This window comes from Hyperolius riggenbachi, chromosome 8 (assembly GCF_040937935.1).
Source record: "Hyperolius riggenbachi isolate aHypRig1 chromosome 8, aHypRig1.pri, whole genome shotgun sequence".
Taxonomy (NCBI): Eukaryota; Metazoa; Chordata; class Amphibia; order Anura; family Hyperoliidae; genus Hyperolius; species Hyperolius riggenbachi.
The window spans coordinates 61,396,063-61,684,420 of NC_090653.1; the positions used below are offsets into that span (position 1 = coordinate 61,396,063).

At 46.5% G+C, this 288,358-nt stretch overlaps 2 protein-coding genes and 1 long non-coding RNA gene across 4 annotated transcripts; 1 reads left to right on the forward strand and 2 right to left on the reverse strand.

Moving 5' to 3' along the window:
* Positions 1-44,966: 44,966 nt before the first annotated feature.
* Positions 44,967-122,078, reverse strand: SAMD4B (sterile alpha motif domain containing 4B). 2 transcript variants are annotated; one of them, XM_068250474.1, is made up of 13 exons: positions 122,001-122,078; positions 106,866-107,201; positions 87,169-87,636; positions 77,960-78,199; positions 69,823-69,932; positions 66,248-66,334; positions 63,869-64,169; positions 63,700-63,785; positions 59,459-59,559; positions 56,978-57,176; positions 56,004-56,127; positions 54,178-54,261; positions 44,967-50,368 (listed from the first exon to the last, which is right to left on the reverse strand). In XM_068250474.1, exons 2-13 carry the CDS (start codon positions 107,059-107,061, stop codon positions 50,340-50,342), a joined length of 2,025 nt encoding a protein of 674 aa, XP_068106575.1. In that variant the 5' UTR covers positions 107,062-107,201; positions 122,001-122,078; the 3' UTR covers positions 44,967-50,339. The 2 variants fall into 2 exon arrangements, with proteins under 2 accessions (XP_068106575.1, XP_068106574.1); XM_068250473.1 differs by having other exon boundaries at positions 59,435-59,559.
* A 4,519-nt stretch (positions 122,079-126,597) lies between these two features.
* On the forward strand, positions 126,598-155,415 carry GMFG (glia maturation factor gamma). The gene is made up of 7 exons (XM_068250475.1): positions 126,598-126,679; positions 138,618-138,714; positions 138,845-138,894; positions 139,098-139,147; positions 141,427-141,509; positions 149,601-149,674; positions 154,751-155,415. Exons 1-7 carry the CDS (start codon positions 126,677-126,679, stop codon positions 154,820-154,822), a joined length of 429 nt encoding a protein of 142 aa, XP_068106576.1. The 5' UTR covers positions 126,598-126,676; the 3' UTR covers positions 154,823-155,415.
* LOC137528843 (uncharacterized) lies at positions 151,692-222,983 on the reverse strand. The gene is made up of 3 exons (XR_011023482.1): positions 222,834-222,983; positions 154,575-154,912; positions 151,692-152,075 (listed from the first exon to the last, which is right to left on the reverse strand). It is a non-coding gene; the product is annotated as an uncharacterized lncRNA (long non-coding RNA).
* Positions 222,984-288,358: the final 65,375 nt, after the last annotated feature.

A 288,358-nucleotide genomic window follows, 5' to 3' on the forward strand; every position in this document is an offset into this window, starting at 1 on the left:
ACCACCAGCCAGGCCAGCATCACCACCAGCCAGGCCAGCATCACCACCAGCCCAGCCAGCATCACCACCAGCCAGGCCTCAGCATCACCACCAGCCAGGCCTCAGCATCACCACCAGCCAGGCCTCAGCATCACCACCAGCCCGGCCAGCATCCCCACCAGCCAGGCCTCAGCATCACCACCAGCCAGGCCTCAGCATCACCACCAGCCAAGCCAGCATCACCACCAGCCAGGCCAGCATCACCACCAGCCAGGCCTCAGCATCACCACCAGCCCGGCCAGCATCCCCACCAGCCAGGCCTCAGCATCACCACCAGCCAGGCCTCAGCATCACCACCAGCCCGGCCAGCATCCCCACCAGGCAGACCTCAGCATCACCACCAGCCCGGCCACAGCCAGAGTCGGCCGGCCTTTGGGGGAGAGGGAGATCAAGCGGGGCGATTACCCCAGGCCCCACACCTGAAGGGGGCACCGCAGTCATTCCCACTGTGCTCGCACTGAGAGCCTTTCTTCCTGGTTGGCTCATGCTCAGGTGCTGACCCAGTGGCACAAACATGCTTTATTGCATGCCCACGGATGACAGCGCCCTGCACATTGACATCATGATTTACTTCATGCGCATAGCATAGGGGGTCAGTAGGAGGGTGGGTATAAAGGATTAGTGGGAGGGTTGGTGTAGGGGATCAGAAGGAGGGTAAGTATAGGGGATCTGTGAGAGGTTGGATGTAGGGGATCAGTGGGAGGGTGGTTTTAGGGGATAAGTGGAAGGGCGGATGTAGGGGATAAGTGGGAGGGTGGTTGTAGGGGATCAACGGGTAGGTGGGTGTAGGGAATTAGTGGAAGGGTGGGTGTAGGGGGTCAGTAGGAGGGTGGGTGTAGGGGATCAGTAGGAGGGTGGGTGTAGGGGATCAGTAGGAGGGTGGGAGTAGGGGGTCAGTGGAAGATTGGGTGTAGGTACGGTGACCAGACGTCCCGCTTTACCCGGGATGCGTCCCGCCTCTGGGGTCCGCTGTCCCAGGGTGCCTTGCGTCCCGGGAAACGTCCCGCTTTGAGCAGCGGGACGTCCTGGCCTCGGGACTCTGGCCACCGTAATTGCAACTGGCAGCGGCGGCTATTAGGCGTCACGCCAGTTCGCAGCCCGCAGCCCCGCTCCAGCCTGCATAGTGTTCGGCAGGCGAGCAGAGCAGGAGCTGCGCGCCAGAGGCCGGCCGCGTTAGGGGACTTCTGTCAGGTGAGTAAATTATTTTTTTGCAGGTGTTATGCTGCACACATTGCGGTATTTCCTGCTGAAATGTTGCCCTCCACATTGCATTTATTTTCTGCTAAAATGTTGCCCACATTGCGTTATTTACTGCTGAAATGTTGCCCACTTTGCGTTTATTTACTGCTGAAATGTTGCCCACATTGCGTTTATTTACTGCTGAAATGTTGCCCACATTGCGTTTATTTACTGCTGAAATGTTGCACACATTGCGTTTATTTTCTGGTGAAATGGTGCCCACATTGCGTTTATTTTCTGGTGAAATGTTGCCCACATTGCGTTATTTCCTGCTGACATGTTGCCCACATTGCGTTATTTACTGCTAAAATGTTGCACACATTGCGTTTATTTTCTGGTGAGATGTTGCCCACATTGCGTTATTTCCTGCTGACATGTTGCCCACATTGCATTTATTTACTGCTGAAATGTTGCACACATTGCGTTTATTTACTGCTGAAATGTTGCCCACATTGCATTTATTTACTACTGAAATGCTGCCCACATTGCGTTTATTTTCTGGTGTCTGGGGAAACTGTTGCTGCATTTATTATTTAACAGTCATAGTTGGCTATATTTGCTGCTTTGGGGTTACGGTATACTAATAAATAGCATCACACAGTTTCTGCACACCCATGATGCGAATCCTCGTTTCACCACATCATGGTGGAAACACTGCTTTCTTATGCCTCGCTGTTACATCATTAGCTCCGCCCACACAATGTCATGGCCACGACCAAATTTTTTTGGCACGGCGCAAACGCCCCAATTTCCAGTGCGCAAAACGCACCCCCAGCCTTTTTTTTGCTGTGGCCCCCTCCCCCAGGTTGAACCCAGAAAAATCTGGTCACTCTAGTGTATGGGGTCAGTAGGAGGGTGGGTGTAGAGGATCAGTGGAAGGATGGGTCTAGGGGTTTAGTGGGAGGGTGGGTGTAAGGGATCAGCTGGAGGGTGGGTGTAGGGGATTAGTGGGAGGGTGGGTGTAAGGAATCAGTGGGAGGGGTGGGTATAGGAGATTAGTGAAAAGATGGGTCTAGGGGTTTAGTGGGAGGGTGGGTGTAAGGGTTTAGTTTTAGGGTGGGTGTAAGGGATTAGTGGAAGGGTGAGTGTAGGGGATTAGTGTGAGGGTGGGTACAGGGGATCTGTTTAGGGTGGGTGTAGGGGATCAGTTTAGGGGAATAGTGGGAGAGGGATGGTGCTGTAACCTTGCCCTAATGCTGGGGATACACGGTACGTTTATTTTTATCAATCGAGCCGCTGATAGCTCGATTGATAATTTCCGACATGTCCGATACCCTGCCGGACTGTTTCCGCGCTCGATACCGGCGGGCAGGACAATAGAATAAACAAAGCGGAAGATAAGAAGCCGCTCGCAGGGACGAGCGGGAATCGATCCGGGCGGGCGGGGACGCGCCGTAATCGAGCCAGCGGCTCAATACACGGTACAGAAACGCACTGTGTATTCCCAGCATTAGGCTCTGTTTAGTCTCACAGACATAATCTGGCTGTCTGGCTGCTACATGTGAAGTCATTTTGTTTCCAAACAATACAGTGAAAGGCGAAACTGTATTCTCTCCCTGAAATTGACACTATCTACAGGGCGATCTGTGGTGCTGCAGGAGTTTCTGTGATTGGATAACACACAGTACTGCAGGTGCACAGAGTGTACAGTACACGTTGCAGGTACAGTGTGCTCTATTACACACAGCTCCCCGCCCACCGGGTATTTTTATCACTTGGAGATAGTTGAGTCATAATAACAATAATAATTATCCGCACAAAAGTCAAGCATGCTGCTGAATCAGTTCATTATAGGACAGGACTGACAGGCACTGCAGAGCACTTCCTGCCTGTATGAGAAGCTCATATTTTCCCTGGGGAAATACCGGGAGCCGGGAAGCTGAACAGATCAAGTGCTGACCTGAACCACTGCTAAGGTAATGAGCCAACGCCGGGGCTAGGGGGGGTTGCGTTAGCGTACTTATACACAGATTTTCTTAAAACGAAGCACCTTATCATACTGCTGTATATGGGTAGGATGGAAGCACCCAATGTGTGTTCTATTTTAGTGTTTTAAAATATAAATAAAAAAAAATATAACAAAAAGAGAGGTAATCACTCAGCTCTCCAGAACATATAGACAGACACCAGTTCAACTGGAAAAAAGTTTTTATTCACGGCTCACGGCTCACTCAGATCAATACAAAATGCATTGATAGGATAGGGGATAGAGTGTAGAGGTGCTTCTAACATTACTACTGCATTAGAGGCACCTACACTCTATCCCCTATGCTATCAAGGCATTTTGTATTGATCTGAGGAAGCGGACCATGACCCGTGAAACGCGTTGTCAGATTGCTTTTTGAGTAAAAACTTTTTTCCAGTTGAACTGGTGTCTATATCTTCTGGAGAGCTCAGCAATTACCTTTCACTTTATTATATTTTTTAATTTGGATTTGTGTTTTAAAACACTAAAATAGAACACACATTGGTTGCCTCCATCCTACCCACTACCAGTCAGACCTGCTTTGGAGGTAATAACTTTGCAGCTTTTCTGGAAAGCCTATCGTACTGCAGGAGAGCGACCGTCCAGTATCCAGCAGGACCTGGAGTACCGAGCAGGGACGGCTAATTCCCTGCAGGCCTATACGGTGGTTGCAGGAACTGCACCCCACCTTTGTATCAGTGATGATCGTAATGAGCTAAATACAATGATGTGAAATTACGCGTACATTTTCGCATTTACGCCTATACGTAATTACGAATTGTTAATTAAATTCTTTTTATAAGCATTCATAATTACCCATGAATTTCCGCGTCATTTACGCGTCATTATGTGCCGTGAATAGTAGAGCCCCCATACATGCTACTGCTACCAAAATTACTACATATGCTGAGGAGGATAGTGGGTACAAGTAAAAAGAAAATAATTTTTCAAAAAGACTTTATAGTTTTTGAGAAAATTGATTTTAGAAATGCAAAGAAAAATGGTTTTTAAACTCTTTTTTTAAAGTCGGCATGAAATTATGCGTAAATTACATGTAAATTAATGCGTAATTATGATTGCTTACAATTGCATATAAAATTAATTACGCTTTTCCTTGAAATTTCACATCACGATTTTTATGTAAGGTAAGGTATGACTCTACACTGTGCTCTGCACTTACCACAGTTGGGACTGGGCCCTTTTAGCCCCCTCAACAATGGCGAGGGTCACACAGACTATTGTTTTGCCCCTGATTGCCTGATATTTTATAGGTCACCCTTCAGGGCCGGTTGCTGCCTGAGGCAAACTTGTGAGGATTCCTCCCCCCCCCCCCCCCCCCGAATTGGAATGACCCAACAATTTGCACCGCATGTTATAGCTGCGTTGAGCCTCCCAAAAACACCCTCAGTATAGGTAGATAGGAAGGTATAGGTGCCCCCTGTGTTGGTAGCTAGCTACAGTTGCCCCCAGTATAGGTTAGTCAGGTACTCGCTTCACTTCCTGTTTCTGCCTGGTGCTTTCCCCAGACTTCTGCCGCCTGAGGAAGTCGCCTCACTTGGCATCATGGGCAGACCGGGCCTGGTCACCTTATGTTGCTAAAACAGCTCTGACTGGTCAAGGTATGGACACCAATAAACAACAAGTGTCAGCGGCAAGGCAGAAGGCGACCGCAGCCGAGAAGGACAATGTCCAAAAGTCCACACAAGCAATGAATATATAAAGTCAGCGCAGGTCTATAGTAATACAGCTTTCGGCATTTTCTGGTATACAGGATCTTCAAACAAAAAGGTAAAGAAGCAAAGCTTACCAGATTCCAACAACCCACATTATAAGGTTGTAAACGAGTTTGATAGATGGTCCGCAGAACTTTCAAATGGTGTCGTTTCACCAGCGATGTTGCACACCACAGATTCCTCCGGAATATATTAGATATCCTGAGGTCGCAGAGACTCGCCAAAGAGGAGTCCAGTAGGATAGTGACATGAAAGAGATGTACGGCACATCTAAGTGTAAACTGTCTTTATTACATAACAAGTAAAACAATTGTGGGTTGTTGGAATCTGGTAAGCTTTGCTTCTTTACCTTTTTGTTCGAAGATCCTGTATACCAGAAAATGACGAAAGCTGTATTACTATAGTCCTGCGCTGACTTTATATATTCATTGCAAGGTATGGACACCACTAGACCTCTGATGGTGACATTAGCACCTGGTAAGGCTGGGGTCCCACTAGAGATGGTCATCATTGATGTGCTAATAATTGTGAGTTGATGCAAACGTTATGTAGATTTTATGGAAATTTAGGCAGTTTGTGATTGGACAAATCAAACTCCTCAGCTACTTCATTTGATTGGTCCAATTTCAAGAGGCATACATTTGCATACGTTTAACATACAATTTGTCAGTTGGCATGCACTCAAACTTATTAGCATCTCAGTGACTATTTCTAGTTCAACAGACAGCTGTTGAAGATTATGGTTACTCAACTGCCTTCTGATCACCTGCCTGCAAATTGAACACATGTTTAAAGCACCACTATCGCCAAAAACTTACATCATCATGGATTTTCTACCACAATTTCTAGCCTCTGAAGAAGGGGCTAACAGAGTGATGCTCCATGGAGCCACACAAAGTGAGCTGGGCGAGTAGTAGAACAATAAGCTGGCCTGCACTTGGCCAAGATGATCTGCCTGTTCAGATCTCTCTCCAACGCATGAGGGGGAGTATGATTCGGGGGGCGCTGCACACATGTACATCTCAGCAGAGGCAAAGTGATTGGGCCTGGCCAAGTAACATCTAACGTGTGTACAAGGCTTAAAGGGAACGCGTAAGAATGTACTTGTTAATGTCTTGTTAGTGACTGTTAGGACACAGGATGGGTTGGGCTGCAGGGGGCTGGTAGATGCCCCAGGTAAGTGAAACTCATGGTTTTTTTTAGAATTAAGGTTCCCTTTAAGTAAAGAGATGGGCCACAGAATTTCTAAAGATACTCAAACAGATTAACATCTGGGGAATTTGGAGCCAAAGTCAACAACACCTTAAACACTTTGTCATGTTCCTCAACCATTCCTAAACAATTTTTGAGGTGAGGTGCGTATTATCCTGCTGAATGAGGCCAAGGCCATCAGAAAAATACCCTTGACATGAAGAGACATACAGTATGTAGTGCACAACAATCCTTAGGTCAGTAGCATTTGTCAAGACATCAGCCACATGAATGGAGGAACCAAGGCATCTCATCAGAACGTTGCCTAGGTTGTCAACGGCCATGGCCATGCCAGTGTTTAGAATGGACTGAGAAATGGAGAAACGTGTTTTGTTTGTCGAACCACACCTTTCCTGATTCAGTCCCATCAATTCATTTGAGCTGTGCCAAAAATGTGTGAGGACCTCGACCCTTGAACGCTGAAGTTCCACATCCCTGGCCTAGAGCATCACATAGCTTCTACTGACCTGCCTCATAATCCATCCTGCTGCTATGTTGGCCACAGGTAAATAATGCACATGGCTCTGAGCCATCAACATGATCTACTCTAGAAGCAATCATGATTCATCTGACCAGGTCACCTGCTTCTGCTCATGCATAATTTAGTGAGGTAAGCACTTACTTTTCTGAAGAAGTGGGGCTATGTAATCCACGAAAGATGCTAATTTTCTGTCAAATTCATAAGTAATATTATATTAGCCTATCAATCCAGGGCATAAGTTCATCTTAGGGCCAGTGCACACCAAAACGCACTAGCATAATCGCAAATGCTCAGCGCTTTTTGAAGTGATTTTCCTAGGCGATTCTAGGCATGTGCCTAGCGATTTTCTAATCATGCCTAGCGATTTTTGGACCATTTTGGTGTAGTGTTTTTTTACTTTTTGTTATGGTAGAGCTGGAAATAAACAGCTTCTGTAACAAAAATGCTTGAAAAATCGCTCTGTTCTAGCGCTTTTCAAAGCAATTTTCCACATTCTGCAGGACCCGCGTTTGCATTCGGGAGAAAATCACATCGCTCCCATCAAATATATTAGCCAAATGCTTTTCAAAGCGCTAGCGTTTTTAAAAGTGCTCAGAAGCGCTCTTGGTGTGCACCAGCCTTTAGTGTCTTTTTAGCAGGGCGTAATTTTATCTTTTCACATTTAGTTTGTTTTTTGTTCTACTGGCTGTCTCCTTTGTATCGTCTTTTATTTTACTGTTCGAAGAATGTTCTTCTAATGCTTTCCACCTCCCTGGTTGTAGATGTGTCTGTGCGAAGCAGGCAATTTGGGCGCCCGCTAGTGCCGTAAATTTAGGCACCGCTGTAGCTGCCTATAGAAGTATCGGCTTTAAGGGGTAATATGGGTGCCTACTATTTCTCTGGCACAGTGGGCGCCCAAATTATGCCTCAATGCCGATATTCCTATAGCGGCAACGCCAGAGAAATTACGTTGTTTATTTTTCTTGCAACAGGGTTGGCGGCAGGGACAGATCTAGGGGGGAGCAGGCGGGTCTCTTGCCCCAGGCGCAGTTTGTTGAATTCTTAAAAAGGCGGCAAAATTTGGATGGGGAATTGCAATTTAGGTGCCAAAACCTGACCTTTAGGTGCCAAAACCTGACCTTTAGGCGCCGTTTTGGTGCCAAAACCTGACCTTTAGGCGCCAAAATCTGACCTTTAGGCGCCATTTTGGTGCCAAAACCTGACCTTTAGGCGCCAAAACCTGACCTTGCCCCAGGCACAACTTTGTCTAAATCCGTCCCTGGTTCGCGGTGATTAACGGCCAGGGGTTAAGGTCAACCATGGGAGGGAATAGGGGGGGGGGGAGTTATGGTCAGGCATCAGTTAGGGTGTTGGAGGGGGGGGGGGGGAGAAGTTGTGCAGGGTTAGGCATCAGGTAGGAAATTTGTCCATCTAGTCCAGTGATGACTGACCTTGGCACACCAGCTGTGACAACACTACAAATCCCATCATGCCTCTGCCTCCCCGAGTTATGCTCAGAGCTGTCAGAGTATTGCAATGCCTCATGGAACTTGTAGTTCCACCACAGCTCTAGTCATATGCCTGACCTCTCCCCACTAGGGAAGGTCAATGAGATGCAAATCATTTCGAGCTGCTGCTAATGTTATGCAAGTTTATGGAGTTAGTAAATTATGTTGCTGAATCTGATTGGTCCATCTCCAAGCTGCAGGAATGACAGTACAGATGTAAACACAGCCCGCACAGCACGGCTGTGATTTAAGGGGGATAGCAGAGCACAGGGGGGCTTAGGGGGGATCTGGATAGCAACAGAGGCTGGGCTGTATAGGCAGACCCAGCCTCCGTATGTGGATAGCATTGTCAGAACCCCACCTCGGGTTCTCTTTAAATTCCCCATAGTTTCAATAGGCAATAAAATGTATAGCCTGGGCTGCACATGTAGCATGCTTTCTGCTGTATAGTGTAGGGGGGCTGCACATGGAAGATGATGTCTGCTGTACAGGGTAGGGGGCTGCACATGGAAGATGCTTTCTGTTGTACAGGGCAGGGGGGCTGCACATGGAGGATGCTTTCTGTTGTACCGGTTAGGGGGGCTGCACATGGAAGATGCTTTCTGCTGTACAGGGCAGGGGGGCTGCACATGGAAGATGCTTTCTGCTGTACAGGGTGGGGGGCTGCACATGGAGGATGCTTTCTGCTGTACAGGGTAGGGGGGCTGCACATGGAGGATACTTTCTGCTGTACAGGGTAGGTGGGCTGCACATGGAGGATGCTTTCTGCTGTACAGGGTAGGGGGGCTGCACATGGAGGATACTTTCTGCTGTAGAGGGTAGGGGGGCTGCACATGGAGGATGCTTTCTGCTGTACAGGGTAGGGGGGCTGCACATGGAAGATGCTTTCTGCTGTACAGGGTAGGGGGCTGCACATGGAGGATACTTTCTGCTGTACAGGGTGGGGGGGCTGCACATGGAGGATACTTTCTGCTGTACAGGGTAGGGGGGCTGCACATGGAGGATGCTTTCTGCTGTATAGGGTAGGGGGGCTGCACATGGAGGATACTTTCTGCTGTACAGGGTAGGGGGCTGCACATGGAGGATGCTTTCTGCTGTACAGGGTAGGGGGGGGGGGCTGCACATGGAAGATGCTTTCTGCTGTACAGGGTAGGGGGCTGCACATGGAGGATACTTTCTGCTGTACAGGGTGGGGGCTGCACATGGAGGGATGCTTTCTGCTGTACAGGGCAGGGGGCTGCACATGGAGGATGCTTTCTGCTGTAGAGGGTAGGGGGGCTGCACATGGAAGATGCTTTCTGCTGTATAGGGTAGGGGGGCTGCACATGGAGGATACTTTCTGCTGTACAGGGTAGGGGGGCTGCACATGGAGGGATGCTTGCTGCTGTATAGGGTAGGGGGACTGCACATGGAGGATGCTTTCTGCTGTACAGGGTAGGGGGGGCTGCACATGGAAGATGCTTTCTGCTGTACAGGGTAGGGGGCTGCACATGGAGGATACTTTCTGCTGTACAGGGTGGGGGGCTGCACATGGAGGGATGCTTTCTGCTGTATAGGGAAGGGGGGCTGCACATGGGAGGATGCTTTCTGCTGTACAGGGTAGGGGGGCAGAGCCGGGACAAGGTCCTTCAGCACACAAGGCTGAGACAGCAAAGTGCGCCCCTCCATCCCTCCCACCCCTCCACCCCAACTGTCACACACTGATTGCTATTAGACTAAGAGGCACCCTAGGGCCCCCAAAATCCCCAACACCTTAATCTCTAGTTATCTGGCTTGCAGTCACTGCTATGTATGCCCTTTTATTATTTCTTTGTGCTTCAAACACAATTGGGAATGACAGCAGAATGAATTGTGCGCCCCCTCCTACACTTCGCCCTGAGGCTGGAGCCTCTTCAGCCTCTGCCTCGGCCCTGTAGGGAAGCTGCACATGGAGGATACTTTCTGTTGTACAGGGCAGGGGGGCTGCACATGGAGGATGCTTTCTGCTGTAGAGGGCTGGGGGGCTGCACATGGAGGATGCTTTCTGCTGTACAGGGTAGGGGGGCTGCACATGGAAAATACTTTCTGTTGTACAGGGCAGGGGGGCTGCACATGGAGGGATGCTTTTTGCTGTACAGGGTAGGGGGGCTGCACATGGAGGATGCTTTCTGCTGTACAGGGCAGGGGGCTGCACATGGAGGATGCTTTCTGCTGTACAGGGTAGGGGGGCTGCACATGGAGGATGCTTTTTGCTGTACAGGGCAGGGGGCTGCACATGGAGGATGCTTTCTGCTGTACAGGGTAGGGGGGCTGCACATGGAGGATGCTTTCTGCTGTACAGGGTAGGGAGGCTGCACATGGAGGATACTTTCTGCTGTAGAGGGTAGGGGGGCTGCACATGGAGGATGCTTTCTGCTGTACAGGGTAGGGGGGCTGCACATGGAAGATACTTTCTGCTGTACAGGGTAGGGGGGCTGCACATGGAGGATGCTTTCTGCTGTACAGGGTAGGGGGCTGCACATGGAGGATGCTTTCTGCTGTACAGGGTAGGGGGGCTGCACATGGAAGATATTTTCTGCTGTAGAGGGCAGGGGGGCTGCACATGGAGGATGCTTTCTCCTGTTCAGGGTAGGGAGGCTGCATGTGGAGGATACTTTCTGCTGTACAAGGGTAGGGCGGCTGCACATGGAGGATGCTTTCTGCTCAACAGGTAGGGGGGCTGCACATGGAAGATGCTTTCTGCTGTACAGGGTAGGGGGGTTGCACATGGAGGATACTTTCTGCTGTACAGGGCAGGGGGGCTGCACATGGAGGATACTTTCTGCTGTACAGGGCAGGGGGGTTGCACAAGGATGATGCTTTCTGCTGTACAGTGTAGGGGGGTTGCACATGGAGGATACTTTCTGCTGTACAGGGTAGGGGGGTTGAACATGGAGGATACTTTCTGCTGTACAGGGCAGGGGGGCTGCACATGGAGGATACTTTCTGCTGTACAGGGCAGGGGGGCTGCACATGGAGGATACTTTCTGCTGTAGAGGGCAGGGGGGCTGCACATGGAGGATACTTTCTGCTGTACAGGGTAGGGGGGTTGCACATGGAGGATGCTTTCTGCTGTACAGGACGGGGGGTTGCACAAGGATGATGCTTTCTGCTGTACAGTGTAAATACGTGTAAAATTAAGATTGACTCTAGTGCTGCAAAGTGTTATCTGATATCTCATAACCAAATCATCCTTGGACCTGCGGCACGGTTGCAGAAATTTTTTTTGCTTTCATTTTCCTCTGCATCCAAGTTCTTCTGCCTAAGCTGTGTAATTGTAGATGAAGATCTGTTGGATCCCTCTGGGAGGTGTGGAATAAGCACATAGCACCATCCCTGAAAATTACGCAAGGCAGAATCTAGAATAACAGGTTGGCAATTGAATGGATGACTCTGATCAGTGTCTGGGAGATGAATACATACTTGGAATAAAATTTCTGAAGAACAAATTGTTCTTATTGACTATTCCAACCACAGCAATGTGATACTGCTTTATTCTCTATGCAGTGATCAGTGTCCTCCCCAGAAATTATTTCTAGCCGGGTGGCATGAAATAGTAGCCGGGTGCGACAATATGAGAAAATGCAGGGCAGGTGCTACTTTGCGCAACTCGGTTCACAGCATAGGAGGAGGTGAGCTGATAACAGCCGGGTGCTTACCAAAACTAGTTGGGTGGAGCACCTGGCTAAAAGAGCTTGGGTAGAACACTGAGTGATTGGTCATTAATATAAGAATCTGAAAGGCTGACATGAGTACAACAGATTTTGCAATTATCTTGTCCTTACTTGTGCATCTGATTTTATTGCAGGTTTCCCTAATAGACAATGAAGAGAATTTGGACAGAAACTGAGTCCTGATTGCAGAGACTAAAGACCTCAGGTTGCCATGGCTCCGCCAGCATCCAACCAATATGGGGAGAAGGAAAATGAGCAAAATGGCTTCTACCCATGCTCAGTGATCCACCCCAAGTGCACGGAAATAACAGACCTTTGGGAGGTGACCACGTTGCCTTGTTACTGGGGAGATCTGAACAAGCACCAAGCTGAACTTTTGTTGCAAGGACATCCTGATGGTACTTTCCTCCTCAGAAACTCATCCCAGGATGGCTGTGCATTTGCAGTCACATTCCGCAGACGAGGGCGTACACGCCATGCCCGTGTTCAGTACAGGTCTCAGTATTTCAGCTTTCCTTGGGGGAGCTTCCACTCTTCTTCAATTGCCAGCCTACTGGAGCATTACAATGACCCCAAAGCTTGTACATTCTTTGAACCACTTCTGGCTACACCTCTAAATCGTGCAGCGGCCCTCAGCCTACAAGAGCTTTGCCGGGCCTCTGTCAATGCTGCCATACCCTATGAGACTGTCAATCAACTGCCACTGCCTAAAGGCATAAAGGACTACCTTTTGGACTACCACTATAAGGATATACTTGCAGGCAGTGAAGAAGACTTTTGATAACCACCAGAAAACAAACAGAATTTCTCAACTCCGACTCGTTACTTGATCCTTTTCAATCTGGCTTTAAATCTACACATTTAACTGAAACAGCACTCTCAAAGGTGGCCAATGACCTCTTTAGAGCTAGGTCACAAGGCAACTTTTCTCACCTCCTTTTGGGGTTTTCTGAGGTTTTTGCTATTACCACCCTCTACCGCTTTTCACTCATTACCTCTTTCCAAGACTTTTCTAGTACTGCCTCCACTCCTGAAATCCCCTCCCTCATTCCATTAGACTCATGTTTGAATTCACTTTCCTATCTCTCTAAAGGCTCGTTTCCACTCGAGCGAATCTGCATGCGTTTCCTGCATGCAGATTCGCTCAACCAATACAAGTGGATGGCGCCGTTTCCACTTGTCAGGAATTCTGTGCGGCTCACTCTGCAGAAAAAATCTGCACAGCAGAGCCGTCAGAATTCGCACGCCTCACACCCGCACGCGAATCGTCGGTAATGTAACTAAATAGGAAAACCGCAAGCTCTTTAATCTTGCGGTTTTCCCGGCGTTTCCGCGTGCGATTTCGTCTAAAAACCCATGTCAATGCTTGCCGGCATTGACATGGTTAAAATCGCGTCGTTAAAACCGCGGGCGATTCCGCGTGAAAATCCGCATGGAAACGTCAACGAATCCGCAACCGCGTGCGGATTCGTTGACGCGGTTTCCGCGAGCAAATCGCGCCGCTCAAGTGGAAGCGTACCCTTAACCATCTTTAAAGGGAACCTAAACTGAGAGAGGTATGAATGTTTCCTTTTAAACAATACCAGTTGCCTGGCTTCCTGCTGATCTCTTTGGTTGTAGAAGTGGCTGAATCCCACACCTGAAACAATCATGCAGCTAATCCAGTCTGACTTTAGTCAGAGCACCTGCTCTGCATGCTTGTTCAGGGGCTGTGGCTAAAAGTATTAGAGACACAGAATCAGCAGGAGAGTCAGGAAACTGGTATTATTTTAAAAGGAAAAATCCATATCCTTCTCAGTTTAGGTTCCCTTTAATTGGCCACATTTCCATTTCCCTTACCTGTTTAATATGTTCTCCAACCTCATAGATTGTAAACTGGATTCAGCAGGTTTGTCATCTCATCCTCCTTTATCATAGTTTGTATTTGATTTGTATTGGTTATCTGTACCCTCATATTTATTGTACATTGTGTGATATGTAATAATCAAATTGTGTGATATGTATTGATCAACAAGATATTTCTTTGATCTTCACAGGATTGATCTTAAGATAACCTTTCTTTCTAGATGTGCTGAAAAAGTCGTGATGCTGCCTATTCAGGAGGTGTTCTGTGAAATGAATGGGCGGTCCTTTTCACTGGCCTTTAATGATGTATATCGCCAGGCGGAGACCAGTGGTGTATCTACAATTCATGTGGGCCCCCTAGTGAAACTCCCCCCTGCCCCATGTTCCCACCCCTTCTCTTGCCTCTACTTGGTGCCCTTCATGGCCTTGGGGCCCATCTCACAAGAGTCATAAAACAAGTACAGCCATCATAATCCCATAACAAGTGTAGCCATGAAACCACCTGATCTGAAGTGTAGTCCATCCACTGTTGTATTCGAGGAAAGGCAGATTAAAAGTTGGGACTCCACACAGCTGCTCCCCTCTAGTTATGCCCTTGCAGCCAGTCTTTGAAAAATAGCATTCATCAGGAGGGATTCGTGGAGAATTCCCCCAAAATACAAATTTCCCACACTAAGGGAAGCAGAAGAAACTCTGCTAATTTATAAAAAAATATTAAATAATAATGTGAGTTCCATGCAAACTATTTTGTAATTTAACCAGTTGACTACTAAGGGTTTTTTCCCCTTAGGGACTAGAGCAGTTTTCATATTTCAGCGCTCCTCGAAAATAGTAACTTTATCACTACTTATCACACTGAAATCTATATCTTATTTTCGCCATTAATTAGGTTTTCTTAACCTCCCTGGCGGTAAGCCCGAGCTGAGCTCGGGCTATGCCGCGCAGGGGGAGATCTCAGCCCCTGGTGGGGCGATTTGTGCGCTGTAAATTGCTGTGCGCGCAGCCAGCACTTTGCTAGCCGCGCGCACAGCTTGATCGCCGCCGCTCTGCGGCGATCGGCCGCACGCAGCGGCTGAAGAGGGGCCCCCCCCCCCGCCAGAGCCCTGCGCTGCCCGGACCAATGAGTTCCGGGCAGCGCTATGGGCTGGATCGGGTGTGCCTGACGTCAGGACGTCGGCTGACGTCCATGACGTCATCCCGATCGTCGCCATGGCGACAGGAGAAGCCAAACAGGGGAACGCGTTATATACGCGTTTCCCTGTTTGCTATAGATGCCGGCGACGATCGGACTAGAGGGCCACATGCGCCCTCTAGTGGTGTTTCATGTAGCTACCACTCTGGTAGCTTTACATGAAACAAAAAAAAAAAAATTTAAAAAAAAAAGGATTTTTTTAAATTAGAAAAAAAAAAATTAACCGCCAAGGAGGTTAAGGTGGTATGTTTTGCTAAGAATTATTTTATTCTAAATGCATTTTAACGGTAATAAGAAAAAAATTTCTCAGTTTTCAGCCATTATAGTTTTAAAACTTTCTACTGTGGATAAAACCTACACATTTTATCTGCCCATTTGTCCCGGTTATTATAACATTTAAAACATGTCCCTAGTAAAATGTATAATGATAATATTTTATTTTGGAAATAAAGGTGCATTTTTAAGTTTTGCATCCATAGCTAATTACAAGCCCTTATTTACAAAAAATAACAGTAATATAACCTCATGACATACATATTAAAAAAGTTGAGTCCCTATGCTAACTGTTTGTTTTTTTTTAAAGTCACTTTTTCTATACACAAAGGTTTTATTTTGGCAACTATGGGAGAATGGGGGAGGTAAGGGGATTAACTAATGGTGGATTTATTTATTTTTATTTAATGTATGTAGGTGTATTTAATGACAGAACACATGAAATGTGTGATTTTACTTTCATTTTGTCAATGACCACCAGCATCTTATTGATGCCGGTGATCATTGATCACAGACATTTTGATCGGTGAATGAGAACTGTGTTCCCATTCACTGATCAGTGTACCAACAGATGGCGACAAAAACGTGCGCGGGAGTGCTTACGGACGTGTGTAGGGTGATCACGTGAGTTACGTATATCTACGCCCACGGCCGGATTTACAATAAGGCACTGTAGGCACGTGCCTACAGGCTCCTGATGATAGAAAGGCGGGACACTCTGTTCCTCGAATGCTTCCCTCCTGCCTTATCTATGTAACTTAATACTGCAGGTACCTCTGGCTACCTAATACTAAGAGGCACCTGTAGCTACCTATGATGGGTAAGGGAAGTAAGGGAGAAGTGATAGATGGGACAACCAGCACACTTGTGGTGTGGTACAGCGAGGGTTTGTAGATTCATGAAGGGCGGAGTCTAGGGTGCCAGGACATCTGTGCCTATAGGCTGCTGTAATGTAAATCCGGGCCTGTCTACGCCCCTGGGATGATAAGTGAAGTCCAGTGAGGCGTAGATATACTGTCCATGGGATGGAAACTAGTTAAAGAAAAAAAGCAATAATAAAGCAGTGCCAAAACAAAATGAGTGAGATACCTATGGATCCCATAGAGCACAGGGGTTGGACTCCGGTCTTTGAGGGGAATGGTCAAGCCAGTGTTTAGGATGGACTGATAAATGGAGAAAAGTGTTCTGCTTGATGAACCACACCTTCCCTGATTCAGTCCTATCAATTAATTTAAGCCGTGCCAAAAATGTGTGAAGACCTGGGCCCTCAGGGACTGGAGTTTTTTTTATCCCTGCCAGAGCCTCCCATGTGCTTGCTCTCTGCTCTTATTCCATTGCTGTCCCCTGGTGAGGTTCTGCGCCTTCGGGACTCCTCAGTTGTCTTTAGAAGTACTCATGTCAATGAGTACTTCCAAAGACGGGTGCATCCGTACTGTGCATGTGCAAGCCTGGACTTGTAGGTGCACAGTATGGATCCTCCCGAGTATTTCCAAACATTGGCCTAGGAGGGCCGAAGACGTACTGCACCAAGCTGGTAGAAGAGCTTTACCGGGGATGGCGCAGGAATGATGGGATGGTGTGAGAACCGGGAAGGCACTATTGAATCCAGAGCCTTCCCTCTCCATTGGTGAGAATCTTACTCATTTTTTTCTTTTTAGCTCACTTTAGTATTGCTTTTTAATGACCTTTCCATGGAAAAACCCAATCAACTATGATTTGCTAAACTTGTCAGGAAGAGTTCTCTGTGAAGGTTCTTATGCATCCAGGCCACGATACATGCAATGGTGGAAAAAGATAGCTGCAATTTAACAACTTCGCATGCCCTAGATCTAGAATACATTTTCACTTTTGAAGTAAATTAGTAAAAATTAGGAACTTCTCCTCAGCTTTTCCCTGAGAGAGGTTTTCTCCTAGGAGAACCATCTTCGCTGACTGGAAAAGCCTGATGGATCATGATGAATTGCTTGTGGGCATGGCATAATCTGATGATCACTGAGGTATTTTTTTTTTGGTAACCCCTCAGAAGGAAGAGATTCTGCTCTGCTTGAGCTGCCCACCTACTCCCATGCAGAAGGGATAGAAACACTAAGATAAAGTGCCATCGTCATGGTGTAGACACCATCCACAATTTATTGTAAAGAGTTCAGAAATGGGCAATAACATAATTTAAATAGCACAGCAGGTCACGCCTGACCCATTTCTTTACCTTGTTAAGTTGTTATTTACAAAGGAAGAGGGAAGGATGCAACGTTTAATCTTGAACTTACAGGGAACTCAAGGTGAGAGGGCTATGGAGGCTGCCATATTTCGTTCCTTTTGCCCAGCAGTCCTCCTGATCCTCTGCCTTCAACACTTTTAGCCATAGACCCTGAACAAGCATGCAGCAGATCAGGTCAGCTGACTCAGCCATTACTGGATTAGCCATATGCTTGTTCCAGGGTTTTGACTCAGACACTACTTATGCCAGAAGATCAACAGGGCTGCCAGGCAACTGGCATTGTTTACAAGGAAATAAATATGGCAGCCTCCATATCACTCTCACCTCAGGTTCTGTTTAATCAATGTATTGAACAAGTATGTTGGTAAATGAATGGGGAATATGAAAGTCTGCTGTATTGATGCAGAGATGTTTCAAGATATGATCAATAAGTAAAATATATGTACAGATATGATATGATTTAGAATATGAACATATCTGTTATGTTTTATTTTTGGTGGTCTGTATGTTTTAAATATCTAAGTGATGTATATGGGCAGAGAAAGTCTGGGAACTGTATTGGGCCTGTTTATTAGTTTGTGTGTAAATAACTGTTTGTTTCTGTCTGGAACATGTTTCTTCCAACTGTCATTTTGCAGTTCTGATTTTGAAAATAAAATAAAATAAAAACAAAAACATGACTGTTTGTTATGAGCCACAAGCACAAATATTTCCCACACAGGAGGCCATGAGCTGCAGAAGAGCTATACTGGAGTAAATGAAGACTGGTGCCCACCGATGCTGTTAGCAACAACACACGACTAGAGGTGATACCAACTGTCCAATGGGAGCAGCTTAGACAAGCAGGAAGGGGCGGTTGCAAAATAACTGGGGCCTGAGGGAGGGTTCACACCTGGGTCCACGAAAACTGTTGTAACCTGTCTGTTGGACAGCTGAGCTCTTGCTCCTGACCATGTGATCATTGGGAGCCAATCACAGTGAACACAGCTCAGTTTTTAAGAAAAAGTCTCAGGTCCTTAATTAAGGGAACCTGTAAAATTATTTAAAATAAACAAACAGTGTACTTGCAGATGAACATTACATACCTCACCGTCAATTCCTCAGAAAAGCTCAGTAATTTCTTCTAACAATGATTCCATCCAGTCCTGACAAGATTTTATCAGAAGTGAAATATAGCAGTTGCTGTCGGTTATGAAAGGACAACTGATGTGCAAGGAAATGAGGGCGATATTACAGTTTAAGGGCAAGCGCACACCAAAAACCGCTAGCGAATCTGCAAACGCCAGCAGGTTTTTGAAGAGGTTTTTCAGAGCGATTCTAGGCATGTTTAGAGAGATTTTCAAAACGTGCCTAGTGTTTTATATAGCAGATTTTATATTTTGTTACAGTAAAGCTGTAACTGAACAGCTTCTGTAACAAAACCGCTAGAAAAATTGCTCTAATCTAACACTGTTCAGAGCGGTTTTCCACTTTCCTATACTTTACATTGAGGCAGAACCGCCTCAAAAATCTAAAAAATGCTGCAGGACCCGAGTTCGCGTTTGGGGAAAAAACAAACAGCTCTGGTGTGCATCATCCCATTCACTTTTATTAGCCAAGCAGTTTTCACCCCACAAGTGTTTTAAAAAATGCTCTAAACCACTCTGGTGCGCACCAGCCCTAACAGTGTGCTGACCAGGAAGCTGTTACAGGGCGATGGCCATTTTAAAAATAGAAAACAGAGTTCCATTGATCACAGAAGACAAAACAGGAAACAGGAGAGGAGAAAGATGGAGGAGTATGACGCGTGTATGTTTATTTTGTTGTTTCATTTTCAGTTCAGGTTTGCTTTAAGGGGTCAGAGACATCAGGATAAATTCATATGTATAAGTAATTAAAGGGATAAGTTGGCAACAATGCCTGAGTGATATTATAAAGCACACCTATTTCCCCTTTGCTGTCCTTGGGGAAGGTGGGTGGGATTAATGTCACTTAGGAGGAGGAGACTGGTGTCGCCAGATGGTTGGATAGCTGCTGAATTACTGGAGAGGATACCCCCGCAATATTAACAAGAACAAGTCTTGGCGATGGTGGGCTGGTGGCTAGGAACAGATTGTAGATACTAGTGCTGCTCAAATCCAGATCCGGGAGATACCCGGATAGTTGCTATCCGGATATCTCCCAGTAAACCTGTGCGGGGTGGGGGGGTCAATCTTGCCTGTCTGACGTCTTCTTTGTCCGTCCCTCAGCGCCATGCGCTCCACGCGCGTCACGTGATTACAAACTTTTCCTCCTTCAACCCGGAAGCAGGAAGTGTTTGTAATCACGTGACCGCCGTTTGGACCGCATCGTGGGAGGCGCCGAGGGACGGACCAAAGAAGACGTCAGACAGGCAAGCTTGATCCCCCCCGCCCGGGTTTACTGGGAGATATCAGGATAGAAGTATCCTGATGTCTCCCGGATCCGGATTTGAGCAGCACTGGTAGATACCTTCTCAGTTCCTGTGGCCACTCGTTGTTTACAACTTTTGTGGTCGCTACAGGGTCTCTTTAAGCTTCCTATGTGTTTAATCATAGTGTTTATGTATGCTAACTCTTCCCAGTCTGTTCTGTTGTTCTTTAACATTTTACTATATATTTTTAAATGTAAGGGCTCTTTCACATTAGGGCAGACTTTGTGCGTTAACGCAAACGGAAGCCGTTTGCGTTAACCAAGGTAAGATGAAAGTCCATAGACTTTCATTTTACCTTTCACACTCGACGCTGCGTTTCGATGCGTTGCGGTTCTGACGCACCCGGGCGCAGTTTTTCCTCCAACGCACCCGCGAGCCGGCGTTTTCCGTCGGGTTTAATTACCAGCTACCGCCGCTGATTGCGTCGCACCGCAGATACCCGACGACACGCCGCAGGCAGACAACGCGTGCAGGAGAACGGCTCCTGTTCGCGTTGTCTGATGTGAAAGAGCCCTCAAGGACCACAGTCTTTTCACCCCTTAAGGACCAGAGCCCTTTTTTTCCATTCAGACCACTGCAGCTTTAACGGTTTATTACTCGGTCATACAATCTACTATCTAAATGAATTTTACCTCCTTTTCTTGTCACTAATACAGCTTTCTTTTGGTGCGATTTGATTGCTGCTGCGAATACCTTGGGGTGTCTTTTTTCTTTAATGGGGTCACTTGTGGGGTTCCTATACTGCCCTGGCATTTTAGGGGCCCAAAACCGTGAATAGTCTGGAAACCAAATGCCTCAAAATGACTGTTCAGGAGTATAAGCATCTGCAAATTTTGATGACAGGTGGTCTATGAGGGGCCGAATTTTGAGGAACCGGTCATAAGCAGAGTGGCCTCTTAGATGACAGGTTGTATTGGCACTGAAGTGCAGGAAGCGCAGGATACTCTCAAACTGTGACCTGGACATGGCAGCAGAGAACATGGGCATGTGATTGATGGGTGTCTCAGGGGGTGATTAAAGGGGAAAATAGATGCAATCAATGCACTGGGGAGGTGATCGGAAGGGGGTCTGAAGGGGATCTGAGGGTTTGGCCGAGTGATCAGGAGCCCACACGGGGCAAATTTGGGCCTGATCTGATGGGTAGGTGTGCTAGGGGGTAACAGGTGGTGACAGGAGGTGATTGATGGGTGTCTCAAGGTGTGATTAGAGGGGGAAATAGATGCAAGCAATGCACTGGCGAGGTGATCAGGGCTGGGGTCTGAGGGCGTTCTGAGGGTGTGGGCGGGTGATCGGGTGCCCAAGATTAGGGTCTGATCTGATGGGTAGCAGTGACAGGTGGTGACAGGGTGATTGACAGGTGATTACAGGGGAGAATAGATGTATACAGTACACGGGGGTGGGGGTCTGAGGTCATTCTGAGGGTGTGGGCAGGTGATTGGGTGCCCTAGGGGCAGGTTAGGGTCTGATCTGATGGGAGCAGGGACAGGTGGTGGTGGTGGTGGTGGGGGGGGGGTTGTTCATGAGCCCCCAGGGGGCAGTTTAGGAACTAATCATAAAAATAGTGTTGTCAGACAGTGACAGGGAGTGATTGATGGGTGATTAGGGGGTTGATTGGGTGTAAACAGGGGTCTGAGGGGTGGGCAGAGGGGGGGGGGGTCTGAGGGGTGCTGTGGGCAATCAGAGGGAAGGGGGGAGGCAGATCAGTGTGCTTGGGTAAGTACCTGGGTGGCTGCAGCCTGCCCTGGTGGTCCCTCGATCACTGGGACCACCAGGGCAGGAGACAGCCTGTATAATACACTTTGTATCCATTACAAAGTGTATTATACACTTTACATGCGGCGATCTTGCAGCTAATAACCAGCCGGCGCTTCCGAACAACCGGCGGCAGGTGGGCGGAGCCAGTCACCTGCGGCTGATCGCATCACGCGATCGCCGCATAACCACGCCTGCAGCCGATGGGCATATTGCGGTCGTTTAGGCCCAGTCATTGCCACCGCCCATCGGCTGTGGGCGGTCGGCAAGTGGTTAAAAGGAACCCGAGCTAAGAGGAATATGGACACCTAAAGTGAGAGTGATATCGAGGCTGCCATATCTAGTTCCTGTTAAACAATACCAGTTACCTGGCAGTCCTCCTGATCCTGTATTTCTAAAGGTGCCCATACATTTACACAATTTCCCTCCGATAGACAGCCGATTCGATCACTGTGATCGAATCTGCTGTGAAATTGATGCGCTAACGCTGACCGAACGACTGATCAATTTCAGACGGAAATCGATCACGTCGATCTGTCCACGCGGAAAATGTCACTCGATCTCCGACGGGTCGGGAGTGCATCGATAGCAGCATTCGAATGTCCGACGACCGACGCTAGCGGCAAAACATTACCTGTTCCGCCGGTGCATGTCCTTGCTGTCCCTTCTCCGTGTTGGCTTCACTTACTTCCTGTCGGGGGGAGATTAAACAGTAGAGCGCCCTTTACTGTTTAAACTTCCCCCTACAGGAAGTGAAGCTGAAGCCCAGAGCGGAGTAGAGACAGCGGAGACCGGGGGACTCGCGCCAGCCAGATCAGGTAATGTATGCGGCGGCAGCTCCACAGATTGTGAAATCGGTTTCATAGTGAAATCGATTCAAAATCTGTTTGCAGTGTAGGCAGCCAATAGATCCCTCTTTGATCAGATACGATCACAGAGGGATCTATCTGCTGGTCGATCTGGTGGCAATCGACTAGTGTATGGCAGCCTTAATACTTGTAGCCATAGACCCTGCACAAGCATGCAGCAGTTCAGGTACTCTGACTTAGTGGATTAGTCATATGCTTGTTCCATGGTTTTGACTCAGACACTACTTATGCCAGAAGATCAACAAGGCTGCCAGGCAACTGGCATTGTTTACAAAGAAATGAATATGGCAGCCTCCATATCCCTCCCTCCTAGGGTTCCCTTTAAATACAAATTGGTGGCGAGTGATAAAATCTTGAGAAATGCCAATAAAAGCTGATCTGTTCTGTGCACGGCGATTACCGTTGATGGTTCATGTTAAAGAACACGATGAGAGGTGAGATTAGAATGTCAGGAGGATTGCTCACAGATGAGTGAGGGATGATTGCAGTTCCGTAACACCTCATTAATATGCAGCCAGGACATTCTGTTACATAACATGGGAGGGCTCCGCAGCACATAAATATTTATGTTCCTAGTGAGCGGCCCATAACCTGGGTGTGACATACACAGAGGATGAGCCCAGCCACGTGTCTCTGTATGTTCTGTGAATAATGTCCTGCCTCGGGCCCGCCCCGCTGGCGTTGGCGTGTACTCACTCGCACAAGTCCCCATCCCACTTTCCTGCTCCAATGTCCCCGATTTTGCCTTATATACAGCTCTATACAAACACATGTATTTACCTAACGGGAATCTGAAGTGAAAATAAACTTATGACAATGAATTGAATGTGTAGTACTGCCAAGAAATAGAACATTAGCAGCACAGATATGAGTCTTATATTGTTTCCAGTGCAGGAAGAGTTAAAGTGAACCTCCGGACTAAAAATCTACTCAGCAGAACTGAAAAGGCTTGGTGTTTCTTTAACAGTTTCACAGCATCAGAACTTTGTTTTTCTTACCAAAGCATTTTTAGCTGCATTTTTAGCTAAGCTCCACCCATCAAAGAAAACTGCTGGGCGGTTTTTCCCTGATGCTGTGCAAAGCATGATGGGATTTCCTATATTGTTATTCACGTTGCCTAGCAACTGGGAGGGGTGCTCAAACTGTGTCTCATGCTCCCTGTCACCTCCTTTCAACCAAAAAGATGGCTTCCCTCATGAAATCAAACATTTACCTGTTCTTTTAAAACAGTGTGGGTAAGAGAATATATTACCTATCTATTTTAATTAACATAACTAATGTAACTTAATGACAGTATGTTTGTTTAGGCTGGAGTTCCTCATTAAGAAACTTCAGTTATCTATGCAAAAGAGCTTCTCTGAGCTCTCTGACGCATCTTTGGTTGGAGACAGTCCTATTTTCAGAAGCACTTATACAAAGAAACAGTGAGAGGCAGCGTCAGATAAGGTTTTACTGCAGGGAAGTTCAAAGGGTCATTATCTTCGCTCTGTTTTATAGTTTAAAATACAGAGTGTGGTTTGTAATTGCAAATAAGACAAATTGATGAAGTTATATATATATATATATATATATATATATATATATATATATATATATATATATATATATATAAAAAAAGCTGTATAACTGAAAATAAAAATGACTGTTTTCTTTGCTACTAATGTTCCATTCATTATCTGTACTACACCTGCAATTCATTATATCATAAGTTGTTTTTGTTTTGCTTCAGTGTCACTAACAGAAGAGCCAAATGATATGTTACATAGCTAGTTTGGTTAAAAAAAAAAAGACATTCGTCCAAGTTCAACTAGAAAAAAAACACCATCCTGAACCCGCTCATTTTCAGGGGATTCAGGGGAAGGCAAAAAGCCTTACAAGGTCTGGGCCAATTAGCCTTAAAGTGAATGTTTACCGATTCTAAAAACAAAAAGTCGGATACTCACCTAAGGAGAGGGAAGGCTCGGTCCTAATGAGCCTTCCCTCTCCCGGTGCCCGGTCCCGCGCAGGATCCCCCGTGGCAGTATTCGACCAGTTCGATCAAATACTGCCACTTCCGCATGCCGAAGGGAGCTTTCGGAAGCCTTCGGGAGCACTCGGGCTCCCGATGACGCGGCCGCTCCATACTACGCATGCGCGAGCGCCCTCTATGACGCGCTCGCGCGTACGTAGTATGGAGCGGCCCGTCTTTGGAAGCCTGAGTGCTCCCGAAGCCTTCCGAAGTCCCTGCGGCAGGCGGACGCGAACGGGGGAGCCAGCGCAGCACCGAGGGCACCGGGAGAGGAGAGGGAAGGCTCATTAGGACCGAGCCTTCCCTCTCCTTAGGTGAGTATCCGACTTTTTGTTTTTAGAAACGGTACCCATTGGCTTTAAAAAGGGAAAAATTCCTTCCTGCCTCCAGATGGCAGTCAGATAATCTCTAGAACTCTCCCAGGAATTACCTAGTAATTATACGCATGGATGCCCTTCAATGCAAGGAAAGCATCCAAGCCCTCTTTGATTGCAGATATACGGTAGTTTGCCATAACTACTTTCAAAGGTAAGATATTCCAGAGGACCCCTTTCGAAATAGATGGCAAATACTTTTTTCCTCCACCCGCAAATCATGTTCTCTTGTCCGTTGTACAACCCTAAGGACAAAAAGTTAAAATGCCAAGCTTTTGTATTGCCCTCTGATGTATTTATAGATATTAATCAGATCTCCTCTCAGTCACCTTTTTTCCAAGCTAAATAAGTCCAGTTTGTCCAACCTTTCTTGGTAAGTGAGATCTTCCATCCCTCTGATTAATTTAGTTGACAGCCCTTGCCGCATCCGTGGGGCGCTCTAGGGTGAATTTTTGCAGGGGGGCCCAGTGATTTCTAGTTATGCCCCTGTTTAGTTGCCCAATCTTAGTCCCCTTTCTAGAAGGTCAATGTCCTTTCTATGGTGTGATGCCCAAAACTGTATCCCACATTCCAGATGTGGCCTCACAAGGGATTTATACAGGGAGGGAGGGAGCATGTTCACTTCTGAATGATTGCATCGATCTCCAAACTCTTATGAAGTCTAAAATCACCTCTTTTGTTAGTACAACACTGGGGTACCTTCATGCCAGGCAGGCCATGTGCTCACATCCGTGCATCTCTCAGAAGCTGTGATGCCACCATCCATATACATAGGGATCCATGCGATTCAGAACAGACTTTGCTGGTTTCACAAATATAGGTAGAGGGAAAGCACTCAAGGTTTAGGGCTCATTCACACTTGCTAAACGCAAAACGCTAGCGCTTTTGCTAGCGTTTTGCTCAGGCAATTTTTTGCATTAACGCAAAAAAATTGCCACACTTGGCGAAAAATCACGTGAAAATGGTGCAGGATACATGTTTGCATTCAGCGATTTGCATTAATCACCGGCGATCAACGCAAATCGCACAAGTGAGAACGGCACATAGGGTATTATTGCACTAGAGCTTTAAAAAGCAATAGCGCTTGAGCGTTTTGCAGAAATCGCCAGCAAAACGCTCTAGTGTGAATGGGCCCTAAGAGCCTGTGGGAAACCTTTCTATAAGTGTCTCGCTATCCGTGTAGGATGTATTGACATGGATCCCAGAGTAAGGGCTGCTTCACACCAAAAGCGCTTATGAATTCTTTTAAAAGCGCCAGCATTTCAAAAAGTGCTGGGCTAATGCACTAGTATGCACTAGTTCACACCACGGTGATGCAATTTCTTGCCAAACTGTAAAATTGCTTTAAAATCGCTGAACAGAGCCATTTTCAAAGCGTTTTTGCCAAAAACTGTTAATTTCCAGGTCAAAGTGTACTTCCTTTTTTTGTCACAAGAACTATAAAATCACTAAACACATACGCTCCAAAATCGATAGCCATGAATAGAAAATACCTAGCAGGGCCGGGCCGAGACAGAGGCGAGAGAGGCTCCAGCCTCAGGGCGCAGTGTAGGAGGGGGCGCACAACTCATTCAGCTATCATTCCCCAATTGTGTTTGAAGAAGAGAAATAATAAAAGAGAATACATGGAAGTGACTGCAAGGCACATAACTAGAGATTAAAGTGTTGGGGGCCCTAGGGTGCCTCTTAATCTAATAGCAATCAGTGTGTGACGGCAGGAGTGTGAGGGATGGAGGAGCGCAATTTGGTGTCTCAGCCTTGGGTGCTAGAGGACCTTGTCCCGGGTCTGATCCCTAGGCACATTCTGGGAATCACTACTGAAAACTGCTACTAAAAGCGTTAAAGGGAGTCTGAAGCGAAATAAAAAAACAAACCAAAAATCAGATGCCTACTTCACATTCCCCTCGTTACAGTGCTGGCTCCCCTGTTTAAATCCCCCGCCGGAGGCTTCGGGAAGAGTTCAGGAACCCAAGTGCTCTCGAGGACAGGCGGTTTCGTACTCAGTCTGCGGGAGAGTGTGTGCTTGCGCATGCACAGTACAGAGCTGCCAGTCTTCAGAAGCACTCAGGCTCCTGAAGACTTCCGAAGTTTCCCACAGAGGCAGAGCGCAGTCCCATACCTGTGAGTTGGAGACTGCTAATGGGGGAGCCAGTGCTGGAATGAGGGGACCAGGAGAGGAACAGAAAGGCTGTATAGGACCCAGAGCCTTCCCTCTCCTTAGGAGAGTATCTGTTTTTGTTTTTTTGACTCACTTTAAGAGTTTGCAATTACACTTAGCGATTTTTGGTGTGAACTAGTCCTGAGTGTGGCCACGGGCTTCAGGAGACAAGACCAGACGCAGCCCTGAAACTGCAAGTTGGAGGGAGACGGGAAAGCCTCTGGAGATAAGTATCTAACTACTGCGCAGGCGTCCCATGCTCATTCACAGACAGAAGCCGCAAACTTGCCTCAGAAGAAGTTCCAACGGAGCGAAACAGCCGTCTGGCATAAGCAGTGCGCTGCACCCACATCTCGATCACCTGACGGGTATCTATGTGTAGGCATGCACTTTGACCTGACATTTGAATAAAACCTTTCCAGCAGTGGCAACGCCCTCTTTCTTGAACAGAAGCCACAAACTTCCAGGGGGTTCTAGCATCCAGCGGTGGTCCAGAAGAGGACATGGGGAACCCCTGGAGGATCCAGAGCTTTTCGTCTAGCGAGCTAAATATCTGTTTTTTGTCCTTTGAAAATGTACAGGTTTGCTTTAAAAGGAAATAAATATGGCAGCCTCCATATCTCTCTCACTTCAGGTGTCCTTTAACAGCGTCCCTTTAAAACGTTTTAGAAGAAGAAGACAGAAATAAGAGGAGCAGACAGTTTCTGCACTGACTGTACCTGCTGGGCAGGAAGGAAGAACTTCTTTTACGTATGGCTTGTGGTTTGGGTAAATTTGGGCTGGGTCACCCACAGGTATCTTATTATATAACCTAAATTTAGGTCACTCTGGCTAAAGTGGGTCAGAGAATGGCTGTGTGAGCGGCCAGACGGCATTGATCTTTCCAAAGTCAACCAACTGCGGTCAGCGTTTCCACCTAAGGCTTTACTCATCCAAACAATAGTTACGAAGATTGTACTTTGCAAATACCAGCTGTCATCTTCTCCAGTGATAGTAGTGAAAGACAGCTACTCTTCAATTATTCAGTCTAATGCCTGGTACACACCATGCAATTTTCACTTCAAATCGTACCTGAGCGAGAGCCAATCAATATTCAGATCAGACATCGATTGAATATAGAAGAAAGCTAGGGTACACACCAGGGCATAACTACACTGGTGGGGGCAGCTAGGGGGTGTCCAGTCTTTGGCAGCACAGTGGCGTAGTGGTTAGCACTCTCGTCTTGCAGCGCTGGGTCCCTGGTTCGAATCCCAGCCTGGTCAACATCTGCAAGGAGTTTGTATGTTCTCCCCGTGTCTGCATGGTTTTCCTCCGGGCACTCCGGTTTCCTCCCACACACCAAAAACATACAGATAAGTTAATTGGCTTCCTCCTAAATTGGCCCTAGATTACGATACATACAGACATAGGACATAGGCATAGGCGCTGAACAGAGCCATTTTCAAAGCGTTTTTGCCAAAAACTTAATTTCCAGGTCAAAGTGTACTTCCTTTTTTTTTGTCACAAGATCTATAAAATCACTAAACGCATACGCTCCAAAATCGATAGCCATGAATAGAAATCCCTAAGCACATTCTGAGAATCACTACTGAAAACTGCTACTAAAAGCGTTAAAGGGAGTCTGAAGTGAAATAAAAAACAAACAAAAAACAGATGCCTACTTACTTCACATCCCCCTCGTTACAGTGCTGGCTCCCCCACCCATTTAAATAAGAGGAGCAGACAGGCTGTTTCTGCACTTACTGTACCTGCTGGGCAGGAAGGAAGAACTTATTTTTACGTATGGCTTGTGGTTTGGGTAAATTTGGGCTGGGTCATCCACAGGTATTTTATTATATAACCTAAATTTAGGTCACTCAAGCTAAGTGGGTCAGAGAATGGCTGTGTGAGCGGCCAGACGGCATTGATCTTTCCAAAGTCAACCAACTGCGGTCAGCGTTTCCACCCAAGACTTTACTCATCCAAACAATAGCTACGAAGTAACTAATAGTTAGGGATTAGATCGTGAGCTCCTCTGAGGGAGTTAGTAACTAGACAATATATATTCTGTACAGCGCTGCGGAATGTGTCGCCGCTGTATAAATACTAAATAATAATATAATGTAGCCCAACAGCCAGGGCTGGTTCTAGTCTTCTGGCCGCTTGAAGCAATACATTGTGAGGCGATAATTCCCAACCTGTCTGATCTGCTTCCGATTAACCACCCTGGCGTTCTGATTAAATCGCCAGGGTGGCTGCGGGAGGGTTTTTTTTAAATAAAAAAAAAACTATTTCATGCAGCCAACTGAAAGTTGGCTGCATGAAAGCCCACTAGAGGGCGCTCCGGAGGCGATCTTCCGATCGCCTCCGGCGCCCAGAATAAACAAGGAAGGCCGCAATGAGCGGCCTTCCTTGTTTTGCTTATATCGTCGCCATAGCGACGAGCGGAGTGACGTCATCGACGTCAGCCGACGTCCTGACGTCAGCCGCCTCCGATCCAGCCCTTAGCGCTGGCCGGAACTTTTTGTTCCGGCTACGCTGGGCTCAGGCGGCTGGGGGGACCCTCTTTCGCCGCTGCTCGCGGCGGATCGCCGCAGAGCGGCGGCGATCAGGCAGCACACGCGGCTGGCAAAGTGCCGGCTGCGTGTGCTGCACTTTATTTGATAAAAATCGGCCCAGCAGGGCCTGAGCGGCAGCCTCCGGCGGTGTTGGACGAGCTGAGCTCGTCCAGACCGCTCAGGTGGTTAAAGAGAGGTCAATTTTGATCTTGGGATGGCTTGCTGGGATATAGCTGTGTATTTTTCACCTCACTTCTCTTGATTGAAAGTAGGATCTGAGGTGAAAAAAATTGCATGGTGTGTAACAAGCCCAATGAGCAACGAGCCATGATGCACTTAAAGTGTACCCAAGGCGACATGATGAATAAGCAGGTGTATGTACTGTGTGTGTGTGAATGACAAAGGCTATGACATTGTGGGAATAACCGAGACATGGATGGATGAAAGTCATGACTGGATAGCCAATTTAAAAGGATACAATGTGTTCAGGAGGGATAGAACAGGGAAAAAAGGTGGAGGGGTTTGTCTCTTTGTTAAGAATTCTTTTACAGCTGTCCTCAACGATGAGATGGAGGAAGATTGCGAAGATGTGGAGTCCGTTTGGGTAAATATTCATGGTGGAAATAAAAGTTGCCAATTGCTTATTGGGGTATGCTACAGACCACCTCATATTAATGAAGCTGCAGAACTGCAATTACTACAGCAAATTGAAAAAGCGGCAAGTAAAAATGAGGTCATAGTTATGGGCGACTTCAACTTTCCAGACATTGACTGGGGTATTGAGGCTACCCATTCTGGTAAAAGCAGCAGATTTCTGGCAGCACTACAGGACAATTACTTGACTCAAATGGTAACGGAACCAACTAGGGGGAATGCGTTACTGGATCTGATCATTTCGAATAGACCAGATAATGTATCAAATGTGCAGGTTCAAGAACATTTGGGAAATAGTGATCACAACATGATAACGTTTGATCTGGTGACTGATAGGCCACGGGGCAGCGGGACCACTAAAACTATGAATTTTAGAAAAGCAAAGTTCAATCAAATTAGGCAGGCACTAAGTTTGGTGAACTGGGATAATGTACTACAAGGGGAGGACACTGAAGGGAAATGGCAAGCTTTTAAACGTATTCTCAATCAATATTGTAGTATGTATATCCCATATGGAAACAAAATGTCTAGGAATAAAAAAAGGCCTCTATGGATGAATAGAAAGGTTAGAGATAAAATGAAGAGGAAAAAGAATGCCTATAAGGTCCTAAAACAGGAGGGGTCCGAGGCTGCACTCAGCAATTACAAGGAGTGCAATAAAAATTGTAAAAAAGAAATTAGGCTAGCAAAGATCGAAGCTGAAAATCAAATCGCTAGGGATATCAAATCTAACCCAAAAAAGTTTTACAAGTACATCAACTCTAAAAAAAGAAAGGTTGACTGTATAGGACTCCTAAAGGATGAAGGTGGAAACTCAATGGTGGATGACCAAGGTAAGGCAGAGTTATTAAATGCTTTCTTTGCTTCTGTCTTTACAAAGGAAACAGCACTGTTGCAAATTACAGAGGCGGAAGAGTCTCAATCTTCTAACTGTAATATTAAATACTTAACGCAGGAAGAAGTAAAGGCAAGACTAAATAAATTAAAAATAGACAAGGCACCTGGCCCGGATGGCATGCATCCTCGGGTCCTAAGGGAATTAAGTTCAGTTATAGATAAACCCCTTTATCTTATCTTTTGTGACTCTCTTGTAACTGGCAGAGTCCCAGTGGATTGGCGTACAGCCCACGTTTTCCCATTATTTAAGAAGGGCAAAAAATCAGATCCAGGAAATTATAGACCTGTAAGCTTAACATCAGTTGTATGCAAACTATTTGAGGGGTTACTAAGAGATACTATACATGACTTCATAGTAGAAAATAATCTTATTTCTCAGCATCAACATGGGTTTACTAAAGACAGGTCCTGTTTGACTAACATGCTCAGCTTTTATGAGGTAGTGAATGCTAATATGGATATTGGGAATGCTGTAGATGTGATATACTTAGACTTTGCTAAGGCCTTCGACACTGTTCCCCACAAAAGTCTGGTGCAAAAGATGAGGATGCAAGGACTGGGGAAGAGTCTGTGTGCTTGGATAGGGAACTGGCTAATGGACAGAAAACAAAGAGTTGTGGTCAATGGATCATACTCAAAATGGGAGACTGTTAGCAGTGGGGTCCCACAGGGGTCTGTACTGGGTCCAGTGCTCTTCAATTTATTTATTAATGACCTAGTGGATACAGTAGTGAGCAATGTTGCTATTTTTGCAGATGATACAAAATTGTGCAGAATCATCAACTCTAAGGAAGATAGTGTTATATTGCAACAGGATCTGGATAGGATGGCTATATGGGCACATACATGGCAGATGAAATTCAATGTTGACAAATGTAAAGTCATGCATTTTGGTCGTACCAATGGTCTAACACCATACAAAATAAATGGGATACAGTTGGGGACATCAAACTTGGAGAAGGACTTAGGAGTACTCATCGACAACAAGTTAAATAATCGTACTCAATGCCAAGCCGCTGCAGCTAAAGCTAACAAAATTTTGGGATGCATTAAAAGGGAAATAAAAACTCGAGATGCTAGCATAATATTGCCCCTGTTTAACTCTCTAGTAAGGCCACATCTGGAATATGGAATTCAGTTCTGGGCACCACATTACAAAAAAGATATTGCAGTTTTAGAGCAGGTGCAGAGACGAGCAACAAAATTGATACGTGGGATGGAAGGTCTCACTTACCAAGAAAGGTTAGATAAACTGGGTTTATTTAGTCTAGAGAAAAGACGCCTTAGAGGAGATCTAATTAACATGTATAAATACATCAGAGGGCAATATAATAGCTTGGCGGATGAGCTTTTTGTCCCTAGGCCTTCTCAAAGGACTAGAGGACATGATCTGCGCATGGAGGAAAAACGTTTTAGCCATTTATTTAGGAAAGGGTTCTTTACAGTAAGAGTGATTAAGATGTGGAATGCATTGCCACAGGAAGTCGTTATGGCAAACTCTATACCTGCATTTAAAGGGGGCTTAGATGCTTTCCTTGCGTTGAATGACATCCATGGCTACAATTACTAGGTAATGCCAATGATGTTGATCCAGGGATTTTATCTGATTGCCATCTGGAGTCGGGAAGGAATTTTTACCTTGTAAGGGTTTTTTCGCCTTCCTCTGGATCAACAGGGATATGTGAGGGAGCAGGCTGGAGTTGTACTTTGTACTGGTTGAACTCGATGGACGTATGTCTTTTTTCAACCAAAGTAACTATGTAACTATGTAACTATGTACAGTACAAATCATTAATAACCAGGCTGTTTTACTTATTTTATTTTGCTGCCTGAAAGAGTTAATTCCTATGCTACGTACACACATGCGACAATGATCGTTCGTTGAGAACGACGAACGAACTTTTAATTGATGAAAGAACGACCTAAGTAAAGTTAGTTTTAAAAGGTGTGTAACGATCTGATCGTTAGAACGAACGTTACATCACATAAAGCAACTATTGCGCCTGCGCATAAAAATGAGAAGTTTCACGGAGAAATAGTGAAATGCGCATGTCAAGCCTAATACGAACGACCGTTTCCAACGATGTACTACTTTTGCAAACGATCGTCGTTGGTTAAAATCCGCCGAGACAGAACTTTCTTTTGTAGCGATTTGGCTCGTTCGTCGTTTACCTTCATAGTCGGTGGTTCGTTTTTTGTAACGATCGTCGTTGGTAAAGATCGGGGAACGATCATTACAAACGACTATAGTCGCATGTGTGTACGCACCTCTAGGCATGGAAGTGGCAGCTTCTATCTTGTCGGTACCTTGTGGGGAATAAAGTAAACATCACTAATAAAAATGCAAATTACACCAGAGAGAAAATGTGTGCATCAATCAAGTGAACCTGACAAATCTGGCTTTGCAAATGTGGCCTATTGGCTAATCACGAGACATTGCTCATGCAAATATGCATTTGCTTTCGCATGTCAAAATATGCAGGGTCAAAAACCAACACCGCAAAGCAGTCGCCCTGCGGGAATTAGTTCATGCTACATTAGCACTATCCAGGGGCGCCACGAGGAGGCTTCCCAATGCCCCCATACAACCGGGGGGCCGCGGGGGTCCCAGGCTCTCTCACTGCCTGGAGCCCACACAGTGCACCCCCCAGCCTCCCCCTCCGGGGTGCCACTGTGTGGGCTCCAGGCAGTGAGAGAGCCTGGGACCCCCGTGGCCCCCCGGTTGTATGGGGGCATTGGGAAGCCTCCTCGTGGCGCCCCTGGATAGTGCTAATGTAGCATGAACTAATTCCCGCAGGGCGACTGCTTTGCGGTGTTGGTTTTTGACCCTGCATATTTTGGCATGCGAAAGCAAATGCATATTTGCATGAGCAATGTCTCGTGATTAGCCAATAGGCCACATTTGCAAAGCCAGATTTGTCAGGTTCACTTGGTTGATGCACACATTTTCTCTCTGGTGTAATTTGCAAAACATCACTAATAAGCAGATTACTGCCATAAAAGTTTTCCTGGCAGAATACAACTTCCGAAAGCAGAGGTAGATAGAAAAAGGTCAATGGCTTATGTATTTTATCTCTGGGACACTTAACAGCCTGCCACTGAGCAGAGACAACAAAACATTCTATCTACTTTGTAAATGATTAAATATAAAACAAAACCATGGGATATCTACAAAAAAGTCATGTTTAGGAGTAGGAGGATAAATACACTTGTTTATCGCATCAGTTTATTTTCACCTTTGGTTCACTAAGCCTGTGACCACAAGACACAAACATGTCACTCTGCTGAGTATCCCCAGCACCTAATAGTGGGAGTGGTGCACGCAGGCAGGCATTCAGTATAATCACCAAGTAACAACTACAAGAATTCTGGGTCACTCCCACCAGGCCTGTAAATATATCTGTCTCTGTCATTAAAAAGAAAGAATATTTACACCTCTGCAAACGTATGATTTAACAAAGTCATCTGATCTTATTAACGTTCCTGTGTACACCCATAATGTCCCTACCCTCCACTATTATCAATACTGAAACAGTACATCCACTGCAAGGAGTAAACATGACAGTAGAATTGCCAAGGAGGCTGCCCTGTACCGCTCACCGGTGGCATAGCAATAGGGGATGCAGAGGTTGTGATCGCACCTGGCCTATATGGGCCCTCCATCCATATCATTAGCTTTTCATTGGTGCTGTGCAGGTAATGAGCACCTCTATATGTACATTGCATAGTGCAGAACGTCCCGTGCCCGGTATTGGGCCAATCCCCTGCCCCTGAATGATGTTTAAATTCATTCCCGCCTGCCCTTATAAGCCACAAGTGCACGCGGCTGAATCCATGCAAAGCACACCCACAACTGCTGGCCAGCCCCTCCATGCTGCGTCTTTCACGGTAGCGCGCCCCCCAGCTGCTGTGAAGAGGCAGAAGCAGGATGCGGTGATGTATATCGCCGTTACCAGGGGAACCACTGTCCTGCTTCCTGCCTCTACACAACAGCCGGGGACGCGCCCCTATACTGGGGCAACTATACTCCCTACACTGGGGGCAACTATACTAGCTATACTGGGGCAACTATACTATCTATTCTCCTTATACTGGGGCTGCTGCACCGACAACCCTAAGCTGCCCCCCCGCTGGAAACCTTCTGCGCACAACACATTCACCCACCTAATGATCCCCCCTCCCCCCACGAAGAAAAATTTGGTCTAGATAGCGGTCCCCAGGCTGAAGAAGGTTGGGGACCCCTGGCATAGTGGTTACCCTTGCCTACGCCGTTACGGATGGATCCACCAGACCCGCAGCACCCTATTTTCTGGCATGTAATTCGAGAATCTGCTATTGCCGGTGGGCAAATTACCTTGTTTTTCTCTAATTTGAGCTCCGGTAATCGCCCGCGGCCAAATTAGTCAGCAAGCGCCACTATAGCCGTAATTCTCATTACATTACGGCTTGTGGTTTGGGTGAATTTGGGCTGGGTTGTCCACAGGTATTTTATTACCTAACCTTAATTTAGGTCACTCTGACTAAGTGGGTCAGAGTTCGGCTGTGTGAGCGGCCAGACTGCATTGATCTTTCCAAAATCAACCATTTCCACCCAAGGCTTTAGGCCCCATTCACACTTAGGATTAGAATACACTAGCAAAATCGCTAGCGTTTTGCGAAAGGGATTTTTTTCAAGTTTTTTGTCTTTTTTACTGGACACTTTCACAATTTTTTTAAACAATCGTGATTACTGTTTTTATAACATCTCAATTGCGATTGCTCTAAAATCATGAAAAAGGTGCTGCATGCTCCCCCGGGCCACCCATGAGGCAGGGTGTGGCAGGTTCCTCTGGCGGTGGAAGGGGGCGCCGAGCTGGAGGGGTAGCAGCCAGGAAGGGGTGGGGGGGGGGGGGTCGGACCTCTCCCTCACCTGGGTCACCCTGTCCACTCTCCCTCCTCCAGCTACGAGCGCAGCATCTCCTAGTGTGTCAGGCAGCGAGCGGATGAAGTAATTACTCACCTCTTCCTTCCGCGTTCCAGTGTGCATACCGCCGCCCGTCGCTTCCTGCAATGCCACCCATCCGCGAGGCATTGCAGGAATCGACGAGCGGTGGTACTCACGCTGGAACGCGGAAGGAAAAGGAGATTACTTCAGCCACCCGCTGCCTGATACACTGGGAGACGCTGCGCTCATACCTGGAAGCGGTTCCCTCCAGGCTACCTATACTGCGTAAATGGGCCCTAACTCATCCAAACAAAATTTAGGAAGATTGTACTTTGCAAATACAAGTCATCTTTTCCAGTGTCCCTGTACTGAATCAATAGTGAGACAGTACATGTACTACAATGTAGGGCCCCCAGCACCTTAGTTACGCCACTGCCTTTCACACCACAATGCCAAATTCACATACAGTATCTCATATAAGTGAGTAAACCTCACACATTTTTATAAATATGTTATTATAACTTTTCACAGAACAACACTGTACAGCTTGTATAACAGTGTAAATTTGTTGTCCCATCAAAACAGCAGCCATTAAAGTCAGTGGGAATCTAGAAGAAAAACAAACAGATACTTACCTAAGGCAAGGTAAGGCTCGGTCTCCTATAGAGCCTTTCCGCTCCTTTCACAGTTCTCTTGTTACAGCGCTGTCACCTTGCTAGAATACCCCGTCGCGGGTGGCTTTAGCACAAGCGGCTCTGTACTGCGCATATGCAGTATGAAGTGGCCCGTCTTCGGGAGCACTTAGGCTCCCGAAGACTTCTGAAGCCTCCCGCAGCGGCAGAGAGCGGTCTCCGACCCATCAGTCATGGACTGCTAGGGCTCTTTCACACTAGGAGCTCATCCGGGCAATTTGACGGATCGTTCCTAGGATGCGGTTAGAGAGGTAACATGAAAGTCTATTGATGCTACCTTTCACATTTGACAAAGCGTTCCAGGGCGCTACGTTGTAACGCATCTGAGAGCTTTGGATAGTCCAGCCGTGGCGTTTTCTAGTCGGGTGTATTAGAACTACCGCCACTAATCAGTGTCGCACCGCAACTTCCTGACATCACGCCACAGGTCATAGTTGCACGTGTTTGGTAAGGTGAAAGAGCCTTGACGGGGAGCCAACACTGGAACACTAACCATACAAGGAATGGGAAGGCTCTATAGGACTCATAGTGAAACAAAAAGATTGTCCACTGCTCACACCACACACTTGTTTCAGAACCAGGGAGCTGCATTCTGATCCCCAAAGGGTGCAAAGTCACCTGCAAAGAATAAGGAAGGCCGGGTCTCCACCTGGATTTGCAGTTTTAGCTTAATTTATTTTGCTTTTAATTGACTTGCCTCTAATTTTATAAATGCTCAAATAGTTCCACTATTGCATGAAGGCACTTCGGCTTGGGACCCGATAATGATTTTGCAGTGCTTGCCGATCGGCAAAGCGCTACACCAGTGGAACTCTATAGGGCAACAAATGTGCAGAAAAACAGCTTCCGGGCACTGGTTGCAATCGAAAACAGCACCTTTATTTCATCCTCAGTCAGAGATTAAAATGCAGATGTTTCACAGAGTCAAGCTCTGCTTCTTCTTAAACATCTGATGAAATAAAGGTGTTTTCAATTGCATCCGGTGCCCAGAAGCTGTTTTACACCAGTTTGGCGTTTACACCAGTGGAACTCTATAGGGGTTGGTTCCACTCGCAGAATTGTGTTTGAAAAGCACCGCATGCAGTATATTAGGAGGGATCCCGGAGCAATCACATCAATGGCTGCCGCGCCAAACTGCGATTGCTCCAGGAATCAGCACTTTTCGGTGAATTCGAAGTTCCAAAGCAGTGCCAGCGGGTCCATGGCCTTCCTGTACGACCCATCTGCAGAATATACACGAATACACGTCAACTGCAACTAGAACATTGATCCTGTTTCACCCCCATTAGCATAGCCATGCTCCACCCCCACAACAAATTCAGCCACCCTCCGCTGCTGTAGTGATCATAACAGGGAAGCACAATGGAATAAGATATAGTTACAGTGGGTTGCAAAAGTATTCGGCCCCCTTGAAGTTTTCCACATTTTGTCACATTACTGCCACAAACCTGAATCAATTGTATTGAAATTCCACGTGAAAGACCAATACAAAGTGGGGTACACTGAGAAGTGGAACGAAAATCATACATGATTCCAAAGATTTTTTAAAAATAACTGCAAAGTGGGGTGTGGGTAATTATTCAGCCCCCTTTGGTCTTAGTGCTGTCAGTTGCCTATAGACATTGCCTGATGAGTGCTAATGACTAAATAGAGTGCACCTGTGTGTAATGTCAGTACAAATACAGCTGCTCTATGAAGGCCTCAGAGGTTGTCTAAGAGAATATTGGGAGCAACAACACCGTGAAGTCCAATGAACACACCAGACAGGTCAGGGATAAAGTTATTGAGAAATTTAAACCAGGCATAGGCTACAAAAAAGATTTCCAAAGCCTTGAACATCCCAAGGAGCCCTGTTCAAGCGATCATTCAGAAATGGAAGGAGTATGGCACAACTGTACACCTACCAAGACAAGGCGTCCACCTAAACTTACAGGCCGAACAAGGAGAGCGCTGATCAGAAATGCAGTCAAGAGGCCCATGGTGACTCTGGACGAGCTGCAGAGATCTACAGCTCAGGTGGGGGACTCTGTCCATAGGACAACTATTAGTCGTGCACTGTACAAAGTTGGCCTTTATGGAAGAGTGGCAAGAAGAAAGCCATTGTTAACAGAAAAGCATAAGAAGTCCCGTTTGCAGTTTGCCACAAGCCATGTGGGGGACACAGCAAACGTGGAAGAAAGTGCTCTGGTCAGATGAGATCAAAATAGAACTTTTTGGCCAAAATGCAAAACGCTATGTGTGGTGGAAAACTAACACTGCACATCACTCTGAACACACCATCCCCACTGTCAATTATGGTGGTGACAGCATCATGCTCTGGGTGTTCTTCTCTTCAGCAGGGACCGGGAAGCTGGTCAGAGTTGATGGGAAGATGGATGGAGCCAAATACAGGGCAATCTTGGAAGAAAACCTCTTGGAGCCTGCAAAAGACTTGAGACTGTGGCGGAGGTTCACCTTCCAGCAGGACAACGACCCTAAACATAAAGCCAGGGCAACAAAGGAATGGCTTAAAACAAAACATATCAATGTGTTAGAATGGCCCAGTCAAAGTCCAGATCTAAATCCAATCGAGAATCTGTGGCAAGATCTGAAAACTGCTGTTAACAAACGCTATCCATCTAATCTGACTGAGCTGGAGCTGTTTTGCAAAGAAGAATGGGCAAGGATTTCAGTCTCTAGATGTGCAAAGCTGGTAGAGACATACCCTAAAAGACTGGCAGCTGTAATTGCAGCAAAACGTGGTTCTACAAGGTGGGGGCTGAATAATTGCGCACACCCCACTTTGCTGTTATTTACTTTATAACAATGTTTGGAATCATACGATTTTTGTTCCACTTCTCACATGTACACCACTTTGTATTGGTCTTTCACGTGGAATTCCAATAAAATTGATTCATGTTTGTGGCAGTGATATGACAAAATGTGGAAAACTTCAAGGGGGCCAAATACTTTTGCAAGCCACTGTATATAGGGGAGGGAGGGGGTGACTAGACATTGAGGTTGGCCTGTGACATGGTCCCAGAATTTTGGCCCACTTTGTATTTGAGTTTGAATTGAAATTGTATTTGAGTTTGAAACCCCTGATCTAACTAGTCACTAGATTTACATTTTAAAGTAAACTCGAGGTGAAAGCTGCAACATAAAGCAGATACCTACAAAGAGAGATGCTCCTGGCTCCTACCACCACTGACTTGCCTAAACAGGACCTTCTGAACTCTTTCCTTACCCCTTTCTTTGCATTGCTTGCTATTGTAAGTACTTCACAAACTCACACCAAAGTCAGGAATCAAAAGAAGGCATGAGAAATGACTAGTGCATCCTGGTGGAGAGTCTGGATAGTGCTGGCTTATCAACCTTTACAACCCAAACAAGCAAGGGGGAAAATGCCAGAAAATATTGATCTAGTTCTGTATTACATGCTTCTCATATTACAGTAACCACTTTATAGACTCATTTAAGTCCAGCTCCAGGCAAAAATTTGCAAATTGTATACATGCAGCTCGAAATTAGTCAGGAAGGGAAATTCACTGGCCTATTACTAACCGGCATAGTTTCCAAGCTGACAGGAATTTGTAGCACATCTTGGACTGTCTCGTCTTCTCCAGCTACAATCTCTCTTGGTTGTGTATTGCGGTCAGTGTTCCCATCTAGGCAGAGCTGGGACAAGGTCCTCCAGCACCCAAGGCTGAGACACCAAAGTGCGCCCCTCCATCCCTCCCACCCCAGCCGTCACACACTGATTGCTATTACACTAAGAGGCGCCACAGGGCCCACAACCTCCCCAACACCTTAATATCTAGTTATCTGGCTTGCAGTCACTGCCATGTATCCCCTTTTCTTATTTATTTCTGCTTTAAACACAATTAGGAATGACAGCTGAATGAATTCTGCGCCCCCTCCTACACTGCGCCCTGAGGCTGGAGCCTCTCCAGCCTATGCCTCGGCCCGGCCCTGCATCTAGGAGAGTTCTCCTCAGTTCATCCACAGCTTTAGTAGGAATCCATGTAGTCCAAGAGGTGAATATGAAAAAGAGCGCTGGGGAGATTTGGGCACAGGGTGAAGCTGCTAGTAGAAGAACAGCAATACTGCCGGTATTCTACTGTTGGGTGCTGGATAATTACAATAAGGGAATAGAAGTCATTTTGCCGATATTCTATGATCGCTTCACCCAACCTTCCTCTCATACTAATCTACTGCTATTAAGCCAAACACTAAGCCCCCCCCCCCCCCCCCATCTTTTACTACATATAACCTACTGCTAACCTCTCTTGCCTACTCTTAGCACTAATCTACCGCTACCCAAGCTTAACATTCTCCCCCACCTACTCCTAAACTATCACTTAGCCTAACACTAACCCCTATACCTACTCGTAATGCTCCCCTACCTTCTAACACTAACCTACTCCTAACATATCAACACTCGGTGACTAACCCCACCGCCCTAAAACTTCAGCTATAACCAAGCACACAAATTATCCACTGGGTGCAGCTATAGCCGCAATTAGTATTGTGGTCTATGTAGTGCCCAAGTTTCCAAATGGCTGACAGGTACCCAAATATCCCATACTGGTCCAAAAGACAAACTCCAAGTAAAACTGGTCAGATATTCAACTTATTCCCGTCCTACATAACTCTTGTATTTTCTGCAGTTTCCACGTCTGTCAGATATTTACCTACTTTCTGGCAGGACAGGGAGGGTAAGAAATTCTCCCAGAGGAAAACAGCAATACTGCTTCCAAAAAAAGTTAATCACTTATTTCTAAACCACTTAACGGGGACCTGAACTCTTGCACAGGACACAAGGAAGACATAGAGAAATACACCCTGAGTGTATTTAGAGAGAAGAGCCTGTCTAATTCCCCCCTCATCTTCAAGTAATCACAAATGTAATTTGATCTCTCAGCTGCATCAGCACAGAAATGTAGCAGTTCTCGGCAGACACAGCCAATATGCAAACACAGGATGTTAACACATTCTCTGCTTCCATGAAAGCAGGAAGTAGGCACTGTAGATTTATTGCAGGATTTGTATCAGCTGTAACAAAATGTTTTTTCTTTAACAGGTTATTATGCTATTGCTTCTCTTTTAGATTAGAGAGGAAGTTCTGAGCTCAGTTCAGCTTTAAAATTAAATAAAAATCCTGGATTGAAGCTTAAAAAGAGGTAAAGGGAGGAGCTTATCAGAAATACTTATTACTCCACCCTCTCATGAGTAAATCATTGAAAGCTGGATTTTGCCATTACACAATCAAATAAAATGAAGCAAATTAATTGAACTCCACTTCCTCTTCAGCAGAGATTGGTCAATGAGATGCAAAAAATTCAGGCTCACATGCAGCTTGGAATTGAGCCAATCACGTGCACTTCCTGTCAGCTTTGATTGGTCCAATTTCAAGCTGCATACAAAGCCCTAATTATTTGCATTTCAAGTAAATACATCCCCCTCAGAGAACTTCTCATAACTGTGAGCCAGACACAAGGAACTAATCAGCGGCTGCTTGGAAGGACAAATCATCAGACACAAAGAAGAAGACGTACGCAGTCCTGTTATTTTAGATTTTCTTTTAATAATTTTGTACTCATGGTTACCAGCCATAGTCATAACAAAAGTTATTCATAATAAAATGTATCTAAAATAACAATTTTTTGTTTTCTATCAGAAAAGGAGCCGTGTTTCTATGTTAGAAATAAATAGTTAGCGCTATTTTGAAAATACTTTGGAGAAGGTGGCCACGAGGCAGTCTCGGCAGGCTTTTGCCCCGCCTCCTGACCCTCACGCGCCGCGTGTAGGCACAGGGGCAGCAGAGTCCGCCGCTGACAGAGGAGGCAGGGGGGCGGCTTTCATGGACAGCGGGTAACAGGGATAACGCTCGTGGGGGAGAAGCTGACCAAATAAAAAGGAGGTCCTCTAATTCATAAAAGGCTGACCTTGTCAGAGACTACATTTCATTAGTGTGAATAAAACAGAAAAATGTCCTCATCATAGAGTCAATGTTTTACCAAACAGGATAAAAAAAAAAAAATACAACCCTCATTTGCCTTGGGGGCCTCTCCTTGCAAGTCCTCCCCACCCAAATCACTCAGCTGTTCCCGGAGAAACTGAAACACAACACTAAAAAGATATAATGGTGCCTACAGAGAATGTGCAGATCTTCCAGCAGGGGGCAATGCAGGTTAAATCTGGAAGCAAGTGCCAGTTTATATTCTGTGAAAAGGGCATCTCAGAACTTTCCCCACATCTTCCAGCAGGGGGCAATGCAGGTAAACTCTGGAAGTAAGTGCCAGTTTATGTTCTGTGAAAAGGGCATCTCAGAACTTTCCCCCATACCTGCTCAAACCTCCCCCAATGACAGATTCTACAAGCTGTAGACAAAATAGCTGAATACATATCCCCAGCAGAGCTTCTGAAGGAGCAACGCCTGAAGATCCCAACAGGCTACGTCATTGTGACATCATTTCCTGTGCCCTTACAGCAAGAGGCTCAGGCTATAAGCCTAGGTTGCCCCGTGCTTGTAAGTTTTATCGGTTGTGGTACTTACTGGGTGCTTAAAAGGTCTTAAATACGAGCCACAGTCTATGTGACATTGTTTATTTCACCTTACAAAATAACCAGCAATTATGTATGTCACCACTAGAATATAAATACTGTACTGTTAACTATATGGCAATACTAATACTAGTACATGCACTAGAATGTGGTCGTAAACTATAAATGACGGGTCGGCAGAGAATCGGTTAAAAAAAAGTGTTCCAATGATGCTAAAAAAGGACAGCGATCATCGTCCATGCAGCCCGATCTGTCCTGGCGGATCGGTTCAGGCGATAATCACTATTAGTCGTCCGTAGCAAACAATAAACCATCAATACATTCAACGTACTTTTGTGTGGCAAATTCGCACTTCTAGGCCCTCATAGTTACACTTCCGGTAACAATCTGATTGGGAGATCGGCGCCCTGCCTTTGCTGAATTCAAATGTGCACCAAAGTTATTCGCTTGTCGCCAAGAGGCTGGGATCCCTCGTTTTCCGATGACTGCAGTCTACAGTGTGTGCATGGAGTGTAACAGTAACCTAGCTGCACTGTGTGCTGATCCCGGTTTCAGTCATCTACATCTTGCTGTCTGCACTGCTTTATTCCTGTACAGACCAATGGTTCGTCAATTCTTCCTTACTAGCGGATAGCCTATGCTCCATGTGTGCAGAAGTGTGAATGAGATCTGCACAGATGATAAGGAGGGCAGACAGAAACATTAAAGTAGACAGATGAGAAAAAAAAACGAACATGTTAGCCATTGATTATTAAAACCGGTATCAGCAGACCATGCAGCTAGATTACGGTCAGTTTAAGCAAAGCACCATCTTAAAGTGAACCCGAGGTAAGAGTGATAAGGAGGCTGCCATATTTATTTCCTTTTAAACAATACCGGTTGCCTGGCAGTCCTCCTGATCCTGTGTCTGAACAAGCATATGCAGATCAGGTACCCTGACTCAGCTTTTCCTGAAATTGGCTGTATGCTTGTTCCAGGGTTTTGACTCAGATACTACTTATACCAGTAGATCAACAGGGCTGCCAGGCAACTGGCATTGTTTGCAAGAAATTAAATATGGCAGCCTCCAAATCCCTCTTACCTCAGGTTCCCTTTAAGCACAATGGTGTGTGTATAAGTACACAAACACTTCACATGAAACCTGACATGAGTAGACTACGGAGGCTGCCATCTTTATTTCCCTTAAAACATATGGCAGTTGCATGGCTGTCCTGCTGATCCCCTGACCTCAGCACTGTCAGAGTCGCATACCTTCAGCAGGCATACAGCCAGTGGAGTGAGAACACAATCTACAATCTCATTCTGGATGAGTGATGACAGAAGGATCCCAGACAGAGATCAGCCCTAATAGCAAGGAGCATGCCTGCTTTACTTGGCTAAGTGAGGGAAAGTGAATAATCTCATGAGTTTTACATAAAACATGTAACTCAAGTGTTTTGGTATGCAATACTTAAAGGTTATCCGAGCTGCAAAAAAAAAAAAAAAAAAGCCTTAGCAACTGGCCCCGGTAAGTCGTCCAGTTGGCGCAGTCCAGCTGTGTGCGCTCCCCTGCCTGGGTGCATAATGCAACTGTGCAGCACTATTGCGCCGGTGCAGAATGCTCCCACCCATGGGATCGCGATGGAGAACTTTCTGGGCCATTTACGGAGGCTGCAGGCAGCAGAGTAAAGCTGAGATGGGGCAAAATAAAACATACATGCTTGACGCTCCCTCAGGCATGTATGTTTTATTTTGCCCCATCTCAGCTTTACTTTTTAAGCATTACTTCCAGCCTTTAGAAGTCCACCTGGTACAGCGCTGCAGTTTCGCTGCCCTCCAGGGTGCCAGTGTCCCCTCCATAAGATTGCCGACCCCAGCTGGATTGCGGGCTTCTGCGCACGTGCGCCTCTCGTGATCCTGTGGCTGGGAACCTCTGTGCTTGCGCAGTCCACGTGTTTGTGAACCGCACAACACTCCTGGCCATGGCAGCGATATCACGAGACGCGCCAGGCACACTCGCGCATGGGCAGAAACCCGTGACCACAGCTCTGCTTGCTGATCTAACCGAGGAGACCACAGCATCCTAGAGGGCGGCGGAACTTCAGCGCTGGAGCAAATAAGACTTCTAAGGCTGGAAGAAGCGCTGGGTAAGTAAAGCTTAACTTTTTATTTTCAGCTCTTATATCTTTTAAGTCTGGTTAAACTAGCTTAAAAAGTGGCTATGATCAATAATGCGACCAGAATTATTGATTTTTTTTTTAGCTCTGTTTTACAATAGTGGCATGTCACTTCCCTTCCCTGACTTTTTGCTAGCCTGTACTTCACTCAGTGGGTTCAATTCATTAAACTGTGATAACGGATATCACGGTCACGCTAGCGGCTTGGGCGTGTTATAACGCTCGTAACGGTCCCTGGGAACAATCTGCGCATGTGCAGTAGTAGTGCGCAGGTGCAGAACGCTCCAAGGGACGCGAGCGCGACGTGGGAGCGCGCCTGGCCGGGCTTTTAGGCTGAATTGCTGGGGACCGAAGCCACCCAGGGAGACTGCGAGGGATGAGCTATACTAATGGGAGCTTAAGGAAGCCCCAGGTGAGTATAGAACCTGAGACGCTTCTCATCTCAGGTTCCCTTTAAATTGCATATACATGCATATGTATAAAATGTACATTTGTTCCTGAGTAAACCTGAAACTTTTGTTGTTGTCACTAATAACAAATTATACAAATCTGACAGGTTTTAGACTAGTCCATCTCTTCATGAGGGATTTCCAAGGCTTTCTTTAGTTCCAAAAGCACTTACTAAAAAGCAGTTCCTCAGTTTAACTGTCAACATAGTGTGCACGTGAGTAGGGAGGCTGGCCAGCATTTTTCTATAGATCCTTTCCATGCAGTACTTTTATAAAAAAAAATTAAATTAAGGAAACACTGAGAATCCCCCACGAGGGGATGGAGTAGTCCAAAACCGGTCAGATTTTTACTGTCTACTGTAAGTGACAGCAACATAGCAAATTGGTTGTTGGATAAGCACTCTTACCACGTCATTCAGCAATGCTTGTCTCATACTTATGACTTCAGTATTCTGTGGAATGCACGTCTGCACAAAGCAGTGAAGTCACAACACCAGATCTGCATGCTCGCTCTGTGTCTGTGGCACAGGATCAGCACCACTGCAAGGCAGCTGACACTGGTAAAGGACCGCTACTGAGAACTCCATAACATTTCAGTAAATGGGCTGTCACTTCCTATGCCCTTTTGCATTAAAACATACGGCATCAAACGGCAGTGAATGAGTCCGAACTGAAGAAACATTGAACCCATCACAGCAATCCTTTAAAAGGAGAATAAAGTGGTCAGCCTCCGCATCCGTCTTACAGGTTTCCATCAATATGGGGGTCACATGCTTAAGCCCACAGAGAACAACCTTCCTTTTTGAACACCAAAGTATTGTCTGCAAATTCTAGATTTTACTGTGGGCGCCTGCCACTGGCAGCGTGCTTCCTGTAGGGGGCACCCTTCTCATAACACACACTTTTTTTTTTTTTTGTAACAGAAGGAGCCTTGCGTGAGGGCCGGGCTTCTGGGCTGTACAGCTCAGCCATACTCCCTCAAAGTAAACATGAGATGGGGACTACCAGTCGGCACAGTCTGGCCACAGGCGCTCCCGCCACCAGGAGCATTCTGCACAGTAGTAATGCGCAGGCGCAAAAAGCTCCCGGCGGAGGAAGTATGCATGCAGCCGGGCATGTCTGCTGGCCCCAGACCGGAGGACTTTCCGGGGCTAATTGCAGAAGAAAGAGGAGGTGGCAGAGAATGGAGAGGGAGCGGAAAAACCTGGAGGGGGCTGGAGGAAGCCCCAGGTATGTATACTTTCTTTCTGAATTCCCCATCTCAGGTTTACTTTAACTAGTGTCAGCTATTTAGGGAAATCCCAAAGTTCATTCTTCAGACACAGGCATAGAAAATCAGCGTCCAGCCACATCCCCCATCTGCTGAGCGCTCCAGTGCTGACAGCGTATTGACCTGAACCGATCCATACACAAGAGAGGCCAATGAAACATTGCCCTTCCATCCTGATGCAATGCAATGACCTAAAAGCAATGGTTCTACTCAGAGATGCAAGTCACCGGGGCAAGCACGGCAGCATCATAGAGCCCAATGCAAGAGTGAAGCCCAGTAGTGCCAGTGCTTGGGCTATTCATTATACTGACTGAATTAGCCCTGCGTTCGGCTAATCAATAGCTATATGTAGGTGCCCCATTCAATCATTAAAACCAACAGCCAAGAGATGTCACGCAAACCATGCATGGGGGACAATTGATCGTAAGTGTCAGTTAGGTCTTATTTTAGGAGGGTTAGTGTTAGGAACAAAGCTAAATAAATGTAGGTTATAATTTGCACTCAGGGTTAGGGATGCTTAACAAGGACTAACAGCAGAGCCCCTTGTAGTCCAACTGGTCGCTCAGATAACATCCAGCCCCGCCTGATAAATGCCCCAACTGGCCACTGCCCATGTGCTGTCCCAGCCGTTCACACCCTCCATTCACGGTCACATGGCCAGGAACGCTCTGTGCACGCGCAGTTCACTAAGACTAATCAGATCAGCGATCTGAAAGCACGCCTTGCTACGATCGTGCAACAGTGGAGCGGATGGAATCGGAGTGACCAGATGCACTATAGGGGGTGAGGTGTCCATCTCAAGTTTCCTTCGGGGGTGGGGGGGTTGGGTTAGAGTTGGGAACGGGTTTACATACATTGTACGGGTTAGGGTTGGACCATTTACATTAGTAGAAAGGGTTAACGCTGGGGGGGGGGGTGGTGGGGGTAGAGGTTAGGGTGGAGAGGGGTATGACTTGCAAGCAGTTGAATAATGGGGGAACAGCATCAAAAACGGACAAAAGTACCGCTGTAAAGCTGATGGAAAATCGGCAATATGCCGTTACTGATACTATACAACAAGCACCCCCGGCACACACATTACTTTGTGTACGAATCAATCATACACCAAGTTCAGTGGCTGCCCGCTTGGATGCAATCGGTTTATGATTTGCACCCAGCACAGCCACTGCTTATATACAATAATCCCACAACACTTTGCCATCGCAGACTTGAGATTTTTAACCCTCAATTACAGAGGTGTGGAGGTCTGCTTTTTAAAGTACAACTGAAGTGAGGAGAAAAAAAAAAAAAAGTCAGATACTTACCTATGGTTACAGACTACCCAGCCAGCTCATGGTGACCTACAACTCATAGGAGTGTGTAATGGGGATACAAAGGACCAAAAGCCCTCTTACTAAAATGTTAAAACAAAAGTTTGCCTTCTTAAAACAGAAGGAATGTGCGATAATTCAGGTTGGAGGGAGCATATAATGGTCTCCCACGATGCATCACTGCTGAATATGCAAATCATCCTTTGTTGTCCCTTCAAGTTAGTCACACCTCAAGAACTGCTGGAATGCAACGATATGTCAGCTTGTTAATTGTACAGAGCCACACTAATCCAATATGTACACAGATAATTTGCATATCCAGCAGTGATGCATCGTAGGAGACATCATATGCTCACCCCAACCTGAATTATTGAAAATTCCTTCTGTTTTAAGAAGGCAAACTTTTGTTATACTTACCTATGACGAGGGAAGGCTCTGGATCCTACTGAGCCGTCACCTCGTTCAAGCGCTGTCACCACTGTTAGGCCCCGTTCACATCACAAACGCGGATGGCCACGCATGCGGAACGCAACGCATGCGAACGCATGCCATACGCGTTTGTGTGCGTTGCTGATCCCATCACTGAAAAGTGAATGGGACAGCCACGCGTTTTTACAAAAAATGCGTGCAGCATGCGTTTCCGGACCTCACAGGTCCGGAACGCATGCAGTGTGAACATCAGACAGTGCACTCTATGCACTGTCTGATGTCGTGCGTGTCGACCACCTGCACGCGTTTCCAAAACGCGGCTGGAAACGCGTGCAGTGTGAACGGGGCCTAACAGCTATTCAACCAACAGGTGAGCCCTCAAAAGGCTTCACCGACTTCTGCCGAAGCCATCCAGGAGCGGCATTAACTTCATTGGGTGGCAGCACTAGAATGAGGGGACAGAGAAGGCTCAATATGATCCAGAACCTTACCTCTCCATAGGCAAGTAGACTTTTTCCTCACTACAGATTTGTTTTAATGAGTAGACAGATTCTCCATCACGGATAGCTTGGTGTGGCTCGTCAGACTCTTTAACTCAACCGCCTTTGAGACAAAGTTACCCAGACACTAATTTAAGAAAGGGGAAGAGACATTAGAAAGATGGTCATCCAGGTAATTTTGATGCCCCATAATTCAGTGCTGTCCTTGTTGTGACAAAACATTCCCGTACATAAGCCCTGAAGAGGGGGGAATGTACGTTCTACCTTCTGGGTACCTTCATAAGTAACTGCGTGAGCATCTCTGTGCCCACCGGTGCCGCCATCCATGCTGCGCCGTCCCCCCTTCTCCTCTGTAAGCCGGCAGACTGGTGACTGCGCGGAGCAGCATCCTGTCTGAGAGGTGCCAGTCCTTGTAGTGGGAACAGCTACTGTTCCTTAGCTTAGTGTGTTTGCCCAACGGGAGGGGAGGTCCTTCTCTGGAGCGCCTGGCTCCACAATAAAAACTTCAAACCTTTGCCCGTCAAGCTTTTTGCTTTTGTCCTGGCGGAGGGCGTTCCTTCCTGCTCACCACCAACCATGGCTCCGTGCCACTGTGGCCCTTCCAAGTGCATGGCGGGTGAAGCTGCAAGCACCAGCAAAGACGTTTCACTAAGCTCCCCGTCTTACATGTCTTGGTATTCGGGTATAGACAGGAAAACAAAAAAACAAAACAAAAATAAGCTCCTTCCTCAACATGAACGCTTAACGGTGCTTTGTGTACTCGGCTATTACACCAAAGTTAAAAATAAAAAAGTTATGATAGCTGAAACGAGTATTAGAACGCAGTGGGTAGATGATGTAGTGACGGCCTCGGGGGAATATTGGTGGGGGAAAGCGTCGTCACTTCCCTGGCCAAGGTCATGGGAAGGGATAGAAAATGGAGTCCCTTGGGGAGAAGTCTTTTTTTTTTCCTTTAACAAGCACACGGTCAGATGGTCGATGTCTTGTCCGTCCCCTCTGGAGGAAAAAAACAAAAACAAAAAAAAAATATTTTACACAAAACATAAGAGGACTGCTTACAGAATACAAATGAGCTCTGGATGTTCTTGGGATTCTGTTTACTGCTAGCTAGAAAGCAATGATGTACATTGAGAAATAACTGTCTGCCCTGCAGGTTAAAGTGGATCCGAGATGAACATTAACCGGTTCAGCACCGCAGTCCGAAAATCTCATGCATCCGAGCAACGTTCACCTCCCATTCATTCGCCTATAACTTTATTGCTACTTATCACAATGAATTGATCTATACCTTGTTTTTTCCGCCACTAATTAGGCTTTCTTTGGGTAGTACATTTTGCTAAGAATTATTTTTTTCTAAATCTATTTTACAGGAAGATTAAGAAAGAAATGAAAAAAATTCATTATTTCTCAGTTTTTGGCCATTATAGTTTGAAATTAATATACGCTACCGTAATTAAAACTCATGTATTTTATTTGCCCATCTGTCCCGGTTATTACACCGTTTAAACGATGTCCCTATCACAATTTATGGTGCCGATATTTCATTTAGAAATAAAGGTGCATTTTTTCAATTTGCGTCCATCACTATTTATAAGCTTATAATTTTAAATATAATAACATATTCTCTTGACATGCATATTTAAAAAGTTCAGACCCTTGGGTAACTATTTATGTTGTTTTTGTTTTTTTTTAATTGTATTTTTTTTTTTTTTTAAAAGTGTATGTGGGTAATTTTTGGTGTGGGAGGGAAACTGCTAATTTTAAATGTAAAACAATATTTTTTTTTAGATTAAAAATGTATGTTGGTGCAGTTTACTATTTGGCCACAAGATAACCACAGTGAAAAAAGTCCTGGATGCGAACGATCTCGCATCCAGGAACTAAAATGTTATAAATAATAAGTTTCCTGGGGGCAGAAATACCGCACTCTCAGGAGAGAAAGCGTCAGAATTTCTGCGGGGAAGTTAGATCGGTGAATGGGAATTATATTCCCATTAACTGATCGGGGGGCTAGCAGCAGGGGCCCGCCCAATTGCGCGCACCACCCAGCGGCAGCAGCGCCTATCTGGACGAGGAGCCTCGTCCAGATAGGCCGAACTGGTTAAAGCTGGCCATACACTGGCCCGATTTCCCGCCGATTGACAGCAGATTCGATCACTGGCAAATCGATCAGTGTATGGCTACCTTTACTCATTGCATAATTGTGTTCCTTTCCTATTGTTTATACAGCATTCCTCAAGCCAAATACTTTTTTGTTTTTGTTTTAATACTCGAATTCCCTATAAACTAAACAAGCCACGCCCACAGGTTTTCAGAGAGCCAAGGCACTTTCAGACAGTAGCAAGGGCTCATGGGAGCTCAGTCTGGGCAGGAGGAGGGGGAGGTATTACTAGCCAAAGATTTCAGAGGCAGAGGGGAGGAGGAGGGGGGGGGGGGATTAGGTTTTTTGCTCAAGATACAGATAAGCCTGCCTCTGTGTAATGTTTACAAACAACATGGCTGCTGTCATTGTATCACAGGAAGAAATAATCATATATTCTATAATGCTGGATACACACCATGCGTTTTCGCGTTCGATGCGGCCGTCGATTCGCGTCGATTCGATTATTTCCGAACATTTCCGAACGAATTTCGATGATTTTTAGGTCGAATGCCATGTAAAGTATGGCAAATCGACCTAACGATCCATCGAAGCTTGAATCGGACATGTCGGAAATAATCGAATCGACGCGTATCGACGGCCGCATCGAACGCGAAAACGCATGGTGTGTATCCAGCAATAAAGCTGTTTGCAGCTAGATTTGCTGTCTAAACTTTAGATAAGATATATAGACAAGTTACTTGTTATAGTTAGTTTTTCATCTCGGATCCGCTTTAAATGTGGCCTTTATTGACATTTATCGATTTGGCAGCCGTTAGACTGTCAGATTCGATAATTATAATCGATTCGGATGAAAATTGGTGCCGCCAAGAGCCCGATCGGTCTGAAGTTGGTCGCATGTATCGATCAGACATGCTGCAAGTCATGTCATGATGGTTGATCGGGTGCAGGCAGTAACAGTAAGCAATATCGGGACCAGTGACGAAACCCCCGCCGCTGCTTCAGTCCATAATCTGCATACACGCGCCCCATGTGGTTGCCGGAGTAACGTGGGCGCATGTGACATCACACATGCACCCATGTATATGCCGCAACCACATAGGGCACGTGTGTGCGGATTGCAGATGGAGCCAGTGGCGGACACGGACAGGTAAAATATACTGCATCGGGCATATGGTGTGGGAGTAGTGCGAGGTTGTGGATGCAGGACCACAAGACCGATTCCCAAGAGATTTCAAGGTGAAATCTTTCGGGAATCGGCCTGAGGCGTATGGGCAGCCGACAGATCTCTTACTAATCAGATTCGACCTGAGCCAGATCGGTCTCTTAGTCAAATCTGCCCATCATCGCTCGATGGATGAGCATCTATCTTAACACCTTCTTTTTTTTTTTTTTTTTTTTTGCAAAGTGGAGTGTATGTTCAATAAATGTTATTTCTGATATAAATAATGAATCCCCGTCTGTCTAAGTTTTGAGGGAGGCAAGTCCACCGTTTCCCCCTTTTTAAACGGTTTTTAGATGCTTTTATCCTATTTTGGCGCCTCTGTTCAAAGAAGTTTTCAACAATCCATCCTAACAGACTCATAAACACATATAGCTGCGCAGCACCCCATCCCCTGCTGCATTGACTGCTGGAGCTGTATTTGGAAATAGCAAATAGCAGAGGGCAGGGTGGAAATGATGCAACACCCTCCCGTCATGTGTCACACACTTCAACACTACTTCCAGTGTAAATTATTATTGCTGCAAGGATTGGCGGGTGGTAGGGTTAAAGTAAACCTGGGACAAACAAAAGGATTATACTTACCTGGGGCTTCCCTCCAGTCCCCTGTAGTCTGTGGGCTCTCTTGGTGTCTGTCTGGTCCCGGCTGTTCTCACGCCATCAGCCCCGCTAGTCGTTGGCTACTGCACATGTGCAGCCCTAGCGGTATTTCTCCTTTGTCACACTCATGGCCGTGAGTGTTCTGCACTGTTAGTTAAGGCTTGTAACTGCACAGGATGCTCACTGTCACAACAGCATGACCAAGGAAGCAGCAGTCCCTGACTAGCTCAGTCCAGGAGTTTACTGGGGCTGACTGCGGCAGAAAGGAAGGAACCAGATGGACACCGAGGGAGTATGTACCTGATGGGCGGACCAGATTAAAAGGCAAACAGGAAGCACGGCGAGTGTGCAAGTACTGACCAGCACACTGCCACTTCATGCAAAGCAGATCCATGTACCTGCAAGCAGATAAAGGTACCTGCACTCACATTTCCCAGCTACTGAATGGCTATCGCTTTTACATGATGCAGAATACCCAATGACAGCATAGAGCGCTCCCAGTCAGGGCCGGGCCGAGGCATAGGCTGGAGAGGCTCCAGCCTCAGGGCGCAGTGTAGGAGGGGGCGCACAATTCATTCAGTTGTCATTCCTAATTGTGTATGAAGCAGAAAGAAATAAGAAAAGGGGATACATAGCAGTGACTGCAAGCCAGATAACTAGATATTAAGGTGTTGGGGAGGTTGTGGGCCCTGTGGCCCTCTTAGTCTAATACAATCAGTGTGTGACGGCTGGGGTGGGAGGGATGGAGGGGGCGCACTTTGGTGTCTCAGCCTTGGGTGCCTCAAGACCTTGTCCCTGCTCTGCTCCCAGTTTATACTTTACATAAACCTGCCAGTGAACACTGCACACTTCTCAGGGCTGAGCCCTAGCATCCTGTCTTACCCTCCAATGCATGCTCGGTCATACTCAGGCACAAGGACTCCAGGCGCGGGTTAATCTCCAAGTCTGCCCCAGGAACCTGGCAGTCTGTGCAAAGAAAGAGACAACTTTATTCACGGCTAAATACAGCTTTTATATTGGCAAACAGACATTACAGCTATTCCTCACTGGTATGAATAATTGTGATAAAGCAAATCTGATACTGCTGCTTTGACTGTAGAGGACAGAATTTGGTCCCTGGAAGGGACATTTCACCGACTATAAAAAATGATTGAAAAGCGATTTATCACTAGTATCTCGTTCCATAGTTATTTGGGTTGAAAAAAGACATGTCTATCGAGTTCAACCAGAAAATAAAGCACACCAGCCTGCCCCCTCACATATGATATCCCTGTTGATTGTTTTGGAGTGTGATTGCAAATTCCCCTAATCGCAATCGCTCAAGTGTCCGCTTCAAACTTCTTTTGGCAAAGAGCATTTTGGAATCACTGACGATCCAAAAACACCACCAAAACGCTCAAGTGGGTCCCAGGCCTAACCGTCATCATCGTCATGATTGGCTCACAGTGATCACAGGGTGAAATCGGCTCCTGACTGGCTCATGGCGCTCTGCTGTCATGACAGCAGGGTGAGTGAGCTGCAGTGGCGGGAGAGTGACGTGATCAGCAGGAACGTGTGTCGCGCTAATTGAAATCTATGCCCTGGCAGGGATAACAGGTCCCAAACAATACGCTGATTTCAATTAGCCTGGTCCGGAAGCGGTTAATATCACCTCCTCATCTGGGTCTCATCTGTTTGTAAATAGCTTTCGCCAACAGTCCTTTTGGACTCCCACCCTGACATGATTTATTTAGTGTATTGCCACAGGAATGTCCTAACTTTTATCCCTGATATCACAAACATGCTCCAGGACATGATCTTTCATTCTCCGTTCAGTCTTACAAGTATATTTAATTCCACACAAGCAGGTCAACATGTCTACCACATACTCAGTCTCACATCAAAGATTTGATCTTATACCGCTTTACATATCTGCTATCCCAGAATTCATCTGTTCTATGGACATAAATGATATTGAACAATCGCCACATCTATGTATGCCCAGAGGCGGAGGCATTCTAGACAACCATAGTTTCAGGTGCTCATGGGCCAATTATAATGCAAAGTGGGGAAACCACTTGAGGGACAAAATTTTATGACACAGCAGGTAGGGGTCTTATGGAGCATACCAACTTGAATGAACATAGTGTAGACTATGTGCAGTTCCAAGAGTGTTATTAAAGTGAACCAAAAGTGAATTTTTTTTTTTTGCCCGTTTACTTACCTGGGGCTTCTTCCATCCCCCTGAAGTCCTCCTGCTCCCTCACTGTGACTCCACGCTCAGCTGTTCCTCCACTGCGCCCCTCTGTAATCCACTATACTTGTGTGGCCGCGCACCCTCTATCACGCTTCTGCAGCCAGGAGCATTCGTCGCATACACAGTAGCAATTTTTGCCATCTACGGGAGAGCGTTGGAGGAGGCACGCAGAACGGTGTCGCGCATCCAGCGTTGGAGGGGCACACTGGAGGAACGGCGGAGTGCAGGATGACGGCCAGGGACCAGGAAGACTTCAGGGGGCTGGAAGAAGCACTAGGTAAGTAAATGGGCATTTTTTCACTTTAAGTTTCCCTTAAACAGCTGCCTGACCTGTGTTTCATGCCCAAAGATCGCTTCCTCAGAGGCAAATAAATGTACAATCAGATCCCAATGACCAAAGGTCCAAGGAATTCTCAAGCACGGCTCATAACTAACAGAGGTCTTCCTCAATCCCGCGTATAGGAACACTTACCGGGAGGAAACTTGAGAATGCTCTGCGGAGAGGTGTGCACTGGCAGTGAGTGGGTGCGCTGCACGGAGCTGTGACTCTGGCACGGCATGCTGTTACTGCCACCTGGATTGGCAAACCATAAATTCTGGAGGAAAATAAAAAGGAATCTTTTAGGCTGAAGCTTCTTAAAGTGGTATTATGCTCAAATTTAATCTATGGTCTAAAGCAGGCTTTCTCAACAAGGGTTCCCTGGAACCCCAGGGTTCCTTGATGACTCTGCAGGGGTTCCTTGGCATTTTACCCCATCATGGGGGAAATATACTAGAGCACACTATAATAGGTGGTACTGTAACAAGAAGCACTAAATTGGGGGGTCAGGAGACAGTATAATGAGTGGCAGTGTAATAGGAGATAGTGAAATTAGCAGCCTAACCTACTTAAAGACCACGCCTCCAGAAAAATAAATGTAGGGGTTCCTCGAGACCAAAAAATTGTTTGCAGGGGTTCCTTGAGATCCAAAAGTTATTTACAGGGTTCCTCCAAGGTAAAAAGGTTGAGAAAGGCTGGTCTAAAGCATTAAACACAGCATAAAATTTACATCTGAAAGCATCTGACTATTTTTAAAAAGGGACTGGAAGGCCTTGGTACCTCATTTAGCTGCTAAATGATAAGCTTGCCATTGCTGACCAGCATTATGAGATTGTTTTGGAAGTGTAGTAAACAAGGTTGAATAGCTCCTGCTCTATCCAGTGGGAGGAAGTGGAGAACCTTCTCTCCTTTATTTGCTCACTAATCACTTAATTAGGAGGCAATCTGATAATTGTTCCTGCAGCCTGCAATATCAGTGAGGCGTAAATATGCATTGAAATGACAGTAGTCTACTTGCGTTTCACATTCATTTTTTTTTACTGTGTTTATTGCATTAAAGCAAACATTTTATTTTGAGCGTCGTACCATTTTAAACACTGGTGCCAAATGACACTGATCCAACCTACCTGCCGACCCTGGCTCCCGGTGCTTGGGCTGGTAAGTGAATGTCGGGGAGAGACCCCTCCAATTGATCCGGGACTCATCACACCAATCCTCGTAGGTGGCACGGCCCTGGGAGGCAACTGAAATGGGCGCTGACCCCTTCGTGTTATGGAGGCACCCACAGATCCAGCTATGGGGAGGGAATTTGATGCAAATGCCCAGCTGTGGAGGAGAAAAGAGCCATATTATTCCATATACTGAGGAGTGCAGCTACCCCCTCTGAGCAGGCACACCTTCCCAGAGTGCGGACACCCAACTGCCACCAAAGAGAGCAAAGCTTAGAAGCCAGGCTGCTAGGCCGGAGCATCTGTACTCGCTAAAGGAAATATTCACCTTACGTAAAGAGAGCTTAAAGGGTGGAGCTAAAAGGACAACTATTGTATTATATTCATTTATTTTTTTTAAGCTGTAAAACTTCAAATATACACAAATACATACATAAATGTACATTCCTCCCAGAGTAAAATACACTATAAATTACTTTTTTCCTAGGTAACAGTAAATTATAGTAGGTTGTGAAAATCTGACAGATCTGTCAGGTTTTGGATTAGTCCATCTCCTCATGAGGGATTCTCAGTTATTTACAAAAGCACCATATTTTCCGCCGTGTAATATGCTACGGAATATAAGACGCACCCAGGTTTAGAGGGAAGGACCAGGAGGAAAAAAATACACTAAACCTGGTGCATCCATATTTCAGGAGTGTCTTGTAAATGTTCTACCCACATTATTTGGTCCTCCTGTGTCCCCTGTGTGACCCCCTCTGTCCCCCCAGTGTCTTGCCCCCACCCCCCAATGTGTCATCTGCTCCCCTGTGTATAATTAGCAGTGTCAAGAGCATGTCTGACCTAACCCATGGCTACCTCAGTGATCGCAGACCTCTCTTCTACTGAACTGCTCCCCTAGTGTCGGCTCCTGCTGATGATGCCATCACTAGGAGGGACGTGCCGGAGACAAGAGGTCTGCCGAGGGAGCCATGGTGAGACATGCTGCCGGCACTGCTAGAGCAGGGGGCAAGTTGAGACATGGGGGGTTTGGAAAGTGGAGATACAGGGGGAAGAGTGGAGACACAGAGGGAGACAATGCAGGGAGTCCCATCGTGCCGGGTCAGCGGTTCGTAAGTTGGGATTCCCTGTATTCTCTATATTAAACGCAGGGACTTTTTCTCTTCATTTTTTGGGGACAAAAACTGAGTCTTGTATGGCGGAAAATACGGTACTTACTGAACTGCAGTTGCTCAGTTCAACTACTAAAATATTGTGCAAAACAGGTAGGGAAGCCGACTGACATCTTTGTATAAATTCTTTCCAGGGAGTGCTGCAAATGTACATTATATTTGTATGTAATTTAAATTTAGCAATTTTTTGCAATAGTGGTCCTTTCAGCATGGGGATGACAGTTAGGGGTAGGCATTAGGCAGAAAAGATGATAAAGTTATGGCTAATTAGCTTAACAAGAAAAAATGTTACATTTGGGCAAAAGATAGGGGAGAGGTGTGGAGTAGGCTAGGTAAGTGGGTTGGTTGATGAAATGTCCCAAGAAGCGCACCTATAATTAAGCTACCAGGATATTTGGGTGCAGGGTAAAGCCGAAGAACGGCTAACCCTGCTCCTACAAAAGTCCCGGCAGCGTTGATTACTCTTCTCCCTCCAGGTCCCCATGGACAGTGGGAATATACGTAATACAGTTGCCAGCTATTGCTGGTGGCCGAAATATGCTGTTTTTATAGTAATTTGGGCTCCATCTTTTGACAGTGCCCAAAGCTCTAGCTGTAATTCCTATTATGGCCTAGGGTGGCACTGAACTCTCCGGCGCTGCTTTTAATTGCTTTGCCCGGGAGATCCCTAAAAGCAGGCACTGGTCCAACCTTCCATAGTCGATACCCACACCAAAAGGGCTTAGTGCCCAGATAATGTGTGCCAAAAAGAACCGCTCGCTATACAGCCACATGGGGCAGCAACTTTTCTTTCTTAGTACCCATACCATATATGTACAGCAAATACCCCAAACATAAGGCCATGTCTCCCAATGCAGACTAATTCTGCATTACATATAAAGGGTAGACAAAATGTATCCTCAAAAAGGACCCCCCCCCCCCCGTTTAGAAAAACTCAGTTATTAGCTGTACTGGAATTATTTTTAGACATACAGCACAGACCTCTCTGTATTCATAAGAAAGGAAATCTTTGTAGCAGTGCAGAGCAAATAAAACTTTTTCAACCTGGATCATACTGCCACCTTGTGGTAAAGCTTCATGTGACAGGTTGGCAGATGACGCTGTGTACCGTGTCCTGGTGATCTTCTACAGCTCGCAGCGTAACCAACTCAGCTGCGCCCGTTATGCCACGTGCTGTGCATAAAAGGCTTAGCTCACTACCCGAACAGCCGATGCTCCACACGCCCCACCACGCACAGCCCACCTGCACCCTTTCTGTTGTCTGTACCCCTGCATTTCCAGTAATGCCTTGCGGGGAAATGTCCGGAGCAGTTTCAGGACCTGCTGCTTCCAGGAGAGGAGCCTCTTCTTCTGCGTCTCTGTAAATGCCTGCAAGGAGAGAGCACAGGGCGAGGTCAGCTGCAAAGCCGGAGCAGACAGGAAACTTTATTACATCACCTAAACAAAAAATATAATATAAATGTCAATACCAGAGTCTGAGGTTCAATTCTAAAGGTAGCCAAACATCTAGTGATGATGGGCAGATTCAACCAAGAGACAGATCTCTCTCTGATGGAATCTGATTAGAGAGGCAAAGTCCCGATCAATTTCATTCTGAACTCCATCTGGAATCTCCCTTGTGCCGTTGCATCGCTGGCCCGACACGGACCCCCTAATTTCCAATAGGTCGCCCGGTGCCCATTGCAGTATACATTCCCTGCCCGTGGCCGGCGTACACGTGGGTGCTTGTGTGACGTTACACATGCGCCCACATTACTCCGACATCTACGCTGCATAGTCGATTGGGCATGCACTTGGCGGCACCAATTTTTATCCGTTTTGATAATTATCGAAAAGGATGGTTCATCGGCTGCCAAGTCACTAGATGTAAGGGCACCTTTAGCAGTGTTCTCCCCAGAATTTTTTTCCAGCCGGGTGGCGTGAAAAAGTAGCCGGGTGGGTTGCAACCAGGGGAAAGCAGGGCTGGCAACTCTGCTTACAGCATAGGACATCCCTGTACCTCCTATCACGTCCTCTGCAACCCCTATTATGGCCCATGCATTCCTGCACCCCCTATCACATCACATTCATCCCTGCACCCCCTATCACGTCCCATGCATTACTGCACTCCCTATCACCATGCGTCCCTTCACCCCCATTACTCTCACCTAATACTTTACTGCAGCTCCACCTCCCAATAGACAACTCAAACAATACTATTACCTTATAACATAGGTTATTGCACTCTCAGACACATTTCATGCAATACTGTACCACTATCACACATTTCACATATTACTGCACTTCAGTATGCTCCCTTACATCACCCGCCACACTCCACATGATTGCACCGACCTACAGCTTATTAGTGATCACATCCCATCACCCTTCTTACAGCACATACATTGCAGCATTACTACAACCATTCTATTTATAAATACACAACCATTCTATGATTCTTACACCCTGCAGTATAGGGTACCCCTCTGCCCTGATCCAGTATGCTTGCACTTTAACACCGCTTCCTCCCCTTAACCATACCTCCCAACTTTTTGAGATAAGGAAGAGGGACACTTAAGCCATGCCCCTGCCACACCCCCATCACAACCCTATTCATGCATACCATAAAGATTTCATAAGAAAAATACGTTGTTTTATAATTCAAACCACTCTTGTCCTTTTTATCCTGGTTCATTTTCCTTCATGTTTCTCATGTTTCATAGTAACATTTTACTATTTTAACATTATCAATTTAAAGGATGGGAATAAATTTTACAGTCAAACACATTTTTAGTCGAGATATTTATATATATATATATATATATATATATATATATATATATATATATATATATATATATATATATATATATATATATATATATATATATATATATATATATATATATATATATATATATATATTTACATATATATATATTTACATAGAGAGAGGGACAGGGGGGACAGGGCTCCCAAAGAGGAACAGGTGGGAGCTATTTCCCAATGTCACCCCCTCCCCCTGCTCACCCCATTGGCAGCCGCGAGGATGAGCTGAATGGCCTCCTTGAAGTAGTAGCGCTTGTCCACAGCAACCTGTCCTGCCGCTCTGCTGGAACGTTGTGACCCACTTCCTCAGCCCGCTGATGCCCGGCTTCTGATCGCAGTACGGCTTCATGCTGAGTATCTTCACAGCCATGATCGGCTGCGAGGAGAATACACGTGCTGCAGGCAGCCCAGGGGAGCCACTGGCCAGGCCACTGTACGGACGGGAGGGTGGGTGTACTGAAGGGGACCGGAGGATGTGCTCCCTAGTTCCGGTTGCGCTTCCTGCCTGTAGAGTTCTGTCCGATCTTCAGATCGCTGCCGCAGGGATATGGGAGAGAAGTGATGTGCAGTAATGCGCTATATGATGCAGCGCAGCCGGAACTAGGGAGCCACATCCTCCGGTCCCCTCCAGTACTCTCACCCACCCTCCCGTCCGTACAGTGGCCTGGCCAGTGGCTCCCCTGGGCTGACTGCAGCACGTGTATACTCCTCGCAGCCGATCATGGCTGTGAAGATACTCAGCGTGAAGCCGTACTGCGATCAGAAGCCGGGCATCAGCGGGCTGAGGAAGTGGGTCACAACGTTCCAGCAGAGCGGCAGGACAGGGTGCTGTGGACAAGCGCTGCTACTTCAAGGAGGCTGCCGCTGCTCTTAAGATATGACAACTCTACAGGCGCCAGGAGGGCAGCGCAGCCGGAACTAGGGATTGCAATTCAGAGGGAGACCCGCTCTATGCGAGCAGACGGCAGCGTACATAAGCATGTGATGCGGGCGGGCCTTGGAGCACCCGGGCGGGGTTTCAAAACAGCCGGGCGGCCCGCCCACTTAATAGGTCCTGGGGAGAACACTGCTTTAGGCTATCTTTCCAGTATAGTGTGACATTTTTGCCTGCAAAAAAATCGTATTCGATTTTTCTGATTGGTGAAAATTTGCACTGTATGTGAATCGTACGTGTTGTCCCAAAAAAATGATACAGGACCTTAGATTTTTTTCCCGCGTACGAAAATTTGCATTGAATGGAAACCATCCCATTCACTACCATTAGCTGCTAAATCAATGAGAATTTTCTGAGAGAAAAATGAAAACCAGGCCTAAGTCAGGACCCCATCTGCATGGACTTTGTATGTTTTCTTCATGCTTCTCTGCATTTCCTTCCAAAAATTGGAATAAGGTAGGTAGGTAGGTAGGAATGTTCCGGGCGTATAGGCGATACAGGTACGGGGTAATTTGGGAGTCAGATGAAGCTGATAGTTGGGGATGAGCAATGAGATGCAAGTATTTCTGAGTCCAAGCAGGATCATGTACACTTTGTATGCAGATTTATTCAGCATGAAAATGGATTAATCCAGTCCCACCGAGGTTTAAATTGATTGGACTAGTTTCAAACTGCATAAAAACTTGCATACAAAATGTACATAATCCCGCATGAATTTGGGAATATTTGCAATCCATTGATCATCCCTACTGATCGTAGAATATCAGTAACGTTGGTGATATTGTACTATGGATTTCACACACCTCTCTCTCTCTTACATTACCTCTATCCTACCTACACGCCTAACACTAACCCACCATACCCAGGCCTAACATTAACACCCCCCCCCCCCCCCCCACACACACACACACACACACACACACACACAAACACTAACTTACACCTTTACCTGCAACCGCCATTACCTAGAGTTTGGTTAACACGGTAACTGAACTCCGCCGCCACTAACCGGAAATTACAGGCATTACTACTGCTAACAGGACATCGACTTATGTAGTATATACACTAAAAGACAGAATATCCCCAATAATAGGGAACTAGTAGGTCCCAATTAGCACACCAGACATAGTCTAATCAACTAAACACTTTCTTGAAAACTTGGCTACAGAAAATAGGTTTAATAAAAAAGGTATGGACCAGGGATCCTCCTCAACCATATGGTGTAACTGGGGTACAAATAGGATATAAACTAGAGCATGCACCACATTGACCAAAGTAAAATAAACAATTATTTTAAAATACGTACCGGGTCTCCTAAGCATTTTTGTAGCCTTACGGCTTGTCGCCCTATCCCCCTAGCACAGGAGGTCATCAGTGCTTCTCTATCTCCAATAGAGAAGCGCAGATGACCCCTTGTGCTACAGGGCGGGGCTATGTACTGGAAGCTGGACTTCGGAGGACCACACTAGTAGTTTAAACTTCATTTAAACAATCAAAAAACGCTCTTGAAAAGCGATTCAAAAGGAATCTTGCTGCACTCTATCTTGCATTGGTGCGTAATTGCTCCAAAAATGCTGCAGGACCCGCGATTTTGAAGTGGCCAAATGGCAATTGCTCCTGTGGGTTTCCCACTGCTGACTTTCAGCAGTGTAGCAATTTTTGGGTTCCCCAGCGACCCCAGAGGGCAGCTGAAAGCACTCTAGTGGGGCCGGGCCCAACAGTCAAGAGAAAAAGCAATGATGTCACAGCACTGAATATGGAGTTACCTCATGCGTCAGGCACTTTTCCAGGAGCTGCAGATAACATGTGATATTCTCTTCATCTGGCCGGGAAACGAGGAGCTGCGTGCACGCTGCACAGAGAGGACACACGTTATACAGACAGGCTGGCGGGTGGGACACACACAGCACAACATGCGGAGAGATGGACTCTCACCTTTGCCCAACACTCTTGTCAGTTGTCCTGGGATGTCCCCGTCTGCTATGGGCGGTACGGAGGTCTCGAGGTCACAGCTTGGGGTGCTCTGCGGCTGGAAGCCGTCAGCTGTCAGTCCTGTAGGGGGCTCATTCTCATTGGAGCTTTTGCTGGCAGAATCGTGAATGGGCCTGCGCTGGGAAGATTGGTCGCTGCTTGCTGTCTCCGTCTGATTGGGCGGCCGGTAGTATTTGATAGGCGTGATGATGATTTGCTGGAGCTCTTGAAGAGCGTTGCGCACGTTTCCGCCCTCCAAAATATCCTAAGTAAAAGATGGGTTGGACAGCTTTATAGAACACTGGCAGCGTGCAAACAAAATTGTTTTTTTAGGCTGCATAGTAAGACTGTCATGTTAGTTTTGGAGCAGAGATTGAAGTATTAAAGGGCAACTGAAGCTGCCATATTTATTTCCTTTTAAGCAATACTAGTTGCCTGGATATCCTGCTGATCCTCTGCTCCTAATACTTTTAGCCATAGACCCTGAACAAGCATGAAGCATATCAGGTGTTTCTGACATTATTGCCAGATCTGACAAGATTAGCTGCATGCTTGTTTCTGGTGCGATTTAGATACTACTGCAGTCAACTAGATCAGCAGGGTTGCCAGGCAAATGATATTGTGTAAAAGGAAATAAATATGGCAGCCTCCATATTCCCCTCATTTCAGTTGTCCTTTAATGAACTTCTACTCCAGCATGATTACAATGGGACTCTGATCCATCCATCCATCCATAATAAAATATATGTGCATTATTGATTTTAATCCCAAATTTAAAGGGGACCTGAACTCTTGCACAGGCAACAAAGAGAACACAGAGAAATCCACCCTGACTATAGAAGAGCCTGTCTAATTCTAATGAGCTAGTGTAATTTAAGCTGTCAGCTGTCTGATGACTGTCAATTCTGAGCTAATATATAAACACAGGAGGTTAACCCTTTATGTGCTCCCAAGATACCAGGAAGTAATCAATCTGCAGAATCTCAGTAGGCGTTCTATAAGCTGTAACAAGGAAATGTTTTCCTTTAAAGCTTATTATACTGTTTATCTTTTAGAGCAGAGGGGAAGCTCTGAGTTCATATATCTCAGCATCAGAATATGCTGTGGAAACTGGAGTGACCTGTTTAACTGCCTAAAGACCGCCTCATGCCAACTGGCATGAACGCGGTGGCTCCCCCAGGACCACTTAACGCCAATTGGGCAGGGGATCGGAAGTGCATCCCTTGCTATTGGGCAGCGGATCGGAAGTGCATCCCTTGCTATTGGGCAGGGGATCGGAAGTGCATCCCTCGCTATTGGGCAGGGGATCAGAAGTGCATCCCTTGCTATTGGGCAGGGGATCGCAAGTGCATCCCTCGCTATTGGGCAGGGGATCGGAAGTGCATCCCTCGCTATTGGGCAGGGGATCGAAGTACATCCCTTGCTATTGGGCAGGGGATCGCAAGTGCATCCCTCGCTTGAATGTCGAAGCTCAGCTCCAACATCAGTCTCCCACCGGCGATCGCCGCTAGGAGACTGTTAGAAGGCTAAACCGCCGTCTATTTACATTGTACAGCGCTGCGATCTACAGCAGGGGTGTGTGAAGGGGGAATCACTTGTGTGCTGAGTTCTACGGCCCTGCAGCAAGCCCTTAAAGAGAATCTGTACTCTAATATTCTTACAATAAAAAGCATACCATTCTATTCATTATTTTCTCCTGTGCCCCTCTGTGCTGTTTCTGACACTCTCTGCTGCAATCCTGGCTTGTAATTAACAGTTTTAGGCAGTGTTTACAAACAAACTAACCAGATTCTAATAGGCTCAGCTAAGCATAGTGTGTGAGTCATTCAGAGTGTGCAGGGGGCCTGCAGAGGGTGTGTATCGCTTCTACCAATCACAAGCAGCCCTGCACATTCCACACAATCAAGCCTTAGCCCTACAAACAGGACAGAGGAAAGATACTTTGATTTATTACAGAGACAGTGCAGTTAGGAAAGACTGCAGTAAGCCAGAGCAGATTAGAACAGGCATAGGAACTTATAGGATAGAAGAACTAAGGCTGAAACATTTGTTACAGAGTCTCTTTAAAGCTGCAGTGGCCTGAAATGTAAAAAAAAATAAAAAATAGCCTGGTCACTAGGGGGGTGTGAGCCTATGGTCCTGAAGTGGATAAAATGGAGCTAAAATGAATAATGCAAGTATACTGAAATCTTAAATATGGCCCCTTTTTGAAAAACAATTCGCTTTAGTATCTATGGGTGTTCATCTCCGCTGTCAACGAGGTGTCATAACAAACCCCAGGTGGGAGGTGGTTACCAAATCGCGCTGAATAATTACCATATGCATTAACAGGCTTCTACTAACCTTCTCAAGAGCACGGAGGACACTCTGCCTCTCCCTCAGCTTCTGGATGCTCAGAGCAATTTTGTGTCGCGCACCTTTAGTGACGTTCTGCCACAACAACAAAGACAATCCAGTTAGAATGTTACAAGCATGGTTCTTTATCTTCCTCCTAGCTTTACAACTGTCCTTACTACAGTTATACACAATGCCCTTCCTCAGTCTCCATAATGCATCCCAGTACCAATCTACACTTTGTCTGAACCCACAGGCAGTGGGTGGGACCAGTGATCTGATCTGCTGAGGCTGTTTACATCCAGTGGCACTGTCCCGCGAAAACAAGGAATACAGAGTAGGCGATTTGGGTGCAGCCGGCGCCACCATAGACCATAATAGGAATTACGGCTATAGCGGTGCACAGTGAGCAACTTCGGCGCTGTCAGAAGACGGAGCTGAAGTTACTTTTAAAACACTGTAATTCGGACGCCAGCAACAGCTGGCAGTGAATTACAGAATTCCTGACCATCCACATTGACCTGGAGGGGGAATAGTAATGAATGCCGCCAGGACTTGTGCAGGAGCCAGGTAAGCCTGTCTCGTCCTGACAATCGCGGTCTCGTCCTGACAATCGCACCTACTCTCAAATAAAAAAAATAGACTGGCCATCCAGTAAAATGAATAGGGAGGTTCCTTGCTGCCTTAACAGCCCCACCAATGTACAGTAAACATAAAAGTATACATGAGCTAAAAAAAAAATAAATGCTTACCTGGGCTTCCTCTAGTGCCTCGAAGTCTCTGTGTCCCTAGTCGCAGCTCCACTGGCAGTCAATGTTCTGTGGCTGCCAACCTAACTAGGTCAGTGCCATCTGAACATGCATGCAGCTCGGGGGCCACGCTGACATAGTTGGGAGAGTTTTGCCCAGGTGCAGTAAGTACTGCGTCTGCACAGAACGCTCCTGGCCAGATCAGCGTGGCGCATGCAAAGAAGCTGCCAGGTCGGTGCCTGCAAGGAGGGAATCGCAGAAGAGTGGCTGCCAGCGGAGCTGCAATGAGGCAAACAAACTACAAGGGACTGGAGGGAGCCCCAACGAATAAAATCAGCACTTATTTTGTTATCCTTTAAAACGGTCACAGATGTACCAATCCAACTCAAGAGGAAAATGATTGTAACTTCACAAGTAAGATTGCCTTCTTGTGTTCCTAATGCTACCCCTAGTCATGAACTCAGTGGGAGAAGCATAAAGCATGGCTATCAATAGCACCCACTGGCCTAAACAGTGTGAGTAATAAGCATGCAGCTAATCCAGTCACCTGTTCTGCATGCTTGTTGAGGGGCTGTGGCTAAAAGTAATAGAGACACAGGATCAGCAGAAGAGTCAGGCAACTGGTATTTTAAAAGGAAAAACCCACATCCTTCTCAGTTTAGGTGTCATTTAACCTTCAAACCAACAGTGAATTCTTTAGCTTCAAACCTTCGATACCCAACCCCTGGCCCCCTAGAGGTTGGTGCAGCTGATTACACCACATTACACCCTGGCTTTGCTGCAAGTTAAACATTTACCCCTCCACATCATGCCCTCCCCCTTTATGTTGGACTGCCCAGAGTGTCCACTGTCCCCACAACACACTATTACCCATACAGATCAGCCGTGTGTTGCTCCTCACCGTGGCTAAGAATGACAGCTAGTCCATATTGCTCCTCTCCACTGAATAGTGTGCAGATATGTGATGTTCCTGCACGCAACTATGAGCGACGGTTTGCCCTGCATCACTCCTTCCTATACACAAGCTGGCAGCACTCTGCATACACAAGCTGGCAGCACCCTGCATACACAAGCTGGCAGCACCCTGCATACACAAGCTGGCAGCACCCTGCATACACAAGCTGGCAGCACCCTGCATACACAAGCTGGCAGCACCCTGCATACACAAGCTGGCAGCACCCTGCATACACAAGCTGGCAGCACCCTGCATACACAAGCTGGCAGCACCCTGCATACACAAGCTGGCAGCACCCTGCATACACAAGCTGGCAGCACCCTGCATACACAAGCTGGCAGCACCCTGCATACACAAGCTGGCAGCACCCTGCATACACAAGCTGGCAGCACCCTGCATACACAAGCTGGCAGCACCCTGCATACACAAGCTGGCAGCACCCTGCATACACAAGCTGGCAGCACCCTGCATACACAAGCTGGCAGCACCCTGCATACACAAGCTGGCAGCACCCTGCATACACAAGCTGGCAGCACCCTGCATACACAAGCTGGCAGCACCCTGCATACACAAGCTGGCAGCACCCTGCATACACAAGCTGGCAGCACTCTGCATACTCCAGTGTTCTCCCCAGACTCTTTTAGCTGGGTGCTCCACCCGGCTAGTTTTAGTGAGGACCCGGCTGTTATCAGCTCACCTCCTCCTATGCTGTAAGCAGTTGCACACAGAAGCACAGGCCCTGCATTCTGTCATATCGCCCCACCCGGCTAATTTTTCATGCCACCCAGCTGGAAAAAAAATTCTGGGGAGAACACTGTACTCTGCGCACACACACGGTGCCAGCACTTTGCATCTATTCTGCATTAGCTTTTCTTATTTACACACCCCTTCAACCACCTCCTTCAACCTTAACTGCGGACACCGTGGGCCAATGATCTTAAGAGCCAAAACGTTGTTACCTACCTGTTGCTGTTCTGGTTAGGCTGCTGGGTCTGTAGTGCAGTAGAGAGGAGATGACCCCTTCAGTGAAATCAATTAATTAGAGGCCATCTACTTTGCACTCAGCCAAGCCACCTAGTGGACAGAAGAAGCAGCTGTGTGGTGCGTAAACAAGCTCCAGAATCTCAGATGACACAACCCCGGATAAGGGCTTGTTGGCATTAGGGGCATTTTCAGGATTTTTTTAAGCGCCGGCGATTTTATAAAAAAAAAAAAAAAAAAAAAAACACCCTAAAAGCATTTGTGCTATGATTCCCTATGAGAGTGTTCACATATGAGCGTTTTGATTACAATCCGCTCACCAAAGCGCTGCCTCTACCATTTTCAGGGCGATTTGCCTCAATGGAAGGTACATGGAAATTGCAAAACGCTTGAAAAATATGTTTTGTACAGCTATTTCCTCGGCGCTTTCATGAATAAATACATTGTATTTATTCCCTTCCGGGTGAAAGAGTTCACTGAGTGACGTCAGAAAGCGTAAAAAACAATCGCTCTGTAAAAGTGCGTAGAAAATAAAATAATGAAAAAATATATATATATTGCAGCGCGCAAGTGAGGTGCTACAGAAAAATGCGCAATAGATCACAAAACCCTGGCATCAGTGATTTATCATGTGAGCAAGGTCTAACCGAGTGTTCAGACATTGGGGGAGCAGATCCCAGGGCCTTCAGGGGATCAGAGATGCCTTCATAAATGGCCATAAATTGTAAAATCTTGATCTTTATTTAACCTGCTGGGTCTCATGCTACATGTAGGGGGAACACACACAGCTGTAAAATAAGGAGTGGAATGTGTATGGTAAAAGGTTTAGGACAGTTTTGGTCTCCTGGATGTAAACATGATTCGAGTACACACAGAAAGAATGGGGCCCAACCAGTCACCTGTGACTCAAGATGTTGCTCTGTCAGTGTCATCATCTCCTCGTAGGTCATCTGAGAGAAGAGGGATGCATATTTGTGGAGGCGTAAGCTCTTCAGCCACGTGGGAACGTCTGCAGAGCATCAAAGGAACAGAAACCACCATTAGTCAATTGAGAGAACAGAATCATATACAAAAAGAAAGCAAATTATTATTTTGTATTTATATAGTGCCGACATCGCTGTACAGAGTACATGGTCTTGTCACTAACTGTCCCTCAGAGGAGCTCACAATCTAATCTCTACCACAGTCAAAAGTCCATCATGAGCTAGGGCCAATGTTATAGTGGGAAGCCAATTAACTTATGTGTATGTTTTTGAGGTGGGTGAGGAAACCGGAGTTCCCAAAAGGAGGCATGTTCCCATTTCAGTGCTCCTCCCTTTAAAGAGACACTGAAGCGAGACTAAATCTCGCTTCAGCTCTCATATATAGCAGGGGCACGTGTGCCCCTGCTAAAACGCCGCTATCCCGCAGCTAAACGGGGGTCCCTTCACCCCCAACCCACCCCCCGCAAAAGTTGGTCGGAAAATGGTCGCTGGCTGTCTCTTCCTGGAGGCAAGGGCTAACGGCTGCAGCCCTGCCTCCCAGCGCGTCTATCAGACGCGCATCGCCGCCTCTATCAGACGCGCATCGCCGCCTCTCCACCGCCCCTCTCAGTGAAGGAAGACTGAGAGGGGCGGGGGAGAGGTGGAGATACGCGCTGACAGGCGCGCGTGGGGCAGGGCTGCGGCGGTTAGCCCTGCCCCAACCAGGAAGCGCTCCCCCGCATTACGGAGGGGGTTTGGGGGGACAGGGACCCCCGTTAAGCCGCGGGGTAGCGGCGTTTTAGCAGGGGCACACGTGCCCCTGCTATATATGAGGTCTGAAGCGAGATCTATTCTCGCTTCAGACTCTCTTTAATTCCACAATTTATCACTACTTACCAGAAAGGAATGATCTATACCTTGTTTTTTCTGCCACCAAATAGGCTTTCTTTGGGTGGTACATTATGTTAAGAATTATTTTATTCTAAAAGCATTTTAATGGGAATAATTAAGAATAAAAATAATCATTTCTCAGTTTTCGGCCATGAGGGGGTGTTTTGGGGGTCAGGCAGCCGGCAAGGCTTGGTGTCCCCCCTGTAGCCAGCAGCATTTACTCACCTCCCAGGCTCCAGCAATGAGCCGCAGTGGACCCCTCCGCTCCGACTGGCATCCACGCTCGTAAGGCCGCTTAGTTCCGGGTCGTGGCTTGATCACCTCATCTGACGTCAGAATAAGCAGGGATGCCGGCCCGAGTGGAGGGGAGCGCCGTTCCGTCGTGGGAATGGCAGGAAGGCGAGTGGATCCCCCCCCCCCCCCTAGCACCGCATCAGTAACACTGATCACTACGATCCGCCGGTAATTGTAGTGATCACGTGATCAGAAGCCATACGCCATGGCTTCTGATCACTGAGGGGAGATTTCAGCTGTCATATGAGAGCTTAACCTCCCCTCTCGGGTGCGCACGATCGCGTCCAGAGAGAAAACGGCTGGTGGCTTAAATGCTACGCCGCATCAGAGTTAGGTGGCCACAAAGGCGGCGTAGGATTTATGCCAGCGGTCCTCAAAAGGTTAAAATCCACACATTTGCCCATTTGTCCCGGTTATTGCAATGTTAAAATGATATCCCTAGCATAATGTATGGTGACAATATTTATATTTTATTTGGAAATAAAGGGACATTTTTTCAGTTTTACAGTGATCACTAATTTTTAGCCCATACATTTAGAATAATATTGCCCTCTTGCCATACATATACATTTTTTTTATTCCCTAAAGTCAGTAGGTGTAATTTTTCTATTTGGCCACAAGATGTCCCAGCTGAGCAAATCCCATTAGGGTACAATTAGTACACTACATAGAAAACAATGTGTTGCTACATTGTAACTAGGGAAGTGATGCAGGCAGTGATCATGGTGGCCTGCGGGGAGATTAATGAATGGAAACTTTGTTTCCATTCATAAATCTAATGATCAGCGGCAGAAAGCTGTGGTGGAAGGAAGCGCGGTGGCTCTATTGAAGAATAAGCACTGTTTTTTGAAAAAAAACACAGTGTCTATTCTAGGCGGACATGTACGGATTGGCACAGGGGACTTCTGTCCCCTGCAGCCAATCCCCCCTGCTCCCGGCACCATCGCGATCGTGGGCATCTGCCCGCACAGCACCCCAAACTGCAGGAACGTGACTAGCGCGTCCCTGCCGCTGTAGCAGCTGCCGACGTCAGGCTCATGTCTGCGCGGCATAAATGGTTAAGAAAGACCTGTAGTGAGTGGGATATAGAGGTTGCCATATTTATCTCCTTGCAACACCTGTCATCTCCCACCTACAGCCTACTCTATTTAGGAACCTCCCTTAGAGGGAGTTTCATTTTATTTAGTGAAAAATGTGCTTCGTTGCAATCAAAGAGGTACTGTAGTGAAAATAACAAATAAAATAGCTTATTTCTTACAATACTCATTTATAGAGTATTTAGTTAGGCCTTGTTCACATTATAAATCGCAATCGCCGACGCCATCGGTTTGCGACTTTTTAGTGCCTCCCGGCGCTCATCTGCGCAGTATTGATTTTTAGTAAAGCGCTTCTCTAAGCGCTTCTGCAGTGTTTTGTTTTTATTCACTTCCTGATATTAGTCAGGAAGTGAACTCTTTGACCCAGAAAAGAATAAATGCAATGTATTTATTCTAAAAACGCTATAGGCAAATCGCTCCATAAATGGTACAGGCAGCGCTTTGGTGAGCGGAGTCGACCTGCTCAGATGTGAACACTCTAATAGGGAATCATTGCACAAGCACTTTTAGGATGATTTTGAAAATCGGTGGTGCTTAAAAAAACGAAAGTGCTCCCTTAGTGTGAACAAGCCCTCAGTGTTTGCCCATTGTAAAATCTTTCCTCTCCCTGATTTACATTCTGACATTTATCACTGGTGGTGACATCTTTAGTTCTGCCAGGTGATATCTGTGAAATGTTCGTTACCGTTTTATGCACAGAGGGAGATATTGCTTGTTTGGCAGTTGGAAAAAGCTGTTATTTCCCACAATGCAACAAGGTTTACAGACAGGAATCTGTCAGGACCATGGTCATGACATCACACTGTGGGGAGGGGCTTCACCCTAATATCAGCCATACAGACCCCCCCCCCCCCCCCCATGATCTGTAAAGATCATCAGGTAAGATCATGTAAGGTTTCTTGTGGGAAAGGGGGTATTCTGATTGGGACTAAGTTTAAAGGGAACCTTAACTGAACGGGGGGTAAAGAGTTTCACTTACCTGGGGCTATTACCAGCCCCCTGCAGCAGTCCTGTACCCTCGGAGCCGCTCTGGAATCCTCCGGTCCCCCGCTGTCACTACAAAAATACGCGTTGCCGCACTCCACACGCGTAGATATGCGGCAACGTGTATTTTTGTACGCGTTGCGGCCCGCAACAGCGCTAATTGCAGTAGGGAATGCGTCCAATAATACGCATGGCGGCTGGCCGACTGGTGAGTCGTCAAAAACGAAAGTGACAGCGGGGGACTGGAGGATTCCAGAGCGGCTCCGAGGGCACAAGACTGCTGCAGGGGGCTGGTAATAGCCCCAGGTAATTGAAACTCTTTACCCCTGTTCAGTTAAGGTTCCCTTTAATCCCGGGTTAAAGAGAACCCGAGGCGGGTATTTGAAATCTTAAAAGACACCACAGAGGCATGCCCTGTGCATAATGACACCCCTCGGGTTCTCGCTATTGCCACCTCTAGACCCCCCCCCCCCCCCCCCGGGGTCTCCTGTGACCCCCTGTAAAAAGCGCCCCGCTAGTGACAGTCTCCTTGTCGCTAGCCGTCTGTTCACCTTCTGTATGTCATTCAATGCGTGCTCCCCCGCCTCTGTCCCCGCCTCCTGTGAGCTTCCTTCAATCGGAAGTTAAGCCGTGACCTGGGAGGTACTTCCTGGGTCGCGGCTTAGCTTCCGATTGGAGGAAGCTCACAGGAGGCGGGCAGCGGCGGGGACAGAGGCGGGGGAGCGGGACAGAGGCGGGGGAGCGCGCACTGAATGACATACAGAAGGTGAATAGACGACTAGCAACAAGGAGACTGTCACTAGCCGGGTGCTTTTTACAGGGAAGGGAAGGGGGGGGGTGGGGGGGGGGGGGGTTGCGGTTAAAAACAAGACCCAGAATCTTGTCATTATGCACAGGACATGCCTCTGTGGTCTCTTAAGATTTCAAATACCCGCCTCGGGTTCTCTTTAAAGTTCCTCTAAGCTTTAATGCAGTTATGCATGCATTAAAGGTAACCTAAACTGAGAAGGATATGGATTTTTCCTTTTAACCAGTTCACCCCCAAGGGTTTTTATCCTAACGGACCAGAGCAATTTTCAGTTGTCAGTGCTCCTCCCTTTTATTCCCTAATAACTTTATTACTACTTATCACAATAAAATGATCTATACCTCGTTTTTTCCGCCACCAATTAGGCTTTCTGTGGATAGTACATTTTGCTAAGAATTTTTTTTATTCTAAATGCATTTTAATGAGAAAAACAGGAAAAAAAAAAAAAAAAAAACATTTCTCAGTTTTCAGCCATTATAGTTTTAAAATTAAACATTCTCCTGTGGATAAAACAAACACGTTTTATTTGCCCAGTTGTCCCGATTATTAAACCGTTTAAATTATGTCCCTATCACAATGTATGGCGACAGTATATTATTTTGAAATAGAAGTCCCTAAGGCAACTATTTTTTTTAAGCTGATTTTTTTGTTTACAAGTGTTTTTTTGGGAGGGGGTCGGAAGTGTAATTTTATTAATGATGTGTATAAACTTGAAAATTCATGTATTTTGTAGGTGTAATATACTTTTTGGCCACAAGATGGCGCTAGTGAACACGTTATAGGAAGTGTTCACTTTTTTTTTTTTTTTACTACACTTTATTTAATTGTTACATTTCCTGTTTTTGTGAATGGACATAGCCGCTGTTCGCGGTCACGTCCATTCACTCCAGGCACTGTAATTGGGTAGAGGACCATTCGGTCTTCTTCCCCAATCACCCAGCACGGGATCCCGACGGGAATAGCGGCGCGCACCCGGCGGTAGCAGCGGCGGGAATGCACGACGTATTAAAACGTCATGTTGCCGTTAATAGCGGTAAGCATGAGGTTTTAATACGATAGGATGCCGGTAAATGGTTAAAATAGTACCAGTTGCCTGACTCTCCTGCTGAACCTGTGTATCTAATACTTTTTGCCACAGCCCCTCAGCTAGCATGCAGTTCAGGTGCTCTGACTGAAGTCAGACTGGATTAGCTGCATGCTTGTTTCAGGTGTGTGATTCAGCCACTACTGCAGCCAAAGAGATCAGCAGGACTGCCAGGAAACTGGTATCATTTCAAAGGAAATATCCGTACCCATCTCAGTTAAGGCTCTTTCAGGGCTGTGGAGTTGGAGTCGGAGTCGTAGCAATTTTGGGTGCCTGGAGTCGGAGTCAGAGTCGGCAAAAAATGCACCGACTCCGACTCCTAATGAATTTAAACTGTATTTAAAATAGAAAATATGATAACATTTTCTATTTCTCAGATAATAGTCATCATAAATTATATATATATATATATATATATATATATATATATATATATATATATATATATATATATATATATATATATATATATATATATATATATATATATATATATATATATATATATATATATATATATATATATATATATATATATATATATATATACATATATATACACATATATATATATATATATACACATATATATATATACACAGTAAAAGCTGTGCTTAGTCCACAAAAATGAAATAAACCAATCAAAATGAGTTACTTGTGCCGTTTCAATAAAGCAGTCCCCGTGTTTTTAAAGTCAGATATACACATCTGATTGTGACTGTATATATGATGTGTACACAGGAATCTCATATATAGTAAATAACATCTATGCTGTAAGTATAAAGCCTGATGTGTAGCTGTGTCACTAATAGAGATGGTCAATGAGATGGAAATAATTCTGAGTTGATTCTGATTTATGCAAATGTATGCACTCTCTTTGCTCATGAAATCAAATAATTTGATATGTTGTAAAAATTTGGTTTGGTGACTATGAATTAAAGGGTACCCGAGACTGATGAAAAGAAAAGTTTTATACATACCTGGGGCTTCCTCCAGCCCCCTTCAGGCTAATCAGTCCCTCGCTGTCCACCTCCACCACCTGGAACTTCTGCTATGAGTCTCGGTAATTCAGCCAGCCAGCGCAGTCCGGCCGCATGCCGCTTCCACAGCCAGGAGCATTCTGCACCTGCACAATAGTGCTGCGCAGGTGTAGTACGCTACCAGCGGTGGAGTGTGTGCATGCGCACTACGCCAGACTGGCTCAGGTACCTGGACTCATAGCAGAAGATCCAGGTGGCGAGGACAGCGAGGGACTGATTAGCCTGAAGGGGGCTGGAGGAAGCCCCAGGTATGTATAAAAAAACGTTTCTGTTCATCTGTCTCAGGTTTACTTTGTTACACAGTATTACTATACTCTACATATGCACTTCCCACAAAGCTGCAGGGAATCCACTGAGAATGTTGTGCACATTGAACAAAGAGGTGTTGTCTATCACCCATAAACCTGGTTCAGATTGTGCATGAAGAATGTGTAATAGAGGAAGAATAGCCTCATTCTCCTGCAGAGTACCTGCACATCACTCTTACATGTACCCACAGTTACATTGCCTAGGGCCTGATAGATGTTCTTTGTTCCGGCCTGTACCATTTACAAGCACTCTTACCGAGGACTAGTTTTCGTCTAACTAAAGTGAATAAATATGGCAGTCTCCATATCCTTCTCACTTCAGTTGTCTTTTAAAATTCCTAAGCATTAGCAGTTAAGAGACGAATTTCATGTTACATACTTTTAATCAACAAGATTGTAATATGCAAATTAGAGGAGTCGGAGTAATCCTAAACTGAGGAGTCGGAGTCAGTGGATTTTTGTACCGACTCCACAGCCCTGGTTCCTTTTAAAGAGGAGCTGTTAATGTATAGGATCTCAGAGAAAAAAAAAACCACATATATCAGTAGCTAAATATTGGCTGTACTTACATTACATATGCATTTCACTGTCCACGTTTGGATTTCACAGAATTTTTATATTTTGTATTTGCAGAGAATGATGCTCCTGACAGTTCATGGCAGGTTCCATGTTTGTCTGTCTCCTATGAAGCCAATTGTGATGTCATATCCTCCCTGCTTCCTGATGATTCGACTCACAAAAAAAGATCCTAATGGACAACACTACTGTGCAGTGAATATTAATTAGCCATGTGGCTAGGAAAAATAGTGGACTCATGCAGTATAGTCTAACGGAACATGTGCCCTGTGATTTTTCAGTGCTGTGAGTTCAGGCTGCTGTTACAAGCTGCTGTAACATGAGCCTGTAACTTCTGTGAATGAAAGCAGCCTTAGGGCGGGATAGGGAAATTAAGGGGATGACCCAAGGTACTGCAGTGGGGAGAAGAGGCAGCCCCAGAATGCTTTGCAGTATCTGTTATGCTTCCTGCCGGCCTCCTTCAGAGCTTGGGAATAACCAGCCTTGCTGTTCAGCACACATCATAGTAAGAGAGATTTTTAACTTCAGTATTGCCTTTTTGGCTTCCTTCTAAACTGTTTAACACAGGAGAATAGAGTTAAAAATAGCTTTTGCAGCCTGACAGTTACTCTTTAAGGTGAATGGATAAGAGCCAACAACTTCCATAGTGCTGTACATGGTAACAAAACAAATAGTGAGCAGCACAGATATGAATAGTTTAACACACTGTACTTATCAGGACATCCAGCACTGCAAGTACAAATACATACACAGCTTATGTGTGGATTGAGACCAATATTATTACATGTTCATATGATAAAGTACAGCACAGCAAGAAACACTAGAAGGTGGTCTCTGCCCTTGTAAGCTTACTATCCGGATAGCTACGGACATCACTGACAAACCCATTCATTATACTTACAATAGAATGTGATCGTTACAAGTATGACAATCTTGATGGACTGACAGGACAACATTACACATAAAGTGTTGCAGTATTTCTCTGCTCTTACCTTTCATTCCACTGCCATCCTCTTGGAAGGAGTTGCGGCCAGATATGAACTCCTCTGTCTGCTCACTGCCCGAGGAGGCCACGCTGCTCTGCGGGGAAAGGGGGGCGTGGTCCGGGGTGAGGAAGACCGAGCGCCCGCCAATCTCTTCTGCCCCCATCCAGTCACTGGACGTCTGCTGGGAAGTGGGGATCAGGGACATGGAGCGCTTCAGGGGGCTCGGGTGCAACTGGCAGGGCAGCACTGCAAGACAGGGGGCAGAATTAGGGCTGGGACATGTGACCACTGAGACAACACATAGATAAATGACATTCGGTACAAGGAAGGATCTGCATACAGCAACCACCTAGCTTTCTCTGGTCAGATTTCCACAGAAGACAAAGTATGGAAACCATTCAGGGGAATGCATGCTATAATAACTGTGTGCCAGTTGTGCCAGAGGCGGGTCTTACTGACATCTACAAGCAAGGAGTGGGACCAGCTTATATTTAGCAGACACCCTCAGGCCACTTACTTTCAGCCCCCAGAAACGCTCACAGTGTATCTACAGTCTTAAGGTGCCAACTACCCATTGCAATCTTGTATTACTTTGCAATATGAGGGACTACCTAAAATAATGATTCAATGTACATTCACTCTGTTAACCTTTCTACTACACAGATTGTACAAAAGAAAAACATATTGGGGAAGATTCACAAAGTTTGTTTGTTTGTTTTACCCGTTTTCCCCCTTATCTATGTTACATTTCTAAGCTCCCAAAGAGCAAAAATAGAATGTAATTAAAGGACAACTGAAGCTAGAGGGATATGGATCCTGACATGTTTATTCCCTCTTAAAGGAGTTATCAGGCAAAAGGTAATAAAACAAGTGGTACTTACCCGGGGCTTCCTCCAGCCCCAAGCTCCCAGGACATCCCTCGCCGCAGCTCTACCTGCAGCCGTTCGCCGCAGCTCCGTCCTGATCCCCGGTGATGACGTCAGGCAGACCTCCAGGTCGGCCTGTACTGCGCCTGCGCGAGCAGCGCTGTCAATCACCGCCACGTGGACCGGAGCAGATTGCGAAGGCGCAGATCTACTGCGCAGTCCGCTCCATGTGGCGGCGATTGGCAGCGCTGGGAGCTTGGGGCTGGAGGAAGCTTCGGGTAAGTAATGCTTGTTTTATTATCTTTTGCCTGATAACTCCTTTAAAGGAGTTATCAGGGGAAAAAAAACAAACCTACAAATGAGCTTTACTCACCTGGGGCTTTCTCCAGCCTCTTGCAGCCGACTGTCCCACGCTGTCACCTCTGCTCCCTGCCGCTGGTCCGTTCTCGCCGCTTGGTAGTGTCAGACATCTGACCTGACAATGGGGGCTCAATTGGTTACCGGGGGGGGGGGGGGGCAATCCTGGCGGCGTTACTGTCTCAGTACTGGGGGGTGGTAGATACAAGGGACACATCTGACTATACCGGGGGTGCTGATATTGGGGTCACATCTGGCTATACTGGGAAGGTTGGGCTGATACTCGGGACACACCTGACTATATTAGGGGGGGGGGGGGGGGGGGGACGACACATAAAACTGGTGGCATGGTTTTAATCACTGTGGCACTTTTTACTTTGAAACTGGAATTGTTAAAAACTGAGAAATAATGCTTTTTTTAATTTTTGTTCCTTTTTTTCCATTACAATGCCTAGAAAACAAAATTGTTCTTGGGACTAAATATCCCCATTGAAAGCCTGGTTTGTCTTGAAAAAAAACGATATATAGATCATTTAGGTGTAGTGTGTAGGGATAAAGTTATTGCTGATTGAATAGGGACATAGCTAAAACATCAAAACTGCTCTGGTCCATAAGGGGAAAAAAGGTCTGGATGCGAAATGGTTAACCACTTGAGGACCAGGGGATTTTGCGCTGATCTGGGCAGCGTGGGCTCTCCAGCCCACTGCACAGATCAGCGGGCAGCCAGGGGGACCAGACTTCCCCCCCCTTTTTCCCCACTAGGGGGATGTCCTGCTGGGGGGGGGGGTCTGATCGCCGCCGGCACTATGTGGAGCGGGGGGGGGGGGGGGGGAGGGGGGCTCCGCAGCGATTTCAGGCCTCGCTCCCTTTCCCTCCCCTCCTTTCCCTGGGCGGCGCAGGACGGAGATCCGTCCTGCACCGCCTCTGACAGGCTTCAGCCTATCATATGCTGGCGATCCCCGGCCAATCAGAGGCTGGGGATCGCCGATCTCCTTTACGGCGCTGCTGCGTAGCAGCGCCGTATGATGTAAACAGCGGGGATTTCTTCCCCGCATGTTTACAATTAGCCTGCGAGCAGTGATCGGAGGCTCGCAGGCTGTTCACGGAGACACCCTCCGTGCACTGACATGGAACGGCCGTTCGAGCGGCCGTTTCCATGGTAACACCACTTCAATCTGCCGACGCCTATCGGCGTTTGGCGGTCGTTAAGTGGTTAATTAAGGTAAGAAAAGTAATATTGAAATAAATTTACCGTAACCAGGAAAAAAAACTTATTTTGAGTGATTATTTTGCTTGCAAATGTGCTGAGAGGTTATTTTTATTAATTAGGTGATAAATAAGTCATTTATGAGAAGTTTTGTGAATTGAGCCCATTGTTTGCCCATTGTAAAATCTTTTAAATCCCTGATTTACATTCTGACAGTTATTACATGGTGACATTTTTACTGTTGGCAGCTGATGTAGGTGCTGCTTGCATTTTTGGCAGTTGAAAACAGCTGTAAACAGCTATTTCCCACAATGCAACAAGGTTCACAGACAGGAAACTGCCAGGAGTACCTACTCAGAGTTTCTTGTGGGTGGGGTTTCACCACAATATCAGTCATACAGCGCCCCCTGATGGTCTGTTTGTGAAAAGGACTAGATTTCGCATGTAAAAGGGGGTATCAGCTACTGGATTGGGATAAATTTCAATTCTTGGTCGGAGTTTCTCTTTAAAGCAGAGGTTTATGCTAATCAAACGATTAGGCAGAACTCAAGAACATCCATGTGTAACGTTTCGTGATATATAAAAACCAAGTTTAAAAAAAAAAATAGATTTATATACATAAAAACAAAACAAAAATAAAATCACTGCATTTGCTGTCAGGTGGTGCTAAGGCTTTGTACTACAAAAGCAGCTGGCTTGTCAGTAGAGAAGTCCCCGCTGCTGCGCTCAGGGAGAACACAGCTGTGCTCGCTGTCACCTCTGCCTACTCAGGGGACCAAATACCCTTCCCCAGGGAAGAGCCACAGAGAAATATCCATCAATCTAGCTGCACAGCGAGAACTTCAAAACAAGCGCACAGAGGCAGCATGAAGCATAACTGCAGCCTGAGGCAAAGCTCACACATATTAAACATTTGTGTGCATTTTGCAAATGTGCTAAAACACATTTGCAGCACATCTAATGAAAATCAATGGAGAATCACACTTCAGCACCATTATGAGCAGAGCAGCGTACGAGAGGAATCGGCGCGGGAGTTAAATTCCATATAGCTAAAAAGACATCACTGAGAGGGTGGGGCTTTTACAGGAAAAATTACTGTGAAAGTGAGTTTCCTGGATAATTTACTGCATTCTACTATATGTCATTACAGAGCCTCTTAAAGGACAACTGAAGTGAGAAGACTATAGAGGCTGCCATGTGTATTTCCTTTTAAACAATACCAGTTGATTGCAGCCCTGCTGGTCTATTTGGCTGCAGAAGTATCTGAATAACACCAGAAACAAGCATGCAGCTAATCTTGTCAGATCTGACAGTGTCAGAAACATCTGATCTGCTGCATGCTTGTTCAGGGTCAATGGCTAAAAGTATTAGAAACAGAGGGTCAGCAGGGCCACCAGGCAACTCGTATTGCTTAAAAGGACATAAACATGGCAGCCTCCATATACCTCTCTCTTCAGTTGTCATTTAACCTCTTTAAGCAGCTCAGAATTGCAGAGCTGAAGCCTTCTATGAATGAGAATCAGCTTAACAGCCCTAAAACCGACTCTTTTACAAACTTGCCATCACTCCATTATTCTAACCAGCAACATGATCAGCCTGCCAACAAGACTGGAAGCTAGTGGAGGATACCCCAAACCTGGTGAAGAAGAGAAATAAAGCCATCCATGCAGAGCTAAGAGATAATAGATCGGCAACAAACACATGACAGTGAAGACATTTCCTGTCAGTAATTCCACTGTAAAAACAGTAATGTAATTCTCCTCTGGCAGAATGTGCTGATCGCACGCTACAATACATCCTCCTCAGCTGCATGGAAAACACACAATGCCAAACGTTCATAACAAAATAACACGCCCAGCAATAAACTAAGGGGGCTCCGATCCGCAACACACGCCGTGCAATAACCTATATGGGGGCTCCGATCCGCAACACGCGCCCTGCAATAACCTAAGGGGGCTCCGACCTACTGCATGCAATAACACACGTCCTGCAATAACCCAAGGGGGCTCCGATCTGCTGCATGCAATAACACACCCCCTGCAATAACCTAAGGGGGCTCTGATCTGCTGCATGCAATAACACAAGCCGTGCAATAACCTATGGGGGCTCCGATCCGCAACACACGCCCTGCAATAACCTAAGGGGGCTCCGACCTGCTGCATGCAATAACACGCCCTGCAATAACCTATGGGGGCTCCGACCTGCTGCATGCAATAACACACACCCTGCAATAACCTAAGGGGGCTCCGACCTACTGCATGCAATAACACACACCCTGCAATAACCTAAGGGGGCTGGGATCTGCTGCATGCAATAACACACGCCCTGCAATAACCTAAGGGGGCTCCGATCTGCTGCATGCAATAACACACCCTGCAATAACCTAAGGGGGCTCCGACCTGCTGCATGCAATAACACACACCCTGCAATAACCCAAGTGGGCTCCGATCTGCTGCAGGCAATAACACACACCCTGCAATAACCTAAGGGGGCTCCGACCTACTGCATGCAATAACACACGCCCTGCAATAACCTAAGGGGGCTCCGACCTACTGCATGCAATAACACACACCCTGCAATAACCCAAGGGGGCTCCGATCTGCTGCAGGCAATAACACACGCCCTGCAATAACCTAAGGGGGCTCGGATCTGCTGCATGCAATAACACACACCCTGCAATAACCCAAGGGGGCTCCGATCTGCTGCAGGCAATAACACACGCCCTGCAATAACCTAAGGGGGCTCCGATCTGCTGCATGCAATAACACACACCCTGCAATAACCCAAGGGGGCTCCGATCTGCTGCATGCAATAACACACACCCTGCAATAACCCAAGGGGGCTCCGATCTGCTGCATGCAATAACACACACCCTGCAATAACCCAAGGGGGCTCCGATCTGCAGCATGCAATAACACACACCCTGCAATAACCCAAGGGGGCTCCGATCTGCTGCATGCAATAACACACACCCTGCAATAACCTAAGGGAGCTCCGATCTGCTGCATGCAATAACACACACCCTGCAATAACCTAAGGGGGCTCCGATCTGCTGCATGCAATAACACACACCCTGCAATAACCCAAGGGGGCTCCGATCTGCTGCATGCAATAACACACACCCTGCAATAACCTAAGGGAGCTCCGATCTGCTGCATGCAAAAACACACACCCTGCAATAACCTAAGGGGGCTCCGATCTGCTGCATGCAATAACACACACCCTGCAATAACCTAAGGGGGCTCAGACCTACTGCATGCAATAACACACCCTGCAATAACCTAAGGGGGCTCCAACCTGCTGCATGCAATAACACGCCCTGCAATAACCTAAGGGGGCTGCGATCTGCTGCATGCAATAACACACCCTGCAATAACCCAAGGGGGCTCCGATCTGCTGCATGCAATAACACACACCCTGCAATAACCTAAGGGGGCTTCGATCTGCTGCATGCAATAACACACACCCTGCAATAACCTAAGGGGGCTCAGACCTACTGCATGCAATAACACACCCTGCAATAACCTAAGGGGGCCCCAATCTGCTGCATGCAATAACACACCTTGCAATAGCCTAATGGGGCTCCGACCTACTGCATGCAATAACGCCCTGCAATAGCCTAAGGGGGCTCCGACCTACTGCATGCAATAACACACACCCTGCAATAACCCAAGGGGGCTCCGATCTGCTGCAGGCAATAACACACGCCCTGCAATAACCTAAGGGGGCTCCGACCTACTGCATGCAATAACACACGCCCTGCAATAACCCAAGGGGGCTCCGATCTGCTGCATGCAATAACACACCCCCTGCAATAACCTAAGGGGGCTCCGACCTGCTGCATGCAATAACACACGCCCTGCAAGAAGGGGGCTCCGATCTGCTGCATGCAATAACACGCCCTGCAATAACCTAAGGGGGCTCCGATCTGCAGCATGCAATAACACATACCCTGCAATAACCTAAGGGGGCTCCGATCTGCTGCATGCAATAACACACCCCCTGCAATAACCTAAGGGGGCTCCGATCTGCTGCATGCAATAACACACGCCGTGCAATAACCTAAGGGGGCTCCGATCCGCAACACACGCCCTGCAATAACCTAAGGGGGCTCCGACCTGCTGCATGCAATAACACGCCCTGCAATAACCTATGGGGGCTCCAACCTGCTGCATGCAATAACACGCCCTGCAATAACCTAAGGGGGCTCCGATCTGCTGCAGGCAATAACACACACCCTGCAATAACCCAAGGGGGCTCCGATCTGCTGCATGCAATAACACACGCCCTGCAATATCCTAAGGGGGCTCCGACCTGCTGCATGCAATAACACACACCCTGCAATAACCCAAGGGGGCTCCGATCTGCTGCATGCAATAACACACACCCTGCAATAACCTAAGGGGGCTCCGATCTGCTGCATGCAATAACACACGCCCTGCAATAACCTAAGGGGGCTCCGATCTGCTGCATGCAATAACACGCCCTGCAATAACCTAAGGGGGCTCCGACCTACTGCATGCAATAACACACACCCTGCAATAACCCAAGGGGGCTCCGATCTGCTGCAGGCAATAACACACGCCCTGCAATAACCCAAGGGGGCTCCGATCTGCTGCATGCAATAACACACACCCTGCAATAACCCAAGGGGGCTCCAATCTGCTGCATGCAATAACACACGCCCTGCAATAGCCTAAGGGGGCTCCGATCTGCTGCATGCAATAACACACACCCTGCAATAACCCAAGTGGGCTCCGATCTGCTGCAGGCAATAACACATGCCCTGCAATAACCTAAGGGGGCTCCGACCTACTGCATGCAATAACACACGCCCTGCAATAACCTAAGGGGGCTCCGACCTGCTGCATGCAATAACACGCCCTGCAATAACCTAAGGGGGCTCCGATCTGCAGCATGCAATAACACATACCCTGCAATAACCTAAGGGGGCTCCGACCTGCTGCATGCTGCCGGAAATAACGCACACCCTGCAATAACCTAAGGGGGCAGCGATCTGCTGCATGTAATAACCAAAGGGGGCTGCAATCTGCTGCATGTACTAACCTAAGGGGGCTGCAATCTGCTGTATGTAATAAGTTTTGCTGCGGGGATGCGGCGGTTTAGCATTACCTATAGTGCTTTACATAAATACTAGTTAAAAACTGCAATTTAGACTCACTTCAGAGTTTCTTTAACCATTTCAGCCCGCAGGGATTTTTCCCCTTATGCATCAGAGCAATTTTCACCTCCCATTCATTTGCTAAAAACTTTATCACTACTTCTCACAATTTATTGATCTACATCTTGTTTTTTCCTCCACCAATTAGGCTTTCTTTGGGTGGTACATTTTGCTAAGAATTATTTTTTTATAAATGCATTTTAACAGGATTAATAAAAAAATGGAAAAAATTCTTTATTTCTCAGTTTTCGGCCATTATAGCTTTAAAATAATCCACGCTACCATAATTAAAACCTATGTATTTTATTTGCCCGTTTGTCTCGGTTATTATACCATTTAAATTTTGTCCCTATCACAATGTATGGCACCAATATTTTATTTGGAAATGAAGATGCACTGTTTCCATTTTGCGTACATCAATATTTACAAGCTTATAATTTAAAAAATGTTTGTAGTATACCCCCTTCAAATGCATATTAAAAAGTTCAGACCCTTAGGTAATTTGTCTTTTTTTTTTTATTGTAATTTTTTCTTTTTCCATTAAACATATTATTTGGGTAATATTTTGGTGTGGGACATAAACAGTTAATTTTTAATGTTGTTATATGTGTAAATTGTAATGTAAAAAAATATGTAGATGTAGTTTTACTATTTGGCCACAAGATGGCCACCTTCATTTTTGTTTTCCCTCCTTGTGCTTCTCGCTAAGTGGAAGTACAAGGGTGATCCGGAAATGTTTCCGGGCAGAAAAATTGAAGCCTCTTGTGAGAGCGCTTCAGTTTTTCTGCGGGGGACATGGACTGATGATCGGGAACCATGTTCCCGTTCACTGATCCCAGGGCTACTGGGGGACACCATCGGGGCGCGCCCACGCCAAAGCACGGTGCAGCAGAGCAGCCGCCCGGACGTAAGCTTCACGTCCGGGCGGCAGAAATGGTTAAAGGACTGTAGCGAGAAGAATATGGAGGTTTACATATTTATTTCCTTTTAAACAATACCAGTTGCCTGGCAGCCCTGCTGATGTATTTGGCTGGAGCAGTGTCTGAATCACACCAGAAACAAGCATGCAGCTAATCTTGTCAGTTCTGACAATGTCAGAAACACCTGATCTGCTGCATGCTTGTTCAGGGTCTATGGCTAAAAGTATTAGAGGATTAGATTTAGGTTGTCCGCGAGCGGCTGGATAGTGTTAAGGGGTTAATGGTTAAGGGCTCTGCCTCTGACACAGACCAAGGTTCGAATCTTGGCTCCCAGCACCAATTCAGTAAAGAGCCCTTGGGCTAGACTCCCTAACACTGCTACCGCCTACAGAGCGCACCCTAGTGGCTGCACCTCAAGCACTTTGAGTCCGCCAGAAGAAAAGCGCAATACAAAATGTTATTTGTCTTGTCATCTTGCTATTCCCCGACTCCTAACCTGTACAGGCATTGTTCTGAACTATAACAATAAACCTTATCAACGGCTTGACGAAATCACACATGGACAGCTTCAATTCCACCCTTCTGCAGCAGTTATTCTGCTACATGAAGACACTTCCTTTCATGGTAAAGTTCATGGAAATCATTCTGCAGCAATGAAAGCTACAGGAAGGTCTGACACGTACCTGTACTGCTGCCTATGCTCTGGATGGCAGAGGGCACCGAGCTGGATGAATGAAAGGGCATAAGTCCATTTTCTCTGAGTGGCTTTTCCTGCCAGCTATGCCCTGAATCTCCCAGGCCAGACTCCCCTGGGGCTTGCCACTCATCAGACCCTTGTCGTACATGCGTAGCGAGTGCTTCTGTTCTGCCAGGCCTGTAGCTGGACATTCGCTCCTCCAGATGATTGAGCCACAGTGCCAGGGAGTTGCGATCATCCAGGGTTGTGGCTGGGTGGATAAGTGCATAGGACAGAAGCTGCCGGCTCTCCTCTATGTACTGGTTGCTCTCTGTGGTGTAGGCCAGCACCTTCTGTAGCAGTTTCATGTACTCGCATTTTGCTTCTGTGTTGCGGGGCTGCAGCAAAGGCAGGTGAGATAAGAGCAGAGAGATCACCTTCTCCTTGGATTCCTGGTGCCACTGACTTATCAGAGCTGCAAACAGGGAAGAGAAAACATATGTAAATGCAGTATATGCAACTTCTTTGCCCTGAAATAACTCCAAGGACCTCAACAGGACCCAGAGAATAGAAATTGCATGGTCATGCATTAATCTAAACATGTAATTACAGGAATAGGGAAGCAGCAATACCCGATCTAGCTTTAACTTATTGCCGACCGCTCCATGCCAATTAGCGTAAACGCGGGTGGCAGCCCCAGGACCACGCCAATCTGCGTGAATGGCTAGGGGTGGGGATTGCAGGGGATCCCCGCTGGAATGACGGAGCTCCGCCATCAATCTCGCCACTGGAAGACCGTCTATTTACAAGTTACAGTGCTGCAATTTAAGGCAGCGCTGTACTGGGGACATCCGTGTGACAGGAGAGATCGGCTGTCATAGGCTGATGCCTATGACAGCTGATCACGGTTATTGGCTGGCTGGCGGGGGGGAGGGGGGGGGGGGAGGGAAATAGTAACATTTCTTAGTAAAATAATAAAATAAATATTAAAAAATAAATAAAGATTGGGGGAGCGATCAGGCCCCACCAACCCTGCGGTCCTTAAGTGGTTAAAGTGAACCCGAGGTGAAAATAGGTGAAACAGTTACATTTATTTATAGGTGAAACAATTACATTTACGCTCCTACTCCTAAAAATGATATTATATATATATATATATATATATATATATATATATATATATATATATATATATATATATATATATATATATATATATATATATATATATATATATATATATATATATATATATATATATATATATATATATATATTTTACATATCCAATTGTTTTATTTTATATTTAAGGGAACCTGAGCAGAGCTTTAAAATGAAAATCTGAACTTATCTGGGGCTTTCCCGTGCACCTGTAGCCCATGAGATCCTCTTGGTGTCCTCCGTGGTCCTGCTGGTGGCCACGTAAGAGCAACGGCGACCTTATGCGAAACCACGCATGCGCAGCTAGTCCGCACACCCAACTGGATCATGCATGCAACACTGTAAGCCTCCTGCGCATGCGTTCTCAAAAGACTGAACTGCGCATGCAGTTTATGGCAACAAGTACGTGATCAACCTGGGTGTGCGGTCGGCTGTGCACAACTTCATCCGAAGTCACCGCATTAATGAGGGAGAGACTGCAGCACCTTTTGACACAGTAGATCATCCCCTACTCCTCCAGTCCATGGGCATTCACGACCTCGCCCTGACCTGGCTTTCATCCTTCATCCTACCTCTCCAACCACTCCTTCACAACCTCCCTTCAATGACTCCCCATCCACCTCTCGGTGGGAGTCCCCCAAGGCTCGGTCCTTGGCCCCCTACTGGTCTGCCTATAAACATCCTCCATTGGCAAGGTTATCTCCTCCATGGGTTTTAACTATCATCTGTATGCTGATGACACCCAGATCTACCTCCACACCCCTGACATATCCCCCACTACCATGGACAAGGTCTCCTCCTCAGCCATCTCCTCCTGGATGTCCGCTAGGAAACTAAATCTAGACAAAAACGGAATGTATGATATTCCCACCCCGGCCATCCCTGAACCTCCCAGATGTGCATGTTAACCACACTACCAATCGCCCTACCTCTCAAGCCCGCTGTCTGGGTGTCACCCTGGACTCTGCACTCTCCTTCACTCACCATATCCAAAACCTCACAAAGTCCTGCAACTTCCACCTTCTTAACATCTGCAAGATCCGCCCTTTCCTGACCTCTGCCACCAAACTCCTTATCCATGCCCTCATAATTTCCCGCCTTGACTACTGCAATGCCCTTCTGTCTGGTCTCCCTATGACCCGAATAGCCCCACTGCAGCCCACCATGAATGCAGAAGCCAGAATTATCCACTCCTCTCATCACACCACCAGGGCGGCTCCCCTCCATGAATCCCTCCACTGGCTTCCTATCCAGTCCAGAATCAGATTCAAAATACTGTGTCTGACCTACAAATCTGTCCACAAAACCTGTCCAACCCACATTTCCGATCTTATTCAGAGGTACACACCTAGCTGCTCACTCCGCTCCTATAATGAACTTCGCCTGACCGCCCCCGCATCACCCAGTCCCATGCATGCCTCCAGGACTTCTCAAGAGCTGCTCCAACACTATGGAACTCCCTACCTCCACCCATTAGGGCAGTCCCCTCTTTCAACATCTTTAAGGCGGCCCTCAAAAATCCCCTTTTCACTCTGGCCTACCACCCCTCACAAGTGCTCTAAACCCGCAGCTGAACTCTGGTCCCCTACCTTTAGTGTCCCTACCTCTCCCTCTAAATTGCAAGCCTTTGGGCAGGGTTCTCCTTTTGTGTCCTACCTGATCATGCACCTCCATTACTGTGCACCCATGCTATGCATTTGAGTGAACCTAACTTGCCTAATCTCCTTGCTACCATCCAGTGACTAAGCATTACATTGTACTCAAACTGTGCTGCGTGATCTGGGTTTTTCTTGTATTCCTGTATTGTCATATTGCTGTATGTCACCCCTAAATATTGTATGTAACCTTAACTAATGTCCAGCGCTGCGTAATATGTTGGCGCTTTATAAATACAACAAATAAATAAATATAGGTGGCTGGGGCCTGAAGGAAGCCTCATGTAAGAGCAGATTTTCATTTTAAAGCTCTGATTGAATGTTTTGTTGCCTCTGCTCAGTGCTAGCCTAATAAGTGTCCCAGGGTTAGAAAAAGGGCAATCGTTCATGTATTTTATCTTCCTATTCTCTCAGAAGTTGTAATCTGCCAGAAAAACTTTTATGGCTGTAGTTTTCTTATCAGTGATGTTTACTATATTCCCGACAAGGCAGGAGTAGTCACTTCCATGTCTAGAAATGTACTTTCAGGCAGCAAAATAAAAACAAGTAAAACAGTCAAAGTTGGTAGATGAAGGGCGCCACTGACCAAATGGCCTAACTAACTTGTGGAGGAGGATTCCTCCTGCTGCCAATCCTCCAATACAACGAAAAAAAACCTATGTATGAAGGAGGCGCTATTGGTTAGTTACGCAATCTATAATGAGTATATGTCACCGCCAATATTATGTAGAGTAGAAAACAAGTAAAACAGCCTGGTTATTGTCATGTTTTGTACTGTACATACACGTGTTTATCTCATGTTACATGTTGCCTTGGGTACACTTTAGGTTTTTTGCTGTTTTTGAGTCACACACCTGCAACAAGCATGGAGTCTGGCCAGAGTCAAAGCCTCTGATCTGCATGCTCATTCTGGGCGAGTGACTTATTGTATTGGAGGCAGAACATCAGCACAGAAGTCAGGCAACTGGCATTGCTTATTAGAGTATGAGCATGTTATTCTGTGTATTCTTCTCGCTTCATATTTGCTTGAAACTAATTTGGGGACACCCTTACACACTTGTCCAGTGTGAAACTTGGTAGTCTTGGGACAGCAAGTTAGGGACATGGGGGGGTTGATGAATAAAGCTGCGGTAATATTGCAGTGCGCAGGCATGTGCCAACCAGGACTCGTAGTGGAGAATCCAGGTGGCAGAGGAAGACGGCAAGGCACAAATCAGCCTGAAGGGGGATGGAGGAAGCCCCAGATATGTATAAATTTCTTCTTTCATGACAGGTACCCTTAAAATTTTACTCATAAAATTCATTTTTAGTAGCAGGCGTTCCTATTCACAAAAGACAATATTTTATTTTCTGAAAAAGAGTCTGGACAATTAACCAGTGCAAAAATCGTATATAACAATGCTAATCTAATTAGACAAGAAAGCCTGTGACCCACGACTTGTTCTCTTTATAAGCACTTTCAGTCTAGAAGTATGAGTGTTCATCATTACACTGAGACATTTCTACAGTGCTTTATGGCATGCATAGTCTACAATAGTAAATTGATACTTAAGTTTAATGGGCCTTACATCACTTCCAAAAGAAGATGATAGTAATTGAAAACACTAACAACATCCTGCAATCTAAAGCTCTTGGATTTGCAGCTACTATTGTTGGCGAGTTATGTGGAACAGCCAATTTTTAAGGCGATTACTAGAGGTACAGCTGGTTGGACTGGCTCTGGAAAAGATCACTTGAAAAAAAAAAATGAACTTCTGCGTCAATTCTAGGCACAACTGACGTTGTAGGCTGGTTTTCTGCAATGACTCCAAGCCAAAATCAAGACTGTTTGCATAAAGCGAGTCTATAAAGCGATATTAAGAAATAAAAGAAAACAGATACTTACCTAAGGAGTAGGAAAGCTCTGGGTCCTATAGAACTGTGTTCCCCAAACCTGTCCTTAAAGAGAATCTGTATTGTTAAAATCGCACAAAAGTAAACATACCAGTGCGTTAGGGGACATCTCCTATTACCCTCTGTCACAATTTCGCCGCTCCCCGCCGCATTAAAAGTGGTTAAAAACAGTTTTAAAAAGTTTGTTTATAAACAAACAAAATGGCCACCAAAACAGGAAGTAGGTTGATGTACAGTATGTCCACACATAGAAAATACATCCATACACAAGCAGGCTGTATACACCCTTCCTTTTGAATCTCAAGAGATCATTTGTGTGTTTCTTCCCCCCTGCATCTCTCATGCACTGAAGTGCTCTTTTCTTCCTGCAAACAGCTTTGCCCTTGTCTGAATTTCCTCAGTATGTGAAAGCCCAGCCAGCTCAGAGGACGATTTATCCAGCTTGTAAAAGATAAGAGAGAAGAGAGAAGCTGCCCTAATCTAAATAATACACAAGCAGTGTGCATAGAGGGGCCTGGAAGGGGGAGTTCATAGCAGAACCACAACACTGAAGAACTTGGCAGCCTTCCAGACACAGGCCGACAAGTCTGACAGGGGAAAGATACATTGATTTATTACAGAGACTGTGATAGCAGAAAGTGCTGCAGTAAGCCAGAACACATTAGAATAGCTTTTGGAACTTGTAGGATGATAAAAAACAGGATGCAATTTTTGTTACGGAGTCTCTTTAAGGTCCACCAACAGTGCATAAAAGAAGTGTTTCTGATGCTGAAACCAGGACAATTACTGTAAAAGTCGATATACTGAATAATTTACTGCACTCTACTACATGCCACTACAGCGCCTCTTTAAAGTTCCAGCATTGGCACAAATCCATTCCTTTAAAGGGGCACTACAGCGAAAAACTGTAAAATTAAAAAATATGTGCAAACATACAAAGAAGAAGTACATTTTTTCCCAGAGTAAAATGAGCCATAAATTACTTTTCTCCTATGTTGCTGTCACTTACAGTAGGTAGTAGAAATCTGACAGAAGTGACATGTTTTGGACTAGTCCATCTCTTTATAGGGGATTCTCAGGGATATATTTATTTTCAAAAGCACTTAGTGAATGGCAGTTGCTCTGTCCAACTGCCAAAAAAACTGTGTAGGGAGCAGGGAAGCTGGCCAGCATCATTGTTTAAATCCTTTTTAGGAAATCTCTTCATAAAGAATAAAAGCCTTTCTGAGAATCCCCTATGAAGAGATGGACTAGTCCAAAACCTGTCACTTCTGTCCGATTTCTACTACTGTAAGTGACAGCATTATAGGAGAAAAGTAATTTATGGCTCATTTTACTCTGGAAAAAAAAATGTACTTCTTATTTGTACAGGTTTGCAAATATTTTAAATTTTAGTATTTTGCTGTACTGCCCCTTTAACCACTTAAGGACCAGGGGATTTTCCAGCGATCGGTGCTGCGTGGGCTCTACAGCCTGCAGCACCGATCAGGTATGTGCCAGGGCGATCAGACTTCCCCCCCCCCTTTTTTCCCCACTAGGGGGATGTCCTGCTGGGGGGGGGGGGGGGGTCTGATCGCCGCCGGCTATTGATTTGTGCGGGGGGGGGGGGGCTCCTCAAAGCCCCCCTACGCAACGTTTTCTACCCTCACCTCTGTTCCCTTCCTCTCACTTCCCCTCTGAGGGGCGCAGGACGGATATCCGGCCTGTGCCTGATAGGATAGGCTTCTGCCTATCAGATGCCGGCGATCCCCGGCCAATCAAAGGCCGGGGATCGACGATCTCCCTTACGGCAGCGTTATATGATGTGAACAGCGGGTATTTCTTCCCCGCGTGTTTACATTATGCGTGCGAGCCGCGATCGGCAGCTCGCACACTGTTCACGGAGGCACCCTCCGTGAACTGGCATGGAAAGGCCGCCCGAACGAGCGACCGTTTCCACGCTATACCACTAACGACCCGCTGACGCCTATTGGCGTTAGGCAGTCGTTAAGTGGTTAAAGGACAACTGTAACGAGAGGGATATGGAGGCTGCCATATTTCCCTTTAAGCAATACCAGTTGCCTGGCTATCCTGCTGCTCCCCTGCCCCTGATACTTTTACCCATAGCCCCTGAACAAGCATGCAGCAGATCAGGCGTTTCTGGTATTATTGTCCGATCTGACAAGATTAGCTGCATGCTTGACTCTGGTATAATTCAGTCACTCCTAAATACTAACAGACCAGCAGGGCTGCAAGGTAACTGGTATTGCTTAAAAGGAAATTAATATGGCAGCCTCCATATACCTCTCACTTCAGTTGTACTTTAAAGGCGCTTGATGGCAGAGATGTTCTATACATCCTTAGCGGATGCCAAATTCATCAGTGTACCAGAGACTATATATAATAAAACCTGTGGACACAGTCACACTGTGATCAGACTAATGATGGCTGAAGAGGCTAGGTGCTTTAAAGGAAACCAGACACAGTATAATAAAAGTTTTATACATACCTGGGGCTTCCTCCAGCCCCATGTGCATGGATCTCTCCCACGCTGATGTCCTTAGTCAGTCGCGGCCAGTCTGTGCAAGAGAAGTGCACACTCTACGTATCTCATCGGCGGCTGCTGGAGAGATACGTAGAGAGCGCACTTCTCTTGCACAGACTGGCCGGAGTTACGGGACCCGGTACCGGCGATACAGAAAGCCGAGGACAGCGGTGTGGGAGAGATCCATGCGCATGGGGCTGGTGGAAGCCCCAGGTATGTATGAATATTTTATTATACAGAGTGTCTGGTTTCCTTTAAAGCACCTAGCCTCTTCAGCTATCATTAGTCTGATGCATAGTGTCCACAGGTTTTCAGCTTAGTGTCATCTTTAAACATCAATTCAGCTTTAGATGCATGCTTTAGCTCCTGCAGCAGCCATTATGTGAAAGATTTCCTCATGGAAGCCTATGTGGAATCTCCTGACACACTGGCCTTATTGTGGTCAGCGGCTCAGGAGCTGCAGAGGGAACTGTACAAGAAGCAATCACTGACTCAGGGCACTGGAGAGAGGGAGCAGCTGGAGTTATGTCCTAAAACAAATCCAGCGTACAGATAAAATAATGCGGGCAATTTCTGCTATTCATCCACATTCCAGGCTATTTAGTCACCTCAGATGCAGTAACAGCAGAAAAATGTGAATGTTTTTCGGAACTGCCGAAGCTCAGGATCCTCCAACAAGCAAACGCAGACTTAATTAGCAGAATTCTAGCACGGCCACGGCCTGCCTCACTGTGCAAATGTGAAGGGAGGGAGGGCAGGGCCACATTCTACATCTCACAAGAGAGTCAGCATATCAGCGTATGTTATAGGTTAAGGAGCGCTGTAGTGAAGGTGAATCCCCATGTAGCACACTGATTGTACTAGTCATGGCTGCTTGTTAATCTGCATTAGTACAGTGGAGTATTTATGTGTGTGTGTGTGAAGCCTTGTGCAAAGGCCACTATCAAAGGTGAGCAGTACAGGCAGGGTGCCAAGCAGGGTCACTGCACGGAACCACCACAGGGGGCAGAAATAGTCCCCACCCCCAGCAGGGAGCTCACCCACAACTACTATCCAAAAGAAATTATTCGGTATTCAGGGTAAAGCCTGTCAGACTGAAAGCAGGAATGTCAGCCACAAAATCAAATTCTATTTACCCACTGCTCTGTGTTTATTATGCAGTCTACATTGCACGCATTCCAATATAATCATAAATGTGCCTGCTGTAATGCATCTAACCTCAGTCAGCCTGGCTCCTTTCTGTTACATTGCCAGGGAGAGGGAAGCTTGTTATTTCCCCTCCCACATTCCTGCTCCTCACTGATTGGCTGAGGGCAGTGTGACAGGCCAAGAAGGAAAATATTCCTCACCCCTCTGTAGTGCTGCCCATAATTATTCATACCCCTGGCAAATTTTGACTTAAAGTTACTTTTTTTCAACCAGCAAGTATTTTTTTGATGGGAAATGACATACAGTGGTTTGCAAAGGTATTCGGCTCCCTTGAAGTTTTCCACATTTTGTCACATTACTGCCACAAACATGAACCAATTGTATTGGAATTCCACGTGAGACCAATACAAAGTGGTGTACACGTGAGAAGTGGAACGAAAATCATACGATTCCAACTTTTTTTTTTTTTTTAACAAATAAATAACTGCAAAGTGGGGTGTGCGTAATTATTCAGCCCCCTTTGGTCTGAGTGCAGTCAGTTGCCTATAGACATTGCCTGATGAGTGCTAATGACTAAATAGAGTGCACCTGTGTGTAATCTAATGTCATTACAAATACAGCTGCTCTGTGACGGCCTCAGAGGTTGTCTAAGAGAATCTTGGGAGCAACAACACCATGAAGTCCTAAGAACACACCACACACGTCAGGGATAAATTTGAGAAATTTAAAGCAGGCTTAGGCTACAAAAAGATTTCCAAAGCCTTGAACATCCCACGGAGCACTGTTCAAGCGATCATTCAGAAATGGAAGGAGTATGGCACAACTGTAAACCTACCAAGACAAGGCCATCCATCTAAACTCACAGGCCGAACAAGGAGAGCGCTGATCTGAAATGCAGTCATGAGGCCCATGGTGACTCTGGACGAGCTGCAGAGATCTACAGCTCAGGTGGGGAAATCTGTCCATAGGACAACTATTAGTCGTGCACTGCACAAAGTTGGCCTTTATGGAAGAGTGGCAAGAAGAAAGCCATTGTTAACAGAAAAGCATAAGAAGTCCCGTTTGCAGTTTACCACAAGCCATGTGGGGGACACAGCAAACATGTGGAAGAAGGTGCTCTGGTCAGATGAGAACAAAATGGAACTTTTTGGCCAAAATGCAAAACATTATGTGTTTGGTGGAAAACGAACACTGCACATCACTCTGAACACACCATCCCCACTGTCAAATATGGTGGTGGCAGCATCATGCTCTGGGGGTGCTTCTCTTCAGCAGGGACAGGGAAGCTGGTCAGAACTGATGGGTAGATGGATGGAGCCAAATACAGGGCAATCTTGGAAGAAAACCTCTTAGAGTCTGCAAAAGACTTGAGACTGGGGTGGAGGTTCAGCTTCCAGCAGGACAACAACCCTAAACATAAAGCCAGGGCAACAATGGAATGGTTTAAAACAAAACAGATCCATGTGTTAGAATGTCCCAGTCAAAGTCCAGATCTAAATCCAATCGAGAATCTGTGGCAAGATCTAAAAACTGCTGTTCACAAACGCTGTCCATCTAATCTGACTGAGCTGGAGCTGTTGTGCAAAGAATAATGGGCAAGGATTTCAGTCTCTAGATGTGCAAAGCTGGTAGAGACATACCCTAAGGGCTCTTTCACACTACAGGCAGCGGTGAAAGGCTAAAACGCTGCGTTTTGGCTGCAGGCGTTTTCAAGGCGTTTTCAAGGCGTTTTAACGCCTATACATTACAATCAATTGTAATGAGAAACGCCGCGGTAGGCCCAGAAAAAGCGCCTGGGAGCGTTGAAACGCAACGCTCCAAAACGCGGCGTTTAGTGTGAATGGTAAAATGAAAGTCTATGGACTTTCTTTTACCTAGGAAAACGCCAACTTCGGCCGTGGCGTTAAAACGCCGAAAAAGCCCTCTGGTGTGAAAGGGCCCTAAAAGACATGCAGGTGTAATTGCAGCAACAGGTGGTTCTACAAAGTATTGATTCAGGGGGCTGAATAATTACGCACACCACACTTTGCAGTTATTTTTTTTTTTTAACGTTTGGAATCATGTATGATTTTTGTTCCACTTCTCACGTGTACATCACTGTGGCCTCAATTCACGGAGTTTTATCAAACACTTTATCAAACGTTTGATAATATTCCTCATGGGTAAAATCTAATTTTGAATTCACTAAGGTGTTATAGATTTATCGTATGTTTTATCGGTTAAATGATCAATAAATCTATAACACCTTAGTGAATTCAAAATTAGATTTTACCCATGAGGAAAATTATCAAACGTTTGATAAAGTGTTTGATAAAGCTCTGTGAATTGAGGCCCATAAATGTATTGGTTCTTCACGTGGAATTCCAATAAAATTGATTCATGTTTATGGCAGTAATATGACAAAATGTGGAAAACTTCAAGGATGCTGAATACTTTTGCAAACCACTGTAGGTATCTTCCAAAAGATAAGACGATGTACAAGAGGCATTATTGTGGGAAAAAAAAACAAAAACATTTCTCAGATTTTATTTACATTTGAGCAAAAAAAAAGTGTCCAGTCCAAAATTATTCATACCCTTCACAAACTGTCACAGTCTTTGGGAAAATCCAAAGTTCTACACTAAATTACCCTAATTGGGAACAGCTGTTTTAATCAACTCAACAGGTGAAAACCAGCAGCTCTCTGCAGTTGGTTTGTGGACAGTCATAGCTAAGACAAAGGAGCTCCGTGAGGACCAGTGACTGCACACAAGTCAGGAAGGGGCTACAAGACCATTTCTAAATGTTTTCAAGTTCCAGTGGCTACAGTGCAAAGTATTATTAAAAAATACAAGATTTTCAGCAGTGTGGAAAATCTCAGATAGCGAGAGAGGTGAAAAAGAATCAAAGAATCACCACCAAGGCCATCTTGGTGAACCTGGGCTCTGCGGGTGGCAATTTCTCAAGGCAGTCAATCCAATGGACACTGCTGGGTTTCACGGATGCAGACCAAGGAAGATGCCACTTCTCCAGATAAGGCACACAAAAGCTCACTTGGCCTTTGCAAATGCTCATCTGGACAAAGAAGAAGACTTCTGGTCTTCTGTGATATGGTCAGATGAAGCAAAAATTGAACTGTTTAGTCACAATGATGGTTCCTTCATTTGGAGTAAAAAAAGGAGAAGCCTTCAACCCAAAGAACACCATCCCCACTGTCAAACCTGGTCGTGGGAACCTAATGCTTTGGAGGTGTTTTTCAGCAAATGGACCAGGGAACCTAATCACAGCAAACTGCACCATGAAAAAAGAGAAATACATGAGGATTCTCAATGACAACATCAGACAGTCTGCAGAGAAACTTGGCCTTGGTCACCAGTGGACATTTTAGCATGACAATGACCCAAAACACACGGCAAAAATTGGTGAAGAAATGGTTAGCAGACAACAACATTAAAGATACTCTGTAACAAAATTGTAAGCCTCATTTCTTCTATCCTATAAGTTCCTATACCTGTTCTAATGTGGCCTGTCTTACTGCAGCCTTTCCTACTCGCACTGTCTCTGTAATAAATCTTATCTCCTTTCCTCTGTGGTGTTTGTCGAGCAGAGGCAGGAATGTGTGGAATGTGCAGCACTGCTTGTCATTGGCAGAAGCTTTACACACCCCCTCCAAGCTCTGCATGAGTCACACAGTAAGCTAGTTCTCAGCCTATGATACTCTGGTTAGAAGCCAGGCTTTTGTTTGTAAACACTGCCTAAAACTGTTCATTACAAACCAGGATTGCAGCAGGGAGTGGCAGAAACAGCACAGAGGGGCACAGGAGAAAATAAGGAATAGAATGGTATGCTTTTTATTGTAAGAATATTAGAGTACAGATTCTCTTTAAAGAGACTCCGTAACAAAAATTGCATCCTGTTTTTTATCATCCTACAAGTTCCAAAAGCTATTCTAATGTGTTCTGGCTTACTGCAACACTTTCTGCTATCACAGTCTCTGTAATAAATCAATGTATCTTTCCCCTGTCAGACTTGTCGGCCAGTGTCTGGAAGGCTGCCAAGTTCTTCAGTGTTGTGGTTCTGCTATGAACTCCCCCTTTCAGGCCCCTCTCTGCACACTGCCTGTGTGATATTTAGATTAGTGCAGCTTCTCTCTGCTCTCGTATCTTTTACAAGCTGGATAAAGTGTCCTCTGAGCTGGCTGGGCTTTCACATAATGAGGAAATTCAGACAAGGGCAAAGCTGTTTGCGGGAAGAAAAGAGCAGCCTGAAACTTCAGTGCATGAAAGCAGAAGGGGAAAGAAACACACAAATGATCTCTTGAGATTCAAAAGGAAGGGTGTATACAGCCTGCTTGTGTATGGATGTATTTTCTATGTGTGGACATACTGTACATCAACCTACTTCCTGTTTTGGTGGCCATTTTGTTTGTTTATAAACAAAGTTTTTAAAACTGTTTTTAACCACTTTTAATGCGGCGGGGAGCGGCGAAATTGTGACAGAGGGTAATAGGAGATGTCCCCTAACGCACTGGTATGTTTACTTTTAAGCGATTTTAACAATACAGATTCTCTTTAAATCGGAATATAACCCTGCATTTCAACTTTACTCTAAAACATTATTTACAGTATATTATATGCAACCAGCATTTTTTTTACTAGACCAGCATTGGAAGGGTTACACAGAGTTTTAAAGTTCCTGGAGATTTCTGCAGACCCATCAGAAGCTCAGATAGATACATTTATGTAGACAAAATGTAACTATCTGAGCTTCTGATGGGTCTGCAGAAATCTCCAGGAACTTTAAAACTCTGTGTAACCCTTCCAATGCTGATCTAGTAAAAAAAAATAAAAAAATTGCTGGTTGCATATAATATACTGTAAATAATGTTTTAGAGCAAAGTTGAAATGCAGGGTTATATTCCGCTTTAACATTTTGGAGTGGCCCAGCCAGAGTCCTGACTTGAATCAAATTGAGAATCTGTGGAGGGAGCTAAAGATCAGGGTGATTGCAAGAAGACCCTCAAACCTGAAAGATTTGGTGCTCATTGCTAAAGATGAATGGGCAAAAATACCTGTGGAGACATGCAAAACGCTGGTGTGCAATTATAGGAAGGTTTTATTGCTATAATAGAGATTTTAAGTAAAAATTTGCCATGGGTATGAATAATTATGGGCAGCACTGTATGTGTTTACCAAGCAAGCTAGCTATGATAGTGCAGTTTCTAGGAGAAAAAAAAGTAAGGGAGGAAATGACATTAGGATTGCCATTAGTCACAGATAGTAAAGATGGAAAATGCCTGGAGCAACTTTCTATTCTACTATATAGAATTCATAGTTACAGTTATTTTGGTTGAAAAAAAGACATATGTCCATCGAGTTCAACCAGAGAACAAAGTACAACACCAACCTGCTCCATCACATATCCCTGTTGATCCAGAGGAAGGCGAAAAAAAAAACCCTTACAAGGCATGATCCAATTAGCCCCAAAAGGGAAAAAAATTCCTTCCCGCCTCCAGATGGCAATCAGATAAAATCCCTGGATCAACATCATTAGGCATTACCTAGTAATTGTAGCCATGTATGTCTTTCAACGCAAGGAAAGCATCTAAGCCCCCTTTAAATGCAGGTATAGAATTTGCCATAACTACTTCCTGTGGTAATGCATTCCACATCTTAATCACTCTTACTGTAAAAACCCTTTCCTAAATAAATGGCTAAAACGTTTTTCCTCCATGCGCAGATCATGTCCTCTAGTCCTTTGAGAAGGCCAAGGCACAAAAAGCTCATCCGCCAAGCTATTATATTGCCCTCTGATGTATTTATACATGTTAATTAGATCCCCTCTAAGGCGTCTTTTCTCTAGACTAAATAAACCCAGTTTATCTAACCTTTCTTGGTAAGCGAGACCTTCCATCCCACGTATCAATTTTGTTGCTCGTCTCTGCTCCTGCTCTAAAACTGCAATATCTTTCCTGTAATGTGGTGCCCAGAACTGAATTCCATATTCCAGATGTGGCCTTACTAGAGAGTTAAACAGGGGCAATATTATGCTAGCATCTCGAGTTTTTATTTCCCTTTTAATGCATCCCAAAATTTTGTTTTGGGATGCATTAAAGCACTAAAGCTTTAGCTGATATCTATCTATAATTCACGGATATCAAAACGTAGACAGTACAATACATAGGTTAGGGAAGTATAACAAATATTTATCTACTTATAGCCCAGGGTAAGTAGTGGTTTCCCAGCTTAAATTGGCTGATATTTCCTTTAAAGACACAGAACATGTGCCTGCACCTGAAGTACCAGACCAAGCAAAGGTTGAAATGATTGAACCCTCTCCTCTATCCTAGAGGATCAGGTGATTAGCAGGGCCACCATGTGCAGGATGCCTTTCATGCCCACTTATAACCACTACTATGAACAGGAAGTTGGCACATGTGCCTGCACTTGCATTACCAGATGTATTGTGCCTGCTAGCCACTTAGCTGCATTACTGTGTGCAACCAATGTCTTTATCTAACAAACAGGAGAAAGTTCAATTGTTTCATCCTCTGCTAGATTTGGAAACTGCAAGCGCAGGCACATGAGCTGTGCCTTTAAATTTGCTGTCAGGCTTTAGCCTGCAAACCATTTAAATAGCCAGGTGCTGCTTGGGAGTGAGCATATGGCTTACCTTGCTGACGCCTTTGCATACACAGAGTTGCTAGCGCCTGCATCTATCCAGTCTGTGATGTCACTCTCCACCCACCATCCCCTGGACAGACAGGCTGGGAGAAGGTAGGTGGGGAGGCCACTACATCCAGGTCAAGCTCCTGCGATTCTGCTGATAGTCTTCTGCAGGGATGAGCCCCGAACAGATATGCAAGTAGCTACCTACTCGGAATAATTAGAAATTCAAACCTTAATTACTGCAGGTGTGGGGGCAGGTGAGAGATTGTTAACATACCCAGGATGCAGTGTTCTTGTACGCCATTCAAATGCGTCCCACGCCGTGCTCCAATCGCGTTCACGTGACTTCCACGCTTCCTTCTTAAACCCGAAAGGAGCACCAAAAGAAATAAAAGCCTCACAGATTTTTTTTCCCCCTTTTCTAATTCAACCTTAAAGCGGATCCGAGATGAAAAACTAACTATAACAAGTAACTTGTCTATATATCATAATCTTATCTAAAGTTTAGATAGTTTACACAGCAAATCTAGCTGCAAAAAGCTTCAATAGAATATGATTATTTCTTCCTGTGACACAGTGACAGCAGCCGTGTTTGTAAACATTACAAACAGGCAAGCTCATCTGCATCTTCTGTGAAAAAAAAAAAAAAAGAATCCCTCCTCTGCCTCTGAAATCTCTGGCTAGTATTACCTCACCCTCCTCCTGCCCAGACTGAGCTTCCATGAGCCCTTGCTACTCCCAAAAAAACTCTGAAAAACTGTGGGCGAGGTTTGTTTAGTTTATAGGGAATAAGAGTATTAAAACAAAAAAAAGTATTTGGCTTGAGGAATGCCCTATTAACTACAGTATATGAAAGGAACACAGTTATGCAATAAGTAAAAGTTCATCTCGGATACACTTTAAAACTTGGTTGGGCCGTAATCTGGCTTACAAATTGGTTGTATTGCCTGGAATGTTGTATTCATTTTGGAGGCACACATTAACAGGTATATCTGGGACAATAAACCAGCCAGAGTGAGAGTGCAGAACCTTTACAGGGAGGTATTGCCCTTCCCAGCCTTTGGCATTATCTGGTTGCAAAGCTGGGACAGATATTGGACTGGAGTCTTTCTGCCTCACCTTCCAGTTGGTGGAGGTTTGACCCTCAATCTATCCTCCACTCTCACCTGTCCTCAGGTATCTCTGTAGTTAATAATAGTCATATGCTAGCCCAGCTATGTAAACTATATAAAGTAGTGGCTTCTTCAATTAAGGTTTGGTTAAATATTGCCCCTAATGCTAGGTACACTTATTCTGCTCAATGGAGCTGCTGACTTTGAGAAAAAGTCGTCCTGTGTAATACAAGTAACTATGGAAAGTTGGATATCATTTTAAAGCTCTCTTTCTCCTCTTTCTGGCGACACCTAAACTGCGGCCCTACGCCTTTTAGTTTTCTCGGCAATTTCATAAAAAACTAAAAGGCGTAGGGCGGTTTATATATCATTGGAAAGAGGAGAAAGAGCTTTAAAATGATATGCATCGTTCCATAGTTTCTGCACTGCTCGGTGTCCCTTTAAGTTTATTCCATCAACTTAGATTTGCAAATTCTTAAAGTATACCCTAAGTGACGTGTGACATGATGAGATAGACATGCATATGTACAGTGCCTAGCACACTAATAACTATGCTGTGTTCCTTTTTTTCTTTCTCTGCCTGAAAGAGTTAAATATCAGGTATGTAAGTGGCTGACTCAGTCCTGACTCAGACAGGAAGTGACTACAGTGTGACCCTCACTGAAAAGAAATTACAACTATAAAACACTTTCCTAGTAGAAAATGGCTTCTGAGAGCAGGAAAGGGATAAAAAGGGTCAATTGTTTCTTAGATTTTAGCTCTGGCATACTTCAATGAATTGGTCATTGAGCAAAAACAATTAAAAAACTTAAAAAAGTAGATTTAAACATAAAATACTGTGGAATATCTCAAATAGTGATTTTTAGGAGAAGGAAGATAGATACAATCATTTCATTAGTTTATTTTCGCTTTGGGTATCCTTTAAGCTGGCCATACACTGGTCAATGTAGCCCAATGGATAGATCCATGTGCCCAGATCATTACCTGATCAGGGAGGGATCTAAAAAGCAAACCCTGCTAGCAAAGCACCCTCTGCCAATCAAAATGCTCCATCTGGCGTGAATCAATTTATTTTGTCCGACAATCGATTTCTTAGGAATCATTTGCAGCATCAATTTTGAGCCCGAGATTGATTAATGAAATTTCCATTTACCCATATAGATGAATTGAAAAATACAGTATTTTGGTTAGAGATGTACTACACACATATATACTTTCTGAGCATCTATAATAGGAGGCTCCCAATTCCCATTGCTACATAAATTCTTTCTAAACGCCAATAGTGTGTTCCCTGTCCCCACCGTTTTTTGAACTGCTAAGCATTTATAATAAAATATCAATAGATTTTCCTGTACCTGGAGTATGGTTATATATTTATATATATACAGGGAGTGCAGAATTATTAGGCAAATGAGTATTTTGACCACATCATCCTCTTTATGCATGTTGTCTTACTCCAAGCTGTATAGGCTCGAAAGCCTACTACCAATTAAGCATATTAGGTGATGTGCATCTCTGTAATGAGAAGGGGTGTGGTCTAATGACATCAACACCCTATATCAGGTGTGTACAATTATTAGGCAACTTCCTTTCCTTTGGCAAAATGGGTCAAAAGAAGGACTTGACTGGCTCAGAAAAGTCAAAAATAGTGAGATATCTTGCAGAGGGATGCAGCACTCTTAAAATTGCAAAGCTTCTGAAGCGTGATCATCGAACAATCAAGCGTTTCATTCAAAATAGTCAACAGGGTCGCAAGAAGCATGTGGAAAAACCAAGGCGCAAAATAACTGCCCATGAACTGAGAAAAGTCAAGCGTGCAGCTGCCAAGATGCCACTTGCCACCAGTTTGGCCATATTTCAGAGCTGCAACATCACTGGAGTGCCCAAAAGCCCAAGGTGTGCAATACTCAGAGACATGGCCAAGGTAAGAAAGGCTGAAAGACGACCACCACTGAACAAGACACACAAGTTAAAACGTCCAGACTGGGCCAAGAAATATCTCAAGACTGATCGTTCTAAGGTTTTATGGACAGATGAAATGAGAGCGAGTCTTGATGGGCCAGATGGATGGGCCCGTGGCTGGAATGGTAAAGGGCAGAGAGCTCCAGTCCGACTCAGACGCCAGCAAGGTGGAGTACTGGTTTAGGCTGGTGTCATCAAAGATGAGCTTCTGGGGCCTTTTCAGGGTTGAGGATGGAGTCAAGCTCAACTCCCAGTCCTACTGCCAGTTTCTGGAAGACACCTTCTTCAAGCAGTGGTACAGGAAGAAGTCTGCATCATTCAAGAAAAACATGATTTTCGTGCAGGACAATGCTCCATCATACGCGTCCAAGTACTCCACAGCGTGGCTGGCAAGAAAGGGTATAAAAGAAGAAAAACTAATGACATGGCCTCCTTGTTCACCTGATCTGAACCCCATTGAGAACCTGTGGTCCATCATAAAATGTGAGATTTACAAGGAGGGAAAACAGTACACCTCTCTAAACAGTGTCTGGGAGGCTGTGGTTGCTGCTGCACGCAATGTTGATGGTGGACAGATCAAAACACTGACAGAATCCATGGATGGCAGGCTTTTGAGTGTCCTTGCAAAGAAAGGTGGCTATACTGGTCACTGATTTGTTTTTGTTTTGTTTTTGAATGTCAGAAATGTATATTTGTGAATGTTGAGATGTTATATTGGTTTCACTTTATAAAAATAAATAATTGAAATGGGTATATATTTGTTTTTTGTTAAGTTGCCTAATATTTATGCACAGTAATAGTCACCTGCACACACAGATATCCCCCTAAAATAGCTAAAACTAAAAACAAACTAAAAACTACTTTCAAAAATATTCAGCTTTGGGATTTATGAGTTTTTTGGGTTCATTGAGAACATGGTTGTTCAATAATAAAATTATTCCTCAAAAATACCACTTGCTAATAATTCTGCACTCCCTGTATTTCATTTAGATGATAGATTGTGGTTATCTTATTCTCTTTATGATATATATTGTGTAAACAAGTCGTTTGATCATTACTCTTATATGGCTTGTTATAGGTTCATTAGCATAATTATGTGAGAACAGGTACATGTGAATGAAGGTAAACTATCATGTACAGATATATTCTCTGTCTATGGAAGTAGAATGGCACGGCGCACAATGGACGGGGTGAGTAAGCGAACAATGGACGCTGCCTTTACTCAGGCGAGATAGATGCCCGAGTACTACAAATCTCTCTGTGACACCTTGGGGCTGCCATACACAATAGATTCACGCCAGAGATGGCTCCAACTAGGTGCCTCGCCCAAAACCCTCTAGCACAGTGACTGCTAAACTTGGCACTCTAGCTGTGGTTGAACTACAAGTCCCATGAGGCATGCAATACTCTGACAGCTCTAAGCATAACTCAGGGAGGCAGAGGCATGATGGGATTTGTAGTTTTGTCACAGCTAGAGTACCAAGGTTAGCCATCGCTGATCTAGCATGTGTACGAGGCTTTGGTCACCAGATAGCCTTCAACATACATAATAGTAACAGCTCTACAGATGATGAGGAGACATAACTGGAGGTCGCACTCACCAGCACTGTTAGCCTCGGTCTCCAGGAGGTGTATCTCAGAGCAGTCTGACAGCGAGTGCTCCAAGCACAACTGCAGGAAGCGTGCCTGGGTCCTAGTGATCCTCTTCAGCAGGGACAGAAGGGCCACCGTCTGCTCACACTCATTCCAGCCCTTGAACCACTCGGATAACGTGCTCACCTGGTCTCTGAATTTCATGATGCGAGGGAGAGAGGCAACACACACCAGCACAGGGGCAACTCTATGACATGGCGTACGGTACTGGGGATAATGGGGGTCCAATCACGGGACGGCACATGGGGGACCCACAGCCAGATATATACGGCTGAATCCCAAAACTAAAAGAAAGGAAAAAAGAAAGTGAGACAAAACAGATGCACTACTCTACGTAACATAAGTGCACAAACTCACAGCCTAACTCTGACAAAGATAAACCCTTTACGTAAAAATAAAATTCATGGAATAAAGTAGACATGAACTCTTGCACAGAACAAAATGAAAACAGAGAAATGCACCCTGTATGTAATTAGAGAGTTTAGCCTGTCTAATTCCCCCTCATATGTGTCTAATCACAAGTTGTAATTTGATCGCTCCCGTGTCAACTGACTGCCACAGCAGATAAGCACATTTGAAAGCACAGAATGTTAAGCCTACATCTGCTTCCATGAAAGCAGGAAGTAAACACACTGCACATTAATATCAGCTGTAACAAAAACATGTTTTCTTTAAAAGTTATTATGCTGTTGCATATCTTTTAGAGCAGAGAAGTTCTGAGTTCAGGTCCGCTTTATGGAGTCCCCAATGTCCAATAGTGATATAGTTGTGAAAAATGAAGGTGATCCTTGTTGAGTAACAAGGGGGTTTGTGAAGACATTTGAAATTTGAAACCTTGGTTGTATCTGTTGAACCATTTTTGGGCCGTTCAATGAAAAACCTGCTGTGGATCAATCCTATCCAACAACTTATGAAGCGACTATTACCCCAAACCACCATGTATAATGGCTTTGCGCGATGGAAGACTAGCATGTGTATGTCTCCTGACGGTGGCATAGTAGATTAAACTCTTGCTTTGCGCCACTAAGTTCAGGCTAGAATGCCATTTGCATGGAGTTTTCACTTTCATCCTTCTTTTCCATGGGTTTCCTCCAGGCACTTTTTCCTCCCTCATCCCAAAAACATACAGGTAGGTTAATTGGTTTCCTCTCAAAACTGGCCTTCTACCAGGGTGGAAACTCTACACTATAAATATGGTAGGAATTACATTGCAAGCTCCTCTGAGGACAGTCAGTGACATGCCTATGGACTCTGTAAAGTGCTGCAGAAGATGTCAGTGCTCTATAAATACATAGGCTTCGATTCGTAAAGTATTACCTCATGCGTTATCGCTCAAGCGGTAAATTACCGCATGGTATGTTGTTGATAGTGGATTCAGAAAATTTAACCCATGTTTTACCTCATGGGGTAATAGTGCGGTAATGAAAACATTGTTTGTGATGGTAAACTGAATGAAGTGTATTCATGTTAAAAAAAATTAAAAATGGGGGTGGGGGTGGGGGGGGCTTTGAAGTAAGGAAGCAATAAATAACAGGTTATCGCCAACAAAGACCTGGCGACTTTGCTCTACACAGTAGCATTTTAGGTGACAAATGGAGCCCTTTCAACTTAATGTTATGGAATTTTTAAGGATACTGAGGAGGAAGGGTGGTTGTAAAAATCACCCGGGCTGTGATTGTACAGATTCAATTTATAAGAAAAAAAATAAAATGTAGTGTGTGGTGTGTATCATATGTACTGTACAGTCACAATCTTATAGTTCTCCTCAGAAATTATTTCCAGCTGGGTGGCATCAAAAAGTAGCCAGGTGGGGTGAGATGGTAGAATGCAGGGCCAGTGCTTCTCTGCACAACTCTGCTTACAACATAGGAGGAGGTGAACCGATGACAGCCGGGTGCTCACCAAAACTAGCCGGGTGCAGCACCTGGCTAAAAAACCCTTGTATATCTGACTTTAAAAATACGGGGACTGCTTTATTGAAGCAGCACAAGTAACTATTTTTTATTGGTTTATTTCATTTTTGTGGACTAAGCACAGCTATTACTGTATATATAAATGATTTATGATGACTATTATCTGAGAAATAGAACATCTTATCATATTTTCTATTTTAATCACAGTTTAAATTCATTAGGAGTCGGTGCATTTTCTCCCGACTCCACAGCCCTGGGTATAGAAACTGCGCAATCACAGCTGAATCCCGACGAATTGCCACACATACCCGTCGCAACTGCTGTACGTCGGGACCCTAGGCCACCCACTCTTCCGTCTCTAAGACGGCAGAGTTCCTGTGAGCCGGTCAGGAGCCTGACCCCGTCTTTCGATGTAAGCCAATGGGAGCGGCTTACATTGAAAGACAGGCCCAGGAGCCAATTAAATCTGCTGCTGACCCGCTCACAGGGCTCTGCCGTCATAGAGACAGGCAGAACCAGTGAGCTGCGGCGACAGACGGCAGGGAGTAAGTGACGAGATCGGCGGGAGCAACGAAAACGGCAGATGCGCGCAGTGGCGGCTAATTGAAATCACGCCCTGCCAGCCAGGTGACCACCAAAACAGGGCATAGATTTCAATTAGCTCGGTCCTTAAGTAGTTAAAGGAAACCAGAGACAACATAAAATAAAAGTTTTATACATACCTGGGGCTTCCTCCAGCCCCATGCGCACGGATCGCTCCCACGCCGCCATCCTCAGCCGGTATCGGGTTCCGTAACTTCAGCCAGTCGTGGCCAGTCTGCGCAAAAGAAGTGCACTCTCTATGTATCTCTCCAGCGGCTGCCGGAGTGCACTTATCTCAGACAAGATAATTCCTTTGAAGCTGCTAATGTGTTAAAGGGAATATGAACTGAGAGGGATGTGGAGGCTGCCATTTATTACTTGTCAAACAAAACCAGACATTGCTGATCTTTCAGACCATTAGGCCTCGCTCACATCATACGCGCTTCCTTTCGCATTTGGCATAGACAGCCCTTCTACCGTTCACATCTACTGCGCTGTGCTGCAGTATGATGCACTATAAAGTGCTTGCGTACTGCTGCTTGCACTTTGTCCGCAAGCGCAGAGCTGATCCCATTACTGTCAATGGATGGGATCAGCAGCGCAGATGGCGTGCGATCATATGCGTTGCATTCGGATCGCACGGCCATCTGTGCTAGCTAGATGTGAACGAGGCCTCATAGTGTCTTAACACACCAAAAACAAGCATGCAGCTAATAGATTCAGACACCAGACAGAGCACCTGATCTGTATGCTTGTTCAGGAGCTATGGCTGAGGGTAAGTTCACATCATACGTGCTTCCGTGCGCATGACGTGTCACACGCAAAAACGGCAGAAGGGTATAGACAGCCCTTCTGCCGTTCACATCAAAGGCGCTGGGCAGCAGTACGATGCGCTTTCAATGGATGGGATCAGCAGCGCAGATGGCGTGCGATCGTACGCATTGCATTCCAATCGCACGGCCATCTGCACTGCATAGATGTGAATGAGGCCTAATAGAGGCAGAGGAGCAACAGGACAACAAGGCAATGTACATGGTTTAAAAGGAAATAAATATGTCAACACCCATATTCCTCTCACTTCAGTTGTGCTTTAAAGTTGAACGTCAATGATGATTTTAAACTAGCCATACATGGGCTGATATCAGATTCAGTGATCAATCATGCTCCATGGGGGAGTAGCAATCGATCTTCCACTTTACACTGCTCGATTCTGCCAAGATCTCAGTAGCATGGATGGCCCGGTGTAGCGGTAGGCAAGTGAACTTCTCACTGCTAGTGTAGGTGTTTGAGTGTAGGTGTAACCTGAATAGCTTAGTACAGTAATAAAACAGGAGCATACTAATTACATGCATATTAAGCGTGCGGATAAATACTATGCACATAATTGGCTGGTTGGCAAAATAAAAAATGGACATTCGCCAAATCAGAATGTCTAGGAAAGGAAATGGAGCTGTTTGAGCAGAAACTACACTTAACACTAACACTGTTCATAGCTTTATAACAAGCAAAATCTTGTCCGATGTCTAATGGCACACGGTAGGTAAACCAGGTAATAGAACAATATGTGATCTCACTGAACCAGGGCTGTGGAGTCGGTACAAAAATCTTCCAAAACTACCGACTCCAGGTACCTAAAATTGCTCCGACTCCTCAGGCCTGGCAAGGCTACGGAGTGGGTACAAAAATCATCTGACTGCTCAGTTTACGAAACTACACAGTTTTTTTGGGAGTGCTCAAAAGAGAGCCAAAAAAAATGTAAGCTGGTTTTACTCTGGTTTTATGCAAGTGTCCAATTTGTTTTCATTAAACATTGTTATACAGCATTCCGCTATGGTGGGTGTGAATTTGTCTATTTGAAGTGTAATGACCTATGAGAGTATGGCACCATAAAAGAGTGAAGACAGACAGAGAGGATCGTAGATGTGGAAAAGGGCGGTCCGATGACCCTATGATGAGTTCAGCCGCCTGTGGAATAAGGCTAAGGGCTGGTTCAGACGGGCGTTTTCGTGGCGTTTAACGCAGCGTTTTTTGGGATCTACTGCCATCCCATGCAAGTGAATGGGAGCGTTTAGAGCTGGCTTTTGCAGGCTTTCATGAAAGCCTGGCAGTAGATCCCAGCATTGCGTCTAGTCTCAAAAGCAACATGCTGCTTTCAGAGGCAGTAAACGCGTGGAAACAATAGCAGAGACCAGAACTGCTAGCCTTGAACGCTTTTCAAAAGCTAGCGTTTAAACGCTGGCGTTTGAACGCAATGCCAAGCAAAAGCTCAGCAGACGCCCGTGTGAACCAGCCCTAACAGTCAGTTCCCACTTCTGTGGGTAAGGTGGTGGTCAATTTTTCATTGAAGTTGAGTGTTGTGGAATCTGCACCTACCCAATTGGATCTATTGGAAGAATAATACACCTACGGTTGCTGTCTCATATGGACATATACAGTGGAGGAAATAATTATTTGACCCCTCACTGATTTTGTAAGTTTGTCCAATGACAAAGAAATGAGAAGTCTCAGAACAGTATCATTTCAATGGTAGGTTTATTTTAACAGTGGCAGATAGCACATCAAAAGGAAAATCGAAAAAATAACCTTAAATAAAAGATAGCAACTGATTTGCATTTCATTGAGTGAAATAAGTTTTTGAACCCCTACCAACCATTAAGAGTTCTGGCTCCCACAGAGTAGTTAGACACTTCTACTCAATTAGTCACCCTCATTAAGGACACCTGTCTTAACTAGTCACCTGTATAAAAGACACCTGTCCACAGAATCAATCAATCAAGCAGACTCCAAACTCTCCAACATGGGAAAGACCAAAGAGCTGTCCAAGGATGTCAGAGACAAAATTGTAGACCTGCACAAGGCTGGAATGGGCTACAAAACCATTAGCAAGAAGCTGGGAGAGAAGGTGACAACTGTTGGTGCGATTGTTCGAAAATGGAAGGAGCACAAAATGACCATCAATCGACCTCGCTCTGGGGCTCCACGCAAGATCTCACCTCGTGGGGTGTCAATGGTTCTGAGAAAGGTGAAAAAGCATCCTAGAACTACACGGGAGGAGTTAGTGAATGACCTCAAATTAGCAGGGACCACAGTCACCAAGAAAACCATTGGAAACACATTACACCGCAATGGATTAAAATCCTGCAGGGCTCGCAAGGTCCCCCTGCTCAAGAAGGCACATGTGCAGGCCTGACTGAAGTTTGCCAATGAACACCTGAATGATTCTGTGAGTGACTGGGAGAAGGTGCTGTGGTCTGATGAGACCAAAAAAAAGAGCTCTTTGGTATTAACTCAACTTGCTGTGTTTGGAGGAAGAAAAATGCTGCCTATGACCCCCAAAACACCGTCCCCACCGTCAAGCATGGGGGTGGAAACATTTTGCTTTGGGGGTGTTTTTCTGCTAAGGGCACAGGACAACTTAATCGCATTAACGGGAAAATGAACGGAGCCATGTATCGTGAAATCCTGAACGACAACCTCCTTCCCTCTGCCAGGAAACTGAAAATGGGTCGTGGATGGGTGTTCCAGCACGACAATCACCCAAAACATACAGCAAAGGCAACAAAGGAGTGGCTCAAGAAGAAGCACATTAAGGTCATGGAGTGGCCTAGTCAGTCTCTGGACCTTAATCCAATAGAAAACCTATGGAGGGAGCTCAAGCTCAGAGTTGCACAGAGACAGCCTCGAAACATTAGGGATTTAGAGATGATCTGCAAAGAGGAGTGGACCAACATTCCTCCTAAAATGTGTGCAAACTTGGTCATCAATTACAAGAAACGTTTGACCTCTGTGCTTGCAAACAAGGGTTTTTCCACTAAGTATTAAGTCTTTTATGTTAGAGGGTTCAAAAACTTATTTCACTCAATGAAATGCAAATCAGTTGCTATCTTTTATTTAAGGTGATTTTTTCGATTTTCCTTTTGATGTGCTATCTGCCACTGTTAAAATAAACCTACCATTGAAATTATACTGTTCTGAGACTTTTCATTTCTTTGTCATTGGACAAACTTACAAAATCAGTGAGGGGTCAAATAATTATTTCCTCCACTGTATGTACACTTTAAAAGTACGGTTTAATTGTGTATTGCAATATATTAGAGCGCACCTCCATTTTTACAAGGTGTTCTATGGAAACCTACTAGTGTGTCTAGCATTATTTTTACTATTTATAGTATTGTGAAAATGAGAAACATACTTTTGGTATGTTGTTCTATAATTATGTGTAATGTTAAACACTTTGCAAACTTTTGTTGAAACTTTTGTGCTCTATAAATAAACTTTATTACTACAATTACTAAATTTCCATGTGAAGGCTGGATGTGAAAATTACTAAGCAATGATAATAATGTGGCAACAACACCTTTGCCAATTTCACAACGAGTAGCAAAGTACCACTCACTGCTACCCAAGAGAAACATCTAACTGAATGGCAGAGTGCTTCATTTTTACAATAATTATGTATAAATGATTTAGTCAGTGTTTGCTCATTGTAAAATCTTTCTTCTCCCTGATTTACATTCTGACATTTATCACATGGGGACATTTTTTTCTGCTGGCAAGTGATGTCGCTGGAAGAAGCTGCTGCTTGCTTTTTTTGGCAGTTGGGAACAGCTGTAAACAGCCATTTCCCACAATGCAACGAGGTTCACAGACAGGAAACCACCAGGACTATGGTTCTCACAGTTTCCTGTGGGAGGGGTTTCACCACAATATCAGCCATACAGAGCCCCCTGATAATCAGTTTGTGAAAAGGGATAGATTTCTCATGTAAAGGGGGTATCAGCTACTGATTGCGATGACGTTCAGTTCTTGGTTACGGTTTCTCTTTAAGGCATGTTCACACTACAAGAGCTTAAGCGCTAGTGATTTTGAAAAACTCTTGCTAATTAATGCAATCCTATGGGGTAGTTTTACAAAATCGCTTCGCTCCCGTGAGAACACACACACATAGGATAACATTAGCAAGAGCTTTCAAAATCAGAAAGGACTTAGAAAAGCTCCTGTAATGTAAACAAGCCCTTACTTGGTGTTTAAAGAGCAAACTGTTACGACATATAGTAGAATGTAGTAAATAAACTATTCAGGATACCCACTTTTACGCTAAATATCCTGGTTTCAGGATAGAACCACTTCCTATAGCCAAGTAGTGGCTGGATAGTGTACTGGTTAAGGGCTCTGCCTCTGACATAGGAGACCTGGGTTCAAATCCCAACTTTTTCTATTTTAGTAAGATGGCACCTAATCAGTAAGGAGTTCTTGGGCGAGACTCCCTAACAGTGCTACTGAGTGCGCTCTAGTGGCTGCCTTGCAAGCGCTTTGAGTCTGTTAGTAGAAACGCGCTATACAAATACTGGAATTATTATTATTATTGCTGTATATTGGCATGTAGCCCCGCTCTCCCACTGAGGCTTATCCTAGGCTGTTTACTATGTGGAATTTTCCCCTCCAGAGCATTCTGGGAGACCAGCTATGTTTTTGTACTGGCTTTAGAACTCTCAGTAACGAACATTCCACAGAGATGCACTTGCCAGTACTAAAGAGGTAGTCCCCTATGATAAATTTCCCGGTAGAAGATCAGAGGGAGGAAAGATTTTACAATGGGCAAACACTGACTAAATAATTTATACATGAATATTATGAGCATAACAAATAAGCAATTTTATTTATTAAATCATTTTCACTGCAGTATCTCTTTAATACGCCTAACTGTAGCATAGAAAAACGAGGGGCAAAGAATTGTATGTATATAAATAGGACTGGAATTATAAAGTCTTATTTTGGTATAAAAGGTTAAAAACCTATGTTTGAAGATTTGATGGCCTCAGATTGTTCGCGCACTTAACATACAGACAAATCTTCAACCTTTCATCTTTTTCCTGCTCTCACGAGTGTTTTTCTCAGCAACACAAGTGCTTTACCACCTCTAATTACTGATCAGTGTGAGTAAAGGTGCAGGAACACCACATGCAATTTGCCCACAGTTTGTGATATCCACTAGGGCCAAAGTCAGTTCTGTGGGTGACAGTTGCCAGTGATTGTTGCCAGTTCATTAAAACAGACCTGAACTCAGAACTTCTTCTCTGCTCTAAAAGATAAGCAACAGCATAATAACATTTAAAGAAAAACATGTCTTTATTATAGCTGATAGAAATCTCAATAAATGTGCAGTGTGTCTACTTGATGCTTTCATGGAAGCAAACATAGGGTTAACATCATGTTTTCAAAAATTAGCTGCTCTGCGGAGGCTGCCGTGATTCCTGAGCGGAAACAGCTGAGATCAAATTACACTTGTGATTAGTCACAGATGGGGGGGGGGGGGGAGGGGGAGAGAGAGAGAATTAGACAGGCTAAACTTTCTAAATAAATACAGGGCACATTTCTCTGTATTTTTCTTCTGTCCCGTGCAAGAGTTCAGGTCTACTTTAAGTGACCTCGGCAGACCTTGGTGGACAGCTGTAACCACACCAGTACTGACTGGCTGCCTTACTCTTAAAGCTGCAGAAAAGCTTTCAGTTATACATGCCTGAATTCTTGACCCTTACAGTAAAAACCACAAGAAAAAAAAAAAAAAGAGAGGAAACCTGGTTAGTCCTGCGTAGGATTGGGACATATTTTATCCCATGTTACAAGTCACTTCAGGCACAGTAAAGCCTTTTTCAAACGCTAGATTAGACGCATCCAATAACGACCACCTCTATTGAGATTGGATCACCACAGCCTTACATCTGCATGTTATTTGCAGATTTCAGGAAGCTTCTGCATGGGAGTGTACATTTCCTTCTCTCCACCTTCTAAATGGAAGCTTCTTTCCTTCTGTAAGCTCAATGGCCGTAAGCTACATGCAGACACTAAAGTATAGCTAGTTCAGACACCTGACTATAGGTGTCAGCTGATGCCACTGACCGTGCCATTGATGATTCATATTGTTGGTCTGCCCCCATTACTCTTCTATAAGCCTTGCAGTGGTGCACCTTTTGCTCCCTTTCCTCAGAAAAAAAAAGGGCAGAGAGCAGAGCAGCGTGTCTGTACAATGATTATTCCTACAATGAGCTTCTCTTGCAGCCATTAATGAAAATGTGAAATACCTGTCACCCGAAACAATTTTTTACTGTCCATGTAGGGTAAGTTTAGGAATGACTCTTCTGTTCTATGAAGGAGGGGAGGGGCAAGGGAGGGATGGGGGAGTAAGAGTCCAAAAAGCCGAAACAGCGATCGAGCAAGTGCAACAAGTCGGATCAATGAAGGTCATCGATGCCAGGAGCACCTGTATTCAACAGTTGTTTTGGAGGGCAAATATGTAAAATGCAGTACAAAGCAGTTTCCCAGGCAAAGCAGATAAAACTTAAAAGGACAACTGAAGTTAGAAGAATATGGAGGCTGCCATATTTATTTCCTTTTAAGTAATACCAGTTGCCTGGCAGCCCTGCTGATCTATTTGGCTACAGTAGTGTCTGAATCACATCAGAAACAAGCATGCAGCTAATCTTGTCAGATCTGATCTGCCACAAGCTTGTTCAGGGTTCATGGCTAAAAGTATTGGAGGCAGAGGCTCAGCAGGATAGCCAGGCAACTGGTATTGCTTAAAAGGAAATAAATATGGCAGCCTCCATATCCTTCTCGCTTCAGTTGTCCTTTAAAAACAAGAGCTGACATTCAGTGCTGGTGCAGGCAATGCACTGATCTGACCTGATTTCTCTAAAAGCAGAAAAGGTGGATGCAAGGCAGGAAGAGTGAGGGCACTGATCAGCAATATGAGAATGAAAATGACAGGACAGAAGGAAAACAACTCTGAATAATAACAACAACAGCCTATTACATTTCAGCTGGACCATGAGGAAAACAAGACTGTCCTAGTCTTGTGACCAAACATAAACTGACCGCTTCCAACATATTTTGTTTACTTCTCAGCACATAAGACGACTATATTTGAGATCGAAAACCTGTTGGATGCCCCTAAATCACAAGTGCATGGGTTTCAGCAGCTTTCACAAAGCTTCTGTGTGGGAGTGTATCCTTTCCTCTCTCCACCTTCCACATGACTGCTGACTATTTCTCTGAAGGTCTGATGACTTATAACAGGCAAAGCTAACCAACATTCAGATGTAAACTACCAGGTGGAGGCGACCCAACGGGAAACCTCATAGTGAGATTCCACTAACGTCACTGTTTGTCGTTTCAACAGTTCTCCAATGACCGCATTCTCTACAGCTTTTAGGGTCCGTTGTGCTCTGCCTGCTTCTTGCAAGGTGCAATGCAAGACGCATCTGAATCCCTCTAGCCATGCCCAGCTCCAGCATGTGTGATGTGGAAAATTGCAGCATGCCATCGGATTTTTTCCCTGCACGCGAATCAGACAGTAGCCTACTGATCTCAATGGGCTACGTTCCTCTCTCCAAATTGGAATGCTGGGAAACCCTGCCAATTAGTGGAATGGGTCGTAAGGGTTGTAATAGGCAAGTAATAACTATGCCCACATTATTAGGCCAATTACAACGCTTCAAGTTGTAAAGGGTGCTGTGATTGGAGAAGCATAAATGTATCTGTAATCGAATCTGATTAGAGATAAATTTGTCTCTTGCTCAAATCTGCTCATACACTACAGGCCGATTCTTGTCCAATTTCAGCATGAAGCAGATCCCGCCGCGTCCACCCGGCTGCTGCCCCCAAAATGTATAAATGTATGTAGTGTGTGCATTTATATATGATCTGTCCTGTAGCAGCTTCCGCACGATGTCTGTCCATCTCGCAGGGTAACAGCTGCATACACGCCGGCGGTGCATAGCATCTGACGTCAGACGATATGCGCCGCCGGCGTGTATGCGGAACCCGGCAAGATGGACGGAAACCGCGTGGAGGCCGACACCGGACAGGTAATGTATAAATGCACACATACCTACAAACATTGCGGCGGCAGCGGTTTCGTCGTCTCATCGCAAGTCAGCTGCCGTACCGCCGCACACCCAACCAAACGACTTCGGCCCAACATCTTGCAGCATGATTGGTCGCTTTGTCGGTCGGGCATGCAATTGGCAGCACCAATTGTCATCCAATTTGATTATAATAATCGAATTGGATGGTCGATTGGTTGGTCGGCTAATGTATGGCCACCTTTAGAGTGTATACAGACTACTGCTAACTGTCAATCAGAACAGCTCACAATCTAATTCCTACCAAAGCCATATATCCATTGTAGTCTAGGGCCAATTTAGGAGAAAGCCAATTTACTTATCTGTATGTGTTTAGGATGTGAGAGAAAAAGTGCCTAGAGGAAACCCAAGCAGATATGGGGAGAACATACACACTCCATGAATATAGTGCCCTGGTTGGGAGTGGAACCGGGGACCAAACGATGCAAGACGAGAGCGCTAACCACTATGCCACCATGCTGAAGTAGCAACCAATCTTATTAGCAGAATTTCCCTACAAGGTTTCCTGCTCAGTCAACTGCACCATACTAGCACCGAGGCAGAGACTGGTGACAGGGAGGAGGAGAGAGAGGACATCTGTAGGTTGGCTACAGCTATAGCATGAAAATGTCATCATTAAATTGTAAACACTTCAGGATAATAATCAAACACAATTAATACTGCGCTGCCCGCAACGTTTAAATACTTCTTCACATAAAATGTATTAAAATAGAGTCACAATCAAATCCCAGAAAGTGCGCTGTGGTATCTCCTGTTGATGGAATAGTTCTTATGGTGCCATGCACTCCGCTGCGCTCTTATCCACAACCGACCTAGATGTGACCTGGATGTGATCACTGATGCTCCTGAGTGATATACATATGAATAAGCGAGATTACCATCTGTGATTTGGTGGACTGCATCTGGTGAGCCTTTTGTGAATTTTAAGGTGCTGGGCACTGTGTACGAGCACTTCCATCACCTGCACGTGGATTGCAAAGTGTTTGTGTCCTGATGGTAACACAGTATTACGCTATGTGAAGTGTTTTATCTAGGTCGGTTGTGGATAAGAGCGCAGCGGAGTGCATGGCACCATAACAACTTCAGGATAATAATACATGATAGAATAGCAGCCCCACAAACATAGAATACCAGACACAAGTAACCTTCAAGATTCTGAAAAGCTGAGAGACCAGGAGCCCAATGGTGCAATTTCGATGGTACAAGTTAGTGTCATGCAAGAGAAAAATTAATATACTCACAAAGTTGAGTTGCAATACTTGCAACCTGCGGGAGATAACTGTCCACACTCTGTAATCCAGGTGTGCTGTGCAGGTACTGGTTGGTCCCTCTCCTTGGAGCTTTTTAGGAACACACTAAAAACTATAAACCCCTGTCGGGGGTATGAAGACTATGTAACAAACAGTGGTGGAGGCGCCCAGAATATAAAACCACTAAACAATTATTAAATAGAAATGGTTTGCTTAACCCACTCTTGAAGAACAAACCAATATTATTGGGGAAAAAAATACTACGCATTTCACAGGTGCTGGTCCGCTTCTTCAGGTAAATACAGAGCCTTTTCAGCAATGTTACAGGGGTTCTGTGGAGGGGTAAAAAAAAACAAAAACAGACACTTACCTGGAGCTTCTATCAGCCCCTGTGGCTGTCATGTCCTGCGCCATCCTCCTATGTTCCTTGCTTCCCTGCCGCTGGCTCCGGTCTAATCATGCATCTAACAAGACTGCGGCTGTGCAGGGGTGCGTGTGCTCACTCCCGCGCGTTATCGGGAGCTTACTGCGCAGGCATAGAAAAAGAAAACTTTGTACTGCGCCTGCGCAGTAAGGTCCCGATGACGTACGCGGGAGTGAGCACTATTCGTCTAGTTAGATGAATATTAGACCGGGACCGGCGGCAGGGAACCAAGGATAGTAGGAGGATGGTGCAGGACATGACAGCTGAAGGGAGTCAATAGAAGCCCCAGGTAAGAGTCTTTTTTTTGAGTCCTTCCACAGAACCCGTTAAAGCAAACATGAGCCCCACTAATATAACTAGATTCTCCTTACTTAACATTACTGAAAAGGCACTGTATTAACCTAAAAAAGCGCTAGCACCTGTGAAACGCATTTCCCATTATGCACTAGCATATATATATATATGAATAAACACTTTTTCCCAATAATATTGGTTTGTTCTTCAAAAGAGGGAAAACACCTTGTTAATAATTGTTTAGGAGTTTCATATTCTTGGCGCCTCTACCATTGTTTATTAAATTACTGTTTCTGTGTAAAACTCTATCCAACTCCTGTGACTGAAAACACCTACCTGTGTGGAGTGCCCCTTTACACACAGCAAAGGGTTATGATTGGCTAAAGCTGGGCTAGTGACACAGACAATACATTCCTGTGACTGGAGAGACACACCTGTGTGGAGTGCCCCTTTAGCCAGCAGGCAGAGCTGTGATTGGCTGGGCTAGAGACACAGAGATAATAAATTCCTGTAACTGGAGACACACACCTGTGTGGAGTGCCCCTTTACACACAGCCAGCAGGCAGAGCTGTGATTGGCTGGGCTAGTGACAAAGAGACAATACAGTCCTGTGACTAGAGACACACACCTGTGTGGAGTGCCCCTTTACACACAGCCAGCAGGCAGAGCTGTGATTGGCTGGGCTAGTGACACAGAGACAATACATGCCTGTGACTGGAGAGACACACCTGTGTGGAGTGCTCCTTTAGCCAGCAGGCAGAGCTGAGATTGGCTGGGCTGGTGACACAGAGACAATACATTCCTGTGACTGGAGAGACACACCTGTGTGGAGTGCTCCTTTAGCCAGCAGGCAGAGCTGTGATTGGCTGGGCTAGTGACACAGAGACAATGCATGCCTGTGACTGGAGAGACACACCTGTGTGGAGTGCTCCTTTATCCAGCAGGCAGAGCTGTGATTGGTTGGGTTAGTGACACAGAGACAATACATGCCTGTGACTGGAGAGACACACCTGTGTGGAGTGCTCCTTTAGCCAGCAGGCAGAGCTGTGATTGGCTGGGCTAGTGACACAGAGACAATACAGCCCTGTGACTGGAGACACACACCTGTGTGGAGTGCCCCTTTACACACAGCCAGCAGGCAGAGCTGTGATTGGCTGGGCTAGTGACACAGAGACAATACATGCCTGTGACTGGAGAGACACACCTGTGTGGAGTGCTCCTTTAGCCAGCAGGCAGAGCTGTGATTGGCTGGGCTAGTGACACAGAGACAATACAGCCCTGTGACTGGAGACACACACCTGTGTGGAGTGCCCCTTTAGCCAGCAGGCAGAGCTGTGATTGGCTGGGCTAGTGACACAGAGACAATACAGCCCTGTGACTGGAGACACACACCTGTGTGGAGTGCCCCTTTACACACAGCCAGCAGGCAGAGCTGTGATTGGCTGGCCTGCAGATGGCTTAGCTGGCGCTGGGCTAGTGACAAGTGACACATTAGAGGCAGAGGCCTCGCTCCCCCCACAACACAGCCGCCCTCTCACCCTCCCCCATGTCTGGGCGCAGAACCCCATGTCGGTTGCTATGGAGATGAGTGAGGCGAGGCTCCTCAGTCCCCCCTGCCCCATCCCAGCGCCCTCCTCCACCCCGGAGCACTCCCGGCATCCCCTCCCCAACCCGACTGCCCTCCGTATACACTTACCGCCTGCTCAGGCCGCTGCACTCCCCCGGGGAGCCACACAGGCAACCACCACCGCCAGCACGTCGCACGTTACGCTCTGCGTGCCACCTGACGTCACCGCGCGCGTCGAGGCTCCACAGAATCCACCCGTGGTCACGGATTGGCTGACAGGCGCGAACGCTAGACAGGGCGCTCTGTGGATTCCTCCCCCTAGGCCACGCCTGTGACGGCAAGGGCGCGCGCTGATTGGCCGAGCTTGGCTTAATTGACAGCTGGAGAACAATGCAGGGGGGCGTAGCCTGGAGAGTGCTGCAGAGGGAGAAATGTCATGGACTGGGCTTGGGAGGGCGGGGTCTCTTGTTGCTGCTGCCTGACACGCTGATAGGTAGAGGCGGGACTGTTGCCTGTAGCAACCAGTTTGTATTTTCTCCCAGGGAAGCTGAATCTAGTTGCCAGGAGTAGTTTACTTTCTAGCAGCAGGGGCGTGGCTCTCAACTGTCCCTTATTCTGAGGGGCAGCCCCTCTCTAGAAACCTAAACACACACCCCCACCCCCCTTTCTTCATTTGTCCCGCCTGTAGGGATCATGTATGTCTTCATTTGTCCCATAGCTCCTAGCTGTCCCTCTTTCAGAGGGTCAGTCCCTCTTTGGGAACCCTGTCCCTCTTTCCTCCTCATTTGTCCCTCTTTCCGGACTTTGTCCCTCTTTCTATGTAAATATATATATTTATCTACTAAAAAATGTGTTTGATTGACTCTAAACTTTATTCCCATTCTTTGATATATTACTAATTTTAAAATGTTAATATGAAGGAAAATGAACCGGGATAGAAAAGACCAGTGTAGTTTGAATGATAAAACAACATATTTTTCTCATGAAATCTTTATGGTATGCGTGACTAGGGGTGTGACGGGGTGTGATCAGGGGTGTGGCAAGGGCGTGGCTTAAGTGTCCCTCTTTCTCATCTCAAAAAGTTGGGAGGTATGTTTGTCCCTCCCGTAGGGATGATGTATGTCTTCATTTGTCCTTCCTGTAGGGATCATGTATATACAGCTAAGCAGGAAAAAGGGCGCAGGAGCCCTTACTGAAATAACTGAGCCGTCATAGGTGCCTATTATAAAAAACGCAATTTACCTTTGATAATGTCAGCTATATGTGGCAAAGAAGGTAAATTGAGGCGCCCGATAGAATCGGGGGTGTTAAAGGAGAGCTGTAGTGAGAGGTATATGGAGGCTGCCATCTTTATTTCCTTTGAAGCAATACCAGTTGCCTGGCTGTCCTGCTGATCCTCTGCCTCTAATACGTTCAGCCATAGGCCCTGAACAAGCATGCAGCAGATCAGGTGTTTCTGACAAATTAGACAGATATGGCAAGATTACCTGCATGCTTGTTTCTGGTGTGATTCAGACACTACTGCAGCCAAATAGATCAGCAGGGCTGCCAGGCAACTGGTATTGCTTAAAAGGAAATAAATATGACAGCCTCCACATACCTCTCACTATAGGGTTCTTTTAAGATATGCAAACAGAGACATTGCATAGCAGACACAGAACCTGCGAATTTAGCGGGCGCCACAGGGAGTAAGGCTGGGTGCACACATAACACACATAACATAACAAGAAAGGTCGCGTTTTATGTCGTTGGTTTTTTTTGTGTGTGCGTTTTTGCTGCATTGCGTTTTTACCATAGATGCGTTATGCATATGTTTTCATGCAATTGTGTTTTTCAATTGCGTTTTATGCTAATCACTAGGAAGACAACAGGAAGCGGCAATACATCAGAAAACAATTAAAAAAAAAAAAAGCATATAAAAAAGCATACCATTGCGTTCCCATTGACTTTCCTTATGTGTGTTTTTAATGCATTTTTTAATATTATGCAACAAAACCTGCATTTTTAAAAACACATGTTTGAAAACACATAGAAAATGCATATGCGTTTTTCATATGCATTTTTTCCTGCGGCCCATAGACTTCCATTAGCGGTGTTTCTGTTAAGTGTGTACCTAGCCTAAGGGCCTGAGCCCACTAACGCAGTTGTGTGCAGTTGTGTCCACTTTTTAGCAACACGTCAATGTTACAGATGCTGAAAAGCGGACACAACTGCGCACAACTGCGTTAGTGGGCTCAGGCCCTAAGGGTTAGGCGCCACTGGGGAGGGTTCTTAGGGTTAGGCACCACCAAGGGGGGGGGGTTGAAGATTCTGAATGCAGAAAAACTGACTCTAATGAATGCCTATAGGCCTGTTGCCACTAAACGCAATTTTTCTGATGCAGAGAAATTATGGATGGCATGTTGCAGATTTCTACATCCGATTCTGAGTGCAGAAAAACTGACTCTGATGAATATCTATGGGCCTGTTTCCACTAATGTGTTCATTGGATGGGAAATAATGCATGATGCTGAAATCTGAAAATCGCGTTTAGTGGAAATATGGGCCATAGGCTTTCATTGGAGTCAGTTTCTCTGCATCCAGTATTCGCGTTGAGTGGAACCAAGCACTAAAAAGCCACATGCAGCAATATGGATGTAGAAAAACTGATGCAGAATTAGTGGAGATAGGTCCTAAGGGTTAGGTACCAACAGTGGGGCGTCTTAGGTTTAGGCAACACCAGGGGTAGTTAGGGTTAGGCACCACTAGAGAGAGGGTTCTGTGTGAGAGTAGGGTTAGGCTTGGCCATGGTAAACATTACCAATATTTTACTATTGATATCCAGCAAAATATCGCTAATTTTAGCCATATTCTACTAGCGGCAATCCCCTGTACCCTTTTTTCCAGACGTCTTTTTTTTATGTACACAAGGGACAGATTTATGTAAATACACACCTAGTTTAGCGGATGGATGCATTTTGCAGGAAATGATCTTTTGCATGTGTGCAGCATCTTCCGAAAGATCAGTCCTTGAAACTTCCCTGACAGACCTCTGCGACAGATAAATTCCTCAGTTTGCAAATTTCATCTGATGGGTGTACTCAGCTTAATAGAATAGACTGTGTAGGTATGCTCTCATACTACATGGAAGGTGGTAAAATTGGTCTTTGATCTTTCATTTTCCAAAGACTTTTATCTGATGTGTGTACCTAGCTTCAGAATTGACATTTCACGAAATGTTTGGTAAAATCAGCTGTTTTCCGCTTTACTAAATGCGGTAATGCTTAGTGAATTGAGCCCTATGTCCGACATTGGAGCTGAAGGGGAGAACTTCAATGTCAGGAGAACTCCAACATAGTCTGACGGATTGGAAAGGTGCTTGAGAGCAAAACTTTATTTTGAGTTTCAATCCATTATAGGACAACTGAAGTGAGAGATATATGGAGGCTGCCATACTTATTTCCTTTTAAGCAATACCAGTTCCCTGGCTGTTCTGCTGATCTTCTGCCTCTAATACTTTTAGCCGTAGACCCTGAACAAAGACGCAGCAGATCAGGTGTTTCTGACATTATTGTCAGATCTGATGAGAATATCTGCATGCTTTTTTTCTGGTGTTTTACAAACACTGCCGGAACCCAATAGACCAGCAGGGCTGCCAGGCAACTGGTATTGCTTAAAAGTAAATAAATATGGCAGCCTCCGTAGTCCTCTTCTCACAACAGTTCTCCTTAGTAGCATCTATGATGTGAAAACTGGTTCCTTTTGGTGTAGATGAGAGAAAATAACAAAGTGGACTAAGGGGGAACTCCAACTTGTGTCACTTAACGTGGCGCTCAGTAGGTTAGGTATGTTTTTTTTCAAACCGATAACCTTCAAAAGACAACAAATGTTATTCCCATTCACTGCCCAATTTAAAGCGAACCTGGACTGAAAGGGATATGGATGCTTCCATATTGATTTCTTTTTAAACAATACCAGTTGACTGGCAATCCTACTGATTTATTAAGGTGGCCATACATCTAGCGATTATACAGGCAATCGACCATCCAGAGACATTATTATTGTAAAATAAGCAACATTTAAATTAAATATAAAAAAAAGGAAAATGTTGCAGCAGCAATCACATGCCACCAACAGAAAGCTCTGTTGGTGGCAAGAAAAGGAGCCAAGATTAATTTGTGTGCTCAGTTGGATGGCTCTGCAGCGAGCTGTTAAAGCTGCAGTGGCCTGAATTGTAAAAACAAATGGCCTGGTCACTAGGGGGTGTAAGCCTGAGTTCCTCAAGTGGTTTAGTACGGTCTGAATCACGCATCCGAAACAAGCATGCAGCTAATCTTGTCAGATTTTTGTCAGAAATCTCTGATTGGTATGCTTGTTCAGGGGCTATGGCTACAAGTATTAGAGGCAGAGGATCAGCAGGACTTTAAGGCAATGTGCATCCTTAAATAAATATGTCAGCCTCTCCATATCCCTCTCACTTCAGGTTCCCTTTCATGACACCCCATGGAGTTGTCCTTTAAATTCTGACTGTATGCTCTGAGAAGCATGAAAAAGAAAGTTGTGTCTTTGAAAGTCTCAGACAAAACTCTCTCCTCAGCATTTTAAGTATGTTTGTTCCTAGTCAGCTAAATTACAGCTAACTGGGGCTGTGATAACAGGATGTGGTCACGGAACATGTGCTCCGTGCTGCTCCCAAGACAGTAGTGTGCTGTGCACCCCTCACCTACCCCTCCTCCTGCTCCTGCCCCTCACATCCTGCTGTCATCCACACAAGAGGTAGCTAGTTACAGAAGAGGAAGCCAGTCACAGAGAAGACGCCCTGCAGGATGGTAAGATGCTGCCTGTCTCTGTGCTGTGAGCAAGACTGTAAAGGGTCGGTGTAGTAGAGTCTCATTTAATAAGGTGCGGTGCAAAAGGTGGGGAGAATGTGCACTGTAAAGTAATCCATAGCACAGTGGCATAGTGGTTAGCCCTCTTGCCTTGCAGCACCGGGCCCTGGGTTTGTATCCCAGCCAGAGCACTATCTGCATGAAGTTTGTATGTTCTCCCTGTGTTTGCGTAGGTTTCCCTGGGCAGTTTTCTCCCACATCCCAAAAACATACAGATAAGTTTATTGGCTTCCCTCTAAATTGTCCCTAGACTACGATACATACATAGACATATGACTATGGTAGGGATTAGATTGTGAGCCCCTTTGAGGGACAGGGAGGCTTTGTGCACATCTAAAAACGAAATCGCTGACGCCACATTTTCAATTTTTCCGTGTTTTTTTCCCCCCTCCCGGCACTCCACTGCACGCTACGTTTTTGTACAAAGCGCTTTTGCAGAGCGATTCCGTTATGATGCTTATGACAGTCGATCGTGGTGATTGGCTGGCGGGGGAGGGAGGGAGGGCTGGGAAAAAAATACTGTAAAATAAAATAGACAAATTTATTTAAAAAAAACCCAACAAATAAATAAAAATAAATAAATTAACAAACAGGGAAGCAGCGATCAGAGCCCACCAACAGAAAAGGGGGGGGGGGGTTTATCACTTGTGTGCTGAGTTGTACGGCCCTGCAGCGAGCCCTGCAGTGGCCTGGTTTGTAAAAAATAACCTGGTCACTGGTGGGGGGGGGGGGGGGGGGGGGGGGGTTAAAGCCTGTGGTCCTTAAGTGTTTAAGAAAATCATTTTTTATTTTGTATTATTAAAAATGAAAATCAATATATGGCCAGAAAGAAAAAAATCGTTCTACAGCTAAGCACAAGAGGTTAGCGGATGAGAATACACAGCTACACAGCTGCACACTCCCTTATATGAACACTTTCTGCTTCAAGGAGGACAATGGCAGTCATATAAGATCTTAAACTTCTCTATTCTATCTACATGCTAAAACATAATTAATTTTGTCTGCAGTTCCATGTTAAAAGCATGAAACTTCTAGGGTAAGGAACAAATCTGGGGTCAAAGACCAAGGTGAGCGATCTGTGAGTGACTATCTTACATAGGTGCAGCTTTGCTGTGTATACAGTAGCGGTGTTTCCCCAATAATAAAGAGTCTTATATTAATTTTTGCAGCAAAAGATGTGCTAGGGCTTAGTTTTAGATGTCTTATATTTCTAGGAACACACAAGTTCCTGTATCGAAAGGAAACGCCCGCTGCACCGTCTGTAGGTTAAAAGTCCAATTTTTATTGTGGCATTCGTGGACTAACAGCAAATACAGCTCACGCGTATCGGAGCAAACACATGGCTCCTTAGTCATAGCTATATGCTTGTCAACTAATTGGACTTTTAACCTACAGATGGTGCAGCAAGAATTTTCTTTCGATATCTCTACAAATTGGCTTGCTGGTTTCCTGCTCTCGATTGTCAGGAGTGGAGTGGTTGCAGCGACCTGTTCTTGTGCTTGCGCAAATTCCTGTGCTGCGTGTCCTCCTGCCTTTCCCACTGTGCCACCTCCTTCCTCTGCTGGATCCACCTCTTGTGTGCCCCCGTGGCCCCCTTGTACCTTTAGTGTCCTCCTGGTGTCCCCCTCTATCCCCGTGTCCTCTTTTATACTCTACTCCTGTGTCCTGTGCCCCCTATGTCCTCTGCTGTCCCCATGTCTTCCTGGTGTCCCTCTGCATCCCCATTTAACCCCCAGCTCCATGCCGCGCTGTCCCGTGTCCTCTGCTGTACCCCTGGATTCTCTTCTTTCCCCCAGCTCCATGCCGCTGTGTCCCCAAGCTTCAGTCAATGGGGACTACATGCTGAGTAGCAGCGAGTGTAGTGATTGGCCCCATGACTGAGCCTTGGTCCCGCCCTTGTAATAACACAAGTTGCCATACTTCTATCCCTTACTTCAGCTAGAGCTTACTTTCGGGGTAGGGCTTATATTTCAAGCATGCTCGAAATTCCAGCTAGGGCTTACTTTTGGGGTAAATGTCCTTATTTTGGGGAAACAGGGTATCTGCAGAGAGACAAGAAGAAACAAACACACTGTGTAATTCAGAGTATAGAGTAGTGGGCAAATGCCCTAATAGAAAGGTCTCTCCTAGAAGGTGTAGCTGGGATGACCCATATGGTCTGCCAGCAGTGGCTCGTATGTCCCACTCAGGCCGGGGACAGGGTTTAAGGCAGGCTCCAGGGATACTCTAGGGTGACTTCTGAGACTGACGATGAATGCTGCGGTGACTCTGAAGCTCGGTCGGCTGAGGGCACGTGTTAAGTGGTAAGTAGTGTGCTCTGCTGGTATGAGCTGGTTCCAGGCAGCTATGAATGGGGTAAGAGACTGGAAGAAGACTATCGATGGTTAGCCGCAGGAGTCCGGCAGGAAGGTTTTAGTCCTTTGAATGCCACGCATTCTGCGGGAGTACTCCCCCGCTTTTTCAAGAGGATAAAACAAATTCATATACTGTAAATAGTAGCCACTAGAGGCGCTCAATAAAAGTATTAAAAAAAACCAAAAACCTAAAAAACACTTTACAGGAAGGTAACAAAGCTTACCTACAATGATGAAAAAGTTAAACGTTTACATAGTTTTATTAACCCTCCTGGCGGTTAATTAATTCTGCCAAATAGGCAGAAATACATTTTTTTGTGTTTCATGTAAAGCTACCAGAGTGGCGCATGTGTCCCTCTAGTGCGATCGTCGCCGGCATCAATAGCAAACGGGAAAGCGTATATAACTTGTTCCCCTGTTTGGCTTTTCCAGTCGCCATGGCGACGATCGGAATGACGTCATGGACGTCAGCCGCCTCCGATCCAGCCCTTAGCGCTGCCCGGAAGTCATTGGTCCGGGCAGCGCAGGGCTATGGTGGGGCGCCCTCTTCCGCCGCTGCGCATGGCGGCGGCGCATGGCAGCGGCGATCAAGCAAAGTGCTAGCTGCACGTGCAGCACTTTAAATGGGGCGAATCGCCCCACCAGTGGCTGAGATATCTTCTGCGGCGGCTTACCCCGAGCTCAGGGTTGCCGCCTAGAAGGTTAATATGGATAAAAACAACGCATTTTGTGGTCTGAAGCCACTTCCTCAGGTGAATAAGCCTTGTCCGTTGCTGTATCTAGCTCGGAGCGCCTTTTAGGAGGCACCATATTGTAGGCAATTTTTCCAAGGTTAACAGACAGTCTTACGGATGGTTGGCACACAAACCAATGTATATTGCTGTTGGTGGTGGTGTGACTGTGAAAGACACAGCTGTGGTCATGACTTCTGCAGAGCTGCTTAGGTAATCTATGACTGTTGTGGTTGTAGCAGCCTGCTGTGCTGTGTCATTCAGGAAAAGAAACGGCAGGAAGTCAGTAATAAGATTCACAGTATTGCTATGTAGCGGCTAAGAGGTTAGCACACCTGCAGGGGTATAACTGCAAAAGCCATGGGACCTCCAGCAAAACTTGATGCCTTTCCTACTAGAGATGCGAAGTTCGGATCTTTTCAATGATCCGGATGATTCGAATCGGATCATTGAAAAGATCCGGATCTTTGATCCGAATCTCGGATCATTTTACAAGGGAAGCATTCGGGGGTGAAATGACTAGCAGGACAGGAGAAGGGGAGGGGGGGGGGGGGGGGTGGTGGACAAACAGAGAAGGGGAGAAGATGGACAGAGGGCAGGGAGTGGACAGAGAAGGGAGGAGGGACGAGCAGAGAGCAGAAATGTTTCTTTGCACACAATACCCACATGCTGCAATCATATGCTTTACATATATTTCACCTATATGTTCATCTGTATACTCCCAACTCCCATTCCCCATAGCATTCCCAGAAGTGAAGTGCAGCTGTATAGAGCAGTGCAGGTGGATCATATTGCACAGCAATCACAGTGTCTGCCCTGTCCTAGCCCAGCATGCTGCCTGTAACGTTACTGAGCTGTGCCAAAAGTTTCCAATGTGTTCACTATGCACAACTGGAACAGACAGCCTATAATGAGCAGCACATTTCAGCCAGTATGTGTGCTCTACACATATCTGGCAGTGGCACCCATGTCCCCTCTCTCTCATCTACCTGTGGCTGTGCAAGGCTGCCTCCCCTTCAACAGAGCGATCCATCTCTGCTCTGCTTCCAGGACCCCGCTGCCCGCTGAGAGGGGGGCGTGTCGCTCCTGACCCCGCCCCCTTTGCGATCCGAATCACTCATTTTGATGATTCGGATGATTCGACTCACAAAATAGATTCGGATCAAAGATCCGAATCGTTCATGATCCAGACAACACTATTTCCTACATAATGACCCCAGGGTGACACAGCAATTTTTCAATTGAGTTAATTTGCAGCGGTTGGCTGCTGTATAATCAAAGGGAGGTAAGACAACCACCATATATACATCTCCTTTTTAAATGGGTTTTCATTCATTTTTTGGGTGCCTCCAACCATCTTCCATTATCTAATACCTTTCTGTTGGAAGGTTGTTCTTTTTAGTGTAGTCCCTGTCCCTAAGACCTACCTAATCGCTGTGAGTGCAACCTTGAAGATCCTTGCAACTAGCCCTGAGCAGATACGGAAATTCCTCTATATGCCATATTGGTGGTTGCAGGTTCATCATGCAACCAGAAATTTATAAGTGAATTCGATACACATAGGCTTATATTTCTGGTGTTTTGACACATTGCACTGGGCCCATATGCAATTAACTTCTTTGTTTCTCCTAGTTTTCTCCTAATTTCTCAACTTCTTTTTAAAATAACTTCCGGCACTGCAATTGAAAAAGTACCAAAAATTAGATGAAAAGGTGATATTAAAAATTATATTGAGTATTTTCTTGCTTGCAGGTGGCTTAACCCTGTCCCTGCCAAGCATGTATTAGGTACGTTGTGGCTGGAAAAGGCTCCAATTGCCAACAACATACCTAGTATGTTATTTGGCATTTTGTCACCGGGGAAGCAGTGGGGGATGGGGGGGGGGCAACATCATTCCTCCCTCCTTTCACATGCCCCTCCCTCCCCTCCCTCCGCCCCCCCCCCCCTCCCAACCCTCTACCTCCCTGCAATGCTTAAGCAGCGGTCGGTGTGTAATTACTCACCTGATCCCTGTCTCCATGCCACGTGTCCCCCACCGGCAGCCGTCTCCTCTCTTCTTCTTGTTTCCTGTATGACACGTCATTACATACGCATCATACAGAGTTTGGGGCGGCCATTGAGGTGCCTGTTGCCGGAAGGAACACTGCATGGAGAGAGTGATCGGGTGAGTAATTACACACCACACCATTGCGCTCAAGCTCTGCAGGGAGACACAGGAGGGGGGCCCGTGTGGAGGGAGGATGATGTCGCCCCCACCTTCCCGCAGTGGCACCTATACCTGGTACCTACACTGGGGCAACTATACCTGCTACCTATACTGGGGGCACCTATACCTACTACCTATATTGGGGCACCTATACCTGGCTACCTATACTGGCTGCACCTATATCTGGCTACCTGTACTGGCAGCACCTATACCTGGCTTCCTATACTGGCTGCACCTATACCTGGCTACCTACATTGGGGCACATATGCCTGGCTACCTATGCTGGCTGCACCTATACCTGGCTACCTGTACTGGCGGCACCTATACCTGGCTACCTGTACTGGCGGCACCTATACCTGGCTACCTATATTGGGGCACCTATACCTGGCTACCTGTACTGGCGGCACCTATTTCAGGCTACCTATACTGGCAGCACCTAGACCTGGCTACCTGTACTGGCGCACCTATTCCAGAATAGCAAAAGTGGCATACCAATACATATCTGTTATCGTTGGATTCAGAAGAATCAGGGCTTTTACAAACAGTAACATTTTTGTCAGTACTGTAGATGTAATTCTTCTTTGAAAAAAATACACAACAGAAAAATATTTTATAGGTTTTTTTTTCACTTTTTCTTAACAAATTTCATTCAAAAATGTTGTTATATTTCCAGTAAAAGTACAAAATGTTGTTTTAGTGTTCAAGCCCAATTCATTACGGGGAAAAAAAACCAATATATAATGGGGTTGATTCACTAACCAAAATAGTGTGAGTAACCTCCTGTTACTTGCGCTATTTCATCACTTTTATATTTTTACCATTATTTTACTATTGCTAAACCTAATCCTATTCTCACACTAACCGTCCCTTTATCGATGCTTAACCCTCCCCCCACCGCAAAATCTGCCAATATCTGCCTCACTTTAGCTGCTAAAACCTCTCTGCTTATATTCACACCGCCTAAAAGCGAAAATCATCAGTGAAATTACTCTGAGTGCCATTATAAACTCAATTAAAGCTAATGTTACCCCTGCTAAAAAAAAAGTCAGATACTCACCTAAGGAGAGGGAAGGCTCTGAGTCCTAATGAACCTTCCCTCTCTTCTCCCGGTGCCCTCAGGATCCTCCGTTCAAATCCCCCACCGCGGGGGACTTCGGAAGTCTTCGGGAGCCGAGTCCTCCCGAAGACAGGCGGCTCCATACTGCGCACGCCTGAGTACGTCATAGACACACGCGAGTGCGTCATAGAGGGCGCTTGTGCATGCCCAGTATGGAGTGGCCCGTCTTCGGGAGCCCGAGTGGAGACTTCCGAAACCTCCCTTCGGTGGCGGAAGTGGCAGTATTTGACCGAAATGGTCGAATGCTGCTACGGGGGATCCTGAGCGGGACCGGGCACCGGGAGAGGAGAGGGAAGTATCATTAGGACCTCTCCTTAGGTGAGTATCTGACTTTTTTTTTAGGTGGGTTCCCATTCTCTTTAACAGTGCCTCTATGCAGTGCGCAAATTAACCGAAGCACCGGCGGCGACCAAATTACCTGCATCGGCTCTCTACACTCAATAGAAAAAGACACTGTAAGGAGAAAAGACATTCCCCGATGGGATACCTACCTCGGGAGGGGGAAGCCTCTGGATCCTAATTCCCCATCTTCTTCATCAATCCTGGGGATCCAGTGCGGGTGTGCAGTGCAGACGCAGTCAGGGGCGTAGCAATAGCCATAGCAGCCATAGCAACTGCTATGGGGCCCTGGAGAAGAGGGGGCCTAGATGGTACTTGATGCATTCACTATTAACTTTGCTTTGTTTCTCCAACCTCTGACTTTGTCTCAGTGCCCATGGACTATACACAGTGTGCATTGCATGAGAATGTAAATTACCCAATCAGCTTATATTCATTGGGTACTGGCAGGTGGCATTACTCAAGAGTGCCTGGATATGATGTCCCCATGGAAATTTTGCTATGGGGCCCCATTATGTCTAGCTATGCCACTGGAAGCAGTATTACCTTCAGCACACAGTAATATTTACCCATCCCCGCTCCTGCGCAAAGTGCAGTACAAGCTTCCCCTTGGGTTCCAGTGCAAATAGCTGAACCCGATCGGTTCCGCTCTAGTGCGCAGGCATCCTGCCCCAGTCGTACTTTTTTAAAGTGGAACTGAACTCTTGCACAGGACAAAAGGAGAACATAGACAAACGCACCCTGTATGTATTTAGAGAGTTTAGCTTGTCTAATTCCCCTGCATCTGTATGTAATCACTAATTGTAATTTGATCTGTCTCCTGTGTCACATGACTGCCATGGCAGGTAAGGCAGATAAGCTGATTTGAAAGCACAGGCAGGAAATGTTTTTTGTTTAAAGGTTATTATGCTGTTACATATATTTTAGAGCAGAGAGGACATTCTAAGTTCAGGTCCACTAAAAACAATAAAAAGATAAAACCGTTAACTATTATAAAACAGTTATAAAGATGGAAAAGTCTCCATATACAGTATGTGATGTGCTAGCACCATCTACAGGACATAATACTTTATTACAACTTGCCTACATGACAGCTGCAATATATCTGAGTAATCTCAATAATGCTTACTAAGGATGACTGTGCTTCAATTGTGCCTTATTTATAAGCTCAAGAACATAACTCACATATGACTTCATACGACCCTTCCTCACTCAGAACACTAGTCAAATGCTAGGCATGCTCTTAGTTACAATATCCCCACCTTGACTGCAATACACTGCATTGTTCCCTACCAGCTAGCCTCCCTTCTATCTCTACTGAATGTGGTGTGTCTGGGGGATGAAATTCGAGGATGAACTCCAGGAAGCGGAGAAACAGAGAAAACACCAGGAGTGCCAATAGTATAGAATTTCTAGGTAATGGGATATATGCAAGAAACAGCTACTACTTACAAGTGTGGGTTGCTTTAGGTAACCACAATTACAGGCATATGGAGAATTCTGTCTCCACATGGATGTGATGACTTCTGTTACAGTGGGTTGCAAAAGTATTCGGCCCCCTTGAAGTTTTCCACATTTTGTCACATTACTGCCACAAACCTGAATCAATTTTATTGGAATTCCACATGAAAGACCAATACAAAGTGGTGTACACGTGAGAAGTGGAACGAAAATCATACATGATTCCAAACATTTTTTACAAATAAATAACTGCAAAGTGGTGTGTGCATAATTATTTGGCCCCCTTTGATCTGAGTGCAGTCAGTTGCCTATAGACATTGCCTGATGAGTGCTAATGACTAAATAGAGTGCACCTGTGTGTAATTTAATGTCAGTACAAATACAGCTGCTCTGTGAGGGCCTCAGAGGTTGTCTAAGAGAATATTGGGAGCAACAACACCATGAAGTCCAAAGAACACACAAGACAGGTCAGGGATCAAGTTATTGAGAAATTTAAAGCAGGCTTAGGCCACAAAAAGATTTCCAAAGCCTTGAACATCCCACGGAGCACTGTTCAAGCGATCATTCAGAAATGGAAGGAGTATGGCACAACTGTAAACCTACCAAGACAAGGCCGTGCACCTAATCTCACAGGCCGAACAAGGAGAGCGCTGATCAGAAATGCAGTCAAGAGGCCCATTGTGACTCTGGACGAGCTGCAGAGATCTACAGCTCAGGTGGGGGAATCTGTACATAGGACATCTATTAGTCGTGCACTGGACAAAGTTGGCCTTTATGGAAGAGTGGCAAGAAGAAAGGCATTGTTAACAGAAAGCATAAGAAGTCCCATTTGCAGTTTGCCACAAGCCATGTGGGGGACACAGCAACCATGTGGAAGAAGGTGCTCTGATCAGATGAGACCAAAATGGAAGTTTTTGGCCAAAATGCAAAACGCTATGTGTGGCAGAAAACTAACACTGCACATCACTCAGAACACACCATCCCCACTGTCAAATATGGTGGTGGCAGTATCATGCTCTGGGGTTGCTTCACTTCAGCAGGGACAGGGAAGCTGGTCAAAGCTGATGGGAAGATGGATGGAGCCAAATATAGGGCAATCTTGGAAGAAAACCTCTTGGAGACTGCAAAAGACTTGAGACTGGGGCGGAGGTTCAGCTTCCAGCAGGACAATGACCCTAAACATAAAGCCAGGGCAACAATGGAATGGTTTAAAAACAAAACATATCTATGTGTTTGAATGGCCCAGTCAAAGTCCAGATCTAAATCCAATCGAGAATCTGTGGCAAGATCTGAAAACTGCTGTTCACAAACGCCGTCCATCTAATCTGACTGAGCTGGAGCTGTTTTGCAAAGAAGAATGGGCAAGGATTTCAGTCTCTAGATGTGCAAAGCTGGTAGAGACATACCCTAAAAGACTGGCAGCTGTAATTGCAGCAAAAGGTGGTTCTACAAAGTATTGACTCAGGGGGCCGATAATTACGCACACCCCACTTTGCAGTTATTTATTTGTAAAAAATGTTTGGAATTATGTATGAGTTTCGTTCCATTCCACTTCTCACGTGTACACCACTTTGTATTGGTCTTTCACGTGGAAGTCCAATAAAATTGATGCATGTTTGTGGCAGTAATGTGACAAAATGTGGAAAACTTCAAGGGGGCCGAATACTTTTGCAACCCACTGTAGGTCTGGTTAGTCACACTCACCCGAACGAGGACCACTGCATGAAATATCACAGTGATAGCCCCTGGAACAGGGATTTAACTATAATGATTGGGAGGTGTCCCTCCAAAAATATGCGTAATAGTACAGTTGGTCGTACGATAAGAAACAGTCTTACCTCAAGATGGAGGTGTAGAAAGGTTTAGACACCAAAAATAGGGGTGTATAAACAGTGGCATAGCTAAGGAGTTATGGGCCCCAGTGTAAGTTTTACATTTGGCCCCCCCAAGCACTCTATACATAATAAAACCTGCCAAGATCAAACACAGTGTCAGAGGTGCAAGAAGGGGACGGGGAACAGTTTGTTAATGAGTACTACTATTCAATTCGACAGACATAGATGGATTCTTGTCTGACTATTGTCGATCTCCCACTGTATGTGAACTCATGGGGCTCAGCATAGCAACCATTATTGCTGAGGTAGATTGGTTGCACAGTATGAAGCTAGCGTCTATTCAGTACACAGCAACACACTAAAGCCTCATTTTAGAGACAATTTTTGCTGTGGGTGTCCAGGACCACTTATGATCTCAGATGTTCTTTGCTGGAGATATCAGGCCCGAGTCTAGATGATGAACCACTCAAAACATGTCAAAGATAATAGTAGCAACAGCCATGCCCATCTGGATTTCGCACCTTGCCTCCTTTTGCCACTCTGGCAGAGTTGCTACGCTTATATATTTGCTTGATGAAGGATCAGTTTGGATCTGAGATAAACTAGTTCCTTTGCAGCCACTTCCCTCACTTTGCCTGGCGTTGGAGGAGCACACCTTCCTTGATATATATTATGTGATGGGGCATGGCTGTTGCTATTGTTATTCTGCATCAATACATCTGTCTTGGACTGAGCCTATACTCTGAGGATTTTATGAAATAGTACACCTGCTCAGTAGGGATGGCCCTGCCTGGGAGAACTCACAGAGAAGCGTTTGATCAGCTGATAGATCTGTAAGGCTCTGATCTGCTGGTCATGATCATGTGTTAAACCAGGAAGTCATCACAACAAATCAGAACCTTACAAACCTATCAGCTGATCAAACTGATCACATGCTTCTTCCTGAGTTCTCCTAGGCAGATCCACCTTCCTGCTCAGCATGAACCCTGGGATCCAGTTAAAACAAATCTGTTCCCCTGCCCCCCACCCCCTTTCTTACTTCCTAGTTTGCCGTCTGTTGTACTATAGGGCCTCAGGTGCTTAACCTACGATATAGGTAACTAGGTGGGAAGAGGCACCCCAAAAACTCCAGATGTGGAAGATCCAAAATAATAATAGAACGATCTCTTACCTCAAAGGAAGAAAAAACCTTGCTTGAGCTAAACAGGTTTTTACTGAACACTAAAATAGATAATGCAATGAGACTTGTCCTCATATTATAGTCAGCAGCCGGCATTAAAAGAGAATAAGGGTATCAGAGACTGAGCGCAACATCACGGTGATACGTAAAGTAGATAATGCGATTCGTACATCTATGCCACTTCTTCAGATCAATATACTGTACAGTGTCTGAAAAAAATGCTTAAGAGCTGGGAGTGCCTGGCTGTAGCCACAGTTACCTAATAAGAAAACCGCTCAGTTTTTGGGGGGTTATGTTCTAAGTCCCTTGAACTTGCAATAGCTTTTTTGTAGCGTGCAACCCTCCTGATGCAACTACAGTATGAAAGCAAGTGAGGAAAACCCAACCTCACACAAGTTCTTTAGGATCTTGGCGAGTACAGGAAATCATATTTCTACATCCTATTGCCTTACCTGGTATCACAAAGTACTACACTCTGCAGGGTTCCCGCTGTCTCTTTATCCTTTCTGGGAGGATCTTCAAACTCCCCAAATCTCAATATAGCCCTCTCTTTCTTCTGAGCACCTTGGCTCTCATTTGTCACCAGTGGCCTCAGTGATGTCTTTTGTTTCATCCAAGACTAACATGACCATTACCTCTCTCTCCTCTTATACAGTCGGACACGTTGGTGGTGTGTGATGTGGATCCTGAGCTGAGAGACAAGCTGAGAAAATTCCGATTTAGGAAGGAGACCAATAATGCAGCCATCCTGAGTGAGTGATTGGATACTGGGACTTCCCAAGTGAGCCCCCTGGCTGCGCACAAACAAAGACTTACCGGTAGCTCATTGACCTCATTACTTCTTCACTCTGTAACTTTTACCATTCTTCTGTTGTTTCATAGTGAAGATTGACAAGGACAAGCAGCTGGTGGTCTTGGAGGAAGAATTTGAGGTGGGTTGACTATATTGGGCTGTACACACTTATATGTCCTCTGTTCTATCTCTTCTCCACCTTGTACTTGGGACATACCCTCATTGTTTTCAGGCTTTGCTGGAAAAACTTTAAAATCATTAAATTCCTAGAAAAAGTAATAATATGCACTATCCCCTTTTTATTACCCTGTAATGTAATTTACTTTAAACTTTATTTTTCAGGATATTTCCCCTGATGATCTACAAAACGAGCTACCAGAGCGTCAGCCCAGATATCCTTACCAGACACGCAACTTACGTAGTAAAACTCGAGTCAGGACAAGGGTCTGAAGCAATATGAGCAATACCAGGAGATACTAACGCTTGGTACACAAATCAAATTTTCATTGGCCAATAATGGGCCAATTTTTCCACTTCCATGTAGTATGAGAGCTTACCTGCACAATCTGCTCAGAGTATTCAAAATATGTTGGCCTTCATACTACATGGAGGTGGTCAAATTGTCCAGTGATTGGCCAATGAAAATTGTTTACTAGGCTTTATTAGTGTTAGGTTAATGGGTACACTGTCCATCCTAGGAGTGAGACTATCTGGGGATACCCATTTACCTGACTGTAGATGGGCTTACAGTGTTTGCCTTTTGAGGTGACCCATTTTTTTGTGAGCACCCATCACAGACTATTGTATTTATCCAGAAACAGTGAGAGACAGGTTGAGATAAGTGCTTCAAAAAATAGCATTGCTCTCTGACTAAATTAGTCAGAGTGCAGAGAAGCTCTTTTTGCATAGATAAAAATTGAAGTTTCTTAGGTGGCCACACACCATACAATTTTTATTTTGATTTGATTCGGGCATTCCGATCCAATTTTCCGATTGATCAGGAGTTTTGATCAGAATCTTCGATGTAACACACCCGTTTTTTTGAGATCGGGATAAAAGATCGTGAACTTTGAAAAAATTGGTTGGTTAGAAAAATTGAGAGAAAACTGTACTGAATAGTTACCGTATTTTCAGCCGTATAAGATGCTCCGGAGTATAAGACGCACCTAGGTTTAGAGGGCAAAAACCAGGGGAAAAAAATATTCTAAAACTGATGAGTCCATATTCTGGGAGCGGGATAGCGGAGGCATGCGGTGGGGAGCAGAGGCACAGGCAGGGAATCCCCGACGTGGCGGCGGGCCGCGGTTTGTGTCGGCGGGCATTTGTAAGTCAGGAATTCCCTACCTTTGTCATATAAGATGCAGAGACTTTTTCTCCCCATTTATTTGGGAGAAGAAGTCAGTCTTAGTCGGCAGAAAATACGTTACATACATTTTTTTCTGGTTGAATACAGTTACATTTGATTGGATTTCTCGAATGAAAAGAAAAAAGTTTTTGACTTTTTGGGGGCAACCTATAGTATTTATTGAATAGGTGTTAAATTGGATCTTTTAATTGTATGGTGTGTGGCCACCTTTCCTGTACTGGAATCAATATTAGAGACTCATATCTGTGCTACTAATCTTCTATTTCTTAGCTGTAGTACACATACAAATCATTATCTTATAAGTTTATTTTCACTTCAGATGCCCTTTAAGCACAGTAAAAAGTGCAACAAACGACGCAAATCTCCAACTTGTTTCACAAGAAGAACAACTCTCTTCTTTAGTAGGTGCATTACTTAATTCTTTTCAAGCCAGATATGGAAGGTATAAGATGATCAATAAGATGAAAGTGTCAGGCTGGCACCAAATGACACAGGATGATAATATTAGGACTAAATGCTGAGGGGCGTGCTCACCAGCTGTTGAATTGCAATCCAAAGCTTCAGGAAATAGAGCTGCCGGGCACCAATTCACTGCAAAAACAGGCCTGACAGCTGTTTTGCACCCGCACTTTTTCAGAGGCCACAAAAAGGTCAAAGACCTGTGAGCTCTGATGAAGCAGCAGGACCTGCGAAACGTCTGTCAGGCCTGACGTGCACCTCTTTACTCTACTGTAATTGTGCTTGTTTAAAGGAAACATAAAGCAAATTCTGCATCCCCAGGATACACTTTCCCCAGGCTTCCTCCAGCCCCTTGCAGCAGACATGTCCCACGCTGGTGCAGAGGCCGACCCCAAGGTTGTCCTTCCTTACTGCACCTGCGTGAAGCGCCGCTGTCAATCAAGTCCACCTTGTCCGAAGCATACTGTGCAGGTGGGGACCCCGGGCCAGCAGCGGCGAGCGGAGATGCTGCCTGGGACATGTCGGCTTCAAGAGGCTGGAGGAAGCCACAGGTAAGTATATCATGGGGCAGCACATTTTGCTTTATGCTTCCTTTAAGGACTCAATAAACATGTTTATGCAGAGGATTGGTGCCCGGCTATATTTCCCAAAGCTTTGAATGGAGGGAATAAAATAAAATCCTTAAAATTATGAAATAATTATTATAGGCCAGAGGTAAAGGAAGGAGATGTTGCAGGATAGATATAGGAGGAGGAAAAGGAGAAGGTGTGGGTAGGTGGGTTGGGGGGAGGTGAGAGGCTAGTGGGGTTGGAAGGTATCATGGTCACTTCCTTAACTAGAAGACACATTCCTGGTGTACAGCTACAAATACAAGCATGATGATGGACGCATCTCATACCCCCTTTGTATGATCTTCTCCAGTCCAGTAGGTGAGTTTTCATGCCTGGACATCTAATCCAATGATGTGTAAGACCAATACTAAGGCTAATTTCACAACAGGACGTTGCGTTAGAGGGGGCGTTAAGGTCGCATAACGTCTCCCTAACGGAACGCCTGGTGGTGCTGGATGTGGACGTCAGAGTGAGCCGCGTTGTGCAGCTCACTCTGGCGTCAGTGATGCCGTGATGCGCACTCTTGTGCGCATGCGGCATCACGTGGTCCCGCCGGCCAATCGCCGCACAGAGCGGCCGCTCCAGGAAGTAAACACTGCACGTCACGACGTGCAGTGCATATTAATTAGCCATGTGCCTGGCCGCTCTCCGCTCCTCCACAAGATTACTGAGCATGTGCAAGCAGTCTAACGCGGCTCAGCCGCGTCTAAAGTACTGCATGCAGTACGTTGTCTTGTGACGCAGCGTTACAATGTAACGCAACGACCGCACTGTGAACAGCCCCATTGATTTTTCATTACTGTGCGGTGGGCTGCGTCACAGGCTGCTCTAACGTGCGCCTGTAACGTCCCACTGTGAAACCAGTCTCAGGAAAGATGTTCACTTTATTCTCTTGATATATAAGAAATACAAATGTCTATGGAGCAAACACAAGAAAATGAATTAGCCTTCTTGTAAAATGTCTGATGGTAAATTTGGCACCTCAGTACTGTATATTCAGTGTTTGCTGTCACTTTGTTTTCAAGCAATTAATTGATTTAAGTCCACACAGTCTCTAAGGCTGCTTTCACAGTGGGACGTTACAGGCGCACGTTAGAGCAGCCTGTAACGCAGCCCACCGCACAGTAATGAAAAATCAATGGGCTGTTCACAGTGCCCACGTTGCGTTACAGTTTAACGCTGGATGTTATTTGAAAGTGCAGCGTGCTGTGCGTTTGCACACGCTCAGTATTGTGTTTTTATTTTTATTTTGAGCAGGAGAGGAGGAGGGGAGAGTCCGCTATTGTTAGCCACATGGCTAATTAATATTCACTGCACTGCCCTGTAGTGATGGGAAGTTCGGCACGATTCATTGAATCGATTCATTGAAAAGAGCCGGACTTCCTATTACTACTGTTCAGAATCGATTCATTGAAAAGAGCCGGACTTCCCATCACTAGGTTCAGTCCTGCTGCTCTGCCTCTGGATCGATTCTGAACAATAGAGATAGGAAGTCTAGCTCTTTTTAATGAATCGATTCATTGAAAAGAGCCGGACTTCCCATCAATACTGCAGTGTTTACTTCCTGGAGCGGCCGCTGATAGGCTGGCGGGACCACGTGATGCGGAGTGTTCCGATCACGTGGTCCCCGCAGAGTATAAGACAAAAAAGGCGCACCAACAGCCGCACAACGCGGCTCACTCTGGCGTCCACCTCCAACACCACTAGGCGTTGCGTTAGGGGTACGTTATGCGACCTTAACGTCCCCTAAAATGCAACGTCTTGGTGTGAAAGAGGCATAAAAGTAACTTTATTCATAAGAAATAATGAATACATATTGTTGTGAGATAGCCACAGTCTGCTGCTTCGGGCTCCTGCCCTTTAGCAGTCCAGTGTGATAAAGGAAGGTGCCCGAAACCTTTATCTAGCAGTCTAGTTTGATAAAGGGAAGCTGCCCAACACAGCAGACTTACAGCAATATGTTTTAATTATTTTGTATGAATAAAGTTTTGGTAACTTTTGGAGATTGTGTGGACTTCAATTCATTGCTGTGATGATCCTGGCGGTACCCAGGTGGAAGGTCCAGCACGTCTCACCCCTTGAGGGTATGAATAATTTGCATCTTGTTTGTCTCCGATCAGATGTCAGACTTTGGCAACAGTTCATGTGTTGTACCCTCTGAAGGTGGATTCTTTCTGAAGTGAGAATTGCCAAGCAGCACCTGGTTATTGCAGGACTGCAGGGAGGGGCTTATCAGCCAATTTAAGGCACTGAGGCCCCATTCACACCTAAAAGCGCAAAACTTTTCAGGAGTGATTATTCCACAATTAACGCAGAAAAATCACTGGACACTGCATCGATTTTTCCGCAGTCGCGATTAGCGCTTCTATAGCACTAAACGCGATTGCCTGGAAATCGCCTGAAAATGGTGCAGGCTACACGTTTGCCGATTTGCGTTAATCTGGTGAGAACGGGCCCATAGGGTATTATTGCACTAGCGATTTAAAAAGCGCTAGCGCTTGAGCATTTTTCCCGAAATCGCCGGCAAAACGCTCTAGTGTGAATGGGCCCTTACTGTTCAAGTCCAGTCCAGTTACATAGTAGGAACTAAAAACCAATGTATCTATCTCAAATATAAAAATAGACATCAGTCTCACATATTTGCAAATAGGGATGGTCAAGGAGATGAAAACAATTCTGAGGCAATTTAATTCTACAAATTCCGTCTGCAAATTTATGCAACTTGAAAATTGACTAATCAAATTCCAAATGTCTCCTGGTGCCACAAACTCTGTCTTCTCCCCTAGAACCTGGCATAACCGCACTTGCTACAAAAGACCACTTCCCTTATAGAGAATGATGGGCTAGATGATGAGGTCATTGGCATGTTCAACACTATTTTAAAAGTGTCTCCGAACTGTACTGTGTTTTAAAGTGGTACTGTAATGATCTGCTCAGCTGTCTGCACGGGCAGACAGCTGTTTGTCCATTCTTTAGGTCTGAGGGCTGCAGGTCTCTGGAAAAGAGACCTGTCTTTGCTTTGCAACTTTCAGAGTTGCTCTGCTGGTGAGGAATTTGCATATACTTGTCTTGCAAATTGTTTAGCTGCTTCCTTTGATGGCTTGCAGTATAAATACCTTTTGCTCCCAGAATTCCTTGCTGGTCATGATGGTTTGTTCCTGCTAAACTCTCCTGGAGTGTCAGCCTTGCTATTGTTTGCTAAAGATTATCTTAGAGTATTCCTTGAGACTGCACTAGGCATCCCTTCTAGTGCAGTCAGGTTGTATTATCTGTATTGCCTTTTTCTGTCTCTCTGTCTCAATTGTCTTGTCGCCAGCGGCGGCCGACAGGAAATCGTTCTGTCTGTCTGGGAGTGTAGGCTAGAGCTGCGGTTGCTTTTGGCTGCTCCATCTGTCTGGATTGCATTACCCCTAGTGGTAGTGGCTTCCTTCTGTATTCTGCCTTAGGGGTGCTAACCAGAGCAGCAGTTGCTACTGGTAGCCCCATCTGTTTGTCTGTCTGGATCGCATCCGCTCTAGCGGTAGCAGCGGTGGTTCCTTCTGTATCCTGCCTTAGGGGTGCTGGCCAGAGCAGCGGTTGCTACTGGTAGTCCCATCTGTCTGCCTTGTCTGGTACAAACGCTTGCTGTAGGCTCGGTGAGGTAACCGTTTAGCAAGCGTTCACGTTCTCTATTTCATGTTTGTGTTTCATTGGTTAGTTAGGGTGGCACGCTTATCACTGGGTGTCTAATGCGCGGTGATCGTGTCTTAAACGCGTTCGCTGTTGCGAATGAGTGCGGTGTTCGCGTTTAGCTAGCGTTTGTTATTTTCCTTGTTGTTCTGATCGTTGTTTTGTGCTATGTCTTTCTTGTTGCATTTGTGCTCTGTCTGATTCAGTCTTGTGTCACTATTGGCAGTCGCTACACTTGCGATTGCGTTCCCACTTTGTTTCCGTTGTTGTGGGTTCACCGTCGCTGGGTGGCGACTAGATTGGTGGACACACATACATTCTGTCTCTGTGCTCTTTCTCTACACTTGTGCTCAGTCTAGTTCGGTTTTTTGTCCCTATTTGCAATCGCTACATTTGCGATTGCGTTCATACTTTGTTTCTGCTGTTGTGTGTTCACCGTCGCTGGGTGGCGACTAGATTGGTGGACACACATTCATTCTGTCCTCTCTTTCCTTTAGGGCTATCCAGTCCTGCATTGCTTCGACTTGTGCAATTCCCATCTGGCATCTGTGGCCGTGCAGAGGCTGTGTGCATCTGCACTCCACAGCTCCATCTGCCGGTGGGAATCTCCCTCTACAGGTGCATAGCACCATAGCTGGGTTCTCTCTTATTACATGCTTGTGGAGGATTTCCGTAGTGTCGGCGCGCGTCCTGTGTGCTGACCACGGAAATAATTCCACAATCGTTACAGGTCCTAATTTGTGGAATCTCAGTGATGTGAGTGAGTGGGGGCATTACATATCCTCTGTAATGTTTCTGTTATGCTAGGTACACACAATGCAATGCAAATTTACTGTCAGATCGATTATTTCCAACATGTCCAATCTGATTTCTGAGCGATTTTTCGTTCACTTCTATAAAAAATCTTTTGAAAAACCGATCGAAAATCAGATTAGACTTGTTGGAAATAATCGAACTGGCAGTAATGGAGTGTACACACTTGAAAGATAAATTAAAGATCTTAGACCGATTTTACCCCCTTCCATGTAGTATGAGAGCCATACTCTACACAGTCTATTCTATGGAGCTGAACTCCCCATCAGATAAAAATCTTTGCAAGATGCTGCACACAAAGATGCTGCACACATTGAACAGATCAGTATCTGCAAAAGGTCTGCTCCTCAAAAGATCCATCCTTGCAAAATGCATTCATAGTCTATGATATCTGCAGATCCTCAGACACAGCTTGTTTAACAGACATTCATCTGCAGATCAGATCCACCAGGATGGATTTTCAGATCTGCAGATGAAGGTCTGTTAAACAAGGTGTGTATGAAGATCTGCAGATATCATAGACTATGAATGCATTTTGCAGGGATGGATCTTTTGCAGATACTGATCTTTTGAATGTGTACAGCGTCTTTGTAAGCAGCATCTTGCAAAGATTTTATCTGATGGGGAGTTCAGCTCCACAGAATACTGTGAAGAATATGGCTCTCATACTACATGGAAGGTGGTAAAATTGGTCTGATATCTTTCATTTATCTTTCAAGTGTGTATGTACTGTAGCATTAATCTGTCAGAAAATTGCATTGTGTGTAGCAAGCATTAGGCTACATACACACTTGAGATAAAAGTCTTTGGAAAAGGCAAGATCACAGACCAATTTTACCCCCTTCCATGTAGTATATGAGCCATACTCTACACAGTCTATTCTATGGAGCTGAACTCCCCATCAGATAAAAATCTTTGCAAGATGCTGCACACAAAGATGCTGTACACATTCAACAGATCAGTATCTGCAAAAGATCTGTTCATGCCAAAGATCCGCTCCTGCAAAATGCATTCATAGTCTATGAGATCTGCAGATCATCATACACACCTTGTTTAACTGACATCCATCTGCAGATCATCATACACACCTTGTTTAACTGACATCCATCTGCGGATCAGACAGTCATCTGCAGATCTGAAAATCCATCCTGGTGGACCTGATCTGCAGATGAATGTCTGTTAAACAAGGTGTGTATGATGATCTGCAGATCTCATGGACTATGAATGCATTTTTCAGGAATAGATCTTTGGCAGGAACAGATCTTTTGCAGATACTGATCTTTTGAATGTCTACAGCATCTTTGTGTCCAGCATCTTGCAAAGATTTCTGTCTGATGGGGAGTTCAGCTCCATAGAATAGACTGTGTAGATACGGCTCTCATACTACATGAAAGGGAGTTAAATTGGTATGTGATCTTTCATTTTCCAAAGACTATTTTCTGATGTGTGTATGAGCCTTTAGGCTCTTATTCAGTCAGATTACGGAATAGCCCCCAAGAAATCATAAGGCAGCCTTAAAGGATACCTGAAGTGACATGTGACATGATGAGATAGACATTTGTTTGTACAGAGCCTAGCACACAAATAACTATGCTGTGTTTCTTTTTTTCTTTCTCTGCCTGAAAGAGGTAAATATCAGGTATGTAAGTGGCTGACTCAGTTCTGACTCAGACAGGAAGTGACTACAGCGTTACCCTCACTGATAAGAAATTCCCATTGTTTACCTCTTTCTTGCTCTCAGAAGCCATTTTCTGCTAGAAAATTGTTTTATAGTTGGAATTTCTTATCAGTGAGGGTCACACTGTAGTCACTTCTTGTCTGAGTCAGGACTGAGTCAGCCACTTACATACCTGATATTTAACTCTTTCTTTCAGAGAAATAAAAAAAGAACACAGCATACTTATTTGTGTGCTAGGCACTGTACATACACATGTCTATCTCATCATGTCACATGTCACTTCGGGTATCCTTTAACTGGACATCTTTTTATGGTTTAAGGCGTCAACTAACAATACAATTGTCACGATTGTGGAACTTTCCCCGTGATCAGCGCACAACGCGTGCGCTGACACGGCGGAGATCCTCCACAAGCGTATAATTTGCAGGAACCCAGCAAAAGGTGCTACGCACCTGTAGAGGGAAATTCCTGTCGGCAGATGGCGCTGGGGAGTGCAGAGGAACCAATCCTCTGTACCTCCACAAGTGCCAGACAGGAATTGTACGAAGCGCAGAATGCAATCGCAAGAGAGGCGATAGTGAATGAGATTGAGCAAAAGGGATAGGTTGTATGTGTGTGCGCCAATCCAGTCGCCACTCCGCAACTGCGCACACACACAACAGCAGATACGAAATAGGAACGCGATCGCGAGAGGTGCGATCGCGAGACGTGACACAAGGCAGAACAGAATAGAATACAAGGGTAGCAAAGGCACAGCAAATACAATAAGGAGATACGGAAAACAACAACCGCTAGCTAACCGCAAACACCGCACTCATTCGCAACAGTGCACGCGGTTATGCGCGATCTCCACGTGATAAGCACAATAGAGACAAGCACGCCTAACTAACCATAAACAGACAAACATGAAACAGGGGACGCGAGCGCTTGCTTAACGGTTACCTCACCGAGCCTGTAGCAAGCGCAGCGGACAAGACAGACACACGAAAAACAAGAACTAGGCAGGAAGGATCCACCGCTCTTCCGCCAGAGCAAGTGTGATCCAAGCAGGAACATAGATCAGAAAGATCCACAGCCGCTAACGCTAGCGGCTAGTGCGATCTCAGCAAGACAGAACGATTCGCTATCAACCGCCGTTGGTGACAGCGCAATCGCGACCGACAAGACAGAACAGAAGGATCCCCAGCGCTCGCACAAAGTAGCTAGCGCGATCCCAGGAAACAGAACAGAAGGATCCCCAGCGCTAGCACAAAGTAGCTAGCGCGATCCCAGGAAACAGAACAGAAGAGATAGCTGGTATCAACCGCTGCACCAGCTATACTCCAAGAACATAGATCAGAACCATTTCCTGTCAACCACCATAGGGACAGGACAATGGCAAACAGGCAAGACAAGACAGAACAGGCAATACAGATAATACAACCTGACTGGGCTAGAAGGGGAGCCAAAAGCAACCCCCAGGAATTAACTATACTAGATAGCAATGGCTGACACTCCAGCAGTGTCCATCAGGAACTGAGCAAGGAAGGGAAATGACCAGCAAAGCATTCTGGGAAACATAAAGCTCTTATAGTGCCAGTCATCAAAGAAGGCAGGTAGAGGATTTGCATAACGAATGTATGCAAATTCCCCAGCAAGAGAACAGAACAGAAACTTGCAATGAAAAGACAGGTCTCTGTTCCAGAGACCTGCAGCCCACAGACTAGAGGAATGGACAAACAGCTGTCTGCCTGTGCAGCCAGCTGAGCGGATCATCACAACAATTTGACAAATGATCATTTACGAATGGTTCTTTGTCTGAACGATCGTTTGGGATCATTAATGAACCAAACCCTCCTAACCAATCTAATCAGATTGACGGAATCGATTCGAAATTTCGATCAATTTAATTAATCTGATCGTATTGTTTTAGAGATTATCGGTCACAAATGATCATTTCCGATTGTTCATACGAAGAATCGTAATGATCATTTGTCAAATTGTATCGTAGTATATAGTATAAGGTATAGTGGCCACTTTTGGGGATATCTCATCACTATTGCTGAGTGAGCAACACCTTTAGTTGTAGAATTGTGGAAGTTGCTCAGTAAGGGATAAAAAAATCTACAACATAAAGAGGTGTCCAGTTATATTTTTTCTCTTTACCAAAGTTCCAGTTTCAGATGTGATGTAAGCAGCAGATGTTTTATCATCTACATTAGTTGTGTTTAATTCCTATCCATTCTGTTCCATGTTTTCCTTGTGAACAGGTTGTAAACCAGAGCAACAGATGATGTATGCTGGAAGTAAGAACAGACTGGTACAAATTGCTGAGCTTACTAAGGTACATGTGTAAGACAGATTGTCTATGGATTACTGTATATTGTTTAACCTTTTCAAAGGAATTCTGTTGCAGAACAGAGAATGCATCAGCCCAGGTATCTCCACAATCTCAGGCCAGCACTGAACACGGGTCTCAACAATCTCAGGCTTACACTGAACCGGGATCTTCGCCATCTCAGGCTTACACTGAACAGGAGTCTCCACCATCTCAGGCCTACACTGAACATGGGTATCCACAATCTCAGGCCTACACTGAACAGGGGTCTCCACCATCTCATGCCTGTACTGAACAGGAGTATCCACAATCTGAGGCCTACACTGAACAGAGGCCTCCTCCATCTCAGGCCTACACTGAACACAGGTATCCACAATCTCAGGCCTACACTGAACACTGGTATCCACAGTCTCAGGCCTACACTGACCAGGGGTCTCCACCATCTCAGGCCTACACTGAACAGGGGTCTCCACCATCTCAGGCCTACACTGAACAAGGGTTTCCACCATCTCAGGCCTACACTGAACAGGAGTATACACAACCTCAGGCCTACACTGAACACGGGTATCCACTATCTCAGGCCTACACTGAACACGGATATCCACAATCTCAATCCCTTGACCCTCAGAATACTTGAGCAATAGCAACTTTCACATGGATAATCATAGATATGGCAACGTTCATTTAGCCATTCACACACAACTAACGGCGCAGAGATAATAATCCCCCCCCCCCCCAAGAATGCACTGGGGATGAGTTTGTAGGAAGCCCCTGTTGGCCAGCATACCTCCCAAACGCATGTTAAGGTGGCCATACACTGGTTGATTTGCCATCAGATCGACCAACAGATAGATCCCTCTCTGATCAAATCTGACCAGAGAGGGATCGTATGGCTGCCTGTACTGCAAACAGATTGTGAATCGATTTCGCTATGGAACCGATTCACAATCTGTGGAGCTGCCGCTGCCCCCCGCATACATTACCTAATCCGGTCGGTGCGAGTCCCCTGGTCTCTGCTGTCTCTTCTCCGCTCTGGGCTCCAGGGCTACAGCTTCACTTTACTTCCTGCCAGGGAAGTTTAAACAGTAGAGGGCGCTCTCTGTCGGGATAGGAAGAAATAAAGCCAGTCGGAGCCCAGTGCGGAAAAGGGACAGCGGAGACCAGGGGACTCGCGCAGACGGAACAGGTAATGTATTGCCGCTAGCGTCGGACATTCGAACGCCGCTATCGACGTACTCCTGACTTACTATTACTTGTTTACCAGATAAAAATAAAGAATTGATTTATGATTTTATGCCCGACAGTTCCACTTTAAACTAATTAAAATATGTGTTGTATATTATGTACATGATGACAACTTTGTATCTCTGAAACCTTGTAACTCAAGTCATTTATTAGTAGGGGACTGTCTGTATATACAATTTAATACAAACGTTAATGTAGCTGTACTGTGTCACTAGTCTCTCTCCTCTCCTCCTGTCTGTGTCTCTCCTCTTGTATCTCTGCTCTCATCTCTCCAGCACGCAGGCCCCACTCTAGGGGGAGAGAGGAAGCAGCTACAAGCTGCTATTTATATTTCCTTTTGGCGATGCTTGCTGTGATTGGCTGTCACAGTAAGCACATGACCAGGGAGTGCTCTGATTGGTCTCTGGCTGTGCTGTCTAGCGACAGCCTGATCACAGCGGTGGAGGTGAAGAGGCTGGGGAGCAGACATCAAAAGCGATGCACATTTATGTTATGTCAGACATATGGTTTCCCAGAGCTTGTAAATACACAACGGGCAGAAAGTGAAACAATTAACGTCAGCGGAGACAGCTAAGAACCAAAGTGACAGATTGCGTTTGAAGAGGACCTGTCATTTATTAACCAGTTCAAATACAACCTTTAAAAATCCCTAGTTTATTTTTTGTTTGTTTTTATTAATATCAAAATAAAAGTGAACAACAATCCTGTAACATAAAAGCCCTAGTTAAGCTTCCAAGTTAATTTCAAGCAATTCACAAGATTTATTTATTTATTTATTTATTTTTACAAAATTGTCTTTACAGCAATTATGTAGGTAGTTTTGTAGTGAAAATAGAATTTACCTTGATTTCCCTCTCTTAAGGTGGAACTACAGTTTGGCATAACATACAATAAAACTGGGTATACACGCATCATTTTTTATCTGATTGATCTGTTGCCTCGAAATATCTTTTAAAGACCGTGCATCCTGCAAAATAATTCCCAACTCCTCCCGCTAGTATAGGATTTCCTTGAGATCCAAAAATTATTTGAAGGGTTCCACCAGGGTAAACAGGTTGAGACAGGCTGCTGTAGGCTACTGCCTCTGGTCTTGTGATCAAATTTTTCAAGATGAGATAGTTTTCTGCAGACGCCTCATTTCATACAAAAAGTTAAAGTACACCTAAAGAAAGGAAAGAAAAAAGTTAGATACCTTAACCTCAGTTGTGTGAAGCCTCTAGATCAGGGGTGCCCATAAGGTAGATCGCGATCTACCGGTAGATCGCAAAGGACTTCATGGTAGATCCTGACCCACTACAGTTTCCATTCTGTATATATGTTACAGCCCGAACCCGAAGTCTGGCCACTTCGGGTTCAGGCCGGTCAAAACGCGAAGTGGTCGTGCACCTGCGGCCAATGTTATAAATTTATTAGTTGGCCGTCTCGCATAAATGAATCCCGGCGGCATAATTGGAATGAATTCCCCGGTGGCAATGTAACAGATAAAGCCGCCCCTCTTCGGCTGCTCCCCCTGCTCCGCTCCTATGCAGCTGTGGCAGCTGGGGGACCACGCGTGTCCCCCAGAGTCGTTTGAAGCGGCAGGGAATCCTGCCATTCGTTACTTCAGAGTGGGTGCTGGTAGAAGCAATGTCTGCAGCCTTCCCGCTCTACTTTCTTACTGCTACGAACGACACTGGGGGACACTTGTGGTCCCGGGCTGCCACAGCCGCATAGGAGAGGAGGGGGCGGGGGGAGGCAGAGTCGAAGAGGCGGCTTCATCTGTTACATTGCCACCAGGGAATTAATTACATTTATGCCGCCGGGATTCATTCATGTGAGATGGCCAACTAATTCATTTCTAACATTGGCTGCGGGGCACGGCCAATTCGCGTTTTGACCGGCCAGAATCCGGAGTGGCCAGACTTCGCATATACAGATATGCTCCTTATATTGTACATGGGTAGATCATTTTGAATTTTTTTAAAGTAGCTCACAAACCAAAAAAGTGTGGGCACCTCTGCTCTAGATCACAGGTGCTGAACTTCAGTCCTCCAGGGCCACACCCATGCCAGTGTTCAGGATGGACTGAGAAATGGAGAAATGTTTTCTACCTAATGAACATCTTTCCTGATTAAGTTCCATCAGTTAATTTGAGCTGTGCCCAAAATGTGTGAGGGCATCGGCCCTTGAGGACTGGAGTTTGAAATACCTGCTTTAGATGGTCCAGAAGCTCCCCAGATCCTCTTACAGTCTGGCCCAGTGCACACCAAAAAACCTCTAGCAGATCCGCAAAACACTAGAGGTTTTTGAAGCAGATTTCAGAGCGATTCTAGGCATGTTTAGAAAAGGTTTTCTAAACATGCCTAGTGTTTTTGGGAGCATTTTTGTGTAGCGGATTTCATTTATAGTGTTACAGTAAAGCTGTTACTGAACAGCTTCTGTATCAAAAACACCTGGAAAACCGCTCTGATCTAGCGTTTTTCAGAGCGGTTTTCCACTTTCCTATGTTGTAACAGTGAGGCAGAAACGCCTCAGAAATCTCAAAAATGCTGCAGCCCGGGAGTTTGCGTTTCTGGAAAAAAACAAGCCGCTCTGGTGTGCACCATCCCATTCACTTTCATTAGCCAAGCGTTTTTTCCCCTGCAAGCGTTTTAAAAAATGCTCCAGAACCGCTCCGGTGTGCACCAGCCCTCTATCAGTCAAAAAGGTATCTTCTGGCCATGCTCCTATTTGTGGGAGAATGCACCCGTACTGAGCATGCGCAAGCAAGGTCCGTGCATACCGTATTTTTCAGACTATAAGACGCTCCTGACCATAAGACACACCTAGGTTTAGAGGACAAAAAACAGAGGAAAAAAATATATACTAAACCTGGTGCATCCATGGTCAAAGGGCATCTTGTGGATTATGCCCCCTTTGTACCTCATGCCCCCTTGTACCTCTTGTGTTTCCCTGTGTCCTCTTCTGCCCCCCTTATGTCCTCCTGTGTCCCCATGTTTCCACCTCTGTCCTCCTTGTGTCCTCCTCTATGCCCCTTTGTGTTCCTATGTCCTCAATTTGTCCCCATATGTTCTCCTCTGCATGGGCACAGTACAGGGAGTCCCTGACACTGCGACAGTTCGAAGGTTCGTATTGGCAGGCGTTCAAAAGTCAGGAACTCCCTGCATTTGGACTATAAGACGCAGTGACTTTTTTCCCCCACTTTTGTGGGAGAAAAAGTGAGTCTCATAGTAAACAAAAATCAGTACCCAGTATAAAAAGGCCACTAATGTGCTTTGTTGTACTGCACATGCGCGGACCTTACTAGTGTATGCCTAGTTTGGATGTTCATGTCCATGGCCAGGAAAAGATAAAGAGGGACTCTGCACTGGAACGGTGGGCTCTATGAAGATCCGGGAAGCCTCTGGACTGAGATAGGTATCTAAAGTTTGTTTTTTACTCACTTCAGGTGTAATTTATCAGTGAGCACTCTGATTTCGAAGTGTTTAGATGGTATAGTTGTTTAGAAGGCATGGATATAAGACAGGAAGTCTAAAAGCAAACCAACAAAAAAGCACTTCAAGACCACTACAATATCAGCTTTCTGAAATACTCCAAAACACAGGGGGACACCTCCCATCTCCCGTACAGAGTATTGTGTTATCAGAGATCCCAGATGTTCCCTACAGCTCTGAGAAATAACCTTGGAGTATGAAGATCCTTTATCAATGGGCTGCCACTTTCAGGGGGAAAAGCAATTCTCTGTGTTGTCGGCAGCAGCCAATGAGCCTCTTCATTCCATGTTTCCATAGCAACGCGATTCTTCTTCTGGCTGTTTGGTAAATAAAATGTTCTGTTTGCTTTTGTGACTATTGGCAGGTGTTTGAGATCAGAAACACCAGCGACCTTACAGAAGAATGGCTGAAGGAACGCCTGGCCTTCTTTCGCTGAAGCGGTCCTGCCTTCCGACACGTGGATGGGATGTTAGAGAGAAGCTTCCATCCATCTGACCCATTATCTGGCTCGCGGTGTAAATATCTGCTGTAATTGAGAGAATTTCTTTTAATGTATGGATTATAGGATTAAAGTTTTTTACTTCTGAAAATAATTTGAAAAGTATTTAAAGTTACTTTTTAAAGTGGACCTGAACTCTTGCACAGGACAGAAGGGAAGCATAGAGAAATGCACCCTGTGTGTATTTAGAGCAAGGTTGTCAAACTCAATCATGTAAGGGGCCAAAATCTAAAAGAGAATCTAAGTTGCGGGATAATTTTCTCAATCAAAGCCTCAGTCTCAAACTAAGTGGCAGGGCAGCCATCAGGGGGGGACAACTTACACTGCAGTGAGGGGCCCAGGGCTTCTGGGGGCCCTGCCCCCCCCCCCCCCCCCCCCGAGGTGCTGGAAGGACCGCAGGTACTGGCTGAGGGCCTGTGGCTAACTGAGGGCCTGTGTTGGAGCCATGCACATTTTTCGCCGCAGAGCACTTCGCACACAGATACAGGGGTGGGGTTGCTAGTGGGCGGGCACAGCAACCAGTGGGTGGACCCAGGGTGGGGGGGGGCCCAGGCCTGATAATGTGTGAGGGGCCCCAAAATTTCTGATGGCGGCCCTGCTAAGTGGAGTAACTATAGCGAACATGGGAGACAGCTCTTCCCCTTGCTGCACCACAGCTCAAATTGACAATGTTTCAGTCAGAAGCACTGTCACCGGTGTGCTCCTCTGGATGGGAAGGCAGTGTACTGTTGATCTTTTACTGCTTACAATGATGCACATTTGACGCTCTCAGGGGCCACATAAAATGGCGAGGAGGGCCGCATTTGGCCCGCGGGCCTTGTGTTTGAGACTTGTGATTTAGAGAGTTTAGCCGGTGTAATTCCCCCTCATCTGTGACTATTCACAGGTTGTAATTTGATCTCTTTGCAGTGTCAGCTGGCTGCCATGGAAGAGCAGTTAATTTATAAACACAGGATGTTAACAATATGTCTGCTACCATGAAAGCAGGAAGTAGACACCCTGAAGATTTATGGCAAGATTTGTATAAGCTGTAACAAAAATGTTTTTCTATAAAGGTTATTATGTTGTTGCTCATCTTTTAGAGCAGAGAGGAAGTTCTGAGTTCAGGTCCGCTTTAAAAATCCCACATGGATCCCTTATTCAGCCTGAAGAGACACCTAGAGAGGTGTTTACATGATGGTGCCTCACTGTGGACACTGCTGTGTTATTTCCATTGCATTTGCAGCATGAGTGAGAGATTTGCACAGAAGGAGAAAAGAAATCCCTGCTATAAAGATTGCTGCACCACCATTAATCATACAAAAGATTTTATTGAATGCTTGAAACATTAAAGAGACTCTGTAAGATCAAAAAGTTCCCCTGGGGGTACTCACCTCGGGAGGGGAAGCCTCCGGATCCTAATGAGGCTTCCCACGCTGTCCTCTGTCCCACGGGGGTCTCGCTGCAGCCCTCCGAACAGCCGCCCGACAGACCCGACAGCCTGTTCAATATTTACCTTTCCAGGCTTCAGCTGTTGCGGCTTTCAGCTCCGAAGTAGGCCGAAATACCCGATCTCAGTCGGGTCCGCTCTACTGCGCAGGCGCCGGAGACTTGCGCCTGCGCAGTAGAGCAGACCCGACGGCGATCGGGTATTTCCGCCTACTTTGGAGCCGCCAGAGCGCCTGCGCAGGAGCCGGGAAGGTAAATATTTACATCCACGCTGTTCGGAGGGCTGCAGCGAGACCCCCGAGGGACAGAGGACGGCGTAGGAAGCCTCATTGGGACCCTGAGGCTTCCCCCTCTCGAGGTGAGTACCCCCAGGGGACTTTTTGACGTTACAGATTTTCTTAAAAAAACATTTAAAACCAAAGAGTCCACAACACAATCATGTGGAAATGATACATGTAAGAAAAGTCTCAAGTGCCTCACCTCCAAAATTAGATGAGCCCTACATGCTGCTATAACCGCCCATCTTGGTTCGTGTGAACCCAGAATGGACTAGTGGGACCCGGGTCCTGGTATTAACAATCATAAGGTGGCTGGCCATAAATGAGCAAAGTGCCAATAGGTCCATCAAGTGCAAAGAAATGAAATAGAATATGTGCTATCAAGGACAATATGCTCATGAGCAAGTCTGCCAAATATAAAGTGCATAAGTATCGACAAACGCTTGCCATGCCTCCCTCCGCCTTTATCACTTTGGCTGCCTGATTTCATTATCAGGAGACCCTGTCCATGGTTTATATACTGTATGTATTGCCACACTGATATTGCCTGCTTTATAGTAGTTTGTCCATACTTATGCACTTTATATTTGGCAGATACATGCACTTTATATTCTATTTCATTTCTTTGCACTTGATGGACCTATTGGCACTTTGCTCATTTATGGCCAGCCACCTTATGATTGGTAATACCAGGACCCGGGTCCCACTAGTCCATTCGGGGTTCACACGAACCAAGATGGGCGGTTATAGCAGCATTCAGGGCTCATGATCTAATTTTGGAGGTGAGGCACTTAAGACTTTTCTTACATGCATAATTTCTACATGATTGTGTTGTGGACTCTTTGGTTTTATATGTTTTCAATGTTTCAAGCATTCAATAAAATCTTTTGTATGATTATCGGTGGTGTAGCAATCTTTATACCAGGGATTTCTTTTCCCCTTCTGTGCAAATCATTGCTTCTCTATTGAAATGAGTGAGAGATTTATGAAGGCATCTCCAGAGATCCTCAAGCATTTCCAGCACGGATATCATAAGCGCTCCAGCAAACCTGTCTGCTGTTAAGTGGTTAGGAATTGCCACCTCCTCCTGGGTTATCAGGGGCAAACACAGAATTTTTAGGGGGGGGGGGGGGGGATTCCTGAGGTCCAGAAGTACTTATGTCCCCGAATGCTTCCGAATACAGGTGGCTCCATACTGCCCATGCACAAAAGTGCGCTGGCGTATTACGGAGCTGCCTATCTTTGGAAGTACTCAAGGACACGAGTGTTTCTGAGGGCTTCTGGTAGCAGCAAATTTGAACGGGGTACAGCGCTGGAACAACTCCCCGAGAGAGGAACGGGATATAGACTTAGTTTGGACAATTCAGTGGAATATGCCACATAGTGTCAAATAGCGCAAGCGATACCCATATGATGCAGGGATATATGCATCTGCGGAAGATGGCGGCGCTATATAAATACTAAATAATAATATTTTGCCTCCCCAGGATTGCACTTTTATTTAGCTTTCCTGTATGACAAGAAGACACAGCCAGCTCTAGGGCAAGAGGGAAACAAAGGTGAATGAAGGAGGCTGGTGCACACCAAGGGCCTGATTCACAAAGCGGTGCTAACAGTTAGCACGCTGGTGAAATGCCCTTTATCACGCCTAAACTCTGTTTAGGCATAATAAGTTTGGTTTGATAAGTTTAGGCATGATAAGTTTAGGTGTGATAAGTTTTTAGGCATGATAAGTTTAAGCACCAACTGGGTTAGCACCGCAGTGCACAGCTGATCAAAAGTTTTGCGCTAGCAAAGTCTGGTGCACTTTGCATAGAGTTTAATGGCGCTGTTTTGCATGTGGGACTTTGCGCGCAATCTAAACTTATCTAAACTTATCATGCCTAAACTTATCATGCCTAAACTTATCATGCCTAAACTGAGTTTAGGCATGATAAAAATGGTTATCACGCCTAAAGTCTTTAACTGGGTTATCACCGCTTTGTGAATCGAGCCCCAAGAGTGCTTCTGAGCGTTTTTCAAATCAACAGTGATTTGAAAAGCGCTTGGCTAATGTTACCCTATGACAGTGTTTTCACAGCAGCTTTGTGACTTTTTCAAAATCGCACGCATACTGCATGTAGCATGTTTTTGAGCGATTCATTCAAAAATCGCTCTGAAAATCGCTTCACAAAATCACACTCACAAATTGCTAGTGATTGCTATTGTCATTTTGGCGTTGCACTAGCCCAGAGAGAGGAGTGGAGAAATTGAGAATAGCCTGAGATGGAGCAGAGAACTTATCTGTATTGCATTCCCACATCAGACAGGTTACTTGCCTGTAATCGGACTCCTGTCCCTGCCAGTCTCCCACACAAGTCAGAATGAAGCCCTCCTGGAGTCTAGGGACTGTCAAAAACTTTTCAACTTGTTTAACACCTTATCCACACATGCAGTCATTATAACAATGGGGAGAGACCAGACAGATGTTTGCCCACGGACCCTGAGTCCAGGCAAGCTCTGCATCATGCTGTGCATATTTACCAGCTTGACTGCCCTCTAATTGCATCATGTCTGACACTTCTGTGCTGTGGAGAGTCCAGGACTCCAAAATCAACATTCTCTCACTGCAGGCTGCATCTTCTTGTGGGGAGAAGCTCGGCTGCCTCTCTCATTCTATTAGCTGGAGGGAGGCACCAGAAGTAAGAAGGGAGGGAGAATGCTCAGTGCGGGGGGGGGGGGGTGTTCCAGACACCTGGAATAGCCCCCTCCATTCGCCAGTGGTTATATGAGATCAAAGTCGAATTTGCTGAGTGTTTGTGTGAATGCAGTTGCTTAAAGCATCTAGAGCATACATGTCAAACTCTGTATGCCAATTCTGGCCCTCAGAGCCGTTAAATTTGGACCCCCAAGTGGTTTCCCCACTTTGCATTATGATTGGCCCACTCTAGACCATCAGAGAAGCTATACTGGAGGTGAAGACCTATAACACCAGGAAAGCCATATGAGGGAGGTAGGAGGGAAGCACTAAACACCAGGGAATCAGAATATCTACGAGACGCTCCTGGATATTGGACGCGCCAGATTTAGTATATGTTTACTTTTCCCTGGTTCTTGCCCTCTAAACCTATGTATGCCTTATAGTCCGGATCGTCTTATATGTTAAAAAATGCAGTAAATTGAAAGGGCAAGGCCCTGCATTTGTAATGGGATTAAATGCAGTCTTACAAATATATGAAGAGAACCCCCCCCAACTTCTCCTCAACCCCGCTTAAATCTTAATCAACCTTATTGAAAACATTGAAAAGGTTAAATTATCAACGTAGGTATAATAACAATTTTCTAATTGCACATATGTCACATAATATAGCTGTGTAACGTTGAAAATGACACTTAGTCACCAACGTGCGAAATTACCCAGCATTCATACATATTCATGACAGTACTGCATATCTATACTGAGTACATATACATACATTGTAAGTAGACAGTTACCGATTGGGCTATAGGGCCCTTTTTCACTATAGCATTTGCGATTGTTGAATCGCAAAATCGCAAACCGCTAGTGATTTTCAAATCGCTACCGTTTGTTTTTCAACATAGGAATCGCGGTAGGTCATTTCCACCGCGATTCGTTTTCTACTTAATCGCGAACGCGCGGCGGAGCAATTATTGCCACGCAAACGTCGGGAAATCGACGCAAAATTTTGTACTTTTGCTGAATCGCAATCGCTAGCGTTCAGCGCGAACGCTAGCAATTGCTAGTGGAAAAGGGGCCTTACAGTCAGAATGCTACAAATCATAATGGGGGTAAAGTTAGGGGTAAGGCTGCCAAGATGAACCTGTTCCTGTGAGTCTGACTCTGGGGCTTATGAGCGCACACTAACAGCAGACACGTTTACTGGATCACTTATTGTATCCCCAATATGGATGGTCAGTGATCAGTGAATGCTTGTTACAAGACCAGCACTGTCAGTGATTTATTATTAGCTTCTTTATTTTCATCACAGGGAATCTGAAGTGAAAATAAACATATGATATAATGAATTGTATGTGTAGTACAGCTAAGAAATAGAACATTCGTAGCAAAGATATGAGTCTCATATTGTTTCCAGTACAAGAAAAGTTGAGAAACTTCACTTGTTATCTATGCAAAAGAGCTTCTCTGAGCTCTCAGACCGAGCTTGGTTGGCTACAGTGCTGTTTTCTGAAGCACTTATCTCAACCTGTCTATCACTGTTTCTAGTTTGTTTAAGATTTTACCGCCAGGAAGTTCAGGGTCATTAGCTCTGCTCTGATTCATCATTTAAAATACAGAGTGTAATTTGTAAACTGCAAATATTAGAGAATGTTGAAATGTAATAAAGAAAACTATATAACGGTTAATAAAAGTATGAGGCTCTTTTCTTTGCTACTAATGTTCTATTAATTATCCATACTACACATACAATTCATTATATCATATTTTTTTTCTCACTTCAGTGTCACTTTAATACTTTATCAGTGCCTCCAATGTAACACTTTCTATAGCATTTATGCGCTTTGAGTCCTATGGGAGAGAAGCGCTTTACAAATGTTATTGTATTGTATTGTTATTATTGTATCTGCCACAGAATAGGGCGTAAACACACTGTGCATAACACCGAATATAAATTCTTACACTCAACCTCTTGTCTGATGTCTTCTTGCCACAGAGTATATTCTGATTGTTTCTCCACTTAATCACCTCCTCCATTTAAGCATTTGACATATCTTTTTCTTAGTAGCATCACACTCCTTACCTATGAGATGAGGCTTCATGTTAATGCTGCTGAACAAACAGTTACCAGCATTCTGCAGTCACATGACAAGTGGTGCAGGGTTAGGAGAGGTTATCTGACAGATTCAAGTTACATTACACAGAAAGAGTACCGTATGTGGCTGATAACAGCAAATTGGCTATTACTTTCTAGATCTAGACAATATATACTGTATACTGTATATAGATACCCAAAACCACAATACTATGTGTCAGGATATACACAGTGTGATGGCATACAGAACATGGAAGCCATCTTGTGTGGGAATCGATTTTGACTGTGCGGTCTGTATGAAATGTATAAATGTGATACATTGTATGTAATTTTCACTGGAGAGCGCTGGACATTCGTCCGCTATGTTGAAGGGCTTACGTCTACCTCCCCCTGTGAAGTTTGCATAAAGGGTTATTTGAATATAACACCTTATTGTCAATGCAATCACCTTATTGTCACCTGTAAACACCTAGGGCTTGATTCACATAGCGGTGCTAACTGTTAGCACGCCTGTGAAAACCCCCTTAACACATCCAAACGAGCTTTTCGCACTAAAAACTTTAGGCGCGCAAAACTTTATACGCGTAAAACTTTACACGCGCACTGCACAGAGTGCAGGGCGCTCCGCGCGAAGTGCCCATTAAAACCTATGGGACTTAGCACGCGCATAGGACTTTGCGCGCTGTACTTAGCGCGCGATCTGATTGAGAAAGCCAGTGCTAACCTACTTAGTACCCTGGTTAGCGTGCCTAAAGACTTTAGACGTGCTAAGTAGGTTAGCACCGCGTAGTGAATCAAGCCCTTAGACTGTTTTGTTGGCTCAGAGATTACAGAGAGAGGATGCAGGAAACTGTGCTATTTTCATGTAAAAGCAAGCTTGAATGTACCAGAGATCTCTGCACCGAGAATATTAAGCCGCATCTACACACGTAGATGCGGCCGCGATGCCCCTTATCAATCAGCGGCTCGATTGATAAGATCCAACAGGACGGATCTTGCTTCCGCCGATTCCCTGCTCGCTCCCCGCGAGGGGACAATGGCAGGGAATCGAGCGGAAGATAAGCGGCGCCGGCGGGGACGAGCGGGGAATCGTATGCGGCGCACGCACGGCGAGTGGGGACGCGCTAATCAAGCCGCCGGATCGCAGCCTCATCTACGCGTGTAGATGAGGCTTTAAAGAATAGTAGGAAATTAGATTATTTTTGGATTAGCAGTTTGGGTATGTTAGGGTTAAATTCCCTACTTTAAAAACCAGCTCTCAGTGTCTTTTGCTGAAGGTAGCTCTTGAGCTAGAGGACTCCCTGATTTCTGATCAGAACCTGTGTCCTTCCACAACAAAGGATCTTTATACTGGTAAAGTTCAATTTCTGTTGTATTCCCTTTTTATTTTGATAAACAAATTGTCTTGTGTGTACCTTTGTACTTTTTACTTTGTTTTTTGTAAATACCTCTGTATATATTTCCTTCTCCACTGATCCACCTTTTTGGAATCTTAAATCTTTATTAATAAGCTCGTCTTCTGAGTACTAAGCAAAGCCTTACAATTCCTAGAGAAAGACTGCAATGTAATTGTGTTACAAGTTCAGTGCCTGATTGTATGCTTGGATTGCTCATTGCTACTGTGTGAGATTGCAATGTGTGGGGTGGCGCTCTCTTACTTTGGCCTAAAGCCCGTGGCTTACCCAAAATACTTAAAGCCATTCTGAATCATATAATCATTTTTTTTTAAAATGACATTTCCGGTTTTAAAAATGTATTTTCTTTTACCTCTCAGCAATTTCGCTGCACCACCGCCCCCGGTTCGTCCAATATAGCCTAAAATCCTTTCGGTTACAATCCAAGATGGCTGCCGACCTTTGCTTCATCTTCCGGGTCGGCAGCCTCTTCCTTCCTAATATCTCCAAGTCTCAAGCGCCGATAAAATAGCGCGAGGCAATGGAGAGTATCTTGTGTGCGGCCGTGAGACAGTGTGCACGCGCTCACGTTTATCTAAGCGCACGCGCAGTACTTCGTCACTGCAGTGTACGCACGAACACCTGCCCCCCAGCGCTGCGCGCTCTTGTAATGACAGCAAGGGAGCCGCGCATCAGCGGGAGCGCGACTGACAGGGCGGAGCAAAGGGGCGGAGATGACGGAGGAGTGATAGAGCAGGGAAAAGAAGCTCTGCCTCCTCTCTCCAGCCCTTGTATTTGACCAAACTGGTCAAAAAATATAAACGCTGTTTTTGGGGGCCAGACTGCATCAAATCTAACGAAATGGGGACAGATCAATAAAGGACAATGAGGTTAGTGGTCCCATATACAAAAATTAAATAACATATATAATATGGTACACATTCACTTTAAAGCCAATGGGTACCGGATTAAAAAAGAAAAAGTCGGATACTCACCTAAGGAGAGGGAAGGCTCGGTCCTAATGAGCCTTCCCTCTCCTCTCCCGGTGCCCTCGGTGCTGCGCTGGCTCCCCCGTTCACGTCCGCCGCCGCAGGGACTTCGGAGGTCTTCGGGAGCACTTGGGCTTCCGAAGACGGGCCGCTCCATACAACGTACGCGCGAGTGCGTCACAGAGGGCGCTCGCGCATGCGTAGTATGGAGCGGCCGCGTCATCGGGAGCCCGAGTGCTCCCGAAGGCTTCCAAAAGCTCCCGAAGGCATGCGGAAGTGGCAGTATTTGACCGAACTGGTCGAATACTGCCACGGGGGATCCTGCGCGGGACCGGGCTCATTAGGACCGAGCCTTTCCTCTCCTGGCTTTTTCTTTTTTGGGCTATAGGGCCCTTTTTCACTATAGCGTTTGCGATTGCTGAATCGCAAAATCGCAAACCGCTAGTGATTTTCAAATCGCTACGGTTTGTTTTTTAACATAGGAATCGCGGTAGGTCATTTCCACTACCGCGATTCGCTTTTTACTTAATCGCGAACGCTTTTTCTTTTTTAATCCGGTAAACATTCACTTTAAGTGCCAACCTGAGTGTGAGCAGCTCAACAGCAGGGTATGAGGCACTCGTAGTGTCTAGCAGTAGCGTCGCGGGCGACTGCTAGTGGTGGCTGAGTCATGGTGCAGAGTGTTGTTGAGGGGTGGTAGCTTTGTGTTAGCTTGGATAAGGCTGCTCCCCCTCTCGATCTAGTCGAAAACCCCCATCAGGAACTGTCTCTACAGGCTTGCCGGGGGCCGGTTCCTGACACTATGGTTTTGCTGAAGGGTGGTGGATGGGAAGATGACATTTCTTTGTCTAGGGTGCTGCCTGGTTTTAATCATCTGGCTCTGCCTTGTAGAGGTAGACACAAATTACAGGACTACTTTTTTGGGGTAAAACAAATGACATTTAGGTCCCTAACAATTCAGGAAACTATACATTCACTTTCATATAAAAAGCAGAGCTTGTATACTTTGTGGCTCACATCTTTGCTTTTGTTATCGCTTTAACTTGAGATTGCAAATTACTTTTTTTTGTTGTTGTCTAGTAATAGAGTGCAGAGAGAACATATTGTTCGCTGCTCATAAAAAATGGATTGAGTTTCTAGGCTTTCTCTAGCTCTATAATACTATAATGTAAGGCTGTCAGTAGCTAGTGATGCCATATGAATAAATGCAGTCCTGTAAGAACATTTACACCACAATGCTAATGATGATGCCTACCAATTCTAACAGCTCAGAGCACAATAACCTGCATTGTCCCCTACCAGCCAATCAGAGATCAGCTGTCATCACACTGGCCACATATAGGCAAATCTCCCACTCAGGGCAACGGGTGGTGAACATAGATCTACCTCTACATCCAAGTATATGAAATATTCATTTCATACCAATGAGCTAGTTTATGCACGGAGCAGAAGACAAGTCGGCAGAGGCTGTATGCTGACCATAGACAAACAATTGTTGTCTGATCCAGCTGTAGGAACGCCTGGATTGGGTGACAATCATCTCATGCCTATGTTACAGATTACCCAGCAAGCTCATGGTGAACCAGGACTCCCAGGAGTGTGTAAGGGGCTGATAGAGACCAAAAAGCTTCCTTACTAAAATACTATGCAAAACAAAAGTTTGCCTTCTTAAAACAGAAGTTATTTGTGATGATTCAGGTTGGAGTTAGCTCTGAGATGTCTCCCACGATGCATCACTGCTGAAATATGCAAATCTTCCTTTGTTGTCCCTGTAAGCTAGCCACACCTCCAGATCCGCTGGAATGAAATGATGTGTCAACTTATTAATATAGAGATAAAAAGAGTGGCACTCACTGACAAGAGGGATAGGGTTCCCAAGCCTCAAAGGTTCCCCGCACCATGGGATCCAACTGCAGCAAACAAAAAGGTAGATGGAGGCTGGCACTTCCAAAAATAAGCTCTTTTATTGAAAGATTAAAAGCATGTGGCTATACGGCGACAGCCCGCTGTTTCAAGACTCAGCCCTTCTTCAAGCCGAAGTATCCATTGGGTGGATACTTCGGCTTGAAGAAGGGCTGAGTCTTGAAACAGCGGGCTGTCGCCGTATAGCCACATGCTTTTAATCTTTCAATAAAAGAGCTTATTTTTGGAAGTGCCAGCCTCCATCTACCTTTTTGTCAACTTATTAATATTACAGAGCTACAATAATCCAATATGCATACAGACTGTTTCCGATTGGTTGATCCTCTTCAGTGCATGGCATGGATTCATGTGGGCTCTATGGGGTAGGACTTGAAACACCCAGAGATACAGAGTACCCAGCAAGCTCGTGGTGAACTAGAACTCCTAGGAGTGTGTAGAAGTCCATTTAGCCCCTTTTAAATTATAGTCAAACTTTTACCATTTCCTTTGTTAAAAAAGGATTCTGTTTGTTCATTATAACAGAGTATATAGTTCTTGTCTAGTTCTGATTCAATGGCTCAGCCTCAGAATGTTTTAATGCATTAATGCGATAAAGGCACATGGAAAAAAGAGTGCAGGGGGTTACCGCTAGTTGAATATCGTTAAATTTAACTTTATTCTACAACTATTTTACAATAGTAAAATATTGGTAATCTTTACCGATATTTTGCTATGATCTATCCTAAACGTATTCTCATGCAGAACCCTCCCTCTACCAATTGCCCAACCCTAATACCCCCCAAATGGTGCTCAACCCTAAAATCCCCCAGGTGATGCCTAATCCTAATACTCCCCCCCCCCCTGTAGTGCCTAACCCTAGGACCCTACTTGTGGTACCTAACCCTAACCCCCCCAGGTGGTGCCTAACCCTAATACCCCCCGATGGTGTCTAACCCTTAAACCTCCTCCATGGTGCCTAAACCTTAACCCCCCCCCCCCCCCCCACCGCAAAACTGCAGTTAAAGGCACTAGATGGAAGTTCGGGTGCTTGGAAATTGCAGCTATAAATAGCAGGCGCTTGCTCCTGCTATTTATAGCCGCAATTTACGGGCAACAAAATTCCATCTATTGCTGCTAATCACAACTCCACTCAAACACTGCCGCACAACCACGTTTAGCGGAAAGAATGGCACTGCCATAGGCTGCTAATCGTGGCTTTTATCATTGCAGCCTTTGTGGGCACCCTTCTTTCCACTTTGTTCTGTGTGCCCTTTTTTTCTGATTCATTTTTAATTGTAGAGGGTCACCATGCACTAGGTGTCATATAGTGTACACCATTCGGCTAGCTTTAAGAAGAGCGCCCATACCACAATTTTCAAATCTCTACGGGTCACCATGCTAGCCAGGCAATAAGCATTTATTTGGAATTATAAACAATAAGAGCGCCTTAGCGTCTCCTTATCTGCTCAGACTGCAATTAAGTTGCTGCTCCTTTTACTGCCTGATGAAGCGGTTTGTAGACCATAAAACGCGTTGCAAACCATTTTTTGGGGAGTACTTTTTGATTAATGAAATTAATTACAGTCAAATACAGACTGTCGAGTCTGATTTGGGGAGGTAAGTCTACCACTACCCCAGGATTTGTTCTTTTTATTGCCCAAGGCCCATTATCATCAGCTGCCCCCGGACTTCCTGCATCTTAACATGGCAAGGATTAGATTGTAAGATCCTCTGTGGACAGTTAGTGAAATGATGGCAGGTATTAAATTGTAAACTCTTGGTGAGCGGTGCATTTGATGAGTGACAGGCAGCTCAAAGATCGCTGTAAATGGCTTTTCGTGGCCTCTTCATCCCCTGAGTGCCAGATAAGGCTGTTGGTAGCCACCAACCCCTATGTGCAAATGTGTATCAGGAAGACCACAGGCTGGCACTGGCTATTAATGTGTGCAGCACAGCCAGCATCAGGAATAGGCCGTTTGGGCGCTCACCCGACTGCTGCGAATATTCAGCAGGTTAACTTCTGCTGCCTACAGCCCGCCCCTTGCTTTCCTTGTGCCCTAAGCCATGGCCTTTGTATCTTAGCCTGAAATCCGGCCATGCCACTACCTCCGCTTGTAAACGGATGATAATCATTTTAGCCTTACCTGATGCCTCTGTTTCAAAATTGTTTATATTGTTGAGTCCATTCTTGGTGGAGGGGTGTCACCCCTTTTTCTACATCTTCAGAGAGCGACATTCTTAACCCAAGTGGGGTCAGGTCTAATCTCCCCACCGGCTATCACAGTGGTTACCTTGATGGTAACCCAGATTTGTGAGTATATTTTCACATACATACGATTCAATATCCTATTCATTGACATACTGCACTATCAGGGCTCTCAATCCCACCCTTTTTGTCTTTATTTAGAATTAGGTCAGCAATGGTAGCTTTCCTAATCTCTCTCGGTATTGGTTTACTTTAAGAGAGGAAAGTGTGTGGAAGGCTTCTGCAGGGGGATTATATACAAGTGCTTATTATGAAATCCCACAAGCATTATCCCCAGTGATCAGTACAGAAGGGAAGCCTGGGAGATGAGCTGCGTTCTCAGCACACAGTAAACTCCGCATTACAATATGCACAGCTCCCTCTGGAAATAAAACCAACACGCCGACGAGCGCTGCATGGCCCGTATTGCAGTGTGTTCGCTGTTCTTGCTGTTTAATTACTTTCATTAGAAGAGGAATCAGAAAAACACACAGAGATACAAAAACAATGGGCTAATTAAAGGATGTGTGCGCAGCATTATATCTGCATTGCCAGAAGTGTGGAGTGCTAATGCTGGGGGACATACAGAGTGTTATTGTATGTTTATGCCCCAGTGCTGAGACTGTTGGGTGTCAGTGTGTGGGCGCTGAGACTATTGGGTGTCAGTGTGCTGAGACTGTTGGGTGTGACACTGTTGGGTATCAGTGTGCTGAGACTGTTGGGTGTTAGTGTGCTGAGACTGTTGGGTGTCAATGTGTGGGTGCTGAGACTGGGGGTGTCAGTGTGTGGGTGCTGAGACGGTTGGGTGTCAGTGTGTGGGTGCTGAGACTGTTGGGTGTCAGTGTGTGGGTGCTGAGACTGTTGGGTATCAGTGTGTGGGTGCTGAGACTGCTGAGTATCAGTTTGAGGGTACTGAGGCTTTTGGGGGTCAGTGTTTGTCAGTGTGTGGGTGCTGAGACTGTTGGGTGTCAGTGTGTGGGTGCTGAGACTGTTGGGTGTCAGTGTGTGGGTGCTGAGACTGTTGGGTGTCAGTGTGTGGGTGCTGAGACTGGGGGTGTCAGTGTGTGGGTACTGAGACTGTTGGGTGTCAGTGTGTGGGTGCTGAGACTGTTGGGTGTCAGCGTGTGGGTGCTGAGACTGTTGGGTGTCAGCATGTGGGTGCTGAGACTGTTGGGTGTCAGTGTGTGGGTGCAGAGACTGTTGGGTGTCAGTGTGTGGGTGCTGAGACTGTTGGGTGTCAGTGTGTGGGTGCTGAGACTGTTGGGTGTCAGTGTGTGGGTGCTGAGACTGTTGGGTGTCAGTGTGTGGGTGCATAGACTGTTGGTGTCAGTGTGTGGGTGCAGAGACTGTTGGGTGTCAGTGTGTGGGTGCTGGGACTGTTGGGTGTCAGTGTGTGGGCGCTGAGACTGTTGGGTGTCAGTGTGTGGGTGCAGAGACTGTTGGGTGTCAGTGTGTGGGTGCTGAGACTGGGGTGTCAGTGTGTGGGTGCTGAGACTGTTGGGTGTCAGTGTGTGGGTGCTGAGACTGTTGGGTGTCAGTGTGTGGGTGCTGAGCCTGCTGAGTATCAGTTTGTGGGTACTGAGACTGTTGGGTGTCAGTGTGTGGATGCTGAGACTGTTGGGTGTTAGTGTGTGGGTGTTGAGACTGTTGGGTGTCAGTGTGTGGGTGCTGAGACTGTTGGGTGTCAGTGTATGGATGCTGAGACTGTTGGGTGTCAGTGTGTGGGTGCTGAGACTGTTGGGTGTCAGTGTATGGATGCTGAGACTGTTGGATGTCAGTGTGTGGGTGTTGAGACTGTTGGGTGTCAGTGTGTGGGTGCTGAGACTGTTGGGTGTCAGTGTATGGATGCTGAGACTGTTGGGTGTTAGTGTGTGGGTGTTGAGACTGTTGGGTGTCAGTGTGTGGGTGCTGAGACTGTTGGGTGTCAGTGTATGGATGCTGAGACTGTTGGGTGTCAGTGTGTGGGTGCTGAGACTGTTGGGTGTCAGTGTATGGATGCTGAGACTGTTGGGTGTTAGTGTGTGGGTGTTGAGACTGTTGGGTGTCAGTGTGTGGGTGCTGAGACTGTTGGGTGTCAGTGTATGGATGCTGAGACTGTTGGGTGTCAGTGTGTGGGTGCTGAGACTGTTGGGTGTCAGTGTATGGATGCTGAGACTGTTGGGTGTTAGTGTGTGGGTGTTGAGACTGTTGGGTGTCAGTGTGTGGGTGCTGAGACTGTTGGGTGTCAGTGTATGGATGCTGAGACTGTTGGGTGTCAGTGTGTGGATGCTGAGACTGTTGGGTGTCAGTGTGTGGGTGCTGAGACTGTTGGGTGTCAGTGTATGGATGCTGAGACTGTTGGGTGTCAGTGTGTGGGTGCTGAGACTGTTGGGTGTCAGTGTGTGGGTGCTGAGAGTGTTGGGTGTCAGTGTGTGGGTGTTGAGACTGTTGGGTGTCAGTGTGTGGGTGCTGAGACTGTTGGGTGTCAGTGTATGGATGCTGAGACTGTTGGGTGTCAGTGTGTGGATGCTGAGACTGTTGGGTGTCAGTGTGTGGGTGCTGAGACTGTTGGGTGTCAGTGTGTGGGTGTTGAGACTGTTGGATGTCAGTGTGTGGGTGCTGAGACTGTTGGATGTCAGTGTGTGGGTGCTGAGACTGTTGGGTGTCAGCGTGTGGGTGCTGAGACTGTTGGGTGTCAGTGTGTGGGTGCTGAGACTGTTGGGTGTCAGTGTATGGATGCTGAGACTGTTGGGTGTCAGTGTGTGGATGCTGAGACTGTTGGGTGTCAGTGTATGGATGCTGAGACTGTTGGGTGTCAGTGTGTGGGTGCTGAGACTGTTGGGTGTCAGTGTATGGATGCTGAGACTGTTGGGTGTCAGTGTGTGGGTGCTGAGACTGTTGGGTGTCAAGTCTCATTGTGTGTACATCGAAAAAGGGTGCCGCACTTATTTTGGCGCCAGAGACTGCTGCTAGTAAAATATTGGTAAATGACCAATATTCTACTATTGGGCTTTACCCGAGTCTGATAGTAAAATATTTCCGATATTTTTATATCACCTAACCTGAACCTATTCTCACTTAAACCCTCCCTCTAATGATGCCTAACCCCTAACTTGTCAGGCCCAAATCCAGGTGGAGATCCAGTCGCTTTTCTGACCCTAACTGTAACCCATACCTCCCAACTTTTTGAGATAGGAAAGAGGGACACTATAACACATGCCCGTGCCACACCTCTAAACACGCCCCTGCCACACTCCTCGCTATGCAGATCACAACAAATTCAGGTCGGGTTCCGGGTCGGCTTATTCTTCTGCGCTCCACTGCGAGGGTCACGTGATCTCGCTGACGTCATCAGGACAGTACTGTGCAGTTCCGGCCTGATGACGTCAGTGAGACCACGTGACCTGCGCGGTGGAGAGCAGAAGAAGCTGACCTGGCGAGGTTGGCTTCGCCAGCTGGGGAGACTGGGAGCCACCGGAGCTGCAGCGAGGGCACAGGATGGCTGCCAGGGGCTGGAGGAAGCCCCAGGTAAGTGGATCTTTATTTTTTTTCCAGCCTGGACGTATCCTTTAACCATTTCAGCCCGCGGGGATTATTCAGCTTATGCATCAGAGCAATTTTCTCCTTCATTCGCTAATAACTTTATCACAACTTTTCACAATTTATTGATCTATGTCTTGTTTTTTCCGCCACTAATTAGGCTTTCTTTGGGTGGTACATTTTGCTAAGAATTATTTTTTTTATAAACGTATTTTAACAGGAATATTAAGAAAAAAATCGAAAAAATTCATTATTTCTCAGTTTTTGGCCATTATAGCTTTAAAATAATACATGATACCATAATTAAAACCCATGTATTTTATTTGCCCATTTGTCTCGATTATTACACCATTTAAATGTTGTCCCTATCACAATGTATGGCGCCAATATTTTATTTGGAAATAAAGGTGCATTTTTTCAGTTTTGCGTGCATCACTATTTACAAGCTTATAATTTAAAAAATGTTCATAGTATACCCCCTTGACATGCATATTTAAAAAGTTCAGACCCTTAGGTAACTATTTATGTTTTTGTTTTTGTAATTGTAATTTTTTTTTTCCATTAAAATTTTTATTTGGGTTATTTTTTGGTGTGGGAAAGAAACAGTTAATTTTAAATGTTAAAATGTGTGTATATAACATTGCAAAATGTATGTAGATGTAGGTTCACTATTTGGCCACAAGATGGCCACCTTGTGTTTTTTTTTTTATTTTGTCCTTCTCGCTTCCCGGAAGCATAAGGAGGACGGGAAAATTTTTTTTTCAGAAAGACTGCGGCCTCTGATAAGAGACTGTCGGTTTTTCTGCTGGGGACTTAGATCAATGAACGGGAACAATATTCCCGTTCATTGATCTGTGGGCTACCGGGGAACAGCACGGGGGCGTGATCGTGCGCGGAAGCGCTCCGAAGCGCGGCACCACATCTGAACAGCTGCCTGGACGTTATGATCACGTCCGGGCAGCTGAAATGGTCACCTATAAAAAAAACTAAAACTGACACTTACCTGGGACTTCTATCGAACCCTGCAGCTGTAATGTCCCGCGCCGTCCGGATCCATCTGAAAATGGCGCCTGCGAATAATGGCGCACGGTGTTGCCACAAATCCGTTTGTCACTTATCGCTATTTAACGTTAAATCCTTATCGTTATTTAGCTTTGTTTATTTTATTGTAAATTAGCGTTAACACACAGAACCCTCTCTGTACCTATCCCTAACCCCTAGACCCCCCCTGGTGGTGCCTAACCCTAAACACTTCCCTGGTGGTGCCTAACCCTAAGACCCCCCTGGTGGTGCCTAACTCTAACCACCCCCCTGGTGGTGCCTAACCCTAAGACAACCCTGGTGGTGCCTAACCCTAAGACCCCCCTGGTGGTGCCTAACCCTAACCACCCCCCTGGTGGTGCCTAACCCTAACCACACCCCTGGTGGTGCCTAACCCTAACCACCCCCCTGGTGGTGCCTAACCCTAACCACCCCCCTGGTGGTGCCTAACTAACCACTCCCCTGGAGGTGCCTAACCCTAAGTACCCCCCTGGTGGTGCCTAACCCTAAGACCCCCCTGGTGGTGCCTAACCCTAACCACCCCCCTGGTGGTGCCTAACCCTAACCACACCCCTGGTGGTGCCTAACCCTAACCACCCCCCTGGTGGTGCCTAACCCTAACCACCCCCCTGGTGGTGCCTAACCCTAACCACCCCCCTGGTAGTGCCTAACCCTAACCACCCCTGGTGGTGCCTAACCCTAACCACCCCCCTGGTGGTGCCTAACCCTAACCACCCCCTGGTGGTGCCTAACTAACCACTCCCCTGGAGGTGCCTAACCCTAAGCACCCCCTGGTGGTGCCTAACCCTAACCACCCCCCTGGTGGTGCCTAACCCTAAGACCCCCCTGGTGGTGCCTAACTAACCACTCCCCTGGAGGTGCCTAATCCTAAATCTCCCCTGGTGGTGCCTAACCCTAACCACCCCCCTGGTGGTGCCTATCCCTAACCTTGACAGTGTTACATTAAATCCATTCACCGTTTTGCAGTTAAATAACTTCTGCAGTTTGGCTTATGTAGGGCGCTATTGATAATTAACGTTACTGTGCGCAATAACGTCTGCTGTTTGGCATATGAACGGCATTATTGATAAATAACGTTACTGTGTGCCGCTATTGATAAATAACGTTAGTGTGTGCCGTTTTTCTTCTTTTTTTCCCTGTGCGCCATTATTATGCAGTACTAATGATAACTAGCGATAAGTGTATCTTTTTACAGCAGCGCCATTTTTATGCATAGGCATGTGCGCCATTATTCACTGATCTGGCGCCGTCCTCCTCCGATGCTTCGTTCCCCCTGCCGGTAATCTGCAAATTATTCATCTAACTAGACGAATAGCGCGGCCATGGACGCGCGTGCTTGCTCCCGCTGAGGAGCACGGCGCGGGACATTACAGCTGCAGGGGGCGATAGAAGCCCCAGGTAAGTGCCAGTTTTAGCTTTTTTATAGGTACCGGAGAACCCCTTTAAGCACAACTGTAACAAGAGGGATACGGAGGCAGCCATATTTATTTCCTGTTAAGCAATACCAGTTGCCTGGCTGTCCTGCTGATCCTCTGCTTCTAATACTATTAGCCATAAACCCTGAACAAGCATGCAGTAGATCAGGCGTTTCTGACATTATTGGCAGATGTGACAAGATTAGGGCTTGTACACACAGACTGCGTTGCGTGTTTAAAATTGCATGCATTTTTTAATCGCAAGGTCTTTTGAAAAATCCTGAAAATCGCAATGACCTGTAGACAGTGGTGCGATGCGTTTTATTACCCATGCCCACATTGCGTTTCCTCTTCCCATAGACACAGGTAGGAGCAGGGCTGGATTTGTACTCTTTACCACCCAAGGCCACTGTCACCAGCCGCCCCCTTCAATATAGGTAGTGAGATGACCCCTCCCCCTTCCCTCTAGTATAGATAGCTAGATGACCCTTCCCTCTAGTATAGGTAACCTGCTGACTCCTTCCCCAGTATAGTAGCCAGATGACTCCTCCCCCCTTTACCTCCAGTATTGGTAGCCAGATGACTCCCTTAGTCCCTGCTATTCCCACCCCCCTTTCAGTATAGGTAGCCAGCTCACCTTAACACCGCAGCGGCCATCAGTGTCACTCATTTCTCAGCTCATCTCCAGTGCAGAAGCTTCCTCTTCCTTTCCGTCTCCAATGCTGCCCAAGTTCATAGCTGCCGGCCACAAAGCAAACGTACACAGAGAGCAAGGTGGCTGCTGCACAGGCAGATAGCAGCAGAGTACCGCAGTCAGGTGCTCGCCTGATCTCTCTGCACTGCAGCAAGCTTACAAATACTGCACCAGTTTAGCCTGCTGCTTTGGTGCCCTTGCTCCTGTGGTGCCCTAGGCCATGACCTAGCTGGCCTTGGCCTACATTTGGCTCTGGGTAGGAGTCAGTATACTGCAGCAGAGACTGTTTGTACTGTGTGGGTGTTTGTTCCCTGCTGCACAGTATATGTATTTCTCTTACTGTGAAAGTTATAAGGCAGAGTCCTTGAAGACTTTGGAAATAAAGCATTCACATTAGAAAAGACACTGAACACGGGAATAAACACCGGCCACTGAATTCCCAGCTGAGGCCTAGTGTGGACAAACAGCCCAGGATAAGCCTTTCAAGAAGATGGATTACATGAGCCCAGCACTTATGGGAATTTTATCTGCAGTGCATAATGGTGATAAGAGAAGCAATGTTCCTCTATTCCACCCTCTGGTGCTGAGCTTCCTTCTCTCACTCTCCCGCTAATCTGTACCCTTCTCGCTTTCTAATCCGTAACCCTGGCGATCTCCTTTTCTTCTGTTTCCCATCCCTGCTCTGCTCAGATTCTCTGTTCTTCCCTCTCATATCCTCATTCAGTTCTCCATGCCTCTTTTCCTACATTATAGATTCTTTTCCTCCCCACTCCAGTCCCCTCCCCTTTTTTCCTCTCCTCTCCTCTCAGACCCCCTTTCCTTCTATTAATTTGCTTTACCTTCCCTTCTCTGGTCTTCTCCTCCCTACCTTCCTTTCCTCTTGTTGTCCACATGTACAGTAGGTCTGGAGTATGGTGCAGTGGTGTAGCTAAAGAGACAGGGGAGTTTTAGATGAGGCCCCAAGCTCTTTATTGTTATTATTTTAGTATTTAAAAAGCGCCAACATCTTCTGCAGCGCTGTGCAGAGTATATTGTCCTCTCACTTAACTGTTCCTCAGAGGGGCTCACAATCGTATGTATTGTGCAGTGTATGTATTTTAGTCTAGGGTCAATTAACTTATCTCTATGTTTTTGGGATGTGGGAGTTACAGTCTACCCAGCAAGCTCATGGTGAACCAGAACTCATTGGAGTGTGTAAGGGGGCTACAATGGCCAATGGGACGTGGGAGGAAAGTGTAGTGCCCGGAAGAAACCCACGTAGACACGGGGAGAACATACAAGCTCTGTGCAGATAGTGCCCTGGTTGGGATTTCAACCCAGCGCTGCAAGGCAGGAGCGCTAAACACTGGGCCACCGTGCTGCTCTGAAACCTACCAAAGTGTAAAAGGTGTAAGTAGAAACTACAATTCAATGCACATTTATAGGGGTGATCATTACCAGCACAGCACCAATGAAAAGCTAATAAGATGGATGAAGGAGACCCCCTAGTGGGCCCCTCTGGTTCAGGGGCCCAGGTGTGTGTGTGTGTGGGGGGGGGGGGGAGTCTGGGGGCTGGCGGCTGCAGCACAATGACACAGACAGAGGCATATCATTGTGCACAGGACATGCCTCTGTGTCCTATAAAGATTTGGAAAATGCTGTTTCGGTTTCTGTTTAAAGAGACTCTGTAACATAAAACCCCCCTCTGGAGGATACTTACCTCGGGAGGGCGAAGCCTCAGGGGCGTACCTAGAAATCCCCGGGCCCCCCTGCAAAAAAAAATATGGGATAGGGCCTGCTCAGGGATTTTTGTGGGGCAGAAGGGGTCACAGCATAAGAGGAGAGCGTGACCGCAGATCGGTAGGGAGGGGGGGGGGGGGGGAATGTCCTCACCTCGGGCTCTCCTCTCAGCGCTTTCCCTCCTGCAATCATTGGTGGCAGCGGGCGGCGGCGGCAGGCTGAGCACATACCTCCTTCTCGCCGGAGGTCTTCCGATCACTAAGTGCTTCATGTAACTTCCTGTGTAAACAGGAAGTAGCATGAAGATCTTAGAGATCGGAAGACCTCCGGCGAGAAGGAGGTATGTGCTCAGCCTGCCGCCGCCGCCCGCTGCCACTGTGGAAACAGGAAGTAGCATGAAGCTCTTAGAGATCGGAAGACCTCTGGCGAGAAGGAGGTATGCCCCCCCCCCGCGGCGGCAGGGGTCGCATCCCCTATTGTTACGCCAGTGCTTTCCCGGACCTCTGTAGCTTAGAGGAATCCAGTAGTGTTGGGCGAACAGTGTTCGCCACTGTTCGGGTTCTGCAGAACATCACCCTGTTCGGGTGATGTTCGAGTTCGGCCGAACACCTGATGGTGCTCGGCCAAACCGTTCGGCCACATGGCCGAACTAAGAGCGCATGGCCGAACGTTCCCCGAACGTTCGGCTAGCGCTGTGATTGGCCGAACGGGTCACGTGGTTCGAGCCCGAACGCGCTCTGATTGGCTGAACGGTCACGTGGTTCGGGTAAATAAATACCCGAACCACGTCATATCTCCGCCATTTCTCTGTGGGTTTAGCTTTGGGTAGGCAGGCAGGGTAGTTCGCTCTCCAGCCACGCTAGCCAGGGTCCCCCCCAGTCATTGTGTGTCGCTGCTGGGAACAGTAGTACACCGCTCGCTCAGCCACACTATATATATAGCATTGTTTACTGCCACTGTGTACCTCACTCAGCCACGCTATATATAGCATTGTGTTTTCTGACACTCTGTGTACACGGCTTAGTCTGGCTATATAGCATTGTGTGTACTGCCACTGTGCACCTCGCTCAGCCACGCTATATATAGCATTGTGTTTTCTGACACTCTGTGTACACGGCTTAGCCTGACTATATAGCATTGTGTGTACTGCCACTGTGTACCTCGCTCAGCCACGCTATATATAGCATTGTGTTTACTGCCACTCTGTGTACACAGCTCAGCCAGACTACATAGCATTGTGTGTACTGCCACTGTGCACCTCGCTCAGCCACGCTATATATAGCATTGTGTTTTCTGACACTCTGTGTACACGGCTTAGCCTGACTATATAGCATTGTGTGTACTGCCACTGTGTACCTCGCTCAGCCACGCTATATATAGCATTGTGTTTACTGCCACTCTGTGTACACAGCTCAGCCAGACTACATAGCATTGTGTGTACTGCCACTGTGCACCTCGCTCAGCCACGCTATATATAGCATTGTGTTTACTGCCACTCTGTGTTCACCGCTCAGCCAGACTATATACCATTGTTTACTGACACTCTGTGTACACGGCTCAGCCTGACTATATAGCATTGTGTGTACTGCCACTGTGCACCTCGCTCAGCCACGCTATATATAGCATTGTGTTTTCTGACACTCTGTGTACACGGCTTAGCCTGACTATATAGCATTGTGTGTACTGCCACTGTGCACCTCGCTCAGCCACGCTATATATAGCATTGTGTTTACTGCCACTCTGTGTACACTGCTCAGCCAGACTATATACCATTGTTTACTGACACTCTGTGTACACCGCTCAGCCAGACTATATACCATTGTTTACTGACACTCTGTGTACACGGCTCAGCCTGACTATATAGCATTGTGTGTACTGCCACTGTGCACCTCGCTCAGCCACGCTATATATAGCATTGTGTTTTCTGACACTCTGTGTACACGGCTTAGCCTGACTATATAGCATTGTGTGTACTGCCACTGTGCACCTCGCTCAGCCACGCTATATATAGCATTGTGTTTACTGCCACTCTGTGTACACCGCTCAGCCAGACTATATACCATTGTTTACTGACACTCTGTGTACACCGCTCAGCCAGACTATATACCATTGTTTACTGACACTCTGTGTACACGGCTCAGCCTGACTATATAGCATTGTGTGTACTGCCACTGTGTACCTCGCTCAGCCACGCTATATATAGCATTGTTTACTGACACTCTGTGTACACGGCTCAGCCAGACTATATATCATTGTGTGTACTGCCACTCTGTGTACACCGCTCAGCCAGACTATATAGCATTGTGTGTACTGCCACTCTGTGTACACCGCTCAGCCAGACTATATAGCATTGTGTGTACTGCCACTCTGTGTACACCGCTCAGCCAGACTATATAGCATTGTGTGTACTGCCACTCTGTGTACACCGCTCAGCCAGACTATATACCATTGTTTACTGCCACTCTGTGTACACCGCTCAGCCAGACTATATACCATTGTTTACTGACACTCTGTGTACACCGCTCAGCCAGACTTTATACCATTGTTTACTGACACTGTGTGTACACCGCTCAGCCAGACTATATAGCATTGTGTGTACTGCCACTGTGTACCTCGCTCAGCCACGCTATATATAGCATTGTTTACTGACACTCTGTGTACACGGCTCAGCCAGACTATATAGCATTGTGTGTACTGCCACTCTGTGTACACCGCTCAGCCAGACTTTATAGCATTGTGTGTACTGCCACTCTGTGTACACCGCTCAGCCAGACTATATAGCATTGTGTTTACTTCCACTCTGTGTCTGCTGGGCCTGGGAACAGTAGTACACCGCTCACCTGCCACTGTATAGCATTGTGCTCTGTGTCGCTGCTGGGAATAGTGGTACACCGCTCACCCGCCACTGTATAGCATTGTGCTCTGTGTCGCTGCTGGGAATAGTGGTACTGTATAGCATTTCTGTACTGCCACTGTACTGCTGCCAGTCAGCGTGTACTGTAAGGATAAGTGAAATGAGGAAGAAATCCGGTGAAAGAGGAAGGGGCAAGGGAAGAGGTGTTTCCCCTGACGGTTCACGTACAGGCCACAGGGGAGCACCCAAGAAAACCCACTCAATACCGCCCATGTTGTCCAGGACAACAACCCTCACAGATCCAAAAGAACAGGACCAGATAATTACTTGGATGACCTCTCAAGCGTCCAGCAGTGGGTTAAGCAGCACCAGCACATCACGCACGAGGTCCGAGTCCTCAGCCAGTTACAAGGAGCCAGTGGGCACAAAGCTGACACAACCGGCAGCGACACCACGCACACAACTGCCAGATAACCAGTCCGATGAATTACCTCAGGACACAATGGGGTATTCGCAGGAGCTATTCCCAGCCCAACAAACTTCCACCTTTCAAAGGTCAATGGAGGAACAGCCAGAAATGTTGTGCCCGGATTCACAACCATTAACTGTGGGAAATGCACCGCGCACTGAAATACAAGGCGAGTCCGAGGAGGACTCGGAAACCCAAATCCCAGAGCAAGTTGGGCAGGAGGGGTTGCAATTGCAGGAGGTCGGCCGACAAGATCTGGAAGACGACGTTGGAGTGAGCTGCGCAGAGGTTGTTCTGGGGAGCTCTACTCCACGGCGGCGGCCCCCCACAATGACATATGACGAGTTTGAGGAGATGGAAGAGGAGGGTATGGACAATGTGGACATAGACCCAGATTTTGTTTGTGAACGAGAACATCGCCGTCGTAGCAGCAGCACAGATGAGTCTGTTGAAGAACCCACTGCTGCACGAGTTCGCCTTGTGCCACAAGGTAGGCGGCGCGCAATTTCAGGCACCACAAGCGTGGAAGTTCAAGTGAGAGGCAAAAGAGGAGCAAACAGAAATCGCCAGCAAGGAGGCAGGTGCTCCAAAGTCTGGGCTTTCTTTGAAGACTGCACTGAGGATGTTACCATGGCGATTTGCAAGGTGTGCAAGACCCGCCTGAGCAGGGGGAAAAGTATTAACAACCTCTCCACCACCAGCATGAGCCGCCACATGCTATCCAAACATCCCACTCTGTGGGCAAACGCGGCAGGACAGGGTACCAGCAACACTGCCTCCCTTGGGTTCACCAGACTCACCACCAGACCCGCCTCAGCAGCAGCAGTAGCCCAGCCATTGCGTGGTTCACAACATTCACAAACATCAGACGACGCTGACACTGTCACTTTCCGGAGTAGTGCTCTTGAGGTCTCCCAGTGTTCATCAAACACAACAACCAACAGCCCTTCCGTGTGCAGCGCTACGGTTCAGTTGTCTGTGTCGGAGATGTTTGAGCGCAAGAGGAAATTGCCAGCAAATGACCCCCGGGCCGTGGCAGTAACAGCCAGCATAGCCAAGCTTCTGGCCTGCGAAATGCTGCCATATCGAGTGGTGGAGACAAACAGCTTCAAGGGCATGATGTCAGTGGCCATCCCACGTTACGTGGTTCCCAGCCGCTACCACTTTGCGCGCTCTGCAGTGCCTGAGTTGCATGAGCACGTGGTCAGCAAAATAACCCGAAGCTTGAAGAATGCCGTTGCCTGCAAGGTTCACCTCACCACTGACACTTGGACGAGTGCGTTCGGACAGGGTCGATACATCTCCCTTACCGCGCACTGGGTGAACCTTGTGGAGCCTGGCAGCGATTCCTCACCTGCTACGGCGCGGGTGTTGCCCACGCCGCAAACAGCTGCACCGCCGTCCCTCCCACTGGATAACAACAGCAGCACCTACCTCTCTGACTCCTTCTCCTCCAACGCATCTCAAAGCTGTACCTCATCCGGAAACGCTAACCCAGCAGCAGTAGGATCGTGGAAGCAGTGCAGCACAGTTGGCATGCGTCAGCAAGCGTTGCTGAAGCTGATCTGCCTTGGGGATAAGCAGCACACAGGGGAGGAAATTTGGAAGGGAATAAAGGAACAGACGGATTTGTGGCTGGCACCGCTGGACTTGAAACCGGGCATGGTTGTGTGTGATAATGGGAGTAATCTCATTCGCGCTTTAAGGTTGGCTAAGCTGACACACATCCCTTGCCTGGCGCACGTGATGAACCTAGTAGTTCAGCGGTTCCTGAGGACATACCCAGGCGTGGCCGATCTTCTGTTGAAGGTGCGTCGAGTGGCCAAACATTGTAGAAATTCCAGTACTGCTTCGGGGGCACTCGCCAAGATGCAGGAGCGCTTCAATCTCCCCCACCATCGCTTGCTGTGTGATGTCCCTACGCGCTGGAATTCTACGCTGCACATGCTAGCACGCTTTTGTGAGCAGAAGAGTGCAGTGGTCCAGTACATGACGGCGCAGTACCGAGGCACATCCGGACAGCTGCCAAGCTTCTGTGGATCCGATTGGGCCAACATGTTGGACCTCTGCCAAGTCCTCCAAAATTTTGAGCAATCCACGTTGCTTGTGAGCAGTGACAACTCTTCAGTCAGCATTACCATACCACTGCTGTGTTTACTGAAGAGGTCAATGTTGAAAATCAAGGAAACAGCTGTCATGATGCAACTGGGGGAATCTGAAGGAGAAAACGATCAGCGTGACGGTACCAACATCAGGCCATCCGCCTCAGGGAACGCTGGCCCCAGCAGCTATGACGAAGAAGAGGAGGAGGAACAGCTGGAGTTGGAGCAGGAATTTCATGCCACCACTGACGAGGGCCAGAGCGGTGCACGTTGGACTTCCACAATTCAGCGCGAATGGTCAGCAGAAGCAGACCAGGAGGAAGGTGACGACTATGATGCATCACAACAACTATCACAACGCTCACAAGAGGATGATGAGGATTCTGGTAGGACTCTTGCACACATGGCTCAATTCATGCTAGACTGCATTGAACGCGACCCACGCATTGTGCGCATTCTGGACAACACCAATTACTGGGTTTATACCCTTCTGGATCCACGGTACAAACACAATGTTCCAAAACTGCTTGAAGAAAGAGTCAGACAGGTCAAAATGGAAGAATACCAGCAGGCCCTTGTGGAGACTTTAGAGAGGAGATTGACATCCTCCCCCTCCTCTAGCCAGTTGTACGCCGACAGACTGACTTCCGCAAACCCAGGACGACCAGGAGGGCAGCAAACAACGCAAGCCGCAGCTAGTGCCCAAAAGGGAATGGTATCGGCAGTGTCCTTGGAGTGGGAAAATTTTCTGACACCCATGCAGCAGCAGCCCACTGAACAGCAAGCGTGCAGATCCACCTCCAACACCGATCGCCTGGAGAAGATGGTCAAGGACTACATGTCAGATGACGTAGCTGTGTCGAACAATCCATCTGCACCCTTCAACTATTGGGTATCGAAGCTAGACACCTGGCACAAACTGGCAATGTACGCAATAGAGGTGCTGGCTTGCCCGGCAGCCAGCGTTATGTCGGAACGCTGTTTCAGTGCTGCCGGAGGCATCGTCACAGATCGGCGTATCCGCCTCTCCACAGAAAATGCAGACCGTCTGACTCAAATTAAAATGAATCAATCCTGGATTGGAAATGACTACGCAACACTCCAGGACCCCAACCAAGTAACATGACCAATGAACATCTGGGATGGTGTAGCGTTTCCGGTCCCTGTTTATTGAACCTCTCATCTGTATTACATTTATGACTGCATGGCGGCAAAAAGCATTGCTGCTATATCCGCACGCTTTTTGTCCTCATGCAAGGCCTGGGTTGTTGTGTCTCAAAAAGCATGGCCTTCTCCTCCTGCGCCTGCTCCTGTTCCATCACGTGTGCTGCTGCTGCTGCTGGGTTAGCGTTGCCGGTCCCTGTTTATGGAACCTCTTATCTTTATTACATTTATGACTGCATGGCGGTACAAAGCATGCTATCCGCACGCTTCTTGTCCTCATGCAAGGCCTGGGTTGTTGTGTCTCACAAAGTGTGGCCTTCTCCTCCTGCGCCTCCTCCTGTTCCATCACGTCTGCTGCTGCTGGGTTAGCGTTGCCGCGTGGTCCCTGTTTATTGAACCACTTATCTTTATTACAGTTATGACTGCATGGCGGTACAAAGCATGCTATCCGCACGCTTCTTGTCCTCATGCAAGGCCTGGGTTGTTGTGTCTCACAAAGCGTGGCCTTCTCCTCCTGCGCCTCCTCCTGTTCCATCACGTCTGCTGCTGCTGGGTTAGCGTTGCCGCGTGGTCCCTGTTTATTGAACCACTTATCTTTATTACATTTATGACTGCATGGCGGTACCTCATGCAAGGCCTGGGTTGTTGTGTCTCACAAAGCGTGGCCTTCTCCTCCTGCGCCTGCTCCTGTTCCATCACGTGTGCTGCTGCTGCTGCTGGGTTAGTGTTGCCGGTCCCTGTTTATGGAACCTCTTATCTTTATTACATTTATGACTTCATGGCGGTACAAAGCATGCTATCCGCACGCTTCTTGTCCTCATGCAAGGCCTGGGTTGTTGTGTCTCACAAAGCGTGGCCTTCTCCTCCTGCGCCTCCTCCTGTTCCATCACGTCTGCTGCTGCTGGGTTAGCGTTGCCGCATGGTCCCTGTTTATTGAACCACTTATCTTTATTACATTTATGACTGCATGGCGGTACAAAGCATGCTATCCGCACGCTTCTTGTCCTCATGCAAGGCCTGGGTTGTTGTGTCTCACAAAGCGTGGCCTTCTCCTCCTGCGCCTCCTCCTGTTCCATCACGTCTGCTGCTGCTGGGTTAGCGTTGCTGCGTGGTCCCTGTTTATTGAACCACTTATCTTTATTACATTTATGACTGCATGGCGGTACCTCATGCAAGGCCTGGGTTGTTGTGTCTCACAAAGCGTGGCCTTCTCCTCCTGCGCCTCCTCCTGTTCCATCACGTCTGCTGCTGCTGGGTTAGCGTTGCCGCGTGGTCCCTGTTTATTGAACCACTTATCTTTATTACATTTATGACTGCATGGCGGTACCTCATGCAAGGCCTGGGTTGTTGTGTCTCACAAAGCGTGGCCTTTTTCTCCTGCGCCTCCTCCTGTTCCATCACGTCTGCTGCTGCTGGGTTAGCGTTGCCGCGTGGTCCCTGTTTATTGAACCACTTATCTTTATTACATTTATGACTGCATGGCGGTACAAAGCATGCTATCCGCACGCTTATTGTCCTCATGCAAGGCCTGGGTTGTTGTGTCTCACAAAGCGTGGCCTTCTCCTCCTGCGCCTCCTCCTGTTCCATCACGTCTGCTGCTGCTGCTGCTGGGTTAGTGTTGCCGGTCCCTGTTTATGGAACCTCTTATCTTTATTACATTTATGACTTCATGGCGGTACAAAGCATGCTATCCGCACGCTTCTTGTCCTCATGCAAGGCCTGGGTTGTTGTGTCTCACAAAGCGTGGCCTTCTCCTCCTGCGCCTCCTCCTGTTCCATCACGTCTGCTGCTGCTGGGTTAGCGTTGCCGCATGGTCCCTGTTTATTGAACCACTTATCTTTATTACATTTATGACTGCATGGCGGTACAAAGCATGCTATCCGCACGCTTCTTGTCCTCATGCAAGGCCTGGGTTGTTGTGTCTCACAAAGCGTGGCCTTCTCCTCCTGCGCCTCCTCCTGTTCCATCACGTCTGCTGCTGCTGGGTTAGCGTTGCTGCGTGGTCCCTGTTTATTGAACCACTTATCTTTATTACATTTATGACTGCATGGCGGTACCTCATGCAAGGCCTGGGTTGTTGTGTCTCACAAAGCGTGGCCTTCTCCTCCTGCGCCTCCTCCTGTTCCATCACGTCTGCTGCTGCTGGGTTAGCGTTGCCGCGTGGTCCCTGTTTATTGAACCACTTATCTTTATTACATTTATGACTGCATGGCGGTACAAAGCATGCTATCCGCACGCTTATTGTCCTCATGCAAGGCCTGGGTTGTTGTGTCTCACAAAGCGTGGCCTTCTCCTCCTGCGCCTCCTCCTGTTCCATCACGTCTGCTGCTGCTGCTGCTGGGTTAGTGTTGCCGGTCCCTGTTTATGGAACCTCTTATCTTTATTACATTTATGACTTCATGGCGGTACAAAGCATGCTATCCGCACGCTTCTTGTCCTCATGCAAGGCCTGGGTTGTTGTGTCTCACAAAGCGTGGCCTTCTCCTCCTGCGCCTCCTCCTGTTCCATCACGTCTGCTGCTGCTGGGTTAGCGTTGCCGCATGGTCCCTGTTTATTGAACCACTTATCTTTATTACATTTATGACTGCATGGCGGTACAAAGCATGCTATCCGCACGCTTCTTGTCCTCATGCAAGGCCTGGGTTGTTGTGTCTCACAAAGCGTGGCCTTCTCCTCCTGCGCCTCCTCCTGTTCCATCACGTCTGCTGCTGCTGGGTTAGCGTTGCTGCGTGGTCCCTGTTTATTGAACCACTTATCTTTATTACATTTATGACTGCATGGCGGTACCTCATGCAAGGCCTGGGTTGTTGTGTCTCACAAAGCGTGGCCTTCTCCTCCTGCGCCTCCTCCTGTTCCATCACGTCTGCTGCTGCTGGGTTAGCGTTGCCGCGTGGTCCCTGTTTATTGAACCACTTATCTTTATTACATTTATGACTGCATGGCGGTACCTCATGCAAGGCCTGGGTTGTTGTGTCTCACAAAGCGTGGCCTTTTTCTCCTGCGCCTCCTCCTGTTCCATCACGTCTGCTGCTGCTGGGTTAGCGTTGCCGCGTGGTCCCTGTTTATTGAACCACTTATCTTTATTACATTTATGACTGCATGGCGGTACAAAGCATGCTATCCGCACGCTTATTGTCCTCATGCAAGGCCTGGGTTGTTGTGTCTCACAAAGCGTGGCCTTCTCCTCCTGCGCCACCCTCCTCCTGTTCCATCACGTGTGCTGCTGCTGGGTTAGCGTTACCGGTCCCTTTTCCTGGAACCTCTTATATGTATTACATTTATGACTGCATGCCGACAAAAAGCATGTTACCTGTGCAAAGAAAACAGACATTTCCTGCATTTAAAAGACAGTTTTCCCTTTGAAACTTTAAAATCGATTTTCTCAAAAACTATAACCTCTTTTTGCTAATTTTTTTTTCCTCTTGTACCCACTCCCAAGGTGCACATACCCTGTAAATTTGGGGTATGTAGCATGTAAGGAGGCTTTACAAAGCACAAAAGTTCGGGTCCCCATTGACTTCCATTATGTTCGGAGTTCGGGTCGAACACCCGAACATCGCGGCCATGTTCGGCCTGTTCGGCCCGAACCCGAACATCTAGATGTTCGCCCAACACTAGAATCCAGCTGCTTGCTCCCACGAAACCACCCCCGACAAGCTTGACAAGGGATGATATATTTACCTCTCCCCGATTCTGCGCAGGTGCAGTAGCGGCTCTCCGTTCGGGTAAGGCAGAAATAGTAGGTAAATGTTTACATCGCCGCTCTTCATGGGTCCCGGCAATTGAATGGAGGGACGGAGGAGGATGGGGAAGCCTTGTTAGGATCCAGATGCTTCCCCCTCCTGAGGTAAGTATCTCCCATACTGTACTGAAAATAGCATTATGAATAAAATTGCCAAAATGAGTCAATGTTTGCCCATTGTAAAATCTTTCCTCGCCCTGATTCTCATGGCAAATGCATGAAAACATTGTGTTAAAGTGGCACTAAAGCAAACCAAAAAAAAGTTAGATATAACGAATTGTATGTGTAGTACAGATAATTAATATGTTCTATCCCAGGGGCCTGTGTCATGTGATAAACATTAGAGGCCAAACACTACAGGCACTGGGGCACGTTCCTTTCGTGACCACTGGAGGTCTCTAGTGTTTTATCTTGACTATTTATTACAAGACACAGGTGAGTGCAAGCTTCACTGCTGTGTGGGTCGTAACCTAATGACGCTAGTGACGCCCTCCCAAACCGATCAAGTTAAATCTTCAATCCACTGCAAATCGACCAAATCGTTTTTGCTGAAAATCGGTCAGGAATCATTTGCTGCATCGATTTCTAGCAGATGTCGATGCAAAATATTGACCAGTGTATAGCCATCTGTAGTGGTGCATGGTGGCAAACTTTCGTCAGGGGCAGTTTATGTCACGTGACTTCTTTCTTGCTACATGCTGAAAATGTAATCTATAAGCAGTGGCGTAGCTGAGGAGCTGTGGGCCCCAATGCAAGTTTTACAGTGGGGCCCCCCAAGCACTCTTTACCTAACAGTTGATACGGCGCACCAAAACCTGCCAATGGCAACTACAGTGTCAGATGTGCAAGAAGGGAATGGGGGGCGGGGGGAGTAGTTTGTTAATGATAACCACTATTTAAAGTATCTATAGAAGTGATTATTATGAGCACAGGACCAATAGAGAGCTAATACTGCAGATGCTGGCCCAAGGGCCCTAATGCGGTCGCAACCTCTGCACCCCCTATTGCTACGCCCCTGTCTATAAGTAAACTGAGACATAGATAATATGATACAACTCACCAGATGCATTTAATGCTTCAGCGTTCTGATCTTTTTCCTGCCTTATCTATAAAATAACATTTAGGCACGCTTCAGGCTAAAAATAAAATATAATAACAAAAAAAAATAAATTAACTAAAATAAAAAGCACTTTTCTGACTTTTTTTTTGTAGTTTTTATTTTTTTCAAGCTCGAGTGTTTGGTCTTCTGCGTATGAACTATCCTTAATCTCTGCACTTATTGGATGTATGCTCCTGCCGCCTCCCACCGCAACGCAAAAAATTACAAACATATGACCCTGCGGCTGTGTGCACCACTGATTAGCAGAAGCCAGAGTGCCAGCAGCGGTGTGTCAGAGTGCTGAATTTTTGGCGTGATGTGTCACAACTTCAAAAAAGTTGGGGCCCACTGACCTAAAGTATCCATGCAAAGTATATTTACACTCTTCTACTACATATATTTGGTTGGACTGTACAATCAAAATTGTATCATTAGCGTAGTATGGATACAGAGGCGCCAAAAGGACAAAATAATATAAAAAGTTTAAAACATGAGTAGGATTGTGGTGGACTTACCTCCTTCAAGCAGTCACAAAAATTGCCAATGTGTTTGTGAAATAGAACAAGCTTGAAAGAAAGGGGGAGAACCGAGAGCCCAATATGGTGTAGTATGTTAATGAGGTGATGTCTGATGCAAACACACACAATGGTTATACTCACAAGGACGGGTCGCCTCCAAGGCAACCACTGGATAAGCAGGCGGGGAGAATTGTAACCTGACCCCGCTCAGGGTTAAGAAGTCGCTCTCTGTAGATAGAAGGAAATGGGGATACACCCCTCCACCAAGGGTGGACTAAACAGTTATGTGGTATAACAACAGAGGCGCCAAGTAGAGTAAAATTAGTTAAAATTGTTAAAAAGGGGGAAGTGGGTGGACTCACCTCCCTTCTGAAAAAATGGCCAGACAACGGGCAGGTTACTTCAAGTTTAAAGTAACATTTATTATGAGCTCCAAAAGTGCAACGCGTTTCACGGGTAACAGTCCCGCTTTTTCAGGCAAACAATTTTTGGAGGGAGCTGGGGAAGGGAAACAAAAGAGAAAAGGGGAATGCCAGAGGAACGCTAGATACAAGCACCCGAAGATGCACCAAAACTACAAAAATGTCATGAAAGACTTACAAACAGCGGTAAGGCTATGCATAAATCGTAAATTGCATAATAACTTACATAATAAATTACAGCAGAATCCATAACACATAAATAAAATGACTGTGCAATTGTAACAGTTACATGGGGGTGCATCATAAAAACAAACGGCAATAATATAGTCAGTGGGTATGAATGAAGGTGTTGTTATGCATATAGAATGGATTGAAGCATTATTCAAAATGCATATGTAAAGCGACGGTGCGATTGTAATGGTGTTATTCGAAATGCATATGTGAGGTAGCATGTAAAGTAGCATAGCGCTGCAGTTAACTCTAGGATTTTGTGTGCATAGAAGCCACTGATCTTAATGAGTTGCATATAATATGGACAAGTGCAAAGTAGTGTAGGATATACAAAACATAATGGTACTATGCATCAAAATAAATGAATATACTAAAACAATTATATATGTACATGTACATGTACATTGGCGATGTGATACACCGTTCTGACAAATTAGCTATCAGTGGAGGAGGGGAGGAGATGTATAAAAATGTGCTTATACAACAGTGGAAGGACTATGCATAAATTATGTATGTATATTAAGTGAAATAGAACAAGTTTATTTACATACTCCGGGGGACAATGCAACGCGTTTCACAGGTTTGATCCCGCTTCATCAGGCAATAACAACGGAGCAATGTGGTCAGTAGAAGAGCCAGGCACCTCTGTCCCCCCCCCCCCCCCCCCATCTACAGAGAGCGACTTCTTAATATTGAGTGGGGTCAGGTCCCTGCTTTGTGAGTATAGATTAATACTCTATCATACTTCATTTCCACTACCAGTACATACTAGACTATGTTTGGCTCTTAGTGTAGCCACTATGGCTATCATTCATAAAGCATTCCCGCATGCGGAAATGCTAAATACCGCTGACTTTACCGACCACCGAGCAAAATGTCAATTCATAAAGGCTCTGTCCGCATGCGGAGCTGACATTCCCGTGCAGAGTGATAACTTACCGCCTTGTGCAGTGTTGATACGCAGTTATCCAGAAAAAGTAGCAAAATGTGCATTCATAAACATTTCCGCATAGCGGTATGCGGACGGGGATTACCGATCCCCTGGATGTAGCGGGAAGCTTGCGGAGTACTTGTAAGTGAATGGGACGGACCTCCCAAGCAGCAGAAGATAGAGCAGCGCACGGAGGGAATCGGGCAGCTTTTCTGTTTCCGCATGCCTACCGCCCGCCTACCGACACCATTCTCCAGAAAACCTCCGCACTGCTATCGCACCAGGCACAATTTTTATGAATAACCACCCAGAAGGCTAAACTACCGACGGCGGTATTCTCCCGCACGGGTTCTCCTTACCGCCAGCAAGTTTATGAATGATAGCCTATGTGTTCAAGATTGTATCATTAGTGGGCTTCTTTAAAGGGACACTGAGGAGTCATTAACCAGGAAGAGCCGTCCCGACACCCGCCCCGGGTGTCGCCGGTAACGGTGGCCGGCGGAGGCTGAAGGAGAGGAGCCAGGAGGACCCTGGGGGACCTCGCCACCTACGGTGAGCTGGTAAAAGCTCCAGGTAAGTGTATTTTTTTTAAATTCGGGCACTCCTCAGTGTCCCTTTAAGCTATGGAGGTCTCATATCACACACACAAAAAATATTAACATCTGAGCACTGTGAGTTCTAAGCGAACCTGAGTAGGAAAAAAAAGTATGAGGTACTGAATTGTCTGTGTAGCACGGATAATAGAACATTACTAGCACAGAAAAGAGTCTCATATTTTTATTTTCAGTTATGTAGTTTTTTTTTCATAACATTGCATCATACTGTCACAGCTGCAGTTTTCAAAAATCCTACTCTGTCTTTTAAGCTATAAAACAAAGCGTCAATAACGACCCTTTGAACTTTCTTGCAGTAAAACCTTATCTCAAGCTGTCTCTTGCTGTTTCTTGGCTGTTTAAGTGTCTTCAACCCAAGTTGGATCGAATAGCTCAGAGAAGCTCTTTTGCATAGATATTAACTGAAGGGTTTTTTTTTTAACTCTTCCTGTACTGGAAAACAAGATGAGACTTTTTTCTTTGCTACTAATGTTCTATTTCTTAGCTCTACTACACATACAATTCATTAGGGGACATTTATCAAGAGTGTCTGATACAAAATATTGGTAGGTTTTAGAAACCCGTGCAGAACTGTCTCAGATATCTTAAGAAATCACTAAATAGTGCAGATTCGGAATAGGAGGAGTTAGGAAGGTCTCTCAAACAGTGCAGTGTGTGAGGGAAATTGCTGTTGCTGAGGTAACCAATACATCTGCTGTAATGCATCAATGCCCAGCGCTGGAAGGGTTAAGAAGGGTTAAGCACAGAACAGCTTCACAGGACACCTGGCAGCAGGGGGGAGGAGACCTTCACAAATCATGTCTAGCCTGCACTGCTGCACTATCTGTAGAACTGCTGTTAAGCACTTCTTAATCTGCGACAGTTTAGGGATGGATTTGCACTTTTCTTAACTGTAGTGCAGCTCTAGAAATTCCGGCTAAACTGCCGCTATTAAGTAGGATTTAAGAATTTTCTTATTATCGTGCTGAACAGTTCCCCTGCTGATTAGAACAGTTGAAGAAGAAAAAACTGTTGGTAATGCTTTGATAAATCTGGTCCACTATATCATAAGTTTGCTTTTTTTTGCTTCAGGTTTGCTTTAAGATGTTATATTTAGATCTCTGCCTGTAGGTTTTAAATAAGGTTTGCTATAACCCGTGCAATATACAGAGCTGCGGCGGGTGGAAATGTCATTTTGCGTAGAAGCGGAATGTCACTTTAAGCACGATCTGAGGCCTGACTTTCCAGCATGTGCTCTTACAGGGGCTGCTGTCATCAGATTATATCTAAGATGACCACATGTATCCAGTAAAGAGGCAATGTATTACTGCCATTATTCATGAAGTACCTCAGACATTTTTATTGTTTCCCTGCATCCTCTCTGCTCCATTTATCTCAATTGTTTCCTGTTATCTTCTCCGCTGGTATGCGTCCTATCTTCAGCTATTCTTCTTCATTTCTGCAGCCTCTTATCTCTTCCCATCCTTGTTCTCCTCTATATGTGCTTATCACGGCTCTCTTCCATCGCTTGGTCTGTTTCATTCTTAATTTCCTTCCATCATTTCCAGTCTATACTTCCCCCTCTCTCCTCTCTGACGCCGCTCATGTCGCTCTCATCTCATAACATTCCACCTCACGTTACAGTCCTCTTAAAGGAGAACTATTGTGAAGGAAATATTGATTGTTTTCTAATCCGCTTCTGTAGTTAAAGTGGATGTACAGGAACAATTATAAATATATTATGGGTACTCCCCTACCCTATAGAGTACTCATAGCTGCTTTTATTTCAAGAGAACACGAGGTGGGGTTCTGACAATGCAATCCACGTACAGAGGCTGGGTCTGACTATTCTGCCCAGTCTCTGTTGCTATTTCAATCCCCCTAAGTTCCCCCTGCGCTCTGCAATCCCCCATAAATCACAGCCGCACTGTGCGGGATGTGTTTACATCTGTACTGTCACTCTGCGTGCTCCTCCCACCTCCTGCATAGCTCCGGTCCCACCCACGCCCCTTCCCTCCAATCAGCGGGGAGGGAAGGGACACGGGTGGGGACCGGAGCTATGCAGGAGGCGGGGGGAGCAGCAGACTGACAGTACAGAGATAAACACAGCCCGCTGTGACACACTGCGTGTCGGCAGCGCGGCTGTGATTTATGGGGGATTGCAGAGCGCAGGGGGGAGGGGGCTTGAAATAGCAACAGAGGCTGGGCAGTATAGGCAGACCCAGCCTCTGTATGTGGATTGCATTGTCAGAACCCTACCTCGGGTTCTCTTTAAAGGGAACCTGAAGCGAAAAGAAACTAATGATATAATGAATTATATCAATAAGTACATGTTATGTGGTATATGATGACTCTCATAACAAGATAATCAAATTATCACCCACTCTGACCAATGAGCTCAGGTTTCTTCTACTAGACCAGTGCTGGGCAAACTACGGCCCGCGGGCCGCATCCGGCCCGCTTATGGTATTACTTTGGCCCGCCCACAGGCTGGATTCCTCTCCTTCCCCCTCCCTCCCTGCAGAGTTGCGAGAAGGCGGCAGGGGATTTAAACTCATCGGCTTGCCGATTACCGCGTCATGTCTCCATGGCAACAGCGCGTCATATGACGGGACATTGGGATGGCAGCCAGCGTGTAATACGGTGGCACGTCCCCACGTCCCATCATGTGATGCCCTGTTGCTATGGAGACTCGGGAATTGGCAATCCGGTGAGTTTTAAATCCCCTGCCACCCTCTCGCAACTGTGCAGGGAGGAAGGGGGATTGGAATTCAAGGAATGTGGCCCGCGGTGGTCTGCAGCATTTGGCCCCGGGCCGGTTAAAGTTTTCCCAGCCCTGTACTAGATCCCTGAGGCAAAAAAAAACAACTTATGAGATAATGAACTGTATGTGTAAAACGGATAATAATTAGAACATTAGTAGCCAAGAAAAGAGTCTCATATTGTTATTTTCAGTTATATAGCTTTATCTATAACACTGCGTCATTCTGTCATATTTGCCATTTAGAAACCTCTTTATTTCTATGCTGCCAACATCTTCTATGCAGTTGCATTAACAATGAGGGGATGCAAAAACATACAGTTGAATAGCTCCGTATGTAAACTGTACATAGAGGTGACATATATTGTGTACAGTATACACACACATTTTAGGGCAGTACTGGAACCCACTAGAATAGAGGGGGAGAGAGCCCTGCAGTTTTAAGCTTACAATCTACGGTGTTACAGAATAAAAGCAGTGAGTTAAAGGGATCCATGCAACTTTATTTGTATGCAGTTTTGTCCTGGTTTCTAATAGCTGTAGGAGCTGCCACCCTCCCCCTTTCCCTCTGCCCTTGTTTATACAGTGGAAGGGGTGAAGGTAGTCAAGTGCGACTCTCTAAACTGTTTGAAGAACAGTGTCCTATCTCCTTGCCCCTCTGCTGTCCATAACTTTTGTTTGCTTATCGCTACCACTAAATACAGCAGTCCTTATCTGTCTGCCCTTTCTGCAGATGGCAGGCCACGGAAGTAGGATAATAAAAGCCTCTAACAAACATTTAATTGTATTAAGAAGAGGTAGAATATTACTTTTTTTCAACAATGAGCCACATTGTTAGTATGCATTTTTAATGTATTATTGAGATGCCCTGGTGGCTAAAATACTGCTCGGTTTTCTCACTTTAAGAAGCTGTATACAAGCTTATGGTGTGGCAGCCGTTATCTGATTAGAGGGTACTGGGTTAAGCTGGGTACACACATGTGATGTGATCACTGTTGCCCGGTTGGGATCTGGAATTGATCTCTCAGGTGACACTTTGTGTCCTGATGCTATACAGACACATTTGCTGCTACTATGGGGGGAGTAGAGGAGCAGTGAGCCAGTTCAAGTTGACTGGGTGCCCGTTGCAGAAGACGTCTTATAGAGGCCAATGCAAATAGCAGCTACTGGGGCGGTGCTCAGTCTGTGAATTGGGTGCACAGTGCACATAATACTAGATAGCTGATCCCCTATTATTTGCCGATCCGCTACCATAGTTTTGGTCATTTGGGCGGGGGGTTAGAGTTAGACATTAGGAGGGAGTCAGGCGCCCAGATTTCTTCTTTGGTGCCCAATAGCCGATATTTTGCATTAGCGCCTATGAAGCTCCCACATAGTCCATTAGCCCCAGGCGTCCAAATTTCCTGATTACCCTAAAACAGCCCTTATATTGTCCAAAAGCTCCAACTACTAACCTTCCCTTCCTCCGATACTGGGGACCAGAGCTGGGACAAGGTCCTCCAGCACTGAGGCTGAGACACCATAGTGCGCCCCTCTATCCCTCCCACCCCAGCTGCCACACACTGATTGCTATAAAGGTGGCTACTAACGGTCCAACTTCTAGCGAAAAATCGTTAGAGCGATCAGAAATTCGGATCGGATTGGTTGTAAATAATTTCAGTTGATGTTATGATCGCTTCTGCAGCGTTTACTGCTGACTGCAGTGGTATTGCAAACCAAGCAGTTCTAATGTCATTACATGCATTTGCTTGCATAGTTTGGTTTGCACTTAAACTAGTTGCTGATTCCATCTGCAGTCGCTCTGAAGTTAATGACAGTTTAATATGCTTTTGTGTAAACAAACATTGTCTGCTGCAATGGAGGGGCAATCCCTTTCCTGCAGGCTGCATATCATTGTCTGCCTTTTCCTGCTATCAGCCTGTGATTAATTACCATTCACTTGTGTGGGAATCTGCAGGTCTGCTCCCATTGGATGACCTCAGTATAAAGAACTGCTTCCTGCAATGCCTCATGGGCTACCATAGTCTCAGATTCTGTCTGTTACTCTGCCCGTGCCCCACCTCATTCCTAGTCCGTGTGGACTGCGCTGACTCCTGCGAAGGGGTCAGCGAGTCCTCCTAGTTCTGCTCTTGTTCTAGAAGTTGTTACTCTGCTTGTCTTGTGTCATATATTGGTTCATCGCCAATATATACGCATACTTGCGCATTTTGTTATTTTCTTTGTATTCGTGTTACGTTTATACATCAGTGTCGCTGATATATACGTACACGAACTGTTTATTTCCTGTGTTCAGTCAGTCAGCCTTCCAGCACGCTTTGGTAGTTTGCGCGTATCGTGAGCACCCGTGCTGAGCTAGTATCCTGTTCCTGGTCCTGTTTGTGGATTGCGTTCATCTCTGCGAAGAGATAGCGAATCCTTCTGAGTCCTGTTCCCTGTATTACTCCAGTCTCAGTCAGAGTTCCTGCTTATGTCATATATCGGTTCATTGCCGATATATACATATGTTAGTCAGACGTTACAAATAGTTTCATTGATAGCTGTAATTGTAATACGCTAGGAAATCATACTTATTGTATATTTATCTGTGTTACGTTCATCTATCTTGATCCTGCTATTTCCTGACTATCCTGTCCTGTCTTTGTGAGGCACGCCATTGCTGCAAATGCATTGGCTGCCTCATTCCAGTCTGTTTTATTGTGGACGCTTGCTGTCACTAAGTAGTGGCTAGTTAAGCAAGCGTTCATTCTGTCTACCTGTCCTGATCTCCTCAGTCCTGGTTTATGCGCTCAGCGCTACTTTGCGCTGAGACGTTATTACGAAAGTGTTGTTTGTGGCTGTTCGGATCTGCACCGGCTCTGTGCACCACAATCTCCTATTGGAGTCAGTCCTCTCCTCCACTAAACTGGGGATATCCTGATTCCTTGTGCTAGTGTGTGTACCTCCTTCACGTCAGCTTATGTGTTGCATGCTGACTGTGGAGAATACACCTCCAAGCTTAACAGTTGATGTAGAGTGACCAGATATTTGTGGGTCCAACCTGGGACAGGGAGGGGGGGGGGGGCGGCGTGTCGAAAAGTGGGGAGGACTGAGGAGCGTGCAGCGATGAAGACCGGGGGGGGGCGCCGCGGCGAAAAATGGGCGTGGCCACAACATTGTATGGGCGGAGCTAACGTAATGATGTAACAGCGAGGCATAAGAAAGCAGTGTTTACGCCATGATGTGGACAAACGAGACTTTGCATCATGGGTGTGCAGAAACTGTGTGATGCTAATAGTATACCGTAACCACAAAGCAGCAAACATAGCCATCTATGACCATTAAATAATAAATGCAGTACCAGTTACCCCGGACACCAGAAAAATAAACGCAATGCGGGCAACATGTCAGTACAAAATAAACGCAATGCGGGCAAACATGTCAGTACAAAATAAACGCAATGCGGGCAAACATGTCAGTACAAAATAAACGCAATGCGGGCAAACATGTCAGTACAAAATAAACGCAATGCGGGCAAACATTTCACCAGAAAATTAACGCAATGCGGGCAAACATTTCACCAGAAAATTAACGCAATTTAACCACAAAGCAGCAAACATAGCCATCTATGACCATTAAATAATAAATGCAGTACCAGTTACCCCGGACACCAGAAAAATAAACGCAATGCGGGCAACATGTCAGTACAAAATAAACGCAATGCGGGCAAACATGTCAGTACAAAATAAACGCAATGCGGGCAAACATGTCAGTACAAAATAAACGCAATGCGGGCAAACATGTCAGTACAAAATAAACGCAATGCGGGCAAACATTTCACCAGAAAATTAACGCAATGCGGGCAAACATTTCACCAGAAAATTAACGCAATGCGGGCAAACATTTCACCAGAAAATTAACGCAACGCGGGCAAACATTTCACCAGAAAATTAATGCAACGCGGGCAAACATTTCACCAGAAAATTAACGCAATGCGGGCAAACATTTCACCAGAAAAGAAACGCAATGCGGGCAAACATTTCACCAGAAAAGAAACGGAATGTGGGCAAACATTTCACCAGAAAAGAAACGGAATGCGGGCAAACATTTCACCAGAAAAGAAACGCAATGCGGGCAAACATTTCACCAGAAAAAAACGCAATGCGGGCAAACATTTCACCAGAAAAGAAATGCAATGCGGGCAAACATTTCACCAGAAGAGAAACGTAATGGGAGCACATTTCACCTGGAAAAGAAAGCATTTACTCACCTGGCAGAAGTCTCCGGCCTCTGGCGCGCTGCTCCCGGGACCACCTTCCTCCTGCTCGTCTCCCGCGCTGCCAGGGCTACGGCAAGATGGCGCCCGAAGCCCTGTACTGGAGACACAAATAGTCTCCAGTACAGGGCTCCGGCAGCCATCTTGCCGTAGCCCTGCTCGCCTGCCGGTGTCGGAAGTTCTCGGAACACCGGAAGACACTAAGGAGGTTGGAGCGGGGCTGCAGGCAATGAACTGGCACGGCGTCTATAGACGCCGCTGCCAGTTCATGAGGAGAGTGACCAGCGTCCCGAGGCCGGGACGTCCCGCTGCTGAAAGCGGGACGTTTCCCGGGACCTCATGCAGCCTGGGACAGCGGACCCCGAATCCGGGACGCGTCCTGGGCAATCCGGGACGTCTGGTCACTCTAGTTGATGGGCACAATCGATTACGAACAATTATAAAAATAGTCGTCTGATAGGAATTTTGTCAAACCAAAATTTGTATTTTCTTGTTGGTTGTGATAGATAGGAAGGAAAGATTTATTTCATTGATAGTGTAATAAACGATTTTTCTTTCAATCCGAATTTTTACAACGATTTTTTGCTAGAAATTGGACAGTTAGTGGCCACCTTTAGACTAAGTGGCACTGGCCCCAACACCTGTATTTCTATTTATCTGTCTTGCAGTCACTGCCAAGTATACCCTTTTCTTATTTATCTCTGCTTCAAAAACACAACAGAGGAATGATAGCTGAGTGAGTTGTGCACCCCCATCTACACCGCGCCCTGAGGCTGGAGCCTCTCTCGCCTCTGCCTTCCTAGATTAGGATTTTTGTGGCTACACTCGTTATGGGTGTGAAGATCCTGATGGCCACACTTGTTTTATGCCCTTTGTAAGATGGGCCCCAAGGCCATGAAAGGCACCAGTGGGAGGCAAGGGAAGGGGTGTGAACATTGATTGGGTAGTTACACCACTGAGTGTGTTTTATTCATGTATGGTATGCTTTTCTGGGACATACGCAATATAACACTTTCTACAAAGCGAGCCTGCAGAGGGAGCACTGAGCCCTGTTGTGAAATTTCCTCACATAACTCTCTAATCATTCCAGCAGGATCTTGTTTCTCCCCTAGGTGGCGCTAGTGTGTGGATAGCTTCCTGTGCTAGATAGATCTATTCACCTCAGATTCATTTTGTGTACAGTACCTTCAGCTTCTTACAAAATGACTTTCTTCCTCGCTATCTGTACTTTGATTATATTTTAATAATGATATCCTTCCTTGCTTGCAGTCTTTGTGTTTCCCCTCCCCCCATGTTTTTGGTTATTAATTGGAAAAGCAATTTTCCTCGGTAGCAAGGTGTCAGTATGTAGGCACCGCGCCCGCTGAAGAGCCGCATGTAAATTGAAGTAACACGTTCATCTTATTACTGCACAGACACACAGAGCCGCCATCTCCCGCTCGCCCTCTCATCTCCTTCCTTTATTTATTTTCTCTCCAGCAGAGGAAAGAGGATTGTTGGCAATTTAACACCATACGCACCAGCTGCCTCTTTCTCTGCACCGTGTCTTACCCCAGCCTGGGCAGAAGGTGGCAGCACTGCTCTTTACAGCTCAACAGCAGTTTAATAAGCTGCAGAAAGGGCACGACTGCATGGGAGATTTTAATTACTAGCTGCGCTTAGCAATTTAGCTCCTTGTTTAAAGAAAACCCAACTTTCTTGGAAACAACAAATGATTTTTTGAGCCTTTAGGGAGCGATTCAAAATGCTAACGATTTCCCTAAACGCTCAGCTAATGTTAATGGATGGGCCAAATTCCACTGGAGCGATTGCGATGAGCAAAATCGCTATCGCAGGACATGCAGCATTTTGGTGGTATTAACATTTGTGTTAACGTTTGTGTTTCTGCAATGTAAAGTATACAAATGCTGACGTAATTGCTCATGAATCGCTACACATAGCGACTTGAGTGCGATTTTAAATAAATGCAAACCAGGGCCGGTTCTAAAAAGGCACATATATGAGGGGCAGTCAGAAATGTGAAGGGGGCATCGTGTTCGAGCACATTTTGTTGCAGTAATGCTAGCGCCCTCCGACACAAGAAATGCAAGAACTATTACTTCCGACACATGAAATGCAAGATTTATTACCTCCGACACATGAAATGCAAGAACTATTACTTCCGACACATGAAATGCAACAACCACCACCTATACTGGGGGGGGGGGGGGGGGCTATGCCTGGCCACCTATACTGGGGATCTATACCTGGCTCCACAGGAGAGGGGGGAGTCGCAATTTTTACACCCTTCCCCTGGGTGCAATTTAGCATAGAAACTGCCCTGGTTCACTGGTAGGAGCAATGCTGAAGCTGAAGTACTTTGGACACACAATGAGAAGGTGTGACTCATTGGAGAAGACCCTGATGCTGGGAAAGATCCAGGGCAAAAGGAGGAGGGGACAGCAGAGAATGAGCTGGCTAGACAGTATCATGGAAGCAACAAACATGAGCTTGGACAAGCTTCAGTGGAGAGAGGATAAGTGGGCCTAGCGTGCTGCGCTCCACGCGGTCGGAAAGAGTCATGACTTAGTAGCAATAACCGTGCCCTGATTGGACAGTCAGGAAGGACTGGGCCAGGTGTGGTTTGAGTAACATATTAGATTGGTGTTGGGCCCAAAAGCCAACAAGACTGGTCTTTGATTAGATGGTCAACACAAAGGAATAGGATGGCTTTATAAATTGAAAATATAAATAATAATTGGTGCAATCTGTACAGCTGCACAAACAGTGTCGTAGCCAAGGAGCTGACAAAAAATAAAATCTTCTATGAACTCACCATACTCCTAACGGAACACCTTTGGGTCTCTTCTTTCTAGAATGGGGTCATTTGTGGGGTTCCTATACTGCCCTGGCATTTTAGGGGCCCTAAACCGTGAGGAGTAGTCTTGAAACCAAATGTCGCAAAATGACCTGTGAAATTATCAAGGTACTCATTGGACTTTGGGCCCCTTAGCGTACTTAGGGTGTAAAAAAGTGCCACACATGTGGTACCGCCGTACTCAGGAGAAGTAGTATAATGTGTTTTGGGGTGTATTTTTACACATACCCATGCTGGGTGGGAGAAATATTCCTGTAAATGACAATTGTTTGATTTCCCACCCAGCATGGGTATGTGTAAAAATACACCCCAAAACACATTATACTACTTCTTCTGAGTACAGTGATACCACATGTGACACTTTTTTGCAGCCTAGGTGCGCTAAGGGGCCCAACGTCCTATTCACAGGACATTTTGAGGCATTTGTTTTCTAGACTACTCCTCACGGTTTAGGGCCCCTAAAATGCCAGGGCAGTGTAGGAACCCCACAAGTGACCCCATTTTAGAAAGAAGACACCCCAAGGTATTCCGTTAGGTGTATGGCGAGTTCATAGAAGATTTTATTTTTTGTCACAAGTTAGAGAAAAATGACACTTTGTGAAAAAAAAACAATAAAAATCAATTTCCGCTAACTTTTGACAAAAAATAAAATCTTCTATGAACTCGTCATACACCTAACAGAATACATTGGGGTGTCTTTTTTCTAAAATGGGGTCACTTGTGGGGTTCCTATACCGCCCTGGCATTTTACGGGCCCAAAACCGTGAGTAGTCTGGAAACCAAATGTCTCAAAATGACTGTTCAGGGGTATAAGCATCTGAAAATTTTGATGACAGGTGGTGTATGAGGGGGCGAATTTTGTGGAACCGGTCATAAGCAGGGTGGCCTTTTAGATGACAGGTTGTATTGGGCCTGATCTGATGGATATGAGTGCTAGGGGGGTGACAGGAGGTGATTGATGGGTGTCTCAGGGGGTGGTTAGAGGGGAAAATAGATGCAATCAATGCACTGGGGAGGTGATCGGAAGGGGGTCTGAGGGGCATCTGAGGGTTTGGCCGAGTGATCAGGAGCCCACACGGGGCAAATTAGGGCCTGATCTGATGGGTAGGTGTGCTAGGGGGTGACAGGAGGTGATTGATGGGTGTCTCAAGGTGTGATTAGAGGGGGGAATAGATGCAAGCAATGCACTGGCGAGGTGATCAGGGCTGGGGTCTGAGGGCGTTCTGAGGGTGTAGGCGGGTGATTGAGTGCCCTAGGGGCAGATAGGGGTCTAATCTGATGGATAGCAGTGACAGGGGGTGATTGATGGGTAATTAGTGGGTGTTTGGAGGAGAGAACAGATGTAAACAATGCAATTGGGAGGTGATCTGACGTCGGATCTGCGGGCGATCTATTGGTGTGGGTGGGTGATCAGATTGCCCGCAAGGGGCAGGTTGGGGGCTGATTGATGGGTGGCAGTGACAGGGGGTGATTGATGGGTGGCAGTGACAGGGGGTGATTGATGGGTGATTGACAGGTGATTGACAGGTTATCAGTGGATTATTACAGGGAAGAACAGATGCAATGCACTGGAGAATTGATAAGGGGGGGTCTGAGGGCAATCTGAGCGTGTAGGCGGGTGATTGGGTGCCCGCAAGGGGCAGATTAGGGTCTGATCTGATGGGTAACAGTGACAGGTGGTGATAGGGGGTGATTGATGGGTAATTAGTGGGTGTTTAGGGTAGAGAACAGATGTAAACACTGCACTTGGGAGGTGATCTGACGTCGGATCTGCGGGCGATCTATTGGTGTGGGTGGGTGATCAGATTGCCCGCAAGGGGCAGGTTAGGGGCTGATTGATGGGTGGCAGTGCCAGGGGGTGATTGGTGGCAGTGCCAGGGGGTGATTGATGGGTGGCAGTGACAGGGGGTGATTGATGGGTGATTGACAGGTGATCAGTGGTTTATTACAGGGAAAAACAGATGTAACTAATGCACTGGCGAATTGATAAGGGGGGGTCTGAGGGCAATCTGAGCGTGTAGGCGGGCGATTGGGTGCCCGCAAGGGGCAGATTAGGGTCTGATCTGATGGGTAACAGTGACAGGTGGTGATAGGGGGTGATTGATGGGTAATTAGTGGGTGTTTAGGGTAGAGAACAGATGTAAACACTGCACTTGGGAGGTGATCTGACGTCGGATCTGCGGGCGATCTATTGGTGTGGGTGGGTGATCAGATTGCCCGCAAGGGGCAGGTTAGGGGCTGATTGATGGGTGGCAGTGCCAGGGGTCGATTGGTGGCAGTGCCAGGGGGTGATTGATGGGTGGCAGTGACAGGGGGTGATTGATGGGTGATTGAAAGGTGATCAGTGGTTTATTACAGGGAAGAACAGATGTAACTAATGCACTGGCGAATTGATAAGGGGGGGTCTAAGGGCAATCTGAGCGTGTAGGCGGGTGATTGGGTGCCCGCAAGGGGCAGATTAGGGTCTGATCTGATGGGTAACAGTGACAGGTGGTGATAGGATGTGATTGATGGGTAATTAGTGGGTGTTTAGGGTAGATGTCACGGACGATTGCGGGGACGCAGGCGCGTCCTGGAACCGCCCGTGAAGAAAAGAACGATCGCACTCGATTCCCGCATCGATTGCGCTTCAAAACGGTACAATCTGGGTTGAGTGTGTAGGGACAGCTGAAGTCCTTTTCTTAGCAAAGAGAGCACCATTCCAAAGGCTGGATGGCTCTTTTGATATGCTAATGAGCCTGAGCCTAATCTGCCCCAGAGAGTCCCTGGCTTCAAGCTGTGCTGATGGCCCATCCATCAGGTATAAGGTGACAAGCACCATGGCAGGAGCAATCTAGTTGGGCTAAAAGCCAGACCCACTGGCTCATTCCCAGCAGGGGAGGCGACACCTCGCTGGCTGCTCCAAACTTCAAAGAGCCTTTGCCTGGGAATAACCTGAGTCTCATAGCAAATCCATAACTTCCCAGATCTGTCATATTTCTGGGGTTCCTGAGATGGCAGCTTCACCAAACGTGGGGGAAGTGTAGCATGAGCCCCGGTGCTGGTTCTGAGGAAGTTTCAGAACATTCTGAGGTAAGGACTGCCAGTTAGGCAGTTTGAAAAGGCCCTGATGATACCACAGGGGTCCCACCCCTCATGTCTGGTATCAGGGCGCTGGGTAAATCGAGACAGACCTGAAAATGTTAATAAATCTGCCCTGACCTGTACGGTTCTGTGAGATAGAGCCCATATATGGGTAGATATGATTTCTAGCCCCAGTACAAGGGGAGGGCTCATCTCATCTTTGAAGGGGGGTGTATGGCTCCCCGCCCTCACTCCCTCCTACTGAAGCAGGGGCATAAGAATGGCAGAGGACCCAAACTCAGTGTCCTCCACACTGAAACATCTTGAACTCATGAGATGCCAGCTTGAGGATATGCTGGCATCCACCTGGTCTGAACTCTGAACTCTGGACTTTGAAACCAAGAACTTTATGATTCTTCCCACAATAAGGACATCTTTCCAGGAACTAAGTATTTTTCTCCCTTCTTTTATTTTTCATACTGGCTATTACTGTTTTAATAATTGTTGATTTTCATAATTGTCTGTATATATTAATTATTTATATTGCGTGAATAAACGACTTTCCCCAAGTCATTCACTGTTTCGCTACCCTGCTTATCAGCACACACAGAAATGATCCCGGGTCTCTGAAGATACGCTACTGTTTGTTTGTTGTTGGCTAGACAGAATATCGTGTGTTTAACCGTTTTATTCGCAGGATTAGTCAGTCAGTTAGTGGGCCCCACGGTCCCATAGTAACCGCGGTGGTGGCAGTTTACTCTGAACCAGTAGGTGACGTTGTAATTACCCGTGTCTCACAGGCTCCCTTCTGAGTTGTCTGCGGCTAATTCTTAACGGTTCCTGCGCATTGACTGCGACCAGAGTTCGCACGATCTGTGCGCTGGCACCGTTTAGAAGGCTAAGTGCGGTCAGCCACAAGGGCTCCTGTGACAGTGTTAGGCAGCGGTTGGGACCTGTGTTGTGCTGAAAGTATCTGCGATAGCGCTAGCGCTATCGAGAAACGAACTAATTCGTTGGTGTAGCTGGAAGGCAATATATTTTTTATATATACAGAGAGACTGTGTAGCCAGTACCCCTCCCCAAAAGTTCTATTTTATTTGGCGTGGAAATGTCCGGGAACTACAAGAAAATGTGCCTGGCGGACCTGCAAAATCTTTGCCAAGAGAGAGGCATTGATGTCGGCCGCAAGAAACAAGGGGACCTGGTAACGGAATTGTTTCAATGGGATACCCAGCAACTGCAGGAGCTGGATGTGTCTGCTGAGGTAGACGCTGACCCATCTGACTCAAGGCAAGGGGAACCAGAGACTGAGACTCCTGACCGTACAGAGGTTGTGCATCCTGAGGGCCCTGCATCAACAGTTACGCAGGAGAATGTCAGTGTGGACCCCAACCCCAAAGTTTCTGAAAATACTCGCCCGGAACTGGCCAGTACTAGACTGTCCAGGGGTGCTGACCCGGTAATGCAGCAGGCATTACAAAAGCTGATGGAGACTGACCTGGACAAGTACATGCAGTACATGGAAGCCCGCGAGGAGCGGGAACGCCAATCTGCAGAACGCAAGGCTGCTGCTGCAGAACGCCACGCGGAGAGGGATGCCGCTGAGCGAGAACGGGAGCGCCAACGACAGCATGAGCTAAACATGGCAAAAGTGCAACAGGCCAGCCGGAGTTCACCGCCCAGCCTCCCTGCTGAAGGAGCTGCACCACCCGTAAGTGCAAAATTTAAATTTGCTAATATTGAAAAAGACACAGACATTGACTTGTTTTTGCGGTCTTTTGAAAAAGCATGCCGTCAGTATCGTCTGTCCCAAGACCAGTGGGCCAGACATCTGACACCTTTGCTGCGCTACAAAGCGCTTGATGCCTTCGCAGAATTGCCTGCGGAGAAGGATAATGATTATGCTGCTATAAAAGACGCTATCATTACTAAGTACCAGCTGACGCCAGAAGCCTATCGGAAAAAGTTCAGGGCCTGGCAGAAAAAGCCTTCTGATTCGTACCGAGATGTGGCCAGCAGCTTGCTCACCACACTCCGCCAGTGGACACTAGGCCTCACCAAAGGGTCTTATGATGTCCTGGAGGACTTGATAGTCCTGGAACAATTTCTGAACATTTGCCCTGCTGATATACGCCAGTTTGTGCTAGAACGCAGGCCGGCTTCAGCAACTGTCGCTGCAGACCTTGCTGAGACTTTTGCAACTACCCGGGTGGCTGATACCCGCAGAACTGTCCCATCCAGCTGGAGAGGAGGTCAGCCCAATACCTCGGCAGACCCTCCTGCCCCTGTGAGCCGTCCGCCACAGAGGCCACCCAGCGCAGCTGCTGCACCCAGGCCTGCAGCGCCTGGAGAGGTCACCTGTCACTACTGCCGCCAGCCCGGACACATGAAATTCGACTGTCCGGAGCGGAGACAGACACCACCAGCACCTGGATCATCTGCATCACCTGTACCTCACCCACAGCAGAGGCAACCCGCCAGCGAACCACAGCCTGGATCATCAGATTTTGTCCTGTTTGCACGCGGACAGGAAATCCGCGACCGAACCGACCAGCAGCAACTTGTTAGAGTGAACGGCAAAGTTGTCACCGGATTTCGAGACACCGGAGCTGACATCACGTTAGTTCACTCACATCTTGTGCCAAAGGAGAGCATCAGCTCCAGCCGATCCCTTGCCCTTACTGGAGTAGAGGGCACCCTTTTCCACATAGCCCACGCAAGAGTGAAGCTGGATTGGGGAGTGGGAGGGGTCCACGAAAGGGTTGTTGGGGTTATGAAGGATCTCCCAGTCCCTGTGTTGCTGGGGACTGATTTGGGCAAGCTTGTGTCCTACTATGAACCTGCCACGACCGCCTTGTCGCTCACGGAAGGAGACGGACTCTCCACCCACCACCAGGTACTTTATACACTTGGGGGAGCACCAGGGGGAGGTGGGTTGAATGTGCCCAGTTCAAGGGTACCAGGTTCAATAGTGCCTGCTTCAAAGGCACCTGAGTTTGATGTACAGACTGTCTGTTGTGATGATGCTGTAACTGTACCTGAGTTTACTGTACAACCTGTCTGTAATGAAAAAATGTCTATACCTGTCAATGTCATTACTGCATGCAATGATGATTTGAGTAATGCCCGTCTGTGCCATTCTGACAGTGTACCTGTGCTAGCAGTACCGCGCAGCTGCACTGCTCAGAACCCGAGCTCAGAACAGGTGGAGGGGGTTCCGGCCTCCTCCCCCTCCTCTGACCGCAGGGATGAGACCTTTCAGCCGCTGGCCTCGTGTGACATGAGCCAGTTGGCTGAAACTGACAGCGCCATATTCTCAGCCGCACTACAAAGTGACCCAAGCCTGGAGGTGCTCAGGCAGCAAGCCGCTGAGCCCCTCGCAGACGGGGCCGCTTTCAAGGTGTACTGGGAAGGTGGGAGACTGTACAGTGAGTCTGTACAGCCCCCTACAGGTAGATCCCACGCGGATACCAAGTGGCTTGTGGTCCCGAGTGCGTTCAGGGGACATGTGCTGAAATCCCCACATGGTAATCCTCTGACAGGGCACTCGGGTGTCCGCAAGACACTCGCCGGTATTCGGAAACAGTTTTATTGGCCCCGGATGAACAGGGATGTAGCCAACTACTGCAGGGCATGTGCTGTCTGTCAGGAGCTGGGAAGGTCCAGGGATTCCCGCGGGGTTCCCTTAGGTCCACAGCCACTCAGCAGGGGAACCCTGCGTGGGCTGGCTGTTGACCTAACCAACCCACTGCCCGTTGTCAGCAGTCCCGGCAGACACCACGTCCGACTGCAGTGGCGCAAACGCCCTGTCCAGAACGGTCCATGTTGGGTCAACCCTGAGGGTAGCAGACCGCGACCGGTCCAGGGGAACCGAGCCACAGGCTCCAATAGGTTTTCCCGCCGTACCGGCAACTCGAGGCCCGTCAGCCAGGTTAGCGGCGCCGCCACACATCTTGCGGATGAGTGGCTAAGCCACGGACAAGGGGGAGGGCTGTCACGGACGATTGCGGGGACGCAGGCGCGTCCTGGAACCGCCCGTGAAGAAAAGAACGATCGCACTCGATTCCCGCATCGATTGCGCTTCAAAACGGTACAATCTGGGTTGAGTGTGTAGGGACAGCTGAAGTCCTTTTCTTAGCAAAGAGAGCACCATTCCAAAGGCTGGATGGCTCTTTTGATATGCTAATGAGCCTGAGCCTAATCTGCCCCAGAGAGTCCCTGGCTTCAAGCTGTGCTGATGGCCCATCCATCAGGTATAAGGTGACAAGCACCATGGCAGGAGCAATCTAGTTGGGCTAAAAGCCAGACCCACTGGCTCATTCCCAGCAGGGGAGGCGACACCTCGCTGGCTGCTCCAAACTTCAAAGAGCCTTTGCCTGGGAATAACCTGAGTCTCATAGCAAATCCATAACTTCCCAGATCTGTCATATTTCTGGGGTTCCTGAGATGGCAGCTTCACCAAACGTGGGGGAAGTGTAGCACGAGCCCCGGTGCTGGTTCTGAGGAAGTTTCAGAACATTCTGAGGTAAGGACTGCCAGTTAGGCAGTTTGAAAAGGCCCTGATGATACCACAGGGGTCCCACCCCTCATGTCTGGTATCAGGGCGCTGGGTAAATCGAGACAGACCTGAAAATGTTAATAAATCTGCCCTGACCTGTACGGTTCTGTGAGATAGAGCCCATATATGGGTAGATATGATTTCTAGCCCCAGTACAAGGGGAGGGCTCATCTCATCTTTGAAGGGGGGTGTATGGCTCCCCGCCCTCACTCCCTCCTACTGAAGCAGGGGCATAAGAATGGCAGAGGACCCAAACTCAGTGTCCTCCACACTGAAACATCTTGAACTCATGAGATGCCAGCTTGAGGATATGCTGGCATCCACCTGGTCTGAACTCTGAACTCTGGACTTTGAAACCAAGAACTTTATGATTCTTCCCACAATAAGGACATCTTTCCAGGAACTAAGTATTTTTCTCCCTTCTTTTATTTTTCATACTGGCTATTACTGTTTTAATAATTGTTGATTTTCATAATTGTCTGTATATATTAATTATTTATATTGCGTGAATAAACGACTTTCCCCAAGTCATTCACTGTTTCGCTACCCTGCTTATCAGCACACACAGAAATGATCCCGGGTCTCTGAAGATACGCTACTGTTTGTTTGTTGTTGGCTAGACAGAATATCGTGTGTTTAACCGTTTTATTCGCAGGATTAGTCAGTCAGTTAGTGGGCCCCACGGTCCCATAGTAACCGCGGTGGTGGCAGTTTACTCTGAACCAGTAGGTGACGTTGTAATTACCCGTGTCTCACAGGCTCCCTTCTGAGTTGTCTGCGGCTAATTCTTAACGGTTCCTGCGCATTGACTGCGACCAGAGTTCGCACGATCTGTGCGCTGGCACCGTTTAGAAGGCTAAGTGCGGTCAGCCACAAGGGCTCCTGTGACAGTAGAGAACAGATGTAAACACTGCACTTGGGAGGTGATCTGACGTCGGATCTGCGGGCGATCTATTGGTGTGGGTGGGTGATCAGATTGCCCGCAAGGGGCAGGTTAGGGGCTGATTGATGGGTGGCAGTGCCAGGGGGTGATTGGTGGCAGTGCCAGGGGGTGATTGAATGGGTGGCAGTGACAGGGGGTGATTGATGGGTGATTGACAGGTGATCAGTGGTTTATTACAGGGAAGAACAGATGTAACTAATGCACTGGCGAATTGATAAGGGGGGGTCTGAGGGCAATCTGAGCGTGTAGGCGGGTGATTGGGTGCCCGCAAGGGGCAGATTAGGGTCTGATCTAATGGGTAACAGTGACAGGTGGTGATAGGGGGTGATTGATGGGTAATTAGTGGGTGTTTAGGGTAGAGAACAGATGTAAACACTGCACTTGGGAGGTGATCTGACGTCGGATCTGCGGGTGATCTATTGGTGTGGGTGGGTGATCAGATTGCCCGCAAGGGGCAAGTTAGGGGCTGATTGATGGGTGGCAGTGACAGGGGGTGATTGATGGGTGATTGACGGGTGATTGACAGGTGATCAGGGGGATAGAGGTATACAGTACACAGGGGGGGGGGGGGGTCTGGGGAGAATCTGAGGGGTGGGGGGAGGGGTGATCAGGAGTCCCCAGGGGGCAGTTTAGGGTTAAAAAAAAATAGCGTTGACAGATAGTGACAGGGAGTGATTGATGGGTGATTAGGGGGGTGATTGGGTGTAAACAGGGGTCTAGGGGGGTGGGCAGGGGGGGGTCTGAGGGGTGCTGTGGGCAATCAGGGGGCAGGGGGGGGGAGATCAGTGTGCTTGGGTGCAGACTAGGGTGGCTGCAACCTGCCCTGGTGGTCCCTCGGACACTGGGACCACCAGGGCAGGAGGCAGCCTGTATAATACTTTTTGTAAACATTACAAAGTGTATTATACACTTTGTATGCGGCGATCGTAGGGTTAACATCCCGCCGGCGCTTCCGTATGGCCGGCGGGATGTTGCGGCGGATGAGTGGAGTCAAGCGCCGGCGGAGGATCGCGTCACGGATGACGCGATTGCTCCGCCCATCCCCTACAAGGACCGCCGCCATTTGTCAATACGGCGGTCCTTGCGGGGTCCACTTCCCGGCCGCCAATTGTCTATACGGCGATTGGGAAGTGGTTAAACTCACTCCAACCTGAATTATCGCAAATTCTCTATGTTTTAAGAAAGCAAACTTTTGTTTTTCTTACTCTGTCAATGGCAGGTTTCTTAAACTTTGCACAGTTGGTCACTGGGTGACTGGGATTAATATTCAGAAAAGTGGGTGGAGCCTACAAAAGCTAATCAAAATTCACCTATTGATTTTCAAAGGAGTGGAGCCACAGCCAATTAGATTTATTTCATTTCAATGCCAATTATTGATGCCAAAGACCGCAAAGCTCACCAACTAGGTCATCCTTGAGTAATTGTGTGTTAGGATTAGAAAAAGTGGGCAGAGGTAACACCAGCCAATTACATACCCGGGCAACGCCGGGCGACCAGCTAGTTTATACATAATTATTGTAAAAATGAAGCACTTTTTTATTATTGGAGTTCCTCTTTAAGGACTCTATTCACCAAGACACATACTGGTTTGTACTCTGACCTATGGACACCCCTGGAGAGTGTTTGTTTCCATCTGGGTTTCCCTATTCTGGGCTGTTCTGTGCCTTTTCCTGCTTAAAGAGGAGCTGTTAGGTATAAGGTCTCAGAGAAAATAAACACATATATCAGTAGCTAAAGATTGGCTGTACTAACATTACATATGCATTTCACTGTCCACGTTTGGATTTCACAGAATTTGTATATAGTATATGCAGAGATAGATGCTCCTGACAGCTCATGGCAGGCTCCATGTTTTTCTGTCAAATGTGTCGTCATGTCCTGCCTGCTTCCTGATCACAGATAAGCTCCTACTTGAACAACACAGTGTGCAGTGAATATTAATGAGCCATGTGGCTAGGAACAATAGCTGACTCCTGCAGAGTACTCTGCCCCGAGATTTATCAGTGCTACGCGCTGGACTGATTACAAGCTTCTGTAACGTCTCATTAGCAGCCGAGAAGAGGGCCCCAGAATGCTTTGCAGTTTAGTATGCGGCTTGCGTCCTTATGGGTCTATAACAGACTTGCTGATAAGCACACATCAAAGGTAACTGAGATTTTTATCTTCACTAATGGCTTTTGGGCTTCCTTCTAAACTGTTTAACACAGGAGAATAGAGGTTGAAATTAGCTTCTGCAGCCTGACAGTTACTCTTTAAGGTGATGGATACTCTGACCAGTGGGGTAGCTGGGGAGGTGGGGGGGGGGCAAGGGGGGTCATATGTCCCAGGACCTGCACTGGTGGAGCTGTGTTACATACTTAAACTGTTCGAGACCATGTGTAGTGAAAACTACGCTTCACTTCTGGCCGCCTATGCCTGATGCAGCGTAGTTTTAACACCGGGTTACAGAGAATATGCAGCCAGCGGCGGATGAAGACAGGAGTGCCTGGAGCCATGGACTGACAGAGGAGTGTGTCTGCCAGCAGTAGCGTAGCTAAAGAGCTATGGGCCCCGGTGCAAGTTTTACATTGGACCCCCCTAAGCACTCTATACATAACAATTGATACGGCGCACCAAAACCTGCTAAAGACAACCACAGTGTCAAAGGTGCCAGAAGGGGATGGGGAACAGTTTGTTAATGATTATTATCATTTAAAGCATTTATAGAAGTGATCATTACATGCACAGGACCAATAAAGAGCTAATACTGCAGCTGAGGGAGGGCCCTGAGGGGATCCTCTGGCCCAAGGGCCCTGGTGCGGGCGAGACCTCTGCAACCCCTATTGCTACGCCACTGTCTGCCAGCACAGGTGAGACGCTACTCTGCCAAAGGCTCTGCAGAGGCCGAGGGGAGCAACAGCTAAGTTGTCGGGGGAGACACCCCCTACGGCTCTGGGGCCCTGTGGCAATTGCCTTCTTTGCCTCTATGGTAGCGCCAGCCCTGACTGTGCCATAAGAATGCGGTTACCTATGTATTACTTTGTTGGCTGCAGGGATGAACAGACGATTCCGCACCTAACACACACACAGATTCACACTGCCTTTTTTTAAACTGTAGGGCAGGGGAGATGGATTAATGAACTCAACTTTATTAGTTCACATGTCATTTAATGTTGTTCAGATGAATTCATAACCAAAGGGGGATTTTTTCTTCTTAATTTTCTCAGAGTTCACATTTTAAAACTCTTGCCCAGAAGCAATTAAAATATCACGTGCAGTTGAGCCCTAACAGCACAAGCAATGGCCTACATCTCTCCCAGGCACCAGATCTATCACAGGCCTCTAATTGTGCCATGCTTAGAAGTGAGGGAGCCAGTGCAGCATCCTGTGGGGACCTGTCCTGCACACGGAGCAGGCAATCTGTACACTTACAGTGGCATGGTCTGCAAAGCTTGCACTCGCATGATAAAACACCATTTTATTAGGTTTTTCTCCTGGGCATAGGCACAGCTGGGAACACTTCCTATCATTTCATCTACTTTTGTGATGTGATATATGATGATGGTGTCATACAGGGGTGTAACTAGAAATCACCGGGGCCCCCCCTGCAAAAATTTGTATGACACCCCCCCCCGGCCCGCCTAGGGCCGTTTGGTGGGCAGGAGGGGTTGCAGCATGAGGGGAAAGCATGGCCACACATCGGCGGGGAGGGGGACACTTCTCCCCCTCCCTCACCTCGAGTTTTCCCCTCAGCGCACTCCCCTCCTGCAATTATCAATGGTAGCGGGCGGTGGGCAGGAACACATACCTCCATCCACCGCGGAGGTCCGATCTCTAAGTGCCTCACGCTACTTCCTGTTTAAACAGGAAGTAGCGTCAGACACTTAGAGAGCGGAACCTCCGGTGGTGGAACACATGGAGGTATGAGTTCCTGCCCGCCGCCTGCTGCTATTGATAATTGCAGGAGGGGAGCGCGCTGAGGGGAAAGCCCGAGGTGAGGGAGGGGGGGAAAGTGTCCCCCTTCCCGCCGATGTGTGGCCATGCTCTCTCCTCATGCTGCGACCCCTCTGCCCCCCAAAACGGCCCTGAGCCCCAGTGTGCAGGGGCTGCATCCCCTATTGTTTCACCCCTGGCGTCACTAGCTATAGAACCTCTGACTGTCACTGCATTGCACATTGTCTCGTCATCTACTGTTAAAAGGTTTACCATTGCTTCACATATAAATAATATAGCAGTCTGCTGATGATGCCCTGCTGTTTCTGGAAGACATTGTCGCTTCACTAAAGGCCACTATTGAGAAGGGGGTGGCATGTGGAAACATCACAGAGCTAAAGATATGTACACACAGGCAAGAAATGTTGGCTGATAATGACTATTTCAGCATCAATCGTTCTTGTCTGTGTGTACAACGCGGCACCGATTGGTCCTAATTGGGCATTAAGGGTTGTTAAAGGGAACCTTAACCCTTTGGGGACCGGCTGCCTAACCCCCCTTAAAGAACAGGCCATTTTACATGCGGGGGGGGGGGGGAGACATGTGGGGGTAAGGCAGCCGGATCCCCAGTATTCCTAGGTATTCCTAGCTAGGCATGGTGTCCCCTGTGTAGCCCGGTGTCCCCTGAAATGCCAGCAGCCTTTACTCACCTCCCAGGCTCCAGCGATGAGCAGCGCTAGCCCCCTCCGCTCTGGGCGGCATCCCCGCTCGCACTGAGATTAAGTTCCAGGTCGCGGCTTGATGAAGTCATCAAGCCGGGACCCGTCACTTACTTCAGAGCGAGCAGGGATGCTGGCCAGAGAGGAGGGGAGCGACGAACGCCGGGGGAGCGTCAGACCGCCGCTGCTCTGTTAGTGATCACTACGATCCGCTGGCGATCATAGTGATTATGTGATCAAGAGCCAATCACCATGGCCCCTGATCACTGAGGGGAGATGACAGCTATCATATTACAGTTTAATCTCCCCTCTCGGATGCGCACGATCGCGTCGGGAGCGAAAATGGCAGGTGGCGTAGATCCTACTCCGCACCAGGCTTAGACAGCCACAAGTGCATCGTAGTATTTACATTATGCGGTCCCCAAAAGGTTAAGTGACATGCGACATGATGAGTTAGACATGTGTATATACAGTGCATAGCACACAAATAACTATGCTGTGTTGCTTTTCTTCTTCCTCTGCCTGAAAGAGTTAATATTCAGCTATGCAACTCACAGTTCTTCTCCAGTTGGACTACTGATAAGGACTAATGATAAGGAATTAAAGCCATAAAATACTTTGCTCTAGTAAGGTCAGTTCTCTGCCATGAGAGGATAGATTAAAAAAAAGTCAATAGTTCATATATTTGAGCACTCTAAAGCTCCATACACACGCTCAGCAGCGGTCTTTTATGCAGCACAATTGTTGAACAACTTCTGTTGTGAACAAGTTGAAACAGCTAACAAAAAGTCTCTTGCTATTGTTCAAAAAGCTGATAAGACTGATTAGACAGGGGAGGGAGACACTGAGAGCCCAATATTGTGCAGTATGTACTGAAGGGTTAGGATGAAGAGTGTGGTGTTGTAAGATATATACTCACAAGTCTGGGTTACCTGCCAGGCAAACATGTAGGCAGGTGGGGAGATTAGACCTGTCCCCACTCAGGATTAACCACCCTGGCGTTCTGATTAAATCGCCAGGGTGGCTGCGGGAGGGTTTTTTTTAAATAAATAAAAAAACTATTCCATGCAGCCAACTGAAAGTTGGCTGCATGAAAGCCCACTAGAGGGCGCTCCGGAGGCGTTCTTCCGACCGCCTCCGGCGGCCAGAAGTAACACGGAAGGCCGCAATAAGCGGCCTTCCGTGTTTCGCTTACCTCGTCGCCATGGCGACGAGCGGAGTGACGTCATGGACGTCAGCCGACGTCCTGACGTCAGCCGCCTCCGATCCAGCCCTTAGCGCTGGCCGGAACTGTTTGTTCCGGCTACGCTGGGATCGGGCGGCTGGGGGGACCCTCTTTCGCCGCTGCACGCGGCGGATCGCAGCGCTGCAGCGGCGATCAGGCAGCACACGCGGCTGGCAAAGTGCCGGCTGCGTGTGCTGCTTTTTATTTCATTGAAATCGGCCCAGCAGGGCCTGAGCGGCAGCCTCTGGCGGTGTTGGACGAGCTGAGCTCGTCCAGACCGCTCAGCAGGTTAAGAAGTCGCTCTCTGTAGATCAGAAAAAGGGGCCAATTAACCTCCACCAGGGGTGGACACAAATTGTAACAAAGTAACAGAGGCGCCAGTAGTGTAAAATCAAAAAGGTAAAAAGTTTAAAAATTAGGGAGGCAGTAGGTGGCCTTACCTCCCCAGGGCAGACACAAGATAATGTCGATTTTCAACAAAAAATAATTTTATTTACATACTCCAATTAATTGCAACGCGTTTCGTGGGCTCACCCCACTTCATCAGGCTATAGGCAGGAGTAAAACACTTGTGTACAGGATCAGTCAGCTTAGCGCCTCTGTCCAGAGTCCACCTACTGCCTCCCTAATTTTTAGACTTTTTACCTTTTTGATTTTACACTACTGGCGCCTCTGTTACTTTGTTACAAGACTGATAAGACGTCAATCCAACAGTTGGATTGACTTCTTATCAGTCTTATCAGCTTTTTGAACAATAGCAAGAGACTTTTTTTTTAGCTGCTTCAACTTGTTTCACAACAAAAGTTGCTCAGCAATTGTGCTGCATAAAAGACCGCTGTTGAACGTGTGTATGGGGCTTGCTAAGTACACGTGATAAAATTTTCTGGCAGATTTACCTGCCAGATCGATTTTTTTAAAAATGTCCGATCTGAATTTCGATTGGGTTTCTGATCGATTTTCAGACTGATTCCAATAGAAGTGAACGGAAATCGATTGGAAAATCGATCGAAACAGACATGTTGGAAAAAATCGATCTGGCAGGTAAATCTGCCAGAAAATTGTATCGTATGTACCTAGCATAATGCTGGGAATTTTCCATTAAATAGATAAATAATTTCGGATAGGTTTGATCTGATTTCCGATCGTTTTTCTGATTGATTTGTATAGAAGTGATCAGAAAAATGATCAAAACCAGATCACACCTGTCAGAAATGATCTATCAACCCATCGATCTGCTGGGAAATTGCATGGTGTATTCCCAGCATGGACACAGACTGTTACATTCAGCTGAGACAAAACAATAAACCTGTTTTTTTAGTTTTTGAAAACAACATAAACTGTGGGACATCTAAAAGTCTTTTTTTTTTTTTAGGAGTAGGAGGATAGATACAATTGTTTATCTCTTCACTTTGTTTTCACTTAAGCATCACTTTAAGGATCTATTTTGCAGCATCCTTATCGACCATGGGCCCTTAATGGCCATGGGCCCATATGCGATTAACTTTTGCTCCCGAGTTTTCTCTTAGGAGATAATTGTCATAATCTTTTTAAAATAAATTTGAATTATTTTACAATTTAAAAAGTACTTAAAAGTTGGCTCACCCCCTGTGACCTGCCTGCAGCCGCAGTCCTATCCTACGGGGGTCTACATCTCAGCCATACCCCAAGACCAGATAACAGGCCTGGGGGAGGGGTGGGCCTACTCCTCTCCCCGTCCTGCACTTTCCGTGTCCTTACCCCTCCCCCTTCTCTTTACTTTACCTCCTTTGAGGCCCATGTTATCTGCCTCTACCATCCCTTCCCAGTCATTATTGCAGTCCTATACCGCCCCCCCTCCAGTACAATATCGCACTTCCTAGAAAACCTTGCCTCCTAGCTCCCACACATCCTGTCCTCCGACCTCCCAACAATCATCCTCGGAGACTTTAACATTCCAATTGATGAGCCTACCACCTCTGCTGCCATTCAGCTTCTCTCGCTCACCAACTCCCTTGGCCTCACTCAGTGGCGGCTCCAGGAATTTTTTTTAGGGGGTGCTATGCAGGTGCTGGACCAATTTCCGGGGGAGCTGACGGCCTGCGCCGCGGCGAAAAAATAGGCGTGGTCATGACCGGATGAGGGCGGGGCTAACTGTAATTTAAAGTGGACCCAGGGTGAGAGTGATATGGTGGCTGCCATATTTATTTCCTTTTAAACAATTCTAGTTGCCTGGCAGCCCTGCTGATCTATTTGGCTGTAGTAGTGAACTGAATTACACCAGAAACAAGCATGCAGCTAATCTTGTCAGTTCTGACAATATTGTCAGAAACCCCTGACCTGCTGCATGCTTGTTCAGGGTCTATGGTTGAAAGAATTAGAGGCAGAGGACCAACACGGCAGCCAGGCAGCTGGTATTACTTAAAAGGAGATAAATATGGCAGCCTCAATATTATTCTCACCTCGGGTTCCCTTTAACCTGCCTGGCGTTCTATTAAGATCGCCAGGCAGGCTGCGGGAGGGTTTTTTTTTAATAAAAAAAAAACTATTTCATGCAGCCAACTGAAAGTTGGTTGCATGAAAGCCCACTAGAGGGCGCTCCGGAGGCGTTCTTCCGATCGCCTCCGGCGCCCAGAATAAACAAGGAAGGCCGCAATGAGCGGCCTTCCTTGTTTTGCTTACATCGTCGCCATAGCGACGAGCGGAGTGACGTCATCGACGTCAGTCGACGTCCTGACGTCAGCCGCCTCCGATCCAGCCCTTAGCGCTGGCCGGAACTTTTTGTTCCGGCTACGCTGGGCTCAGGCGGCTGGGGGGACCCTCTTTCGCCGCTGCTCGCGGCGGCGATCAGGCAGCACACGCGGCTGGCAAAGTGCCGGCTGCGTGTGCTGCTTTTTATTTCAGCCAAATCGGCCCAGCAGGGCCTGAGCGGCAGGCTCCGGCGGTACTGGACGAGCTGAGCTCGTCCAGACCGCCCAGCAGGTTAAAAGTGCAACGCAAAGACAGAGGGCCCAAGTTTTGGTGACCCTTTTCCCAGAAAATTCACATAATTGTGCAGGTTTTCTCAAGAAAATACACGTAATGTGAGCAGATTTTAACAAAAAACACGTCCAATGACCCCAATATGCACAATCGTTATCAGATATGGTCCCAATATGCACAATCGGTAGCAGATATGGTCCCAATATGCACAATCGGTAGCAGATATGGTCCCAATATGCACAATCGGTAGCAGATATGGTCCCAATATGCACAATCGGTAGCAGATATGGTCCCAATATGCACAATCGGTAGCAGATATGGCCCCAATATGCACAATCGGTAGCAGATATGGCCCCAATATGCACAATCGGTAGCAGATATGACCCCAATATGCACAATCGGTAGCAGATATGACCCCAATATGCACAATCGGTAGCAGATATGACCCCAATATGCACAATCGGTAGCAGATATGACCCCAATATGCACAATCAGTAGCAGATATGGCCCCAATATGCACAATCGGTAGCAGATATGGCCCCAATATGCACAATCGGTAGCAGATATGGCCCCAATATGCACAAATCGGTAGCAGATATGGCCCCAATATGCACAAATCGGTAGCAGATATGACCCCAATATGCACAATCGGTAGCAGAAATGACCCCAATATGCACAATCGGTAGCAGATATGGCCCCAATATGCACAAATCGGTAGCAGATATGACCCCAATATGCACAATCGGTAGCAGAAATGACCCCAATATGCACAATCGGTAGCAGAAATGACCCCAATATGCACAATCGGTAGCAGAAATGACCCCAATATGCACAATCGGTAGCAGAAATGACCCCAATATGCACAATCGGTAGCAGATATGACCCCAATATGCACAATCGGTAGCAGATATGACCCCAATATGCACAATCGGTAGCAGATATGACCCCAATATGCACAATCGGTAGCAGATATGACCCCAATATGCACAATCGGTAGCAGATATGACCCCAATATGCACAATCGGTAGCAGATATGACCCCAATATGCACAATCGGTAGCAGATATGACCCCAATATGCACAATCGGTAGCAGATATGACCCCAATATGCACAATCGGTAGCAGAAATGACCCCAATATGCACAATCGGTAGCAGAAATGACCCCAATATGCACAATCGGTAGCAGAAATGACCCCAATATGCACAATCGGTAGCAGAAATAACCCCAATATGCACAATCGGTAGCAGATATGACCCCAATATGCACAATCGGTAGCAGATATGACCCCAATATGCACAATCGGTAGCAGATATGACCCCAATATGCACAATCGGTAGCAGATATGACCCCAATATGCACAATCCGTAGCAAATATGGCCCCAATATGCACAATCCGTAGCAGATATGGCCCCAATATGCACAATCCGTAGCAGATATGGCCCCAATATGCACAATCAGCATCACCTGAAAAAGAAAAGAAAAACCCATTTACTCACCTACAGCCGAAGACCTTCTTTCCCGACCTCCTGTCCCGACCTCCTGTCCCGACCTCCTTGAGGCGCGCAGCGCCCGCGCGCCCACGATCCTCTTCCTTCCCGACGTCACGACGAGACTTCCTGCCTGCATGCAGAGAGCAGGGCTACGGGAAAATGGCCGCCCGAAGTCTGCAGAGCAGGGCTCCGGGCGGCCATCTTACCGTAGCCCTGCCTGCTGCTCCGGGCTGCCGCTGTGTGAACTGACTTGGCGTCTTTTAGACGCCTGAAGTCAGTTCACTCCAGGGGGTGCTTTGGGGGTGCTTGGACAATTCTAGGGGGTGCTCGAGCACGCCCAAGCACCCCCCTGGCGCCGCCCCTGGCCTCACTCAACATACTAACGCCACAACCCACAGTGCTGGTAATACTCTGGACCTAATTTTCTCCAAAGCCATCACACTTACAAACCTGGACACTGCACCATTCCCCATCTCCGACCACCACCTCATCTCCTTCACCCTCACTCCATCCAGCACCCCCTGTCCCCCTCCACAAACTGGACGTTGGCAGAGAGATCTGCGCAACCTTGACCCCAATGTACTAGCCACTCCCCTCCACTCCCTCTCCTCCTCCCTCCCCAGCCTAACCTGCCCCAACTAAGCGGCAGCTCAATACAACAGTAACCTCTCCGCAGCCTTAGATCATGCTGCTCCCCTGACCTTTCGTACCAACATTCGCCCCAACCCCCAACCTTGGCACACTGCCCTCACAAAAAAACTACACAATGAGACACGAGCTGCAGAACGCAAATGGAGAAAATCCTGCCACAACCATGATTTCCTGGGGTACAAGACCAAGTTGCAGACGTACCATACTGCCCTCGCTCATAGCAAACAGATATACTTCACTCACTTGATCGCTACCCAAGCCTCCAACCCACGTCATCTTTTTGCCACCTTCAATGCCCTACTCAACCCCACACCTCCTCCCCCAACCTCCACCCTCTCAGCCACTGACCTGTCAAACTACTTCATCAACAAAATTACAACCATCTGGAGGGATATTTCTCTCCTCCACTCTATCGCCCCGCCTCCCCACCACATCCGACTCCTGCCTCTTTCTCCTCCCTTAGCTCCTTCAATCCTGTCACGGTGGAGGAAGTCAACCAGCTGCTGGCAACCTCACCTGCCACTTCCTGCCCCCTCGATCCGGTCCCATCTGATTCTCTGCGTCCACATTTTTCTGGTCTGGCCCCTGTCCTCACCCACCTGTTCAACCTCTCCTTCTCCACCGGCATCTTCCCCTCCATATTCTAACAGGCCACTGTGCTTCCCCTGCTAAAGAAATCTTCACTTGACCCTGCTCTGCCATCCAACTACCGCCCAATCTCTCTCCTCCCTTTTGCCTCGAAAATTCTTGAACGCCTGACCCACCAACGCCTGACCAACTTTTTTAATTCCAACTCCCTTCTCGATCCTCTGCAATCTGGTTTTCGCACAGCCCATTCTACAGAAACAGCCCTCACCAAGGTGGTCGATGACCTTGCCCTTGCCAAAGCCGAAGGTAAGTACTCCATCCTGCTCCTCCTGGACCTCTCCTCGGCATTTGACACTGTCGACCACTCCCTCCTCCTCCACTCCCTGAAGCTAATGGGCATTCAGGACCTAGCCTTATGCAGGAGAACAGAGGCACCAAAAGGATAAAAGGAAGCTAAATGAGCTTAAAAAACAAATTCTTGGTAAATAGAGGAGGTAGTGGTGGACTTACCTCCTCCAAGTAGACACACAACGACTGTAGTAAAGACAGTCAATATATTTTATTTATGAACTCCAAATATGCAACGCATTTCGCAGGCTTGATCCCGCTTCATCAGGCAATAACAACGGAGCAATAGCATATGTGGTCAGTAGAAGAGCCAGGCACCTTGTGTGCACCACTACCTCCTCTATTTACCAAGAATTTGGTTTTTAAGCTCATTTAGCTTCCTTTTATCCTTTTGGTGCCTCTGTTCTCCTGCATAATATTGAGTCCACCCTGGGTGGAGGGTTGAACCCCCTTTTTTCTCATCTACAGAGAGCGACTTCTTATTCCTGAGTGGGGTCAGGAAAATCTCCCCACCTGCCTTTACAGTGGTTGCCTAATGGTAACCCTGGTTTGTGAGTATTAATATTTACTCTATTTAATAACCATTTACCAGTACATATTACACTATTGGGGCTCTTGGTGTTCCTTGTTTTCAGGACCTAGCCTTAGACTGGATCTCCTCCTACCTCTCCAACCGCTCCTTCACAACATTTTTCAATGGCTCCTCATCCACTCCTACACCCTGCAGGCAGGTCAGAGGGAGTGAGCCAAGTTTCCGTAAGGGCAAGAAAGGTGAGGGTTTTTGAGATAAAGAGGTCATGGATAGTTGTAAGCTTGTTGCGGATAGATCTGGCATTCCAGAGAGCGACAGATAGAGGAAGAGATTGTCTGAGTATGGGGCGGATGGGAATGAGATTGGGGCGAGAATGTTCGTGGGTATGGGGAGGGTGGGAGGTGCGGCGGGGAGAGGGGCTTGGTGCGTGAATTTGGTTGTGGTGGGTGAGGTGGGAAGTATGAGGAGGGGAATGGGGGGGCTGGGAGACCAGAGTGGGCCTGGGGTTAGGATGTGTGGCGAGAAGTGGACAAAGGACCAGGGGGAAGAGCAGATGGAGCCAGAACATGAGGCACCAATAGGGCGGGTGATTAAGGGAAAGAGGAGGAGGTATGAGGGGGGTACGCATAATGATGTGTTGGGGATACATACTGTTGCACTGGGTGTGGTGGTGAAATAGGTAGGGAAAATGGTGTAGCAGAGGTTGGAGGATACTTGGTGGTGGGCTTAACTAGGGCAATGGAGCAGCGTTTAGTAGATTATCAGTGCAGTTTGTTTTTGTTTGGTGGGGTGGTTTGTAGGCTGTGCAGTTCAGATTCAAACACAGAGATGATTTAGTTAGACAGCAATAGTGTGCAGCAATACAAGTAAATTACACCAAAGATAATGTTACCTTGATGTGGTGTTTATTTCTGCTGAATTACTGGTGAATTCAGGTAAATTCGTTTTCCGCCCTTTGAAAGCTACCCTTAGAAAGCGAACCTAATGGTCGCGAACCGACAATGCGGCCTCCTTATATACACATAGCTATAGCAATGTGTAATCAGGAAGGCCTGGTCAGCTCAGCTGGCAGACAATATGCAAATTAACTATCAAAAGTATCTTGTGTACCGTATATACTCGCATATAAGCCGACTCGCATATAAGCCGAGGTACCCACTTTTCCCCCATAAACCAGGAAAAAGTGATTGACTCGCATATAAGCCCCCACCCCATTATAGCTTCGGGATAAATAACCAAATGTGCTCCCATTATGAGACATCCCCTCTTTCCAAAGCCAAACAGGCCCCCAGTATGAAGCAGCCGACCTCCCCATAGCCAGATGTGCATCCATGTCTCTGCTAATTACCCCTCACATCTGCTTAGCACCCAGCCTCTTCTAGACACACATCCTGCTGACAACCAGGGACATTGCCCAAGAAAAATCTTCTACACCCTGGAGTCTGGACTCTTAAATGCTGCTAATAGGAGTGTATTTCCCCATGATGGCAGATTAGAACTATCACCAGACAAACACAGGACAAATCAGTGAGGTGAAGCTGGACTCACCAGGGCACTAAGTGCTTCTCACTGATCTGCAAAGCTGCAGGCACAGAATGCACCTGATCCTTGAGACACACAGCCCACATCTGCCATAAATAACTTCATTCTATTCTCCTCTGCATGTCTCATCTCCATGTGCACTCACGAGCTGTCTTCCTGACTGCTGCCATCTACTGGGCATGTGCGGAAAATAGCAAAGCATGCAGGGAGATGTAGTTTCTTGAAGCCCGGAATTTACTTGTAACTTTGACTCACTTTACTCTGCTCCCTCCTCACACGCTGAAGCCGGGCAATGTACAGTTGCTTCTTGTATTCTCAATACTGCATCCTCCGTGGCAAGGCTGTGCTGTTATGTGCCAATAGATGTGTTTATGTGACAGGCAGCCACACGCTGTTATATTATGCCCGGATCTGTATATTGCCATGGCTCCAGCTCACTATCAGAGCTTCATGATAGTGAGCTACAGCCACAGCAATATACAGATCCGGGCATAATATAACAGCGTGTGGCTGCCTGTCACATAAACACATCTATTGGCACATAACAGCACAGCCTTGCCACGGAGGATGCAGTATTGAGAATACAAGAAGCAACTGTACATTGCCCGGCTTCAGCGTGTGAGGAGGGAGTGGAGTGAAAGTTACATCAAAAGGATGCCTGCTCCGTAATGCTGCACGCTCTGGGAACGCTGGGGAACATCAGTCTGTTTACTGCTGCACTAACGCGTCATGGGAAGGACAGACATAGCGGGGGCACAGCCAGATGACTCGCATAGAAGCCGAGGGGTAGACTTTTCAGTACATTTTTTGTACTGAAAAATTCGGCTTCTATGCGAGTATATACGGGTATCTTCTTGCTTGCTGGTTTAAAGTGAACCCGAAGCGAGTAAAATTGTTTAAAATAAACACATGACAAAGCTGCAAATGAATATTACATACTAACCTCACAGTCAGTTCCTCTCAGAAGCTCACCATTTTCTTCTTACAGTGATCCCTTCCAGTTCTGACAATATTTTGTCAGAACTGAAATATACCAGTTGCTGTCAGTTATATATCAGCAGCTGTCAGTTACAACTGAATGTGCAAGGTAATGTCCATGTTTCTCTATGGCTCAAGTGCATGATATTACAGTTTAACAGTGCTCTGACCAGGAAGCTGTAATGGGGTAATGACCATTTTTACCATGGAGGACAAAGAATTCCATTAATCACAGAGGACAAATAGGACGTAGGAGAGGAGAAAGAGATTGAGGAGTAGACTACACAGGAGGTAAGTATGACCTGTGTTTGTTTATTGTGACTTTTTATTTTCAGTTCAGGTTCTCTTTAAAGGGCATTTTATGACAAGGTGTAAAAATATTACCTAGGAGAAAACTCAGGAGAAAAAGTAAATTGCATGTGGGCCATGATGCGGCAGTGTTTCCCCAAAAATATACATAATGCACAGCAGATCCCTCAAAATACTCATAATGTGACAGCATTTTCACCAAATACACATAATGTGCACCTTTCTAATAAAATACACAAAATGAGGCAGGATTTCCCCGAAAATACACACAATGCTGCAGCGTTCCCCAAAAAATACACATAATGCATCAGCGTTCCCCAGAAAATACACATAATGCATCAGCGTACCCCAGAAAATACACATAATGCTGCAGCGTTTCCCAGAAAATACACATAATGCATCAGCGTTCCCCAGAAAATACACATAATGCATCAGTGTTCCCCAGAAAATACACATAATGCTGCAGCGTTTCCCAGAAAATACACATAATGCAGCAGCGTTTCCCAGAAAATACACATAATGCAGCAGCGTTCCCCAGAAAATACACATAATGCAGCAGCGTTCCCCAGAAAATACACATAATGCATCAGCGTTTTCCAGAAAATACACATAATGCAGCAGCGTTCCCCAGAAAATACACATAATGCAGCAGCGTTCCCCAGAAAATACACATAATTCGGCAGCGTTCCCCAGAAAATACACATAATGCATCAGCGTTCCCCAGAAAATACACATAATGCGGCATCATTTTACCAGAAAATACACGTAATGTGGAAGTGTTTCACCAGAAAATACACATAATTTGTCAGCGTTTCACCCAAAAAATACACATAATGTGTCAGCATTTCACCCAAAAAATACATGTAATGTGTCAGCATTTCACCCAAAAAATACATGTAATGTGGCAGTGTTTCACCCAAAAAATACATGTAATGTGGCAGTGTTTCACCAGAAAATACACATAATGCGGCTGTGTTTCACTAGAAAATACATTAAATGTGTGTGTGATGTACAAATGCATGTCCATACACAAAGCAAGCCATAAAAGGTCACCTAGAAATATGCACATGTGTGTGAATACACGTATGCTGGACTCCTTAATGGCATAATTTGAAATATGAAAAGAAATACAGTGCACAATAATAAGTATAGGTATGTGGCTGTTTTAATACAACTGAAATGTGCTAGAAAAGATTGGAACCTGCCAAAGTACACCAGTGGCGTACCTATGGAATTTGACACCCGGTGCGGATTATTCACAGACACCCCCCAAAAACAACCAATTTTTTTGATGGGAGGGTTGATGGGTTGGTGCGCCGAGCGTGTCACTGCACATTTTGTTTTTTTTGGGGGGGAAAAGGAGTCATCAGGATGTGGACGGAGCTAACCGTTATGAAACTCTGTACTCTATACAGTGCTGCAGAAGATATCAGTGCCATTGGCTTCTGCAACAGCAGACTGCCCTGCATTATTGATTAATTACTCTGATCAGGATAAATAAAATAATCAATAGTCTGGTATTACAGCAGCCAGTGCACATGGCTACTAATGACAGGCAGCTTCTGAAGCACTAAACACATCCTGCCACCTCTCCCTGTTAATGTCCCAGCTGCAGCACAGCAATCATTCTCTCTACTCACCCTGCTGCTCTGCACATTCACTCACTGCATGTAGAGAGCGAGGAGACAAATTGCCCAAGGGACAGGAAGGGGGAGGGGTGCTACATCTAGAGCAGGAAGTAGTACAGTCCCCTGCACTGCCTGCTGCCATTTCCCCGAATGTTGCCGAAACTTTGAAAAAAGGTCCCAGATAGAAAAACACAGTGGCTGAGCATCACAGCCAGTGGCGTAGCTAAGAGGCTGTGGGCCCCAGTGCAAGTTTTACTTTGGGGCCCCTCCAGCATTCTATGCATAACAATTGATATGGCGCACCAAAACCAGTCAAGGACAACCACAGTGTCAGAGGTGCAAGAAAGGGGATGGGAAACCGTGTCTTAATGATCCCTACTATTCAAAGCATCTATAGAAGTGAATATTAGCAACACAGAACCAAATAAAGAGCTAATACTGAAGTTGAGTATGGGCCCCTTGGGGTCACTGTAGCCCAAGGGCCCAGATGCGGTTGCTACCTCTGCACCCCCTATTGCTACGCCACTGATCACAGCGGCACCTCTAGCCATGGCTAAACCCGTGGCTGTGAGCACCTGCAGCCCTATGGTAGGTACGCCACTGAGGTACACACACGTATTTTCTTAGGCCTCATTCACAGTGGTACATTGCGGTGCAGCGTAAAGGGGACTTTGTAACGTGGCTTACTGCACTGCAATGCACCACCTATGCGACATTCACAGTGCGGCGGTAGCGTCCTGGTATAAGGTGTTGCATTATAGTTACGTGCTGCATGTAGTGCATTACCGCTAAACACAAGCATTAAAAGGTAAAGTGAAGCATACTTTTCACTGGCTGTATGCGACACAACGCGGCCGTAACGTGCGGTATGACTTTCACTTTATGTTGCATTGTGTTTCTGTGATACAGGAAACACAACGCAACCTCCCACTGGGATTGTGGCTTACTTGCTTGCACTTGATTTTATGACTTTTGATTTAACTCGTAAGTGAACTAAAGCTATTCTTTTGATTCAATCGCCTGCAGTAGTGTGACGATTAATAAAATAAAACAGTTTCTGCCTTTCCGGAAAACGATGCAGGGGTGTTACGTTAAAGGCCACTCGTCCGGCCAGTCTGGCTTGTGGATGGTGACGGCTGCTCGCGGCCCTGCTGTGACTGACACACGGACAAGTTCATGCAAGCGTTGTCCCCTTTGGTGATTTCTGTTCCACCGAACTTCCGAAAAGGCCACTCGAGTGGGGGAAATATTTCAAATTTTCTTTCTGGACTTTTAGCACAGAGCTTGTTGTGCGCGGCAGAATTTTACCTGTTTGGCCTCTTCCCCACACCGATCCCTGCCCTGGCGGGAGATGTTTCGGTCCTGTTCCTTGCTGACCATTTCCCCACACCGACCCCTGCCCTGGCGGGAGATGTTATGCTCCTGTCCCGTGCTGATGATTTCCCTTTCCCCACAGGCTGATTGTGAATGGAATGACAGATGTCTCTAAAGATCAGCAAGGCCCGAGCCCATTAACTAACTTACAGGCTGACATTTCTCAAGAAAAGATGACTGGCAGCCTGACCCCCACCTTCAGTCACCGCAGCAACAGGAAATCTGCTTAAATGTCACCAATACTCAAGTCACGGGAAAACAGAAAAGACTGATACAAAACTGGAGAGGAACTGAGAGTGTTTAAGATGCCTGTCAGGGACTTGGGAAGTAAAGAAATATAAGAAAGTGACAGCTTTAAAAATATATGTTTGGTTTTTTTGTTCTGTTACAGTTTGTTCATCTCACCCTCCTCTTTTTTTCCCCTTCATTATTTAGTAAATATACTATGAATATATAAAAACGACACATTTTTTAAAAGATCTGCAGGTGTCATTTTATCTGTTGGTGGGATAGGCCAAGGTGAAATGGAAGCAGGAAATTTCTGCACCCGATAAATATTGTTTAGAAAATTAGAAGGTTATAGTTTTTGAAATTTCTTTAGTTTTGAGAAAATTAGAACGTTAAAGTTTATGAAATTTTTATCGTTTTCAAAAATGGAAAGTTTATAGTTGTTGAAATGTTTGGTCTTTTGTATTTAAGAATTTTTCTTTTTTGAAAATTATCGTTTTAAAATTTAATTAGAAAGTTATATTGAAATTTTTTTGTCTTTTGCATTTAACAGTTTTTTCTTTTGTGATGCATGTGGTTTTAGGGTTAGGCGTTAGGAAGGGGGGTTTAGGTTAGGTGTCAGGAATGGGGGTCTTAGGGTTAGGCGTAAGGAAGGGGAGTTTTAAGGTTAGGCATCAGGAAGGGGGTTTTAGGGTTAGGCATCAGATTCCGGAAGAGGGGTTTTAGGCTGGCCGGCGTGAGAGTCCTGCGCTTGTGCGGTTCTGTATCTCTGTACCGTTCATGCAAAGGATTCTCATGCCGGCCGTGGTGATGACGCGTAGCCGACGGCGTGATGACGCGTAGCGTGTGTGATAGAGACGTGTACTGGTGACTCCATCGCCGAAGTTGCCGATTTACGGAGCCGGCCTGTGGGATCGGGGGAGAAGCCAGGAGGAAGGTGGGGGACCTTGTTGGCTATGGTGGGCTGGTGGAAGCCCCAGGTAAGTGCAAATTGTGCTTTTAAAATGTGCTCAGTGTCCCTTTAAAAACCTTTGGTCATGTGACCACAAGCAGCTGCAGGCGATAACAGTGGAGCTACAGTGCTGATAGGTGGAGCATTGTCATGGTGATCAATCTGGCAGGTGATGAGTCACAGCTATGTGATTAGATTGCAAACTGGATTCCTGCAGTCATATTCACATGGTCTCCACTAGTAATTCCGGACATAACCACCCAACACCAGCAGTGACTTTCCCTGCAGCTGAATTTTTGGACTTTGCAGACAATTCAAGCTTTGTAAAGTCTGGCCATACAGTCTAAATAAAGGTGCGTACACACATGCCACTATAGTCGTTTGAAACAATCGTTCCCCGATCATTTCAAACGATCGTTTAAAAAAAAGAAGCCAACGACCATTAAGTCTAACGACGGACGAGCTAGATCGTTAAAAACGAACGATCTAGCTTGGCGGACTTTTTCCACAGACGATCGTTTCCAAAAGTAGTACATCGTTGGAAAACGGTCGTTCGTACTAGGCTTGACATGCGCATTTCGCTATTTCTCCATGGAACTTTTCATTTTTATGCGCAAGCGCAGTAGTTGCTTTACGTGGTGTAACGTTCCTTCTAACGATCAGATCGTTACACACCTTTAAAAGCTAACTTTACTTAGGTCGTTCTTTCCTCAATTAAAAGTTCGTTCGTCGTTCGTAACGAACGATCGTTGTCGTATGTGCGTACGTGGCTTTAATGTGGCAAACAGATCAATCCCTCTGAGATCTGAATCAGACCAGATTAGGATTTCATCCCTACATACACTGTACACAGATTTTACTATGAGACATCTCTGGTGCCTGAAGCTATTCCCCTTTTGGACCTAGCATAACCTCTCAGTGCTAAATACTATATTCCCTCTCACAGTGTAATACATGATCACCCAGTTCCCTAATACTGCACCCACACCAAAGCCAAGAGAACACTTTTCCTGCCACTATTCCCCCAAATACTCCCAGAATTCTCGAGACAGAGCCCTAAAGACAGGTGATGAGTCACAGCTCCCCCCCTGCAAAACTTTGGATGCCCAATTCCCCCCCCCCAAACAGAAATTGGAAAGGCAGGGCAGGCAGGAGGTACCAGTATAGGTAGCCAGATATAGGTGCCCCCAGTATAGGTAGCCAGGTATTGTTATCCCCAGTGTAAGTGGCCAAGTATAGGTGTCCCCAGTATAGGTAGCCAGGTATAGGCGCCCCAGTATAGGTAGCCAAGTATAGGCGCCCCAGTATAGGTAGCCAAGTATAGGTGCCCCCAGTATAGGTAGCCAAGTATAGGTGCCCCCAGTATAGGTAGCCAGGTATTGTTATCCCCAGTGTAAGTGGCCAAGTATAGGTGTCCCCAGTATAGGTAGCCAGGTATAGGCGCCCCAGTATAGGTAGCCAAGTATAGGCGCCCCAGTATAGGTAGCCAAGTATAGGTGCCCCCAGTATAGGTAGCCAAGTATAGGTGCCCCCAGTATAGGTAGCCAAGTATAGGTGCCCCCAGTATAGGTAGCCAAGTATAGGTGCCCCCAGTTGCCCCAGAACTGGTAGCAAAGTATAGATGCCCCAATATAGGTTAGCCAGCTATAGGTGCCCCCAGTATAGTTAGCCTGGAGGGGGGGCAGCTGGCACACACAGCCATGAGAAGGGAGGGACCCTTCAGCACTTCCCCTCCAGAATTAGAGCAGCGGCCGGGCTGGGAGACTCACCTCACTTACGTGTTCCATGCGCTGGATCTTCACGTGTGTTCCTGCTGCTCCCCCCTCCTGCACTACGCCCTGCCCACAAAAAATGACCCTATGCAGGTCCCAGAGCCACGGGCTCCCCCCAGCCCCCGGGCTTCTCTCCCTGCCCCCCCTCCCCAGTTGCATTCACCGTGGGGGTGATTGTTACTCCCCTGCCTAGAGATGAGCGCTTCACGATAACATTTATTAATTGTGAAAATGTTGTCTTCCTCAGAAAATTCACAAAATTGCAATTCAAATGCATGCTCCTTTGGCCCACATTATACAATGTACTAATTGTATGCCAGTAAAATGGAAAGCAGCGAGATAAAATAAGCACAGACACACACACACAGGTTCTCACATAATTTGGTGCTAACTTTAGTGGGTAATAGCCAGGGCCGGATTTACCATATGGCACTATAGGCACTTGCCTACAGGCGCCTGATGGAAAGGCGTCTCACTCCCCTCCCCGAGTCCCTCTCACCCTCCTTCCCTGTGTAGAGTCCACATGAGAGTGTAACCCTGCTCTCGGCATTCCACTGACGTAATCTACCTTCATCAAGGGCACCTCTAACGAATTAATATTAAGGGTACTTCTGGCTACCAATACTAAGGGACATCCGTAGCTACCTATGACACGCAAGGGAAGTAAGGGAGTAGCGACAGCTGGGACAGCCAGCACACTTGTGGAGCAGTTCTGCAGGGTTTATAGGTACATGGAGGTAGAAGTCTTAGGTGCCAGGACAACTGTGCCTATAGGCTCCTGTAATGTAAATCCGGGCCTGGTAATAGCAAAACATACATGATGTATCCCATGCTGTTTTTAACAAGCACTCACTGGGTACAGGCACTCGTGGTGACACCAAACACTGGAGGAGGCCAGGAGTCACGCCAGCAGAGCAAAACACTGCATGCGGCATGGGGGGGGGGGGGGGGGGGGGAGTGGGGGGAGGCGCAGGCCTGGTCGTCTGTCCATGATGCCAAGTGAGGCGACTTCATCAGGCGGCAGAAGTCTGGGTACAGCAGCACCAGGCAGAAACCGGAAGTGAAAAGAGTGCCTGGCCAACCTATACTGGGGGCGACTGTGCCTGGCTTACCTATACTGGGGATCTGTCTAAAGTTATTGATTTATAAAGCGCCAACATATTCCTTGAAGCTGTACAAAGTAAGAAACAAACATGGGGTACATAATAAAACAGACCAGTATACAAAATATACACCAATATCACTAAATACAGAATTGGTACAAAAATACAGAATTGGTAATAACAGTGACAAAATTAATATAATTAAATGTGTAACAAAATCCAAGACACAAAAGGGTGAGAGAGCACTGCCCTTGCGAGCTTAAAAGTTGAGAAGAATAGGGGGGACCAAGAGGTGGGGTAGTGTACAATATTCATACATAGAGGCAGTGTGTTTCAGGTTATAGGAAGTACAACTTGGCCAGAGGTCAAAAGGGGAACTGACTGAAAGTTAGAGCGTGTGCTTCAAAACACACAATTTGCTCACTCCCAGTCCGAGCTAAAGCAATTTCCTACCTTTATTTGGTCAGCAGGCGCCAGTCAGCCAATCAGGTGTACTGTTATACACCCTTTGCCTGCCGTACCAAATCTAGCAGGAACTGCATAAATTAGGTAGCATTCAGGTGGGAGGCTTCGGTTGGACGTAATCATAGATTACATCTGTTACAGGGACGCCCCGTGTAGTCACATCTCCCATATGGTCGCCTCCCTAACCACTCACCTGTCAACTGCATCCTGGAAGCTGCAAAACATTTTTAAAAGTTTAAAGTTAGAGCATATGCTTGACAGAAAAAGTGAGTTTTAAGGAGCGTTTAACGATATCAAAGGTTGGCGAGTGATGGATGTGTTGTGGCAGTCTGGCAGGGGATTCCAGAGAAGGGGTGAAGCCCGTGAGAAAACTTATATATGTTACGGCCAGAACCCGAAGTGTGGCCACTTCTAGTTCTGGCCGGCCACTTCGGGTTCTGGCCGGCCAATTTGCGAAGTGGCCGCAGCGCAGCGGCCAATGTTAGAAATGCAAAGCTACACTTATTTTACGGCCGTCTCGCTGCGGCCAAATGTATTAAAAGTTGCTTAAATTTAATTAAATATAGCCGGCGGCGATGTGATAGATGAAGCCGCCGGCTTTCGCACTGCCCCCCCCCCCCCCGCCTCTCTCCTTGTCCCCGCCTTCCATACAATACGGAGCCGCCGGGAGAGTCGTTCGTCGCGGCAGGGGAAGCAGAGCGGGGAGGCTGCAGACATTGCTTCTGCCAGCGCCCGCTCTGCAGGAACGGCAGGATTCCCCTGCCGCGACGAACGACTCTCGGGGGACACGCGTGTCCCCGCCCGGCTGCTCCGTATGTCGTATAGGAGGCAGGGGAGAGGAGAGAGGCGGGGGGGGGAGGAGGAGAGGAGGAGGAGGCAGTGCGAAAGCCGGCGGCTTCATCTATCACATCGCCGCCGGCTATATTTAATTAAATTAAGCAACTTTTAATACATTTGGCCGCAGCGAGACGGCTGTAAAATAAATGTAAACTTTCCATTTCTAACATTGGCCGCTGCGCTGCGGCCACTTTGCACATTGGCCGGCCAGAACCCGAAGTGGCTGGCCAGAACTAGAAGTGGCCACACTTCGGGTTCTGGCCGTAACATATACGAGAATGCGAGGAGGTGATTCTAGAGGAGGACAACAGAAGGTCATGTGCCGATCTGAGATTGCTGTTGGGCTGGTATCTGAAAATTAGTGAGGAGATGTACGGGGGAGAGCGACTGTGGAGAGCTTTGCAAGTTAGAGTTAAACGTTTGAACTGGACCCTCTGGTTAAGTGGTAGCCACTGAAGAGCTTGACAGAGAGGAGCAGCAGGGGAAGAGCGAGAAGAAAGATGAATGAGACGAGCAGTCAAGTTCAGTACAGGTTGGAGCGGTGCCAGTCTGTTAGTTGGTAGTCCACAAAGTAATATCTTTTAATAGATATTATAAGAGCATGTATTAATATTTTAGTTGCGTTTCGTAATGTATAGCCAGCTTTACTCCTAGCCACCGTTAGCATCCCAGTACCTGTCTTTTCTCTAATGACTGCGTGATTATTCAACAATATGCTTCAAGATAACGTGTATTAATTGTGAAAATGATGTGTTCCTCAAAAAAAAAAAATTCATAAAATTGCAATTCAAAAGCATGCGCCTTTGGCCCGCATTATACAATGTACTAATCGTATGCCAGCAAAAGGGAACGCGGCAGGATAAAATAAGCACACCCACACACAGGTCGTACATTCAGCGCTGTCTTCCCAGAGAAAGACCCGAAGCAGGTTCATTCATTAACCCAGGACCACCGCTCCTATCCCATCGCCGGGCTGGATATTATGCAGAATGCATGAGATAACCAGCCTTACTCAACCCTTGAGGACGAGCCTCAGTAATTATTTATTACTGGAGGATAGCCAGACACGTAACCTCTTCGGCAAGTGTTGCCAGGATTAACGCAGCTGTTCGCTGGGGGCTTTCTCATCGGGGGGAAGACGGCGAAGTGTTAATAATTATTTATCGAGAACAAGCATGGAGCATGGCACTGGGGGGAGATCGGTATGTGAAAAATAATTATTTGTTAATCACGGATGAGGAAGGTCCTAGAGGCCACTGGAGGGGGGGGGGGGGGGGAGATAATAATTATTGGCAGGGGATTGGCTAGTGCCTTGGTGCTGCCGGCTTGGTTTCAGAATTTCATTAGCATTAATTAGCCGTCTTGTCCACTCGGTGCGGTGTGGGTGAAATCAGTAATTATTTCATGGAAGCTGAGCATCCCTCAATTTGGTGGATTTTTTCTTTCGTCCCCCGACGTGTCGGCGGAATAGGACTCCGGGATCTCCAGCGATAGGCGAGCGGAGAGGTGTCCCAGTGTTGGCGGTGATGTATGAACCTGTATTTCCATAGCTTGTCATGCCAGCGCCGAGGTCCCTAACAATGATTAATAGCCGGGGGAGCGCTGCGGCGGCAGCGCGGGAGGATCTGATTTATCTGCTCCGTTTTATTTATTTATTTTTATTTTTTTGCAAAGTGGAGGATGACAGACGCTCAATAACGCGCAGGTATCTCTCTTTTACGCCATGGAACGCCGCTGCATGACCTAATTTAATCAGCGGAGGCGCGCTCTGAGCATCGGCCGTGGCAGGGGAAGACAGTAATGCAGTTTAGCGCTGGACTTCATGGGGCATGGAAAAGAAAGTCAGAAGAATTCTATATATTGAGAGTATCAATTCCAGAGAAAGAGAAAACATAAGCAATACCTATTGGCGCTAGTCTAGTTTAGGGGACCCAGCAGGAAACCTCATAGGGAGCAGTTCTCCAATCACAGCACCCTCTTACAGCATGAAGCGTTGTGATTGGCTGTGGGTAGTTTACTACAACCTATCTGAAACAATTTGAAAGGGCGCCCTCCACCCAATCACGTTAGCGGAATATCTCTATGAGCTTTCCTGCTGGGGCCCCTAGCGTATGTTTGAAATGGCCGCGGCCAAATTTTGGCAAAGGGTGAAGCCGAGAGACGCAACTCGAGGGGAATATGTAATTTGGGCACTGGTTATTGCCGGTCAGTCGACTTACCTCTTTTTTTTCTGATTTGAGCTCCGGCTGTCACCGTTGCCCAAACTAGTCGCTGTTGTTGCTCGTTGCTGCTATTGCTGTAATTCTCATTATGGCCTGTGGTGGCACCCAAAGCGATGCGCTGAAATTATCTGATTTGGTCCCCTATACTAATGCCAACCAACTGCCAGTATTTTTTTTCAACTATACTCTTTTTCACACCAACTAACCCAACTGTAAACCTGCCCACCATACAGTATCCCCCATACTCACCTCTGCTCTGAAGACATACAACTTCAAGGTCATGTGACTACACCACCTGGCTGGACAACCATAGAGCCTGAAGCCATTGAAGCCACTTCAGTTTTAGTCAATGCTGTCTTAACTCTACACACCTGACCTGCGGGAATCCGTTGAAAAGGGCGCCTGAGCTGCCTGTATGAAAAGGGCGCTTCCATAGACATCAATGTTATTTCTGCAAATATCGGCTAAAAGGTGGTAAAAAGTTTCGAGTTTTGATATAGGCTACAAGCGGGTGCCCCTTGGTAGCCCATATTTTTTTCAGCTACAAGGTTTTCGGCTACAGTAGGGCACCCCTTTGTAGCCCATATTTTTTTCGGCTACAAGGTTTTCGACTACAGTAGGGCACTCCTTTGTAGCCCATATTTTTTTCGGCTACAAGGTTTTCGGCTACAGTAGGGCACCCCTTTGTAGCCCATATTTTTTTCAGCTACAAGGTTTTCGGCTACAGTAGGGCTTTGTAGCCCATATTTTTTTTCGGCTACGAGGTTTTCAGCTACAGTAGGGCACCTCTTTGTAGCCCATATTATTTTTCAGCTACAAGGTTTTCGGCTACAGTAGGGTGGCCCTTTGTAGCCCATATTTTTTTCGGCTACAAGGTTTTTGATTCTGCTACGAAAGGGCGCCCCTTTGTAGCCCATATTTTTTATTCAGCTACAAGGTTTTTGGCTTCAAGGTTTTTGACTCTGCTACAAAAGGGCACCCTTTTATAGCCAAGATTTTTGATTCGGTGGTGCAGGGGGGGGGGGGGGGGGGGGTTAGGATTAGGCATCACAAGCGGGGGGGTCTTAGGGTTAGGCACCACCAGGAGAGTCTTAGGGTTAGGCACCACCAGGAGAGTCTTAGGGTTAGGCACCACCTGGGGGGGGTCTTACGGTTAGGCACTACCTGGGGGGTCTTATGGTTATGCACCACCTGGGGGTCTTAGGGTTAGGCACCACCAGGGGAGTTTCAGGGTTAGGCACCACCTGGGGATCTTAGGGTTAGGCACCACCAGGGGGGTTAGGGTTAGGGGAGGGTTCTGTGTGAGAGTAGGGAGAAGTTAGGTCATAGTAATCACCAGGGGCTGTCTTATGGTTAGGCACCACAAGGGAGGGGTTAGGGTTAGGCACCACCAGAGAGGGGGTAGGGTTAGGCACCACCAGGGGAGCGTTCTGTGTGAGAGTAGGGATAAGTTAGGTCATCGTAATCACTTTTCTCAGCTATATCTAGAGCCCTTTTATAGCCCAAAATTTTTTGCCTATAACAGCATCCTTTTTATAAACTAAAACTAGCTTTTTCAGCTACACCAGGCACCCTTTGCAGCTGAATTTGGCATATGGGTTACACCGGGCGCCCTTTGTAACCGAATTTGACATATATGGGCTACAACAGGCGCCCTTTGTAGCCGAATTTGACATATATGGGCTACACCAGGCGCCCTTTGTAGCCGGAGTTGGTATATGGGCAGCGCCTTTTTGTACCCGAATTTGGCATATATGGGCTACACCTGGCGCCCTTTTTTCCAGGCGCCCTTTTCAAATAGACGCCTGACCACCCCAGAAATGCTCTCATCATCCTCATACCAACTTGCAGGGAAGTTGCTGTCCTATCTGGTGTCCAGACAATGCAACTTGTGTCACCCACCCACCAACCACCACACACACATACACACACACACACACACACACCATCACACAATATACTACTAATTCTCAGTAGTGATGCTCAGAATGGGTTAATTTCTATTTTACATAAAATTTCACATTCATGATTACACGTAAATACAATTTTGTAATTTAATAGATTTTTCCATTTGTATATTTTGCATTTTATGTGAAATTAGAAACGCAGCAATTTTTTTACGTAAATTAAAAAAAAAGTTCCGCAAACAGAAATGATTAGGGGAATAATGGGAACAAGCCAAAGGCTAGGCGTACACTTAGCAGAAACGCTAGCGTTCCGGAAATCTATGGGCCAAAGGAAAAACGCATACACGTTTGATGCGTTTTCAAACATGCGTTTTTAAAAAGGCAGGTTTTGTTGCATACTATTCAAAACGCATCAAAAACGCACATAATGAAAGTCAATGGGAACGCAATGGTATGCATTTTTAATGCGTTTTCCATGCGTTTTTATATGCAGTTTTATTAAAAAATTGTTTTCTGATGTATTTCCGCTTCCTGTTGTCTTCCTGGTGATTAGCATAAAACGCAATTGAAAAACGCATGAAAAACGCATACAAAACGCTTGTGCATTTTGTATATGCAAAATGCAAACGCATAAGAACGCACACAAAATGCTTAAAAAAACGAATCTGCAGAAAAAAACCCTTTAACCTCCTTGCCGGTCTAAAAAATCCGGCAAGGAGGCAGCGCCGCACTTTTTTTAAATTTTTTTTTTTATTAAATCATGTAGCGAGCCAAGGGCTCGCTACATGATAGCCGCTAAGCGGCGGCATCCCCCCACCCACTCCGATCGCCTTTGGCGATCAGAGTATGCAGGGAATCCCTCATAGACGTCGTGACGTCAGAGGGAACTCCGATCCGCCCCTTAGCGCTGCCTGGCACTGATTGGCCAGGCTGCGCAGGGGTCTGGGGCGGGGGGGGGGGGGGGGGCGGCTCGGCGCGGCGGGTAGCGGCGAATCGGCGGCGATCGCGACCTACACGCAGCTAGCAAAGTGCTAGCTGCGTGTAGGGAAAAAAAAATATGCAAATCGGCCCAGCGGGGCCTGAGATATCCTCCTGCGCAGGTTACCCCGAGCTGAGCTCGGGATAACCGGCAAGGAGGTTAATGCAAACGCAGTAAAAACGCACACAAAAAAAAACACATGACAGAAAACGCAACCTTTCACGCTCTGTTATGTGTGCACCCAACCAAAAAATGTTTTCAAAAAGACCTTGCAGTTTTTGAGAAAGTGTAGTTTAAAAAATCGATTAAAAAATGTTTGTTTTTTTAAATTCAGTAAAATTACATTTTAGCTGCTGTGTACTTATTTTTATTTTTTCCAAAATAATCACATTTTGCATTTTCATGTAATTACAAAACATAATTATGAGCAAAATAAATTACAATCGTAGGCGCAGAACTCTACCAGCCACAGGAGTGAGTCGGAGGAGCACACTGTGCATGCGCCAACTGCCCGCGACTGACCGAAGTTACGGGACCCGTTACCGAAGATGGAGAAGGCTGTGGGATCGATCCGTGCAGAGAGGGCCAGAGGAAGCCCCAGGTATGTATACATTTTTGGTATCCCCCTATCTCTGGTACTCTTTAAAGAGAAACTGTAGTGAAAAGAACATAATTAATAAAATAGCTTATTTTTTTTTTTAAAATATTCATTTATAGTTTATTTAGTCAGTATTTGCCCATTATAAAATCTGTCCTGTCCCTAATTTACATTCTGAAATTTATCACTGGTGGTGACATTTTTAGTTCTGATAGGTGATCTGTACGGAATGTTCGTTACTAAGAGTTCCATGCACAGAGGGAGATATTGCTCGCTTGGCAGTTGGAAAAAGCAGTTCTTTCCCACAATGCAACGAGTTTCACAGACAGCAAACTGTCAGGACCTTGGTCATGACATCACACCGTGGGAGTTGGAGGGAGCTCACCACAATATCGGCCATGCAGACACCCCTGATGCCAAGAGAGGAGCCAGGAGGACGCCGGGGGACCTTGCGGCCTACACTGGGCTGGAGGAAGCCCCAGGTAAGTCAATATTTCATTTATTACCCAGGGCTCAGGGTCCCTTTAAGAAATGGAAAAGATTTCTCTTGGGAAAGGCAGTATCAGCTACTGATTGGAATGAAGTTTAATCATTGGTTAAAGTTCCTCTTTAACCTCCTTGGTGGTATGTTTCTATTTTGTTTCTGCTTTTAGACCCTAAATTTCAGATCTACACATGGCAGAGAACCCCCCAGCCCCATTTCAGACAGCCGCTGTAGAAAACTCACCTCCCCAGGATCAAGCGCTGCATTTCTTCCTCATGTCCTCCGGGTGCTCTATCCCTATGGTGAGATCATCTGTCATCACCAGGCCCGGATTTACAGTCACAGGCACAGATGTCCTGGCACCCTGGACTTTGCTCCACAAGTGTGCTGGCTGGCCCAGCTGTCACATCTCCCTTACTTCCCTTGCCCTTTACAGGTAGGTACAGATGTCCCCTAGCATTAGGTAGCCAGAAGTACCCTTAAGATTAAGTAGTTAGAGGTGCCCTTGACTGAAGGTAGATCTCATCACTGGAATGCCGAGAGCTGGCCTGGGTTAAACTCTCATCAGGACTCTGCATAGGGAAGAAGGGTGAGAGGCACTCAGGGAGGGGAGTGAAACTCCTTTGCATCATAAGACGCCTGTAGGCACGTGCCTACTGTGCCTTATGGTAAATCCGGCTCTGGTCATCACGTGACAGATGGCAATCTCACTCGAGGGATCGAGAGCCACGGAGGACATGGAGGAGACTGTCTGGATACCAGGCTTGTCAGTTTTTCACCCCGAGCCTGGGTCGGGAATAGCATTAGAGAGGTTAATACATACAAATTAGAGACCGCACTCAGAAAGGCTTCTTAATCACTGTATTCACAGCAAACACAGCATGACAAGATACACGACATGTTTCAGGCTTCGCCCTTCCTCAGGTGTGACGCCCGAAACATGTCATATAACTTGTCATGCTGTGTTTGCTGTGAATACAGCCTTTCTGAGTACGGTCTCTAATTTGTATGTACTACAGTTTGGTTTAGCGGGAGTGGTGTACCTGCTGGAGACCGGCACCGGCGTACAGGTCAAGGCTGACTGATCAGGTAAATGGTGGTCGAGAGTGTGAATCTACAAACATTAGGGAGGCTAAAGTGGATCCAAGATAAACTTTTACTCATTGCATAATTGTGTTCCTTTCATATAGTTTATAGGGCATTCCTCAAGCCAAATACTTTTATTTTGTTTTAATACTCTAATTCCCTATAAACTAAACAAGCCACGCCCCCAGCTTCAGAGAGACTTGGCATTTTCAGACTCATGTACCAAGGGTTTATAGGAGCTCAGTCTGGGCAGGAGGAGGAGGTTACTAGCCATAGATTTCAGAGGCAGAAGGGAGGAGGAGAGGCTGAGATGCTATCAGCTCGCCTGTGTAATGAAACAAACAGAACATGGCTGCCCTCATTGCATAACAGGAATCAATAATCATAAACTGTTGAAGCTGTTTGCAGCTAGATTTGCTGTGTAAACTATCTAAACTTTAGATGAGATATATAGAAAAGTTACTTGTTATAGTTAGTTTTTCATCTCGGATCCGCTTTAAAAGAGGAACTGCAGTGAAAATAACATAATGAATAAAATTACATTTTTACAATATTTATTTATTAATTATTTAGTCAGTGTTTGTCCATTGTAAAGTCTTTTTTCTCCCCGATTTACATTCTGAAATTTATCCCAGGTTGCGACATATCTAGTCCTGTCAGGTGATCTCTGCAGAATGTTTGTTTCCTTAGAGTTCTAAAACCACTAGAAAATACTGTATACCTGGTCTCCCAGAATGCTTGGGGGGAGGGAGAATTCCACATAGCTAATCATCTCTGGGAGGGCAGTTTACATACCAATATACAGCAATATATACAGGATCTTCTAAAAAAATTAGCATATTGTGATAAAGTTCATTATTTTCTGTAATGTACTGATAAACATTCGACTGTCATATTTTAGATTCAAATACACACAACTGAAGTAGTTCAAGCCTTTTATTGTTTTAATATTGATGATTTTGGCATACAGCTCATGAAAACCCAAATTTCCCATATCAAAAAATTAGCATATTTCATCCGACCAATAAAAGAAAAGTGTTTTTAAAACTAAAAAAAAGTCAACCTTCAAATAATTATGTTCAGTTATGCACTCAATACTTGGTCGGGAATCCTTTTGCAGAAATGGCTGCTTCAATGCGGCGTGGCATGGAGGCAATCAGCCTGTGGCACTGCTCAGGTGTTATGGAGGCCCAGGATGCTTCGATAGCGGCCTTAAGCTCATCCAGAGTGTTGGGTCTTGCGTCTCTCAACTTTCTCTTCACAATATCCGACAGATTCTCTATGGGGTTCAGGTCAGGAGAGTTGGCAGGCCAATTGAGCACAGTAATACCATGGTCAGTAAACCATTTACCAGTGGTTTTGGCACTGTTAGCAGGTGCCAGGTCGTGCTGAAAAATGAAATCTTCATCTCCATAAAGCTTTTCAGCAGATGGAAGCATGAAGTTCTCCAAAATCTCCTGATAGCTAGCTGCATTGACCCTGCCCTTGATAAAACACAGTGGACCAACACCAGCAGCTGACATGGCACCCCAGACCATCAATGACTGTGGGTACTTGACACTGGACTTCAGGCATTTTGGCATTTCCCTCTCCCCAGTCTTCCTCCAGACTCTGGCACCTTGATTTCCAAATGACATGTAAAAGTTGCTTTCATCCGAAAAAATGACTTTGGACCACTGAGAAACAGTCCAGTGCTGCTTCTCTGTAGCCCAGGTCAGTCGCTTCTGCCGCTGTTTCTGGTTCAAAAGTAGGTTCATGCTTCCATCTGCTGAAAAGCTTTATGGAGATGAAGTTTTTATTTTTCAGCAAGACCTGGCACCTGCTCACAGTGCCAAAACCACTGGTAAATAGTTTACTAACCATGGTATTACTGTGCTCAATTGGCCTGCCAACTCTCCTGACTTGAACCCCATAGAGAATCTGTGAGATATTGTGAAGAGAAAGTTAAGAGATGCAAGACCCAACCCTCTGGATGAGCTTAAAGGGAAGGTTCAAGCAAAATAAAAAAAATGAGTTTTACTTACCTGGGGCTTCTACCAGCCCCATGCAGCCATCCTGTGCCCTCGTAGTCACTCACTGCTGCTCCAGTCCGCCGCTGGCAGCTTGCCGACCTCGGAGGTCGGCGGACCGCATTGCGTACATTTTTTACGCATTCCCGCTAGTGCAGGAACATTAGCACATACATTTTTACGCGTTACTGGTTCAATGCGTAAATTTTTTACGCATTGAACCAGTAATGCGTAAAAATGTATGTGTTAATGTTCCTGCACTAGTGGGAATGCGTAAAAATGTACGCAATGCAGCCCGCCGACCTCCGAGGTCGGCAAGCTGCCAGCGGGGGACTGGAGCAGCAGTGAGTGACTACGAGGGCACAGGATGGCTGCATGGGGCTGGTAGAAGCCCCAGGTAAGTGAAACTCATTTTTTTATTTTGCTTGGACATTCCCTTTAAGGCCGCTATCGAAGCATCCTGGGCCTCCATAACACCTGAGCAGTGCCACAGGCTGATTGCCTCCATGCCATGCCGCATTGAAGCAGTCATTTCTGCAATAGGATTCCCGACCAAGTATTGAGTGCATAACTGAACATAATTATTTGAAGGTTGACTTTTTTTGTTTTAAAAACACTTTTCTTTTATTGGTCGGATGAAATATGCTAATTTTTTGAGATAGGAAATTTGGGTTTTCATGAGCTGTATGCCAAAATCATCAATATTAAAACAATAAAAGGCTTGAACTACTTCAGTTGTGTGTATTTGAATCTAAAATATATGAAAGTCGAATGTTTATCAGTACATTACAGAAAATAATGAACTTTATCACAATATGCTAATTTTTTGAGAAGATCCTGTAGATGTAGGAAGTGTTTCTGAGGCTGAAACCAGGAAGATTACTGTAAAAGTGGGTATCCTGAATACATTACTGCATTCTGCTAGAAGTCACTACAGGGCCTCTTTAAATTACTGTTAATATTCCAGTGGAAACCCTCCATAGGTTTTGTTCAGCAGGATTAACCTGTATTGCTCTGAGATTATTCTTATTATTACCTTTCGTGTTTCCTTCTGTACACGCTTGATCATCTTCCAGGTCGATGTTATTCTGTTGTGATTCTATTGAATTTTCTCTGCTGAGATTGTTATGAAAATTGGAAAAATCTATCAATAAAAAGATATAGTAAAACAAAACATGTAACTGTGATCAGAGGCAACCGAGTGGAGTGAGTCTGTTGCAGAGTCTGTGGGTGTGGCTGCTCCTGCTGTCTATGGCCCAGTGCATACCAAAAAGCGCTAGCGTAATCGCAAACGCTTAACGCTTTTTGAGGTGATTTTCCTAGGAGATTCTAGGCATGTGCAAGGCGATTTTCTAATCATAACTAGCAATTTTTGGAGCGTTTTGGTGCAGTGTTTGTTATTTTTTGTTACAGTAGAGATGTAACTGAACAGCTTCTGTAACAAAAACGCTCTGATCTAGCGCTTTTCAGAGCGATTTTCCACTTTCCTATACTTAACATTCAGGCTGAATCGGCTCAGAAATCAGCAGAAATGGAGCCGCGTTTGCGTTTTGGAAAAAAGCTCATCGCTCTGGTGTGATCCATCCCATTCAAATACATTAGCCAAGCGCTTTTCAAAGCGATGGCGTTTTTAAAAATGCTCATAAGCGCTCTTGGTGTGCACCAGCCCTATATTGCATTTTGTCTGCTTTTCAGCCTGAAAGGAGGAAGGCACTGTCTGAATCTGTCTGAGAATACTGCAGCGTCCATAATGCAGAAAATGACCAGCCTCTGGGCTCCTGAGTCCTAACCAGGTAATTTAAAAGTTTAATTATTTGACAATAACTGAGAAGAAGAAGCTTGTGTGTAGACAAAAACAAGCTTTGCAAACATTTAGGGCTCGTTTCCACTATCGCGAATCCCCATGCGTCCAACGCATGCGGATTCGCACATGCAATGCAAGTGGATGGGCCTGTTTCCACTGTAGCGTTGTTGATGTGCGTTTTTTTCAGCGGTAAAAAAACGCACAAAAGTGCCAACGAATTCGCCTGCGAGTGGAATGCATGCGAATCGCCGCTAATGTATTTAATAGGAAATTCGCATGCGGCTATGGTATGCGAATTTTCATGCGAATTCGCAAGCGAATTCGCATAGTTACCAATGTAAATTCACACAGGCAGTGACATGGTTAAAATCGCACATACCTTCACCTATGCGAATTCGCATGTGAATTCGCTGCAAAAAACGCATGGGAAATCGCATCCGCATGCGATTTCATCAGCGGTGGAATCCAGGCGATTCCGCACCGCAATAGTGGAAACAAGCCCTTTACTGTATGTTTGAACTGCAGATTTAACCCTTTTCCTATGTTGGGTTATGTCCATCATTGGATTTTTTTTTGCATAGTTCCAATGCCGGACATAGTCTAACACCTAGTTTCTCAACATGCAGTACGCGTACCCCAGGGGGTACTTCTGATGGTTCCAGGGGGTACTCAGGCTTGAGATACTTGGTCAAGAGTAACAAATTTAGAGTTTTAGAAAATTATAAATCCTATATAAACACCAAATTAGTATTTTTTCTAATTAAAAGCAACAGTAAATGCTTTGAAATTGTTTAGAACCAATTATCACGTACTACGATTAAATATGTATTTGTTAAGGGGTACTTGTGATAATATTTACTATGCCAGGGGGTACTTGATGAGTACAGGGTTTTATAAGGGGTACATACCAATAAAATGTTGAGAAACACTGGTCTAACATACGAAAAATGGCTGCTGCTAGGTGGAGCTGTTGCCTGATAAAGTCTAACGCCGCTGGCCCCATCCTCTGCCGCTGTGCCAAGTTATTTCAGTATTACTTGGGAGCATTTAGGTTTGCCACCAGGGGCGTCCTTGCCAGATCTAGCATGGCGTCTCCCTATGTGGATCAAAGTGCCCATCCAGCGCCACACTGCGCAATGATGAAATCATGCAGGCGCATGTGCAAGGGGGCGGAGCTACAGCACATGAGCTGGTGCTGAACCTGCCCCCCCCCCCTCCCTGATGTCAGGTCATCTCCTTGCTCTAGAGTAAGGAGGTAGAGACCCTCTGTATCCCCAATGCCACATCACCAATGTCCCTCCCACCACACCGGAAAAAGTAAGTACAGGTGGGCGATGCAGAAATTGGACTGGAAAGGGTTAAAATAATTTTTTATGCTTTTTGAGGTAGAGTTGTCCTACCCCCTTTGATCTCAATGTACAGAAAAGTCCCTGTTATCTAGAATTCAGGAAACTGGAAGTCTCACTCTCAACTAAACTAACCAGTATGCCTGAGGGATAACAGGGACTTTTTTTTTTGGGGGGGGGGGGGTGTTCTGTGGGTGCTGGCAGGCTTAAGAATACTTACTAAGGCTCCAGCCATGTCTGGCAGTCTCCCTGAACCTCTTTGTGGGCTCCTAGCGGCTTCCGGCATCCGTGTACGTGAGGCAGCGTGTCACATGACCCAACATGGGTCAGCTGACAGTACAGCTTTCATGCATTGGGGAAGCCGGAAAGCCGCTCAGAGACCACAAGGATATTCAGGGTGACTGCCAGGCATGGCTGGAGCCTCGGTAAATATTAAGGGGGTGGGGTTATGCTAAATTTGGCCGGTTGTTTAAGTAACTGGCAAGCACATGTATCCAGCATCAGGCAATCCCCGCCACTGCTGGATACTGGGGACTTGGCTGTACTTTACCTGCCAATAGGAAAATGCGTGGCAAAACAGGTAACTTCGTTAGCAGTAACCCCGAGTGAGGCTCGACCTTGAAATCCGCAGCTCAGAGTGGTAACCCCAAGCATGACTTGGGGTAGCTGCAGGGAGGTGTATGGAGAGCCTGCGCGCAGCAGCACCTCAGACGCTGGCAGCCATTCTTCTTCTGGTCCTCGGAGGCTCTTAATCCCTCCAACAGCAATCTCACTATCAGGGTAGAGCGCCACCTGGTAGATGGAGGGAGAATTGCAGCACTGGATCCAGGGGAGGTAAGTTATATGCAGGACTGCTGCAGATCTATCTAGCGGTATGACTTTTTCCTACTTTGAGGCCTCGTTCACATTGCGTTCTGTCCGCGTGTCCGTTCGTATTGGCCGGTTTTAAAAGTATTTTTTTTTTTTTTAAATTCCCGACGATTACCTGCACGCTGTAATTTTTTTTGTAACTGTTTTTCTAAGTGGTTTTGCCAAGCGAGCCCTCAGGGCTAGTTCACACAAGAGGCATTTTTGGCCAATTTTAAGCGTGGGCATGTTTTCAAAATGCCCTGAAAACGGCTACACCATGCTTCTCTATGGTGTGGTTGAGATTGGAGCGTTCCGTCCGCGTTCAGGTCAGAAAAGTGGTGCTTGAGCCATTTTTGAGGAGATTTTGCCTCAATGGAAGGCATAGGAAAAACGCAAACGCTCACAGAATCGCTTTGTGCAGCGATTGTGTTTTTAAGAATAAATACATTGTATTTATTCTTTTCCGAATCAAAGAGTTCACTGACGTCAGGAGGTGAAAAACTGCAATCGCTCAGAAAAAACGCTTAGAAAAGCGGTTATAGAAAAATACAGTGCGCAGTAGTGTTGTCCGGATCATGAACGATTCGGATCTTTGATCCAAATCTATTTTGTGAGTCGAATCATCCGAATCATCAAAATGAGTGATTCGGATCACAAAAGGGGCGGGGCCAGGAGTGACACACCCCCTCTCAGCGGGCAGTGGGGTCCTGGAAGCAGAGCTGAGATGGATCGCTCTGTTGGATGGGAGGCAGCCTTGCAGGGGCAGGTAGATGAGAGAGAGGGGACATGGGTGCCACTGCCAGATATGTGTAGAGCACACATACTGGCTGCAATGTGCTGCTCATTATAGGCTGTCTGTTCCGTAGTTGTGCACAGTGAACACACGGGAAGCTTTTGGCTCAGCTCAGCACAGCTCAGTAACTTTGCAGGCACTGTGATTGCAGCGCAATATGATCCTCCTGCACTCGGCACTAAACAGCTGCACTTCACTTCTGGGAATGCTTTGGGGAATGCTTTATTTCACTGTGCGACGTTTGCTTTCAGCGTATACAGATGAGCATATAGGTGAAATATATGTAAAGCATATGATTGCCTCATGTGGGTATTGTGTGCAAACATTTCTGCTCTCTGCTCGTCCCTCCTCCCTTCTCTGTCCACTCCCTGCCCTCTGTCCATCTTCTCCCCTTCTCTGCGTGTCCACCCCCCTCCCCTTCTCCTGTCCTGCTAGTCATTTCACCCCCGAAATGCTTCTGTAGTAAAATGATCCGAAATTCGGATCAAAGATCCGGATCTTTTCAATGATCCGATTCGAATCATCCGGATCATTGAAAAGATCCGAACTTCCCATCTCTAGTGCGCAGGTAATCGTTGGGAATCGGGGGAAAAAAAGCATTTCAAAAACCGGCCAACGCGGACGGACACGTGGACGCAACGTGAACAAGACCTGAGGATCTAAATGCTTATGATAAAATTGCACTGCTTTTAGACTCTAAAAATCGAAAATAGCCATAATGCTAGGGAGGTCAATGGCTAAAGGAATGGCCCTTCCTGATCAATATTCACTTTATATATTGATCGGCTAAGAGTGCCCTCGCTTTTAATAGAATTTTGTTCCATCCGATGTTGTTATCCAATCAAACCTCGAATCTATTAAACTCCTTGCATGGCTTCATTTAAAGTGATGAAATTCAGAGGCGATCCTGAAATAATCTCATCTGCATAACATGCGCGGGAGCCAGGGAACGATCTGTTCTGTTTTTTATTTACAGAGGTGAAGAGGTGGAGAATAAATTCAGCGCGCTGCTTTCTCGTCCCCTGTGTCTGGAAATAGCTAGGCCCGATCTGTTACCAGCTTCCTCCCCACCCTATATCAGGGAGCGAGTATCGCCGCCTCTGCAGTGCATTGTGGGAGATGACATCGGTGCACTCGGAATCCCAGGCCTGTTATGTTCCCTAACAGGCTAACTGCTGTTTTCCAGGGCTGCTACATCTGTATCCATTTCAAAATGAATTTTTAAATGGCAGTAAGAGCTGAATTTCCCCTGGGTGGGCCGAATACATTATCCAGGGAAAGGTGGATGGGCTTAGGGCTGATCACCGTCAGGTGTGCATGTTGGGGAGAGAGAGGTTGTCCTGCTAGTCGGAAAGGCGAGCTGTCAGGGGTAATAAGAGGAAACAGGCTTGTTCTGCAGAAGACTTACCACAGTTCTGCATTTGCGCCGCGCCTTGACTGCTGTACTTTTTCCACTTACTGCTTATGTAACAACCCACAAACATCAGCAGCTTCATTTAACAGCTGCGGTCAGGAAATCTGGGCAGCTGTGGGGAGCAAACGCGAGCCGCTCTGTAGAGGAAAAGCTCCCGCGAAGAGAGGCCGCTTATTATACGCTGTTGTCTCAGAGCCGTGTAACTTCATCGCAGGACTGTCGAGCGGCCAATTAAAATGTTTCTCGGCGCCCCGTTTGACAGCAGCACAAACCAGCCGCCACCAGGCACACAGACTGTCTGATGGCCCCACGGGCTGCGATACACACGCAGGTCTGACAGGTCTATCGTTTTTCCAGAGCGCGGTTTCCATGACTATGTATGTAGGGCAGCATGTGAAGGCAGGGCGACATGCAGATCCATGTTAAATGGTTAATTAGTGATGTGTGCAAGCCATAAAATAACACAAAATAAAGGGAATGTACACTGAACGTCTGTATTATTATTTTTTTGTCTCACTAATTTTTATCAGCACTTATTTTTTATAAAGGACTTAGACAGCAAGACAAAAGATTCCTACATATCAAACAAAAACATATAATATATGCAACAGGATTAAGAATTATAGCAATAACTAAATCCAAAGTATGGAGGACCTAATGATATACATCAGTGATAACATAAGGGCAACGCTGTAGGCCCCTTTCACACTGGCGCGTTTCATTACCCTGTATTGCCACAGCGCAAGGCTACACCAATGAAAGTGTATTCATGCCGTGCGCGGTGCGATGCGATCTGACGGAAGTGCCCGATTTGCCGCAAAAGCAACTGCGCGTTGGAAGGCGACATGCGCGACGGCGTGCGGTAAAACAGAAGTCATATAAGTCTATGGGGACCAAAGCTGGGAGAAGGTCCTCCAGCACCCAAGGCTGAGACACTAAAGTGCGCCCCTCCATAACTCCCACCCCAGCCGTCACACACTGATTAGCGGAATATAACCCTGCATTTCAACTTTGCTCTAAAACATTATTTACAGTATATTATATGCAACCAGCATTTTTTTTTTTACTAGACCAGCATTGGAAGGGTTACACAGGGCTTTAAAGAGGCACTATTAGCAAAAACATGCCCATCAAAGTAAACACATATGTAAGTAGATAAATACTTCCTCTACTTACATAACTGATGTATTGCACTGTCCTCGGTTTCCTTCAATATAATTTGATAGTACAAATAAAGGGTCATCCTTTTCATGGCAGGGGCCATCTTGATTCCTTCGGGTATATTCTTCCCCCTCCCCGCACCCCCCTCCTCCCCGCACTTATCCCCAGCACAGCGGGGAGGAAAAGCTGCAGCTGGCAAAGACTCGCCTAACAATAGATCCAAGCGCTGCAGTTCCCCCCTATACTCTCTGCACTACCACCGGCGGCAGTGCAGAGAGTATGGGGGGAACTGCAGCGCCTGGGAACATTATTCCTGGAGTCTGTGCGCTGCCTTTATCCTTCCCCAAAGTTCTGTGCGGGGAAGAAGGATAATGCGGCGGCGGCGGGCGGCAGAAGGGCAGAAGGGGGGCGCGGACATCACACTGGAGGAGGGGGGCAGAGGACAGTGAGAGGAGATAGCCTCTAGCCCCCTCCGTGCGCTCTTACAGCGGCTACACCGCTGCAGACAAGGGGAGAGCAGGCGGCCAATCGCAGAGCAGAGCGGTGATTGACAGAGGCTTCAGCCAATCAGCCTGCCTGTCATTTCTGTTCTGCGGCTTGCGTCCTGCAGGCATGGGGAGAGAAAAACCTCCCAGGAAAAAAAGTAAGAAGGATTTTAAGTTTTTGCATTGCCTTATTACAATCCTTTTTGTGTATGTAATAGGCTAAAAGAGAGAATAGATTTAACATATTATGCCTAACAGTTACTCTTTAAAGTCCCTAGAGATTTCTGCAGACGCATCCGAACTTCAGTTAGATACTTTTTGTTTACAAATATGTATCTTTTAAGTGTTTATTGTGACTCATCTCTCTCACTGAGAAGGAGCTTGGAGGACAGCCAAAGAGTGTGTAACTGTTTATCAATAGATACATCTAACTAAATAGAATGTAACTATCTGAACGTCTGCACGGAACTTAAAACCTCTGTGTTTAACCCTTCCAATGCTGGTCTAGTAAAAAAAAAATGCTTTTTGCATATAATATGCTGTAAATAATGTTTTAGAGCAAAGTTCAAATGCAGGGTTATATTCCGCTTTAAGAGGCGCCCCAGGACCCCCAACACCTTAATCTCTAGTTATCTGGCTTGCAGTCACTGCCATGTATCCTTATTTCTTATTTCTCTCTGCTTCAAACACAATTGGGAATGACAGATGAGTGAGTTGTGCGCCCCTCCTACACTGCGCCCTGAGGCTGGAGCCTCCCTTGCCTCTGCCTCGGCCCGGCCCTGATGGGGACTCAGCTTTTTAAAAAAAAAATTTGATGTTCGAGTTGCGGTGATCATATGTGGGAGTATATTTTTTCAATACACTTCTGCGCAATTACATTATTTCGGCAACAGGAAGTGAGCACTGGAGAGCGTCATTTCCTGTTTGGCTCGCAGCCTGAATGGGGATTACTGCACATTACCACGGTAATACTCGTAGGCAATTGTTAGCGGTGAGATGCGATGTGTTCATCTCACTGCACCTCTTTATTGACGCTGGTTAGCAGTGCGAAACCGGCCATAAGCAGTCTCTAAAATTGTCATCCTGGGGCCTTGTCACATCTCAATAAAGTCCATGTGACTCATCCTTGATAATGCAATAGTTAAAGCGGACCTGAACTTAGAACTTCCTCTCCACTCTAAAAGATAAGCAACAGCATAATAACCTTTAAGAAAAACATTTCTTTGTTACTGCTGATACAGATCCTGCAATAAATCTGCAGTGTGTCTACTTCCTGCTCTCATGGAAGCAAACATACAGTTAACTTCCTGAGTTTACGAATTAGCTGCTCTGCCGTGGCAGTCAGCTGACACAGCTAAGAGATCAAATTACACATGTGATTAGTCATAGACGAGGGGAAATTAGACAGGCTAAACTCTCTAAATACATACACAGTGCATTTCTCTATGTTTTCCTTCTGTTAGATCAGGTCCACTTTAAGCAGACCCATGGAGAAGAAAAAAAGGTTCAAAATAGGCCTCTGTGGACACTAAAATAGGGATAAACCAATCGTTAGTGAATGTCTGTATTTTACGATTAATTTCAAATATTTACTAAAATATAATTTTTTTTCATGCTTTAATTAGTTAACCACTTAAAGAGGAACTCCAATGAAAATAATGTAATAAAAAAAGTGCTTCATTTTTACCATAATTATGTATAAATGATTTAGTCAGTGCTTGCTCATTGTAAAATCTTTCCTCTCCCAGATTCACATTCTGACATTTATTACATGGTGACATTTTTACTGTGGGCAGGTTATGTAGCTGATCCTAGCTGTTTTGGCTGTTACAGACAGCTGTAAACAGCCATTTCCTGTCTGTGAACATTGTTACATTGTGGCAGTTTGCCCAGAGTACCGTACGGTACCAGAGCCTCTTGTGGGAGGGGTTTCAGCACAAAATCAGTCATACAGCGCCCCCTGATGGTCTGTTTGTGAAAATCATTATATTTCTCATGTAAAAGGGGGTATCAGCTACTGATTGGGATAAAGTTAAATTCTTGGTCGGAGTTTCTCTTTAAGGACCGGGCTGTTTTTTCACGATCTGTGCTGCGTGGGCTCTCCAGCCCACAGCACAGATCAGCAGTGAGGCAGGGCGACCAGACTTCCCCCCTTTTTTTCCCACTAGGGGGATGACCTGCTGGGGGGGTCTGATCGCCGCCGCCCCGTGTGGCCAAGTGGGGGGGTGGGGCTCCTCAAAGCACTATTCCTCCGCAGCACTATTCCTCCCTCCCTCTCCTTCCCTCCCTCCCTTTCGCTCCATGGGCGGCACAGGACGGCGATCCGTCCTGCGCTGCTTCAGCCTATCAGATGCAGGCGATCCCCGGCCAATCAGAGGCCGGGGATCGCCGATCTCCTTTACGGCGCTGCTGCTGCGCAGCGGCGTATGATGTAAACAGCGGGGATTTCTTCCCCGCGTGTTTACAATTAGCCTGCGAGCCGCGATTGGAGGCTCGCAGGCTGTTCACAGAGATACCCTCCGTGAACTGACATGGAACGGCCGCTCGAAACGGCCGTTTCCATGTAAAACCACATACGACCAGCCGCCGCCTATCGGCGTTAGGCGGTCGTTATGTGGTTAAAGTAGAACTCAACCTCAAATATTTATTTTAGCTCAGATTAGTGAAGGGAACCTGAAGAGAGAGGAATACGGAGGCTGACATCCTTATTCCCTTATAGACATGCATCTCATCTGTATGCACATTCTAGGCCACTGACTAAAGGCCCAAACCCACTAAGCAACCAAACAATTTTGTGCAACGTTTTTTTCATGATATTAAAAGATATTTCACGACACACACCACCCGCGGCAATTATTCGTTTTTGAACGACCGCCAAGTTAAATCATGGATCATTGTTCGGATCCCCATTGACTTTTACTGGTTTTGCCGCACTCGTGTAAACGATCGTTTACACGACCATTCATTTCCGACGCCGCAAACAACGCTTGCAGATTCGGGCAGATCGTTTGACGCCAGAGATTCCTTGATCTGTCGATGGGTACTTAGTTTTATAGTATGAAGCTGAACACTCACCTGGCAACCTAGGAAGATGGATCCCAGTGATGTCCCTTGGCGACAAGCATTTTCCGATCCATCTCCGTGCGGGGGGGGAAGGGGGGGGGGGGGTGGATTGGTAGTAGCGATGTCACACGACTTGCATCATGCGATCTCTGTATTTTGCGTGGAGTTGTCGGGATCTTAAAGATTCAATCTTCCATGACGGTTGTTGCCCTCGCACGCCGCTAAGCATCGTTCATGTAATCGCGCCAGTACCCACATCGATTGTGGAAATGATTGATTGCCGCTAAAAAAAAAAATCGCTGATCAGTGGAAAAATCACATAGTGGGTACCGGCTTATAGAAACAGAGCATCAGTACAGAAGTCAGGCAACTGGCAGTGTTAATCCTATATAATAATCTGCCTGTGTCCTTGCGTCCTCCTGTGTCCCTGTGTCTGTGCTTTAAGGCAGGCACGCATGCGCGGCACGTGGACTGACTTTAGAGAGCACAGGACGGGTACAGGATGTGAGCGTGTGCGTGTGTCTCGGCTATTGTGTTGTGCTGGTGTGTATGCGTAGCGGGCGTGCGCATGCACGCTGACCGTGCGGGCAATGCTGCGGCGGCGTAGGCAAAGGCGGGGAGGGGGTTGTGAGGGGCGTAGCGGCCAAAGCCTAGTGCCCGTTATTGTAACAGGCCTAAGGTCTAGTAAGAGGATGAAGATTGTTTGTCTTGGGGTAGATTTAGTGCTGTGTAATATCTTGGCGCTTTATAAATACAATAAATAATAATTTAAAATTGGTGGGTAAACTATATATGTGCAGACAGCGCATGTAAATTCTAGTGGGCTTACGCAATCTGTGTAGCGATTTACACAAGTTGCATACTTCGCTTTATACATGCAATGTCTACACTGTCTGTTTCACTAGTAACGTAAGTGTTGCCTATGTAAAGTGATATATGCCATTGGAGTTTCACACATAAACCCTGTAAGCTTTAGGGGGCGCTGTCTGCACACATAAAGTCTGCCAGCCTTTTGTGAAAATGCCCCCTTTTCTGTTTATGTCATGATTTTTATCTCATTATCTGTTTGTCATGAAATATCTCTCTTTCACTCTGATTAAATTAATTTTTACACGAGTTTTCAGCACCTAAAAAGTGTAAAACATAAAAATCCCCCAAAAATCTAAACGTAATTAAGATAAGTGATATCTAACTTGAGTCAAACCTGTGAGAAAAAAAAAAAAAAAAAAATACGTACTTATCTTAGTACTGGGAAGGTTCTGAGGTTTCCCAGATCCTTCTTGATCCCACCGCCACTGCCGGGGTCACTCTTACACTTTATGGCAGTGCTCCCAGGTTGTTTGTACTGGGCATGTGCGAGTACAGTCTGCACATGCCTAGTAGAATGCACTCAGTGGCTTCATTCTACTGGCCATTTTCTGATCATATCCGTGCATGCCCAGTATAAAAAAGGTCATACTTGGATGAGAGCGTAGCCACTCGAGCATAACCAACGAGCTCCTGCTGGATATGTTTAGAGCCGGGGTTTTAAACTCAAATACACCGTGGGTCAAAATTCAAAACTGGGACCAAGTTGTGGGCCAACCTTGATGTTTATTGGCCAACTCCATCCCTTATACAGTTTCCTGGTGTCTAATGCCCCCCCCACACCTGTTTTTTTTCTGGTGATTAGTGCTTCCTCGCCCCGGTAAGTTTCCTAGTGTCTAGCTGACCCCCTTCCCTCCCCTATTCAATTTCCTGGTGTCTAGTTGGTCCCTCTCTCCCTTACACAGTTCTCTGATGTCTAATGTCCCCCCTCCCTCCCCTATACGATTTCCTGGTGTTTAGTGGACTGGCCCCCCTCCCCTTTCCAGTACCCTGGTGTCAAGTAGTCCCTCTCCCTTCACCTTGGCAACTTGAAGATGGACAGGAGCCCAAAACAGCAGACTGTGTTGCCCTTTAGTTCTTGACACTGTAGGGGGGTCAGGGGAAAATGAGTTGAAGTTACCCGGGGCTTCTAATGGTCCCCCACAGACATCCTGGGCCCGCGCAGCCACTCCCCAATGCTCCAGCCCCGCCTCTGGTTCACTTCTGGAATTTCAGACTTTAAAGTCTGAAAACCACTGCGTCTGCGTTGCCGTGTCCTCACTCCCGCTGATGGCACCAGGCCCAGTATGGTCTGCGCAGGCCCAGTATGGTCTGCGCAGGCCCAGTATGGTCTGTGCCTGCACCGTGCGCTCCTGGTGACATCAGGGGAAGCGAGGACATGGTAACGCAGGAGCAGTGGTTTCCAAACTTTAAAGTCTGAGGCAGGGAACACACTTGACTTTCAGTTTTCCGCACGCGTTTTTCTGCATACTTTTCTGTACACTAAGTTTGTTTCCATACAGGAAAACGTGCGCGTTTTTTCACAGCAGCTGATGTAATTGATACAGAAAACTGCCAAGATGTGCAGAATCAGGATGCAGAATGTCAGGTTTTTTTCTGCGTGCGAACAACACAGTAAGTGTGTACTAGCACATTGATTAACATGATTTCTCAGTTTTTCTGTGCAGAAAACGCGCACGAAAACAGTTCCCTGCCTGAAATTCCAGAAGAGAATGGGAGGCGGGGCCGGAGCATCGGTGAGTGGCTGTGCGGGCACAGGATGCCTGCGGGGGACCATTAGAAGCCCCGGGTAACTTCAACTCATTTTCCCCCGACCCCCTGCAGTATTCCTTTAAATATATGTCTTTTTTTAAATCAATAAACGAAGATTAATTCAGAGAGGTGGTGCGGATCTCTACATTTAGTGATTTCTACTGAAATTCCCGAGGTGCCCAGGGAGTGATTTCTGCACACCTCACCCCCTCTTTTTGGGTGGTTGGCCAGAGAGTGCGACTTTGCATGTAGAAAACTTGTAGAAATTCAGAGCAGTCTTCTAAAGGAGATGCCAGATTGAAATTTCCGCATTTACGATCAGAATTCAGAAATTTGATTTACCGCAACTCAGTAATTTTAGTCCATTGACAGAACTTGGAAGCATTGGACCAATCAGAGAATAAAGAATTTTTCCACACAAATCAGATTACCTCGGTAATTTTAGACCAATCACAAGATTCAATTTTTCCGTTTTTTTGTGATTTCTGATTTTTTTGTGTCATTTTTGCACTCTTCGATACAAAAATTGACAAATAAAATACTCCTCGGATATTGGAAAATCGGGAAATGGAAAATTAAAAATCATAAATTGTCACTAGTAGAAATTGGAAATTTCAGCGGAATCGGAAATGGGTATGTCCGACCATCTCTTAGGCCCATACACATACATGACTGAAGTCTGCTGATGTGGGCGATAACCCCACCTCCGTGGCGATAACCCCACCTCAGTGGGCGACTGCCTCGGCCGATAGTCAGGCGTGTGTACAGAACCCTCCCGACCGCTGCCCCACAAAGGATCCATCCAACGGAGGAATTGGCAGAGCGACGGCCAACTCCTTTGTGCACACCTCTCCTGACGTGTGCACAAAGGTCCCTCTACACCCCCCTCCTTGTGTAGGGACAACACATCTTTACTAGCCGGTTGTGATGATTGGAATAAGCTAATTTACGATTCCACAAAATTTCACGTAAATTTTCGCAATTATGCCTATAGTTAAAGGGAACCAGAGACGAATGAATACCTAAAATAGAAAAAGGTTTTATACATACCTGGGGCTTCTTCCAGCCCCAAAAGCCTGGATTGCTCCCACGCCGCCATCTTCCGCTTCCTCTATCGCCGGTACCGGTTCCCGTCACTTCCGGCGGACGCAGCCAATTTTCCGCATGCACAGGGGTTCCCTCCATACCCTTACGCATGCGGCTGCGTAGTGTGATGCGGACAATTGGCCACGTGCTGACGCCGACTGGCCGAAACTACGGGACCCGGTACCGGCGGATACAGGCAGCGGAGGACGGCGGCGTTGGAGCGATCCGTGCGTATGGGGCTGGAGGAAGCCCCAGGTATGTAAAACAGCTTTACTTTATTTCATCTGGTTCTCTTTAATTACAGTTTGTCAATTCAATTGATTTCGTACAGTCATTTGTAATTTCATGGAAAATTTTGCGTCATTTTCACGTAATTTCGTGCCGACTCCAGCAGTGAATAGCAAACCTCCCATACATGCTACTGACACCAAAATTGCTACATATGTTAAGGAGAACAGTGGGTGCAAGTCAAAAATAGAATTTCCAAAAAGACCTTGTAGTTTTTGAGAAAACTGATTTTAAATATGCTATGTAAAAATTGTTTTTCAACTTAGAAAAATTACAGTTTAAAAAACATTTTTCTTTGCATTTTCACCCCTATCCCGACCGTCTAATGGCGATCGGTGGCAGGAATGTGGCAGCCTCAGGACCGCCTAACACCAAAAGGTGTCAAGTCCTGGGGCGTGGTTTTACAGGGGATTGCATGTGCCGATGCTACGCTCCTTCACACGGCAATCCCCGCTAGCAGACTGTTAGCCGCTGTCTATTTACACTGTACAGCGCTGCGATCTACTGTAGACACAGAGTGACACGGCTGTCCCCTAGAGAGACTCCGATGTGATCCCCTTCTCATAGGCTGATGCCTATGAGAAGGGATTGCCCTGATTGGCTGGCAGGGGCAGGGAGGAAGGGGATTTATAAAAATAAATACAAAAATTGCTAAATTAAAAAAAACAAAAAAACCCAAATACATAAACATCACAGCAGCGATAGAGCCCACCAACAGAAAGCTCTGTTGGTGGGCAGAAAAGGGAGGGAATCACTTGTGTGCTACGTAGTATGGCTCTGCAGCAAGCTACTAAAGCTGCAGAGCACTAAATTGTAAAAAAATAGCCTGGCCACAAGGGGGGTGTAAGCCTATGGTCCTTAACTGGTGAAAATTGATTTTCTCAAAAACTTCAAGGTCTTTTTGATTTTTTTTGACCAATTCTGGTAGCAATAGCATGTATGGGGGCTTTTTTTTATTAACTGCTATATTCAGTGCAAAATTGTGCGAAATTACGTGCAATTATGAAATATTACATACAAAATTAACCTCCTTAGCGGTAACCCCGCCGCGCGCCCGATCGCTGCTATCCGGTGCGGCGCGCGCCCCCCCCCCCCCCCAGACCCCTGCACTGCCTGGCCAATCAGTGCCAGGCAGCGCCAAGGGGTGGATCGGGTCTCCCAATGACGTCCCGACGTCGCTGACGTCATTCCGCCCCGTCGCCATGGCGACGGGGGAAGCCCTCCAGGAAATCCCGTTCTTTGAACGGGATTTCCTGATCGCCTATCGCCGGAGGCGATCGGCGGGGCTGGGGGGATGCCGCTGAGCAGCGGCTATCACTGCTGCGCTGCCCCCTGGCGGTATTTTTCATACCGCCAAGGGGGTTAATTATGATGTCCCCCTATATTTCGCATGACATTGCGTAATTGCGAATTATGATGCATGATTACGCCTATGAATAATTTCTGCTCATCACTACTGGCCGGCCCAGCGCCGATGTCACTCAAGGAGATTGGTTCAAAAGTCAAAGGTGTGTACGCACCTTAAGCCTTCCCCTTTTTCCCCCCACTCTGGGAGGGGGACAGTCTCATTAGCACTACCTATCATAGATGCGTGTGCATCATCTAACACTGGGCCCATATGCAATCCACTTCTTCTCCTACGTTTTCTCCTAGGTAGTATTTTCACACCTTGGCATAAAATACCTTTTAAACCACCTGCAAGCAAGAAAATACTCACAATAATCTTGACAGTACTTTTTTTTTTTTTACCTATCTTTTATTACTTTTTGAATTGCAGATTGCTAAAAAGTTAGTGAAAACAGAAGATGAAAAATAATCTCCTAGGAAAGAACTTTGGAGATAGTGAATTGCACAAGGGCCTCTGTGCTCTGTGTTCACACCTAGGGCTTGATTTACTAAACCGTGTTAACTCAAATATCGCACCGAGGGCATTTTGTGGGTTTTTTTTAGCACCGGTGATTTTTAAAACCTCACTGAAATCGCTAGTGCAATGAATCCTTATGGGACAGTTCATGTCAGCGCGTTTCAAGCACTTCCCGCTCAGCAAAGCGCTGCATGTACCATTTTCGGGGCGATTTTTCTACAATGGAAGGTATAGGAAAAATTCTCACAAATCGCTTTATCCAGCGATTATCAGGCGATTGTGTTCACGTTTTTAAGAATGTGATAACTGTTATCACACTGTGAAAAGTGCTTTGCACAAAATTTCACGTGAAAACAGCTATTGCGCGCAAAAAGTTCACACATTAACGGTCTGTGTTTGCGCAATAAATTCACGTTATCGCACGAGCGCGAATGTTAATGTGCGAAAATTCACGTTATCGTGCGAACGTAAATTTTTGAGCGCAATTAATTTTTGAAGCAAAAATGCGCTAAAATGCACGCAAAGCACTTTTTCACAGCCGTGAAATCACGGCTGTGAATCAAGCCCCTTGTATTTATTATTTTACGGGTCAAAGAGTTAAAAAAAAACAAATCGCTCTGCAAAAGCGCTTTGAAAAAAGCGCCTAACACAGAATTGTAGCACGCAGTGGAACGCCGGGACGGGGAAAAATGTGCAGAAAATCGCTGGCGTCAGCGATTTTGATTTTAGATGTGAACAAAACCTTCGGCTTCTTTTCCACTAGGGAGTACGCTCACATGCAAAATCGCGCTGTGATGCGATCATGCGATCTACAGTTTCTACTTGGCGTGATTGCGTCGTGAATTGCATTCACACCAAAGATGCGCACTGATGCAAAATCAACACCGCCATTTACATGTAACTCTTGGAGCTGTTGCGATCGGCAAAACATCCCCGATCCGCCTTTTGGAGCGCATTACAGCAAGTGGAAAAGCAGCCTCAGTAGCAGTGCCAGCCCAGCAGAGATCCTGCTCACGTACTCTTTAGCAGGCGATATGTTAATGCACCGGGGCTGCAGGAATGACTAAATCATGATGCTCAGTGTTGTACCGGCTTCCCTCTAACTGCTGCACTATGTTCCTGGGGTGATCTGCGGGGCTGTGAACGATTCCATCACTCCAGCTGTCACTTGACATTATCTCATAACCCAGCCAGCGATTACACGCCATCTCCAGGGCTCCCTGCGCATTCATGCGCTATCATCATTGTCTGGTGTGTATAAAGCATAGCACACACTGCTATGCTCTCGCACAGACTGTGTAGCGCTTTTATTACTGGGTGAGAAGCACGGTGGTGTAGTGGTTAGCGCTCTTGTCTTGCAGCGCTTGGTCCCTGGTTTGAGTCCCAGTCAGGGCAAAATCTGCAGCGCTTGGTCCCTGGTTTGAGTCCCAGTCAGGGCAAAATCTGCACAGAGTTTGTATGTTCTCCCCATCTCTGTGTGTGGGTTTCCTCCAGGCAGTCTGGTTTCCTCCAACATACAGGTAAGTTAATTGGCATCACCCTAAATTTTCCCTAGACTACGATACACTACACTACACAATATAGACATGTGATTATGGTAGGGATTAGATTGTGAGCCCCTCTGAGGGACAGTTACAAGACAATATAGTTAGTAGGATGTGGGTGTCGGAAGCACCCTCTGGATAAAAGGTACAGGAGACAAAAGTGGGAGTGTAGTATGTCAAAAACATTTGGAAATAGTGGAAAGTAAGAAACTACTCACAAAGGTGGGTGGCAGAGGGGCACTGAACCCGACTCCACTCGGGGTGGTCCTTGGGGACCTGGATAAGGTCGCTCTCCTTGGTAAAAGAAAGGGGACAGATGTCCACAGTGGTGGGAGCCACGGGTGTTCTGTCTCCACCCCTCAAACTGGTGAGGTATGGGGGTGTGACTGCACAATGAGGGTATAAGAGGCGCCTTGGTGCACAGGCAGCCCGTTTTGCGGGTCTGAACCCGCTTCCTCAGGCCAATAACAGTGCCAGACTAAGTAAAAAGATCCAGCATGCTCCCTATGCGCTACTAATAAAAACCTTTGCTAACACAAAGAGTTTTTCTTCATTGAGGTAAGCTACCTCAAATTTATTTTCCATTTTAAACAGTTTTTAGATGCTTTTATACCACACCAGGGTGCATCTTATACCCTCATTGTGAAGACAATATACTGTATGTTTTGGACTAATGCAGGTCGTTCCTGACTTGTGAACGCCTGCCAACATGGACCTCCAACCCGCCGCAATATCGGGGACTCCCGGTGAGGACACAGAGGGACACAAATGGGCATAGAGGAGGACACAAGGAGGACAGAGGCAGACACATGGGGGACACAAGAGGACACAAGGGGGACAGAGGGGTAGGGGGTGGTTTGAATGGCTGATATTGTGGTGAAACCCCTCCCACAGTGTGATGTCACGACCATGGTCCTGACAGTTTGCTGTCAGTGAACCTCATTGCATTGTGGGAAAGAACAGCTTTTTCCAAATGCCAAGCAAGCAGCATCTCCCTCTGTGCATGTGAAGGGCACCGAGGGGAAAGCAGAGAGGGAAGCCTATGGATCCAAATGAGGCTTCCCTTGGTGGCTTCTGGTCCTCCGCCTCTGTCCGGGAGCCTCCATCTGATCTGGGCCATGCTCCTATGCTGGCACAAGCACAGCCTATGCTGGCACTAGTGTGTGCATGAGTGGCTTTGGCTTACTGCCCAGATGTGGCCACACTCAGTGGCATAGCAATAGGGGTTGCAGATGTGGCCACCGCATCGGGGCCCTTGGGCCAGAGGGGCCCCGTAAGGCCCTCCCTCAACTGCAGTATTAGCTCTTTACAAGCTCTGTGCTTGTAATAATTATTTCTACAGATGCTTTGAATGATAATAATCATTAACAAGCTGCTCTCCATCCCTTCTTGCACCTCTGACACTATGGTTGTCCTGGGCAGGTTTTGGTGCGCTGTATCAATTGCTATGTATGAAGTTCTGGGGCGGGAGGGGGCATGTATAACTTGCACCGGGGCTCCTAGCTCCTACGCTACACCCCTGGCCGTACTCAAGCAGATGCAGTGCGGCCACTCACTTGTTTGAAGAGGAGCTTAGCCCTGATCAGATTACCAACAATGCCTTGTCAGTAATCTTTGCAGAGTCCACGCTCGGTAACAGGGACCAGTGGATACCAAGGGAAGCCTCATTAGGATTCAGAGGCTTCTTTCTTCTTAGGTATGTATTTGATTCTGTACCTGAACTTCAGTTAAAGTACACTTTAACATATTCTGGAATTGTTCTTTAAAGGAATACTATCGATACCCAAGTGTTCTAAAATGACAGTGTGCAAATAATGTCTAAGTAGCTGTGTAAACATTTTCCTACTTTTCATGTTCAATATCAGAGGAAAAAACTGTAATTTATTGAGGGTAGGATTTAGCTATATTGGGACAAATCAATTGCAGAAGGGGTGTCTGCTTCAATGCACAGCCAGAGTTGCATATCAGACTACAGAAAGCAAATATCAAACATATCAAACTCTGAAAGCAAAAACAGTATGAAAAAACTGTGAGGCCTGGAACCCACTGAAATCCGCAAACGCAAAACGCAACCGCTAGCATTTTGCATGAGCGGTTTGCAAGCGGATTCATGTGAGTTTTCGGTCGCGTTTTGCAACAGTGTATTTTTTTCCTCAGCGGTTGTGTAGCGTTTTGCGTTTCGCGTTTTTATCCTGATTGGTCCTGTGAATTATTTTTAATTTTGTTACAGTGTGCTGAACCGCAAAACGCTAGCAAAACCGCTCAGTTTAGGTTTTGCTGAGCGTTTCTGCTAGCGTTTCAATACTTTACATTGAAGCGCTAACGCTCCCAAAATGCTGCAGGTCCTGTGGAAGTTGCCCCATCCATTAACATCAGCTGAGCGTTTTGGCAAAACGCTAGCGTATCGCAGCGCTGCCAAAATGCTCAAAAAAACGCTCTTGTGGGTTCCAGCCCTGACAATTAGTTACATTTCCTCTGCTCTCTTCAGACAGGTCAGTCAGAAACACAGGACACAGGAGCTGCAGCTGTTGGGAGCTCTTTCTCTCTGTCACACACAGAGCTACACATAGAGTTAACTGATCAAGTGTGAGGGGAATTTCCCCTCTCCTCATGACTCAGTCAGCCGTCAGTTTTGGCGTCAGTAAAGTTTGAATGTATTTTGATAACAGTAAACAAAGAAGTTGCTACTAAAATGAATACACCAGTACTTAGCAGCACTTCCCAAACAATTCCTGTGTCAATTGAAAAAAATATGTGAATCGATAGTATTCCTTTAAGAATATTCAGCTATGAATGGCCAGAACTAGTGACTGATGAGTACTAAGCAGTCTCAAGAATACTCCTTAAAGAGTAAGTGTGGGGCATAAAATAAAAAATCAATTCTTTATTTGTATCTTGTAAACAAGAAATAAGGTTGCTAACCAGGTAATCCGAAATTTTAAATCACTATTACTTTTCTTGTTGATAAATGATCATTCCCCAGTTTACCTGACTCTTATCTGGTACACACAACATTTGGTACACAAAAAGGAAGTTGCAGGGCATGCTGGGTTGTCCCTTTTTGCTTCTGTACTTCCCCTCAGACTGAACTAATGCAGCCTGATTGGCTGAAGCCTCCCTCCCTCCTGTTCTCCCTTCCCACACCTCTGTTCCTCTCTGATTGGCCAATATTTATCATACTGAGACAATGCACTTTCTATAGTGAAGGGTGGGCAAATCAGGCAAAGGAGAGTAAGGGAGAAAATTACATCAGAATTTGCTTCAAAATAGCCACACTTAAAATGGGAAATGCATAGAAGGATTTTCTCTTTTTTTTACTGAAGAAAAATCACTAAAATAAAAATGTAGACAGTGCAATAAATATGTTATATAAATAGAGCAAGTATTTATCTACTTATATATGTGGGGTTTTTTTTCTGAGATAGTATGGCTGACCGCTCTTCTTTAATTACTGACCAGAGGTAGTTACTGTCTATGATTGGCCGGCAGATTCTCTGAGTTTTTGAAACACGTATCTGGAAAGTTCATCTTCCTGCAGCTGCAACATAGTGAGGGACCAGATACGGGACACAAAGCAGTGCTGCAATAGACCTCCACTGTGCATGCCTCCCAACCGTCCCGATTTTACTGGGACTGCCTCGGCCCTGAATGCTACTAATCTGCTGCCCAGTTCGGCCATTCATAATCACATTAGAAAAGGATCTGATGCCTGTATGCCCTCCTGATGTCCTGTCTGTGACATTTCTTTGGAGAAAAGTGATCACCTTGGTTAGATTTTCCTAGCTGACTGGCCTCACTTTCCTACAGGATAAGATGCTGACCCATGTGAGTTACATCTACCTGTTCAGGCTACAATCTTTTGGTGGAAAGATGTTTAGTAGTCAGCAGGGGCGTAACTAGAGGAAGAGCAGCCCATGCAGATGCGAGGGGGGGGGGGGGGGGGCAGAGCTGTAAGGGGCCCCAACTACCACTTCACTCCATCTGATAAAGGGGTCCATCCTTCAGATTAGGTGTTTTTGTGGCTACACTTGTTATGGGTGTGAAGATCATGATTCTCACACTTGTTTGTACCAGAGATTATGAAAAAAAAATTATACTTACCTGGGGCTTCCTCCAGTCCCTTTCAGGTTGATCGGTCCCTCACCATCCTCCCAGGCCACCTGGATGCTCCGCTAGGCAGCCTGATAAATCTGCCAGTTGTGTCCAGTTGGTGCAGTCTGGCCACTCACGCTCCCCCATCGCACTCCCGTGGCCAGGAGCGTGATGGGAGGCACGCAGGTAGGCCACGCATGCACAGTTCTCCCTCCCCCCCCAGCTGGAGGAATTATCGGGCCACTTATCAGAGGATCCAGGCGGCCTGGGAAGATGTTGAGAGACTGTTCAGCCTGAAAGGGGCTGGAGGAAGCCCCAGGTATATATAATTTATTTTTGTTGTTGTCGCGAGTACACTTTAAGTCTGGGTGCACACAATACAATTTTCTGACAGTTTTACTGTCAGATTGATTATTTCCAACAGGCTTGATCTGATTTCCGATCACTTCTATGAAAAATTGATTGAAAATCAGATTGGATCTGTTGGAAAGAATCAATTGTGTGTACCTAACATTAGACCCTTGCAAGTTGGGCCTCAAGACTGTGAGAGTCACCAGGAGTTGGCAAGGCAAAGGGTGTGAAAATTGGGGGGGACGGACCTGTCAATGTTTCGCTGTGGGGGGCACATGATTTGTAGTTCCGCCCTTGGTAGTCAGACTATTGCTTTCAGGCCCGGATTTACCTCACAGGAGCCTGTAGGCACAGATGCCCTGCAATCTTAGACTTTGCCCTCCATGAACCCACAAACCTCCACCAAACTGCACTGTAAGTGTGCTGGCTGGGCCAGTTGTCACTTCTCCCTTACCTGTCATAGGTAGCTACAAGTGCACCTTAATATTAGTAAGCCAGAAGTACCATCTATATTAAGTAGCTAGAAGTGCCTCAAGTATAAGGTAGGTAGAAGGGTGTTGGCATGGCTCGTGCCATGGGTGCCACAGCACCATGGGCTCCATACCTGCCCCTGTGCTGCACCGCCATACCTGCCCCTGTGCTGAGCCCCCATGCCTGCCATAGTGCTGTTCTACCATGTCCCTGGTGCCACCCCATCACTCAGACTTTAGATCAGATTAATTCTGTTATCAGGGGAACATGGCTACTTAACTTATGTATATAGGGCGCACTTGGCTTAGTGTTAAAAATGGGGACAGAGAGGCAATAAGAAGAGATATTTTCAAAAAAGTAACTTCAGCAATATTCCGAGCCAAAAAACACAGGCAACCATATCACATGTACAGGAGAAAAAATGCTGTTTTTAGAGGGGAAGGGGGCTCTGATATGGAAGAGGGGGGTCACTATTTCAGTGTTTGCCAGATATGCCTCTGCATCAGGACTCTTCCTAGGGAAGGAGGGAGGGAGGCGCTCGAGAAGGGGAGTGAGCCGCCTTTCCACCATCGGGCGCCTGTAGGCACGTGCCTACAGTGCCTTATGATAAATCCGGCCCTGATTGCTTTGCTTTTATTTTTGCTACCATTGCATGTAGGTAGTGCCAGACTCTGTCACTGAACCTAATCTCATTTTGTGCTATTCAAGTAAACATGGTTCTTTTTATCACAGTGATCCTCCTGTGCCATTGCTCAAACCGCTTATTACAAATTCATAGCGTTTTATATTGCTTACTATCTATATAGTGGCACGCTATAATCCCACCGTTTCTCATACAGCCTTATAAAATCTTTCCATCTCAAAGTATGTTTACTGTCGTAAATGGAGTATAAATATACCGTTGTTTTCTTCTCTCTAGATTTTTATATTTCTTCCTTATTTTTTCCATTTATTTAGAATCTTCAGTAATCCTCTCTTCCCTGTAAAAATAGCCGTGTTTTAGAGTGGATCTGTCACTCAAAGGGAACCTTTACTTAAAGTGAACCTGTAGTGGGCCGTTGCTTTATTATGGCTTCATTGTTCCTAGGCACAACCCCAACCAACGGCCTAAAGTGGGGGCACAACACCACCACAATTCAGAAGAAGGCACAACAGAGGCTGTTCTTCCTGTGCCAACTGAAAAGATTTAGGATGTCACGGGAGCTGCTGACCAGCTTTTACAGTGCTACTATTGAATCTATCCTTTGCTCCGCCATTATTGTCTGGCATGTAGGCGATACCGATAGCGGGCGACAAGTATAAACTTCAAAGAGTGTTCAGTGCAGCGAAAAGGATCATCAGATCGCCTCTGCTGCTTCTAGTCCTCCTCTATTGCGCTAGGATGAAAACGAGGGCCACCAGAATCTCCCAGGACCCCTCCCACCCAGGCAGCTGCTTCTTCAGGCTCCTCCCATCGGGTTGTCATTATTGTACTATTCCCTCAAAAAGCACCCGCTGCAGGAACACCTTCTTCCCCCATGCGGTCATCCTGCTAAATTCCACTCCCCCCTACCGGACATGCCCTCTACGGGCACTCCAGTCTGATGGTAGACCAACACTTTAGCTGCCTAGCTTAACACTCCCAGCCTGGGGCACCATAGCTCCTTTGACATCTAATTCCCAGCCGCCCGCTCTGAACTTCCTAGCACCTCAGTAGCTTAGCCTGCCCTATGCTAATGTATATTCGCAGTTTGCCTGTCCCATTGTATTATTTAACACCCATGCTGTTAACAATATTTTTGTCATTTGCTATTGTCCTTGTCATGACTGTCTCTACTCTAATGCCATTGCTATGTGAACCACAAATAATTCTGGATATGACACTTGTCACACTTAGCAAATAAAGGTGATTCTGATTTTGATTAGTAGGCAACAGGGGCGTAGCAATAGTCATAGCAGGCTATGGGGCCCTGGAGCATAGGGGGCCTAGGTGGTACTTAATGTGTTCACCATTAACTTTCTTGTATTTCTCCAACCTCTGACTTTGTCTCAGTGCCCATGAACTATATGCAGTTTTGATTGCATGATAGTATAAATTGCCCAATTATCTCATACCCATAGGGTAGGGGCAGGTGGCATTGCCAGGTGGCATTGCTTGAGTGCCTAAATCTTAGGGCCCCATGAAAGTTTTGCTATGGGGTTCCATGATCTCTAGCTACGCCAATGGTAGGCAATGTGTAACGATCGGTGTCAGCACACAGAGAGAATCTGATTGATGATCTGCAGAATCATCAACAATATAGATGTATACATGATTATGGATGATCTGCAGAATCACCAATAATACAGGTATGACTAACCTCTGGACACCTAATGAGTAATGTGATTGATGAACTGTAGGCTATCTCCAGAGGAGCGGGAGATATAAGTGACTCGGCCAAGAGCCACCTGAGGGGCAGGTGGCCCTGGGCAGTGCAGAAACTATCTCTTAGATAGTGAGGACCTGGTAACCAGGGATAACAGTATTAGATGGTGAACTGTACTGCAGCCAAAGGAAGTGACCACTGGCTGCTAACAGGCCGGACTCTCTGAGGTGCGGGAGTCCTGGTTGCAGCTGACACCTGGTGGAATGGTGTCACTGCTAATACTGATAAACTGAACACTTAGGGAGAGTGACAGCTAGGATGGCTGGGCAGGCCAGGTCGGCAACACACGAGCAGATGAGGTACAGAGACAGAAGACTGATTCGGTAACCGGGTACAGGCAGGGTCTGGCAACAGATAGACAGATATGCAGAGGTACCGAATCAGAAAGCAAGAGAAAGGTCGACAGAAGAATTAGTCATAACATATAAATATAACAGTGTCCTAGACTGGGATGTGAGCTCCTTGATCTCGATACCCGGGAACTAGTCTAGAGTATAACACAGTATTGACACAGAGTCCCTAAGCTTGGGTGTGAGGTCCTTGGTCACAACACCCTGGGACTGGTCTAAAGTATAACTCAGCAATGACACAGTATCCCTAAGCTTGGGTGTGAGGTCCGTGGTCTCAACACCCTGGAACTGGTCTAAAGTATAACACAGCAATGACACAGTATCCCTAAGCTTGGGTGTGGGGTCCATGGTCTCGATACCCTGGAACTGGTCTAAAGTATAACACAGTAATGTCACAATATTCCTAAGCTTGGGTGTGAGGTCCGTGGTCTCAACACCCTGGAACTGTTCTAACATATAACACAATAGTAATCTGGCTCAGTGTGAATTCCCAGGTCATCCTGGTTCTAACACACTGTGGGATCTGACTAGTCTGAGTGCTCACACGTAAGTATTCGCAACAGCAGACAACCAGCAACTGACAGGCAAGAAGTATATATAGAGCAGCGCTCCTCAGCGCCGCCCAGCCCCACTCAGCCAATCACTCCCTGCGCTGGGATCAGCTGACAGTCCTGATCAGCTGATCCCTCTCCTATTGGCATAAAGGTCCTGCCTCCTAGCGCGCGCGCGTGTGAAGCTCTCCATCTGTGTACACTACTAGGCTCAGACACACCAGACGCATGCTGCTGTGCGGAAACCGCCGGTCTGAACGCGGAGACAGCCGCCCCGCTGCCAGACCGCGCAGCGGTGTCTCTGCAATCCTTTACACAATGAAGCACACATTTTAGAAATGTCTCCGCTCATACTGTCATTCATGACCCAGAGGGCATACAGGTATCCTCCCAAAGTCACAAGCCTCCCCTTCAGCGACTGGTCAACGTAGATTGCTGTTGTTATTCAATTGTATTGAGCAGACCTGCAGACACCTACAGTAGGGATATGGAGGCTGCCATATTAATTTGCTTTTTAACAATATCAGTTGCCTGGCAGTCCTGCTGATCTTTCTGGTCAGTAGTGTTCAAATCACACACCTGAAACAAGCATGCAGCTAATCCAGACTTCAATCAGAGAACCTGATCTGTATGCTTGTTCAAGGTCCTTGGCTGGGGTGTCAAACTCAAATACACAGTGGGCCACAATTGAAAACTGGGACCAAACCGTGCGCCAAAGTCATTGTCTAATGGCCACCTCCTTCCTGGTGTCTAGTGCCCCCCATCCCTCCCTTATATACTGTTCACTGGTGTCTAGTGGTTCTTTCTCCCCTATACAGTTCCCTGGTGTCTAGTGGCCCCCACCACTCCCCTATACAGTTTCTTGGTGTCTGGTGCCCCCATAACCCCCTTATACAGTTTCCTGGTGTCTGATAATCCTCTCTCCCCTATGCGGTTCCCTGGTGTCTATTGGCCCCTCTCCCTCCTGTATACAGTTCCCTGGTGTCTAGTGGTCCTCCCTCCCTTATACAGTCATCTGTTGTTTATTGGCCATTCTTCCTTCACCCTGTGGCTCCATAGTTTCAGCGCTGAGCCATACAGGCTTAGCACTCAGGTGTGCATGGGCCAAATATAATGCAAAGTGTTAAAAATCACTTGAGGGCCAAATTTAGCCCATGGGCCAGAGTTTGACGTGTGGTCTATGGCTAAAAGTACTAGAGGTACAGGATCAAAAGGAAATAAATATGTCAGCCTCCAGATCCCTCTCACTTCAACACCTCAAAAACAAGATTTTTTTGCTTCCACATATGCACAGACGTGGGTAAGCCCATCGGTAAGTGGCAAGGCCAATCTGAGTGAGAGGGCTTTACATTAACGGTGGATGCAAGCGCATCCTACACATACTTCCTACACATCCTACCAGGGGCATAACTAGGAGCCACCGGCCCCCCCCCCTGCAGAGATTCTGACCCCCCCCCCCCCGGGTGCCTGCTCAGGGCCGTTTTGGGGGGCTGCAGGGGTCGCAGGCGCAGCATGAGGGGAAGGCCATGGCCACACATCGGCAGGGGGGGAGACGTTCCTCCCCCTCTCCCTCACCTCGGGCTCTCCCCTCTGCGCTCCTGTCCAGCATTAATAAGTGTGTGTGCAGGCGGCGGGCAGCGGCAGGTATACATACCTTCCTTGCATTCCACCGCGGATGTTCCTCTCTCTAGTGTCTGACGCTACTTCCTGTTTATACCACGGATGTTCCTCCCTCTAGTGTCTGATGCTACTTCCTGTTTGGGGATGCAGCCCCTATTGTTACACCGGTGCATCCTACTCATACAATGAGTGTATCCAGGATTAGCAGGGCCAGCACTTCCATAAATTCAATGGGGCAATTGCCCCTGAATGCTGCCAGGCCCCCCACTTTGCCACACCCCGACCTTCTCCTTAACGCTGACGTTCTCCCTAGGGACCCTGCACTAGAACATCATTGGTATCTCACCTGTCCCAGCGACCGGAGTGCTGTTCTGGTTGTTTCATGCTCCCCGTCTTCATGTCTTGCTGTCTGCCTGTTATGACTGGTGCATGTCATTACGCAACCTGCAACGGATCACAAGAGACAGACAGCAGGAAGGAGACAGGAGCAGTGCGCCACTGCCAGGACAGATAAGATTCACACACCGAAGAAGGTCGGCACCGCCAGTAATGTAAATAGCTCTTTTAATAGAACATGGCAGCAATGACAGACGCTGTTTCGGGTTACAAACCCTTTCTCAAATTGCTCAAAAGCCAAACAACATACAAACAAACTGTGCACCTTTAAATACAATCCCCACCGAGGACGGGCCAATCCCGTTACTTAGTGGGCGGAGCTGTGCAGCGGACCCGATGGAAAACAACACATTCAAGAAAACAGGTAGTGCATAATTACCTAATGATGACCAAAGTGTAGAGCCACGCGCATCACCACCCGATCGCCGCCATCAGTCTCTGCCCCCATCAGCGTCAACAGCGTTCAGCCACTTAGACGCATACTCAGCGTGCCCCCACGTCATAGCGGAAGAGACCGCGAAACCACGTGGGCGGCCGCCTGCGTCATCCATATGCGAACAACTGGACGCCTGGGACGCAAACAAAGCGTCATCACTATGCGGCCAGCTGGACGCCTGGAGCGCAAAAAACGTCAATACAGGGCCAAAGCATAAGCCATGCGCGACCAACCGGCATCAACTAGGCGGCCAGAAGGGGCGCCGAAAACGCCACACAATGGTCATCACGGCAAGCAGTACTAAAATTAAAACATCAAATTTATACACCCTCCCGCACATGAAAATACAACTTCCTGTGCAACCAGACCCTCCAATACACTAGCAGATCATACAATAATCTGCAACTGGAGGGGACTGGGTCCAAATCATCGGGTGCAAACGTACTGTATGCACCCCAGAATGTGTAAAATATACTACCTTAGTCCATCAGACACGCTCAGAACAGCTCCCAGTGATCTAAAAGCAAAGGAAGAACTATAATCAATATAAATACATAGAAAATGCATCACACAATGTGGCAGCAGACACTTAAATACAAAAATTAAGATCGTATTCCCTGTTCAATCCCCCATTGCCCATGGTCCCTAATTTACGAATCCAGAATGCCTCCCTTTTCCGAAGCTCCCTCTCTCGATCCCCCCTCCAATCAGAGGGCACCCCATCAATGACCGTAACCCGAAGTTGGGAAACATTATGTCCCTGTCTGTGAAAATGCTCAGCTACCGTCTGAGTATTACTACTACCCCTAATGGTAGACTTATGGGAACTAATTCTGTCCTTCAACCTTTGCGTGGTCATGCCAACATAGGCAAGTCCACAGGGACATTTCAACAAATATACAACAAAGGTTGAGTCACATGTAAAAAAATTCTTAATGTTAAAAGGGGTACCCAATGTGGGGTGATAAAATCTACTACCCTTAATGACACTGCTGCACATGTGGCACGAGAGGCAAGGATACATCCCACAACGGGGAACTGTACCCCCCCCAGTCGCGCCACGCTGCAGCTTGTCACGTATAGTAGGGGCTCTCTTAAACGACATAATCGGTGGGTATCTAAATTCCGGGACATGTGGCAAACCCTTACTAAGTAGACTCCAATGTCTCCTAATGATACCAGTAATGGCATCACTGCAGACATTAAACGTGGAGACAAAGGGCATGCGTTGCCCCCATCTCCTCCTCATGTTTTTATTCCTTTTGGAGAAACAATATTCCGGATAACCCCTGGCCCTGAACTTATTGATCATGTCCCCTCTCCTCGTCAGTCTAACCTCCTCATTACTAACAATGGAATCTACCCTCGACAATTGGCTTAGTGGAATGCTCTCTCTCGTGGAGCGGGGGTGAAAGCTATCAAAGTGTAAAACAGAGTTCCTGTCCGTGGCCTTGACATATAGGTCAGTCTGAAGAATCCCATTAACAAATCTAACCTGAGTATCCAGAAAGGGAATCTGAGCATCATCACTGTGTATTGTAAAACGAATGTAAGGGTACGTGAGATGCAATTGAGACACAAATTCCTCCAGGGTATCTCGTGACCCCCTCCATACGCAAAAAATGTCGTCAATATAGCGCCACCAACAAGCGGCAAATCTGCAGAAGAGAGTGTTGGTGTAGACGAACGCCTCTTCAAATAGGCCCATAAACAAATTTGCGTAGGAGGGGGCCACGTTAGAACCCATAGCAGTCCCACGCTTTTGCATATAATACAAATCCCCATACATAAAATAATTACAGTGCAAAACTATTTCCAAGAGCATAACAACAAATTTACGCTGTGTTGTTGAAAGGTCAGTGCACATCATGAGATACCAATCAATGGTCTCTACACCCCCATCATGCGGGATGGAGGTGTAGAGACTTTCCACATCCAAAGTGACAAGCAATACGGGTTCAGGGGGGACATTTAAGGTATGTAACTTCTCCAAAAACATTTTGGTATCTCTCAAATACGAGGGAACTAGCTTGACAATGGGCTGAAGAATACCATCAATAAATTTGGCCAACGGGACAAAAATAGAATCAACCCCTGCCACTATAGGTCTCCCCGGGGGACTGATCAAGGTCTTATGAATTTTGGGTAGTGTATATAGGGTAGGAGTCCGTGGATAAGAAACACTCAAAAATTTATATAGACCCTCATCTATGATGTGGGTGTCCAGGGCATAGTCCAAGACCTTCTTGATCCTGGCCCGTATAACTGGTAAAGGATCACCTGGTAAACGTTCATAGACCAAAGGGTCAGCCAATTGTCTCTTGATGTCAGCCTCATACATCTCAAGGTCCATCACCACCACCGCTCCCCCTTTGTCCGCTGGACGAACAATGATGGTATTATCATCTTTGAGAGAAAGTAAGGCATCCCTGTGTTTCTGACTCAAATTAGGATGCACTAGAAAATCCCCCTTTCTGAATCTAACTTCAAGTGACTTCACATCTTCCAGCACTCGAGAAGTAAACGATTCAATAACCGGATGACTAATGGGCATAAAAGAACTGGGATTCCTCAAACCACACCCCTTCAATGTGAAGCCACCCTCAGCACCCCCCTCCTCCACAACAGGAAAAGGTGGTAGGTGAGAAAAAAATTGTTTCAACTTTAAACCCCGAAAAAAACGATACAGTTCCTGATCAATCAGGAAGAAATCAGGGAAATTAGTAGGGCAAAACGAGAGGCCAAACTCCAACACATGAGTCTGATCAGGTGACAAGGGACGTGAGGATATATTGATTACCAGGGACTGGGTAGTCACTTCCTCGGGCGCAGTATTCTCGGACTCTTGGGATGCTTTCCTCTGGGTCCTCCTGTACCGCCTGCCGCCCCTGCGGCGCCTGCGCCCTGGGCCTTTGGGGAATTCTCCCTTGAAGTAGCACTAGAGGCCTCAGTTGCTGAATCAATCCCGGAAGCAGGATCCTGAGCAGGTGGTTTCCTTCCCTTTGGTGGTCTCTGTCCTCTGGGTGTAATCCTACGGGGACCTGTGGATCTCTGCCACGAGTATACATATCCCGATAGATAATCTGTAGAATCACGCAAAAACTTGCTGCGTTTCTCCTCCTGTATGGACTTTTCCACAACTGCCATCTTAGTTTTTAGGGTCTCCATAAGCTTATCATATTCCTCACTGGAGAGCAATTCTTTCATCTGATTCCTCAGACCTGTAGCTTTATCCTCCAGAACTGGAATCTCCTGCTGGATACGGACAATGGTGTGTAGCATGGCGTCAAAGGACGCTTTGTTCCAGATCTTGATCCACACTGCACAAAAGGCAGGGTCACCAGGGAACAAGAAAGGGGCTATATGAGATCTCGCAGCCCTTGGAATGCGTCTGTTGCGGCAATATTCAGCTAAAGTTATAGCATGCAAATCAAAGTTTATTTGCCGTTTCATGACGTTCTCGAGTTCCCTTTGCATGGCCTTCAAGTCCGGCGTTTGTAAAAAAGCTACTCCACCATCCACCTTAGATAGGATATCATTGGATTGCTGCTGATTGTAATAAAAAGTGTCCAAGCTGCCATCATCATCCTCTGCTAGAACCATGGTGCTGCTACGTCCTGAGGCACTCAACATCATGTAACACAAAGTATGCGGTGGAGCACACGCTGGATAGCTGGTTGCACAGGAAGTTGTATTTTCATGTGCGGGAGGGTGTATAAATTTGATGTTTTAATTTTAGTACTGCTTGCCGTGATGACCATTGTGTGGCGTTTTCGGCGCCCCTTCTGGCCGCCTAGTTGATGCCGGTTGGTCGCGCATGGCTTATGCTTTGGCCCTGTATTGACGTTTTTTGCGCTCCAGGCGTCCAGCTGGCCGCATAGTGATGACGCTTTGTTTGCGTCCCAGGCGTCCAGTTGTTCGCATATGGATGACGCAGGCGGCCGCCCACGTGGTTTCGCGGTCTCTTCCGCTATGACGTGGGGGCACGCTGAGTATGCGTCTAAGTGGCTGAACGCTGTTGACGCTGATGGGGGCAGAGACTGATGGCGGCGATCGGGTGGTGATGCGCGTGGCTCTACACTTTGGTCATCATTAGGTAATTATGCACTACCTGTTTTCTTGAATGTGTTGTTTTCCATCGGGTCCGCTGCACAGCTCCGCCCACTAAGTAACGGGATTGGCCCGTCCTCGGTGGGGATTGTATTTAAAGGTGCACAGTTTGTTTGTATGTTGTTTGGCTTTTGAGCAATTTGAGAAAGGGTTTGTAACCCGAAACAGCGTCTGTCATTGCTGCCATGTTCTATTAAAAGAGCTATTTACATTACTGGCGGTGCCGACCTTCTTCGGTGTGTGCATCTGTGTTCCCTGGAGGCACAGGGACTGAGGTATTGGCACGCCACCCTATCCAGCGTGTGCTCCACCGCATACTTTGTGTTACAGGACAGATAAGATTGTAAGGAGGTGAGACATCAGGGTTAAGGGGTGAGCAGAGGGCCCAACCGTCCCAATTTCGTCGGGACTGTCACGATTTTGGGGGGCTCTCCCGCTATCACGGTATGAGTCCCCCAAGTCCCGGGTGGCAATAGGGGTTGCAGAGGTTGCGACCGCATCCGGGCCCTTGGGCCAGAGGGGCCCCGAAGGGCCCTCCCTCAACTACAGTATTAGCTCTCTATTAGTCCTGTGCTCATAATAATTACTTCTATAGGTACTTTTAATTGTGGTAACCATTAGCAAACCATTTCCCATCCCCTTCTTGCACCTATGACACTGCAGTTGCCATTTGCAGGTTTTGGTGAGCCATATCAATTGTTATGTATAGAGTGCTTGGGGGGCCCCATTGCAAAACTTGCATCGGGGCCCACAGCTCCTTAGCTACGTCACTGCAGCCCGCTCTGCTGCCCTGTGCACTTTGCTAACGGGGGGACACACAGGGGGCAGATTTCAAGGGAGGGAGGGAGGTAGTAATGTGATGCCCGCATCCCACTTAGGCGCAGCTGGCACCTCGATCATTTGTTTTTTACAGTGGCACCCATCCTCACCCTCCTCCCCACCCACGGGCACCCTTACCCTCTTCCCCACCCACGGGCAGGGTGTATGAGGGATATATTTATAAAAAAAAGGACATCAAAATAAATTTAAACCTTTTTTTTCAAAAAACTATGGTAGGCGTGACTAGGGTGTGTGTTGGGGGTGTGGTTAGGTGGTGTGTTGGGGGTGTGGTTAGGGGTGTGGCTGGTGTCACGGTTTCTTATTTTAAAATGTTGGGAGGTATGGGGTGAGATCGGGAGGCGGAAGCTTGCTTGGGGTTTCTGGGGGCTGAGTTTGCCGGGGGGGGGGCCAAGGTTACCCTTGCCCTGGGGCCCCATCGGGCGTTGAACCAGACCTAACAATCAGACACATATCTGATGGGATAAAAAGCATGAGACCAGACTCACCTCGTGGTCTCATGTAACAGCGTGGGGGCCTATTTTACAAGTGTGGCAATCAGGATCTTCACACCCATAATACACCCATAATAAGTGTAGCAAAAAAAACCCACCGGATCTGAAGCATGAACCCCTTTATCACAGGTAGTGAGGTGGCAATCGGGCCCCTTTACAGCTCTGGGTCCCCACCTGCGGTCACAGGGGTTTATATCAGCTGTAGTTACGCCCCTGGTTAGAATGTTGCCACTGAAGTTGCCATAACACATGATCTACACTTGCTGGCCTTTGAATTTAGCACTGACTGTCTCTTGGCCTTTTGTTTCCTATCAGAGAAAAACAAGATGTTAGAGACACACAATGCTGGTAGCAAATAACACAGTCATCAGTCTTTGTTCATAGCGTCGGGATGACAGCCTCATGGCTCATAGATCCATAGAATTGCAAACAATTCTTTCCGACACATTGGAAATGTTGCCAAAGCAGACTTTAAACTCGGCATTAGGGATATGGATGTTGAACATCAAATCCTGTATCTCCCCGGGCTGCTGTTTTATGCTTGACCGTCATATCCGACTCCCCCAGATTTGTGCAGGCCAAAAAAAAATCCAGCTTGTGGCATCACAAGCAGGGATGTAACTAGAAATCACTGTCCCTCCCAGTGAAACGTAGCATGGGCCCCCCTTCTTCCAGCCGCCCCCCCCCCCCCCCCAGAAAAAGGCATACAGAAAACTGACAGATGAGTGTGCGCCCAGCCTCAGCTTGCTAATAATAATAATAATAACAATAATATTCTGAACATTTGTATAGCACTTTTCTTCTGTTGGACTCAAAGTGCTCAAGAGCTGCAGCCACTGGGAAGCGCTCAAAAGGCCACCCTGCAGTGTTAGGGAGTCTTGCCTTGAACTCCTTAACCACTTGAGGACCAGCACCCTCTGCCCCCTTAAAGTGAACCTCCGGACTAAAAATCTACTCAGCAGAACTGAAAAGGCTTGGGGCTTGATTCACAAAGCGGTGCTAACTGTTAGCACGCCTGTGAAAACCCCCTTAGCACGTCTAAACAAGCTTTTCGCGCATAAAACTTTACGCGCGCAAAACTTTATGCGCGTAAAACTTTACGCGCGTACTGCACAGAGCACAGGGCGCACCGCGCGAAGTGCCCATTAAAGCCTATGGGACTTAGCGCGCGTAAAACTTTGCGCGCGTAAAACTTTACGCGCGCAAAGTTAGCGCACGATCTGAATGAGAAATCCGGTGCTAACCTACTTAGCACCCTGGTTAGCGCGTCTAAAGACGCTAGACGTGCTAAGTAGGTTAGCACCGCTTTGTGAATCAAGCCCTTGGTGTTTAACAGTTTCACAGCACCAGAACTTTGCTTTTCTTACCAAAGCATCATTTTTTGCTGTATTTTTATCTAAGCTCCACCCATCAAAGAAAAAAAGCCCGGGCTTTTTTCCCTGATGCTGTGCAGAGCATGATGGGATTTCCTATGTTCTTATTCACGTTGCTTAGCAACTGGGAGGGGTGATCAGGACACAGGACAGTTGGAACTGTGTATCATTCTCCCTGTCACCTCATTACAACCAAAAAGATGGCTGCCATCATAAAATCAAACATTTGCCTGTTCTTTTAAAACGGGGTGGGTAAGAGATTATATTACCTATCTATTTTAATTAACATAAGTAATATAACTTAATGAAAGTATGTTTGTTTAGGCTGAAGTTCCTCTTTAAGGACCAGAGGGTGCTGGTCCTGTAAACCGCCACTTCCCGACGAATCGCCGCAAGTTACCGTCGCTCCCGATGATCGCGCCGCTCTGTCCCCGCTGCAGGCTGCTCTCCCTGCCGTCAGTATGACGGCAGAGCGCTGTGCGCCGGGCAGGAGCCGCTTTCATTGGCTCCTGACCCTGTCACTCCATGTAAGCCAATGGGAACGGCTCCTGCCCGGCTCACAGTGCTCTGCAGTCATATAGGCGGCAGGGCAGCACATCGCGGTGGAGATCGAGCGCGGACAGCGGCGGGGATGGGCGGGGGCGTGCGGACAATGGGACGTAGAGATTACGTCCGGTCAGAACCGCGGCGGTCCGCAGTAGGTTAAAGATGAATGGGCAAAAATACCTGTGGAGACATGCAAAAGCCTGGGCTGCAATTAGGGCTAGTTCACACTTGCTTTAAAAACGTATCCATAGCTACAATTTTTGTCCGACGAAAAACGGAGCCACGGATACCAATGTTAAAAATAGCGCTCTACACACTCCGTAAAAAAAACAAGTCCGCGGTCGATCCGTGGCAGATGTACTCAAAAATTGAACACAGAGTCCGAACTTGCTGCATTTTTCCCGGACCCGGATACACGGAGGATAATGAAAGCCTATGATAAAACGGACCTCCCTCTTCACAAAGAAAATTGCACACAAAATGTATGCCAACACGGATGACCAGAACTTCCTTCTCCTCCCCTCAACGTCATCTCTGACAGCTTCCTATCGACAAGCTGGGAGAGACGAGAGCAGCCATCATGGCCACGAGGAGGTTTATAAACGTGACGGACAATAGACTATAACCAAACCACTCCCTGTACAGCAAAACCACTCCCACTCACTTGCTATTGGTACAGGCGCTCACAAAAACCTCCCCTGGACATTCCATATGCCTTTAGGCTGGTTTCACAGTGGGACGTTACAGGCGCACGTTAGAGCAGCCTGTAACGCAGCCCACCGCACAGTAATGAAAAATCAATGGGGCTGTTCACAGTGCGGACGTTGCGTTACATTGTAACGCTGCGTCACAAGACAACGTACTGCATGCAGTACTTTAGACGCGGCTGAGCCGCGTTAGACTGCTTGCACATGCTCAGTAATGTTGGGGAGGAGCGGAGAGCAGCCAGGCACATGGCTAATTAATATGCACTGCACGTTATGACGTGCAGTGTTTACTTCCTGGAGCAGCCGCTCTGTGCGGCGATTGGCCGGCGGGACCACGTGATGCCGCATGCGCACAAGAGTGCGCATCACTGACGCCAGAGTGAGCTGCACAACGCGGCTCACTCTGACGTCCAGATCCAGCACCACCAGGCGTTGAGTTAGGGGGACGTTATGCGACCTTAACACCCCCTCTAAAGCAACGTCCTGGTGTGAAATTAGCCTTAAATGGTCAAAACACTGTTTTTTTTCTAAAGATAGCTCCTTCCATTGGCTTCCTAGTGGTCAAGAGGTGGGAAACGGGTAAATATTAGCAGCATAGCCCCTCCCACTTCCTTCCTATTGGTCAATAACAATTGCATTGGGCCAGGTACGTTTTGTTCACGTTTTTTGGTTGAAAAACGGAACGGAAACGGATTGCACTTTTTTCTACAAACGGATCTGTTTGCGTTCCGGTTTTTGTTTACACGGAGCCCGGACTGCGGACTGCGATATGCAACTGTATATAGTGTGGGCCCAGCCTTATAGAAAGTGTTTGATGGAAATTACAGTGACTCGATTGGCATGTTTTTTACTATACAAATCGGACAGTACAGATTCTCTTTAAAACATTTTTGAAACAGAAAGTTTGAGAGAGATTTTCCTCCTGCTCCAAGAAGAAGCGTACCGCCTCACACCCCTTGCCAATGGTGACAATTAGGCCTTGAGTGCTGCTCCTATTTTGTATAGAATGGATATAAAGACATATAGGGACAGATTTACCAACCTATGGTAAAAGGTACATGCACACATTGGGACAGCGACAATCCTAATGATTAGGGATGATCAATAATATGCAAATACTTCCGGGTTTATGCAAATGTATGTACATTTTTATGGAAATATATGCAGCTTGAAAATGGACCAATCAATTTAAACCATGGTGGGACTTGATTGGTCCATTTTCAAGCTGCATATATTTGCATAAAAATTACATAAATTTGCTATTGGGCCCATAATATCTAGCTACGCCACTGCATTCACCCGAGGTTATCACTAACGCTCTTTGCGGTTGTTTGTGGTGCGATAAATGCGCCTTTTCATCCTTCATCCTTCCTTGTACACACCGGACGTTTTAAAGCAGTATCGCCACCATAAAAATCAAATTTCAACAGCAACTGGTCTGAGTGTATTAAGTGATAAAGATGCTAATCCTGCATTCAAAACTTTTTCTGCTGTTATGATTTGGAGTTATCACATACTTAAGGAACACTGGCCCTTTAGTAGTCGGTGCCAAAGAATTGCATGCTGGGGGTTCTTTTTATCTATAATCTATACCTCCTCTTCCCTTTATTTCCCTGCCAGCTGCTTATCTGAAACCTAATCCCCTACTCACTTGTGTTTCCAAGCAAGGCTGAGGTGACTCAGCGATTGGAGGAGACAAGAAAAAAAGTAAAAGGCAGAACTGACATCATGAGCTAGCCTTTACTGTGGGCAAAAGACATGGCCCCCACCAGGAACAGAATTCTCGTCATTTACTATATAACATTCACTGAAATAAAAATGTGGACAGTATAATACAGTATAATACATGTGTTAATTAGATCAAGAATTTATCTACTTATATATGTGTTTTTTTCCCTGGCATAATATGGCTGATCCTACTGCTTTAAAGCACTTTATTGCACAAATTTAGGAGTGTAATGTGATTTCTGCCTTTTAGAGATACTGTATATTCCAGTGTATAAGACGACCTTTACCCCCTGAAAATCTTCTGAAAAGTTGGGGGTCGTCTTATACGCCGGGTGTCACATTACCGGGTGCTGCAGTCATCCAGGAGGAACGAAAAAGAGATTGCGCGGTGCTCGTGCTGCGTTTCATGGCAAAGTTTGCTGTAATTCAGATAGCTTCTTGTGAGTAGCTGCTCGCATGGGTAGCAGAGCTGATTCCTAGTTCGGGGTCACCTGACTGGTGACGTGTGCGCTCCATTTGTAACGTGTGCGCTCACGCAGGAAGAGACTGCCGGGCTCTATTGTGGAGGAAAACACTCTATTGTGGAGCGCACACGTCACCAGTCATGTGACCAGGAAGCTGCTCTGTTACTCACGCCAGCAGCAGCTCGCAAGAAGCTATTGGGATTAAAGGAATCTTTGTCATGAAATGGAGAGCACAGCGCGATCTCTTTTTTCTCCCCCCCCCCCCCCCCGGATGACTGCAGCACCCGGTAATGTAACACGGTGTGCTTACCGGGTAGCCTTATACGGCGAGTATATCTCTGAACTTATATTGTAGATGGAAAAGTTGGGGGGAGGGGGTCTTCTAATACGCCGGAATATACGGTAATAACACAACTCTGTGTAAAATATATATTTGTTGTGAAAATGTTGCCATTTATCCGGCATTCCACTGTGCAGGTGTTAGGACCCGTTAAAGAACTTTTACATCTGTTTTGTGGTCAGAAATAATCCCTAAAGGTGTTAGCGTTCGCCTGCCCATTGATTTCTATGGCAGTTTGTCACGTTCACCGTTTCATGAACGGACGCGGAATTGTTTGCAGACTGTTCGCATGAACGCTATTGCTGCCATGCATGAGGGTTGTTTTCTATCTATGTAATGCCATGAGTAGGCTATAATAGACTGAATCATTGCTTGAATTTGCAGGTGACCTGCAAGTGGGTATGCGTGCCAGTGGGGTGTGTCTGCCGACTTGTTGCTTGAGCACTACAATATTGTATGCCGTGAAGTTACGGGCCATAGGTGAGCTCCAGTCTCTAATAATCCGCTTTTACTAATGATGCCGGCACTTGCATGCAGTCAGACAATGTGTTCTGTTGCTTTTGTTCATGAATAAATAACTGATTTGTATTACACACAGGGAACAATATACCAATATTCTTATATGTATCTGATTACAGATTCTTAGTTATTTTATATAAACTACAAACTATATTATCTATTTAAACTGTGGTAAATGGTGTGTGTATATTATCATGTAGCCTTTCGCTACTGGCACAGGCCTTTGGGGCCTTCCTAGGAACCCATCCCTGATTGTACCTGACATCAGTCTCCTTAAAAATCACATGACCATTTTTTCTGCCCTTAATATTTATTATATATATATATTATAATGGTTATAGATGGAGCTGGTGCTCTGTTATGTTGGCTTCTACATCTCTCTCCATCTGTCGCTGATGAAGGTGAAGCCAGCGATCTTCTCCATCCTCTTTTGGTGTTTCGGGCCTTTGCAAGCAGACATCAGGATATCTGGCTTAATGTTATATGATGGCTCTGTCTCTGATGGGGTCTGTGGAGAGTGGAAATATTAGTTAGGCTCCTTAGCAAAGTCTAGAAATGTTCTAAGAGCGTATTGGATAGTAACAACTTTTTTCCAATTTGTAGTTATAGCAATTCATTTCCATCTACCTCCCAGCAGGGGGCAGAAGAGAGAATGAAAAGTGTTGCGCTGCTGAAAGTTTAAAGGATACCCGAAGTGACATGTGACATGATGAGATAGACATGTGTATGTACAGTGGCTAGCACAGAAATAACTATGCTGTGTTCCTTTTTTTCTTTCTCTGCCTGAAAGAGTTAAATATCAGGTATGTAAGTGGCTGATTCAGTCCTGAATTGATTTAATGTAACACTGTCAAGGTTAGGGTTAGGCACCACCAGGGAGGTCTTAGGGTTAGGAACCACCAGGGGGGGTCTTAGTGTTAGGCACCACCAGGGGGGGTCTTAGGGTTAGGCACCACCAGGGGGGTGGTTAGGGTTAGGCACCACCAGGGGGGTGGTTAGGGTTAGGCACCACCAGGGGGGTGGTTAGGGTTAGGCACCACCAGGGGGGTCTTAGGGTTAGGCACCACCAGGGGAGTCTTAGGGTTAGGCATCACTGGGGGGGTCTTAGGGTTAGGCACTACCAAGGGGGTCTTAGGCTTAGGCACCACCAGGGGGTCTAGGGGTTAGGGATAGGTACAGGGAGGGTTCTGTGTGAGAGTAGGGTTAGGTATAGTTACAGTACAATATACACCACCAGGGGGTCTTAGGGTTAGGAACCACCAGGGGGGGGGGTCTTAGGGTTAGGCACTACCTAACATTATTTATCAATAGTGGCACACACTAACGTTATTTATCAATAGCGCCCTACATAAGCCAAACTGCAGACGTTATTTAACTGCAAAACGGTGAATGGATTTAATGTAACACTGTCAAGGTTAGGGTTAGGCACCACCAGGGAGGTCTTAGGGTTAGGAACCACCAGGGGGGGTCTTAGTGTTAGGCACCACCAGGGGGGGTCTTAGGGTTAGGCACCACCAGGGGGGCGGTTAGGGTTAGGCACCACCAGGGGGGTGGTTAGGGTTAGGCACCACCAGGGGGGTCTTAGGGTTAGGCACCACCAGGGGAGTCTTAGGGTTAGGCATCACTGGGGGGGTCTTAGGGTTAGGCACTACCAAGAGGGTCTTAGGCTTAGGCACCACCAGGGGGTCTAGGGGTTAGGGATATGTACAGGGAGGGTTCTGTGTGAGAGTAGGGTTAGGTATAGTTACAGTACAATATACACCACCAGGGGGTCTTAGGGTTAGGAACCACCAGGGGGGGGTCTTAGGGTTAGGCACCACCAGGGGGAGGGGGGGTGGTTTAGGGGTTAGGGATAGGTACAGAGAGGGTTCTGTGTGTTAACGCTAAATAACGATAAGGCTTTAACGCTAAATAACAATAAGGCTTTAACGTTAAATAGCGATAAGCGGCAAACAGATTAGTGGCAACATTCACAGGCGCCATTTTCAGATGAATGCTTATTGAACACCCCCACTGTCAAAACGTATACATCTATTGAATTGATGCCGATACATATTATTATTACTCTCTTGAATATATATATATCTACGATTGTCTTATATCGAGGGCTTGTGCTACTGTTTTTAAATGCTTTTATTCTTTTCTATTGGAATTTAATATATTGAATAAAATTTGTTACATAATTTTCTTACAACATATAATGCCTTGGAATGCAGCGCTGTACGGAGTAAATAGATTTTTTTCACATAAACAACACAATGATCCAAGAACATATCTAAATAATGTCAGCAGAACAGTCAACTTACTTTGATCTGCTTGTGTTGTATGAGTAAAATAGTCCCAGAACTCCTCAAAGAAGTATGCTGCTAGATTAGTTCAGACCACGTTTGTCTTGGAGATGTCCTTGTAGTTAGAGTTGGGCTGAACGGTTTGCCGGCGAACGGGGTTCGTGCGAACTTCGGTGGTTCGCGTGCGGGTGCCGCAGGCGAACGTTTGCGGAAGTTCGCTTCGCCCAGTTCGCTTGGTTCGCTCTATAAAGCAAAATTTTTACCCTCCATTTCACTGGCAGCAGACATGTTATTGTCAAACACACTGCTTTCAATGCTATAGAACCCGCCCTTCAAGCTAGGTCCTTTATACCATTTGACTCAGTTGTCTGCCTACACTAATTCGTTATGGGACAGCTGCTACACACTCTGCTAGGGAGATTTTAATTGGTCTCCTACCTCCCTCCACCCTCCTCCCTCCTCCCTCCACCCTCCTCCCTCCTCCCTCCACCCTCCTCCCTCCTCCCTCCTCCCTCCACCCTCCACCCTCCACCCTCCACCCTCCTCCCTCCTCCCTCCACCCTCCACCCTCCACCCTCCTCCCTCCACCCTCCACCCTCCTCCCTCCACCCTCCACCCTCCACCCTCCTCCCTCCACCCTCCACCCTCCTCCCTCCACCCTCCACCCTCCACCCTCCTCCCTCCACCCTCCACCCTCCACCCTCCTCCCTCCACCCTCCACCCTCCACCCTCCTCCCTCCACCCTCCACCCTCCACCCTCCTCCCTCCTCCCTCCTCCCTCCACCCTCCTCCCTCCTCCCTCCTCCCTCCTCCCTCCACCCTCCTCCCTCCTCCCTCTAGACGCTATAGCAGCATAGAGAGTGATAGCAGCGGCTGGGAACGCGGAAAATCAGCCGCGTTCCCAGCCTGTCGGCGGCTGTCGCCGAACCGGAAGTAGCCGCCGGCGGGGACAGGACGATCGGAGCGGGGCTGCGAGGGCACCATCCAGCTTCGTGGTGCTGAGGGATGCCCCAGGTGAGTAAATGTCATTTTTTTTTTTTGACTTAAGTATTCCTTTAACTGAGAGTGATATGGCTGTTTCCTGTAAACAATACCAGTTGCCTGGCAGTCCAGCTGATCTTTGTGACTGCAATAGTGGCTGAATCACACCCTGAAACAAGCATGCAGCTAATCCAGTCTGACTTCAGTCAGAGCACCTGATCTGCATGCTTGTTCAGGGGCTGTGGCTAAAAGTATTAGAGACACAGGATCAGCAGGCGATTCAGGCAACTGGTATTATTTTAAAAAGAAAAATCCATATCCTTCTCCGTTTAGGTTCCCTTTAAGGATTTGTAGCATAAAAGCCAACTCACATTGGCTGGGATTTGAACCTGGGTCTCACTGTATGGTGGACAAGCACACTATCCACTATACCAACTGAAGCTGGCCTGAAATTGCTGGCCTGAAATTGCTGGCCTGAAATTGCTGGCCTGAAATTGCTGGCCTGAAATTGCTGGCCTGAAAACGCTGGCCTGAAAACAAGCTGCATGCTTGTTTCAGGGTGTGATTCAGCCACTATTGCAGTCACAAAGATCAGCTGGACTGCCAGGCAACTGGTATTGTTTACAGGAAACATCCATATCACTCTCAGTTAAGGTTCCCTTTAAAGGAGAACTGTAGTGAAAGGTATATGGAGGCTACCATAGTGATTTCCTTTTAAGCAATACCAGTTACCTGGCTATCCTGCAGATCCTCTGCCTCCAATACTTTTAGCCCTAGACCCTGAACAAGCATGCAGCAGATCTGGTGTTTGACATTTTTGTAAGATCTGACAAGATTAGCTGCATGCTTGTTTGTGGTGGGATTCACATGACAGTGGCTGGATAGTGTACTGGTTAAGGGTTCTGCCTTTGACATGGGAGACCAGAGTTCGAATCCTGGCTAGGTCAAGTACCTATTCAGTAAGGAGTTCAAAGCAAGACTCCCTAACACTGCAGGGTGGCCTCTTGAGCGTGTCCCTGTGGCTGCAGCTCTTGAGCGCTTTGAGTCTGACAGGAGAAAAGCGCTATACAAATGTTTGGATTATTATTATTATTACTGCAGCCAAATAGATCAGCAGGGCTGCCAGGCAACTGGTATAGCTTAAAAGGAAATCAATATGGCAGCCTCCATATACCTCTCACTACAGTTCTCCTTTAAGCAACCTAATGGTTCTATTGCATTGAGCATTAATGGTACATTTTAGGCTAGCTTCACTTACTACTGTAGTGGTACAGTGCTTAGGGTGACGTGTCCACTGCACAGTGAGATCTGGGTTTGAATCCCAGCTATGGTATGATGTATACTGGCTTTTAAAATAGTATAATTCCCTGCCAGAAGAGACCCTCCTCCCTCCGGTAGGAGGGTGGAGGGAGGAGGGTGACCAATTAAAATCTCCCTAGCAGAGTGTGTAGCAGCTGTCCCATAACTAATTAGTGTAGGTAGGCAAATGGTATAAAGGACCTTGCTTGAAGGAGAGAGGGTGGGTGGGTGGGTCCTCTAGCAGTGATGTGTATTTCACTCAATTAGGTGTGGTTCCAGGTATTAGAGCTTTTGAAACATGTTTTCTATCATTTTTCCAGGTTCGCGAACGTGTTCGCGAACGTGTTCGCGAACCGAACCTTTCGCGGAAGTTCGCGAACAGGGTTCGCGAACCTAAAATCGGAGGATGTGGATGCTTATTGTTGTATAATTCCGAGTATTCCTGGATCTTGGTGATCAGCTCCTCCGTGGGAACGCAGCTTGGGCCACTCATCTTAGTTTTTTGGCCAGCAGTCAGCTCTGGCTACAAACAGGAAGTGCAGGCTGACCCGGAAACACTTCACATTTAAATATCCACGGAAGGAAGACCGCACACGCAATTGCCTAATAACGCGTTTTTTTTTAGCGTTTAGCACTCTTCCTATACCTTCCATTATACGAATATCGCCCCTAAAATGGTATAGGCAGGAATGCTCAAATACCGACTTCGGATGAAATCTGAATAGGTGTTATACATTTTTCATCCTGCTAATTACATCACCTGTGTGGGTGGGCGAGGGGGGCGTTAATCTTACCCATGAGACGTCTTCTTTGCTCCGTCCCTCGGCGCCTCCCACGATGCGCTCCAATCCGCCGCCACGTGATTACAAACACTTCCTTCTTCCGGGTTTAAGGAGGAAGTGTATAGTCACATGACGGCGGATTGGAACGCATCGTGGGAGGCGCCAAGGGACGGAACGAAGACGAATACCGCCACAAATCGCATGCAGGCCTGCCACCTCCCCTTCTCCTTCTACTCCTCCTCCATCCTCTTCACGATTATCCTCGGCTGAGTTCTCCTCTGGTGCTGTGCCCTCATCTACTACAACTTCACACTCCCAGTAGAGACATTGTGAACATAAGATTTTGGATTCGCGAACATCGAATCCGAACTTCCGGAAAAAAGTTTGGATTTGCGCGAACCTCCATAGACTTCAATGGGCAGGCGAATTTCAAAAACTACAAAGACTGTTTCTGCCCACAAAAGTGATGGAATACTAGTTTCAAAGGCTCTAACACCTGGTCAGGGGCATGGCGGAGGGGGATTTATGCCAAAAGTCCCACCAAAAATTATGTAGTTGACGCAGTCGGGTTTTAATCACAGTACATTCCTTCATTTGAGGAATAAATGGCTGCTTTTAAATGTCCAGAGTTGTAATGTAAGGGTTATGCCCACTTCACACTGACAGACCGAGCGCCGCGTTTACCGAAATTGAGCGCTAACAGGTCTGTAAGACCCTTAGGTGTGTGGGCGCTGCATGCGCGCTCAACTGAGGCAGACTGGCTCAGTGTACAGCTGAATTTTTATTTTTTTTCTTGGGCCTATTTGTGAAAGTTATTGATAAAAAATTATTTAGAAAGTTATTCATGTATAGATTTGTTATTTATAACAAATTACAAAAACAAATTTATTTATAAAAAAAACTAAATTTCAAGGTAATATTTATATAATTTCAATGATAATTTTGAAAAAATGTTAAGTCAGCAGGTGTCAGGCTGTCAGTAGGCCTGCCTGCCTTCATGGTGGGGGTGATGTGGTCTGTGGTGGTGTCACCAACTCCAATGCCGAGTCCTGCAGTGGAGGTTTGCCTCCAGTTGTCATTGGTGTTCAGTGGGTATCAGGCTGGCAGCAGGCCTGCCTGCCATTTATGGTGGGGGTGGTGTGGT

Excerpts from the sequence above, each read along its gene's own strand:
- SAMD4B (XM_068250473.1), bottom strand. The coding sequence starts at position 107,061 with ATGAAATTCAGAGACCAGGTGAGCACGTTATCCGAGTGGTTCAAGGGC. Across the intron at positions 78,200-87,168 it reads GAGCATAGGCAGCAGTACAG|TGCTGCCCTGCCAGTTGCAC; the intron begins GTACGTGTCAGA and ends CCTGTCTTGCAG. Across the intron at positions 54,262-56,003 it reads CATTCTCAAGTTTCCTCCCG|ACTGCCAGGTTCCTGGGGCA; the intron begins GTAAGTGTTCCT and ends TTCTTTGCACAG.
- GMFG (XM_068250475.1), top strand. Across the intron at positions 138,895-139,097 it reads TCTTGGAGGAAGAATTTGAG|GATATTTCCCCTGATGATCT; the intron begins GTGGGTTGACTA and ends TTTATTTTTCAG. Across the intron at positions 141,510-149,600 it reads GATCTTCTCCAGTCCAGTAG|GTTGTAAACCAGAGCAACAG; the intron begins GTGAGTTTTCAT and ends CCTTGTGAACAG.